The sequence below is a fragment of the Phyllobates terribilis genome, unplaced genomic scaffold, assembly GCF_046119375.1.
Source record: "Phyllobates terribilis strain yellow unplaced genomic scaffold, ASM4611937v1 Scaffold_3__8_contigs__length_932513732, whole genome shotgun sequence".
NCBI classification, from domain to species: domain Eukaryota; kingdom Metazoa; phylum Chordata; class Amphibia; order Anura; family Dendrobatidae; genus Phyllobates; species Phyllobates terribilis.
In genome coordinates, this window is record NW_027362763.1 from 650,112,755 (window position 1) to 650,401,112 (window position 288,358).

Genomic DNA, 288,358 nt, shown 5'->3' on the forward strand with positions numbered 1-288,358 from the left:
CTGGAGGCTCTACCGTCACACCTGCCTGTCCAGTGACTCCTGCTCGCTCACCCGGGAGCGCTCATCTGCTACCTGCCTGCTAGCCTACCTGGAGGCTCTGCCGTCACGTGCTGTGACCACCCGCCTGTCCAGAGACTTCTGCCCGCTCTCCTGGGAGCGCTCATCTGCCGCCTGTCTGTTGGTCTTCCTGGAGGCTCCGCCGTCACATGCTGTGACCACCCGTTTATCCAAAGACTCTCGCCTGCTCACCTGGGAGCTCAAGTCTACCATCAGCCGCCACAGGTCGTACCAACCCTTTACCCAGAGACTGCCCCGGTCACTTGCCGTGACCACCTGCCCGTTCACCCAGAGACTGCCCCAGTCACTTGTCGTGATCTCCTGCCCGTTCTTCCAGAGACTGTCCCGGTCACTTGCCGTGACCATCTGCCCGTTCACCCAGAGACTGTCCCGGTCACCTGCTGTGACTGCCTGCCTGGTCGCCACCCGCTCCCTTACAAGGACTGCCCCCTTGTATAGTAGCTCAGAGGTTCCGCCTCCCAGACCCGTTACAAGTATTATAGTAGTTATATTCTTGTACATAGGGGGCAGTATTATAGTAGTTATATTCTTGCACATAGGAGCAGTATTATAGTAGTTATATTCTTGTATATAGGAGCAGTATTATAGTAGTTAGATTCTAGTACATAGGGGCAGTATTATAGTAGTTATATTCTTGTACATAGGGGGCAGTATTATAGTAGTTATATTCTTGTACATAGGGGGCAGTATTATAGTAGTTATATTCTTGTACATAGGAGCAGTATTATAGTAGTTATATTCTTGCACATCGGAGCAGTATTATAGTAGTTATATTCTTGTATATAGGAGCAGTATTATAGTAGTTATATTCTTGTACATAGGGGCAATAATTTAGTAGTTATATTCTTGTACATAGGGGCAGTATTATAGTAGTTATATTCTTGTACATAGGGGCCAGTATTATAGTAGTTATATTCTTATACATAGGAGCAGTATTATAGTAGTTATATTCTTGTACATATGGGCAGTATTATAGTATTTATATTCTTGTACATAGGGGGCAGTATTATAGTAGTTATATTCTTGTACATAGGAGCAGTATTATAGTAGTTATATTCTTGTACATAGGGGCAGTATTATAGTAGTTATATTCTTGAACATAGGGGGCAGTATAATAGTAGTTATATTCTTGTACATAGGGGGCAGTATTATAGTAGTTATATTCTTGTACATAGGAGTAGCATTATAGTAGTTATATTCTTGTACATATGGGCAGTATTATAGTATTTATATTCTTGTACATAGGGGGCAGCATTATAGTAGTTATATTCTTGTACATAGGAGTAGCATTATAGTAGTTATATTCTTGTACATAGGGTCAGTACTCACACACCACCAGCTTCTCCTCCCAATTCACCTTCCCATCATCTACAGCACCAAACACTACTCCCAAAATCTTTATCTGACCCTGAACTGTTCTGAAGGGCACAGAGAAGACATCACTGTCACCCCCCAACCACAACGCCTCGCTCTTCTCCATGTTCACAGAGGAGTTAGACACATTGGAGAAGGCTGTCATCTCCTGCTGTAGAGCCGTACAATCTTCTCTAGACGACACCACCACCGACACGTCATCCGCATAGGCGCAGAACTTTACATCCTCCACTGTACTCTGCAGGCAACATCTCATCCCTGTGAAACCTCTATGATCCTGCACTTTTCTGAGGAAAGGACCCAGACTAAAGACGTACAACAATGGGCTGAGAGGACAGCCCTGCCTCACCCCTGACATGATCCTGAAGGGCTCAGCCAAGTGACCATTAATCAGCGGCAGGCTTACAGCCTCCTTATACACAACCTGCAACCACTGCACAAACCGCACCGGGAGGCCATAGTGTAACAACACCTGGTACAGGTAGTCATGATGGACTCTATCAAAGGCTTTACTCTGGTCTAAGCCCACAATATACGCCCCCACATTGTGCTGCTTAATGTACGTCACAGCTTCTCTCACCAGTCCGACCCTTCACACCACACGTCTGGTTGGCGATGATCAGCTCACCCGCCACCTCACTCAGCCGATAATACAAGATCTTGGCCAGGATTTTATAGTCAGTGTTTAGCAAAGACAGTGGACGCCAGTTCTTTATATCTTTTAGATTTCCCTTCTTTGCCAGGAGAACCAGAACAGATCTATACTGGGACTGTAGGAGCTTCCCTGCAGAGAGGCAATCATTATAGACCTGCACCAGGTCCGGAGCCAACAAGTCCCTGAACTCTTTGTAAAACTCGCTGGTCAGGCCGTCCAGTCCTGGGCTCTTGTTGGCCTTTAAGGAGTCAATGCTCCTCTTCACCTCATCCTCAGTTATGGGATCGGCCATACTATCCGCCTGCACCGGGTCTAACGTTGGTAGGGATGCCCCCTTCAGATAAGCTTTAATGTCATCCTTATTAATATGAGCCCCTTTATACAGATCTCTATAATAATCCCCAATGATCCTGTGGACTTTCTCCGGCTCTGACTGCTCCACCCCATTCTCATCTAACAAGCCAGTGATCAGCTTCTTACTAACCCTGTTCTTACAGGCAATAAAGGGATCTGGGTTATGGACGCCCCAACTATCAAACTGTCCCTCCGCCTTGAGAGACTTGAGGCGATCGTACTGCAGCTCCCTCATCCGCTGCTTTATATGGCTGACGCTCCGTCCGTCCACCTCCTCACCACCATTCATCCTGCTGTATAGCCGGCTGAGGTGCAGTCTCAGGGCTGTGTATCTCATATAATCCATATTACTACATCTCCTGGCTGTTCGTATAATAAACTGCTTGATGTCACTCTTCATGATCTCCCACCACTCGGCTGTGTCATCACACATACACTGGGTGGTCCTACGTTCATTATAGAATGTGGTGAAGGCCTCTCTGAACCGAGGATCTTGGACCACAGAGCTGTTCACCTTCCAGTACCCCTTTCCACAGACCACAGCTTGGGCCAGATCCAGCGTCACACTCACCATACAATGGTCCGAATACTCCAGGGGGCTGATCCTGTACTGAGAGCATCTCACCTCCCTCTTTATATACACCCGGTCTATCCTGCTGGCATTACCACCCTTATGGTAAGTGTACGTCTTACTGGTATGATGAGACCCATAGGGGTCTACTAGGTGGGCCTGCTGGACTATATTATTAAGGAACGTCTCATCATATCTTAGTTGCTTATGACTACTGGATCTGTCCACATTACAGGACACATTATTAAAGTCCCCACACAATATAAATACTTTAGATGTAAAGCAATATGGTTTCATGTGGTCAAATAGTTCCCTCCGCTCTTTCCTGGTCTGCGGAGCATAAATGTTTATCGCTCTATAATGGATGGAGTCCAATGTAAAGTCCAGCATCAGACAGCGACCCGGACAGATCTCCAGGACTCTGTCCACCTGAACATTCATGGTATTAAAGAGGACCCCCACACCGTCATTCCTCTCCAGACCGAATGACCAGTATGACGGCCCAAGTCTCCAGTCTCTCTTGGCTGCATACACATGGGCATTGCTCTTCAAATACGTCTCCTGCAAGAAGAAGACGTCAGATCTCTCGTCAGACAAACGCTAGTAAATCGCCTGCCGCCGGCTCACAGTCCTCACACTGTTCACATTAATGGAGTTTATTCTCAGCCGCATCCTGATCACTTAGACTTTTTGGTCTTCTTCCTCCTTCCACTGCTGTCACCTGTAGTGCCCCATCTCTTTGTGGACACAGGAGGGTCAGGATCCCCCTCATCAGAGACGTTTTCGAGGACGCATGAAGGACTTTGCTCCATTTGTGACTCTTCATCTTGGTCTTCTCCCAGCACATTGTAACGTCCAGGACTTATCGCCAGCACTGGAGGCTCAGAGGTTTTCTGTACTGTTGTGACTTTTCTGGTGGGATCCACAGATGCATTTTTTCTTTTTACGGTCACAAAGCCTTCCTCATCCACACTGGACAGTGCAGGAGGACTAACTGCTTCCACAGATGTACTGGGCTGATGTTTGGATGGTTTGGTTGCAGGCTTTCTGGACACCTTAGGCCTCTCTTTAACAATTGGCATTTTAGGCCCTACTTTAGTGGCTGATCGAAGCTTAGGTCTTATTATATTGGCTGATGGCGGTTTAGGTCTTTCTTTAGTGGCTGATCGAAGCTTAGGTCTTATTATAGTGGCTGATGTCGGTTTAGGTCTTTCTTTAGTGGCTGGTGGGCCTTTAGGTGGTTCTTCAGTGGCTGGTGGTCCTAGTAGTGCAGCATCCGTTAGTACCTCAGACTCTGGAGCAGGTTCACTGATACTGTCACTTCTGTCCTCATCCATACCAGCTTCTGGGACATCAGAACCTCTGGTGACATCTTCCTGAATAACTTCTGAGGAGGTCTGGCCATTATATTTATTGTGTTCTGCATGCCGGCAATCCCGGAACGTATGCCCTGGTTCTGATCACAGATTACAGATGACGGGTCCTGTGCATTTGTCCTTTGTATGACCTGACTGTCCACATAATGAGCATGTGATACGAGAGCAGTTTATGGCGAGGTGCCGGCCCCCACATCTATGGCACAGACGTGGCTGACCAGGGTAGTAGCAGATCCCCCTCTCTGAGCCCAGGTAGAAGGAGTGCGGCAGATGTCTGGTCACACCGCTCTCTTGTATCAGCTGGATTTTCACTGTATATCCTCCATTCCATATCTGCTCCTCATCATAGATCTTGTCAGGATGACTTCTCACTATGCACTGCCGGTTCAGCCAGTGCTGCAGATCCGCCAGCACCACCACCTCAGACTGGAACAGGACAGTGGCCGTTATCTCCTGCGGCTTAGACAGCTGGATACAATGGAGGTGATCCCAGAGCTTATCTTCTCTGGTGTCATTATAAATATTCCAGAACAGATCCAGATCGCACTGGAGCTTAAAGCTGATGTCATAGATCCTGCTGGATTGGATATGGATCAGAGCGTAGACCTCAGACGCACTGAACTTCATGAACTCTTTCAGGAGAACTTTCCCAATGTGGATTCTGGATGGGATGTTCTCCTCTGGTCCTGTGTATTTTATCCTGACTGCGTTCCTCCTCTGGGGCAGGGGGTTCACTGGTCTGGTGACATTGGAGAACAGTCTCCTGAACTGATGGTCAGCAGATGGGTCAGTGCTGGAGCTTTCACCAGCCGCAGGTGGATCAGTGCTGGAGCTTTCCCCAGCCGCAGGTGGATCAGTGCTGGAGCTTTCCCCAGCCGCAGGTGGATCAGTGCTGGAGCTTTCCCCAGACGCAGGTGGATCAGTGCTGGAGCTTTCCCCAGCCGCAGGTGGATCAGTGCTGGAGCTTTCCCCAGCTGCAGGTGGATCAGTGCTGGAGCTTTCCCCAGCTGCAGGTGGATCAGTGCTGGAGCTTTCCCCAGCCGCAGGTGGATCAGTGCTGGAGCTTTCCCCAGCCACAGGTGAATCAGTGCTGGAGCTTTCCCAGCCGCAGGTGGATCAGTGCTGGAGCTTTCCCCAGCCGCAGGTGGATCAGTGCTGGAACTTTACCCAGCCGCAGGTGGATCAGTGCTGGAGCTTTCCCCAGCCGCAGGTGGATCAGTGCTGGAGTTTTCCCCAGCCGCAGGTGGATCAGTGCTGGAGCTTTCCCCAGCCGCAGGTGGATCAGTGCAGGAGCTTTCCCCAGCCGCAGGTGGATCAGTGCTGGAGATCTCCACCGCCGCTGGAGGATCACTGCTGGAGATCTCCCTAGCTCCATGATTACTGACACCTGACTGTGCTGCAACAACCCCCAGATCCACTACTGTTTGTGGAACAATGTGGTCTCCATTCACTGACATGGAGGGTTGAGAGTCCATTATAACGTTTGTACTTTCTGTTGCAGACAGCCATTTGCTAGCACCTGTGAGCAGGGTCTTACTCACAGCACTGAGGGGGGTCTCACTCACAGTATCAGTACAGCGGGCACTTTCTCACTCTCAGGAGCTGGGCTCACTTCATTGCTGCATACAGAGGTCACTGCAGTTAACCCCTTGTTTGCTGGCACACTTTCCTCTGCAGCATTCCCAGCACTTTCTGGTGTCTCGGACCCCTCACATTGTGCCCCTGATATCAGCGCTGCACTTCTCACTGGGCTTCCTTGCTCCACAATGCTGTACACAGCTTTATATTTAATGTCCTTATTCCCTATGAAGCGTTTTCTGCTCACAGTCTGGGCTCTGGATTCTTTTTTTTTCTCTTTAGCCCAAGTCTCCTTTCTGGGCGCAGAGTTTAAACCTTTCTCCAGTTTTTCTTTCCTGATCAGCAGCTCTCGGCTGCAATCATCCAGACACTCGCACTTCATCAGCTTTACCTTAGGATCAGTCTCTTTCTTAATTTCTTCTTTTAGTTTGCTGATTTGCAATTCCAGCTTAAATATACTTTCCCTTGTAACTTTACCACTTAATCCAGCAACATTACAAGCAGGTTTAGAAGACTCACCAGCCACCATCTCCAGCTTTCCATTACCATCAGGTGCAGGCTGCAGGCCGGACTCCAGACCAGGGGCTTTCCCTGGATCATCAGCCCAGCTCCCCTCCCCTCCACCTGGGTCAGAAGCCTCCGCCCTACTGGGAGCTCACAAGCACACATCTATCCTCTCCTATGTACAAGAATATAACTACTATAATACTGCTCCTATGTACAAGAATATAACTACTATAATACTGCCCCTATGTACAAGAATATATATAATACTGCCCCTATGTAGAAGAATATAACTACTATAATACTGCCCCTATGTAGAAGAATATAACTACTATAATACTGCCCCTATGTACAAGAATATAACTACTATAATACTGCTCCTATGTACAATAATATAACTACTATAATACTTCTCCTATGTACAAGAATATAACTACTATAATACTGCCCCTATGTACAAGAATATAACTACTATAATACTGCTCCTATGTACAAGAATATAACTACTATAATACTGCTCCTATGTACAATAATATAACTACTATAATACTTCTCCTATGTACAAGTATATAACTACTATAATACTGCTCCTATGTACAAGAATATAACTACTATAATACTGCTCCTATGTACAAGAATATAACTACTATAATACTGCCCCTATGTACAAGAATATAACTACTATAATACTGCCCCTATGTACAAGAATATAACTACTATAATACTGCCCCTATGTACAAGAATATAACTACTATAATACTGCCCCTATGTACAAGAATATAACTACTATAATACTGCTCCTATGTGCAAGAATATAACTACTATAATACTGCTCCGATGTACAAGAATATAACTACTATAATACTGCTCCTATGTACAAGAATATAACTACTATAATACTTCTCCTATGTACAAGTATATAACTACTATAATACTGCTCCTATGTACAAGAATATAACTACTATAATACTGCCCCTATGTACAAGAATATAACTACTATAATACTGCTCCTATGTACAAGAATATAACTACTATAATACTGCCCCTATGTACAAGAATATAACTACTATAATACTGCCCCCTATGTACAAGTATATAACTACTATAATACTGCCCCTATGTACAAGAATATAACTGCTATAATACTGCTTCTATGTACAAGAATATAACTACTATAATACTGCTCCTATGTACAAGAATATAACTACTATAATACTGCCCCTATGTACAAGAATATAACTACTATAATACTGCCCCCTATGTACAAGTATATAACTACTATAATACTGCCCCTATGTACAAGAATATAACTACTATAATACTGCTCCTATGTACAAGAATATAACTACTATAATACTGCTCCTATGTACTAGAATATAACTACTATAATACTGCCCCTATGTACAAGAATATAACTACTATAATACTGTCCCTATGTACTAGAATATATCTACTATAATACTGCCCCTATGTACAAGAATATAACTATTATAATACTGCTCCTATGTACAAGTATATAACTACTATAATACTGTCCCTATGTACAAGAATATAACTGCTATAATACTGCCCCTATGTACAAGAATATATCTACTATAATACTGCCCCTATGTACAAGAATATAACTACTATAATACTGCTCCTATGTACTAGAATATAACTACTATAATACTGCTCCTATGTACAAGAATATAACTACTATAATACTGTTCCTATGTACAAGAATATAACTACTATAATACTGCCCCTATGTACAAGAATATAACTATTATAATACTGCTCCTATGTACAAGAATATAACTACTATAATAATGCTCCTATGTACAAGAATATAACTACTATAATACTTATCCCTATGTACAAGAATATAACTACTATAATACTGCTCCTATGTACAAGAATATATCTACTATAATACTGCTCCCTATGTACAAGAATATAACTACTATAATACTACTCCCTATGTACAAGAATATAACTACTATAATACTGCTCCCTATGTGCAAGAATATAACTACTATAATACTACTCCCTATGTACAAGAATATAACTACTATAATACTGCCCCCTATGTACAAGACTAAAACTAATATAATACTGCCCCCTATGTACAAGAATATAACTACTATAATACTGCTCCCTATATACAAGAATATAAATACTATAATACTGCTCCCTATGTACAAGAATATAACTACTATAATACTGTCCCCTATGTACAAGAATATAACTACTATAATACTGCCCCTATGTACAAGAATATAACTACTATAATACTGCCCCCTATGTACAAGACTAAAACTAATATAATACTGCCCCCTATGTACAAGAATATAACTACTATAATACTGCTCCCTATATACAAGAATATAAATACTATAATACTGCCCCCTATGTACAAGTATATAACTACTATAATACTGCCCCTATGTACAAGAATATAACTGCTATAATACTGCTTCTATGTACAAGAATATAACTACTATAATACTGCTCCTATGTACAAGAATATAACTACTATAATACTGCCCCTATATACAGGAATATAACTGCTATAATACTGCCCCCTATGTACATGTATATAACTACTATAATACTGTCCCTATGTACAAGAATATAACTGCTATAATACTGCCCCTATGTACAAGAATATATCTACTATAATACTGCCCCTATGTACAAGAATATAACTACTATAATACTGCTCCTATGTACTAGAATATAACTACTATAATACTGCTCCTATGTACAAGAATATAACTACTATAATACTGTTCCTATGTACAAGAATATAACTACTATAATACTGCCCCTATGTACAAGAATATAACTATTATAATACTGCTCCTATGTACAAGAATATAACTACTATAATAATGCTCCTATGTACAAGAATATAACTACTATAATACTTATCCCTATGTACAAGAATATAACTACTATAATACTGCTCCTATGTACAAGAATATATCTACTATAATACTGCTCCCTATGTACAAGAATATAACTACTATAATACTACTCCCTATGTACAAGAATATAACTACTATAATACTGCTCCCTATGTGCAAGAATATAACTACTATAATACTACTCCCTATGTACAAGAATATAACTACTATAATACTGCCCCCTATGTACAAGACTAAAACTAATATAATACTGCCCCCTATGTACAAGAATATAACTACTATAATACTGCTCCCTATATACAAGAATATAAATACTATAATACTGCTCCCTATGTACAAGAATATAACTACTATAATACTGTCCCCTATGTACAAGAATATAACTACTATAATACTGCCCCTATGTACAAGAATATAACTACTATAATACTGCTCCTATGTACAAGAATATAACTACTATAATACTGCCCCTATGTACAAGAATATAACTACTATAATACTGCTTCTATGTACAAGAATATAAGTACTATAATACTGCCCCCTATGTACAAGAATATAACTACTATAATACTGCTCCTATGTACAAGAATATAACTACTATAATACTGCTCCCTATGTACTAGAATATAACTACTATAATACTGCCCCCTATGTACAGTAATATAAGTACTATAATACTGCTCCTATGTACAAGAATATAACTACTATAATACTGGCCCTATATACAGGAATATAACTACTATAATGCTACTCCTATGTACAAGAATATAACTACTATAATACTGCCCCTATGTATAAGAATATAACTACTATAATACAGTCCCTATGTATAAGAATATAAGTACTATAATACTACTTCCTATGTACAAGAATATAACTACTATAATACTGCCCCCTATGTACAAGAATATAACTACTATAATACTGCCCCTATGTATAAGAATATAACTACAATAATACTGCCCCCTATGTACAAGAATATAACTACTATAATACAGCCCCTATGTACAAGAATATAACTACTATAATACTGCCCCCTATGTACAAGAATATAACTACTATAATACTGCCCCTATGTACAAGAATATAACTACAATAATACTGCTCCTATGTACAAGAATATAACTACAATAATACTGCTCCTATGTACAAGAATATAGCTACTATAATACTGCCCCTATGTATAAGAATATAACTACTATAATACTGCCTCTATGTATAAGAATATAACTACTCTAATACTGCTCCTAGGTACAAGAATATAACTACTATAATACTGCCCCTGTATACAAGAATCTAACTACTATAATACTGCAACCTATGTACAGGAATATAACTACGATAATACTGCCCCCTATATACAAGAATATAACTACTATAATACTGCCACCTATATACAAGAATATAACTACTATAATACTGCCCCCTATATACAAGAATATAACTACTATAATACTGCCCCTATGTAAAAGAATATAACTACTATAATACTGCTCCTATGTACAAGAATATAACTACTATAATACTGCCCATATATACAAGAATATAACTACTATAATACTGCCCCTATGTACAAGAATATAACTACTATCATACTGCCCCTATATACAAGAATATAACTACAATAATACTGCCCCCTATATACAAGAATATAACTACTATAATACTGCCCCTATGTACAAGAATATAACTACTATAATACTGCTCCTATGTACAAGAATATAACTACTATAATACTGCCCATATATACAAGAATATAACTACTATAATACTGCTCCTATGTACAAGAATATAACTGCTATAATACTGCTCCTATGTACAAGAATATAACTACTATAATACTGCTCCCTATGAACAAGAATATAACTACTATAATACTGCTCCTATGTACAAGAATATAACTACTATAATACTGCCCCCTATATACAAGAATATAACTACTATAATACTGCCCCCTATATACAAGAATATAAATACTATAATACTGCCCCTATGCACAAGAATATAACTACTATAATACTGCCCCCTATGTACAAGAATATAACTACTATAATACTGCTCCTATGTACAAGAATATAACTACTATAATACTGCTCCCTATGTACAAGAATATAACTACTATAATACTGCTCCTATGTACAAGAATATAACTACTATAATACTGCTCCTATGTACAAGAATATAACTACTATAATACTGCTCCCTATGTACAAGAATATAACTACTATAATACTGCCTCCTATGTACAAGAATATAACTACTATAATACTGCTCCCTATGTACAAGAATATAACTACTATAATACTGCCCCCTATGTACAAGAATATAACTACTATAATACTGCTCCCTATGTACAATAATATAAATACTATAATACTGCCCCTATGTACAAGAATATAACTACTATAATACTGCCCCCTATGTACAAGAATATAACTACTATAATACTGCTCCTATGTACAAGAATATAACTACTATAATACTGCTCCCTATGTACAAGAATATAACTACTATAATACTGCTCCTATGTACAAGAATATAACTACTATAATACTGCTCCTATGTACAAGAATATAACTACTATAATACTGCTCCCTATGTACAAGAATATAACTACTATAATACTGCCTCCTATGTACAAGAATATAACTACTATAATACTGCCCCCTATATACAAGAATATAACTACTATAATACTGCCCCCTATATACAAGAATATAAATACTATAATACTGCCCCTATGTACAATAATATAACTACTATAATACTGCCCCCTATGTACAAGAATATAACTACTATAATACTGCTCCTATGTACAAGAATATAACTACTATAATACTGCTCCCTATGTACAAGAATATAACTACTATAATACTGCTCCTATGTACAAGAATATAACTACTATAATACTGCTCCTATGTACAAGAATATAACTACTATAATACTGCTCCCTATGTACAAGAATATAACTACTATAATACTGCTCCTATGTACAAGAATATAACTACTATAATACTGCTCCCTATGTACAAGAATATAACTACTATAATACTGCTCCTATGTACAAGAATATAACTACTATAATACTGCTCCTATGTACAAGAATATAACTACTATAATACTGCTCCCTATGTACAAGAATATAACTACTATAATACTGCCTCCTATGTACAAGAATATAACTACTATAATACTGCCCCCTATGAACAAGAATATAACTACTATAGTAATGCCTCCTATGTACAAGAATATAACTACTATAATACTGCTCCCTATGTACAAGAATATAACTATTATAATACTGCCTACTATGTACAAGAGTATAACTACTATAATACTGCCCCCTATGAACAAGAATATAACTACTATAATACTGCCTCCTATGTACAAGAATATAACTACTATAATACTGCCTCCTATGTACAAGAATATAACTACTATAATACTGCTCCCTATGTAGAAGAATGTAACTACTATAATACTGCTCCTATGTACAATAATATAACTACTATATTACTGCTCCTATGTACAAGAATATAACTACTATAATACTGCTCCTATGTACAAGAATATAACTACTATAATACTGCCTCCTATGCACAAGAATATAACTACTATAATACTGCCCCCTATGAACAAGAATATAACTACTATAATACTGCTCCTATGTACAAGAATATAACTACTATAATACTGCTCCTATGTACAAGAATATAACTACTATAATACTGCCTCCTATGTACAAGAATAAAACTACTATAATACTGCCCCCTATGAACAAGAATATAACTACTATAATACTGCTCCTATGTACAAGAATATAACTACTATAATACTGCCCCCTATGTACAAGAATATAACTACTATAATACTGCCCCCAATGTACAAGAATATAACTACTATAATATTGCTCCTATGTACAAGAATATAACTACTATAATACTGCCCCCTATGTACAAGAATATAACTACTATAATACTGCCCCCAATGTACAAGAATATAACTACTATAATACTGCTCCCTATGTACAAGAATATAAATACTATAATACTGCCCCTATGTACAAGAATATAACTACTATAATACTGCCCCCTATGTACAAGAATATAACTACTATAATACTGCTCCTATGTACAAGAATATAACTACTATAATACTGCTCCCTATGTACAAGAATATAACTACTATAATACTGCTCCTATGTACAAGAATATAACTACTATAATACTGCTCCTATGTACAAGAATATAACTACTATAATACTGCTCCCTATGTACAAGAATATAACTACTATAATACTGCCTCCTATGTACAAGAATATAACTACTATAATACTGCCCCCTATATACAAGAATATAACTACTATAATACTGCCCCCTATATACAAGAATATAAATACTATAATACTGCCCCTATGTACAAGAATATAACTACTATAATACTGCCCCCTATGTACAAGAATATAACTACTATAATACTGCTCCTATGTACAAGAATATAACTACTATAATACTGCTCCCTATGTACAAGAATATAACTACTATAATACTGCTCCTATGTACAAGAATATAACTACTATAATACTGCTCCTATGTACAAGAATATAACTACTATAATACTGCTCCCTATGTACAAGAATATAACTACTATAATACTGCTCCTATGTACAAGAATATAACTACTATAATACTGCTCCCTATGTACAAGAATATAACTACTATAATACTGCTCCTATGTACAAGAATATAACTACTATAATACTGCTCCTATGTACAAGAATATAACTACTATAATACTGCTCCCTATGTACAAGAATATAACTACTATAATACTGCCTCCTATGTACAAGAATATAACTACTATAATACTGCCCCCTATGAACAAGAATATAACTACTATAATAATGCCTCCTATGTACAAGAATATAACTACTATAATACTGCTCCCTATGTACAAGAATATAACTATTATAATACTGCCTACTATGTACAAGAGTATAACTACTATAATACTGCCCCCTATGAACAAGAATATAACTACTATAATACTGCCTCCTATGTACAAGAATATAACTACTATAATACTGCCTCCTATGTACAAGAATATAACTGCTATAATACTGCTCCCTATGTAGAAGAATGTAACTACTATAATACTGCTCCTATGTACAATAATATAACTACTATATTACTGCTCCTATGTACAAGAATATAACTACTATAATACTGCTCCTATGTACAAGAATATAACTACTATAATACTGCCTCCTATGCACAAGAATATAACTACTATAATACTGCCCCCTATGAACAAGAATATAACTACTATAATACTGCTCCTATGTACAAGAATATAACTACTATAATACTGCTCCTATGTACAAGAATATAACTACTATAATACTGCCTCCTATGTACAAGAATAAAACTACTATAATACTGCCCCCTATGAACAAGAATATAACTACTATAATACTGCTCCTATGTACAAGAATATAACTACTATAATACTGCCCCCTATGTACAAGAATATAACTACTATAATACTGCCCCCAATGTACAAGAATATAACTACTATAATATTGCTCCTATGTACAAGAATATAACTACTATAATACTGCCCCCTATGTACAAGAATATAACTACTATAATACTGCCCCCAATGTACAAGAATATAACTACTATAATATTGCTCCTATGTACAAGAATATAACTACTATAATACTGCTCCTATGTACAAGAATATAACTACTATAATACTGCCCCCTATGTACAAGAATATAACTACTATAATACTGCCCCCAATGTACAAGAATATAACTACTATAATATTGCTCCTATGTACAAGAATATAACTACTATAATACTGCCCCCTATGTACAAGAATATAACTACTATAATACTGCCCCCTATGTACAAGAATGTAACTAGTATGATACTACCACTGCACTGGTTCCCATAAACTGCTCCTGCACAGGGGCCCATAGACTGCTCCTGCACAGAGGTCCATACACTGCTCCTGCACAGGGGCCCATACACTGCTCCTGCACAGAGGTCCATACACTGCTCCTGCACAGAGGTCCATACACTGCTCCTGCACAGGGGCCCATAGACTGCTCCTGCACAGAGGTCCATACACTGCTCCTGCACAGAGGTCCATACACTGCTCCTGCACAGGGGCCCATACACTGCTCCTGCACTGGGGCCCATACACTGCTCCTGCACAGGGGCCCATACACTGCTCCTGCACAGGGGCCCATACACTGCTCCTGCACAGGGGCACATACACTGCTCCTGCAAGGGGCCCATACACTGCTCCTGCACAGGGGCCCATACACTGCTCCTGCACAGGGGCCCATACACTGCTCCTACACAGGGGTCCATACACTGCTCCTGCACAGGGGCCCATACACTGCTCCTGCAAGGGGCCAATACACTGCTCCTGCACTGGGGCCCATACACTGCTCCTGCACAGGGGCCCATACACTGCTCCTGCACAGGGGCCCATACACTGCTCCTGCACAGGGGCCCATACACTGTTCCTGCACAGGGACCAATATACTGCTCCTGCACAGGGACCCATACACTGCTCCTGCACAGGGGCCCATATACTGTTCCTGCACAGGGACCCATACACTGCTCCTGCACAGGGGCCCATACACTGCTCCCGCACAGGGGCCCATACACTGCTCCCGCACAGGGACCCATACACTGCTCCCGCACAGGTGTCCATACACTGCTCCTGCACAGGGGCCCATACACTGCTCCCGCACAGGGGCCCATACACTGCTCCCGCACAGGGACCCATACACTGCTCCTGCACAGGGGTCCATACACTGCTCCTGCACAGGGGCCCATACACTGCTCCCGCACAGGGGCCCATACACTGCTCCCGCACAGGGACCCATACACTGCTCCTGCACAGGGGTCCATACACTGCTCCTGCACAGGGGCCCATACACTGCTCCTGCACAGGGGCTCATACACTGCTCCTGCACAGGGGCCCATACACTGCTCCCGCACAGGGACCCATACACTGCTCCTGCACAGGGACCCATACACTGCTCCTGCACAGGGGCCCATATACTGCTCCTGCACAGGGGCCCATACACTGCTCCCGCACAGGGGTCACTACACTGCTCCCGCACAGGGGCCTATACACTGCTCCTGCACAGGGGCCCATACACTGCTCCTGCACAGGGGCCCATACACTGCTCCTGCACAGGGGCCCATACACTGCTCCTGTAGCGCCCCGAGGGCTCGGCTGCTACAGGGGTATTGCACCTCAGACCAGAGGTGTGATATTCCACTCTCGGGTAAGGATGGAGTATGGACCAGGGCTCAGTTAGCTGCATGCAGCACACACACCCCATTTCTCAGGGACAGCTCAACGGTGCTCCCACTAGACATAAGTGCAGGCACGACCGACCATGTCCCTGCTGGAGTGGGGAGGGAGGGGTGGAACACCCAGTGCTGTAGGGGCAGATAGGGGGCGGTTCCTGAGTGTAGGAAGGAGCCCATTGGTTGCTGGTCACCTGGGCTCATGGCTAGAGGGAGGTATAAAAGGTGGGCACCATCTTAGTTTTGGGTCAGTTCAGCCAGAGGAGAAGACAGGGAGTAGAGGCTCTGTAGGAGCTCTACACCAGGAGGGCCTAGTGAGAGGCCGAGGAGGAGGTGAAGGGGAGCTGGGATTCTGGCTCATCTCAGCTCCAAGAGAACGGAACAAGAAAGGAACAGAAAGGAACAGAGAAAGAGAAGGAGAGACAGAGAAACGGAAGGGCTCAGGAACAAGAAGGTGGAAGGGACCCTAAGGACCCACGAGAATCCAGGGTGCAGGGTCAGGCAGATTAAGGGTACCGGATCCCAAGTTGGTGGAGGAGAAACAACCCTCAGCCAAAGACCGGTCGTCGTGATCATATATTGGTGCGACACCTCATCAAACCTGCTAGGAAGGCACCATATAGGACAGCGGAGGACGGGGCCCACGTTTAACCGCACAGGTCCGCGGCAGCTGGACAAAAGTGGGTCACTGGTGAGGCAGGCCAGAGAAAGGATTAAAGGGGGTCCTGTGCCATGCTCTTGAGCTGCCTGGGAGTTGACCGAGCCCCTCACCTGGTGGACGCAGCACGGCTCGGGCGGTCATTGCCAGCTGAAGTGACTTGGATATTAACCGTGAGTAAAGACGCTGGACTGCAGTACGTTGTCTGTGTGCTTTTTCGCTCCTCCGGCACTACCGGTACTGGGACCCTCACTACCATCACTCCCAGCATCCACTACACTGCCCTGGGGCTGCACTCTTCCCGTGGGGAGTCACATCACCTCAGCTGCACCCATCATCAGCCCCAGCGGACTGCCTTGCAGCGGCGGTTCCTAATAACCGCAATCCACGGGTGGCGTAGTCGGACATTATCTAAAGCACGTAGCAGGCTACCATTGGCCTGACCACCCTGAGCCACGGATCTGGGCCGCCACTACTACTACCCCCATCGTTCCCCTATCGCCCGGATCCGCGTGCCCCACGGCCCAGGGGGCGAGTCACTCCTGCACAGGGGTCCATACACTGCTCCCGCACAGGGGTCCATACACTGCTCCTGCACAGGGGCCCATATACTGCTCCTGCACAGGGACCCATACACTGCTCCTGCACAGGGGCCCATATACTGCTCCCGCACAGGGACCCATACACTGCTCCCGCACAGGGGCCCATACACTGCTCCCGCACAGGGGTCCATACACTGCTCCCGCACAGGGGTCCATACACTGCTCCTGCACAGGGGTCACTACACTGCTCCCGCACAGGGGTCCATACACTGCTCCCGCACAGGGGTCCATACACTGCTCCTGCACAGGGACCAATATACTGCTCCCGCACAGGGGCCCATACACTGCTCCTGCACAGGGGCCCATATACTGCTCCTGCACAGGGGCCCATATACTGCTCCTGCACAGGGACCCATATACTGCTCCCGCACAGGGACCCATACACTGCTCCTGCACAGGGGTCACTACACTGCTCCCGCACAGGGGCCCATACACTGCTCCTGCACAGGGGCCCATATACTGCTCCTGCACAGGGGCCCATATACTGCTCCTGCACAGGGACCCATATACTGCTCCCGCACAGGGACCCATACACTGCTCCTGCACAGGGGCCCATACACTGCTCCTGCACAGGGGCCCATATACTGCTCCTGCACAGGGACCCATACACTGCTCCCGCACAGGGGTCACTACACTGCTCCCGCACAGGGGCCCATACACTGCTCCTGCACAGGGGCCCATATACTGCTCCCGCACAGGGACCCATACACTGCTCCCGCACAGGGGTCACTACACTGCTCCCGCACAGGGGCCCATACACTGCTCCTGCACAGGGGCCCATACACTGCTCCCGCACAGGGGTCCATACACTGCTCCTGCACAGGGGTCACTACACTGCTCCCGCACAGGGGTCCATACACTGCTCCTGCACAGGGGTCACTACACTGCTCCCGCACAGGGGTCCATACACTGCTCCCGCACAGGGGTCCATACACTGCTCCTGCACAGGGACCAATATACTGCTCCCGCACAGGGGCCCATACACTGCTCCTGCACAGGGGCCCATATACTGCTCCTGCACAGGGACCCATATACTGCTCCTGCACAGGGACCCATATACTGCTCCCGCACAGGGGTCCATACACTGCTCCTGCACAGGAGCCCATATACTGCTCCCGCACAGGGACCAATACACTGCTCCCGCACAGGGGCCCATACACTGCTCCTGCACAGGGGCCCATATACTGCTCCTGCACAGGGGCCCATATACTGCTCCTGCACAGGGACCCATATACTGCTCCTGCACAGGGACCCATACACTGCTCCCGCACAGGGACCAATACACTGCTCCTGCACAGGGGCCCATACACTGCTCCTGCACAGGGGCCCATACACTGCTCCTGCACAGGGGCCCATACACTGCTCCCGCACAGGGGCCCATACACTGCACCCGCACAGGGGCCCATATACTGCTCCTGCACAGGGGCCCATATACTGCTCCCGCACAGGGGTCCATACACTGCTCCCGCACAGGGGCCCATACACTGCTCCCGCACAGGGGCCCATACACTGCTCCCGCACAGGGGCCCATACACTGCTTCCGCACAGGGGCCCATACATTGCTCCCGCACAGGGGCCCATACACTGCTCCTGCACAGGGGCCCATATACTGCTCCTGCACAGGGGCCCATACACTGCTCCCGCACAGGGACCCATATACTGCTCCCGCACAGGGACCCATACACTGCTCCCGCACAGGGGTCCATACACTGCTCCTGCACAGGGGCCCATACACTGCTCCCGCACAGGGGCCCATACACTGCTCCTGCACAGGGGCCCATATACTGCTCCTGCACAGGGGCCCATATACTGCTCCTGCACAGGGACCCATATACTGCTCCTGCACAGGGACCCATACACTGCTCCCGCACAGGGACCAATACACTGCTCCTGCACAGGGGCCCATACACTGCTCCTGCACAGGGGCCCATACACTGCTCCCGCACAGGGGCCCATACACTGCACCCGCACAGGGGCCCATATACTGCTCCTGCACAGGGGCCCATATACTGCTCCTGCACAGGGGTCCATACACTGCTCCCGCACAGGGGCCCATACACTGCTCCCGCACAGGGGCCCATACACTGCTCCCGCACAGGGGCCCATACACTGCTCCCGCACAGGGGCCCATACATTGCTCCCGCACAGGGGCCCATATACTGCTCCTGCACAGGGACCCATACACTGCTCCCGCACAGGGGTCCATACACTGCTCCTGCACAGGGGCCCATATACTGCTCCTGCACAGGGGCCCATATACTGCTCCCGCACAGGGGCCCATACACTGCTCCCGCACAGGGGCCCATACACTGCTCCCGCACAGGGGCCCATACACTGCTCCCGCACAGGGGCCCATACATTGCTCCCGCACAGGGGCCCATACACTGCTCCTGCACAGGGACCCATACACTGCTCCCGCACAGGGGTCCATACACTGCTCCCGCACAGGGGCCCATATACTGCTCCTGCACAGGGGCCCATATACTGCTCCTGCACAGGGGTCCATACACTGCTCCTGCACAGGGGCCCATACACTGCTCCCGCACAGGGGCCAATATACTGCTCCTGCACAGGGACCCATACACTGCTCCTGCACAGGGGCCCATACACTGCTCCTGCACAGGGGCCCATACACTGCTCCTGCACAGGGACCCATACATTGCTCCCGCACAGGGGCCCATACACTGCTCCCGCACAGGGGCCCATACACTGCTCCCGCACAGGGGCCCATACACTGCTCCCGCACAGGGGCTCATACACTGCTCCTGCACAGGGACCCATACATTGCTCCCGCACAGGGACCCATACACTGCTCCCGCACAGGGACCCATACACTGCTCCCGCACAGGGACCCATACACTGCTCCCGCACAAGGGCCCATACACTGCTCCTGCACAGTGGCCCATATACTGCTCCTGCACAGGGGCCCATATACTGCTCCTGCACAGGGACCCACACTGATCCTGCACAGGGGCCCATACACTGCTCCTGCACAGGGGTCCATACACTGCTCCTGCACAGGGACCCATACATTGCTCCCGCACAGGGACCCATACACTGCTCCCGCACAGGGACCCATACACTGCTCCCGCACAGGGACCCATACACTGCTCCCGCACAGGGACCCATACACTGCTCCCGCACAGGGGCCCATACACTGCTCCCGCACAGGGGTCCATACACTGCTCCTGCACAGGGACCCATACACTGCTCCCGCACAGGGGTCCATACACTGCTCCCGCACAGGGGCCCATACACTGCTCCCGCACAGGGACCCATACACTGCTCCCGCACAGGGGTCCATACACTGCTCCCGCACAGGGACCAATACACTGCTCCCGCACAGGGGCCCATACACTGCTCCCGCACAGGGGTCCATACACTGCTCCCGCACAGGGGTCCATACACTGCTCCCGCACAGGGACCAATACACTGCTCCCGCACAAGGGCCCATACACTGCTCCTGCACAGTGGCCCATATACTGCTCCTGCACAGGGGCCCATGTACTGCTCCTGCACAGGGACCCACACTGATCCTGCACAGGGGCCCATACACTGCTCCTGCACAGGGGTCCATACACTGCTCCTGCACAGGGACCCATACATTGCTCCCGCACAGGGACCCATACATTGCTCCCGCACAGGGACCCATACACTGCTCCCGCACAGGGACCCATACACTGCTCCCGCACAGGGACCCATACACTGCTCCCGCACAGGGACCCATACACTGCTCCCGCACAGGGGCCCATACACTGCTCCCGCACAGGGGCCCATACACTGCTCCTGCACAGGGACCCATACACTGCTCCTGCACAGGGGTCCATACACTGCTCCCGCACAGGGGCCCATACACTGCTCCCGCACAGGGGCCCATACACTGCTCCCGCACAGGGGCCCATACACTGCTCCCGCACAGGGGATCATACACTGCTCCCGCACAGGGGCCCATACACTGCTCCCGCACAGGGGCCCATACACTGCTCCCGCACAGGGGCCCATACATTGCTCCCGCACAGGGGCCCATACACTGCTCCCGCACAGGGGCCCATACACTGCTCCCGCACAGGGGCCCATACACTGCTCCTGCACAGGGGCCCATACACTGCTCCTGCACAGGGACCCATACACTGCTCCTGCACAGGGGCCCATACATTGCTCCTGCACAGGGGCCCATACACTGCTCCCGCACAGGGATCCATACACTGCTCCTGCACAGGGATCCATACACTGCTCCTGCACAGGGGCCCATACACTGGTCCTGCACAGGGGTCCATACACTGCTCCTGCACAGGGGCCCATACACTGCTCCCGCACAGGGGCCCATACACTGCTCCTGCACAGGGGTCCATACACTGCTCCCGCACAGGGACCCATACACTGCTCCTGCACAGGGGTCCATACACTGCTCCCGCACAGGGACCCATACACTGCTCCCGCACAGGGGCCCATACACTGCTCCTGCACAGGGGTCCATACACTGCTCCCGCACAGGGGCCCATACACTGCTCCCGCACAGGGGTCCATACACTGCTCCCGCACAGGGGCCCATACACTGCTCCTGCACAGGGACCCATACACTGCTCCTGCACAGGGGTCCATACACTGCTCCCGCACAGGGGCCCATACACTGCTCCCGCACAGGGGCCCATACACTGCTCCCGCACAGGGGCCCATACACTGCTCCCGCACAGGGGATCATACACTGCTCCCGCACAGGGGCCCATACACTGCACCCGCACAGGGGCCCATACACTGCTCCCGCACAGGGGCCCATACATTGCTCCCGCACAGGGGCCCATACACTGCTCCCGCACAGGGGCCCATACACTGCTCCCGCACAGGGGCCCATACACTGCTCCTGCACAGGGGCCCATACACTGCTCCTGCACAGGGACCCATACACTGCTCCTGCACAGGGGCCCATACATTGCTCCTGCACAGGGGCCCATACACTGCTCCCGCACAGGGATCCATACACTGCTCCTGCACAGGGATCCATACACTGCTCCTGCACAGGGGCCCATACACTGGTCCTGCACAGGGGTCCATACACTGCTCCTGCACAGGGGCCCATACACTGCTCCCGCACAGGGGCCCATACACTGCTCCTGCACAGGGGTCCATACACTGCTCCCGCACAGGGACCCATACACTGCTCCCGCACAGGGGTCCATACATTGCTCCCGCACAGGGGTCCATACACTGCTCCTGCACAGGGGTCTATACACTGCTCCTGCACAGGGGTCCATACACTGCTCCTGCACAGGGGTCCATACACTGCTCCTGCACAGGGGTCCATACACTGCTCCTGCACAGAGGTCCATACACTGCTCCCGCACAGGGGTCCATACACTGCTCCCGCACAGGGGCCCATACACTGCTCCCGCACAGGGGTCACTACACTGCTCCTGCACAGGGGCCCATACACTGCTCCTGCACAGGGGTCCATACACTGCTCCTGCACAGGGGTCCATACACTGCTCCCGCACAGGGGTCCATACACTGTTCCCGCACAGGGGTCCATACACTGCTCCCGCACAGGGGTCCATACACTGCTCCTGCACAGGGGCCCATACACTGCTCCCGCACAGGGACCCATACACTGCTCCCGCACAGGGGCCCATACACTGCTCCCGCACAGGGGCCCATACACTGCTCCCGCACAGGGGTCCATACACTGCTCCCGCACAGGGGTCCATACACTGCTCCTGCACAGGGGTCCATACACTGCTCCTGCACAGGGGTCCATACACTGCTCCTGCACAGAGGTCCATACACTGCTCCCGCACAGGGGTCCATACACTGCTCCCGCACAGGGGCCCATACACTGCTCCCGCACAGGGGCCCATACACTGCTCCCGCACAGGGGCCCATACACTGCTCCCGCACAGGGGCCCATACACTGCTCCCGCACAGGGGCCCATACACTGCTCCTGCACAGGGGCCCATACACTGCTCCTGCAAGGGGCCAATACACTGCTCCTGCACTGGGGCCCATACACTGCTCCTGCACAGGGGCCCATACACTGCTCCCGCACAGGGACCCATACACTGCTCCTGCACAGGGGCCCATACACTGCTCCTGCACTGGGGCCCATACACTGCTCCTGCACAGGGGCCTATACACTGCTCCCGCACAGGGGCCCATACACTGCTCCCGCACAGGGGCCCATACACTGCTCCTGCACAGGGGCCCATACACTGCTCCCGCACAGGGGCCCATACACTGCTCCTGCACAGGGGCCCATACACTGCTCCTGCACAGGGGCCCATACACTGCTCCCGCACAGGGGCCCATACACTGCTCCTGCACAGGGGCCCATACACTGCTCCTGCACAGGGGCACATACACTGCTCCTGCACAGGGGCGCATACACTGCTCCTGCACAGGGGCCCATACACTGCTCCTGCACAGGGGCCCATACACTGCTCCTGCACAGGGACCAATATACTGCTCCTGCACAGGGACCCATACACTGCTCCTGCACAGGGGCCCATACACTGCTCCCGCACAGGGGCCCATACACTGCTCCTGCACAGGGGCCCATACACTGCTCCCGAACAGGGGCCCATACACTGCTCCTGCACAGGGGCCCATACACTGCTCCCGCACAGGGGCCCATACACTGCTCCCGAACAGGGGCCCATACACTGCTCCTGCACAGGGACCCATACACTGCTCCTGCACAGGGGCCCATACACTGCTCCTGCACAAGGGCCCATACACTGCTCCCGCACAGGGGCCCATACACTGCTCCTGCACAGGGGCCCATACACTGCTCCTGCACAGGGGTCCATACACTGCTCCTGCACAGGGGCCCATACACTGCTCCCGCACAGGGGCCCATACACTGCTCCCGCACAGGGACCCATACACTGCTCCCGCACAGGGGTCACTACACTGCTCCTGCACAGGGGTCCATACACTGCTCCTGCACAGGGGTCCATACACTGCTCCTGCACAGGGGCCCATACACTGCTCCCGCACAGGGGCCCATACACTGCTCCCGCACAGGGGCCCATACACTGCTTCCGCACAGGGGCCCATACACTGCTTCCGCACAGGGGCCCATACACTGCTTCCGCACAGGGACCCATACACTGCTCCTGCACAGGGGCCCATACACTGCTCCCGCACAGGGGCCCATACACTGCTCCCGCACAGGGACCCATACACTGCTCCTGCACAGGGGCCCATACACTGCTCCTGCACAGGGGCCCATACACTGCTCCCGCACAGGGGCCCATACACTGCTCCCGCACAGGGGCCCATATACTGCTCCTGCACAGGGGCCCATACACTGCTCCCGCACAGGGGTCACTACACTGCTCCCGCACAGGGGCCCATACACTGCTCCCGCACAGGGGCCCATACACTGCTCCCGCACAGGGGCCCATACACTGCTCCCGCACAGGGGCCCATACACTGCTTCCGCACAGGGGCCCATACACTGCTTCCGCACAGGGACCCATACACTGCTCCCGCACAGGGACCCATACACTGCTCCTGCACAGGGGTCCATACACTGCTCCTGCACAGGGGCCCATACACTGCTCCTGCACAGGGGCCCATACACTGCTCCCGCACAGGGGCCCATACACTGCTCCCGCACAGGGGCCCATATACTGCTCCTGCACAGGGGCCCATACACTGCTCCCGCACAGGGGTCACTACACTGCTCCCGCACAGGGGCCCATACACTGCTCCTGCACAGGGGCCCATACACTGCTCCTGCACAGGGGCCCATACACTGCTCCTGCACAGGGGCCCATATACTGCTCCTGCACAGGGGCCCATATACTGCTCCTGCACAGGGGCCCATACACTGCTCCCGCACAGGGGTCACTACACTGCTCCCGCACAGGGGCCCATACACTGCTCCTGCACAGGGGCCCATACACTGCTCCTGCACAGGGGCCCATACACTGCTCCTGCACAGGGGCCCATACACTGCTCCCGCACAGGGGTCCATACACTGCTCCTGCACAGGGGCCCATATACTGCTCCTGCACAGGGACCCATATACTGCTCCTGCACAGGGGCCCATACACTGCTCCTGCACAGGGGCCCATACACTGCTCCTGCACAGGGGCCCATATACTGCTCCTGCACAGGGACCCATATACTGCTCCCGCACAGGGACCCATACACTGCTCCCGCACAGGGGTCCATACACTGCTCCTGCACAGGGGTCCATACACTGCTCCCGCACAGGGGTCCATACACTGCTCCTGCACAGGGGTCCATACACTGCTCCCGCACAGGGGTCCATACACTGCTCCCGCACAGGGACCAATACACTGCTCCTGCACAGGGGCCCATACACTGCTCCTGCACAGGGGCCCATATACTGCTCCTGCACAGGGGCCCATATACTGCTCCTGCACAGGGACCCATATACTGCTCCTGCACAGGGACCCATACACTGCTCCCGCACAGGGACCAATACACTGCTCCTGCACAGGGGCCCATACACTGCTCCTGCACAGGGACCCATACACTGCTCCTGCACAGGGACCAATACACTGCTCCTGCACAGGGGCCCATACACTGCTCCTGCACAGGGGCCCATACACTGCTCCTGCACAGGGGCCCATATACTGCTCCTGCACAGGGACCCATACACTGCTCCCGCACAGGGACCAATACACTGCTCCTGCACAGGGGCCCATATACTGCTCCTGCACAGGGGCCCATATACTGCTCCTGCACAGGGGCCCATATACTGCTCCTGCACAGGGACCCATACACTGCTCCCGCACAGGGACCAATACACTGCTCCTGCACAGGGGTCCATACACTGCTCCTGCACAGGGACCCATACACTGCTCCTGCACAGGGACCCATACACTGCTCCTGCACAGGGGCCCATACACTGCTCCCGCACAGGGGCCCATACACTGCTCCCGCACAGGGGTCCATACACTGCTCCTGCACAGGGGCCCATACACTGCTCCCGCACAGGGACCAATACACTGCTCCTGCACAGGGGTCCATACACTGCTCCCGCACAGGGGCCCATACTCTGCTCCCGCACAGGGGCCCATATACTGCTCCCGCACAGGGGCCCATACACTGCTCCCGCACAGGGACCCATACACTGCTCCTGCACAGGGGCCCATACACTGCTCCTGCACAGGGGCCCATATACTGCTCCTGCACAGGGACCCATACACTGCTCCCGCACAGGGACCCATACACTGCTCCTGCACAGGGGCCCATACACTGCTCCCGCACAGGGGCCCATATACTGCTCCTGCACAGGGGTCCATACACTGCTCCCGCACAGGGGCCCATATACTGCTCCTGCACAGGGGTCCATATACTGCTCCCGCACAGGGGCCCATACACTGCTCCCGCACAGGGGCCCATACACTGCTCCCGCACAGGGGCCCATACACTGCTCCCGCACAGGGGCCCATACACTGCTCCCGCACAGGGGCCCATACACTGCTCCCGCACAGGGGCCCATACACTGCTCCCGCACAGGGGCCCATACACTGCTCCCGCACAGGGGCCCATACACTGCTCCCGCACAGGGGCCCATGCACTGCTCCTGCACAGGGGCCCATACACTGCTCCCGCACAGGGGTCCATACACTGCTCCTGCACAGGGGTCCATACACTGCTCCCGCACAGGGGTCCATACACTGCTCCCGCACAGAGGCCCATACACTGCTCCCGCACAGGGGCCCATACACTGCTCCTGCACAGGGGCCCATACACTGCTCCTGCACAGGGGCCCATACACTGCTCCTGCACAGGGGCCCATACACTGCTCCCGCACAGGGGCCCATACACTGCTCCCGCACAGGGGCCCATACACTGCTCCCGCACAGAGGCCCATACACTGCTCCCGCACAGGGGCCCATACACTGCTCCCGCACAGGGGCCCATGCATTGCTCCCGCACAGGGGCCCATACACTGCTCCTGCACAGGGGTCCATACACTGCTCCCGCACAGAGGCCCATACACTGCTCCCGCACAGGGGCCCATACACTGCTCCTGCACAGGGGCCCATACACTGCTCCCGCACAGGGGCCCATACACTGCTCCCACACAGGGGCCCATACACTGCTCCTGCACAGGGGCCCATACACTGCTCCCGCACAGGGGCCCATACACTGCTCCCGCACAGGGGCCCATACACTGCTCCCGCACAGGGGCCCATACACTGCTCCCGCACAGGGGCCCATGCATTGCTCCCGCACAGGGGCCCATACACTGCTCCTGCACAGGGGCCCATACACTGCTCCTGCACAGGGGTCCATACACTGCTCCCGCACAGAGGCCCATACACTGCTCCCGCACAGGGGCCCATACACTGCTCCTGCACAGGGGCCCATACACTGCTCCCGCACAGGGGTCCATACACTGCTCCCGCACAGAGGCCCATACACTGCTCCCGCACAGGGACCCATACACTGCTCCCGCACAGGGGCCCATACACTGCTCCCGCACAGGGACCCATACACTGCTCCCGCACAGGGGCCCATACACTGCTCCCGCACAGGGACCCATACACTGCTCCCGCACAGGGACCCATACACTGCTCCTGCACAGAGGCCCATACACTGCTCCCGCACAGGGGCCCATACACTGCTCCCGCACAGGGAACCATACACTGCTCCCGCACAGGGACCCATACACTGCTCCTGCACAGAGGCCCATACACTGCTCCCGCACAGGGGCCCATACACTGCTCCCGCACAGGGGCCCATGCATTGCTCCCGCACAGGGGCCCATACACTGCTCCTGCACAGGGGTCCATACACTGCTCCCGCACAGAGGCCCATACACTGCTCCCGCACAGGGGCCCATACACTGCTCCTGCACAGGGGCCCATACACTGCTCCCGCACAGGGGCCCATACACTGCTCCTGCACAGGGGCCCATACACTGCTCCCGCACAGGGGCCCATACACTGCTCCCGCACAGAGGCCCATACACTGCTCCCGCACAGGGGCCCATACACTGCTCCCGCACAGGGGCCCATACACTGCTCCCGCACAGGGGCCCATACACTGCTCCCGCACAGGGGCCCATACACTGCTCCCGCACAGGGACCCATACACTGCTCCCGCACAGGGGCCCATACACTGCTCCCGCACAGAGGCCCATACACTGCTCCCGCACAGGGACCCATACACTGCTCCCGCACAGGGGCCCATACACTGCTCCCGCACAGAGGCCCATACACTGCTCCCGCACAGGGACCCATACACTGCTCCCGCACAGGGGCCCATACACTGCTCCCGCACAGGGACCCATACACTGCTCCCGCACAGGGGCCCATACACTGCTCCCGCACAGGGGCCCATACACTGCTCCCGCACAGGGGCCCATACACTGCTCCCGCACAGGGGCCCATACACTGCTCCCGCACAGGGGCCCATACACTGCTCCCGCACAGGGGCCCATACACTGCTCCCGCACAGGGGCCCATACACTGCTCCCGCACAGGGGCCCATACACTGCTCCCGCACAGGGACCCATACACTGCTCCCGCACAGGGGCCCATACACTGCTCCCGCACAAGGGCCCATACACTGCTCCCGCACAGGGGTCCATACACTGCTCCTGCACAGGGGCCCATACACTGCTCCCGCACAGGGGCCCATACACTGCTCCCGCACAGGGGTCCATACACTGCTCCCGCACAGGGGTCCATACACTGCTCCCGCACAGGGGCCCATACACTGCTCCCGCACAGGGGCCCATACACTGCTCCCGCACAGGGGTCCATACACTGCTCCCGCACAGGGGTCCATACACTGCTCCCGCACAGGGGCCCATACACTGCTCCCGCACAGGGGTCCATACACTGCTCCCGCACAGGGGTCCATACACTGCTCCCGCACAGGGGTCCATACACTGCTCCCGCAAAGGGGCCCATACACTGCTCCCGCACAGGGGCCCATACACTGCTCCCGCACAGGGGCCCATACACTGCTCCCGCACAGGGGCCCATACACTGCTCCCGCACAGGGGCCCATACACTGCTCCCGCACAGGGGCCCATACACTGCTCCCGCACAGGGGCCCATACACTGCTCCCGCACAGGGGCTCATACACTGCTCCCGCACAGGGGCTCATACACTGCTCCCGCACAGGGGCCCATACACTGCTCCCGCACAGGGGCCCATACACTGCTCCCGCACAGGGGCCCATACACTGCTCCCGCACAGGGGCCCATACACTGCTCCCGCACAGGGGTCCATACACTGCTCCCGCACAGGGGTCCATGCACTGCTCCCGCACAGGGGCCCATACACTGCTCCCGCACAGGGGCCCATACACTGCTCCCGCACAGGGACCCATACACTGCTCCCGCACAGGGGTCCATGCACTGCTCCCGCACAGGGGCCCATACACTGCTCCCGCACAGGGGCCCATACACTGCTCCCGCACAGGGACCCATACACTGCTCCCGCACAGGGGCCCATACACTGCTCCCGCACAGGGGCCCATACACTGCTCCCGCACAGGGGCCCATACACTGCTCCCGCACAGGGGCCCATACACTGCTCCCGCACAGGGGCCCATACACTGCTCCCGCACAGGGGCCCATACACTGCTCCCGCACAGGGGCCCATACACTGCTCCCGCACAGGGGCCCATACACTGCTCCCGCACAGGGGCCCATACACTGCTCCCGCACAGGGGCCCATACACTGCTCCCGCACAGGGGCCCATACACTGCTCCCGCACAGGGGCCCATACACTGCTCCCGCACAGGGGTCCATACACTGCTCCCGCACAGGGGTCCATACACTGCTCCCGCACAGGGGCCCATACACTGCTCCCGCACAGGGGCCCATACACTGCTCCCGCACAGGGGCCCATACACTGCTCCCGCACAGGGGCCCATACACTGCTCCCGCACAGGGGCCCATACACTGCTCCCGCACAGGGGCCCATACACTGCTCCCGCACAGGAGTCCATACACTGCTCCCGCACAGGGGCCCATACACTGCTCCCGCACAGGGGCCCATACACTGCTCCCGCACAGGGGCCCATACACTGCTCCCGCACAGGGGCCCATACACTGCTCCCGCACAGGGGCCCATACACTGCTCCCGCACAGGGGCCCATACACTGCTCCCGCACAGGGGTCCATACACTGCTCCCGCACAGGGGCCCATACACTGCTCCCGCACAGGGGCCCATACACTGCTCCCGCACAGTTGCCCATACACTGCTCCCGCACAGGGGTCCATACACTGCTCCCGCACAGGGGCTCATACACTGCTCCCGCACAGGGGTCCATACACTGCTCCCGCACAGGGGCCCATACACTGCTCCCGCACAGGGGCCCATACACTGCTCCCGCACAGGGGCCCATACACTGCTCCCGCACAGGGGTCCATACACTGCTCCCGCACAGGGGCCCATACACTGCTCCCGCACAGGGGCCCATACACTGCTCCCGCACAGGGGCCCATACACTGCTCCCGCACAGGGGCCCATACACTGCTCCCGCACAGGGGTCCATACACTGCTCCCGCACAGGGGTCCATACACTGCTCCCGCACAGGGGCTCATACACTGCTCCCGCACAGGGGTCCATACACTGCTCCCGCACAGGGGCCCATACACTGCTCCCGCACAGGGGCCCATACACTGCTCCCGCACAGGGGCCCATACACTGCTCCCGCACAGGGGCCCATACACTGCTCCCGCACAGGGGCCCATACACTGCTCCCGCACAGGGGCTCATACACTGCTCCCGCACAGGGGCCCATACACTGCTCCCGCACAGGGGCCCATACACTGCTCCCGCACAGGGGCCCATACACTGCTCCCGCACAAGGGCCCATACACTGCTCCTGCACAGGGGCCCATTGCTGTTTCCTGAGCTCTTCTACATCTGATGGAATCTGTGATGCAGAATGAGGGGCCCCGTACGAGCCCCTACATAGAGAATCTGTATAATGTGACCGTATGTTATAGGCCTCAGGCCCCAGAAGCCCCTGGCGACACTGGGGTGGGGGATGGGGGTCAGGGTCACCCCTGATTTCATTATTGCCCCCCTGTGTTGTAGTTGCAGTGAGTCGGCTGTGCTTTCCCGGGTGTCAGACACCCCCAGCCTGAGATGATTCAGCGATGGCGGCATTTATCTCCTGACACATCGCTCCTCAGTCTGGGACATGTTAGAACTGACATGTAATTCACGTGCAAAGACAAGTACGAGAGGGAGCGGCGTCAGCGGGCGATGGGGGCCGCGAGCTGCAGACACCGCCATACAGTGTGTGATCCCTGCACCGTCCTGGGACACAGATCCCCCCGGGGCACCGGACCCCCACCCTCCTTATCTGCAATCACCTCCATCAGGCCACGTTCACACGCTCAGTATTAGGTCAGTAATTTACATCGGTATTTATAAGTCAATGCCAGGAGTGGAATAATAACACGTCACTTCTGTATCGTCACCCACTCCTAGTTTACAAACACTGGCCAAACACTGGCCAAACACTGGCCAAACACTGGCCAAACACTGGCCAAACACTGGCCAAACACTGACGAAACACTGACGAAACACTGGCCAAACACTGAGCAAACACTGAGCAAACACTGAGCAAACACTGTCCAAACACTGAGCAAACAGTGCCCAAACACTGGCCAAACACTGAGCAAACAGTGGCCAAACACTGAGCAAACAGTGGCCAAACACTGAGCAAACAGTGCCCAAACACTGGCCAAACACTGGCCAAACACTGACCAAACACTGACCAAACACTGACCAAACACTGAGCAAACACTGGCCAAACACTGGCCAAACACTGAGCAAACACTGTCCAAACACTGAGCAAACACTGTCCAAACACTGAGCAAATACTGGCCAAACACTGAGCAAATACTGGCCAAACACTGGCCAAACAGTGGCCAAACACTGACCAAAGACTGACCAAACACTGACCAAAGACTGACCAAACACTGACCAAACACTGGCCAAGCACTGGCCAAACACTGACGAAACACTGGCCAAACACTGACCAAACACTGGCCAAACACTGGCCAAACACTGAGTAAACACTGGCCAAACACTGACCAAACACTGGCCAAACACTGGCCAAACACTGGCCAAACACTGACCAAACACTGACCAAACACTAGCCAAACACTGACCAAACACTGGCCAAACACTGGCCAAACACTGGCCAAACACTGGCCAAACACTAGCCAAACACTGACCAAACACTGGGCAAGCACTGGCCAAACACTGGCCAAACACTGGCCAAACACTGACCAAACACTGACCAAACACTAGCCAAACACTGACCAAACACTAGCCAAACACTAGCCAAACACTGACCAAACACTGGCCAAACACTGGCCAAACACTGGCCAAACACTGGCCAAACACTGGCCAAACACTGACCAAACACTAGCCAAACACTGACCAAACACTGGGCAAGCACTGGCCAAACACTGGCCAAACACTGAGTAAACACTGGCCAAACACGGGCCAAACACTGACCAAACACTAGCCAAACACTAGCCAAACACTAGCCAAACACTGGCCAAACACTGGCCATACACTGAGCAGACACTGAGCAAACACTGAGCAAACACTAGCCAAACACTGGCCAAACACTGGCCAAACACTGGCCAAACACTGACCAAACACTGACCAAACACTGGCCAAACACTGAGCAAACACTGGCCAAACACTGAGTAAACACTGAGCAAACACTGGCCAAACACTAGCCAAACACTGAGCAAACACTGGCCAAACACTGGCCAAACACTGGCCAAACACTGGCCAAACACTGAGCAAACACTGGCCAAACACTGGCCAAACACTGGCCAAACACTGACCAAACACTGGCCAAACACTGAGCCAACACTGGCCAAACAGTGGCCAAACAGTGGCCAAACACTGAGCAAACACTGAGCAAACACTGGCCAAACACTGACCAAACAGTGAGCAAATACTGGCCAAACACTGAGCAAACACTGAGCAAACACTGAGCAAACACTGGCCAAACACTGGCCAAACACTGGCCAAACACTGGCCAAACACTGAGCAAACACTGAGCAAACACTGGCCAAACACTGACCAAACACTGGGCAAGCACTGGCCAAACACTGAGTAAACACTGGCCAAACACGGGCCAAACACTGACCAAACACTGACCAAACACTAGCCAAACACTAGCCAAACACTAGCCAAACACTGGCCAAACACTGGCCATACACTGAGCAGACACTGAGCAAACACTGAGCAAACACTAGCCAAACACTGGCCAAACACTGGCCAAACACTGGCCAAACACTGGCCAAACACTGACCAAACACTGACCAAACACTGGCCAAACACTGAGCAAACACTGGCCAAACACTGAGTAAACACTGAGCAAACACTGGCCAAACACTAGCCAAACACTGAGCAAACACTGGCCAAACACTGGCCAAACACTGGCCAAACACTGAGCAAACACTGGCCAAACACTGGCCAAACACTGGCCAAACACTGAGCCAACACTGGCCAAACAGTGGCCAAACAGTGGCCAAACAGTGGCCAAACACTGAGCAAACACTGGCCAAACAGTGGCCAAACAGTGGCCAAACAGTGGCCAAACACTGAGCAAACACTGGCCAAACACTGACCAAACAGTGAGCAAATACTGGCCAAACACTGAGCAAACACTGAGCAAACACTGGCCAAACACTGGCCAAACACTGGCCAAACACTGGCCAAACACTGGCCAAACACTGGCCAAACACTGGCCAAACACTGAGCAAACACTGGCCAAACACTGACCAAACACTGGTCAAGCACTGGTCAAGCACTGGCCAAACACTGACTAAACACTGAGCAAACACTGGTCAAGCACTGGCCAAACACTGACCAAACACTGGCCAAACACTGGCCAAACACTGGCCAAACACTGGTCAAGCACTGACCAAACACTGGCCAAACACTGGCCAAACACTGGCCAAACACTGAGGAAACACTGGCCAAACAGTGAGCAAACACTGGCCAAACACTGGCCAAACACTGGTCAAACACTGGTCAAACACTGACCAAACACTGACCAAACACTGGCCAAACACTTACCAAACAGTGACCAAACACTGGTCAAACACTGTCCAAACACTGTCCAAACACTGACCAAACACTGTACAAACACTGAGCAAACACTGAGCAAACAATGGCGAAACACTGACCAAACACTGACCAAACACTGACCAAACACTGGCCAAACACTGGCCAAACACTGGCCAAACACTGACCAAACACTGGCCAAACACTGGCCAAACACTGGCCAAACACTGGCCAAACACTGAGCAAACACTGAGCAAACACTGGCCAAACACTGACCAAACAGTGAGCAAATACTGGCCAAACACTGAGCAAACACTGAGCAAACACTGAGCAAACACTGGCCAAACACTGGCCAAACACTGAGCAAACACTGGCCAAACACTGACCAAACACTGGCCAAACACTGGTCAAGCACTGGTCAAGCACTGGCCAGACACTGAACAAACACTGAACAAACACTGGCCAAACACTGGCCAAACACTGAGCAAACACTGGCCAAACACTGGTCAAGCACTGGCCAGACACTGAACAAACACTGAACAAACACTGGCCAAACACTGGCCAAACACTGAGCAAACACTGAGCAATCACTGGCCAAACACTGGTCAAGCACTGACCAAATACTGACCAAACACTGGCCAAACACTGGCCAAACACTGGCCAAACACTGGCCAAACACTGGCCAAACACTGAGCAAACACTGTCCAAACACTGTCCAAACACTGTCCAAACACTGAGCAAACACTGAGCAAACACTGAGCAAACACTGACCGAACACTGACCGAACACTGACCAAACACTGACCAAACACTGGCCAAACACTGAGCAAACACTGGCCAAACACTGAGCAAACACTGGCCAAACACTGGCCAAACACTGACCAAACACTGACCAAACACTGACCAAACACTGGCCAAACACTGTCCAAACACTGTCCAAACACTGGTCAAGCACTGACCAAATACTGACCAAACACTGGCCAAACACTGTCCAAACACTGTCCAAACACTGAGCAAACACTGGCCAAACACTGAGCAAACACTAGCCAAACACTGGCCAAACACTGACCAAACACTGAGCAAACACTGAGCAAACACTGGCCAAACACTGGCCAAACACTGACCAAACACTGGCCAAACACTGGCCAAACACTGGCCAAACACTGAGCAAACACTGAGCAAACACTGAGCAAACACTGAGCAAACACTGGCCAAACACTGGCCAAACACTGGCCAAACACTGACCAAACACTGTCCAAACACTGTCAAAACACTGAGCAAACACTGGAGAAACACTGACCAAACACTGGCCAAACACTGGCCAAACACTGAGCAAACACTGAGCAAACACTGGCCAAACAGTGAACAAACACTGGCCAAACACTGGCCAAACACTGACCAAACACTGGCCAAACACTGGCCAAACTCAGGCCAAACATTGACCAAACATTGACCAAACACTGACCAAACACTGGCCAAACACTGGCCAAACACTGAGCAAACACTGGCCAATCACTGGCCAATCACTGGCCAATCACTGGCCAAACACTGGCCAAACACTGGCCAAACACTGGCCAAACACTAACCAAACACTGGCCAAACACTGGCCAAACACTGGGCAAACACTGGGCAAACACTGGCCAAACACTGGCCAAACACTGGCCAAACACTGAGCAAACACTGAGCAAACACTGAGCAAACACTGAGCAAACACTGGCCAAACACTGAGCAAACACTGGCGAAACACTGGCGAAACACTGGCGAAACACTGACCAAACACTGACCAAACACTGACCAAACACTGACCAAACACTGGCCAAACACTGAGCAAACACTGGCCAAACACTGAGCAAACAGTGAACAAACACTGGCCAAACACTGAGCAAACACTGGCCAAACACTGGCCAAACACTGAGCAAACACTGGCCAAACACTGGCCAAACACTGGCCAAACACTGACCAAACACTGGTCAAGCACTGACCAAATACTGGCCAAACACTGGCCAAACACTGGCCAAACACTGGCCAAACACTGAGCAAACACTGAGCAAACACTGGCCAAACACTGACCAAACACTGACCAAACACTGACCAAACACTGAGCAAACACTGAGCAAACACTGAGCAAACACTGAGCAAACACTGGCCAAACACTGGCCAAACTCTGGCCAAACTCTGGCCAAACTCTGGCCAAACACTGGCCAAACACAGGCCAAACACAGCCCAAACACTGGCCAAACACTGGCCAAACACTGAGCAAACACTGGCCAAACACTGACCAAACACTGGCCAAACACTGACCAAACACTGGCCAAACACTGCGCAAGCACTGGCCAAACACTGAGCAAGCACTGGCCAAACACTGACCAAACACTGACCAAACACTGAGCAAGCACTGGCCAAACACTGAGCAAACACTGGCCAAACACTAACCAAACAGTGACCAAACACTGGCCAAACACTGACCAAACACTGTCCAAACACTGACCAAACACTGAGCAAACACTGGCCAAACACTGGCGAAACACTGACCAAACACTGACCAAACACTGAGCAAACACTGAGCAAACACTGGCCAAACACTGACCAAACAGTGAACAAACACAGAGCAAACACTGGCCAAACACTGGCCAAACACTGAGCAAACAGTGGCCAAACAGTGGCCAAACAGTGGCCAAACACTGGCCAAACACTGGCCAAACACTGACCAAACACTGTCCAAACACTGAGCAAACACTGAGCAAACACTGGCCAAACAGTGACCAAACAGTGAGCAAACAGTGAGCAAACACTGACCAAACACTGAGCAAACACTGACCAAACACTGGCCAAACACTGAGCAAACACTGGCCAAACACTGAGCAAACACTGGCCAAACACTGGTCAAGCACTGACCAAATACTGACCAAACACTGGCCAAACACTGAGCAAACACTGAGCAAACACTGGCCATACACTGGCCATACACTGACCAAACACTGGCCAAACACTGACCAAACACTGACCAAACACTGACCAAACACTGGCCAAACACTGACCAAACACTGAGCAAACACTGAGCAAACACTGGCCAAACACTGAGCAAACACTGGCCAAACACTGAGCAAACACTGGCCAAACTCTGGCCAAACACTGACCAAACACTGGCCAAACACTGACCAAACACTGACCAAACACTGAGCAAGCACTGGCCAAACACTGACCAAACACTGAGCAAACACTGGCCAAACACTAACCAAACAGTGACCAAACACTGGCCAAACACTGACCAAACACTGTCCAAACACTGACCAAACACTGAGCAAACACTGGCCAAACACTGGCCAAACACTGACCAAACACTGAGCAAACACTGAGCAAACACTGAGCAAACACTGGCCAAACACTGGCCAAACACTGACCAAACAGTGAACAAACACAGAGCAAACACTGGCCAAACACTGGCCAAACACTGAGCAAACAGTGGCCAAACACTGGCCAAACACTGAGCAAACACTGGCCAAACACTAACCAAACACTGGCCAAACACTGGCCAAACACTGACCAAACACTGTCCAAACACTGACCAAACACTGCCCAAACACTGGCCAAACACTGACCAAACAGTGAGCAAACAGTGAGCAAACAGTGAGCAAACACTGAGCAAACACTGGCCAAACACTGGCCAAACACTGGCCAAACACTGGCCAAACACTGGCCATACACTGACCAAACACTGACCAAACACTGACCAAACACTGACCAAAGACTGGCCAAACACTGGCCAAACACTGAGCAAACACTGGCCAAACACTGAGCAAACACTAGCCAAACTCTGGCCAAACACTGGCCAAACACTGGCCAAACACTGGCCATACACTGACCAAACACTGGCCAAACACTGGCCAAACACTGAGCAAACACTGGCCAAACACTGAGCAAACACTGAGCAAACACTGAGCAAACACTGGCCAAACACTGGCCAAACACTGAGCAAACACTGGCCAAACACTGAGCAAACACTGGCCAAACACTGAGCAAACTCTGGCCAAACTCTGGCCAAACACTGGCCAAACACTGGCCAAACACTGGCCATACACTGACCAAACACTGGCCAAACACTGACCAAACACTGACCAAACACTGGCCAAACACTGAGCAAACACTGAGCAAACACTGGCCAAACACTGAGCAAACACTGAGCAAACACTGAGCAAACACTGGCCAAACACTGAGCAAACACTGGCCAAACACTGGCCAAACACTGGCCAAACACTGGCCAAACACTGGCCAAACAGTGAGCAAACACTGGCCAAACACTGGCCAAACACTGACCAAACACTGACCAAACACTGGCCAAACACTGAGCAAACACAGAGCAAACACTGGCCAAACACTGAGCAAACAGTGGCCAAACACTGGCCAAACACTGGCCAAACACTGACCATACACTGGCCAAACACTGAGCAAACACTGAGCAAACACTGGCCAAACACTGACCAAACAGTGAGCAAACACTGGCCAAACACTGGCCAAACACTGACCATACACTGGCCAAACACTGAGCAAACACTGAGCAAACACTGGCCAAACACTGACCAAACACTGACCAAACACTGGCCAAACACTGAGCAAACACTGAGCAAACACTGGCCAAACACTGACCAAACAGTGAGCAACCACTGGCCAAACACTGAGCAACCACTGACCAAACACTGAGCAACCACTGACCAACCACTGAGCAAACACTGGCCAAACACTGAGCAAACACTGAGCAAACACTGGCCAAGCACTGACCAAACAGTGACCAAACACTGGCCAAACACTGGCCAAACACTGACCAACCAGTGACCAAACACCGGCCAAACACCGGCCAAACACCGACCAAACACTGACGAAACACTGAGCAAACACTGAGCAAACACTGGCCAAACACTGGCCAAACACTGGCCAAACACTGATCAAATACTGGCCAAACACTGAGCAAACACTGGCCAAACACTGGCCAAACACTGGCCAAACACTGGCCAAACACTGACCAAACACTGGCCAAACACTGAGCAAACACTGGCCAAACAGTGAGCAAACACTGGCCAAACACTGGCCAAACACTGGCCAAACACTGGCCAAACACTGGCCAAACACTGAGCAACCACTGACCAAACACTGACCAACCACTGAGCAAACACTGGCCAAACACTGAGCAAACACTGGCCAAGCACTGACCAAACACTGACCAAACACCGGCCAAACACTGACCAAACACCGAGCAAACACTGAGCAATCACTGAGCAAACACTGGCCAAACTCTGAGCAAACACTGGCCAAACACTGACCAAACACCGAGCAAACACCGAGCAAACACTGAGCAATCACTGAGCAAACACTGGCCAAACACTGGCCAAACACTGACCAAACACTGGCCAAACACTGGCCAAACACTGAGCAAACACTGACCAAACAGTGAGCAAACACTGGCCAAACTCTGAGCAAACACTGGCCAAACACTGGCCAAACACTGACTAAACACTGGCCAAACTCTGAGCAAACACTGGCCAAACACTGGCCAAACACTGACTAAACACTGACTAAACACTGGCCAAACACTGGCCAAACACTGGCCAAACACTGGCCAAACACTGGCCAAACACTGAGCAAACACTGGCCAAACACTGAGCAAACACTGAGCAAACACTGGCCAAACACTGGCCAAACACTGGTCAAGCACTGGCCAGACACTGGTCAAGCACTGGCCAGACACTGACCAAGCACTGGCCAGACACTGACCAAACACTGGCCAAACACTGAGCAAACACTGGCCAAACACTGGCCAAACACTGGCCAAACACTGAGGAAACACTGGCCAAACACTGAGGAAACACTGGCCAAACACTGAGCAAACACTGGCCAAACTCAGGCCAAACTCAGGCCAAACACTGACCAAACACTGTCCAAACACTGTCCAAACACTGTCCAAACACTGGCCAAACACTGGCCAAACACTGACCAAACACTGAGCAAGCACTGGCCAAACACTGAGCAAACACTGGCCAAACACTGACCAAACACTGACCAAACACTGAGCAAACACTGGCCAAACACTGACCAAACAGTGAGCAAACACTGACCAAACACTGACCAAACACTGGCCAAACACTGAGCAAGCACTGGCCAAACACTGAGCAAGCACTGGCCAAACACTGAGCAAGCACTGGCCAAACACTGGCCAAATACTGGCCAAACACTGGCCAAATACTGGCCAAACACTGGCCAAACACTGGCCAAAAACTGGCCAAACACTGAGCAAGCACTGGCCAAACACTGGCCAAACACTGAGCAAGCACTGGCCAAACACTGGCCAAACACTGAGCAAGCACTGGCCAAACACTGGCCAATCACTGAGCAAGCACTGGCCAAACACTGGCCAAACACTGAGCAAACACTGCTCAAGCACTGGCCAAACACTGACCAAACACTGACCAAACACTGGCCAAACACTGGTCAAGCACTGGCCAGACACTGACCAAACACTGACCAAACACTGACCAAACACTGAGCAAACACTGAGCAAACACTGACCAAACACTGGCCAAGCACTGGCCAAACACTGACCAAACACTGGCCAAACACTGAGGAAACACTGGCCAAACACTGAGGAAACACTGGCCAAACACTGACCAAACACTGGCCAAGCACTGGCCAAACACTGACCAAACACTGGCCAAACACTGAGGAAACACTGGCCAAACACTGGCCAAACACTGACCAAACAGTGAGCAAATACTGGCCAAACAGTGAGCAAACACTGGCCAAACACTGAGCAAACACTGATCAAACACTGGCCAAACACTGACCAAACACTGAGCAAACACTGGTCAAGCACTGGCCAAACACTAACCAAACACTGGCCAAACACTGAGCAAACACTGATCAAACACTGGCCAAACACTGACCAAACACTGAGCAAACACTGGTCAAGCACTGGCCAAACACTAACCAAACACTGGCCAGACACTGAACAAACACTGACCAAACACTGGCCAAACACTGAGCAAACACTGGCCAAACACTGACCAAACACTGAGGAAACACTGGCCAAACACTGAGCAAACACTGGTCAAGCACTGACCAAACACTGGCCAAACACTGAGCAAACACTGATCAAACACTGATCAAACACTGGCCAAACACTGGCCAGACACTGACCAAACACTGACCAAACACTGGCCAAACACTGGCCAAACACTGAGCAAACACTGGCCAAACACTGACCAAACACTGAGGAAACACTGGCCAAACACTGAGCAAACACTGGCCAAACACTGGTCAAGCACTGACCAAACACTGGCCAAACACTGACCAAACACTGGCCAAACACTGGCCAAACACTGACCAAACACTGACCAAACACTGAGCAAACACTGGCCAAACACTAACCAAACAGTGACCAAACACTGGCCAAACACTGACCAAACAGTGACCAAACACTGACCAAACACTGGCCAAACACTGAGCAAACACTGAGCAAACACTGGCCAAACACTGGCCAAACAGTGAACATATACTGGCCAAACACTGAGCAAACACTGGCCAAACACTGACCAAACACTGGCCAAACACTGGCCAAACACTGGCCAAACACTGAGCAAACGCTGGCCAAACACTGGCCAAACACTGAGCAAACACTTAGCAAACACTTAGCAAACACTTAGCAAACACTGGCCAAACACTGGCCAAACACTGGCCAAACACTGGCCAAACAGTGAGCAAATACTGAGCAAACACTGGCCAAACACTGGCCAAACACTGGCCAAACACTGAGCAAACACTGGCCAAACACTGGCCAAACACTGGCCAAACACTGGCCAAACACTGAGCAAACACTGGCCAAACACTGAGGAAACACTGGCCAAACACTGAGCAAACACTGGCCAAACACTGGCCAAACACTGACCAAACACTGGCCAAACACTGGCCAAACACTGGCCAAACACTGAGCAAACACTGGCCAAACACTGACCAAACACTGGCCAAACACTGACCAAACACTGACCAAACACTGGCCAAACACTGAGCAAACACTGAGCAAACACTGGCCAAACACTGGCCAAACACTGAGCAAGCACTGGCCAAACACTGAGCAAGCACTGGCCAAACACTGACCAAACACTGACCAAACACTGGCCAAACACTGGCCAAACACTGAGCAAACACTGGCCAAACACTGGCCAAACACTGGCCAGACACTGGCCAAACACTGGCCAAACACTGGCCAGACACTGGCCAAACACTGGCCAAACACTGACCAAACACTGGCCAAACACTGACCAAACACTGGCCAAACAGTGAGCAAACACTGGCCAAACAGTGAGCAAACACTGGCCAAACTCTGAGCAAACACTGGCCAAACTCTGGCCAAACTCTGGCCAAACACTGACTAAACTATGGCCAAACACTGACTAAACTCTGGCCAAACACTGAGCAAACTCTGGCCAAACACTGAGCAAACACTGGCCAAACACTGACCAAACACTGAGCAAACACTGGCCAAACACTGGCCAAACACTGGCCAAACACTGAGCAAGCACTGGCCAAACACTGAGCAAGCACTGGCCAAACACTGACCAAACACTGACCAAACACTGACCAAACACTGGCCAAACACTGGCCAAACACTGAGCAAACACTGAGCAAACACTGGCCAAACACTGAGCAAACACTGAGCAAACACTGAGCAAACACTGGCCAAACACTGGCCAAACTCTGAGCAAACACTGGCCAAACTCTGAGCAAACACTGGCCAAACACTGACTAAACACTGACTAAACACTGGCCAAACACTGGCCAAACACTGGCCAAACACTGAGCAAACACTGAGCAAACACTGGCCAAACACTGGTCAAGCACTGAGCAAACACTGAGCAAACACTGAGCAAACACTGGTCAAGCACTGGCCAAACACTGACCAAACACTGACCAAACACTGGCCAAACACTGGTCAAGCACTGGCCAGACACTGACCAAACACTGGCCAAACACTGAGCAAACACTGAGCAAACACTGGCCAAACACTGACCAAACACTGAGGAAACACTGGCCAAACACTGAGCAAACACTGGCCAAACACTGGTCAAGCACTGACCAAACACTGGCCAAACACTGACCAAACACTGGCCAAACTCAGGCCAAACACTGACCAAACACTGACCAAACACTGGCCAAACACTGTCCAAACACTGTCCAAACACTGAGCAAACACTGTCCAAACACTGACCAAGCACTGACCAAGCACTGACCAAGCACTGACCAAGCACTGACCAAACACTGACCAAACACTGACCAAACACTGACCAAACACTGAGCAAACACTGACCAAACACTGGCCAAACACTGAGCAAGCACTGGCCAAACACTGAGCAAACACTGAGCAAACACTGAGCAAACACTGGCCAAACACTGGCCAAACACTGGCCAAACACTGGCCAAAAACTGGCCAAACACTGGCCAAAAACTGGCCAAACACTGAGCAAGCACTGGCCAAACACTGGCCAAACACTGAGCAAGCACTGGCCAAACACTGGCCAATCACTGAGCAAGCACTGGCCAAACACTGACCAAACACTGAGCAAACACTGGTCAAGCACTGGCCAAACACTGACCAAACACTGACCAAACACTGAGCAAATACTGGCCAAATACTGGCCAAACACTGAGCAAACACTGGCCAAACACTGACCAAACACTGAGCAAACACTGGCCAAACACTGACCAAACACTGAGGAAACACTGGCCAAACACTGAGCAAACACTGAGCAAACACTGGTCAAGCACTGGCCAAACACTGACCAAACACTGGCCAAACACTGACCAAACACTGAGCAAACACTGGCCAAACACTGACCAAACACTGGCCAAACACTGAGCAAACACTGAGCAAACACTGGCCAAACACTGGCCAAACACTGGCCAAACACTGACCAGACACTGACCAAACACTGGCCAGACACTGACCAAACACTGACCAAACACTGGCCAAACACTGACCAAACACTGACCAAACACTGGCCAAACACAGGCCAAACACTGGCCAAACACTGGCCAAACACTGGCCAAACACTGAGCAAACACTGAGCAAACACTGAGCAAACACTGAGCAAACACTGGCCAAACACTGGCCAAACACTGGCCAAACACTGACCAAACACTGACCAAACACTGGCCAAACACTGCGCAAGCACTGGCCAAACACTGAGCAAGCACTGGCCAAACACTGACCAAACACTGACCAAACACTGGCCAAACACTGGCCAAACACTGGCCAAACACTGAGCAAACACTGGCCAAACACTGGCCAAACACTAACCAAACACTGAGCAAACACTGAGCAAACACTGAGCAAACACTGAGCAAACACTGACCAAACAGTGATCAAACAGTGATCAAACACTGGCCAAACACTGGCCAAACACTGACCAAACACTGACCAAACACTGGCCAAACACTGGCCAAACACTGACCAAACACTGACCAAACACTGGCCAAACACTGGCCAAACACTGGCCAAACACTGAGCAAACACTGGCCAAACACTGGCCAAACACTGGCCAAACACTAACCAAACACTGAGCAAACACTGAGCAAACACTGAGCAAACACTGGCCAAACACTGACCAAACAGTGATCAAACAGTGATCAAACACTGGCCAAACACTGACCAAACACTGACCAAACACTGACCAAACACTGACCAAACACTGGCCAAACACTAACCAAACAGTGACCAAACAGTGACCAAACAGTGACCAAACACTGAGCAAACACTGAGCAAACACTGAGCAAACACTGACCAAACACTGGCCAAACACTGGCCAAACACTGGCCAAACACTGAGCAAACACTGAGCAAACACTGACCAAACACTGGCCAAACACTGACCAAACAGTGATCAAACACTGGCCAAACACAGAGCAAACACAGAGCAAACACTGGCGAAACACTGAGCAAACACTGACCAAACAGTGAGCAAACACTGGCCAAACACTGAGCAACCTCTGAGCAACCACTGACCAAACACTGACCAAACACTGAGCAAGCACTGGCCAAACACTGACCAAACACTGACCAAACACTGGCGAAACACTGGCGAAACACTGAGCAAACACTGACCAAACAGTGAACAAACACTGGCCAAACACTGGCCAAACACTGATCAAATACTGGCCAAACACTGAGCAAAAACTGAGCAAACACTGGCCAAACACTGGCCAAACACTGGCCAAACACTGGGCAAACACTGGCCAAACACTGAGCAAACACTGGCCAAACACTGAGCAAACACTGGCCAAACACTGGCCAAACACTGAGCAAATACTGGCCAAACACTGGCCAAACACTGGCCAAACACTGGCCAAACACTGGCCAAACACTGAGCAAACACTGAGCAAACACTGAGCAAACACTGGCCAAACTCTGAGCAAACACTGGCCAAACACTGGCCAAACTCTGAGCAAACACTGGCCAAACACTGGCCAAACACTGGCCATACACTGAGCAAACACTGACCAAACACTGAGCAAACACTGGCCAAACACTGAGCAAGCACTGGCCAAACACTGAGCAAGCACTGGCCAAACACTGAGCAAGCACTGGCCAAGCACTGGCCAAACACTGGCCAAACACTGGCCAAACACTGGCCAAACACTGGCCAAACTCAGGCCAAACTCTGACCAAACACTGGCCAAACACTGAGCAAGCACTGGCCAAACACTGAGCAAGCACTGGCCAAACACTGAGCAAGCACTGGCCAAACACTGAGCAAGCACTGGCCAAACACTGACCAAACACTGACCAAGCACTGGCCAAACACTGACCAAATACTGAGCAAACACTGGCGAAACAGTGACCAAACACTGACCAAACACTGACCAAACACTGACCAAACACTGAGCAAGCACTGACCAAACACTGAGCAAGCACTGGCCAAACACTGGCCAAACACTGACCAAACACTGGCCAAACACTGGCCAAACACTGAGCAAGCACTGGCCAAACACTGAGCAAGCACTGGCCAAACACTGAGCAAGCACTGGCCAAACACTGAGCAAGCACTGGCCAAACACTGGCCAAACACTGGCCAAACACTGGCCAAACACTGGCCAAACACTGAGCAAACACTGAGCAAACACTGACCAAACACTGGCCAAACACTGAGCAAGCACTGGCCAAACACTGAGCAAGCACTGGCCAAACACTGAGCAAGCACTGGCCAAACACTGAGCAAGCACTGGCCAAGCACTGGCCAAACACTGGCCAAACACTGGCCAAACACTGGCCAAACACTGGCCAAACACTGGCCAAACTCAGGCCAAACTCTGACCAAACACTGGCCAAACACTGAGCAAGCACTGGCCAAACACTGAGCAAGCACTGGCCAAACACTGAGCAAGCACTGGCCAAACACTGAGCAAGCACTGGCCAAACACTGAGCAAGCACTGGCCAAACACTGACCAAACACTGACCAAGCACTGGCCAAACACTGACCAAATACTGAGCAAACACTGGCGAAACAGTGACCAAACAGTGACCAAACACTGACCAAACACTGACCAAACACTGAGCAAGCACTGACCAAACACTGAGCAAGCACTGGCCAAACACTGGCCAAACACTGACCAAACACTGGCCAAACATTGGCCAAACACTGGCCAAACACTGAGCAAGCACTGGCCAAACACTGAGCAAGCACTGGCCAAACACTGAGCAAGCACTGGCCAAACACTGAGCAAGCACTGGCCAAACACTGACCAAACACTGACCAAACACTGAGCAAACACTGGCCAAACACTAACCAAACAGTGGCCAAACACTGGCCAAACACTGAGCAAACACTGACCAAACACTGTCCAAACACTGAGCAAACACTGAGCAAACACTGGCGAAACACTGGCCAAACACTGGGCAAACACTGACCAAACACTGAGCAAGCACTGGCCAAACACTGGCCAAACTCAGGCCAAACTCAGGCCAAACTCAGGCCAAACACTAACCAAACAGTGACCAAACACTGGCCAAACACTGAGCAAACACTGTCCAAACACTGACCAAACACTGAGCAAACACTGGCGAAACACTGGCCAAACACTGGCCAAACACTGAGCAAACACTGAGCAAACACTGACCAAACACTGTCCAAACACTGGCCAAACACTGGGCAAACACTGGCCAAACACTGAGCAAGCACTGACCAAACACTGAGCAAGCACTGACCAAACACTGAGCAAGCACTGACCAAACACTAGCCAAACACTGACCAAACACTGGCCAAACACTGACCAAACACTGGCCAAACACTGACCAAACACTGGCCAAACACTGAGCAAGCACTGGCCGTGTGAACCTGGAGTTGGAATAAATTGCTGATGCTTTGTTACAGTGTAGCAGTGAGATAATCTGAGGTCAGAGGTGGAGCAGATCTCCTCCTGTCCTGCTCTGATCTGCGCTGATACATTGTAACAAATGTGATGTAAGAATGAAGCCTAAATGGGGAATTTATTAACCCTTCGCAGTCACCTGCTCATTCTGTAACTTTTCGCTATTTTTCGCCGCGGACATTGAGCAAAAGGTGATAATAAACGTCAGCGCAGCCACAAGCAAATCTGACCTCAGACAGACCCTCCATGATGAAGGGGTCCAATGTGCCCTCTGTGCAGACCAGTAGAGGAGCGCTGGACCCCTGGGGGTCCCTGATCCCTCAGTACAGAACGTACAGCAGATTGGGACCCCGCAGGGACCTGATTATTGGAGCGAGCGAAGCCGATATCACTGCGGTGACAGGTACAGATGGTTCTGACGCTGCGTGGGCACTATAGGGCTGCTGTACATGAACACTGTATGGCGGTATAAAATGGACAATTAATATGAAATGATACGGGGTGTGGAGTGAGAGCCCGTGTAATGTGCGCAGCGTACTATGCACAGCGTACTATGCACAGCGTAGTATGCACAGCGTACTCTGCTCGCTCTGGTGCTTTTCGTTGTAGCTTTATTATTTCTGCAGTTTAGTGTTAGCGCTGTATGGAAGTATTACAGATGTCGCCGTTCTTAAATTAACACAAGAAAGATATCACAAAGCAGAAAGTTAACGCTTAAAAGGAGACGGTACGTTCAACAAACTTTCCTTAAATCAATAGTACAGGCAAATCTAAGAAACTTTGTAATATATCTTAACAGAGAAATCTCCTTCTTTCTCCACTTATGACACACTTTCCTCCTGTCCCATCCCCCCTCCTCCTGAACTTGTCATCCACTCTGAAAAAACTGCTCAACTCCATCTTGGTCAGACTTGGACTGCCAGCACAGTGAGGAGTCAGGTTACACCTCCTATATCCTCTATAGAAAGAGGAGGAGGAGTGAGGAGCAGACAAAGAGCAGATAACCTTTAAAGCAACAGAAGGTGTTGACTTTGGATACTTAGGCGTCAAGTTACACTTTTCTGTATCTTCTACTTTAAGAAAGGCTTCATCTGTCGTGGCATTGATTGGCTACGTTTAATCACCCAGATACCTGCATTGTACACTCAGTAATCTGCAGCTGTATAGCGTGGTTTTAGTTTGCTCATTGCACAAGGGCCACTTATCTATGAAACTAGCTGCCGGCATAAGACAATGTTGCATCTCCTCAGTCGTTGCTGTGTTTCCATGTAGCTGAGGGGTCTGGAACCCCTCTGTGCATCAGGTCTGGGTGGGATTCTACCGATCTAAGCTGCACAAGTCTAATGAATAATAGGTGACAATGGATCAGCATCTTCAGGACCATGGATGTGGCTGTCCAGCTGGATTGACATCTTCCAAGACCATGGACATGGCTGTTCAGCTGGATCGGCATCTTCCAAGACCATGGACGTGGCTGTTCAGCTGGATCAGCATCTACAAGGACCATGGACATAGCAGCTCAGCTGGATTGGCATCTTCCAAGACCATGGACGTGGCTGTTCAGCTGGATCGGCATCTACAAGGACCATGGACATGGCTGCTCAGCTGGATCGGCATCTACAAGGACCATGGACGTGGCTGTTCAGCTGGATCGGCATCTACAAGGACCATGGACATGGCTGCTCAGCTGGATCGGCATCTTCCAAGACCATGGACGTGGCTGTTCAGCTGGATCGGCATCTACAAGGACCATGGACATGGCTGCTCAGCTGGATCGGCATCTTCCAAGACCATGGACATGGCAGTTCAGCTGGATCGGCATCTACAAGGACCATGGACATGTCTGCTCAGCTGGATCGCCATCTTCCAAGACCATGGACATGGCTGTTCAGCTGGATCGGCATCTACAAGGACCATGGACATGGCTGCTCAGCTGGATCGCCATCTTCCAAGACCATGGACATGGCTGTTCAGCTGGATCGGCATCTACAAGGACCATGGACATGTCTGCTCAGCTGGATCGCCATCTTCCAAGACCATGGACGTGGCTGTTCAGCTGGATCGGCATCTACAAGGACCATGGACATGGCTGCTCAGCTGGATCGGCATCTTCATGGCGGCTTGCATTTTTCCCATTCCCCAAGACCTGCGAACAGACTTGGTGGTGGAGTCGGCTTACTCCTGTCCCCACAATGCACCTTCCAGGTCATCCCCCCAGTACCATCACTCTCATTCCCTTCTTTTGAGGTACACACCATCAGGCTCTTCCATCCCCTCTCCCTCAGAGTAGCGGTCGTATACCGTCCCCCAGGCTCACCCACCCAGTTCCTTGACCATTTTTCTGCCTGGCTGCCGCACTTCATGTCCTCAGATTTATCAACCTTTATCCTGGGAGACTTCAACATCCCCATAAACAGCACCACCTTCTCATCCGCATCCCAGCTTCTATCTTTAACCACTTCTCTCGGCCTCTCACAGCTTTCAACCTCTGAGACACACAAAGATGGAAACACCCTTGATCTGGTCTTTGTCCGGCTTAGTTCAATCCCCCTCCTAAATAACTCCGCTCTTCCCCTCTCTGATCATAACATTCTCTCCTTCACGCTCACAAATCCTCGCCTGCCCCAGCACACTCCTACCTATCACACATTCAGAAATCTACAAGCCATTAACCCTCATACACTCACAGACTCCCTTCACTCATCACTGTCCCCAATCTCCTCTTCTTCCTGTCCTAATCTGGCTGTAAACCACTACAATGACACTCTCAGAAGCCCCCCTGGACCAAGTAGCGCCCGTCACCCTCAGAACCTCTAAACACAGAGCAAAACAGCCCTGGCTCACACTGCAAACCCGATTTCTCCAGCGATGCTCTAGAAGTGCCGAACGGCTATGGAGGAAAACTCGGACACCAGAAAACTTTATCCACTACAAATTTATGTTAAAAACATATAACTCTGCCCTTCACCTCGCCAAACAGACCTACTTCACCACCCTGATCTCCTCACTATCCAACAACCCCAAAAAACTCTTCGATACCTTTCACTCCCTCCTCAGTCCTAAAGCGCAGGCCCCCACCACGGATATTTGTGCTGAAGACCTGGCCTCCTACTTCACAGAGAAAATAGACACCATCCGTCAGGAAATCAGCTCCCAGCCACAAAGTGCCGTGACTCCCACCCCCCCGCACATCCCCTCTGGATCCCTCTCCACATTTGACCCAGTCACAGAAGACGAAGTCTCCAGGCTCCTCTCTTCTTCTCATCCCACCACATGCACCACTGACCCCATCCCCTCACATCTGCTCCAGTCTCTTTCTTCAGTCGTCACTACTCACCTAACTAAAATCTTCAACCTCTCCCTCTCTTCGGGTATCTTCCCCTCCTCCTTCAAACACTCCATCATCACTCCATTATTAAAAAAGCCCTCTCTTGACCCTTCCTGCACAAACAACTACAGACCAGTCTCCAATCTTCCCTTCATCTCTAAACTCTTGGAGCGCCTGGTCTACTCCCGCCTTACTCGTTACCTCTCCACTCACTCTCTTCTAGACCCATCACAGTCCGGCTTCCGCCCCCTACATTCTACAGAAACTGCACTCATCAAAGTAACCAATGACCTTCTGACAGCAAAACGTAATGGTGACCACTCTCTGCTCATTCTTCTTGACCTCTCTGCAGCTTTTGACACCGTTGACCACCACCTCCTACTCTCTATGCTTCACTCAATCGGCATAAAGGACACTGCTCTCTCCTGGTTCTCCTCCTACCTATCTGACCGCTCTTTCAGTGTATCGTTCTCTGGCTCCACTTCTTCCCCTCTTCCTCTCACTATTGGGGTTCCTCAGGGTTCAGTCCTTGGCCCTCTTCTCTTCTCTCTCTACACAGCCCCAATTGGACAGACAATCAGCAAACTTGGTTTGCAGTATCATCTTTATGCTGATGACACACAACTATCCACCTCTTCCCCTGACCTTACCCCCGCTGTACTACAGAACACCAGTGACTGTCTGGCCGCAGTTTCTAAAATCATGTCCGCTCTCTATCTGAAACTCAACCTCTCAAAAACTGATCTTCTTCTACTCCCGCCGTCTACTCACCTCTCTAAATCTGACATCTCTCTCTCAGTGTGTGGCACCACAATAAGGCCGAGCCAGCAGGCACGTTGTCTGGGCCTTGTGTTTGACACCAATCTCTCCTTCACCCTCCACATACAATCTCTTGCCCACTCTTGTCGCTTGCACCTGAAGAACATCTCTAGAATCCGCCCCTTTCTCACCTTGGAAACAACAAAAACCCTCACTGTTGCCCTGATCCACTCCCGCCTTGACTACTGTAACTCTCTATTAATTGGCCTCCCCCTCACTCGACTTTCCCCCCTCCAGTCCATCCTTAATGCTGCAGCCAGGGTCATCTATCTGGCTAATCGTTACTCAGACGCTTCCACTCTGTGCCAGTCATTGCACTGGCTGCCCATGAATTATAGGATCCGATTTAAATTGCTTGTTCTCACCCACAAAGCTCTTCACAGTGCGGCACCCCCCTACATCTCTTCCCTCATCTCTGTCTATCGGCCTACCCGTTTTCTACGCTCTGCATGCGACTTTCGACTAACATCCGCACTAATCCGTACCTCCCACTCCCGGCTTCAAGACTTCTCCCGAGCTGCACCTATTCTTTGGAATGCTCTACCCCAAGAAATTAGGATGAACCACAATTTACACAGTTTTAGGCGCTCCCTAAAAACACATCTGTTTAGGGCAGCCTATCACCTTCCCTAATCGAAGTCCTTTTATATTCTCATAGCCCATTCCTTATTTCTCCAAACATAAGTCTCCACCCAACCAAAAAGCACTACAGATACTGGCTGGTGATGAGCTCATGCAGCCTTTATCTATCCCTCATCCCCTCAAGATGGCTGGACCATCCTTGTAAATAAGCCATTGTACTTTGTGTCACCCCCACCTCATTGTAGATTGTAAGCTCTTAGGAGCAGGGTCGTCATTATTTTTGCTGTAATTATTGTATTATCTTTAGCTATGTTACTTATGACTGTTGTACATGAACCTGTGAATTGTTAAGCGCTGCGGAATATGTTGGCGCTATATAAATAAAGATTATTATTATTAGTATTATTATTATCTTCCAAGACCATGGACATGACTCTTCAGCTGGATCGGCATCTACAAGGACCATGGACATGGCTGCTCAGCTGGATCGGCATCTTCCAAGACCATGGACATGGCTGCTCAGCTGGATCGGCATCTTCCAAGACCATGGACATGGCTGCTCAGCTGGATCGGCATCTTCCAAGACCATGGACGTGGCTGTTCAGCTGGATCGGCATCTACAAGGACCATGGACATGGCTGCTCAGCTGGATCGGCATCTTCCAAGACCATGGACGTGGCTGTTCAGCTGGATCGGCATCTACAAGGACCATGGACGTGGCTGCTCAGGTGGATCATCATCTTCTAGAACCATGGAAGTGACTGCCCAGCTGGATCAGCATCTTCAGGACCATGGACGTGGTTGTTCAGCTGGATCGGCATCTTCAGGACCATGGAAGTGACTGAGTGCCACATTTGCCATAGAGGATTCACACAATCTGCAGAAACTCTCGGGTAGACGACTGATTCTCATGTCTTCAGCAGATGACAGCATGAACTGCACACCTGGACTCGTGTATGATGATGAGACTGGGGGATGGGAGACATTGTCCCCCAAAAGCAATTAATTAACCTCTGCAACTTCCCCTGCCCCTGAAGGTTTCGCAGTCCCTGCATTGCGGCCTCTCCTTCCTCTTCCTCCTATTTCTGTGGCACAATGTATCGGGCTGAGGAGAATCCATGGCGCAGAACTTTTAGTATTTTGCCCTGGCACGATGTAACACATTGGGACCAGTGACCCAGGATGGTCTGTACAGGGGGATTACGGCCGCGCTGTGGAGGGATCAGATAATGAATAACCTTGTAAGCCCTCAGAATCCTCCTGGATGGAGAAAGAAGAATGTTGTGAAGAAAAAACGGAGAGTGGTGGTCATGGGGGATTCCCTGTTAAGAGGAACAGAGGCCGCTATCTGCAGACCAGACATAACCTCAAGAGAAATGTGCTGTCTTCCAGGAGCAAAAATTATACATGTGTCTGACAGGATATCAAGACTCTTCAGACCTACAGATCACTACCCATTCCTGCTAATACATGTGGGGACAAATGACACCGCAAGAAAGGACCTGGAAACCATCTGCAGTGACTTTGAAGACTTAGGCAAGAAAGTGAAAGAATTGGGAGCGCAGGTGGTCTTCTCATCCATCCTCCCAGTGGATGGCCATGGAACAATGAGGTGGAATAAGATTCTACAGGTGAACAACTGGCTACGTCGATGGTGCCGTCAACAAGGATTTGGATTTCTGGATCACGGAATGAATTACCTATACGATGGACTACTTGCTAGAGATGGGGTGCACCTTACGAAGACTGGAAAACGTATTTGGAAGTCGCCTTGCTACACTCATCAGAAGAGCTTTAAACTAGAACAATGTGGGAAGGGAAGCAAAAGGCCAGAAAAAGCCATACAGCTGACAAATACTATTGAGATCTCTGCTACTGGAAGTGGAAAAGAAGAACAAAGACAAAACAATCTAAATAATAAAAATATGGGAGGAAGAGAAACCAATCACTAACTAAAATGTTTTTATACAAATGCACAAAGCATGGGCAACAAACAAGGAGAATTGGAACTACTAATGCAGGAAAAGGAATATGATGTCATTGGAATCACTGAAACTTGGTGGGACGATACACATGATTGGAATAAAAGGCTAAAAGGATACAACTTATTTGCAAGAAACAGACTTGATAAACGAGGAGGAGGTGTTGCATTGTATGTTAGAAAAGCGTATATCTGCACAGAGATTGAAGCTTCAGAGACTGGGAGTTCTGTGGAAACTGTTTGGGTAAGAATACAAGGAGAGAACAACGGAAAGGACACCATTGTAGGCATTTACTACAGGCCACCTGGGCAAGCTGAAGATATGGATGAGCTCTTTATGTATGAAATGACCAAGTTCTCCAAAAAATATGACGTAGTGGTCATGGGAGATTTCAACTATCCAGACATTTGTTGGGAATCTCTCTCAAGTAAAACTAACAGGTCAAGCAAATTCTTATCCTCTCTTGCTGACAACTTTATCTTCCAAAAGGTAGGGGAGAAAACAAGGGGGTCTGCTACTTTGGATCTAATCCTTATAAACAGGGAGGAAATGGTTGAGGAGGTAAAGGTGGCTGGGACCCTAGGAGGCAGCGATCATGCTATTATAGAATTTTGGATAACTAGAGGAAGACATGTGAAGACTCAAACTTCAAGGTTAGATTTTAGAAAGGCAGATTTTAAGAGACTCAGAAAGAGAATAGGAGGGATCCAATGGCTGGATGTCCTTAAGGACAAAAATGTCCAGGAAGGATGGGAAATTTTTAAAAATGAGATTCTCAAAGCACAATCGTTAACAATCCCGAAAAGTAGGAAGAATGGGAAGCATTTAAGGAAACCAGGATGGATGAACACAGAACTTAAACACATGCTAAAAAGAAAGAAAGAAATGTTTATTAAATGGAAAGAGGGAGGCATATCTAAAGAAGATTATAATGCAGTCTGCAGATCCTGTAGGGCACGTATCAGGTTAGCTAAAGCTGACAATGAATTAAGGCTTGCAAGAGATGTCAAAAGCAATAAAAAAGGATTTTGGGGGTATGTCAAAAGTAAAAGAAAAGTCAAAGATGCTATAGGATTTTTACAGGATGAAAATGGAGAAATGGTAAGAGAGGATGTTGAGAAGGCCGAACTTTTTAATTCCTATTTTGCATCTGTTTTCTCTCAGAAAGAAAATGTAACATCAACTGATCTTCACTGTCCTTTTAACGGAATAGAGGAATCCAAGTTATCTGTAAACCGAAAGATTGTGAGGGAATATTTAGCTAACATAAATGAGTTCAAGTCTCCAGGTCCAGATGAATTACACCCCAGAGTACTGAAGGAGATCGTAGAAGAAATTTTAGAACCACTCTCCATAATCTTTGAAAATTCTTGGAGAACAGGAGAAGTCCCAGAAGACTGGAGAAGAGCAAATGTTGTTCCTATCTTCAAAAAGGGGAAGAAGGTGGACCCAGGGAACTATAGGCCGGTGAGTCTGACTTCTATACCAGGAAAGATCTTTGAACAAATTATTAAACAACATGTATGTAAGTACATGGATAAGAATGAAGTGATTAACCAGAGTCAGCATGGGTTTGTAACTAACAAGTCATGTCAGACTAACTTAATTTCCTTCTATGACAGAATCACTGACTGGGTGGATCAGGGAAATGCTGTAGATATAGTATATCTTGACTTCAGCAAAGCATTTGACAAAGTATCTCACACCATCCTTATTGAAAAAATGACCAAGTATGCAATGGACCAGGCAACTGTTAGGTGGATTCATAACTGGCTTAGTGATCGGACTCAAAGGGTGGTTGTAAATGGCTTCACATCCAGCTGGATGAATGTCTCAAGTGGGGTACCACAGGGCTCCGTCCTGGGACCTGTATTGTTCAACATCTTTATCAATGATTTAGATGAAGGAATTGAGGGTAAGCTGATTAAATTTGCTGATGACACAAAGCTAGGAGGGATAGCTAATACTAGAGAAGAGAGAGAGAGGATTCAAAAAGACCTAAATAAACTGGAGCAGTGGGCAGCAACCAACAGAATGGTTTTTAACAGGGAAAAATGCAAAGTACTACATCTGGGCAATAAAAATGAAAAAAGCATATACAGAATGGGAGGAATAGAGCTAAGCAACAGTACATGTGAAAAAGACTTAGGTATACTAATAGATCATAGACTGAACATGAGTCAACAGTGTGATGCAGCAGCAAAAAAGGCAAATACAATTCTGGGATGTATTAACAGAAGCATACAGTCTAGATCACGTGAAGTCATTATCGGTCTTTACTCCTCTTTGGTCAGACCTCATCTGGAATACTGTGTACAGTTTTGGGCACCACATTTTAAAAAAGACATAGACAAACTGGAGCAAGTTCAGAGAAGAGCGACCAGAATGGTGACTGGTCTGCAAACCATGTCCTATGAGGAACGGTTGCAGGATTTGGGAATGTTTAGCTTGCAAAAAAGAAGACTGAGAGGAGACTTAATAGCTGTCTACAAATATGTCAAGGGCTGTCACATTGTAGAAGGATCATCTTTATTCTCATTTGCACAAGGAAAGACTAGAAGCAATGGGATGAAACTAAATGGGAGGAGACACAGATTAGATATTAGAAAAAACTTTTTGACAGTTAGGGTGATTAATGAGTGGAACAGGCTGCCACGAGAGGTGGTGAGTTCCCCTTCAATGGACGTCTTCAAACAGAGGCTGGACAGACATCTGTCTGAGATGATTTAGTGAATCCTGCTTTGAGCAGGGGGGTTGGACCAGATGACCCAGGAGGTCCCTTCCAACTCTACCATTCTATGATTCTATGATTCTATGATTCAGATCCTGCGCCATTGATTAGACGGCACATGTCTAACCCCACCAGCCCGGCCTTGGGAGGAGGACTGGAGAGGATATACAGCAGCAACAAGAAATGGCAACTAGAGGAGCTGTGCCAGCTTCAATGGATTGAATACCAGGCCATCGACACTCATCGGATTTAATTCAGGAACCACAGGATGCAGAGGACGGCATGTGTGGACGCAATGGATACAAGTCGGTTCTCGTCAATTACGTGTGGAGTTTATTCGCAAGAAAGACATGGAATATGCTCTGAGGAAACTGGATATTGCAAAGTTTTGTTTTCATTAAGGTGAGACCTCTTACATTCGTGTCTGTGCTTAAAGACATGCTGATGGACTGTCTCCAACAAGTGGAGAAGTATGATTGGGATCCTATCACGTCTGGCTAATTAAGATGGGGGAGCAATGTGATGACACAGCTTCTAATCTTAATTACCCAGATGTCCAGATTTGTTAAGCCAGGAGAAATACACTATTATATTTGTGTTGATTTTAGAATTTTTGTGTGTTTCTTTGGTGGGTCAAGGACAGACTAGTATTTGTATAAATCTGAATGTTTACTTCTCTTGGTCTGTGAACAATGAATGATTGCTAAATATGTTGATTAACCATTGTTTGGACCCTGTGGCTTGGTGACTTGCAGAGCACAGGAGTATAAGTTTTCAAATTGATTAAATGCTCAAACAATGAGACCTGAGCCCTGCACCTTCCCCCCCTGACCTGTGAATGATGACCTGAGCCACAGATATATATAAAAAAGGATTTCTATAGTGCTGCTAGAAAATCAGAGAGAGACTCTTTAGAACAGCAGCTTGGTAGCATGGCTCCATCCAAAGGGACACAGATCTGGATTCTACAGGATGCCAGCCTAAGGGTATACGGCCCTGGCTGGAAGGATACAGAGCTGCTCCATTGCCCATCAGAGAACTCATGGATATGACGCGCCCCCTGGGCCAGTGTTGTTGGGGATACCCGGAGCCGGATCAGATGGGGGTTGTAGTCTCCGAGTGGCTGTGACCCGGTCCGTGCCCAGGGTGTCAAGCTCAGTGTGTGGCAGTCCTTATGATGTTTCTAGATGTTCTTTTGTGTCGACTACGCCACCCGTTGATTTGCGGTCAATACGGCCGCCGCTGCAGCAGGGTCCACTGAGGCTGATGATGTGAGTGCAGCTTAGGTAGTATAACCCCCAACGGGAGGGGTATAGCCTCAGGGGGTCAGTTGCAGAGGATGGGGGTTGTGGTGGTGCAGCGAGGATGGAAATGAGACTCAGAGTCGGGCTGTGCAGTTCAGGGTTTGTTTACTTACTGCAGTTGTTCTGGTCACTCTGGCCTTAAGTGACCGCCCGAGCCGTGCTGCGTCCACCAGGTCCTGGACTCAGCCAACCCCCAGGTGATTCTGGAGCGTGGTCCTGAGCTCCCTTTCTGTCCTGTCCTCTTCTCTGGCCTTCCCCACCAGGGATCCACCTATGTCCGGCTCCCTCGGGCCTCTTGGTGGTAAACCCTTGTCTCTGGGTTCCCTGACCCTATTCCTGGTCTGCCTTCCGGGTGGATTTAGTGGGTGATCGTGGCAGATCGGTCCTGCCCACGACCTCCGGTTCCTGGCTAAGGTGTGCTGTAGCCTCTGCCAGCTTGGGATCCGGTACCCTGTTGCCAACTCTTCACCCTCTGGTCTAATTTGGGCTCTTGGAGTTCCTTCTTTCTCCCCCTCTGGGTCTTTCTTTCTCCTCTCTCTCTCTCTTGGCCTTGGAGCTGCTCTTCTCCTCTGCTCTGACAGACTGACCTCACTCTGCAAAAGACCCTGTCCTAAGATGGTGCCCACCTTATATACTCCCTCTATGTGTGAGCTCAGGTGACCAGCACCCAATGAGCTCCTAGCACTACCCAGACTGCTCCCCCTATCTGCCCCTACACTACTGGGATGTTCCACCCCCCTCCCACTCCAGCCAGGAACAGACACTGTCGTACCTGCACATTTCTCTAGTGGGAGTACCGTCGGTCTGTTCCTCGGAAATGGGATGTGTGTAGTGCATGCAGCCTACTGAGCTCAGTTCCACACTCCATCCTTACCCGGGAGTGGAATACCACACCTCTGGCTTGAGGTGTAATACCCCTGTAGCAGCCGAATCCTCAGGGTGCTACATTCCCCCCTGGTAAATCACAGCACGTCCTCGGGCTGTAAGATATAAACATCCACAAACATACATTTTTTTTTCATAAAACATAAACATATAAAACATCATATATTATCAGCATAAACTTTTCATATAAAGCTTTTCAGAAATAACACTCTTGTTCCTCCGGCCACGGTGCAACTTGTGACCGGGTAAAGTGCGACAGTCTCTTGTAGTAAAAACAACAGTTTCCTATAAAACCGGTAGGGGGCGCCTTAGAAAGCGCAACTATATACAAGGGGAATATGGCCGCTCTCAGTCATCGGCCAGGTATTAGGAACTAGGGACACACGGGGTTAACAGTTCACTCTTGGCTGGTCCCAACGGGGACATATTTTAAGCAGCAACAGTTCTTGGTACCCCGACGGGCAACTATGTACAGTCTCTCTCTACCGTACTTCAACGATGGCGTCCTCCTGCTCTTTCTTGTTGGTTGGTTTCAGTTTCAGACCCGTCCGGGTCCTCTTGCTCCTCCTCACACCGCAGCTCCTCCTCCGTCAGGCGATGCACATGGAGGGCGTAGGGTCCTTTGGCACACTTGTGCCGGGTGAAGGTGACCTCGTCCCCTACATACAGGTCACGACCTCTGTGTCCCTCCGGCAGATGGCTTTCTACGTCTCTGCGGGTTACAAAGACGTCGCCGGGGGTCTGATGGTCTCTAATGAAGCCCCATCCGTGCTGCATATTGAATTTTATCACAGTCCCGGTGGAAGGGGGACCATGAGCTGCACGGGGATTCCTCCTGGTCCGGCTCTTCTGCTCCGCGCTCCTTATCTGCGCTTGTTGTTCCCGGACCCGCCTCTCTCTCCGCTCCCTCTCGAAGACCTCGAGCTGCTGCCGGCAGCACTCTGCACGCTCTGCTGCGGCCGCCCGAGTCTCCTGAGTGAACCCCATGAGGTCTTCTCCGGTGGGGTCCCACTCGAACTGTGCCTCCTCCAGCGGGGGCGAGGTCCTCTTTACGGGCTTCGGAGCCGGAATCAGGGGCTCGCACATGGGCCTTGCTCTCTGGAGTTCCAGCTGAATGTACTCCTGGGGCCATACAAAGGGCTGCCCATCCGGGCACGTATGCTGGGCGAATAGATCTTCACCCAGGTGCGGCACTCTAGATGCTGAGGGTGCGTTGATGGTAGCGGCGCCCGGGTTAACCAGGCCTTGCGACCAGGCCTGGGGCACCTTAAAGGCAAAGGGCACCGTAAGAACGGCGGCGCCCTGGGTTATTCGGCCCTGCGACCAGGCCGGTGGCTCCGCGGAGGTAGGGGGCGCTGTTGGTATTGCGGCGCCCGGGGGTACTAGGCCTTGCGACCAGGCCGGTGGTATTTCCTGCTTGGCCACGCTCGAGGTCGAGGCGTGTGACGTCACAGGGGTCGCGGCCGCGGTTTCCGGTTGAGGCCTAGTCTGCGGCGGTGACGATGCAGCGACGGGCACGGCAGGGGGAATTTCGGGCTCTGCGACGGGGAGCTGGGGCAGGCACGCGGTTTCCCGGCTCGGGGTAGAGACGTCCCCTTTACCTGCCTGCGTCCGTTCAGCTCCCTTCTCGGCGCCGACTCCTGCCTTCATTCCTCCTGCGCCATCCTCAGAGGCGGTCTGTCTCCTCGTCTCGGGCGGCGTGCTCCGCTGACGGGTTCCGGTCTGCTGGGCCATCTCTCGGCTCCACTCCGCCAACGTCTCTCGCTGCACCCGGGCCATCCTCCGTGCGAGGCCCTCCAGCGCGGTCTGTGCACACTCCCGGTCTCGGGGGAGCTGTGCTAGGATCTCCAGCAGGCCTTCTGGAGTGGCGACCTGCAACAGGCTCCTGACCACTGGGTCGGTGCTGCCTGACTCTCCCTCCATCTCCGGGTAGGCTCTCTCTGGACTCTCTTCCAGACGTCTTGTCTCCGGGTGCGCTCTCTCCAGACTGCTCCAGGCGACACCCATCTTTTTTCTCTTGTTCTGTCTACGCCCATATTGAAGGTGGTCCCGGGGCAACTTAGTGATTGTCAGTTCCAGGGGCAGTTCTCTTACGCTGATGGACACTTCCAGCATCACAGTCTCTGTTGGTGGGCGCGGTTTCCGCTTTTGGCGCCATTCTTCGACCTGGCCCACGATGGGAGGTGGCCTTTTGCCACCCTCTGGCACGCCCATAATGGCGTCCGCTCTTCCAAGGCGGGAAATCTTTGGAAATGGCGGGAATCGTCTCCCAGTGGCGGGAAACTCCATGGATGGCGGGAAAAAGCTGCAAATGGCGGACAACCGGCGGGAAACGACCTGTGATGGGGCCCGATGGCGGGGACCCTCCGTAACCGGCGGGAGACTTCTTTTTAAGGTAACGATGAACTTTTCTTCAGGCACGCAGTACCCGGTTGTTGCGGGCACGTAATCCTGCCGACTACGCCAAAGTTGACGCGCCCCCTGGGCCAGTGTTGTTGGGGATACCCGGAGCCGGATCAGATGGGGGTTGTAGTCTCCGAGTGGCTGTGACCCGGTCCGTGCCCAGGGTGTCAAGCTCAGTGTGTGGCAGTCCTTATGATGTTTCTAGATGTTCTTTTGTGTCGACTACGCCACCCGTTGATTTGCGGTCAATACGGCCGCCGCTGCAGCAGGGTCCACTGAGGCTGATGATGTGAGTGCAGCTTAGGTAGTATAACCCCCAACGGGAGGGGTATAGCCTCAGGGGGTCAGTTGCAGAGGATGGGGGTTGTGGTGGTGCAGCGAGGATGGAAATGAGACTCAGAGTCGGGCTGTGCAGTTCAGGGTTTGTTTACTTACTGCAGTTGTTCTGGTCACTCCGGCCTTAAGTGACCACCCGAGCCGTGCTGCGTCCACCAGGTCCTGGACTCAGCCAACCCCCAGGTGATTCTGGAGCGTGGTCCTGAGCTCCCTTTCTGTCCTGTCCTCTTCTCTGGCCTTCCCCACCAGGGATCCACCTATGTCCGGCTCCCTCGGGCCTCTTGGTGGTAAACCCTTGTCTCTGGGTTCCCTGACCCTATTCCTGGTCTGCCTTCCGGGTGGATTTAGTGGGTGATCGTGGCAGATCGGTCCTGCCCACGACCTCCGGTTCCTGGCTAAGGTGTGCTGTAGCCTCTGCCAGCTTGGGATCCGGTACCCTGTTGCCAACTCTTCACCCTCTGGTCTAATTTGGGCTCTTGGAGTTCCTTCTTTCTCCCCCTCTGGGTCTTTCTTTCTCCTCTCTCTCTCTTGGCCTTGGAGCTGCTCTTCTCCTCTGCTCTGACAGACTGACCTCACTCTGCAAAAGACCCTGTCCTAAGATGGTGCCCACCTTATATACTCCCTCTATGTGTGAGCTCAGGTGACCAGCACCCAATGAGCTCCTAGCACTACCCAGACTGCTCCCCCTATCTGCCCCTACACTACTGGGATGTTCCACCCCCCTCCCACTCCAGCCAGGAACAGACACTGTCGTACCTGCACATTTCTCTAGTGGGAGTACCGTCGGTCTGTTCCTCGGAAATGGGATGTATGTAGTGCATGCAGCCTACTGAGCTCAGTTCCACACTCCATCCTTACCCGGGAGTGGAATACCACACCTCTGGCTTGAGGTGTAATACCCCTGTAGCAGCCGAATCCTCAGGGTGCTACAGATACATTTGGGGAAACCAGGTTGGGACAATGAGGTCACTTGGCCCCATGGATATGTTGTTTGGGGTTGCCAGGTTGGGAACATCTGGTCACCTGGGACCCATGGAGACACTCGGAGAAAGCCAGGTTGGGACAATGAGGTCACCTGGAACGCATGGAGTTGTTCGGAGAGGCCAGGGTGGGACCCTCGGCACCCTAGTACCTCGATGGACTGCTAGCTTCCTAAGCTTGCCGCTACCTCCTTTCTGTGGGGGCCCACCAAAAGCGGGGGGCCACTGGTTGAGGTAGTCGGCCCTAGAAGTCCCAAAGTCGCAGCTGCTCTATCCCAGGAAGGCGGAGAAGGAAAGGTGAGACTGTGTAATGTTGCACCATCTTGGGTATTTGCTGGGACTGTTCCATATGGTATCGTCTGCTTGGTGGTTCAATAAAGTATTGCCACGCTGTGTTACCCTCACCCTGTGATGTCTGAGTAGTGTTACGCCCACGGGAGACCCCGGGTCTTCACAACATGGGAATAATGTCATTGTACGTGGCGGTCTCCCGGAGGGTCTCGCAATGATGTCACCAGCTGAGGTCATGTGACCAGTGTGAGAAAGCAGCACGCGGCACAAGGACATTCCCAGTTTCGGGACATGGAAAGCCGCGATTCCTCCATGTGATGATTAACCCTTCCCCGGCCACGTGCGTGACAATATCAAGGAGGCATCCTTTGCGCCGAGCCTATAAGGAGCAGAGAACATTATTCCAATCTGACCGGAGCTGACGGCGGTACGACGAGCTTCCTCTACCGTCAGTTGTGGGCGAAGTTGCAGATATTGGAGTCACTGATTCATTGTATTCGTGTTAGGGAGAAGTCAGGGGTTTGTGGCACATAGGTTTGCACAGGAGCTGTAGACACAGAACGGCAGGAAATTAAGAGACAACTGTACTTGTTATTTTAGATGACTGTTCATCAGGTACAGATATGACACTACCAATAGGAATATCACTATCTCTATGCAGCGCAGGCTCAGAAGTAGCGGCAGTATGAGGGACATTATACAGCAGCAATGAGCAGTGTAGCTCTGAATCCAGCACTGAGGTGAGACAAAACACTTACTATAAAGAAGTCGCAGCATGGAGAACATTATAGAGCAGCACTGAGGTAAGATAATATACTTACTGGAAAGCAGCTCCAGCATGAAGAACATTATAGAGCTGCACTGAGCAGTGTAGCTGTAAATCCAGCACCGAGGTTAGATAAAAAAAACTTACTAGAAAGCAAAAGCAGCATGGAGAACTTTATATATCAACACTAATCAGTGTAACTGCAAATTCAGCACTGATGTGAGCTAAAACACTTACTAGAAAATAGCAGCAAGGAAGACATTATTTAGCAGCAGTGAGTAGTGTAGCTGTAAATCCAGCACTGTGGTGAGATAAAACACTTACTAGGATGCAGCAGCAGTATGGAGGACATTATAGAGCAGCATTGAGCAGTGTAGTTGTAAATCCAGTAATGGGGTGAGATAAAACTCTTACTAGAAAGCAGCAGCATGGAGAACATTATAGAGCAGCAGTGAGTAGTGTAGCTATGAATCCATCACTGAGATGAGATAAAACATTTACTAGAAATTAGCAGCAGCATGGAGGACATTATAGAGCAGACCTGAGCAGTGTAGCTGTAAATACAGCACAAAGGTGAGACAAAACACTTACTTTAAAGAAGTTGCAGCATGGAGAACATTATAGAGCAGCCCTGAGGTAAGATAATATACTCACTGGAAAGCAGCTTCGGCATGAAGAACATTATAGAGAGCCACTGAGCAGTGTAGCTGTAAATCCAGCACTGAGGTGAGATAAAACACTTACTAGAAAGCAGAAGCAGCATGGAGAACTTTATGTATCAACACTAATCAGCGTAGCTGTAAACCCAGCACCGATGTGAGCTAAAACACTTACTAAAAAATAGCAGCATGGAAGACATTATTTAGCAGTAGTGAGTAGTGTAGCTGTAAATCCAGCACTGAGGTGAGATAACACTCTTACTAGAAAGCAGCAGCATGGAAAACATTATAGAGCAGCAGTGAGCAGTGTAGCTATAAATCCAACATTGAAGTGAGATAAAACACTTACTACAAAGCAGCAGCAGCAGCATGGAGGACATTATAGAGCAGCACAGAGCAGTGTAAATTTGAATCCATCACGGAGATTAAATAAAACACTTACTACAAAGCAGCAGCAGCATGGAGGACATCATAGAGTAGCACTGAGTAGTGTAGCTGTAAATACTGCACAGAGGTGAGACAAAACACTAGTAAGCAGAAGCTGCATGGAGGACTTGGACTTTATATAGCAACACTGATCAGTGTAACTGTAAATCCAACATTGATGGATTGAGATAAAACACTTGAAAGCAGCAGCAGTTACACTTCTCAGTGCTGCTCTATAATGTCCTCCATGCTGCTGCTAATTTCTAGTGTTTTATCTCATCTCAGTGCTGGATTCATAGCTACACTGAGCAGTGTAGCGGTAAATCTAGCACTGAGGTGAGATAAAACACTTACTAGAGAGCAACAGCAAAGCAGCAAAATTATATAGCAATACTGAACAGTGTAACTAAGACTCCAGCACTGAGGTGAGATAAAACACTTAGTAGAAAGCAGAAGCAGCATAGAGGACTTTATAGAACAGCACTGAGCACTGTAGTTATGCATCCAGCCCTGAGATGAGATAAACAGATAACAGCAGCCTTTGTATATCTCTGCTTCTCACAAAGCTTTTTGCTCTCATCTGCCTTCTACACTCTCCAAAGACTTCTACAGGCAGCTGTAATCTGATCCCTCAGTGCGCTGGCAGCCGGTGTGGTTTGGAGCTGGATGGATTTTTAGCAGTTTGGGAGGCGAAGTGGCTCATAAGTGGAGAGAGACGCATATTCTGCTGGTATATTCTGCTGCCATATTAGAAAGTTTCTCGCATTCACTTGAGCTCTTCATTTCTGCAGCGATGATGGAACATTTCCTAAGTTGCATCGTTTTGCATAAACAACAAGGTTGTGTTGGCGGAGCCTCTCCACGTGCCGTCCCGTGGGATCCGCAGCCCCGCACCTTATAAAGGGTAATTACATGTTATTCTGTGGCGGAGAACATCAGCGCTAATTACTACAACTCTCATCATTAATTAGCCGTATGAAGGTTCAGTCTCGCCTCTTGCACAGCAGAGCTGAGGTTGTCGCATCCTCAGCGTCTGCTCTGCTCCACGGGGAGCCACTGAGGAATTCACGGGAGAACTGCAAAGGAGCCCCCGAAAGTTCCTGCAAATGACCCCGAGATGTGAAGGGGAAGGCTGCAGAGTGATGGTCCCGGGGCTTGGCGGGCATGCCTCCCACCCCTGGACTGTATCCGGTTTGTTCTTCGGGGCACATTGCTCGGCTCGGAGCGCTGAGGTTTGGCCTGCAGTAGCCGGCACTACATCTGTTCACCCCGCTGGGAATGTTTCTACAAGAAATTTATTCTCCAATAATTAAAACATGACATAAATTCTGCTGAAAGGAGCAGGACGCCCAGATGTTCTCGCTTTGTGGTCGCCCCATTAGGTCTACAATGTTAGACGCTCAGTTAATGGGAAGGAGAAGCTTTTCCGGGGATAGTCCTATTGGAAGCTGTCCCCTGTAGTGACCGCGGCCCGTTCCCGCTGCCAGCTAATTACCTGGGGTTGGGAGCACGGAGGAGTTTCCACAAATCGTCCCATTTATTATGAAGACGTCGTCTACGTACCCGTCCATTATAAGCTCCTCAGGAGACGGGTGACGTTTATTCAGGGAACGGTTTTATTTGGTGAATTCCAGTTTCTTTAGTAATTACTGGAAATGAGCAGATTAGAGAAGTCGATTATGATCCCCCCAACTATGCTGCCGCGAGGGTCCGGGAGGTAGCATTGATCATCGCCCAGGCTCTGCCCCTCAGGTAGCACGAGTATGACACTGTGGATGCCTCTCTTGCCACGCCCCTGAGGAGCTCTGACTCCGCCTCCAGTGCCTCCCCTGAGGATCGAGGCATCGCCTAAAGCTCTTCAGCTCCAGCACTAAAGATGGTCACATTGATTCAAGGTTCATTAATTATGGATTCTCTGATCTGTAGGACGAGGGTCTGAGAGTCATCATTGTATTGTATGAACTCGTAAGCGCTGAATCGGGTGGGATCATTGTGATCACCTGACAACTGATGATGTCACAGCTGCTCTGATGACATCACACTGACTGGGATTCGGATGGATGATAATGAAACAGTGAATATCTCATCCTGCAATAAGCTGGAATATGAGGTGGCCACTTTCATTAAGGATGTGTGATAGGTTCTGGTAAAGATTTTCTATGGAGGTCCGGGGGGCTTCACATTACACCTCTGGTCGTTCCCAGTACGCAGCTCTCCTGTCCGTTACAGTCCTTTCTTCTATGATTTATTGATTTGGATATATCTAATCTTTTTGGGGACTCCTCCTGGATACGGGGATAATGGGGGGATTGTGAGGCACGTGGAATTGATCCAGAATGTGAAAACATGGATGTAAGACCCGGGGGACCACCAGTGGACACGCAGGAATCTCCCGGCCTCGGAGCCCAGATTAAAGGCTTTCCAGTCACTTCCAGCCAGGATATGACAGGAGCCGCAGTTCGCAGGGAGGGTCTGTGGGGTCCGGCTTAGGTCGGGACTTTCTGGAAGCCAGATGTCCGGGGATGGTGGGCCGCGGCCTCAGTTCACCCCTCCAGCCCCCGTGGAGTCCATACATCAGCGGTGCTTTAGGAGCTGCCATCCATGATTATTGACGGCCTAATCCGGCAGTAATGACTCCGCGCCTTTGATCCCGCTCTCATGGAAGCGCCTTCCTTTCTGTGAACTTTCCACGTTCTTCTGGAAAGTCGCCTTGAGGCCTCAGGTATTATTTCTGCAGCTTCTATGGATGATCAGAGCTCGCGCAGTCGTACGTCGGTCACAATGTAGTCGTTGACGAGCCAGAGACCTCTGCTTGCTGTCACTGAATGGGAACCGTCACTGACTACATCCCAAGGCTAAGACCTTGTCCAGCGCTGACACTTGGCCCAGCGGAGGGTTTGCTCCGGCCGCCCTCTACATTCCTCCCTCGTCGTTCTCCTTTTCTCACTTCTGATAATGAAGCCTCACTCCTCTCATATTCCTGGTATTAAGGCTGGAGATCAAGGTTTTACCGAACATTAGAAAACCAACAGCCAAAGGCTGAAATTAGAAAAAACTTGGTTTATATCAATTAATCATAGACCAAGAAAAATAATATACACCCTATAAAATGTAACTTTTAATAGATATATTTAAAAGTATCCATAATAATATACAAGGGGACAGTTATCCACAGGGCGTTATTCTCATTAGGGCTCTATAGGGTAAGCCTGACTGTCTATTATATCTTATCCTGTCACCCCTCCCCCATACTTTTATGTGGATAACTGTCGCCTTGTATATTATTATGAATACTTTTAAATATATCTATTAAAAGTTTAATTTTATAGGGTATATATTATTTTCCTTGGTCTATGCTTACCGAACATTACTCAATGCCTCCGCACTGTGCACTAATCTCTTCCTGCTTTCCCAGCAGCAGACTGACATTGGGCTCTCATAGGAAATGATTTCGGCCATCAGCACCTGAGCTCGGCCTCGGTGATGGACACTGATGACCTGTTATCTGCAGCTGTCAGCGCCGCAGCTCGTGCTGATCACAGGTAAAATGTGCCGACAAAATGTCACTGGAGACAAATGTTACTGTGTCAGATTGAGGCAAACATGGCCAAATCCCTCTCCTGTCCTGAACTCTAGGCTGAGCGCTCTGACCTGCACAGACACACTGCGCAAATCCGCAGCTGTAAGCAGAACTAGACATAGTATGTACAGGCTTTCAGCCAAATAATGGGGCCGCCCAATCATCCGTTCACTTGCAGCATGAGGCAGCACAATCATCCGTCTACTAGCAGCAGGTTGCAGCACAATCATCGGTTCACTTGCAGCAGGTTGCAGCACAATTATCCGTCCACTTGCAGCAGGTGGCAGCACAATCATCAGTCTACTTGGAGCAAGTGGCAGCTCAATCATCAGTCTACTTGCAGCAGGTGCCAGCTCAATCATCAGTCTACTTGCAACAGGTGGCAGCACAATCATCCGTCCACTTGCTGCAGGTGGCAGCACAATCATCCGTCCACTTGCAGCAGGTGGCAGCGCTATCATCCGTCCACTTGCAGCAGGTGGCAGCACAATCATCCGTCCACTTGCAGCAGGTGGCAGCACAATCATCCGTCCACTTGCAGCAGGTGGCAGCACAATCATCCGTCCACTTGCAGCAGGTGGCAGCACAATCATCCGTCCACTTGCAGAAGGTGGCAGCACAATCATCCGTCCACTTGCAGCAGGTGGCAGCTCAATCATCCGTCCACTTTCAGCATGAGGCAGCTCAATCATCCGTCCACTTTCAGCATGAGGCAGCTCAATCATCCGTCCACTTGCAGCAGGTGGCAGCACAATCATCCGTCCATTTGCAGCAGGTGGCAGTGCTATCCGTCCACTTGCAGCAGGTGGCACTGCTATCATCTGTCCACTTGCAGCAGGTGGCAGCTCAATCATCCGTCCACTTACAGCAGGTGGCAGCGCTATCATCCGTCCACTTGCAGCAGGAGGCAGCTCAATCATCCACCCACTGGCAGCATGAGGCAGCGCTATCATCCGTCCACTTACAGCAGGTGGCAGCGCTATCATCCTTGCACTTGCAGCAGGAGGCAGCTCAATCATCCACCCACTTGCAGCATGAGGCAGCTCAATCATCCGTCCACTTGCAGCAGGTGGCAGCTCAATCATCCGTCCACTTGCAGCAGGTGGCAGCGCTATCATCTGTCCACTTGTAGCAGGTGGCAGCGCTATCATCCGTCCACTTGCAGCAGGTAGCAGCGCTATCATCCGTCCACTTGCAGCAGGTGGCAGCTCAATCATCCGTTCACTTGTGCAGGTGTCACCGTTATCATCTGTCCACTTGGAGCAGGTGGCAGCTCAATCATCCATCCACTTGCAGCATGTGGCAGCACAATCATCCGTCCACTTGCAGAAGGTGGCAGCGCTATCTGTCCACTTGCAGCAGGTCACAGTGCTATGATCCATCCACTTGCAGCAGGTGGCAGCTCAATCATCCGTCCACTTGCAGCATGAGGCAGCTCAATCATCCGTCCACTTGCAGCATGAGGCAGCTCAATCATCCGTCCACTTGCAGCAGGTGGCAGCTCAATCATCCATCCACTTGCAGCAGGTGGGAGCGCTATCATCTGTCCACTTACAGCAGGTAGCAGCGCTATCATCCATCCACTTGCAGCAGGTGGCAGCTCAATCATCCGTTCACTTGTGCAGGTGTCACCGTTATCATCTGTCCACTTGGAGCAGGAGGCACCACTATCATCTGTCCACTTGTAGCAGGTGGCAGCTCAATCATCCGTCCACTTTCAGCATGAGGCAGCTTAATCATCCGTCCACTTGCAGCATGTGGCAGCACAATCATCTGTTCACTTGCAGAAGGTGGCAGTGCTATCCGTCTACTTGCAGCAGGTGGCAGTGCTATCATCCATCCACTTGCAGCAGGTGGCAGCTCAATCTTCCGTCCACTTGCAGCAGGTGGCAGCTCAATCATCCGCCCACTTGCAGCAGGAGGCTGTGCAATCATCCGTCCACTTACAGCAGGTGGCAGCGCAATCATCCGTTCACTTGCAGCAGGTGGCAGCGCTATCACCGCCCACTTGCAGCAGGTGGCAGTGCTATCATCCATCCACTTGCAGCAGGTGGCAGCTCAATCATCCGTCCACTTGCAGCATGAGGCAGCTCAATCATCCTTCCACTTGCAGCAGGTGGCAGCGCTATCATCCTTGTACTTGCAGCAGGTGGCAGCTCAATCATCCGCCCACTTGCAGCATGAGGCAGCTCAGTCATCCGTCCACTTGCAGCAGGTGGCAGCTTAATCATCCGTCCACTTCCAGCAGGTAGCAGCGCTATCATCCGTCCATTTGCAGCAGGTAGCAGCGCTATCATCCGTCCACTTGCAGCAGGTAGCAGCGCTCTAATCCGTCCACTTGCAGCAGGTGGCAGCGCTATCATCCTTGCACTTGCAGCAGGTGGCAGCTCAATCATCCGCCCACTTGCAGCATGAGGCAGCTCAGTCATCCGTCCACTTGCAGCAGGTGGCAGCTTAATCATCCGTCCACTTGCAGCAGGTGGCAGCGCTATCATCCGTCCACTTGCAGCAGGTAGCATTGCTATCATCCGTCCACTTGCAGCAGGTGGCAGCTCAATCATCCGTCCACTTGCGCAGGTGTCACCGTTATCATCCATCCACTTGCAGCAGGTGGCAGCGCTATCATCCGTCCACTTGCAGCAGGTGGCACCGCTATCATCCATCCACTTACAGCAGGTGGCAGCTCAATCATCCGTCCATTTTCAGCAGGAGGCAGCTCAATCATCCGTCCACTTGCAGCTGGTGGCACCGCTATCATCCGTCCACTTTCAGCAGGAGGCAGCTCAATCATCCGTCCACTTGCAGCAGGTGGCAGCTCAATCATCCGTCTACTTTCAGCAGGTGGCAGCTCAATCATCCGTCCACTTGCAGCTGGTGGAAGCGCTATCATCAGTCCACTTGCAGCTGGTGGCACCGCTATCATCCGTCCACTTTCAGCAGGTGGCAGCTCAATCATCCGTCCGCTTGCAGCAGGTGGCAGCGCTATCATCCGTCCACTTGGAGCAGGAGGCACCGCTATCATTCGTCCACTTGCAGCAGGTGGGAACTCAATCATCCGTCTACTTTCAGCAGGTGGCAGCTCATTCACCCGTCCACTTGCAGCTGGTGGCACCGCTATCATCCGTCCACTTTCAGCAGGAGGCAGCTCAATCATCCGTCCACTTGCAGCAGGTGGCAGCTCAATCATCCGTCTACTTTCAGCAGGTGGTAGCTCAATCATCCATCCACTTGCAGCTGGTGGCACCGCTATCATCCGTCCACTTTCAGCAGGTGGCAGCGCTATCATCCGTCCACTTGCAGCAGGTGGCAGCGCTATCATCCGTCCACTTGCAGCAGGTGGCAGCTCAATCATCCGTCCACTTTCAGCAGGAGGCAGCTCAATCATCCGTCCACTTGCAGCTGGTGGCACTGCTATCATCCATCCACTTTCAGCAGGAGGCACCGCTATCATCCGTCTACTTGAAGCCTGTGGCACCGCTATCATCCGTCCACTTTCAGCTGGAGGCACCGCTATCATCCGTCCACTTGCAGCTGGTGGCACCGCTATCATCCATCCTCTTTCAGCAGGAGGCACCGCTATCATCCGTCTACTTGCAGCAGGTAGCAGCGCTATCATCCGTCTACTTGCAGCAGGTAGCAGCGCTATCATCCGTCCCCTTGCAGCAGGTGGCAGCACTATCATCCATTCACTTGCAGCAGGTAGCAGCGCTATCATCCGTCCACTTGCAGCAGGTGGCAGTTCAATCATCCGTCCACTTGCAGCAGGTGGCATCGCTATCATCCGTCCACTTGCAGCAGGTAGCAGCACTATCATCCGTCCACTTGCAGCAGGTGGCAGCACTATCATCCATTCACTTGCAGCAGGTGGCAGCACTATCATCCATTCACTTGCAGCAGGTAGCAGCGCTATCATCCGTCCACTTGCAGCAGGTGGCAGTTCAATCATCCGTCCACTTGCAGCAGGTGGCATCGCTATCATCCGTCCACTTGCAGCAGGTAGCAGCGCTATCATCCGTCCACTTGCAGCAGGTGGCATCGCTATCATCCGTCCACTTGCAGCAGGTGGCAGCACTATCATCCGTCCACTTGCAGCAGGTGGCAGCACTATCATCCGTCCACTTGCAGCAGGTGGCAGCACTATCATCCGTCCACTTGCAGCAGGTGGCAGCACTATCATCCATCCACTTGCAGCAGGTGGCAGCACTATCATCCGTCCACTTGCAGTACAGGAGACTTCCTTGTGCCCTGAGTCTATTCTGAGATTTTCGGTTCTTCTACATTGGAGCATTTTCACCATTTAGTGGACGGTGGAGGCTCCTGATCAGCACCTCACTGTCCTATTCTCGGAGATGCACATTGCCCGGATGTCCGTGATGTCTTCCCTCATACTCGTCTGTCAGGAACTTTGATGATTTTTCTTCTGCAGCATTTAAGATGACGATGAGTGAGAGGAGATGAGAAGTGAAGACAGAAGATGATGGGAAATGACTCCAATGGGAAGAAGGAGACGAGTGAGGAAACGTGGAGAGGTGTGAAGATGTCTCTTCTGTCAGTGGAGGGAAACCAGAGCTGTCACTCCGATGTGAGGGGAATATAGGAGAAGTGCAGCCAAGAAGAAACAGCGCCACCCCTGTCCCCAGGTTGTGTCTGGTACTACAGATGTGACTGTCGCTCTGTGCAGCCATTCTTTTCTTATCCTGGATGAACTCTGTAACGTCTGCGTCTTCTGATATCATGGCGGCACCGAACACTCTGAGTCCACGCAGCTTTTTGGTCGTATCCAACAAAAACTCACTTCAATTGTTTCCAACATTTTACTGCTGAGATCATTTTTTTTTAAAAGCAAAACTTGTCTAATTCCAGCTCCGTCACCAGGAGGTCATCGTACGATTCCTTACAGTCCATGCACACGACGCACAACACCAGCAACGCTGTCAGGGGTCTGCAATCTCCCCCTGCGTCTGTGAGCGGCGCAGACTTCACATCCGCACGAGGCGGTGAGGAGCAAGAAAAGCGCGGCAGTAAAAAATGTGCAAAAGACACAAATCCGCGATTACTGAAGGTGAGACAACTTTATGTGAGTGCAAATTGGGTGTGATGGGGTGAACACGGTGGGTCGGACACTGGTGGGGTGAATGTGGCGGGTCGGGCACTGATGGGGTGAACGCAGTGGGTCGGACGCTGATGGGGGTGAATGCGGCGGGTCGGACGCTGATGAGGGTGAATGCGGTGGGTCGGACACTGATGGTGGTGAATGTGGCGGGTCTGACGCTGATGAGGGTGAATGTGGCATGTCGGGACGCTGATAGGGGTGAATGCGGTGGGTCGGACACTGATGGTGGTGAATGTGGCAGGTCGGACACTGATTGGGTGAACGCGGTGGGTTAGACACTGATGGGGGTGAATGCGGCGGGTCGGACACTTATGGGGGTGAATGCGGCGGGTCGGACGCTGATGGGAGTGAATGCGGTGGGTCAGACGCTGATGGGGGTGAATGCGGTGGGTCAGACGCTGATGGGGTGAATGCAGTGGGTCGGACGCTGATGGGGGTGAACGCGGTGGGCCGGACACTGATGGTGGTGAATGCGGCGAGTTGGACACTGATGGGGGTGAATGTGGCTGGTCGGACACTGATGGGGTGAACGCAGTGGGTCGGACGCTGATCGGGGTGAATGTGGGTGTCGGATGCTGATGGGGTGAATGCGGCATGTCGGACACTGATGGTGGTGAATGAGGCGGGTTGGACGCTGATGGGGGTGAATGCAGTGGGTCGGACGCTGATGGGGGTGAATTCGGCGGGTCGGACACTGATGGTGGTGAATGCGGTGGGTCGGACGCAGATAGGGGTGAATGCGGCGGGTCGGACTCTGATGGTGGTGAATGTGGCGGGTCTGACGCTGATGAGGGTGAATGCTGCGAGTCGGACGCTCATGGGAGTGAATGTGGACGGTCGGACACTCATGGGGGTGAATGCGTCGGGTCGGACGTTGATGGGGGTGAATGCGGCGGGTCGGACACTGATGGTGGTGAATGCGGTGGGTCGCATGCTGATAGGGGTGAATGCGTCGGGTCGGACGCTGATGGGGTGAATGCGGCGGGTCGGACACTGATGGTGATGAATGTAGCGGGTTGGACGCTGATGGGGGTGAATGCGGCGGGTCGGATGCTGATTTTGGTGAATGCGGCGGGTCGGACTCTGATGGTGGTGAATGCGGTGGGTCGGACGCTTATAGGGGTGAATGCGTCGGGTCGGACGCTGATGGGGTGAATGTGGAGGGTCGGACGCTGAAGGTGGTGAATGCGGCGGGTCGGACGCTGATGGGGGTGAATGCGGCGGGTCGGACGCTGATGGGGGTGAATGCGTCGGGTCGGACGCTGATGGGGGTGAATGCGGCGGGTCGGACGCTGATGGGGCTGAATGCGGCGGGTCGGACACTGATGGTGGTGAATGTGGCGGGTCTGACGCTGATGAGGGTGAATGTGGCATGTCGGGACGCTGATAGGGGTGAATGCGGTGGGTCGGACGCCGATGGTGGTAAATGCGGCGGGTCATACGCTGATGGGGGTGAATGCGGCGGGTCAGACGCTGATGGTGGTGAATGCGGTGGGTCGGACGCTGATGGGGTTGAATGTGGCGTGTCGGATGCTGATAGGGGTGAATGCGGTGGGTCGCACGCTGATGGGGGTGAATGCGACTTGTCAGACGCTGATGGGGGTGAATGCGGTGGGTCTGACGCTGATGGTGGTGAATGCGTCGGATCGGACGCTGATGGGGGTGAATGTGTGGGGTCGGACGCTGGTGGGAGTGAATGTGGCGGGTCTGACGCTGATGAGGGTGAATGTGGCGGGTCTGACGCTGATAGGGGTGAATGCGGTGGGCCGGACGCTGATGGGGGTGAATGCGGCGGGTCGATCGCTGATGGTGGTGAATGCGGTGGGTCGGACGCTGATGGTAGTGAATGTGGCGGGTCGGACGCTAATGGGGGTGAATGCGGCGGGTCGATTGCTGATGGTGGTGAATGCATCGGGTCAGACGCTGATGGTAGTGAATGCGGCGGGTCGATCGCTGATGGGGGTGAATGCGGCGGGTCGATCGCTGATGGTGGTGAATGCGTCGGGTCGGACGCTGATGGTAGTGAATGTGGCGGGTCGGACGCTGATGGGGGTGAATGCGGCGGGTCGATCGCTGATGGTGGTGAATGCGTCGGGTCGGACGCTGATGGTAGTGTATGCGGCGGGTCGGACACTGATGGGGGTGAATGCGGCGGGTCGATCGCTGATGGTGGTGAATGCGTCGGGTCGGACGCTGATGGTAGTGAATGTGGCGGGTCAGACGCTGATGGGGGTGATTGCGGCGGGTCGATCGCTGATGGTGGTGAATGCGACAGGTCGGACGCTGATGGTGGTGAATGCGACAAGTCGGACGCTGATGGTGGTGAATGCGGCGGGTCGGACGCTGATGGTAGTGAATGCGGCGGGTCGGACGCTGATGGGGGTGAATGCGTTGGGTCGGACGTGATGGGGGTGAATGCGTTGGGTCGATCGCTGATGGTGGTGAATGCGGCGGGCCGGACGCTGATGGGGGTGAATGTGGCGGGTCTGACGCTGATAGGGGTGAATGCGGTGGGTCGGACGCTGATGGGGGGGTGAATGCGGCGGATCAGATGCTGATGGGGATGAATGCGTCGGGTCAGACGCTGATGGTGGTGAATGCGGTGGGTCGGACACTGATGGGTGTGAATGGGGCGAGTCGGACGCTGATGGGGGTGAATGCAGTGGGTCGGATGCTAATAGGGGTGAATGCGGTGGGTCGGACGCTGATGGTAGTGAATGTGGCGGGTCGGACGCTGATGGGGGTGAATGCGGCGGGTCGATCGCTGATGGTGGTGAATGCGTCGGGTCGGACGCTGATGGTAGTGAATGTGGCGGGTCGGACGCTGATGGGGGTGAATGCGGCGGGTCGGACGTGATGGGGGTGAATGCGTTGGGTCGATCGCTGATGGTGGTGAATGCGGCGGGCCGGACGCTGATGGGGGTGAATGCGTTGGGTCGATCGCTGATGGTGGTGAATGCAGCGGGTCAATCGCTGATGGTGGTGAATGCCGCGGGTCGATCGCTGATGGTGATGAATGCGTCGGGTCGATCGCTGATGGGGGTGAATGCGTCGGGTCGGACGCTGATGGGGGTGAATGCGGCGCGTCGATCGCTGATGGTGGTGAATGCGTCTGGTCGATCGCTGATGGGGGTGAATGTGGCGGGTCGATCGCTGATGGTAGTGAATGTGGCGGGTCGATCGCTGATGGGGGTGAATGCGTCGGGTCGGACGCTGATGGTAGTGAATGTGGCGGGTTGGACGCTGATGGGGTAAATGCGGCGGGTCGATCGCTGATGGTGGTGAATGCGTCGGGTCGGACGCTGATTTTGGTGAATGTGTCGGGTCGATCGCTGATGGGGGTGAATGCGTCAGGTCGGACGCTGATGGGGGTGAATGTGGCGGGTCGATCGCTGATGGTGGTGAATGCGTCGGGTCGATCGCTGATGGGGGTGAATGTGGCGGGTCGGACGCTGATGGGGGTGAATGCGGCGGATCTGACGCTGATGGTAGTGAATGTGGCGGGTCGGACGCTGATGGGGGTGAATGCGGCGGGTCGATCGCTGATGGTGGTGAATGCATCGGGTCAGGCGCTGATGGTAGTGAATGCGGCGGGTCGATCGCTGATGGGGGTGAATGCGGCGGGTCGATCGCTGATGGTGGTGAATGCGTCGGGTCGGACGCTGATGGTAGTGAATGTGGTGGGTCGGACGCTGATGGGGGTGAATGCGGCGGGTCGATCGCTGATGGTGGTGAATGCGTCGGGTCGGACGCTGATGGTAGTGAATGCGGCGGGTCGGACACTGATGGGGGTGAATGCGTTGGGTCGGACGCTGATGGGGGTGAATGCGGCGGGTCGATCGCTGATGGTGGTGAATGCGTCGGGTCGATCGCTGATGGGGGTGAATGTGGCGGGTCGGACGCTGATGGGGGTGAATGCGGCGGGTCGGACGCTGATGGTAGTAAATGTGGCGGGTCGGACGCTGATGGGGGTGAATGCGGCGGGTCGATCGCTGATGGTGGTGAATGCATCGGGTCAGACGCTGATGGTAGTGTATGCGGCGGGTCGATCGCTGATGGGGGTGAATGCGGCGGGTCGATCGCTGATGGTGGTGAATGCGTCGGGTCGGACGCTGATGGTAGTGAATGTGGCGGGTCGGACTCTGATGGGGGTGAATGCGGCGGGTCGATCGCTGATGGTGGTGAATGCGTCGGGTCGGACGCTGATGGTAGTGAATGCGGCGGGTCGGACACTGATGGGGGTGAATGCGGCGGGTCGATCACTGATGGTGGTGAATGCGTCGGGTCGGACGCTGATGGTAGTGAACGTGGCGGGTCAGACGCTGATGGGGGTGAATGCGGCGGGTCGATCGCTGATGGTGGTGAATGCGACAGGTCGGACGCTGATGGTGGTGAATGCGGCGGGTCGGACGCTGATGGTAGTGAATGCGGCGGGTCGGACGCTGATGGGGGTGAATGCGGCGGGTCGATCGCTGATGGTGGTGAATGCTGCGGGTCGGACGCTGATGGTAGTGAATGTGGCGGGTCGGACGCTGATGGGGGTGAATGCGGCGGGTCGATCGCTGATGGTGGTGAATGCGGCGGGTCGATCGCTGATGGTGGTGAATGCGGCGGGTCGGACTCTGATGGTAGTGAATGCGGCTTGTCGGATCCTGGCTGCAGGGGCTTATCGCGGTCAGTCGTCAGCTCGGAGCCGCAAGGTCTGTGCGGTTTTCCTTTCCTCTTCGCCGCGCCATGTCCCTGGGCGTTTCGCCGGTTTGCTTTCGGACGTCGACTCTGCAGTGTCTCAGGCACTAGATCAGCAGGATGAGGCAGAGCGCAGGGTATGAGGGGCTGACAGTGTCACAGCTCACCACAGGGGGCGCTCTGGCTGCTCGGTGGCCGCTGACCTCATTTATTCTTTATCACTTGTATAATGTGAGATCTTATGCAGCGATTGCTTCAGTTTTGGCTTCTTCACCTGGCAGTCTTGTGTTTACCCAGGAGGTCGGGGTGTGGGCCGAGCGTGGGACTCGGGCACGCACCCTAAGTGCTATTTCATGGATATGAGCTGGCAGACTCCTCTGTGCCACTTCTTATGTAACGTTTCTTACTATTCATGAGGGGAATATTCCCATCCCGGCTGCCTCCCTCCATCCCTCCACCTGGACAATTCCTCCATCGTCCCCTGGGAACGACACATTGGTGCGACCTGGAGGAACATGGACCCAATATATCAGCTTCATGCTGATGGTTTCCTTTCTTAGTTTAGTCACATTTCTTCCTATCTGATCACTTTAAGTTCCTGTATCTTCATGTAAAGCAAGTTCTGCATGCTGTATAGTATACCGCCTGTCTATGCTGTACGGTATACCGCCTGTCTGTGCTGTACAGAATACCGCCTGTCTGTGCTGTACAGAATACCGCCTATATGTGCTGTACAGAATACCGCCTGTCTGTGCTGTACAGTATACCGCCTGTCTGTGCTGTACAGAATACCGCCTGTCTGTGCTGTACATAATACCGCCTATATGTGCTGTACAGAATACCGCCTGTCTATGCTGTACAGTATACCGCCTGTCTGTGCTGTGCAGAATACCGCCTGCCTGTGCTGAACAGAATACCGCCTGTCTATGCTGTACAGAATACCGCCTATATGTGCTGTACAGAATACCGCCTGTCTATGCTGTACATTATACTGCCTCTCTGTGCTGTACATTATACTGCCTCTCTGTACTGTACATTATACTGTCTCTCTGTAGTATACAATATACAGCCTGTCAGTGCTGTACAGTATTCCGCCTTTCTGTGCTGTACAGTATACTGCTTCTGTGCTGTACAGTATAATGCCTCACTGTGCTACATAGTATGCTGCTTCTATGTAACATACAGTATACTGCTTGTCTGTGCTGTACAGTATTCTGCCTCTCTGTGCTATACATTATACTGCCTCTATGTACTATACGATATACTGCCTCTCTGTGGTATACAGCATACTGCCTCTCTGTGATATACAGCATACTGCCTGTCTGTACTGTACAGTATTCTGCCTCTTTGTGCTGTACAGTATATTGCCTCTTTGTGCTGTAAATTATTCTGCCTCTTTCTGGTATACAGTATACTGCCTCTCTATGTTGCACAGTCTTGTACCAGTGTATAGCAGAGTAGATCTGTAATATACATTATACTGCCTCTCTGTGGTATGCAGCATACTGCCTGTCTGTACTGTACAGAATACTGCCTCTCTTTACTGTACATTATACTGCTTCTCTGTACTATACATTATACTGCCTCTATGTACTATACGATATACTGCCTCTCTGTGGTATACAGCATACTGCCTGTCTGTACTGTACAGTATACCGCCTGTCTATGCAGCACAGAATACTGCCTGTCTGTACTGTACATTATACTGCCTCTCTGTACTGTACATTATACTGCCTCTCTGTGCTGTACAATTTACTGTCTCTTTGTGCTGTACATTATTTTGCCTCTTTCTGGTATACAGTATACTGCCTCTCTATGCTGCACAGCCTTGTACCAGTAGTATGGCAGAGTAGATCTGTAATATACATTATACTGCCTCTATGTACTATACGATATACTGCCTCTCTGTGGTATACAGCATACTGCCTGTCTATACTGTATAGTATTCTGCCTCTTTGTGCTGTACAGTATATCGCCTCTTTGTGCTGTACATTATTCTGCCTCTTTCTGGTATACAGTATACTGCCTCTCTATGCTGCACAGTCTTGTACCAGTAGTATAGCAGAGTAGATCTGTAATATACATTATACTGCCTCTCTGTGGTATACAGCATACTGCCTGTCTATACTGTACAGTATTCTGCCTCTTTGTGCTGTACAGTATATCGCCTCTTTGTGCTGTACATTATTCTGCCTCTTTCTGGCATACAGTATACTGCCTCTCTATGCTGCACAGTCTTGTACCAGTAGTATAGCAGAGTAGATCTGTAATATACGGTGCAGTATATTCCTCAGTGCAGGACACATGATTACGATACGGCACAAGATGGTGATTGCCCCAAGGATCACAGAGGTGAAGTGAGATCAGGCCCCAGAAGAAGGGCCCATTCTAATTGGCCCCATTGGGCACAGCGATGGGCACTAATGGCGGCACCGCGCTTGTTTTATCATTCTCCCCGTGCATCTGAGCTCTGACGTCTGTAATGGCGTCACTACATCGCGCCCTCAGAGACCACAGCAGCGGGGTGCGGGAAGCCATTGTTATCTTTTTATTTTATCAATGAGGCTGTCGTTCTGTTTGTGGGGCCATCATCAATTGTGGGGACTGTGGGGGTGGGACAAACTGGGTGTGGGGGCCTCATAATGAGTGTGGGAGACAATGGGCGCACCACTGTGCTGGTGGAACTTTGGGTGCATCATACTGTCTGTGTGGAGGGTACTGTGGGGGATCATACTATGGAGGCATCATACTGTCTGTGTGGAGGGTACTGTGGGGGATCATACTATGGAGGCATCATACTGTCTGTGTGGAGGGTACTGTGGGGGATCATACTATGGAGGCATCATACTGTCTGTGTGGAGGGTATTGTGGGGGATCATACTATGGAGGCATCATACTGTCTGTGTGGAGGGTATTGTGCGGGATCATACTATGGAGGCATCATACTGTCTGTGTGGAGGGTATTGTGGGGGATCATACTATGGAGGCATCATGCTGTCTGTGTGGAGGGTATTGTGCGGGATCATACTATGGAGGCATCATACTGTCTGTGTGGAGGGTATTGTGGGGGATCATACTATGGAGGCATTATACTGTCTGTGTGGAGGGTACTGTGGGGGATCATACTATGGAGCATCATACTGTCTGTGTGGAGGGTACTGTGGGGGATCATACTATGGAGGCATCATACTGTCTGTGTGGAGGGTACTGTGGGGGATCATACTATGGAGCATCATACTGTCTGTGTGGAGGGTATTGTGGGGGATCATACTATGGGGCATCATACTGTCTGTGTGGAGGGTATTGTGGCGGATCATACTATGGAGGCATCATACTGTGTGTGTGGAGGGTATTGTGGGGGATCATACTATGGAGGCATCATACTGTGTGTGTGGAGGGTATTGTGGGGGATCATACTATGGAGGCATCATACTGTGTGTGTGGAGGGTATTGTGGGGGATCATACTATGGGGCATCATACTGTCTGTGTGGAGGGTACTGTGGGGGATCATACTATGGAGGCATTATACTGTCTGTGTGGAGGGTACTGTGGGGGATCATACTATGGAGGCATCATACTGTCTGTGTGGAGGGTATTGTGGGGGATCATACTATGGGGCATCATACTGTCTGTGTGGAGGGTATTGTGGGGGATCATACTATGGGGCATCATACTGTCTGTGTGGAGGGTATTGTGGGGGATCATACTATGGAGGCATCATACTGTCTGTGTGGAGGGTACTGTGGGGGATCATACTATGGAGGCATCATACTGTCTGTGTGGAGGGTACTGTGGGGGATCATACTATGGGGCATCATACTGTGTGTGTGGAGGGTATTGTGGGGGATCATACTATGGAGGCATCATACTGTGTGTGTGGAGGGTATTGTGGGGGATCATACTATGGAGGCATCATACTGTGTGTGTGGAGGGTATTGTGGGGGATCATACTATGGGGCATCATACTGTCTGTGTGGAGGGTATTGTGGGGGATCATACTATGGAGGCATCATACTGTCTGTGTGGAGGGTACTGTGGGGGATCATACTATGGAGGCATCATACTGTCTGTGTGGAGGGTACTGTGGGGGATCATACTATGGGGCATCATACTGTGTGTGTGGAGGGTATTGTGGGGGATCATACTATGGAGGCATCATACTGTGTGTGTGGAGGGTATTGTGGGGGATCATACTATGGAGACATCATACTGTGTGTGTGGAGGGTATTGTGGGGGATCATACTATGGGGCATCATACTGTCTGTGTGGAGGGTACTGTGGGGGATCATACTATGGAGGCATTATACTGTCTGTGTGGAGGGTACTGTGGGGGATCATACTATGGAGGCATCATACTGTGTGTGTGGAGGGTATTGTGGGGGATCATACTATGGAGGCATCATACTGTGTGTGTGGAGGGTACTGTGGGGGATCATACTATGGAGGCATCATACTGTCTGTGTGGAGGGTATTGTGGGGGATCATACTATGGAGGCATTATACTGTCTGTGTGGAGGGTACTGTGGGGGATCATACTATGGAGGCATCATACTGTCTGTGTGGAGGGTACTGTGGGGGATCATACTATGGAGGCATTATACTGTCTGTGTGGAGGGTACTGTGGGGGATCATACTATGGAGGCATCATACTGTGTGTGTGGAGGGTATTGTGGGGGATCATACTATGGAGGCATCATACTGTCTGTGTGGAGGGTACTGTGGGGGATCATACTATGGAGGCATCATACTGTCTGTGTGGAGGGTATTGTGGGGGATCATACTATGGAGGCATCATACTGTCTGTGTGGAGGGTATTGTGGGGGATCATACTATGGAGGCATTATACTGTCTGTGTGGAGGGTACTGTGGGGGATCATACTATGGAGGCATCATACTGTCTGTGTGGAGGGTACTGTGGGGGATCATACTATGGAGGCATCATACTGTGTGTGTGGAGGGTATTGTGGGGGATCATACTATGGAGGCATCATACTGTCTGTGTGGAGGGTATTGTGGGGGATCATACTATGGAGGCATCATACTGTCTGTGTGGAGGGTACTGTGGGGGATCATACTATGGAGGCATCATACTGTGTGTGGAGGGTACTGTGGGGGATCATACTATGGAGGCATTATACTGTCTGTGTGGAAGGTACTGTGGGGGATCATACTATGGAGGCATCATACTGTGTGTGTGGAGGGTATTGTGGGGGATCATACTATGGAGGCATCATACTGTCTGTGTGGAGGGTATTGTGGGGGATCATACTATGGAGGCATCATACTGTCTGTGTGGAGGGTATTGTGGGGGATCATACTATGGAGGCATCATACTGTCTGTGTGGAGGGTACTGTGGGGGATCATACCATGGGTGCATCATACTGTCTGTGTGGAGGGTACTGTGGGGGATCATACTATGGAGGCATCATACTGTCTGTGTGGAGGGTATTGTGGGGTATCATACTATGGAGGCATCATACTGTCTGTGTGGAGGGTACTGTGGGGGATCATAATATGGAGGCATTATACTGTCTGTGTGGAGGGTATTGTGGGGGATCATACTATGGAGGCATCATACTGTGTGTGGAGGGTACTGTGGGGGATCATACTATGGAGGCATCATACTGTCTGTGTGGAGGGTATTGTGGGGGATCATACTATGGAGGCATTATACTGTCTGTGTGGAGGGTACTGTGGGGGATCATACTATGGAAGCATCATACTGTCTGTGTGGAGGGTATTGTGGGAGATCATACTATGGAGGCATCATACTGTGTGTGTGGAGGGTATTGTGGGGGATCATACTATGGGGCATCATACTGTCTGTGTGGAGGGTACTGTGGGGGATCATACTATGGAGGCATCATACTGTCTGTGTGGAGGGTATTGTGGGGGATCATACTATGGAGGCATCATACTGTGTGTGTGGAGGGTACTGTGGGGGATCATACTATGGAGGCATTATACTGTCTGTGTGGAGGGTATTGTGGGGGATCATACTATGGAGGCATCATACTGTGTGTGTGGAGGGTACTGTGGGGGATCATACTATGGAGGCATCATACTGTCTGTGTGGAGGGGACTGTGGGGGATCATACTATGGGGCCTCATACTGTCGGTGTGGAGGGTATTGTGGGGGATCATACTATGGAGGCATCATACTGTGTGTGTGGAGGGTATTGTGGGGGATCATACTATGGAGGCATCATACTGTGTGTGTGGAGGGTATTGTGGGGGATCATACTATGGAGGCATTATACTGTCTGTGTGGAGGGTATTGTGGGGGATCATACTATGGAGCATCATACTGTCTGTGGAGGGTACTGTGGGGGATCATACTATGGAGGCATTATACTGTCTGTGTGGAGGGTACTGTGGGGGATCATACTATGGAGGCATCATACTGTCTGTGTGGAGGGGACTGTGGGGGATCATACTATGGAGGCATCATACTGTCTGTGTGGAGGGGACTGTGGGGGATCATACTATGGAGGCATCATACTGTGTGTGTGGAGGGTACTGTGGGGGATCATACTATGGAGGCATCATACTGTCTGTGTGGAGGGGACTGTGGGGGATCATACTATGGGGCCTCATACTGTCGGTGTGGAGGGTATTGTGGGGGATCATACTATGGAGGCATCATACTGTGTGTGTGGAGGGTATTGTGGGGGATCATACTATGGAGGCATCATACTGTGTGTGTGGAGGGTATTGTGGGGGATCATACTATGGAGGCATTACACTGTCTGTGTGGAGGGTATTGTGGGGGATCATACTATGGAGCATCATACTGTGTGTGGAGGGTACTGTGGGGGATCATACTATGGAGGCATCATACTGTGTGTGTGGAGGGTATTGTGGGGGATCATACTATGGGGCCTCATACTGTCTGTGTGGAGGGTACTGTGGGGGATCATACTATGGAGGCATCATACTGTCTGTGTGGAGGGTACTGTAGGGGATCATACTATGGAGGCATCATACTGTCTGTGTGGAGGGTACTGTGGGGGATCATACTATGGAAGCATCATACTGTCTGTGTGGAGGGTATTGTGGGGGATCATACTATGGGGCCTCATACTGTCTGTGTGGAGGGTACTGTGGGGGATCATACTATGGAGGCATCATACTGTCTGTGTGGAGGGTATTGTGGGGGATCATACTATGGGGCCTCATACTGTCTGTGTGGAGGGTACTGTGGGGGATCATACTATGGAGGCATCATACTGTCTGTGTGGAGGGTACTGTAGGGGATCATACTATGGAGGCATCACACTGTCTGTGTGGAGGGTACTGTAGGGGATCATACTATGGAAGCATCATACTGTCTGTGTGGAGGGTATTGTGGGGGATCATACTATGGAGGCATCATACTGTCTGTGTGGAGGGTACTGTAGGGGATCATACTATGGAAGCATCATACTGTCTGTGTGGAGGGTACTGTAGGGGATCATACTATGGAAGCATCATACTGTCTGTGTGGAGGGTATTGTGGGGGATCATACTATGGGGCCTCATACTGTCTGTGTGGAGGGTATTGTGGGGGATCATACTATGGAGGCATCATACTGTCTGTGTGGAGGGTATTGTGGGGGATCATACTATGGAGGCATCATACTGTCTGTGTGGAGGGTACTGTAGAGGATCATACTATGGAAGCATCATAATGTCTGTGTGGAGGGTACTGTAGGGGATCATACTATGGAAGCATCATACTGTCTGTGTGGAGGGTACTGTAGGGGATCATACTATGGAAGCATCATACTGTCTGTGTGGAGGGTACTGTGGGGGATCATACTATGGAGGCATCATACTGTCTGTGTGGAGGGTACTGTGGGGGATCATACTATGGAGGCATTATACTGTCTGTGTGGAGGGTATTGTGGGGGATCATACTATGGAGGCATTATACTGTCTGTGTGGAGGGTACTGTGGGGGATCATACTATGGGGCCTCATACTGTGTGTGTGGAGGGTACTGTAGGGGATCATACTATGGAGGCATTATACTGTCTGTGTGGAGGGTACTGTAGGGGATCATACTATGGAAGCATCATACTGTCTGTGTGGAGGGTACTGTGGGGGATCATACTATGGAGGCATTATACTGTCTGTGTGGAGTGTACTGTAGGGGATCATACTATGGAAGCATCATACTGTGTGTGTGGAGGGTACTGTGGGGGATCATACTATGGAGGCATCATACTGTCTGTGTGGAGGGTACTGTAGGGGATCATACTATGGAAGCATCATACTGTCTGTGTGGAGGGTATTGTGGGGGATCATACTATGGAGGCATTATACTGTCTGTGTGGAGTGTACTGTAGGGGATCATACTATGGAAGCATCATACTGTGTGTGTGGAGGGTACTGTGGGGGATCATACTATGGAGGCATCATACTGTCTGTGTGGAGGGTACTGTGGGGGATCATACTATGGGGCCTCATACTGTGTGTGTGGAGGGTATTGTGGGGGATCATACTATGGAAGCATCACACTGTCTGTGTGGAGGGTACTGTAGGGGATCATACTATGGAAGCATCATACTGTCTGTGTGGAGGGTACTGTAGGGGATCATACTATGGAAGCATCATACTGTCTGTGTGGAGGGTATTGTGGGGGATCATACTATGGAGGCATTATACTGTCTGTGTGGAGGGTACTGTAGGGGATCATACTATGGAAGCATCATACTGTCTGTGTGGAGGGTACTGTAGGGGATCATACTATGGAGGCATCATACTGTCTGTGTGGAGGGTACTGTGGGGGATCATACTATGGAGGCATCATACTGTCTGTGTGGAGGGTACTGTGGGGGATCATACTATGGGGCCTCATACTGTGTGTGTGGAGGGTATTGTGGGGGATCATACTATGGAGGCATCATACTGTGTGTTTAGAGGGTACTGTGGGGCATCATACTATGGAGGCATCATACTGTGTGTGTGGAGGGTACTGTGGGGGATCATACTATGGAGGCATCATACTGTCTGTGTGGAGGGTATTGTGGGGGATCATACTATGGAGGCATCTTACTGTCTGTGTAGAGGGTATTGTGGGGGATCATACTATGGAGGCATCATACTGTCTGTGTGGAGGGTATTGTGGGGGATCATACTATGGGGCCTCATACTGTGTGTGTGGAGGGTACTGTGGGGGATCATACTATGGAGGCATCATACTGTCTGTGTGGAGGGTATTGTGGGGGATCATACTATGGAGGCATTATACTGTCTGTGTGGAGGGTATTGTGGGGGATCATACTATGGAGGCATCATACTGTGTGTGTAGAGGGTACTGTGGGGGATCATACTATGGAGGCATCATACTGTCTGTGTGGAGGGTATTGTGGGGGATCATACTATGGAGGCATCATACTGTGTGTGTGGAGGGTACTGTGGGGGATCATACTATGGAGGCATTATACTGTCTGTGTGGAGGGTACTGTGGGGGATCATACTATGGAGGCATCATACTGTCTGTGTGGAGGGTACTGTGGGGGATCATACCATGGGTGCATCATACTGTCTGTGTGGAGGGTACTGTGGGGGATCATACTATGGAGGCATCATACTGTCTGTGTGGAGGGTACTGTAGGGGATCATACTATGGAGGCATCATACTGTCTGTATGGAGGGTATTGTGGGGGATCATACTATGGAGGCATCATACTGTCTGTGTGGAGGGTATTGTGGGGGATCATACTATGGAGACATCATACTGTCTGTGTGGAGGGTATTGTGGGGGATCATACTATGGAGGCATCATACTGTCTGTGTGGAGGGTACTGTGGGGGACCATACTATGGAGGCATCATACTGTCTGTGTGGAGGGTATTGTGGGGGATCATACTATGGAGGCATCATACTGTCTGTGTGGAGGGTACTTTGGGGGATCATACTATGGAGGCATTATACTGTCTGTGTGGAGAGTACTGTGGGGGATCATACTATGGAGGCATCATACTGTCTGTGTGGAGGGTACTGTGGGGGATCATACTATGGAGGCATTATACTGTCTGTGTGGAGGGTACTGTGGGGGATCATACTATGGAGGCATTATACTGTCTGTGTGGAGGGTATTGTGGGGGATCATACTATGGGGTCTCATACTGTGTGTAGAGGGTACTGTGGGGGATCATACTATGGAGGCATCATACTGTCTGTGTGGAGGGTACTGTGGGGGATCATACCATGGAGGCATCATACTGTGTGTGTGGAGGGTACTGTGGGGGATCATACTATGGAGGCATCATACTGTCTGTGTGGAGGGTATTGTGGGGGATCATACTATGGAGGCATCATACTGTTTGTGTGGAGGGTACTGTGGGGGATCATACTATGGAGGCATCATACTGTCTGTGTGGAGGGTATTGTGGGGGATCATATTATGGAGGCATCATACTGTCTGTGTGGAGGGTATTGTGGGGGATCATCCTATGGGGCCTCATACTGTGTGTGTAGAGGGTACTGTGGGGGATCATACTATGGGGCCTCATACTGTGTGTGTGGAGGGTACTGTGGGGGATCATACTATGGAGCATCATACTGTGTGTGGAGGGTACTGTGGAGGATCATACTATGGAGGCATCATACTGTCTGTGTGGAGGGTATTGTGGGGGATCATACTATGGAGGCATCATACTGTCTGTGTGGAGGGTATTGTGGGGGATCATACTATGGAGGCATCATACTGTCTGTGTGGAGGGTACTGTGGGGGATCATACTATGGGGCATTATACTGTCTGTGTGGAGGGTATTGTGGGGGATCATACTATGGGGCATTATACTGTCTGTGTGGAGTGTACTGTGGGGGATCATACTATGGGGCCTCATACTGTGTGTGTGGAGGGTATTGTGGGGGATCATACTATGGAGGCATCATACTGTGTGTGTGGAGGGTATTGTGGGGGATCATACTATAGAGGCATCATACTGTCTGAGTGGAGGGTATTGTGGGGGATCATACTATGGGGCCTCATACTGTGTGTGTGGAGGGTATTGTGGGGGATCATACTATGGAGGCATCATACTGTGTGTGTGGAGGGTATTGTGGGGGATCATACTATGGAGGCATCATACTGTCTGTGTGGAGGGTATTGTGGGGGATCATACTATGGAGGCATCATACTGTGTGTGTGGAGGGTACTGTGCGGGATCATACTATGGAGGCATCATACTGTCTGTGTGGAGGGTATTGTGGGGGATCATACTATGGAGGCATCATACTGTCTGTGTGGAGGGTATTGTGGGGGATCATACTATGGAGGCATTATACTGTCTGTGTGGAGGGTACTGTGGGGGATCATACTATGGAGGCATTATACTGTCTGTGTGGAGGGTACTGTGGGGGATCATACTATGGAGCATCATACTGCCTGTGTGGAGGGTATTGTGGGAGATCATACTATGGGGCCTCATACTGTGTGTGTGGAGGGTACTGTGGGGGATCATACTATGGAGGCATCATACTGTGTGTATGGAGGGTACTGTGGGGGATCATACTATGGAGCATCATACTTTCTGTGTGGAGGGTATTGTGGGGGATCTTACTATGGGGCCTCATACTGTCTGTGTGGAGGGTACTGTGGGGGATCATACTATGGAGGCATCATACTGTCTGTGTGGAGGGTATTGTGGGGGATCGTACTATGAGGCCTCATACTGTCTGTGTGGAGGGTACTGTGGGGGATCATACTATGGAGCATCATACTGTCTGTGTGGAGGGTATTGTGGGGGATCATACTATGGGGCCTCATACTGTCTGTGTGGAGGGTATTGTGGGGGATCATACTATAGAGCATCATACTGTCTGTGTGGAGGGTACTGTGGGGGATCATACTATGGAAGCATCATACTGTCTGTGTGGAGGGTATTGTGGGGGATCATACTATGGGGCCTCATACTGTCTGTGTGGAGGGTACTGTGGGGGATCATACTATGGAGGCATCATACTGTCTGTGTGGAGGGTATTGTGGGGGATCATACTATGGGGCCTCATACTGTCTGTGTGGAGGGTACTGTGGGGGATCATACTATGGAGGCATCATACTGTCTGTGTGGAGGGTATTGTGGGGGATCATACTATGGAGGCATCACACTGTCTGTGTGGAGGGTACTGTAGGGGATCATACTATGGAAGCATCATACTGTCTGTGTGGAGGGTATTGTGGGGGATCATACTATGGAGGCATCATACTGTGTGTGTGGAGTGTACTGTAGGGGATCATACTATGGAGGCATCATACTGTCTGTGTGGAGGGTACTGTAGGGGATCATACTATGGAGGCATCATACTGTCTGTGTGGAGGGTACTGTGGGGGATCATACTATGGAGCATCATACTGTCTGTGTGGAGGGTATTGTGGGGGATCATACTATGGGGCCTCATACTGTCTGTGTGGAGGGTATTGTGGGGGATCATACTATAGAGCATCATACTGTCTGTGTGGAGGGTACTGTGGGGGATCATACTATGGAAGCATCATACTGTCTGTGTGGAGGGTATTGTGGGGGATCATACTATGGGGCCTCATACTGTCTGTGTGGAGGGTACTGTGGGGGATCATACTATGGAGGCATCATACTGTCTGTGTGGAGGGTATTGTGGGGGATCATACTATGGGGCCTCATACTGTCTGTGTGGAGGGTACTGTGGGGGATCATACTATGGAGGCATCATACTGTCTGTGTGGAGGGTATTGTGGGGGATCATACTATGGAGGCATCACACTGTCTGTGTGGAGGGTACTGTAGGGGATCATACTATGGAAGCATCATACTGTCTGTGTGGAGGGTATTGTGGGGGATCATACTATGGAGGCATCACACTGTCTGTGTGGAGGGTACTGTAGGGGATCATACTATGGAAGCATCATACTGTCTGTGTGGAGGGTATTGTGGGGGATCATACTATGGAGGCATCATACTGTGTGTGTGGAGTGTACTGTAGGGGATCATACTATGGAGGCATCATACTGTGTGTGTGGAGGGTACTGTGGGGGATCATACTATGGAGGCATCATACTGTCTGTGTGGAGGGTATTGTGGGGGATCATACTATGGAGGCATCATACTGTCTGTGTGGAGGGTATTGTGGGGGATCGTACTATGAGGCCTCATACTGTCTGTGTGGAGGGTACTGTGGGGGATCATACTATGGAGCATCATACTGTCTGTGTGGAGGGTATTGTGGGGGATCATACTATGGGGCCTCATACTGTCTGTGTGGAGGGTATTGTGGGGGATCATACTATAGAGCATCATACTGTCTGTGTGGAGGGTACTGTGGGGGATCATACTATGGAAGCATCATACTGTCTGTGTGGAGGGTATTGTGGGGGATCATACTATGGGGCCTCATACTGTCTGTGTGGAGGGTACTGTGGGGGATCATACTATGGAGGCATCATACTGTCTGTGTGGAGGGTATTGTGGGGGATCATACTATGGGGCCTCATACTGTCTGTGTGGAGGGTACTGTGGGGGATCATACTATGGAGGCATCATACTGTCTGTGTGGAGGGTATTGTGGGGGATCATACTATGGAGGCATCACACTGTCTGTGTGGAGGGTACTGTAGGGGATCATACTATGGAAGCATCATACTGTCTGTGTGGAGGGTATTGTGGGGGATCATACTATGGAAGCATCATACTGTCTGTGTGGAGGGTATTGTGGGGGATCATACTATGGAGGCATCATACTGTCTGTGTGGAGGGTACTGTGGGGGATCATACTATGGAGGCATCATACTGTCTGTGTGGAGGGTACTGTAGGGGATCATACTATGGAAGCATCATACTGTCTGTGTGGAGGGTATTGTGGGGGATCATACTATGGGGCCTCATACTGTCTGTGTGGAGGATATTGTGGGGGATCATACTATGGAGGCATCATACTGTCTGTGTGGAGGGTATTGTGGGGGATCATACTATGGAGGCATCATACTGTCTGTGTGGAGGGTATTGTGGGGGATCATACTATGGAGGCATCATACTGTCTGTGTGGAGGGTACTGTGGGGGATCATACTATGGGGCATTATACTGTCTGTGTGGAGGGTATTGTGGGGGATCATACTATGGGGCATTATACTGTCTGTGTGGAGGGTACTGTGGGGGATCATACTATGGGGCCTCATACTGTGTGTGTGGAGGGTATTGTGGGGGATCATACTATGGAGGCATCATACTGTGTGTGTGGAGGGTATTGTGGGGGATCATACTATAGAGGCATCATACTGTCTGAGTGGAGGGTATTGTGGGGGATCATACTATGGGGCCTCATACTGTGTGTGTGGAGGGTATTGTGGGGGATCATACTATGGAGGCATCATACTGTGTGTGTGGAGGGTATTGTGGGGGATCATACTATGGAGGCATCATACTGTCTGTGTGGAGGGTATTGTGGGGGATCATACTATGGAGGCATCATACTGTGTGTGTGGAGGGTACTGTGCGGGATCATACTATGGAGGCATCATACTGTCTGTGTGGAGGGTATTGTGGGGGATCATACTATGGAGGCATCATACTGTCTGTGTGGAGGGTACTGTGGGGGATCATACTATGGAGGCATTATACTGTCTGTGTGGAGGGTACTGTGGGGGATCATACTATGGAGCATCATACTGCCTGTGTGGAGGGTATTGTGGGAGATCATACTATGGGGCCTCATACTGTGTGTGTGGAGGGTACTGTGGGGGATCATACTATGGAGGCATCATACTGTGTGTATGGAGGGTACTGTGGGGGATCATACTATGGAGCATCATACTTTCTGTGTGGAGGGTATTGTGGGGGATCTTACTATGGGGCCTCATACTGTCTGTGTGGAGGGTACTGTGGGGGATCATACTATGGAGGCATCATACTGTCTGTGTGGAGGGTATTGTGGGGGATCGTACTATGAGGCCTCATACTGTCTGTGTGGAGGGTACTGTGGGGGATCATACTATGGAGCATCATACTGTCTGTGTGGAGGGTATTGTGGGGGATCATACTATGGGGCCTCATACTGTGTGTGTGGAGGGTACTGTGGGGGATCATACTATGGAGGCATCATACTGTGTGTATGGAGGGTATTGTGGGGGATCATACTATAGAGCATCATACTGTCTGTGTGGAGGGTACTGTAGGGGATCATACTATGGAGGCATCATACTGTCTGTGTGGAGGGTACTGTGGGGGATCATACTATGGAGGCATCATACTGTCTGTGTGGAGTGTATTGTGGGGGATCATACTATGGAGGCATTATACTGTCTGTGTGGAGTGTACTGTGGGGGATCATACTATGGGGCCTCATACTGTGTGTGTGGAGGGTACTGTGGGGGATCATATTATGGAGGCATCATACTGTGTGTGTGGAGGGTACTGTGGGGGATCATACTATGGAGGCATCATACTGTCTGTGTGGAGGGTATTGTGGGGGATCATATTATGGAGGCATCATACTGTCTGTGTGGAGGGTACTATAGGGGATCATACTATGGAGGCATCATACTGTGTGTGTGGAGGGTATTGTGGGGGATCATACTATGGAGGCATCATACTGTCTGTGTGGAGGGTATTGTGGGGGATCATACTATGGAGGCATCATACTGTCTGTGTGGAGGGTATTGTGGGGGATCATACTATGGAGGCATCATACTGTCTGTGTGGAGGGTATTGTGGGGGATCATACTATGGAGGCATCATACTGTCTGTGTGGAGGGTATTGTGGGGGATCATACTATGGAGGCATCATACTGTCTGTGTGGAGGGTATTGTGGGGGATCATACTATGGGGCCTCATACTGTGTGTGTGGAGGGTACTGTGGGGGATCATACTATGGAGGCATCATACTGTCTGTGTGGAGGGTATTGTGGGGGATCATACTATGGAGGCATCATACTGTCTGTGTGGAGGGTATTGTGGGGGATCATACTATGGGGCCTCATACTGTGTGTGTGGAGGGTACTGTGGGGGATCATACTATGGAGGCATCATACTGTCTGTGTGGAGGGTATTGTGGGGGATCATACTATGGAGGCATCATACTGTGTGTGTGGAGGGTACTGTGGGGGATCATACTATGGAGGCATTATACTGTCTGTGTGGAGGATACTGTGGGGGATCATACTATGGGGCCTCATACTGTCTGTGTAGAGGGTACTGTGGGGGATCATACTATGGAGGCATCATACTGTCTGTGTGGAGGGTATTGTGGGGGATCATACTATGGAGGCATCATACTGTGTGTGTGGAGGGTACTGTGGGGGATCATACTATGGAGGCATTATACTGTCTGTGTGGAGGGTACTGTGGGGGATCATACTATGGAGGCATCATACTGTCTGTGTGGAGGGTACTGTGGGGGATCATACCATGGGTGCATCATACTGTCTGTGTGGAGGGTACTGTGGGGGATCATACTATGGAGGCATCATACTGTCTGTGTGGAGGGTATTGTGGGGGATCATACTATGGAGGCATCATACTGTCTGTGTGGAGGTTATTGTGGGGGATCATACTATGGAGGCATCATACTGTCTGTGTGGAGGGTACTGTGGGGGATCATACTATGGAGGCATCATACTGTGTGTGTGGAGGGTATTGTGGGGGATCATACTATGGAGGCATTATACTGTCTGTGTGGAGTGTACTGTGGGGGATCATACTATGGAGGCATCATACTGTGTGTGTAGAGGGTACTGTGGGGGATCATACTATGGAGCATCATACTGTTTGTGTGGAGGGTATTGTGGGGGATCATACTATGGAGGCATCATACTGTCTGTGTGGAGGGTACTGTGGGGGATCATACTATGGAGGCATCATACTGTCTGTGTGGAGGGTATTGTGGGGGATCATACTATGGGGCCTCACACTGTCTGTGTGGAGGGTACTGTGGGGGATCATACTATGGAGGCATCATACTGTCTGTGTGGAGGGTACTGTAGGGGATCATACTATGGAGGCATCATACTGTCTGTGTGGAGGGTACTGTGGGGGATCATACTATGGAGGCATCACACTGTCTGTGTGGAGGGTACTGTAGGGGATCATACTATGGAAGCATCATACTGTCTGTGTGGAGGGTATTGTGGGGGATCATACTATGGAAGCATCATACTGTCTGTGTGGAGGGTATTGTGGGGGATCATACTATGGAGGCATCATACTGTCTGTGTGGAGGGTACTGTGGGGGATCATACTATGGAGGCATCATACTGTCTGTGTGGAGGGTACTGTAGGGGATCATACTATGGAAGCATCATACTGTCTGTGTGGAGGGTATTGTGGGGGATCATACTATGGGGCCTCATACTGTCTGTGTGGAGGATATTGTGGGGGATCATACTATGGAGGCATCATACTGTCTGTGTGGAGGGTATTGTGGGGGATCATACTATGGAGGCATCATACTGTCTGTGTGGAGGGTATTGTGGGGGATCATACTATGGAGGCATCATACTGTCTGTGTGGAGGGTACTGTGGGGGATCATACTATGGGGCATTATACTGTCTGTGTGGAGGGTATTGTGGGGGATCATACTATGGGGCATTATACTGTCTGTGTGGAGGGTACTGTGGGGGATCATACTATGGGGCCTCATACTGTGTGTGTGGAGGGTATTGTGGGGGATCATACTATGGAGGCATCATACTGTGTGTGTGGAGGGTATTGTGGGGGATCATACTATAGAGGCATCATACTGTCTGAGTGGAGGGTATTGTGGGGGATCATACTATGGGGCCTCATACTGTGTGTGTGGAGGGTATTGTGGGGGATCATACTATGGAGGCATCATACTGTGTGTGTGGAGGGTATTGTGGGGGATCATACTATGGAGGCATCATACTGTCTGTGTGGAGGGTATTGTGGGGGATCATACTATGGAGGCATCATACTGTGTGTGTGGAGGGTACTGTGCGGGATCATACTATGGAGGCATCATACTGTCTGTGTGGAGGGTATTGTGGGGGATCATACTATGGAGGCATCATACTGTCTGTGTGGAGGGTACTGTGGGGGATCATACTATGGAGGCATTATACTGTCTGTGTGGAGGGTACTGTGGGGGATCATACTATGGAGCATCATACTGCCTGTGTGGAGGGTATTGTGGGAGATCATACTATGGGGCCTCATACTGTGTGTGTGGAGGGTACTGTGGGGGATCATACTATGGAGGCATCATACTGTGTGTATGGAGGGTACTGTGGGGGATCATACTATGGAGCATCATACTTTCTGTGTGGAGGGTATTGTGGGGGATCTTACTATGGGGCCTCATACTGTCTGTGTGGAGGGTACTGTGGGGGATCATACTATGGAGGCATCATACTGTCTGTGTGGAGGGTATTGTGGGGGATCGTACTATGAGGCCTCATACTGTCTGTGTGGAGGGTACTGTGGGGGATCATACTATGGAGCATCATACTGTCTGTGTGGAGGGTATTGTGGGGGATCATACTATGGGGCCTCATACTGTGTGTGTGGAGGGTACTGTGGGGGATCATACTATGGAGGCATCATACTGTGTGTATGGAGGGTATTGTGGGGGATCATACTATAGAGCATCATACTGTCTGTGTGGAGGGTACTGTAGGGGATCATACTATGGAGGCATCATACTGTCTGTGTGGAGGGTACTGTGGGGGATCATACTATGGAGGCATCATACTGTCTGTGTGGAGTGTATTGTGGGGGATCATACTATGGAGGCATTATACTGTCTGTGTGGAGTGTACTGTGGGGGATCATACTATGGGGCCTCATACTGTGTGTGTGGAGGGTACTGTGGGGGATCATATTATGGAGGCATCATACTGTGTGTGTGGAGGGTACTGTGGGGGATCATACTATGGAGGCATCATACTGTCTGTGTGGAGGGTATTGTGGGGGATCATATTATGGAGGCATCATACTGTCTGTGTGGAGGGTACTATAGGGGATCATACTATGGAGGCATCATACTGTGTGTGTGGAGGGTATTGTGGGGGATCATACTATGGAGGCATCATACTGTCTGTGTGGAGGGTATTGTGGGGGATCATACTATGGAGGCATCATACTGTCTGTGTGGAGGGTATTGTGGGGGATCATACTATGGAGGCATCATACTGTCTGTGTGGAGGGTATTGTGGGGGATCATACTATGGAGGCATCATACTGTCTGTGTGGAGGGTATTGTGGGGGATCATACTATGGAGGCATCATACTGTCTGTGTGGAGGGTATTGTGGGGGATCATACTATGGGGCCTCATACTGTGTGTGTGGAGGGTACTGTGGGGGATCATACTATGGAGGCATCATACTGTCTGTGTGGAGGGTATTGTGGGGGATCATACTATGGAGGCATCATACTGTCTGTGTGGAGGGTATTGTGGGGGATCATACTATGGGGCCTCATACTGTGTGTGTGGAGGGTACTGTGGGGGATCATACTATGGAGGCATCATACTGTCTGTGTGGAGGGTATTGTGGGGGATCATACTATGGAGGCATCATACTGTGTGTGTGGAGGGTACTGTGGGGGATCATACTATGGAGGCATTATACTGTCTGTGTGGAGGATACTGTGGGGGATCATACTATGGGGCCTCATACTGTCTGTGTAGAGGGTACTGTGGGGGATCATACTATGGAGGCATCATACTGTCTGTGTGGAGGGTATTGTGGGGGATCATACTATGGAGGCATCATACTGTGTGTGTGGAGGGTACTGTGGGGGATCATACTATGGAGGCATTATACTGTCTGTGTGGAGGGTACTGTGGGGGATCATACTATGGAGGCATCATACTGTCTGTGTGGAGGGTACTGTGGGGGATCATACCATGGGTGCATCATACTGTCTGTGTGGAGGGTACTGTGGGGGATCATACTATGGAGGCATCATACTGTCTGTGTGGAGGGTATTGTGGGGGATCATACTATGGAGGCATCATACTGTCTGTGTGGAGGTTATTGTGGGGGATCATACTATGGAGGCATCATACTGTCTGTGTGGAGGGTACTGTGGGGGATCATACTATGGAGGCATCATACTGTGTGTGTGGAGGGTATTGTGGGGGATCATACTATGGAGGCATTATACTGTCTGTGTGGAGTGTACTGTGGGGGATCATACTATGGAGGCATCATACTGTGTGTGTAGAGGGTACTGTGGGGGATCATACTATGGAGCATCATACTGTTTGTGTGGAGGGTATTGTGGGGGATCATACTATGGAGGCATCATACTGTCTGTGTGGAGGGTACTGTGGGGGATCATACTATGGAGGCATCATACTGTCTGTGTGGAGGGTATTGTGGGGGATCATACTATGGGGCCTCACACTGTCTGTGTGGAGGGTACTGTGGGGGATCATACTATGGAGGCATCATACTGTCTGTGTGGAGGGTACTGTAGGGGATCATACTATGGAGGCATCATACTGTCTGTGTGGAGGGTACTGTGGGGGATCATACTATGGAAGCATCATACTGTCTGTGTGGAGGGTATTGTGGGGGATCACACTATGGGGCCTCATACTGTGTGTGTGGAGGGTACTGTAGGGGATCATACTATGGAGGCATCATACTGTGTGTGTGGAGGGTACTGTAGGGGATCATACTATGGAGGCATCATACTGTGTGTGTGGAGAGTACTGTAGGGGATCATACTATGGAGGCATCATACTGTGTGTGTGGAGGGTACTGTAGGGGATCATACTATGGAGGCATCATACTGTGTGTGTGGAGGGTACTGTAGGGGATCATACTATGGAAGCATCATACTGTCTGTGTGGAGGGTATTGTGGGGGATCATACTATGGAAGCATCATACTGTCTGTGTGGAGGGTATTGTGGGGGATCATACTATGGAGGCATCATACTGTCTGTGTGGAGGGTACTGTAGGGGATCATACTATGGAAGCATCATACTGTCTGTGTGGAGGGTACTGTAGGGGATCATACTATGGAAGCATCATACTGTCTGTGTGGAGGGTATTGTGGGGGATCATACTATGGAGGCATCATACTGTCTGTGTGGAGGGTACTGTAGGGGATCATACTATGGAAGCATCATACTGTCTGTGTGGAGGGTATTGTGGGGGATCATACTATGGGGCCTCATACTGTCTGTGTGGAGGGTATTGTGGGGGATCATACTATGGAGGCATCATACTGTCTATGTGGAGGGTATTGTGTGGGATCATACTATGGAGGCATCATACTGTCTGTGTGGAGGGTACTGTGGGGGATTATACTATGGAAGCATCATACTGTCTGTGTGGAGGGTACTGTAGGGGATCATACTATGGAAGCATCATACTGTCTGTGTGGAGGGTATTGTGGGGGATCATACTATGGAGGCATCATACTGTCTGTGTGGAGGGTACTGTAGGGGATCATACTATGGAAGCATCATACTGTGTGTGTGGAGGGTATTGTGGGGGATCATACTATGGAGGCATCATACTGTCTGTGTGGAGGGTACTGTGGCGGATCATACTATGGAAGCATCATACTGTCTGTGTGGAGGGTACTGTAGGGGATCATACTATGGAAGCATCATACTGTCTGTGTGGAGGGTATTGTGGGGGATCATACTATGGGGCCTCATACTGTCTGTGTGGAGGGTATTGTGGGGGATCATACTATGGAGGCATCATACTGTCTATGTGGAGGGTATTGTGTGGGATCATACTATGGAGGCATCATACTGTCTGTGTGGAGGGTACTGTAGGGGATCATACTATGGAAGCATCATACTGTCTGTGTGGAGGGTACTGTAGGGGATCATACTATGGAAACATCATACTGTCTGTGTGGAGGGTACTGTAGGGGATCATACTATGGAAGCATCATACTGTCTGTGTGGAGGGTACTGTGGGGGATCAAACTATGGAGGCATCATACTGTCTGTGTGGAGGGTACTGTGGGGGATCATACTATGGAGGCATTATACTGTCTGTGTGGAGGGTATTGTGGGGGATCATACTATGGAGGCATTATACTGTCTGTGTGGAGTGTACTGTGGGGGATCATATTATGGGGCCTCATACTGTGTGTGTGGAGGGTACTGTGGGGGATCATACTATGGAGGCATCATACTGTGTGTGTGGAGGGTACTGTGGGGGATCATACTATGGAGGCATCATACTGTCTGTGTGGAGGGTACTGTGGGGGATCATACTATGGGGCCTCATACTGTGTGTGTGGAGGGTACTGTGGGGGATCATACTATGGAGGCATTATACTGTCTGTGTGGAGGGTACTGTAGGGGATCATACTATGGAAGCATCATACTGTCTGTGTGGAGGGTACAGTAGGGGATCATACTATGGAAGCATCATACTGTCTGTGTGGAGGGTACTGTAGAGGATCATACTATGGAAGCATCATACTGTCTGTGTGGAGGGTATTGTGGGGGATCATACTATGGATGCATCATACTGTGTGTGTGGAGGGTACTGTGGGGGATCATACTATGGGGCCTCATACTGTGTGTGTGGAGGGTACTGTGGGGGATCATACTATGGAGGCATTATACTGTCTGTGTGGAGGGTACTGTAGGGGATCATACTATGGAAGCATCATACTGTCTGTGTGGAGGGTACAGTAGGGGATCATACTATGGAAGCATCATACTGTCTGTGTGGAGGGTACTGTAGGGGATCATACTATGGAAGCATCATACTGTCTGTGTGGAGGGTATTGTGGGGGATCATACTATGGAGGCATTATACTGTCTGTGTGGAGGGTACTGTAGGGGATCATACTATGGAAGCATCATACTGTCTGTGTGGAGGGTACTGTAGGGGATCATACTATGGAAGCATCATACTGTCTGTGTGGAGGGTACTGTGGGGGATCATACTATGGAAGCATCATACTGTCTGTGTGGAGGGTACTGTAGGGGATCATACTATGGAGGCATCATACTGTCTGTGTGGAGGGTACTGTGGGGGATCATACTATGGAGGCATCATACTGTCTGTGTGGAGTGTATTGTGGGGGATCATACTATGGAGGCATTATACTGTCTGTGTGGAGTGTACTGTGGGGGATCATACTATGGGGCCTCATACTGTGTGTGTGGAGGGTACTGTGGGGGATCATATTATGGAGGCATCATACTGTGTGTGTGGAGGGTACTGTGGGGGATCATACTATGGAGGCATCATACTGTCTGTGTGGAGGGTATTGTGGGGGATCATATTATGGAGGCATCATACTGTCTGTGTGGAGGGTACTGTAGGGGATCATACTATGGAGGCATCATACTGTGTGTGTGGAGGGTATTGTGGGGGATCATACTATGGAGGCATCATACTGTCTGTGTGGAGGGTATTGTGGGGGATCATACTATGGAGGCATCATACTGTCTGTGTGGAGGGTATTGTGGGGGATCATACTATGGAGGCATCATACTGTCTGTGTGGAGGGTATTGTGGGGGATCATACTATGGAGGCATCATACTGTCTGTGTGGAGGGTATTGTGGGGGATCATAGTATGGAGGCATCATACTGTCTGTGTGGAGGGTATTGTGGGGGATCATACTATGGGGCCTCATACTGTGTGTGTGGAGGGTACTGTGGGGGATCATACTATGGAGGCATCATACTGTCTGTGTGGAGGGTATTGTGGGGGATCATACTATGGAGGCATCATACTGTCTGTGTGGAGGGTATTGTGGGGGATCATACTATGGGGCCTCATACTGTGTGTGTGGAGGGTACTGTGGGGGATCATACTATGGAGGCATCATACTGTCTGTGTGGAGGGTATTGTGGGGGATCATACTATGGAGGCATCATACTGTGTGTGTGGAGGGTACTGTGGGGGATCATACTATGGAGGCATTATACTGTCTGTGTGGAGGATACTGTGGGGGATCATACTATGGGGCCTCATACTGTTTGTGTAGAGGGTACTGTGGGGGATCATACTATGGAGGCATCATACTGTCTGTGTGGAGGGTATTGTGGGGGATCATACTATGGAGGCATCATACTGTGTGTGTGGAGGGTACTGTGGGGGATCATACTATGGAGGCATTATACTGTCTGTGTGGAGGGTACTGTGGGGGATCACACTATGGAGGCATCATACTGTCTGTGTGGAGGGTACTGTGGGGGATCATACCATGGGTGCATCATACTGTCTGTGTGGAGGGTACTGTGGGGGATCATACTATGGAGGCATCATACTGTCTGTGTGGAGGGTATTGTGGGGGATCATACTATGGAGGCATCATACTGTCTGTGTGGAGGGTATTGTGGGGGATCATACTATGGAGGCATCATACTGTCTGTGTGGAGGGTACTGTGGGGGATCATACTATGGAGGCATCATACTGTCTGTGTGGAGGGTACTGTGGGGGATCATACTATGGAGGCATCATACTGTCTGTGTGGAGGGTACTGTAGGGGATCATACTATGGAGGCATCATACTGTCTGTGTGGAGTGTATTGTGGGGGATCATACTATGGAGGCATCATACTGTCTGTGTGGAGGGTATTGTGGGGGATCATACTATGGAGACATCATACTGTCTGTGTGGAGGGTATTGTGGGGGATCATACTATGGAGGCATCATACTGTCTGTGTGGAGGGTACTGTGGGGGATCATACTATGGAGGCATCATACTGTCTGTGTGGAGGGTATTGTGGGGGATCATACTATGGAGGCATCATACTGTCTGTGTGGAGGGTACTGTGGGGGATCATACTATGGAGGCATTATACTGTCTGTGTGGAGGGTACTGTGGGGGATCATACTATGGAGGCATCATAATGTCTGTGTGGAGGGTACTGTGGGGGATCATACTATGGAGGCATTATACTGTCTGTGTGGAGGGTACTGTGGGGGATCATACTATGGAGGCATCATACTGTGTGTGTGGAGGGTACTGTGGGGGATCATACTATGGGGCCTCATACTGTGTGTAGAGGGTACTGTGGGGGATCATACTATGGAGGCATCATACTGTCTGTGTGGAGGGTACTGTGGGGGATCATACCATGGAGGCATCATACTGTGTGTGTGGAGGGTACTGTGGGGGATCATACTATGGAGGCATCATACTGTCTGTGTGGAGGGTACTGTGGGGGATCATACTATGGAGGCATCATACTGTCTGTGTGGAGGGTACTGTGGGGGATCATACTATGGAGGCATCATACTGTCTGTGTGGAGGGTATTGTGGGAGATCATATTATGGAGGCATCATACTGTCTGTGTGGAGGGTATTGTGGGGGATCATACTATGGGGCCTCATACTGTGTGTGTAGAGGGTACTGTGGGGGATCATACTATGGGGCCTCATACTGTGTGTGTGGAGGGTACTGTGGGGGATCATACTATGGAGCATCATACTGTGTGTGGAGGGTACTGTGGGGGATCATACTATGGAGGCATCATACGGTCTGTGTGGAGGGTACTGTGGGGGATCATACTATGGGGCATTATACTGTCTGTGTGGAGGGTATTGTGGGGGATCATACTATGGGGCATTATACTGTCTGTGTGGAGGGTACTGTGGGGGATCATACTATGGGGCCTCATACTGTGTGTGTGGAGGGTATTGTGGGGGATCATACTATGGAGGCATCATACTGTCTGTGTGGAGGGTACTGTGGGGGATCATACTATGGAGGCATCATACTGTGTGTGTGGAAGGTACTGTGGGGGATCATACTATGGAGGCATCATACTGTGTGTGTAGAGGGTACTGTGGGGGATCATATTATGGAGGCATTATACTGTCTGTGTGGAGGGTACTGTGGGGGATCATACTATGGAGCATCATACTGCCTGTGTGGAGGGTATTGTAGGGGATCATACTATGGGGCCTCATACTGTGTGTGTGGAGGGTACTGTGGGGGATCATACTATGGAGGCATCATACTGTGTGTGTGGAGGGTACTGTGGGGGATCATACTATGGAGCATCATACTTTCTGTGTGGAGCGTATTGTGGGGGATCATACTATGGGGCCTCATACTGTCTGTGTGGAGGGTACTGTGGGGGATCATACTATGGAGGCATCATACTGTCTGTGTGGAGGGCATTGTGGGGGATCATACTATGGGGCCTCATACTGTCTGTGTGGAGGGTACTGTGGGGGATCATACTATGGAGCATCATACTGTCTGTGTGGAGGGTATTGTGGGGGATCATACTATGGGGCCTCATACTGTCTGTGTGGAGGGTATTGTGGGGGATCATACTATAGAGCATCATACTGTCTGTGTGGAGGGTACTGTGGGGGATCATACTATGGAGGCATCATACTGTGTGTGTAGAGGGTACTGTGAGTGATCATACTATGGGGCATCATACTGTCTGTGTGGAGGGTACTGTAGGGGATCATACTATGGAGGCATCATACTGTCTGTGTGGAGGGTACTGTGGGGGATCATACTATGGAGGCATCATACTGTCTGTGTGGAGGGTACTTTGGGGGATCATACTATGGAGCATCATACTGTCTGTGTGGAGGGTATTGTGGGGGATCATACTATGGGGCCTCATACTGTGTGTGTGGAGGGTACTGTGGGGGATCATACGATGGAGGCATCATACTGTCTGTGTGGAGGGTACTGTAGGGGATCATACTATGGAGGCATCATACTGTCTGTGTGGAGGGTACTGTGGGGGATCATACTATGGAGGCATCATACTGTCTGTGTGGAGGGTATTGTAGGGGATCATACTATGGAGGCATCATACTGTGTGTGTGGAGGGTATTGTGGGGGATCATACTATGGAGGCATCATACTGTCTGTGTGGAGGGTACTGTAGGGGATCATACTATGGAGGCATCATACTGTGTGTGTGGAGGGTACTGTGGGGGATCATACTATGGGGCCTCATACTGTGTGTGTGGAGGGTACTGTGGGGGATCATACTATGGAGGCATCATACTGTGTGTGTGGAGGGTACTGTAGGGGATCATACTATGGAGGCATCATACTGTGTGTGTGGAGGGTACTGTGGGGGATCATACTATGGAGGCATCATACTGTGTGTGTGGAGGGTACTGTAGGGGATCATACTATGGAGGCATCATACTGTGTGTGTGGAGGGTACTGTAGGGGATCATACTATGGAGGCATCATACTGTGTGTGTGGAGGGTATTGTGGGGGATCATACTATGGAGGCATCATACTGTCTGTGTGGAGGGTACTGTGGGGGATCATACTATGGAGGCATCATACTGTCTGTGTGGAGGGTACTGTAGGGGATCATACTATGGAGGCATCATACTGTGTGTGTGGAGGGTACTGTGGGGGATCATACTATGGGGCCTCATACTGTGTGTGTGGAGGGTACTGTGGGGGATCATACTATGGAGGCATCATACTGTCTGTGTGGAGGGTACTGTAGGGGATCATACTATGGAGGCATCATACTGTGTGTGTGGAGGGTATTGTGGGGGATCATACTATGGGGCCTCATACTGTGTGTGTGGAGGGTACTGTGGGGGATCATACCATGGAGGCATCATACTGTGTGTGTGGAGGGTACTGTGGGGGATCATACTATGGAGGCATCATACTGTGTGTGTGTGGAGGGTACTGTGGGGGATCATACTATGGGGCATCATACTGTCTGTGTGGAGGGTATTGTGGGGGATCATACTATGGGGCCTCATACTGTCTGTGTGGAGGGTATTGTGGGGGATCATACTATGGAGGCATCATACTGTCTGTGTGGAGGGTATTGTGGGGGATCATACTATGGAGGCATCATACTGTCTGTGTGGAGGGTATTGTGGGGGATCATACTATGGAGGCATCATACTGTCTGTGTGGAGGGTATTGTAGGGGATCATAATATGGGGCCTCATACTGTCTGTGTGGAGGGTATTGTGGGGGACCATACTATGGGGCCTCATACTGTCTGTGTGGAGGGTACTGTAGGGGATCATACTATGGAGGCATCATACTGTGTGTGTGGAGGGTATTGTGGGGGATCATACTATGGGGCCTCATACTGTGTGTGTGGAGGGTGCTGTGGGGGATCATACCATGGAGGCATCATACTGTGTGTGTGGAGGGTACTGTGGGGGATCATACTATGGAGGCATCATACTGTCTGTGTGGAGGGTACTGTGGGGGATCATACTATGGAGGCATCATACTGTCTGTGTGGAGGGTACTGTAGGGGATCATACTATGGAGGCATCATACTGTGTGTGTGGAGGGTATTGTGGGGGATCATACTATGGGGCCTCATACTGTGTGTGTGGAGGGTGCTGTGGGGGATCATACCATGGAGGCATCATACTGTGTGTGTGGAGGGTACTGTGGGGGATCATACTATGGAGGCATAATACTGTGTGTGTGTGGAGGGTACTGTGGGGGATCATACTATGGGGCATCATACTGTCTGTGTGGAGGGTATTGTGGGGGATCATACTATGGGGCCTCATACTGTGTGTGTGGAGGGTATTGTGGGGGATCATACTATGGAGGCATCATACTGTCTGTGTGGAGGGTATTGTGGGGGATCATACTATGGAGGCATCATACTGTCTGTGTGGAGGGTATTGTGGGGGATCATACTATGGAGGCATCATACTGTCTGTGTGGAGGGTACTGTGGGGGATCATACTATGGAGGCATCATACTGTCTGTGTGGAGGGTATTGTGGGGGATCATACCATGGAGGCATCATACTGTGTGTGTGGAGGGTACTGTGGGGGATCATACTATGGAGGCATCATACTGTCTGTGTGGAGGGTATTGTGGGGGATCATACTATGGAGGCATCATACTGTCTGTGTGGAGGGTATTGTGGGGGATCATACTATGGAGGCATCATACTGTCTGTGTGGAGGGTATTGTGGGGGATCATACTATGGAGGCATCATACTGTCTGTGTGGAGGGTATTGTGGGGGATCATACTATGGAGGCATCATACTGTCTGTGTAGAGGGTACTGTGGGGGATCATACTATGGAGGCATCATACTGTGTGTTTGGAGGGTACTGTGGGGGATCATACTATGGGGCATTATACTGTCTGTGTGGAGGGTACTGTGGGGGATCATACTATGGGGCCTCATACTGTGTGTGTAGAGGGTACTGTGTGGGATCATACTATGGAGGCATCATACTGTCTGTGTGGAGGGTATTTTGGGGGATCATACTATGGGGCATCATACTGTCTGTGTGGAGGGTATTGTGGGGGATCATACTATGGGGCCTCATACTGTGTGTGTGGAGGGTACTGTGGGGGATCATACTATGGAGGCATCATACTGTCTGTGTGGAGGGTACTGTAGGGGATCATACTATGGAGGCATCATACTGTGTGTGTGGAGGGTATTTTGGGGGATCATACTATGGGGCCTCATACTGTGTGTGTGGAGGGTACTGTGGGGGATCATACTATGGAGGCATCATACTGTCTGTGTGGAGGGTATTGTGGGGGATCATACTATGGAGGCATCATACTGTCTGTGTGGAGGGTATTGTGGGGGATCATACTATGGAGGCATCATACTGTCTGTGTGGAGGGTACTGTAGTGGATCATACTATGGGGCATTATACTGTCTGTGTGGAGGGTATTGTGGGGGATCATACTATGGGGCCTCATACTGTGTGTGTGGAGGGTACTGTGGGGGATCATACTATGGAGCATCATACTGTCTGTGTGGAGGGTACTGTAGGGGATCATACTATGGGGCATCATACTGTCTGTGTGGAGGGTATTGTGGGGGATCATACTATGGGGCCTCATACTGTGTGTGTGTGGAGGGTACTGTGGGGGATCATACTATGGAATCATCATACTGTGTGTGTGGGGGGTATTGTGGGGGATCATATTATGGAGGCATCATACTGTCTGTGTGGAGGGTATTGTGGGGGATCATACTATGGGGCCTCATACTGTGTGTGTAGAGGGTACTGTTGGGGATCATACTATGGGGCCTCATACTGTGTGTGTGGAGGGTACTGTGGGGGATCATACTATGGAGCATCATACTGTGTGTGGAGGGTACTGTGGGGGATCATACTATGGAGGCATCATACGGTCTGTGTGGAGGGTACTGTGGGGGATCATACTATGGGGCATTATACTGTCTGTGTGGAGGGTATTGTGGGGGATCATACTATGGGGCATTATACTGTCTGTGTGGAGGGTACTGTGGGGGATCATACTATTGGGCCTCATACTGTGTGTGTGGAGGGTATTGTGGGGGATCATACTATGGAGGCATCATACTGTCTGTGTGGAGGGTACTGTGGGGGATCATACTATGGAGGCATCATACTGTGTGTGTGGAGGGTATTGTGGTTGATCATACTATGGGGCATCATACTGTGTGTGTGGAGGGTACTGTGGGGGATCATACTATGGAGGCATCATACTGTGTGTGTAGAGGGTACTGTGGGGGATCATACTATGGAGGCATTATACTGTCTGTTTGGAGGGTACTGTGGGGGATCATACTATGGAGCATCATACTGCCTGTGTGGAGGGTATTGTAGGGGATCATACTATGGGGCCTCATACTGTGTGTGTGGAGGGTACTGTGGGGGATCATACTATGGAGGCATCATACTGTCTGTGTGGAGGGTACTGTGGGGGATAATACTATGGAGCATCATACTGTCTGTGTGGAGGGTATTGTGGGGGATCATACTATGGGGCCTCATACTGTCTGTGTGGAGGGTATTGTGGGGGATCATACTATAGAGCATCATACTGTCTGTGTGGAGGGTACTGTGGGGGATCATACTATGGAGGCATCATACTGTGTGTGTAGAGGGTACTGTGAGGGATCATACTATGGGGCATCATACTGTGTGTGTGGAGGGTACTGTGGGGGATCATACTATGGAGGCATCATACTGTGTGTGTAGAGGGTACTGTGGGGGATCATACTATGGAGGCATCATACTGTCTGTGTGGAGGGTACTGTGGGGGATCATACTATGGAGCATCATACTGTCTGTGTGGAGGGTATTGTGGGGGATCATACTATGGGGCCTCATACTGTGTGTGTGGAGGGTACTGTGGGGGATCATATGATGGAGGCATCATACTGTCTGTGTGGAGGGTACTGTAGGGGATCATACTATGGAGGCATCATACTGTCTGTGTGGAGGGTACTGTGGGGGATCATACTATGGAGGCATCATACTGTCTGTGTGGAGGGTATTGTGGGGGATCATACTATGGAGGCATCATACTGTCTGTGTGGAGGGTATTGTGGGGGATCATACTATGGAGGCATCATACTGTCTGTGTGGAGGGTATTGTAGGGGATCATACTATGGGGCCTCATACTGTCTGTGTGGAGGGTATTGTGGGGGATCATACTATGGGGCCTCATACTGTGTGTGTGGAGGGTACTGTGGGGGATCATACTATGGAGGCATCATACTGTCTGTGTGGAGGGTACTGTAGGGGATCATACTATGGAGGCATCATACTGTGTGTGTGGAGGGTATTGTGGGGGATCATACTATGGGGCCTCATACTGTGTGTGTGGAGGGTGCTGTGGGGGATCATACTATGGGGCATCATACTGTCTGTGTGGAGGGTATTGTGGGGGATCATACTATGGGGCCTCATGCTGTGTGTGGAGGGTATTGTGGGGGATCATACTATGGAGGCATCATACTGTCTGTGTGGAGGGTATTGTGGGGGATCATACTATGGAGGCATCATACTGTCTGTGTGGAGGGTATTGTGGGGGATCATACTATGGAGGCATCATACTGTCTGTGTGGAGGGTACTGTGGGGGATCATACTATGGAGGCATCATACTGTCTGTGTGGAGGGTATTGTGGGGGATCATACCATGGAGGCATCATACTGTGTGTGTGGAGGGTACTGTGGGGGATCATACTATGGAGGCATCATACTGTCTGTGTGGAGGGTATTGCGGGGGATCATACTATGGAGGCATCATACTGTCTGTGTGGAGGGTACTGTGGGGGATCATACTATGGAGCATCATACTGTCTGTGTGGAGGGTACTGTAGGGGATCATACTATGGGGCATCATACTGTCTGTGTGGAGGGTATTGTGGGGGATCATACTATAGGGCCTCATACTGTGTGTGTGTGGAGGGTACTGTGGGGGATCATACTATGGAGGCATCATACTGTGTGTGTGGAGGGTACTGTAGGGGATTATACTATGGAGGCATCATACTGTGTGTGTGGAGGGTATTGTGGGGGATCATACTATGGGGCCTCATACTGTGTGTGTGGAGGGTACTGTGGGGGATCATACTATGGAGGCATCATACTGTCTGTGTGGAGGGTACTGTAGGGAATCATACTATGGAGGCATCATACTGTCTGTGTGGAGGGTATTGTGGGGGATCATACTATGGAGGCATCATACTGTCTGTGTGGAGGGTATTGTGGGGGATCATACTATGGGGCATTATACTGTCTGTGTGGAGGGTACTGTGGGGGATCATACTATGGAGGCATCATACTGTCTGTGTGGAGGGTATTGTGGGGGATCATACTATGGGGCATCATACTGTCTGTGTGGAGGGTATTGTGGGGGATCATACTATGGGGCCTCATACTGTGTGTGTGGAGGGTACTGTGGGGGATCATACTATGGGGCATTATACTGTCTGTGTGGAGGGTACTGTGGGGGATCATACTATGGGGCCTCATACTGTCTGTGTAGAGGGTACTGTGGGGGATCATACTATGGGGCATTATACTATCTGTGTGGAGGGTATTGTGGGGGATCATACTATGGGGCATCATACTGTCTGTGTGGAGGGTATTGTGGGGGATCACACTATGGGGCCTCATACTGTGTGTGTGGAGGGTACTGTGGGGGATCATACTATGGAGGCATCATGCTGTCTGTGTGGAGGGTATTGTGGGGGATCATACTATGGAGGCATCATACTGTCTGTGTGGAGGGTATTGTGGGGGATCATACTATGGGGCCTCATACTGTGTGTGTGGAGGGTACTGTGGGGGATCATACTATGGAGGCATCATACTGTCTGTGTGGAGGGTATTGTGGGGGATCATACTATGGAGGCATTATACTGTCTGTGTGGAGGGTATTGTGGGGGATCATACTATGGAGGCATCATACTGTGTGTGTGGAGGGTACTGTGGGGGATCATACTATGGAGGCATTATACTGTCTGTGTGGAGGATACTGTGGGGGATCATACTATGGGGCCTCATACTGTGTGTGTAGAGGGTACTGTGGGGGATCATACTATGGAGGCATCATACTGTCTGTGTGGAGAGTATTGTGGGGGATCATACTATGGAGGCATCATACTGTGTGTGTGGAGGGTACTGTGGGGGATGATACTATGGAGGCATTATACTGTCTGTGTGGAGGGTACTGTGGGGGATCATACTATGGAGGCATCATACTGTGTGTGAGGAGGGTACTGTGGGGGATCATACCATGGGTGCATCATACTGTCTGTGTGGAGGGTACTGTGGGGGATCATACTATGGAGGCATCATACTGTCTGTGTGGAGGGTATTGTGGGGGATCATACTATGGAGGCATCATACTGTCTGTGTGGAGGGTATTGTGGGGGATCATACTATGGAGGCATCATACTGTCTGTGTGGAGGGTACTGTGGGGGATCATACTATGGAAGCATCATACTGTCTGTGTGGAGGGTACTGTGGGGGATCATACTATGGAGGCATCATACTGTCTGTGTGGAGGGTACTGTAGGGGATCATACTATGGAGGCATCATACTGTCTGTGTGGAGGGTATTGTGGGGGATCATACTATGGAGGCATCATACTGTCTGTGTGGAGGGTACTGTGGGGGATCATACTATGGAGGCATTATACTGTCTGTGTGGAGGGTACTGTGGGGGATCATACTATGGAGGCATCATACTGTCTGTGTGGAGGGTACTGTGGGGGATCATACTATGGAGGCATTACACTGTCTGTGTGGAGGGTACTGTGGGGGATCATACTATGGAGGCATCATACTGTGTGTGTGGAGGGTACTGTGGGGGATCATACTATGGGGCCTCATACTGTGTGTAGAGGGTACTGTGCGGGATCATACTATGGAGGCATCATACTGTCTGTGTGGAGGGTACTGTGGGGGATCATACCATGGAGGCATCATACTGTGTGTGTGGAGGGTACTGTGGGGGATCATACTATGGAGGCATCATACTGTCTGTGTGGAGGGTACTGTGGGGGATCATACTATGGAGGCATCATACTGTCTGTGTGGAGGGTATTGTGGGGGATCATATTATGGAGGCATCATACTGTCTGTGTGGAGGGTATTGTGGAGGATCATACTATGGGGCCTCATACTCTGTGTGTAGAGGGTACTGTGGGGGATCATACTATGCTGCCTCATACTGTGTGTGTGGAGGGTACTGTGGGGGATCATACTATGGCGCATCATACTGTGTGTGGAGGGTACTGTGGGGGATCATACTATGGAGGCATCATACGGTCTGTGTGGAGGGTATTGTGGGGGATCATACTATGGAGGCATCATACTGTCTGTGTGGAGGGTACTGTGGGGGATCATACTATGGGACATTATACTGTCTGTGTGGAGGGTATTGTGGGGGATCATACTATGGGGCATTATACTGTCTGTGTGGAGGCTACTGTGGGGGATCATACTATGGGGCCTCATACTGTGTGTGTGGAGGGTATTGTGGGGGATCATACTATGGGGCATCATACTGTGTGTGTGGAGGGTACTGTGGGGGATCATACTATGGAGGCATCATACTGTGTGTGTAGAGGGTACTGTGGGGGATCATACTATGGAGGCATTATACTGTCTGTGTGGAGGGTACTGTGGGGGATCATACTATGGAGCATCATACTGCCTGTGTGGAGGGTATTGTGGGGGATCATACTATGGGGCCTCATACTGTGTGTGTGGAGGGTACTGTGGGGGATCATACTATGGAGGCATCATACTGTGTGTGTGGAGGGTACTGTGGGGGATCATACTATGGAGCATCATACTTTCTGTGTGGAGGGTATTGTGGGGGATCATACTATGGGGCCTCATACTGTGTGTGTGGAGGGTACTGTGGGGGATCATACTATGGAGGCATCATACTGTGTGTGTGGAGGGTACTGTGGGGGATCATACTATGGAGCATCATACTTTCTGTGTGGAGCGTATTGTGGGGGATCATACTATGGGGCCTCATACTGTCTGTGTGGAGGGTACTGTGGGGGATCATACTATGGAGGCATCATACTGTCTGTGTGGAGTGTATTGTGGGGGATCATACTATGGGGCCTCATACTGTCTGTGTGGAGGGTACTGTAGGGGATCATACTATGGAGCATCATACTGTCTGTGTGGAGGGTATTGTGGGGGATCATACTATGGGGCCTCATACTGTCTGTGTGGAGGGTATTGTGGGGGATCATACTATAGAGCATCATACTGTCTGTGTGGAGGGTACTGTAGGGGATCATACTATGGGGCATCATACCGTCTGTGTGGAGGGTATTGTGGGGGATCATACTATGGGGCCTCATACTGTGTGTGTGTGGAGGGTACTGTGGGGGATCATACTATGGAGGCATCATACTGTGTGTGTGGAGGGTATTGTGGGGGATCATACTATGGGGCCTCATACTGTGTGTGTGGAGGGTACTGTGGGGGATCATACTATGGAGGCATCATACTGTCTGTGTGGAGGGTATTGTGGGGGATCATACTATGGGGCCTCATAATGTGTGTGTGGAGGGTACTGTGGGGGATCATACTATGGAGCATCATACTGTCTGTGTGGAGGGTACTGTACGGGATCATACTATGGGGCATCATACTGTCTGTGTGGAGGGTATTGGGGGGAATCATACTATGGGGCCTCATACTGTGTGTGTGTGGAGGGTACTGTGGGGGATCATACTATGGAGGCATCATACTGTGTGTGTGGAGGGTACTGTAGGGGATTATACTATGGAGGCATCATACTGTGTGTGTGGAGGGTATTGTGGGGGATCATACTATGGGGCCTCATACTGTGTGTGTGGAGGGTACTGTGGGGGATCATACTATGGAGGCATCATACTGTCTGTGTGGAGGGTACTGTAGGGGATCATACTATGGAGGCATCATACTGTCTGTGTGGAGGGTATTGTGGGGGATCATACTATGGAGGCATCATACTGTCTGTGTGGAGGGTATTGTGGGGGATCATACTATGGAGACATCATACTGTCTGTGTGGAGGGTATTGTGGGGGATCATACTATGGGACATTATACTGTCTGTGTGGAGGGTACTGTGGGGGATCATACTATGGAGGCATCATACTGTCTGTGTGGAGGGTATTGTGGGGGATCATACTATGGGGCATCATACTGTCTGTGTGGAGGGTATTGTGGGGGATCATACTATGGGGCATCATACTGTGTGTGTGGAGGGTACTGTGGGGGATCATACTATGGAGCATCATACTGTGTGTGGAGGGTACTGTGGGGGATCATACTATGGAGGCATCATACGGTCTGTGTGGAGGGTACTGTGGGGGATCATACTATGGGGCATTATACTGTCTGTGTGGAGGGTATTGTGGGGGATCATACTATGGGGCATTATACTGTCTGTGTGGAGGGTACTGTGGGGGATCATACTATTGGGCCTCATACTGTGTGTGTGGAGGGTATTGTGGGGGATCATACTATGGAGGCATCATACTGTCTGTGTGGAGGGTACTGTGGGGGATCATACTATGGAGGCATCATACTGTGTGTGTGGAGGGTATTGTGGGGGATCATACTATGGGGCATCATACTGTGTGTGTGGAGGGTACTGTGGGGGATCATACTATGGAGGCATCATACTGTGTGTGTAGAGGGTACTGTGGGGGATCATACTATGGAGGCATTATACTGTCTGTTTGGAGGGTACTGTGGGGGATCATACTATGGAGCATCATACTGCCTGTGTGGAGGGTATTGTAGGGGATCATACTATGGGGCCTCATACTGTGTGTGTGGAGGGTACTGTGGGGGATCATACTATGGAGGCATCATACTGTCTGTGTGGAGGGTACTGTGGGGGATAATACTATGGAGCATCATACTGTCTGTGTGTAGGGTATTGTGGGGGATCATACTATGGGGCCTCATACTGTCTGTGTGGAGGGTATTGTGGGGGATCATACTATAGAGCATCATACTGTCTGTGTGGAGGGTACTGTGGGGGATCATACTATGGAGGCATCATACTGTGTGTGTAGAGGGTACTGTGAGGGATCATACTATGGGGCATCATACTGTGTGTGTGGAGGGTACTGTGGGGGATCATACTATGGAGGCATCATACTGTGTGTGTAGAGGGTACTGTGGGGGATCATACTATGGAGGCATCATACTGTCTGTGTGGAGGGTACTGTGGGGGATCATTCTATGGAGCATCATACTGTCTGTGTGGAGGGTATTGTGGGGGATCATACTATGGGGCCTCATACTGTGTGTGTGGAGGGTACTGTGGGGGATCATACGATGGAGGCATCATACTGTCTGTGTGGAGGGTACTGTAGGGGATCATACTATGGAGGCATCATACTGTCTGTGTGGAGGGTACTGTGGGGGATCATACTATGGAGGCATCATACTGTCTGTGTGGAGGGTATTGTGGGGGATCATACTATGGAGGCATCATACTGTCTGTGTGGAGGGTATTGTGGGGGATCATACTATGGAGGCATCATACTGTCTGTGTGGAGGGTATTGTAGGGGATCATACTATGGGGCCTCATACTGTCTGTGTGGAGGGTATTGTGGGGGATCATACTATGGGGCCTCATACTGTGTGTGTGGAGGGTACTGTGGGGGATCATACTATGGAGGCATCATACTGTCTGTGTGGAGGGTACTGTAGGGGATCATACTATGGAGGCATCATACTGTGTGTGTGGAGGGTATTGTGGGGGATCATACTATGGGGCCTCATACTGTGTGTGTGGAGGGTGCTGTGGGGGATCATACTATGGGGCATCATACTGTCTGTGTGGAGGGTATTGTGGGGGATCATACTATGGGGCCTCATGCTGTGTGTGGAGGGTATTGTGGGGGATCATACTATGGAGGCATCATACTGTCTGTGTGGAGGGTATTGTGGGGGATCATACTATGGAGGCATCATACTGTCTGTGTGGAGGGTATTGTGGGGGATCATACTATGGAGGCATCATACTGTCTGTGTGGAGGGTACTGTGGGGGATCATACTATGGAGGCATCATACTGTCTGTGTGGAGGGTATTGTGGGGGATCATACCATGGAGGCATCATACTGTGTGTGTGGAGGGTACTGTGGGGGATCATACTATGGAGGCATCATACTGTCTGTGTGGAGGGTATTGCGGGGGATCATACTATGGAGGCATCATACTGTCTGTGTGGAGGGTACTGTGGGGGATCATACTATGGAGCATCATACTGTCTGTGTGGAAGGTACTGTAGGGGATCATACTATGGGGCATCATACTGTCTGTGTGGAGGGTATTGTGGGGGATCATACTATAGGGCCTCATACTGTGTGTGTGTGGAGGGTACTGTGGGGGATCATACTATGGAGGCATCATACTGTGTGTGTGGAGGGTACTGTAGGGGATTATACTATGGAGGCATCATACTGTGTGTGTGGAGGGTATTGTGGGGGATCATACTATGGGGCCTCATACTGTGTGTGTGGAGGGTACTGTGGGGGATCATACTATGGAGGCATCATACTGTCTGTGTGGAGGGTACTGTAGGGAATCATACTATGGAGGCATCATACTGTCTGTGTGGAGGGTATTGTGGGGGATCATACTATGGAGGCATCATACTGTCTGTGTGGAGGGTATTGTGGGGGATCATACTATGGGGCATTATACTGTCTGTGTGGAGGGTACTGTGGGGGATCATACTATGGAGGCATCATACTGTCTGTGTGGAGGGTATTGTGGGGGATCATACTATGGGGCATCATACTGTCTGTGTGGAGGGTATTGTGGGGGATCATACTATGGGGCCTCATACTGTGTGTGTGGAGGGTACTGTGGGGGATCATACTATGGGGCATTATACTGTCTGTGTGGAGGGTACTGTGGGGGATCATACTATGGGGCCTCATACTGTCTGTGTAGAGGGTACTGTGGGGGATCATACTATGGGGCATTATACTATCTGTGTGGAGGGTATTGTGGGGGATCATACTATGGGGCATCATACTGTCTGTGTGGAGGGTATTGTGGGGGATCACACTATGGGGCCTCATACTGTGTGTGTGGAGGGTACTGTGGGGGATCATACTATGGAGGCATCATGCTGTCTGTGTGGAGGGTATTGTGGGGGATCATACTATGGAGGCATCATACTGTCTGTGTGGAGGGTATTGTGGGGGATCATACTATGGGGCCTCATACTGTGTGTGTGGAGGGTACTGTGGGGGATCATACTATGGAGGCATCATACTGTGTGTGTAGAGGGTACTGTGAGGGATCATACTATGGGGCATCATACTGTGTGTGTGGAGGGTACTGTGGGGGATCATACTATGGAGGCATCATACTGTGTGTGTAGAGGGTACTGTGGGGGATCATACTATGGAGGCATCATACTGTCTGTGTGGAGGGTACTGTGGGGGATCATACTATGGAGCATCATACTGTCTGTGTGGAGGGTATTGTGGGGGATCATACTATGGGGCCTCATACTGTGTGTGTGGAGGGTACTGTGGGGGATCATACGATGGAGGCATCATACTGTCTGTGTGGAGGGTACTGTAGGGGATCATACTATGGAGGCATCATACTGTCTGTGTGGAGGGTACTGTGGGGGATCATACTATGGAGGCATCATACTGTCTGTGTGGAGGGTATTGTGGGGGATCATACTATGGAGGCATCATACTGTCTGTGTGGAGGGTATTGTGGGGGATCATACTATGGAGGCATCATACTGTCTGTGTGGAGGGTATTGTAGGGGATCATACTATGGGGCCTCATACTGTCTGTGTGGAGGGTATTGTGGGGGATCATACTATGGGGCCTCATACTGTGTGTGTGGAGGGTACTGTGGGGGATCATACTATGGAGGCATCATACTGTCTGTGTGGAGGGTACTGTAGGGGATCATACTATGGAGGCATCATACTGTGTGTGTGGAGGGTATTGTGGGGGATCATACTATGGGGCCTCATACTGTGTGTGTGGAGGGTGCTGTGGGGGATCATACTATGGGGCATCATACTGTCTGTGTGGAGGGTATTGTGGGGGATCATACTATGGGGCCTCATGCTGTGTGTGGAGGGTATTGTGGGGGATCATACTATGGAGGCATCATACTGTCTGTGTGGAGGGTATTGTGGGGGATCATACTATGGAGGCATCATACTGTCTGTGTGGAGGGTATTGTGGGGGATCATACTATGGAGGCATCATACTGTCTGTGTGGAGGGTACTGTGGGGGATCATACTATGGAGGCATCATACTGTCTGTGTGGAGGGTATTGTGGGGGATCATACCATGGAGGCATCATACTGTGTGTGTGGAGGGTACTGTGGGGGATCATACTATGGAGGCATCATACTGTCTGTGTGGAGGGTATTGCGGGGGATCATACTATGGAGGCATCATACTGTCTGTGTGGAGGGTACTGTGGGGGATCATACTATGGAGCATCATACTGTCTGTGTGGAGGGTACTGTAGGGGATCATACTATGGGGCATCATACTGTCTGTGTGGAGGGTATTGTGGGGGATCATACTATAGGGCCTCATACTGTGTGTGTGTGGAGGGTACTGTGGGGGATCATACTATGGAGGCATCATACTGTGTGTGTGGAGGGTACTGTAGGGGATTATACTATGGAGGCATCATACTGTGTGTGTGGAGGGTATTGTGGGGGATCATACTATGGGGCCTCATACTGTGTGTGTGGAGGGTACTGTGGGGGATCATACTATGGAGGCATCATACTGTCTGTGTGGAGGGTACTGTAGGGAATCATACTATGGAGGCATCATACTGTCTGTGTGGAGGGTATTGTGGGGGATCATACTATGGAGGCATCATACTGTCTGTGTGGAGGGTATTGTGGGGGATCATACTATGGGGCATTATACTGTCTGTGTGGAGGGTACTGTGGGGGATCATACTATGGAGGCATCATACTGTCTGTGTGGAGGGTATTGTGGGGGATCATACTATGGGGCATCATACTGTCTGTGTGGAGGGTATTGTGGGGGATCATACTATGGGGCCTCATACTGTGTGTGTGGAGGGTACTGTGGGGGATCATACTATGGGGCATTATACTGTCTGTGTGGAGGGTACTGTGGGGGATCATACTATGGGGCCTCATACTGTCTGTGTAGAGGGTACTGTGGGGGATCATACTATGGGGCATTATACTATCTGTGTGGAGGGTATTGTGGGGGATCATACTATGGGGCATCATACTGTCTGTGTGGAGGGTATTGTGGGGGATCACACTATGGGGCCTCATACTGTGTGTGTGGAGGGTACTGTGGGGGATCATACTATGGAGGCATCATGCTGTCTGTGTGGAGGGTATTGTGGGGGATCATACTATGGAGGCATCATACTGTCTGTGTGGAGGGTATTGTGGGGGATCATACTATGGGGCCTCATACTGTGTGTGTGGAGGGTACTGTGGGGGATCATACTATGGAGGCATCATACTGTCTGTGTGGAGGGTATTGTGGGGGATCATACTATGGAGGCATTATACTGTCTGTGTGGAGGGTATTGTGGGGGATCATACTATGGAGGCATCATACTGTGTGTGTGGAGGGTACTGTGGGGGATCATACTATGGAGGCATTATACTGTCTGTGTGGAGGATACTGTGGGGGATCATACTATGGGGCCTCATACTGTGTGTGTAGAGGGTACTGTGGGGGATCATACTATGGAGGCATCATACTGTCTGTGTGGAGAGTATTGTGGGGGATCATACTATGGAGGCATCATACTGTGTGTGTGGAGGGTACTGTGGGGGATCATACTATGGAGGCATTATACTGTCTGTGTGGAGGGTACTGTGGGGGATCATACTATGGAGGCATCATACTGTGTGTGAGGAGGGTACTGTGGGGGATCATACCATGGGTGCATCATACTGTCTGTGTGGAGGGTACTGTGGGGGATCATACTATGGAGGCATCATACTGTCTGTGTGGAGGGTATTGTGGGGGATCATACTATGGAGGCATCATACTGTCTGTGTGGAGGGTATTGTGGGGGATCATACTATGGAGGCATCATACTGTCTGTGTGGAGGGTACTGTGGGGGATCATACTATGGAAGCATCATACTGTCTGTGTGGAGGGTACTGTGGGGGATCATACTATGGAGGCATCATACTGTCTGTGTGGAGGGTACTGTAGGGGATCATACTATGGAGGCATCATACTGTCTGTGTGGAGGGTATTGTGGGGGATCATACTATGGAGGCATCATACTGTCTGTGTGGAGGGTACTGTGGGGGATCATACTATGGAGGCATTATACTGTCTGTGTGGAGGGTACTGTGGGGGATCATACTATGGAGGCATCATACTGTCTGTGTGGAGGGTACTGTGGGGGATCATACTATGGAGGCATTACACTGTCTGTGTGGAGGGTACTGTGGGGGATCATACTATGGAGGCATCATACTGTGTGTGTGGAGGGTACTGTGGGGGATCATACTATGGGGCCTCATACTGTGTGTAGAGGGTACTGTGCGGGATCATACTATGGAGGCATCATACTGTCTGTGTGGAGGGTACTGTGGGGGATCATACCATGGAGGCATCATACTGTGTGTGTGGAGGGTACTGTGGGGGATCATACTATGGAGGCATCATACTGTCTGTGTGGAGGGTACTGTGGGGGATCATACTATGGAGGCATCATACTGTCTGTGTGGAGGGTATTGTGGGGGATCATATTATGGAGGCATCATACTGTCTGTGTGGAGGGTATTGTGGAGGATCATACTATGGGGCCTCATACTGTGTGTGTAGAGGGTACTGTGGGGGATCATACTATGCTGCCTCATACTGTGTGTGTGGAGGGTACTGTGGGGGATCATACTATGGAGCATCATACTGTGTGTGGAGGGTACTGTGGGGGATCATACTATGGAGGCATCATACGGTCTGTGTGGAGGGTATTGTGGGGGATCATACTATGGAGGCATCATACTGTCTGTGTGGAGGGTACTGTGGGGGATCATACTATGGGACATTATACTGTCTGTGTGGAGGGTATTGTGGGGGATCATACTATGGGGCATTATACTGTCTGTGTGGAGGCTACTGTGGGGGATCATACTATGGGGCCTCATACTGTGTGTGTGGAGGGTATTGTGGGGGATCATACTATGGGGCATCATACTGTGTGTGTGGAGGGTACTGTGGGGGATCATACTATGGAGGCATCATACTGTGTGTGTAGAGGGTACTGTGGGGGATCATACTATGGAGGCATTATACTGTCTGTGTGGAGGGTACTGTGGGGGATCATACTATGGAGCATCATACTGCCTGTGTGGAGGGTATTGTGGGGGATCATACTATGGGGCCTCATACTGTGTGTGTGGAGGGTACTGTGGGGGATCATACTATGGAGGCATCATACTGTGTGTGTGGAGGGTACTGTGGGGGATCATACTATGGAGCATCATACTTTCTGTGTGGAGGGTATTGTGGGGGATCATACTATGGGGCCTCATACTGTGTGTGTGGAGGGTACTGTGGGGGATCATACTATGGAGGCATCATACTGTGTGTGTGGAGGGTACTGTGGGGGATGATACTATGGAGCATCATACTTTCTGTGTGGAGCGTATTGTGGGGGATCATACTATGGGGCCTCATACTGTCTGTGTGGAGGGTACTGTGGGGGATCATACTATGGAGGCATCATACTGTCTGTGTGGAGTGTATTGTGGGGGATCATACTATGGGGCCTCATACGGTCTGTGTGGAGGGTACTGTGGGGGATCATACTATGGAGCATCATACTGTCTGTGTGGAGGGTATTGTGGGGGATCATACTATGGGGCCTCATACTGTCTGTGTGGAGGGTATTGTGGGGGATCATACTATAGAGCATCATACTGTCTGTGTGGAGGGTACTGTAGGGGATCATACTATGGGGCATCATACCGTCTGTGTGGAGGGTATTGTGGGGGATCATACTATGGGGCCTCATACTGTGTGTGTGTGGAGGGTACTGTGGGGGATCATACTATGGAGGCATCATACTGTGTGTGTGGAGGGTATTGTGGGGGATCATACTATGGGGCCTCATACTGTGTGTGTGGAGGGTACTGTGGGGGATCATACTATGGAGGCATCATACTGTCTGTGTGGAGGGTATTGTGGGGGATCATACTATGGGGCCTCATACTGTGTGTGTGGAGGGTACTGTGGGGGATCATACTATGGAGCATCATACTGTCTGTGTGGAGGGTACTGTACGGGATCATACTATGGGGCATCATACTGTCTGTGTGGAGGGTATTGGGGGGGATCATACTATGGGGCCTCATACTGTGTGTGTGTGGAGGGTACTGTGGGGGATCATACTATGGAGGCATCATACTGTGTGTGTGGAGGGTACTGTAGGGGATTATACTATGGAGGCATCATACTGTGTGTGTGGAGGGTATTGTGGGGGATCATACTATGGGGCCTCATACTGTGTGTGTGGAGGGTACTGTGGGGGATCATACTATGGAGGCATCATACTGTCTGTGTGGAGGGTACTGTAGGGGATCATACTATGGAGGCATCATACTGTCTGTGTGGAGGGTATTGTGGGGGATCATACTATGGAGGCATCATACTGTCTGTGTGGAGGGTATTGTGGGGGATCATACTATGGAGACATCATACTGTCTGTGTGGAGGGTATTGTGGGGGATCATACTATGGGACATTATACTGTCTGTGTGGAGGGTACTGTGGGGGATCATACTATGGAGGCATCATACTGTCTGTGTGGAGGGTATTGTGGGGGATCATACTATGGGGCATCATACTGTCTGTGTGGAGGGTATTGTGGGGGATCATACTATGGGGCCTCATACTGTGTGTGTGGAGGGTACTGTGGGGGATCATACTATGGGGCATTATACTGTCTGTGTGGAGGGTACTGTGGGGGATCATACTATGGGGCCTCATACTGTCTGTGTAGAGGGTACTGTGGGGGATCATACTATGGGGCATTATACTGTCTGTGTGGAGGGTATTGTGGGGGATCATACTATGGGGCATCATACTGTCTGTGTGGAGGGTATTGTGGGGGATCACACTATGGGGCCTCATACTGTGTGTGTGGAGGGTACTGTGGGGGATCATACTATGGAGGCATCATACTGTCTGTGTGGAGGGTATTGTGGGGGATCATACTATGGAGGCATCATACTGTCTGTGTGGAGGGTATTGTGGGGGATCATACTATGGGGCCTCATACTGTGTGTGTGGAGGGTACTGTGGGGGATCATACTATGGAGGCATCATACTGTCTGTGTGGAGGGTATTGTGGGGGATCATACTATGGAGGCATTATACTGTCTGTGTGGAGGGTATTGTGGGGGATCATACTATGGAGGCATCATACTGTGTGTGTGGAGGGTACTGTGGGGGATCATACTATGGAGGCATTATACTGTCTGTGTGGAGGATACTGTGGGGGATCATACTATGGGGCCTCATACTGTGTGTGTAGAGGGTACTGTGGGGGATCATACTATGGAGGCATCATACTGTCTGTGTGGAGGGTATTGTGGGGGATCATACTATGGAGGCATCATACTGTGTGTGTGGAGGGTCCTGTGGGGGATCATACTATGGAGGCATTATACTGTCTGTGTGGAGGGTACTGTGGGGGATCATACTATGGAGGCATCATACTGTGTGTGTGGAGGGTACTGTGGGGGATCATACCATGGGTGCATCATACTGTCTGTGTGGAGGGTACTGTGGGGGATCATACTATGGAGGCATCATACTGTCTGTGTGGAGGGTATTGTGGGGGATCATACTATGGAGGCATCATACTGTCTGTGTGGAGGGTATTGTGGGGGATCATACTATGGAGGCATCATACTGTCTGTGTGGAGGGTACTGTGGGGGATCATACTATGGAGGCATCATACTGTCTGTGTGGAGGGTACTGTGGGGGATCATACTATGGAGGCATCATACTGTCTGTGTGGAGGGTACTGTAGGGGATCATACTATGGAGGCATCATACTGTCTGTGTGGAGGGTATTGTGGGGGATCATACTATGGAGGCATCATACTGTCTGTGTGGAGGGTATTGTGGGGGATCATACTATGGAGACATCATACTGTCTGTGTGGAGGGTATTGTGGGGGATCATACTATGGAGGCATTATACTGTCTGTGTGGAGGGTACTGTGGGGGATCATACTATGGAGGCATCATACTGTCTGTGTGGAGGGTATTGTGGGGGATCATACTATGGAGGCATCATACTGTCTGTGTGGAGGGTACTGTGGGGGATCATACTATGGAGGCATTATACTGTGTGGAGGGTACTGTGGGGGATCATACTATGGAGGCATCATACTGTGTGTGTGGAGGGTACTGTGGGGGATCATACTATGGAGCATCATACTTTCTGTGTGGAGCGTATTGTGGGGGATCATACTATGGGGCCTCATACTGTCTGTGTGGAGGGTACTGTGGGGGATCATACTATGGAGGCATCATACTGTCTGTGTGGAGTGTATTGTGGGGGATCATACTATGGGGCCTCATACTGTCTGTGTGGAGGGTACTGTGGGGGATCATACTATGGAGCATCATACTGTCTGTGTGGAGGGTATTGTGGGGGATCATACTATGGGGCCTCATACTGTCTGTGTGGAGGGTATTGTGGGGGATCATACTATAGAGCATCATACTGTCTGTGTGGAGGGTACTGTAGGGGATCATACTATGGGGCATCATACCGTCTGTGTGGAGGGTATTGTGGGGGATCATACTATGGGGCCTCATACTGTGTGTGTGTGGAGGGTACTGTGGGGGATCATACTATGGAGGCATCATACTGTGTGTGTGGAGGGTATTGTGGGGGATCATACTATGGGGCCTCATACTGTGTGTGTGGAGGGTACTGTGGGGGATCATACTATGGAGGCATCATACTGTCTGTGTGGAGGGTATTGTGGGGGATCATACTATGGGGCATCATACTGTCTGTGTGGAGGGTATTGTGGGGGATCATACTATGGGGCCTCATACTGTGTGTGTGGAGGGTACTGTGGGGGATCATACTATGGGGCATTATACTGTCTGTGTGGAGGGTACTGTGGGGGATCATACTATGGGGCCTCATACTGTCTGTGTAGAGGGTACTGTGGGGGATCATACTATGGGGCATTATACTGTCTGTGTGGAGGGTATTGTGGGGGATAATACTATGGGGCATCATACTGTCTGTGTGGAGGGTATTGTGGGGGATCACACTATGGGGCCTCATACTGTGTGTGTGGAGGGTACTGTGGGGGATCATACTATGGAGGCATCATACTGTCTGTGTGGAGGGTATTGTGGGGGATCATACTATGGAGACATCATACTGTCTGTGTGGAGGGTATTGTGGGGGATCATACTATGGAGGCATTATACTGTCTGTGTGGAGGGTACTGTGGGGGATCATACTATGGAGGCATCATACTGTCTGTGTGGAGGGTATTGTGGGGGATCATACTATGGAGGCATCATACTGTCTGTGTGGAGGGTACTGTGGGGGATCATACTATGGAGGCATCGTACTGTCTGTGTGGAGGGTACTGTGGGGGATCATACTATGGAGGCATTATACTGTGTGGAGGGTACTGTGGGGGATCATACTATGGAGGCATCATACTGTCTGTGTGGAGGGTACTGTGGGGGATCATACTATGGAGGCATTATACTGTCTGTGTGGAGGGTACTGTGGGGGATCATACTATGGAGGCATCATACTGTGTGTGTGGAGGGTACTGTGGGGGATCATACTATGGGGCCTCATACTGTGTGTAGAGGGTACTGTGGGGGATCATACTATGGAGGCATCACACTGTCTGTGTGGAGGGTACTGTGGGGGATCATACCATGGAGGCATCATACTGTGTGTGTGGAGGGTACTGTGGGGGATCATACTATGGAGGCATCATACTGTCTGTGTGGAGGGTACTGTGGGGGATCATACTATGGAGGCATCATACTGTCTGTGTGGAGGGTATTGTGGGGGATCATATTATGGAGGCATCATACTGTCTGTGTGGAGCGTATTGTGGAGGATCATACTATGGGGCCTCATACTGTGTGTGTAGAGGGTAATGTGGGGGATCATACTATGGGGCCTCATACTGTGTGTGTGGAGGGTACTGTGGGGGATCATACTATGGAGCATCATACTGTGTGTGGAGGGTACTGTGGGGGATCATACTATGGAGGCATCATACGGTCTGTGTGGAGGGTATTGTGGGGGATCATACTATGGAGGCATCATACTGTCTGTGTGGAGGGAACTGTGGGGGATCATACTATGGGGCATTATACTGTCTGTGTGGAGGGTATTGTGGGGGATCATACTATGGGGCATTATACTGTCTGTGTGGAGGGTACTGTGGGGGATCATACTATGGGGCCTCATACTGTGTGTGTGGAGGGTATTGTGGGGGATCATACTATGGGGCATCATACTGTGTGTGTGGAGGGTACTGTGGGGGATCATACTATGGAGGCATCATACTGTGTGTGTAGAGGGTACTGTGGGGGATCATACTATGGAGGCATTATACTGTCTGTGTGGAGGGTACTGTGGGGGATCATACTATGGAGCATCATACTGCCTGTGTGGAGGGTATTGTGGGGGATCATACTATGGGGCCTCATACTGTGTGTGTGGAGGGTACTGTGGGGGATCATACTATGGAGGCATCATACTGTGTGTGTGGAGGGTACTGTGGGGGATCATACTATGGAGCATCATACTTTCTGTGTGGAGGGTATTGTGGGGGATCATACTATGGGGCCTCATACTGTGTGTGTGGAGGGTACTGTGGGGGATCATACTATGGAGGCATCATGCTGTGTGTGGAGGGTACTGTGGGGGATCATACTATGGAGCATCATACTTTCTGTGTGGAGCGTATTGTGGGGGATCATACTATGGGGCCTCATACTGTCTGTGTGGAGGGTACTGTGGGGGATCATACTATGGAGGCATCATACTGTCTGTGTGGAGGGTATTGTGGGGGATCATACTATGGGGCCTCATACTGTCTGTGTGGAGGGTACTGTGGGGGATCATACTATGGAGCATCATACTGTCTGTGTGGAGGGTATTGTGGGGGATCATACTATGGGGCCTCATACTGTCTGTGTGGAGGGTGTTGTGGGGGATCATACTATAGAGCATCATACTGTCTGTGTGGAGGGTACTGTGGGGGATCATACTATGGAGGCATCATACTGTGTGTGTAGAGGGTACTGTGAGGGATCATACTATGGGGCATCATACTGTGTGTGTGGAGGGTACTGTGGGGGATCATACTATGGAGGCATCATACTGTGTGTGTAGAGGGTACTGTGGGGGATCATACTATGGAGGCATCATACTGTCTGTGTGGAGGGTACTGTGGGGGATCATACTATGGAGCATCATTCTTTCTGTGTGGAGGGTATTGTGGGGGATCATACTATGGGGCCTCATACTGTGTGTGTGGAGGGTACTGTGGGGGATCATACGATGGAGGCATCATACTGTCTGTGTGGAGGGTACTGTAGGGGATCATACTATGGAGGCATCATACTGTCTGTGTGGAGGGTACTGTGGGGGATCATACTATGGAGGCATCATACTGTCTGTGTGGAGGGTACTGTAGGGGATCATACTATGGAGGCATCATACTGTGTGTGTGGAGGGTATTTTGGGGGATCATACTATGGGGCCTCATACTGTGTGTGTGGAGGGTACTGTGGGGGATCATACTATGGAGGCATCATACTGTCTGTGTGGAGGGTACTGTAGGGGATCATACTATGGAGGCATCATACTGTGTGTGTGGAGGGTATTGTGGGGGATCATACTATGGGGCCTCATACTGTGTGTGTGGAGGGTACTGTGGGGGATCATACCATAGAGGCATCATACTGTGTGTGTGGAGGGTACTGTGGGGGATCATACTATGGAGGCATCATACTGTGTGTGTGTGGAGGCTACTGTGGGGGATCATACTATGGGGCATCATACTGTCTGTGTGGAGGGTATTGTGGGGGATCATACTATGGGGCCTCATACTGTCTGTGTGGAGGGTATTGTGGGGGATCATACTATGGAGGCATCATACTGTCTGTGTGGAGGGTATTGTGGGGGATCATACTATGGAGGCATCATACTGTCTGTGTGGAGGGTATTGTGGGGGATCATACTATGGAGGCATCATACTGTCTGTGTGGAGGGTATTGTAGGGGATCATACTATGGGGCCTCATACTGTCTGTGTGGAGGGTATTGTGGGGGATCATACTATGGGGCCTCATACTGTGTGTGTGGAGGGTACTGTGGGGGATCATACTATGGAGGCATCATACTGTCTGTGTGGAGGGTACTGTAGGGGATCATACTATGGAGGCATCATACTGTGTTTGTGGAGGGTATTGTGGGGGATCATACTATGGGGCCTCATACTGTGTGTGTGGAGGGTACTGTGGGGGATCATACCATGGAGGCATCATACTGTGTGTGTGGAGGGTACTGTGGGGGATCATACTATGGAGGCATCATACTGTGTGTGTGTGGAGGGTACTGTGGGGGATCATACTATGGGGCATCATACTGTCTGTGTGGAGGGTACTGTGGGGGATCATACTATGGAGGCATCATACTGTCTGTGTGGAGGGTACTGTGGGGGATCATACTATGGAGGCATCATACTGTCTGTGTGGAGGGTACTGTAGGGGATCATACTATGGAGGCATCATACTGTCTGTGTGGAGGGTATTGTGGGGGATCATACTATGGAGGCATCATACTGTCTGTGTGGAGGGTATTGTGGGGGATCATACTATGGAGACATCATACTGTCTGTGTGGAGGGTATTGTGGGGGATCATACTATGGAGGCATCATACTGTCTGTGTGGAGGGTACTGTGGGGGATCATACTATGGAGGCATCATACTGTCTGTGTGGAGGGTATTGTGGGGGATCATACTATGGAGGCATCATACTGTCTGTGTGGAGGGTACTGTGGGGGATCATACTATGGAGGCATTATACTGTCTGTGTGGAGGGTACTGTGGGGGATCATACTATGGAGGCATCATACTGTCTGTGTGGAGGGTACTGTGGGGGATCATACTATGGAGGCATTATACTGTCTGTGTGGATGTACTGTGGGGGATCATACTATGGAGGCATCATACTGTCTGTGTGGAGGGTACTGTGGGGGATCATACCATGGAGGCATCATACTGTGTGTGTGGAGGGTACTGTGGGGGATCATACTATGGAGGCATCATACTGTCTGTGTGGAGGGTACTGTGGGGGATCATACTATGGAGGCATCATACTGTCTGTGTGGAGGGTATTGTGGGGGATCATATTATGGAGGCATCATACTGTCTGTGTGGAGGGTATTGTGGGGGATCATACTATGGGGCCTCATACTGTGTGTGTAGAGGGTACTGTGGGGGATCATACTATGGGGCCTCATACTGTGTGTGTGGAGGGTACTGTGGGGGATCATACTATGGAGCATCATACTGTGTGTGGAGGGTCCTGTGGGGGATCATACTATGGAGGCATCATACGGTCTGTGTGGAGGGTATTGTGGGGGATCATACTATGGAGGCATCATACTGTCTGTGTGGAGGGTACTGTGGGGGATCATACTATGGGGCATTATACTGTCTGTGTGGAGGGTATTGTGGGGGATCATACTATGGGGCATTATACTGTCTGTGTGGAGGGTACTGTGGGGGATCATACTATGGGGCCTCATACTGTGTGTGTGGAGGGTATTGTGGGGGATCATACTATGGAGGCATCATACTGTGTGTGTGGAGGGTATTGTGGGGGATCATACTATGGGGCATCATACTGTGTGTGTGGAGGGTACTGTGGGGGATCATACTATGGAGGCATCATACTGTGTGTGTAGAGGGTACTGTGGGGGATCATACTATGGAGGCATTATACTGTCTGTGTGGAGGGTACTGTGGGGGATCATACTATGGAGCATCATACTGCCTGTGTGGAGGGTATTGTGGGGGATCATACTATGGGGCCTCATGCTGTGTGTGTGGAGGGTACTGTGGGGGATCATACTATGGAGGCATCATACTGTGTGTGTGGAGGGTACTGTGGGGGATCATACTATGGAGCATCATACTTTCTGTGTGGAGCGTATTGTAGGGGATCATACTATGGGGCCTCATACTGTCTGTGTGGAGGGTACTGTGGGGGATCATACTATGGAGGCATCATACTGTCTGTGTGGAGGGCATTGTGGGGGATCATACTATGGGGCCTCATACTGTCTGTGTGGAGGGTACTGTGGGGGATCATACTATGGAGCATCATACTTTCTGTGTGGAGGGTATTGTGGGGGATCATACTATGGGGCCTCATACTGTGTGTGTGGAGGGTACTGTGGGGGATCATACGATGGAGGCATCATACTGTCTGTGTGGAGGGTACTGTAGGGGATCATACTATGGAGGCATCATACTGTCTGTGTGGAGGGTACTGTGGGGGATCATACCATGGAGGCATCATACTGTCTGTGTGGAGGGTACTGTAGGGGATCATACTATGGAGGCATCATACTGTGTGTGTGGAGGGTATTGTGGGGGATCATACTATGGGGCCTCATACTGTGTGTGTGGAGGGTACTGTGGGGGATCATACTATGGAGGCATCATACTGTCTGTGTGGAGGGTACTGTAGGGGATCATACTATGGAGGCATCATACTGTGTGTGTGGAGGGTATTGTGGGGGATCATACTATGGGGCCTCATACTGTGTGTGTGGAGGGTACTGTGGGGGATCATACCATGGAGGCATCATACTGTGTGTGTGGAGGGTACTGTGGGGGATCATACTATGGAGGCATCATACTGTGTGTGTGTGGAGGGTACTGTGGGGGATCATACTATGGGGCATCATACTGTCTGTGTGGAGGGTATTGTGGGGGATCATACTATGGGGCCTCATACTGTCTGTGTGGAGGGTATTGTGGGGGATCATACTATGGAGGCATCATACTGTCTGTGTGGAGGGTATTGTGGGGGATCATACAATGGAGGCATCATACTGTCTGTGTGGAGGGTATTGTGGGGGATCATACTATGGAGGCATCATACTGTCTGTGTGGAGGGTATTGTAGGGGATCATACTATGGGGCCTCATACTGTCTGTGTGGAGGGTATTGTGGGGGATCATACTATGGGGCCTCATACTGTGTGTGTGGAGGGTACTGTGGGGGATCATACTATGGAGGCATCATACTGTCTGTGTGGAGGGTACTGTAGGGGATCATACTATGGAGGCGTCATACTGTGTGTGTGGAGGGTATTGTGGGGGATCATACTATGGGGCCTCATACTGTGTGTGTGGAGGGTACTGTGGGGGATCATACCATGGAGGCATCATACTGTGTGTGTGGAGGGTACTGTGGGGGATCATACTATGGAGGCATCATACTGTGTGTGTGTGGAGGGTACTGTGGGGGATCATACTATGGGGCATCATACTGTCTGTGTGGAGGGTACTGTGGGGGATCATACTATGGAGGCATCATACTGTCTGTGTGGAGGGTACTGTGGGGGATCATACTATGGAGGCATCATACTGTCTGTGTGGAGGGTACTGTAGGGGATCATACTATGGAGGCATCATACTGTCTGTGTGGAGGGTATTGTGGGGGATCATACTATGGAGGCATCATACTGTCTGTGTGGAGGGTATTGTGGGGGATCATACTATGGAGACATCATACTGTCTGTGTGGAGGGTATTGTGGGTGATCATACTATGGAGGCATCATACTGTCTGTGTGGAGGGTACTGTGGGGGATCATACTATGGAGGCATCATACTGTCTGTGTGGAGGGTATTGTGGGGGATCATACTATGGAGGCATCATACTGTCTGTGTGGAGGGTACTGTGGGGGATCATACTATGGAGGCATTATACTGTCTGTGTGGAGGGTACTGTGGGGGATCATACTATGGAGGCATCATACTGTGTGTGTGGAGGGTACTGTGGGGGATCATACTATGGGGCCTCATACTGTGTGTAGAGGGTACTGTGGGGCATCATACTATGGAGGCATCATACTGTCTGTGTGAAGGGTACTGTGGGGGATCATACCATGGAGGCATCATACTGTGTGTGTGGAGGGTACTGTGGGGGATCATACTATGGAGGCATCATACTGTCTGTGTGGAGGGTATTGTGGGGGATCATATTATGGAGGCATCATACTGTCTGTGTGGAGGGTATTGTGGGGGATCATACTATGGGGCCTCATTCTGTGTGTGTAGAGGGTACTGTGGGGGATCATACTATGGGGCCTCATACTGTGTGTGTGGAGGGTACTGTGGGGGATCATACTATGGAGCATCATACTGTGTGTGGAGGGTACTGTGGGGGATCATACTATGGAGGCATCATACGGTCTGTGTGGAGGGTATTGTGGGGGATCATACTATGGAGGCATCATACTGTCTGTGTGGAGGGTACTGTGGGGGATCATACTATGGGGCATTATACTGTCTGTGTGGAGGGTATTGTGGGGGATCATACTATGGAGGCATTATACTGTCTGTGTGGAGGGTACTGTGGGGGATCATACTATGGAGGCATCATACTGTCTGTGTGGAGGGTATTGTGGGGGATCATACTATGGAGGCATCATACTGTCTGTGTGGAGGGTACTGTGGGGGATCATACTATGGAGGCATCGTACTGTCTGTGTGGAGGGTACTGTGGGGGATCATACTATGGAGGCATTATACTGTGTGGAGGGTACTGTGGGGGATCATACTATGGAGGCATCATACTGTCTGTGTGGAGGGTACTGTGGGGGATCATACTATGGAGGCATTATACTGTCTGTGTGGAGGGTACTGTGGGGGATCATACTATGGAGGCATCATACTGTGTGTGTGGAGGGTACTGTGGGGGATCATACTATGGGGCCTCATACTGTGTGTAGAGGGTACTGTGGGGGATCATACTATGGAGGCATCACACTGTCTGTGTGGAGGGTACTGTGGGGGATCATACCATGGAGGCATCATACTGTGTGTGTGGAGGGTACTGTGGGGGATCATACTATGGAGGCATCATACTGTCTGTGTGGAGGGTACTGTGGGGGATCATACTATGGAGGCATCATACTGTCTGTGTGGAGGGTATTGTGGGGGATCATATTATGGAGGCATCATACTGTCTGTGTGGAGCGTATTGTGGAGGATCATACTATGGGGCCTCATACTGTGTGTGTAGAGGGTAATGTGGGGGATCATACTATGGGGCCTCATACTGTGTGTGTGGAGGGTACTGTGGGGGATCATACTATGGAGCATCATACTGTGTGTGGAGGGTACTGTGGGGGATCATACTATGGAGGCATCATACGGTCTGTGTGGAGGGTATTGTGGGGGATCATACTATGGAGGCATCATACTGTCTGTGTGGAGGGAACTGTGGGGGATCATACTATGGGGCATTATACTGTCTGTGTGGAGGGTATTGTGGGGGATCATACTATGGGGCATTATACTGTCTGTGTGGAGGGTACTGTGGGGGATCATACTATGGGGCCTCATACTGTGTGTGTGGAGGGTATTGTGGGGGATCATACTATGGGGCATCATACTGTGTGTGTGGAGGGTACTGTGGGGGATCATACTATGGAGGCATCATACTGTGTGTGTAGAGGGTACTGTGGGGGATCATACTATGGAGGCATTATACTGTCTGTGTGGAGGGTACTGTGGGGGATCATACTATGGAGCATCATACTGCCTGTGTGGAGGGTATTGTGGGGGATCATACTATGGGGCCTCATACTGTGTGTGTGGAGGGTACTGTGGGGGATCATACTATGGAGGCATCATACTGTGTGTGTGGAGGGTACTGTGGGGGATCATACTATGGAGCATCATACTTTCTGTGTGGAGGGTATTGTGGGGGATCATACTATGGGGCCTCATACTGTGTGTGTGGAGGGTACTGTGGGGGATCATACTATGGAGGCATCATGCTGTGTGTGGAGGGTACTGTGGGGGATCATACTATGGAGCATCATACTTTCTGTGTGGAGCGTATTGTGGGGGATCATACTATGGGGCCTCATACTGTCTGTGTGGAGGGTACTGTGGGGGATCATACTATGGAGGCATCATACTGTCTGTGTGGAGGGTATTGTGGGGGATCATACTATGGGGCCTCATACTGTCTGTGTGGAGGGTACTGTGGGGGATCATACTATGGAGCATCATACTGTCTGTGTGGAGGGTATTGTGGGGGATCATACTATGGGGCCTCATACTGTCTGTGTGGAGGGTGTTGTGGGGGATCATACTATAGAGCATCATACTGTCTGTGTGGAGGGTACTGTGGGGGATCATACTATGGAGGCATCATACTGTGTGTGTAGAGGGTACTGTGAGGGATCATACTATGGGGCATCATACTGTGTGTGTGGAGGGTACTGTGGGGGATCATACTATGGAGGCATCATACTGTGTGTGTAGAGGGTACTGTGGGGGATCATACTATGGAGGCATCATACTGTCTGTGTGGAGGGTACTGTGGGGGATCATACTATGGAGCATCATTCTTTCTGTGTGGAGGGTATTGTGGGGGATCATACTATGGGGCCTCATACTGTGTGTGTGGAGGGTACTGTGGGGGATCATACGATGGAGGCATCATACTGTCTGTGTGGAGGGTACTGTAGGGGATCATACTATGGAGGCATCATACTGTCTGTGTGGAGGGTACTGTGGGGGATCATACTATGGAGGCATCATACTGTCTGTGTGGAGGGTACTGTAGGGGATCATACTATGGAGGCATCATACTGTGTGTGTGGAGGGTATTTTGGGGGATCATACTATGGGGCCTCATACTGTGTGTGTGGAGGGTACTGTGGGGGATCATACTATGGAGGTATCATACTGTCTGTGTGGAGGGTACTGTAGGGGATCATACTATGGAGGCATCATACTGTGTGTGTGGAGGGTATTGTGGGGGATCATACTATGGGGCCTCATACTGTGTGTGTGGAGGGTACTGTGGGGGATCATACCATAGAGGCATCATACTGTGTGTGTGGAGGGTACTGTGGGGGATCATACTATGGAGGCATCATACTGTGTGTGTGTGGAGGCTACTGTGGGGGATCATACTATGGGGCATCATACTGTCTGTGTGGAGGGTATTGTGGGGGATCATACTATGGGGCCTCATACTGTCTGTGTGGAGGGTATTGTGGGGGATCATACTATGGAGGCATCATACTGTCTGTGTGGAGGGTATTGTGGGGGATCATACTATGGAGGCATCATACTGTCTGTGTGGAGGGTATTGTGGGGGATCATACTATGGAGGCATCATACTGTCTGTGTGGAGGGTATTGTAGGGGATCATACTATGGGGCCTCATACTGTCTGTGTGGAGGGTATTGTGGGGGATCATACTATGGGGCCTCATACTGTGTGTGTGGAGGGTACTGTGGGGGATCATACTATGGAGGCATCATACTGTCTGTGTGGAGGGTACTGTAGGGGATCATACTATGGAGGCATCATACTGTGTTTGTGGAGGGTATTGTGGGGGATCATACTATGGGGCCTCATACTGTGTGTGTGGAGGGTACTGTGGGGGATCATACCATGGAGGCATCATACTGTGTGTGTGGAGGGTACTGTGGGGGATCATACTATGGAGGCATCATACTGTGTGTGTGTGGAGGGTACTGTGGGGGATCATACTATGGGGCATCATACTGTCTGTGTGGAGGGTACTGTGGGGGATCATACTATGGAGGCATCATACTGTCTGTGTGGAGGGTACTGTGGGGGATCATACTATGGAGGCATCATACTGTCTGTGTGGAGGGTACTGTAGGGGATCATACTATGGAGGCATCATACTGTCTGTGTGGAGGGTATTGTGGGGGATCATACTATGGAGGCATCATACTGTCTGTGTGGAGGGTATTGTGGGGGATCATACTATGGAGACATCATACTGTCTGTGTGGAGGGTATTGTGGGGGATCATACTATGGAGGCATCATACTGTCTGTGTGGAGGGTACTGTGGGGGATCATACTATGGAGGCATCATACTGTCTGTGTGGAGGGTATTGTGGGGGATCATACTATGGAGGCATCATACTGTCTGTGTGGAGGGTACTGTGGGGGATCATACTATGGAGGCATTATACTGTCTGTGTGGAGGGTACTGTGGGGGATCATACTATGGAGGCATCATACTGTCTGTGTGGAGGGTACTGTGGGGGATCATACTATGGAGGCATTATACTGTCTGTGTGGATGTACTGTGGGGGATCATACTATGGAGGCATCATACTGTCTGTGTGGAGGGTACTGTGGGGGATCATACCATGGAGGCATCATACTGTGTGTGTGGAGGGTACTGTGGGGGATCATACTATGGAGGCATCATACTGTCTGTGTGGAGGGTACTGTGGGGGATCATACTATGGAGGCATCATACTGTCTGTGTGGAGGGTATTGTGGGGGATCATATTATGGAGGCATCATACTGTCTGTGTGGAGGGTATTGTGGGGGATCATACTATGGGGCCTCATACTGTGTGTGTAGAGGGTACTGTGGGGGATCATACTATGGGGCCTCATACTGTGTGTGTGGAGGGTACTGTGGGGGATCATACTATGGAGCATCATACTGTGTGTGGAGGGTCCTGTGGGGGATCATACTATGGAGGCATCATACGGTCTGTGTGGAGGGTATTGTGGGGGATCATACTATGGAGGCATCATACTGTCTGTGTGGAGGGTACTGTGGGGGATCATACTATGGGGCATTATACTGTCTGTGTGGAGGGTATTGTGGGGGATCATACTATGGGGCATTATACTGTCTGTGTGGAGGGTACTGTGGGGGATCATACTATGGGGCCTCATACTGTGTGTGTGGAGGGTATTGTGGGGGATCATACTATGGAGGCATCATACTGTGTGTGTGGAGGGTATTGTGGGGGATCATACTATGGGGCATCATACTGTGTGTGTGGAGGGTACTGTGGGGGATCATACTATGGAGGCATCATACTGTGTGTGTAGAGGGTACTGTGGGGGATCATACTATGGAGGCATTATACTGTCTGTGTGGAGGGTACTGTGGGGGATCATACTATGGAGCATCATACTGCCTGTGTGGAGGGTATTGTGGGGGATCATACTATGGGGCCTCATGCTGTGTGTGTGGAGGGTACTGTGGGGGATCATACTATGGAGGCATCATACTGTGTGTGTGGAGGGTACTGTGGGGGATCATACTATGGAGAATCATACTTTCTGTGTGGAGCGTATTGTAGGGGATCATACTATGGGGCCTCATACTGTCTGTGTGGAGGGTACTGTGGGGGATCATACTATGGAGGCATCATACTGTCTGTGTGGAGGGCATTGTGGGGGATCATACTATGGGGCCTCATACTGTCTGTGTGGAGGGTACTGTGGGGGATCATACTATGGAGCATCATACTTTCTGTGTGGAGGGTATTGTGGGGGATCATACTATGGGGCCTCATACTGTGTGTGTGGAGGGTACTGTGGGGGATCATACGATGGAGGCATCATACTGTCTGTGTGGAGGGTACTGTAGGGGATCATACTATGGAGGCATCATACTGTCTGTGTGGAGGGTACTGTGGGGGATCATACCATGGAGGCATCATACTGTCTGTGTGGAGGGTACTGTAGGGGATCATACTATGGAGGCATCATACTGTGTGTGTGGAGGGTATTGTGGGGGATCATACTATGGGGCCTCATACTGTGTGTGTGGAGGGTACTGTGGGGGATCATACTATGGAGGCATCATACTGTCTGTGTGGAGGGTACTGTAGGGGATCATACTATGGAGGCATCATACTGTGTGTGTGGAGGGTATTGTGGGGGATCATACTATGGGGCCTCATACTGTGTGTGTGGAGGGTACTGTGGGGGATCATACCATGGAGGCATCATACTGTGTGTGTGGAGGGTACTGTGGGGGATCATACTATGGAGGCATCATACTGTGTGTGTGTGGAGGGTACTGTGGGGGATCATACTATGGGGCATCATACTGTCTGTGTGGAGGGTATTGTGGGGGATCATACTATGGGGCCTCATACTGTCTGTGTGGAGGGTATTGTGGGGGATCATACTATGGAGGCATCATACTGTCTGTGTGGAGGGTATTGTGGGGGATCATACAATGGAGGCATCATACTGTCTGTGTGGAGGGTATTGTGGGGGATCATACTATGGAGGCATCATACTGTCTGTGTGGAGGGTATTGTAGGGGATCATACTATGGGGCCTCATACTGTCTGTGTGGAGGGTATTGTGGGGGATCATACTATGGGGCCTCATACTGTGTGTGTGGAGGGTACTGTGGGGGATCATACTATGGAGGCATCATACTGTCTGTGTGGAGGGTACTGTAGGGGATCATACTATGGAGGCGTCATACTGTGTGTGTGGAGGGTATTGTGGGGGATCATACTATGGGGCCTCATACTGTGTGTGTGGAGGGTACTGTGGGGGATCATACCATGGAGGCATCATACTGTGTGTGTGGAGGGTACTGTGGGGGATCATACTATGGAGGCATCATACTGTGTGTGTGTGGAGGGTACTGTGGGGGATCATACTATGGGGCATCATACTGTCTGTGTGGAGGGTACTGTGGGGGATCATACTATGGAGGCATCATACTGTCTGTGTGGAGGGTACTGTGGGGGATCATACTATGGAGGCATCATACTGTCTGTGTGGAGGGTACTGTAGGGGATCATACTATGGAGGCATCATACTGTCTGTGTGGAGGGTATTGTGGGGGATCATACTATGGAGGCATCATACTGTCTGTGTGGAGGGTATTGTGGGGGATCATACTATGGAGACATCATACTGTCTGTGTGGAGGGTATTGTGGGTGATCATACTATGGAGGCATCATACTGTCTGTGTGGAGGGTACTGTGGGGGATCATACTATGGAGGCATCATACTGTCTGTGTGGAGGGTATTGTGGGGGATCATACTATGGAGGCATCATACTGTCTGTGTGGAGGGTACTGTGGGGGATCATACTATGGAGGCATTATACTGTCTGTGTGGAGGGTACTGTGGGGGATCATACTATGGAGGCATCATACTGTGTGTGTGGAGGGTACTGTGGGGGATCATACTATGGGGCCTCATACTGTGTGTAGAGGGTACTGTGGGGCATCATACTATGGAGGCATCATACTGTCTGTGTGAAGGGTACTGTGGGGGATCATACCATGGAGGCATCATACTGTGTGTGTGGAGGGTACTGTGGGGGATCATACTATGGAGGCATCATACTGTCTGTGTGGAGGGTATTGTGGGGGATCATATTATGGAGGCATCATACTGTCTGTGTGGAGGGTATTGTGGGGGATCATACTATGGGGCCTCATACTGTGTGTGTAGAGGGTACTGTGGGGGATCATACTATGGGGCCTCATACTGTGTGTGTGGAGGGTACTGTGGGGGATCATACTATGGAGCATCATACTGTGTGTGGAGGGTACTGTGGGGGATCATACTATGGAGGCATCATACGGTCTGTGTGGAGGGTATTGTGGGGGATCATACTATGGAGGCATCATACTGTCTGTGTGGAGGGTACTGTGGGGGATCATACTATGGGGCATTATACTGTCTGTGTGGAGGGTATTGTGGGGGATCATACTATGGGGCATTATACTGTCTGTGTGGAGGGTACTGTGGGGGATCATACTATGGGGCCTCATACTGTGTGTGTGGAGGGTATTGTGGGGGATCATACTATGGAGGCATCATACTGTGTGTGTGGAGGGTATTGTGGGGGATCATACTATGGGGCATCATACTGTGTGTGTGGAGGGTACTGTGGGGGATCATACTATGGAGGCATCATACTGTGTGTGTAGAGGGTACTGTGGGGGATCATACTATGGAGGCATTATACTGTCTGTGTGGAGGGTACTGTGGGGGATCATACTATGGAGCATCATACTGCCTGTGTGGAGGGTATTGTGGGGGATCATACTATGGGGCCTCATACTGTGTGTGTAGGGTACTGTGGGGGATCATACTATGGAGGCATCATACTGTGTGTGTGGAGGGTACTGTGGGGGATCATACTATGGAGCATCATACTTTCTGTGTGGAGCGTATTGTGGGGGATCATACTATGGGGCCTCATACTGTCTGTGTGGAGGGTACTGTGGGGGATCATACTATGGAGGCATCATACTGTCTGTGTGGAGGGCATTGTGGGGGATCATACTATGGGGCCTCATACTGTCTGTGTGGAGGGTACTGTGGGGGATCATACTATGGAGCATCATACTGTCTGTGTGGAGGGTATTGTGGGGGATCATACTATGGGGCCTCATACTGTCTGTGTGGAGGGTATTGTGGGGGATCATACTATAGAGCATCATACTGTCTATGTGGAGGGTACTGTGGGGGATCATACTATGGAGGCATCATACTGTGTGTGTAGAGGGTACTGTGAGGGATCATACTATGGGGCATCATACTGTGTGTGTGGAGGGTACTGTGGGGGATCATACTATGGAGGCATCATACTGTGTGTGTAGAGGGTACTGTGGGGGATCATACTATGGAGGCATCATACTGTCTGTGTGGAGGGTACTGTGGGGGATCATACTATGGAGCATCATACTGTCTGTGTGGAGGGTATTGTGGGGGATCATACTATGGGGCCTCATACTGTGTGTGTGGAGGGTACTGTGGGGGATCATACGATGGAGGCATCATACTGTCTGTGTGGAGGGTACTGTAGGGGATCATACTATGGAGGCATCATACTGTCTGTGTGGAGGGTACTGTGGGGGATCATACTATGGATGCATCATACTGTCTGTGTGGAGGGTACTGTAGGGGATCATACTATGGAGGCATCATACTGTGTGTGTTGAGGGTATTGTGGGGGATCATACTATGGGGCCTCATACTGTGTGTGTGGAGGGTACTGTGGGGGATCATACTATGGAGGCATCATACTGTCTGTGTGGAGGGTACTGTAAGGGATCATACTATGGGGGCATCATACTGTGTGTGTGGAGGGTATTGTGGGGGATCATACTATGGGGCCTCATACTGTGTGTGTGGAGGGTACTGTGGGGGATCATACCATGGAGGCATCATACTGTGTGTGTGGAGGGTACTGTGGGGGATCATACTATGGAGGCATCATACTGTGTGTGTGTGGAGGGTACTTTGGGGGATCATACTATGGGGCATCATACTGTCTGTGTGGAGGGTATTGTGGGGGATCATACTATGGGGCCTCATACTGTCTGTGTGGAGGGTATTGTGGGGGATCATACTATGGAGGCATCATACTGTCTGTGTGGAGGGTATTGTGGGGGATCATACTATGGAGGCATCATACTGTCTGTGTGGAGGGTATTGTGGGGGATCATACTATGGAGGCATCATACTGTCTGTGTGGAGGGTATTGTGGGGGATCATACTATGGGTCCTCATACTGTGTGTGTGGAGGGTACTGTGGGGGATCATACTATGGAGGCATCATACTGTCTGTGTAGAGGGTACTGTAGGGGATCATACTATGGAGGCATCATACTGTGTGTGTGGAGGGTACTGTGGGGGATCATACTATGGGGCCTCATACTGTGTGTGTGGAGGGTACTGTGGGGGATCATACCATGGAGGCATCATACTGGGTGTGTGGAGGGTACTGTGGGGGATCATACTATGGAGGCATCATACTGTGTGTGTGTGGAGGGTACTGTGGGGGATCATACTATGGGGCATCATACTGTCTGTGTGGAGGGTATTGTGGGGGATCATACTATGGGGCCTCATACTGTGTGTGTGGAGGGTATTGTGGGGGATCATACTATGGAGGCATCATACTGTCTGTGTGGAGGGTATTGTGGGGGATCATACTATGGAGGCATCATACTGTCTGTGTGGAGGGTATTGTGGGGGATCATACTATGGAGGCATCATACTGTCTGTGTGGAGGGTACTGTGGGGGATCATACTATGGAGGCATCATACTGTCTGTGTGGAGGGTATTGTGGGGGATCATACCATGGAGGCATCATACTGTGTGTGTGGAGGGTACTGTGGGGGATCATACTATGGAGGCATCATACTGTCTGTGTGGAGGGTATTGTGGGGGATCATACTATGGAGGCATCATACTGTCTGTGTGGAGGGTATTGTGGGGGATCATACTATGGAGGCATCATACTGTCTGTGTGGAGGGTATTGTGGGGGATCATACTATGGAGGCATCATACTGTCTGTGTGGAGGGTATTGTGGGGGATCATACTATGGAGGCATCATACTGTCTGTGTAGAGGGTACTGTGGGGGATCATACTATGGAGGCATCATACTGTGTGTGTGGAGGGTACTGTGGGGGATCATACTATGGGGCATTATACTGTCTGTGTGGAGGGTACTGTGGGGGATCATACTATGGGGCCTCATACTGTGTGTGTAGAGGGTACTGTGGGGGATCATACTATGGAGGCATCATACTGTCTGTGTGGAGGGTATTGTGGGGGATCATACTATGGGGCATCATACTGTCTGTGTGTAGGGTATTGTGGGGGATCATACTATGGGGCCTCATACTGTGTGTGTGGAGGGTACTGTGGGGGATCATAATATGGAGGCATCATACTGTCTGTGTGGAGGGTACTGTAGGGGATCATACTATGGAGGCATCATACTGTGTGTGTGGAGGGTATTTTGGGGGATCATACTATGGGGCCTCATACTGTGTGTGTGGAGGGTACTGTGGGGGATCATACTATGGAGGCATCATACTGTCTGTGTGGAGGGTACTGTAGGGGATCATACTATGGAGGCATCATACTGTCTGTGTGGAGGGTACTGTAGGGGATCATACTATGGAGGCATCATACTGTCTGTGTGGAGGGTACTGTAGGGGATCATACTATGGGGCATTATACTGTCTGTGTGGAGGGTATTGTGGGGGATCATACTATGGGGCCTCATACTGTGTGTGTGGAGGGTACTGTGGGGGATCATACTATGGAGTATCATACTGTCTGTGTGGAGGGTACTGTAGGGGATCATACTATGGGGCATCATACTGTCTGTGTGGAGGGTATTGTGGGGGATCATACTATGGGGCCTCATACTGTGTGTGTGGAGGGTACTGTGGGGGATCATACTATGGAGGCATCATACTGTCTGTGTGGAGGGTATTGTGGGGGATCATACTATGGGGCCTCATACTGTGTGTGTGGAGGGTACTGTGGGGGATCATACTATGGAGCATCATACTGTCTGTGTGGAGGGTACTGTAGTGGATCATACTATGGGGCATCATACTGTCTGTGTGGAGGGTATTGTGGGGGATCATACTATGGGGCCTCATACTGTGTGTGTGTGGAGGGTACTGTGGGGGATCATACTATGGAGGCATCATACTGTGTGTGTGGAGGGTACTGTAGGGGATCATACTATGGAGGCATCATACTGTGTGTGTGGAGGGTATTGTGGGGGATCATACTATGGGGCCTCATACTGTGTGTGTGGAGGGTACTGTGGGGGATCATACTATGGAGGCATCATACTGTCTGTGTGGAGGGTACTGTAGGGGATCATACTATGGAGGCATCATACTGTCTGTGTGGAGGGTATTGTGGGGGATCGTACTATGGAGGCATCATACTGTCTGTGTGGAGGGTATTGTGGGGGATCATACTATGGAGACATCATACTGTCTGTGTGGAGGGTATTGTGGGGGATCATACTATGGGGCATTATACTGTCTGTGTGGAGGGTACTGTGGGGGATCATACTATGGAGGCATCATACTGTCTGTGTGGAGGGTATTGTGGGGGATCATACTATGGGGCATCATACTGTCTGTGTGGAGGGTATTGTGGGGGATCATACTATGGGGCATTATACTGTCTGTGTGGAGGGTACTGTGGGGGATCATACTATGGAGGCATCATACTGTCTGTGTGGAGGGTATTGTGGGGGATCATACTATGGGGCATCATACTGTCTGTGTGGAGGGTATTGTGGGGGATCATACTATGGGGCCTCATACTGTGTGTGTGGAGGGTACTGTGGGGGATCATACTATGGGGCATTATACTGTCTGTGTGGAGGGTACTGTGGGGGATCATACTATGGAGGCATCATACTGTGTGTGTGGAGGGTATTGTGGGGGATCATACTATGGGGCATTATACTGTCTGTGTGGAGGGTATTTTGGGGGATCATACTATGGGGCATTATACTGTCTGTGTGGAGGGTATTGTGGGGGATCATACTATGGAGGCATTATACTGTCTGTGTGGAGTGTACTGTGGGGGATCATACTATGGGGCATCATACTGTCTGTGTGGAGGGTACTGTAGGGGATCATACTATGGGGCATCATACTGTCTGTGTGGAGGGTATTGTGGGGGATCATACTATGGGGCCTCATACTATGTGTGTGTGGAGGGTACTGTGGGGGATCATACTATGGAGGCATCATACTGTGTGTGTGGAGGGTACTGTAGGGGATCATACTATGGAGGCATCATACTGTGTGTGTGGAGGGTATTGTGGGGGATCATACTATGGGGCCTCATACTGTGTGTGTGGAGGGTACTGTGGGGGATCATACTATGGAGGCATCATACTGTCTGTGTGGAGGGTACTGTAGGGGATCATACTATGGAGGCATCATACTGTCTGTGTGGAGGGTATTGTGGGGGATCATACTATGGAGGCATCATACTGTCTGTGTGGAGGGTATTGTGGGGGATCATACTATGGAGACATCATACTGTCTGTGTGGAGGGTATTGTGGGGGATCATACTATGGGGCATTATACTGTCTGTGTGGAGGGTACTGTGGGGGATCATACTATGGAGGCATCATACTGTCTGTGTGGAGGGTATTGTGGGGGATCATACTATGGGGCATCATACTGTCTGTGTGGAGGGTATTGTGGGGGATCATACTATGGGGCATTATACTGTCTGTGTGGAGGGTACTGTGGGGGATCATACTATGGGGCCTCATACTGTGTGTGTGGAGGGTACTGTGGGGGATCATACTATGGGGCATTATACTGTCTGTGTGGAGGGTACTGTGGGGGATCATACTATGGAGGCATCATACTGTGTGTGTGGAGGGTATTGTGGGGGATCATACTATGGGGCATTATACTGTCTGTGTGGAGGGTATTGTGGGGGATCATACTATGGGGCATTATACTGTCTGTGTGGAGGGTATTGTGGGGGATCATACTATGGAGGCATTATACTGTCTGTGTGGAGTGTACTGTGGGGGATCATACTATGGGGCATCATACTGTCTGTGTGGAGGGTACTGTAGGGGATCATACTATGGGGCATCATACTGTCTGTGTGGAGGGTATTGTGGGGGATCATACTATGGGGCCTCATACTATGTGTGTGTGGAGGGTACTGTGGGGGATCATACTATGGAGGCATCATACTGTGTGTGTGGAGGGTACTGTAGGGGATCATACTATGGAGGCATCATACTGTGTGTGTGGAGGGTATTGTGGGGGATCATACTATGGGGCCTCATACTGTGTGTGTGGAGGGTACTGTGGGGGATCATACTATGGAGGCATCATACTGTCTGTGTGGAGGGTACTGTAGGGGATCATACTATGGAGGCATCATACTGTCTGTGTGGAGGGTATTGTGGGGGATCATACTATGGAGGCATCATACTGTCTGTGTGGAGGGTATTGTGGGGGATCATACTATGGAGACATCATACTGTCTGTGTGGAGGGTATTGTGGGGGATCATACTATGGGGCATTATACTGTCTGTGTGGAGGGTACTGTGGGGGATCATACTATGGAGGCATCATACTGTCTGTGTGGAGGGTATTGTGGGGGATCATACTATGGGGCATCATACTGTGTGTGTGGAGGGTATTGTGGGGGATCATACTATGGGGCATTATACTGTCTGTGTGGAGGGTATTGTGGGGGATCATACTATGGGGCATCATACTGTGTGTGTGGAGGGTATTGTGGGGGATCATACTATGGGGCCTCATACTGTCTGTGTGGAGGGTATTGTGGGGGATCATACCATGGGTGCATCATACTGTCTGTGTGGAGTGTACTGTGGGGGATCATACTATGGGGCATCATACTGTCTGTGTGGAGGGTACTGTGGGGGATCATACTATGGGGTATCATACTGTCTGTGTGGAGGGTACTGTGGGGGATCATACTATGGGGCCTCATACTGTGTGTGTGGAGGGTACTGTGGGGGATCATACTATGGAGGCATCATACTGTCTGTGTGGAGGGTATTGTGGGGGATCATACTATGGGGCCTCATACTGTGTGTGTGGAGGGTACTGTGGGGGATCATACTATGGGGCATTATACTGTCTGTGTGGAGGGTACTGTGGAGGATCATACTATGGGGCCTCATACTGTGTGTGTAGAGGGTACTGTGGGGGATCATACTATGGGGCATTATACTGTCTGTGTGGAGGGTACTGTGGGGGATCATACTATGGAGGCATCATACTGTCTGTGTGGAGGGTACTGTAGGGGATCATACTATGGGGGTATTATACTGTCTGTGTGGCGGGTACTGTGGGGGATCATACTATGGGGGTATCATACTGTCTGTGTGGAGAGTACTGTGGGGGATCATACTATGGGGCATCATACTGTCTGTGTGGAGGGTACTGTGGGGGTCATACTATGGGGCCTCATACTGTGTGCGGAGGGTACTGTGGGGGTATCATACTATGGAGGCATCATACTGTCTGTATGGAGGGTATTGTGGGGTATCATACTATGGGGGCCTCATACTGTGTGTGGAGGGTACTGTGGGAGAAATCTATGGGGGGTATCAGACTTTGGGGGGCATTTTTGTTGGCATCATACTTTATACGGGCCATATGTCGCCCCTGACTAGGCATATAGGGTTAATAGAGGGGCCCTGGACATTTGAGGCCTGGTAACACTTCATGTCCCTACAGAGATGTGTCTCATGACATACAGGACTACTTCCCCATCATCAGTCACAGGTAAACCTGTGGAGCTCACTGTTTGTGGAGCCCAGGACGCCGGCAGCCATGACTCCATCTTAACATAACTTCTCCAGTAAATTCCTCTGTGTCAATAACATAGAAACAAGAGTTGAATTCCGAGTGGTCGGAGGAGACAGGACGCACTTCCGCCTTCCTGCCACCACTTGAAGGCTGAGATGAACTCATTCCTGGTGCTGATAAGATGCTTATCTCCGCTCGTGCTGCACTTGTGGATGAGGCGATAAGGCCGGAGCACCTCTCCAGCACTGTATGTGCCTGTCTGGGGGCCGCGCTCTCCTCATGCCATGCATGCTTGTTTCCAGGCCAAGAGACTCCAAACCACCCCATAACCTCACGAGACGAGCGGCAATATTCCAGAATAGTTTAATAATGGCTGCAGGTTAGGGGGCGCCGCAAGGTGACTACCACTGGAGGATGGGAAATTATCAAAAAGATCTGCAGGCCTGGGAGTTGTACAACAGACGATGGTGTCCAAGGTCATACAGTCAGGAGGAATAGGCAAGGGGCCTCAATTTTCTCCACAGAGGTCAATGATGTCTGTTGACTTCTATGGGGAAAGAACAGAACCATAGTGGACATTAATGGAGAAGATGTATGGGAATGGTGAAGGGAATGGGCCGAGTGGTCTGTGTTGGAAACATGGACCAAACCACAGCCAAAACTCAAGTTGCAAAAAATTGTGAAAAATCAACTTCAAAAGCAAAAATCAACTGAACCTCTATAGGAGGTAGGAGGGAACCTGAAGAATTTTGGGGTCCTGGTGGATCAGGATAGCGCTTGACACAGAGACCCCACATCTTTTCATGTCTGGATCAATCAGCCTACATCAATGCTGGAAGGTCAGAAGGTATGGAGGACTTTTCCTTTCCTTCCATTTTGTGTGATATCAGCTTCGGAGAAATGGATGGAGAGATGGCGCCTGACAATCGTCACCACAGATGTAATATTTCACTGACATCCCATTGTATGCCTATAGACATGGTAGGTATATCGAGGAGGACATTATAGATATAAAAATGTCCGATAGCTGGAGTCTGACCTCAGAACAGACCCAGTTCCTGGTCCTAACAAAGAAGAGGTGGCACATGGAGCTGAGTATCTTCACCAGCCGCTTTCCCATGACCTCTCGTGTGTGGCTATGTCTCTGTAGGGTCCTGGGACCAGCCGCCCCTCTGTTCTCAGCTTCAGTGTTGCTAGTGGTTCCCCATCAGTCTGAGTCTTATGGAGAAGTAGGACCATTCTTTTACCCTATATTGTAGATGTGGACAGGAGTTGTGTCGCGTGTCCCGGAAGCCTTTAAAGTTTTTCTTTCTGCACCACTCAACGAGTCTGTAATATGGAGAAACTCAGACGTTTTACTGAACACTACGGTTTAAGACTGTCACATGCACACGACCAGCGAGACGTGTACCATCCTTGACTATGACCCACGTGAGAAAAGTTGCATGACATATCACGCCATTCCCACCTGGGCTCATCTTGTAGGACTGCTGGCGCCTTCACCCACAGGTCGTGCAGCATCGTGTTCTGACTTCCAGAAGTGACTTTTCTGGACCCGTAGACTCTCCTCCTTGTATCAGCAGCTGCTTTTTGTCATTATTCAGCAGAATTCACCTCCTCCTTATTCTTGGAGCATTCACAAGCTGGAGACAATGACGTCAAGAGCAGATGGCGTACTCCTCCAGTGCCCAACAGGTCAGAACCATTCAGATTGTGCTGATAAAACTTATCTCCCCATCATAGAAGTAATTACCGTGGTCAAACTCCTGCCAACCTCTCTTGGCCATGGAGCTGTCTGTGTACTCTGCCCTCCTGGAGGAACACGTCCGCAGCAGAGGCAGGGTCACTTCATCCTGATTACAGAGATCACAATCTACAACAATGAAGACATTTTCTGTTCCCTTATGTCGCTCGTCAAGGTCAGACCAGAGGTTCGGGAGGATAAATGTTTCTGCTCGGTAGAAAATTAAAGGCCTAATTATTCCAGTAGTGGTTACGTGGCTTCATGGTGACGTTGAAGCTTGAGACATTCCCACAGTGTTAAAGGGGAATTCTCCTTTACTATATCACATCTCATCTACAATATATTTCACCTAGGTGGCCAGAGTAGGTGCCATGGGGTGCATGATGGAAAGAGGAACCAACTCACATTGCCTGCCATGGGAAAAAGCTTTTGGGACTCCACGCAGGATACATACAAGGTCCTCCACCCACAATGTGTACTTCATTATACTGGTATCTTCTCATGTGGCAATGGGGGGCCTTTACACAACTTCTGCCTCTGCATCCATGGTGGTCACATCCCATTGGAAGACTTTCATGGACACTACAAAAGTTTCATAATGGAAACCCATGCAATATGTGCGGTACCCACAAATCGTCTCCGGGTGAACCCATCTCAAGGTCGGGCCTATAAAAAACTGAGAAAGTTCCTCCATCCCCACCAGAAATGTAACATCAGAGAACAGGGAAGAATCAGGCCAGAGATGCCTCGTTCTCCCCCCAACAAGAGATGAGGAGAGGGTGAGCAGGGAAGGAAAAAATGCTAAGTCCTTTATAAGAGATGTGTGTGATTAAGATGGTAGGGGGCATCCATTAGATGTTTATTTTTGGACCCTCTCTACTCTGTGAACCCTTGTACAGGTACAGACCCATTGGTGCCAAAACGCACACACCAGTGGCTGAAATGCCCATCTCTTCTGAAATGAGTGGCAAACAAGCAGTAGGACATTTCACTGTACATAGGAGAGAAAGTCATAGATCCCACCCCCGAGGAACTCAATAGTCACAGCTCATAGGTGGGCACTTTATGAAGGGCTGCAGATGCGCAACGGTTGTCATCCGCTGCAAACACAGATCTCTAGTTCTATCCAGCAAGAAGAGAGGGGAACATAGGACCGGGGGCAAGTCTTTATTAGAATTGGGTTAGAGTAATAATTGGCCCAGAGGCTCCTGTACTGCAGGAATGGACTGTATAGTAGTATATTCTATCAGGGCTATTAGCTCCAGGCCTCACCTCACTTCTGTTGGAAATTATACGGGAACAGATTGTCAGCTCACAGAGTCAGGGATGATGGGAGTAGTGATACATCGTGAGCGGGCGTTAGGGATGAAACGTATTACTAAACTTCCCAGGGCAGAACCGTGAGCTTCAGACCGATGTTCACCCCGAGCAGACATCTCGGTAATGAAAGCAGACCCTTCCTGTAATGACTTCTGTAATGTTCGGCGGCCGCCTGAGATCTTTTCCTGTGTTTTCAGAGTAAATACGCGCTCCACGTTCCCAGGCTTACTCAAGGAAATATTTTTATCTATGTGAAAGAGCCTTTTCTTTCGGGTTCAGTTGAACCCATGTCCAGAAGTTGTGTGCAGTGCAGCGTGGGACAGATAAGTGGCCTGGCACCGCGCCACGTACATTGATGCTATGGCCGCTTCACTGGTGACCCGGCTTCCAGAGTCCTTCAAGGTTTCCTGAGAATATATGTAAAGATTCATTGTGTCAGTGTTTAATGAGATCATCTGGTTCTTCCCATGAAAATTTTAGTTCTGCAAAGCCTCAAGATCAAACGTTTGTATCTGACGATGGAGAAATAATAAGAAATAAAGCTCTTATAAAAAACATAAAACCAGAGAAGGGATGAGAATGTTCCAGCCACCGAGAACGTCAACGATCATTATCTACCGGGACATGGGACACTAAAGAAACCAGAATCTTATCACACGGCAAAAGATCCGAGAAACGCTTCCAAAAATCCCACGAATGTCCAGCCGTTCCAGAATCCACACACGTAGTCAGAGATTTCTTTCTCCAGACATACCTTGTCTCCTTCTTGGACTGGAGTCATCTGCGATCATCTTGTCCCTGCCCCTCCACCGCTCATGTACCTGTCAATCAGAGTTTTTACCCTCCCCATTGTCACTCCTTTTCTGTTTCCAGCGAGCGCTGTATGGCGGAGACAAGGAGAGCTGACATGGTGGATGTGTTTGGCTCAGATATATGAAGGTCTATGAAGTGGAAGGTCCTGGCAGGGCTCTACCTGGATATCTCTCACTATACGAAATGAGAGGAGCTTAATGTCCGGAACAAAACCCAAAAAATGAGACACAATCTCTGAGAAATCACCGCAAGTCGGCTTTATGGTAGGCTCATGGGGGTCCATATTCTCCTTTTCTCTGTACAATGGGTCGTGGTGTGGAGTATGATGCTTTGCCCCCTACATATCAGGTCTATACAGTTCCCTGTGAGCTCAGCGGGTGATTTCGATGTTGGTTTCTCTGTTGGCTTCTTTCCAGTTTTATCTCCTTCTGATCACTCCCATCACATAAGAGTCACATCAGGACGGTCTGCAGTCTGAAGAAACCCAACTCCCAAGACCTGTGTCTCAGCTGGCAAAGGAGTTGTATCAAAGTTCATGGAAAAACTTGAGGCAGAGTCCATGGGGATATGGGACAGAGTCCATGGGGGCTATATGCACAGTCCATAGGGACAGAAAAGGGTTTGAGACCTTTAAACTGTTCACAGTCCCTCAAACCAGCAGGGGCATATGCAAACGTGCCTTAAACAACTGGGGGGTAGGGCCACCAACTTCGGCCATCCTGGCCAACACCCGGGGGGTTTCTGGCACACTTAGGGCCTCCTGCCCTCTGGAACGCACAACAGTTCCTTTAGTGGCTCTCTCTTCGTGCAACAAGCACAACTGAGCTTGCAGGGCCGCTTTTCACTTACGGCCACCATCTTGGATACTACAGCTGTCCTCAGGCCCACGTTTCCCTTGCTCCAGACTGCCCCATGTAAGTGGTTGAGTAGCAGCACTGGGAGACGTACACTGGTGCCTCCGTCAGGCCCAAGGCTTTGGAACTGCCCGCGGAGGAGTCATTGCTGGACACGGTCTCCTGGCTAAGGGCTGAAATATTGGGTGTGACCCTAGGTCATCCGGTCACCAACCTCATTGACTCCTGGGTGCTCTAGCTGGGCCCTCACCCATTTTTCCTGCTCCTTCTTCCCCCAAATGACCTTCGCCACCCATATGGCCTTAGCGGAGGCTGGGCTCTCTTCCACGTACTGCTGTGGCTGGGGGGTGGGGGTTGCTTCCCGGACTGTTTCCTCTCTAGGGGGCTGAGGTGTACTCATCGCTATGGCTGCTACCATAGCTTTTAGCCGTTCCGCCCGGTCGCAGGACCTCGGCTACGATGACTCAGCCGCCTCCCTCTTGGAAGTGGGTTCCGATTTCGGGACCTGCAGCGAAACCTCTGTTTTGGGGTCAGACTTCGCTGGGGCATTCACTGATCTCAGCCCACCCAGCCGCATTTCTTGCTCCAGCGGCTTTACTTTCCTCTGCCATTCAGCCTGTCTGAGCCCACCACGGTGTGTGATGTCATGACGCTCCATTATCTCTAACTGCTCTCTTTCACTTCCTCTCAATGGTGCTGGCCTGCTATTCCGAGGGTGTACTAATCCATCGCTCTTCCCCTTCCTGGGTGGAGCTGCTTCCGGCTCAACTGTTTGGTTTCTGGCAGTCCCCACTCTTTCTCCATTGACTTGCTGCAATGGGCGGGTTTTCTTTTTCTTCCACCACGCTTATAGGGCGGGCACCGCTCACTACAGGCCGGCCTCTCTGGACAAGCCATTTCCCAGGCTGGATGGATTTTCGCGCCTTTGCACTTCTTTTACGCCCATGATGGATAGGTCTGTCTTGCCATTTCACGTGACTCACCGCCATCTTGCAGTCTGTGCTCGGCGCCATCCTTGTTTTCACTGGATCCTTCCCAACATGTGTCAAGTTTTCTTGAAGCATGGACCTATCCTTTAACGTTTACTAGTCAGTGCAAGTTCATCAAGTGGTAACACGTGGGATAGGGCACAGCCAGTGTCAGACTGGGGTGCTAAGGGCCCACCAGTAACCAACTCCAGGGCCCCACTTTTCAACTACATGTGAACAAATGTAACATTATCCTCAATCACAAATTTATATAACAATGAACTGGGTAGATTGTTAAATTAATAAGATGCTGCCTTTGTCTGTACATAGTGATTCAAGTATATTGTGCCAATTACTGCTAATATAAGAGGGCGGTGGCCCACCGGAGGATTCTCCTGTTCTCCTGTGGGCCAGTCCAAGCCTGGGCACAGCACTTGATGTTTCTTACTTTCTTAGCTCAACATATCTTCAGCCCTAGGGTTCGTTCCTCCTTGAGCATCTCTTTGACCACTGGCTCTGTTAGCCCCAGTGATCTCCCTTCCCGTTCAGCAGTGCACCTGGGATCCATTACTTTCTGTCTTGACGGGTCTCTGTCCATATTCCCCTGTACGCCAAAGGACACGATGTGCTCGGCAGCCCCTATGCCAGACCCTGGGCTCCGGATGTGACAGGAGAGTCAGCTCGGGATTCTAGTATGGGGTCCCGCTGCCTCGAATGGCATGACATGTTGACCCTAGCAGCCTACTGGACTTGAACTTGGACTTGTTACTACACTTCTCCTCACACTACCAGGAAGTGACCACCTTTTATTAGCACTAGTCCCCACCCACTGGGCTAGTTCTATCCATTAACTCTTTCCTATCCTAAGGCTATGTGTACACACTGTGCGTTTTCACTGCGTTTTTTCCGCCTGGAAATGGGCCAAAAACGCTAGGTAATCCGTGTGCCAGCTAATGCAATGACAATCCTGAAGTGCTGTGCACATGATCAGGAATTTTCCTGCCAGGATTGTCATTGCATATAAATCAGCCACCAATACAAGGCTGACATGAACCCCAACCCAATTACCCCACTTGCCACCGCACCAGGGCAAGTGGGAAGAGCTGAGGCAAAGCGCCAGATTTGGCGCATGTTATGGATGTGCCAGTTCTGGGTCCGCTGAATACTGATATTATTAGCCTCTGAGGGGGCCAGGATCCATGGCCCCTTCCCTGGCTATTAATATCAGCCCGCAGCTGTCTGCCTAGCCTCTGCTGGTTAGATTTTATTGGGGGACCCTACCTCAATTTTTTTCTGGGGTCCCCCTGTAATCTAACCAGTAAAGGTTAAGCAAACAGCTGTGGGCTGGTATTAATAGCCAGGGAACATTTTGGGCTAATGGCCCTTCTCCAGAGTAATATCAGCCCCCGGTGGTTGGCTTTCCCTCTGCTGGATATGAAAATGACGTGGGAGCCCACACGATTTTTTTTATTTTAGGCTATGTGCCCACGAACCGGACGCAGCAGCGCTTTGAACGCAGCATTCTGTTAAATGCAGGTAAATCCGCATGTGTTCAATGAACCATGCGGATTTACCGCATTCAATACATTCTAGTGGTCAAATTTCTGTTACGGAGACTAGTGTCTCCGCAAGTGAATTTGACATGCTGCCGGCTTGAAAAATGCGCCGCATGTCAGTGTCCGCCACGTGATCCGCAGCGTCGGATGCATGCATAGTGGACATGTGATTTCTAGAGATCCCATCCACTATGCTGTAACATCTGGCCGCTGCGGGTTTGACGCTACATAAATATGCAGCGTCAAACCCGCAGCATTTTCTGATCGTGGGCACGTACCCAAACTCACCCGCAGCATGTCAATCTCTGTAGCGGAGACAAAACTGTACTGACAAAACAAGTGCGGCATTAGAACACAGCGTTTTGGACACAGCGAAAATACGCTGCATCCAAAGCGCTGCTGGTTGCTGATCGTGGGGATGTAGCAGCTAACCAAACAGCTGTGAGCTGTTACTAATAGTCAGGGAACATGTTGGCCTAATGGCCTCTTCCTAGGCTAAAAATAGCAGCCGCCCCAAAAATGACATGAATGGGAATTAGGGCTAATGGGATTAGTGTTTATGGGATTAGGTGTTGCTGATGTAGTGCCCCGAGGGTTCGGTTGCTACAGGGGTATTGCACGTCAACCAGAGGTGTGATATTTCACTCCCGGGTAAGGATGGAGTATGGACCAGGGCTCAGATAGCTGCATACACCACACACACCCCATTTCCGGGGGACGGCTCGACAGTGCTCCCATTTATATACATGCAGGCACAACTGACCATGTCCCTGGCTGGAGTGGGCAGGGGGGAGAGAACCCTGTGATGTAGGAGCAGAAGGGGACGGTTTCTGGAGCGTAGGAAGGAGCTCATTGGTTGCAGGTCACCTGAGCTCAGACACAGTGAAGCAGATAAAAGGTGGGGGCCATCTTAGGAGGGAGTTCAGTGAGTTGAGAGAGAGAAGGAGTTCAGCCTGAGAGGGCTGACAGGGAGCTGTGGCTCAGCCTGAGCTCAGCTCCACGAGGCAGGCCTAGGGTGAAGGCCGGAGTCAGAAGGGAGAAGAGGAGAAGGAGAAGGAAGAAAGGTGGAGAGAAAGAGGAGTAGAAAGGCTCCAGAAACAAGAAGGCAGAAGGGACCCTAAGAACCCACGAGATAACGGGTGAAGGGTCGGGCAGAATAAGGGTACTGGATTCCCAAGTTGGTGGAGGTAAATCATCCCTCAGCCAAAGACCGGAGGTCGTGATCATCTATTTGTGTGACCCCCTGCAACACCCACTAGGAAGGGACCACATAGGGTCAGGGAAACCGGCGACTGGTTTCACCAAGAGAAGGCCCGAGGCAGCTGGACAGAAGTGTGGTCACTGGTGGGGCACGAGAGGCCAGAGAAAGGACAGAAGGGGGTCCTGTGACATACTCCTGAGTTGCCTGGGGGTTGACCGAGCTCCTCACCTGGTGGACGCAGCACGGCTTGGGCAGTCATTCCCTGCAGAAGTGACTCGGATAACAACTGTGAGTAAAAGACCCTGGACTGCATGACTGACTCTGTGTAATTTATGCTGCGCCTGCACCATCACCCCCAGCATCCTACTACACTGCCCTGAAGCTACACTCTTTCCGTGGGGAGTTATACTATCTCAGCTGCACACACCATCAGCCTCAGTGGACTGCCTTGCAGCGGCGGTTCATAATAGCCGCAATCCACGGGTGGCGTAGTCGGACATTAAATCATTCAAAACCTACAAATACACTGCCACAGCATTTGGTCTGACCACCCTGAGCCATGGGATCGGGTTGCCACTACTACCCCCATCATTGCACTCAAGCCCGGTTCCGGGTGCCCCACGGCCCAGGGGGCGAGACAACTTTTGGCGTAGTCGGCAGGATTGTGACCAACCCGCCACAAACGGGTATTGGTGCCTGAAAAGACTGTATACGAACCTTAAAAAGAGATTTCCCGCCATTCGGGGCCATTTCCCGCCATCCGGAGCCGTTTCCCGCCATCGTCAGCCGTTTTCCCGCCATCGGACGCCATCCTCAGGACGCCGCGCGGGAAGAAGAGGGGCGTGGACGTCAAAAATGCGCGAAGTCCGAAGCCCCGCCTCACGCGCTGACGCCGCACAAGGTCCTGGAAGGAGCCCAGCGAGCGCTGACGTCAGCAGCGCGCGACGCCAGGTCCTCAACGCAGACCATCGTCAGTGGAGCCGCGGCCTACAGAAGAGGATCGCCGGAAGGTAGGCCACGGTTAACCAGGGGGGAGAAAGACATCAGGAATGGAGGGCAAGATGGCGGACCGGCAGCCGATTAAGCTGCCTAGCATCGGCGGTGCCCCAGCCGTCGCGGGTCCCGATCAGCGCCAGGAGAAGACGCGTGACGCAGGAGCGGTCGCGGGAGCAGGTAAGAGGAGTCTCCCTGTCCCGGACGCTGCCAGCGTCAGCCTGCTCCCGGGCCCCCTGGTGGAGCCGCCGATCCCGGGCGTCATCAACAGCGGCCCTCTCCAGGCCAGGTCGCAAGGCCTGATCCCCCCAGGCGCCTCCCAACCGCATGCGCCCCCAGTCCCGAAGCCACCACCCCTTGGGACAGACCTGTACAGCCAGCTCGCCGAACCCGGTTATCCAGAGGACCCGGACGGGTCTGAAGAGTATGGTGAGGAGGAAGAAGGAGCATCAGGAGGATACCGTTACTGATGAGCAAGCGTGTACAAGGAACTGTTATTTCACTGTTGCCCGTTTAAAGTGCTCCCCTAAGTTACCTGGCTGAGGACTGAGAGCAGCCATCCCTCTTCCCCACCTGGCCGAGGACTGAGAGCGGCCAATCCCTGTAAATAGTTGCGCTTCTTAAAGCGTCCCCTATTGGTTTTATAAAAGTACAGCAACGTCTACCTCTGGACAAAGCTTGAAAGTTGCTGAAGTTTTGCACTTAATAGAAAAATGGACACCTGGTCGCAAGATGCACAGTGGCCAGTGAAGAAGAGAATTTACTAAAATGTTTTACCTGAAAAGTTTGCATGCTGCTAGAAAATGTTATATGACAAAAGAGTTCCAGTAATATTAAAAGTGCAGTATAATGTCTAGTAAACAGAAAGTGTTTCCCATAAAGGGAAGTTGAATAATGCCGGCCGTTTTCTAATGTAAAAAGTTTTGAAAAAGTTTTGCATGTCTTGTAAATCAAATGTTTTTGCTCTTTTCCAGCCCGAGGACGTGCTGTGGTTTACCAGGGGGGAATATAGCGCCCCGAGGGTTCGGTTGCTACAGGGGTATTGCACCTCAACCAGAGGTGTGATATTTCACTCCCAGGTAAGGATGGAGTATGGACCAGGGCTCAGATAGCTGCATACACCACACACACCCCATTTCAGGGGGACAGCTCGATGGTGCTCCCATTTATATATATGCAGGCACAACTGACCATGTCCCTGGCTGGAGTGGGGAGGGGGGAGAGAACCCTGTGATGTAGGAGCAGAAGGGGACGGTTTCTGGAGCGTAGGAAGGAGCTCATTGGTTGCAGGTCACCTGAGCTCAGACACAGTAAAGCAGATAAACGGTGGAGGCCATCTTAGGAGGGAGTTCAGTGAGTTGAGAGAGAGAAGGAGTTCAGCCAGAGAGGGCTGACAGGGAGCTGTGGCTCAGCCTGAGCTCAGCTCCACGAGGCAGGCCTAGGGTGAAGGCCGGAGTCAGAAGGGAGAAGAGGAGAAGGAGAAGGAAGAAAGGTGGAGAGAAAGAGGAGTAGAAAGGCTCCAGAAACAGGAAGGCAGAAGGGACCCTAAGAACCCACGAGATAACGGGTGACGGGTCGGGCAGAATAAGGGTACCGGATTCCCAAGTTGGTGGAGGTAAATCATCCCTCAGCCAAAGACTGGAGGTCGTGATCATCTATTGGTGCGACCCCCTGCTACACCCACTAGGAAGGGACCACATAGGGTCAGGGAAAACGGCGACAGGTTTCACCAAGAGAAGGCCCGAGGCAGCTGGACAGAAGTGTGGTCACTGGTGGGGCACGAGAGGCCAGAGAAAGGACAGAAGGGGGTCCTGTGACATACTCCTGAGTTGCCTGGGGGTTGACCGAGCTCCTCACCTGGTGGACGCAGCACGGCTTGGGCAGTCATTCCCTGCAGAAGTGACTCGGATAACAACTGTGAGTAAAAGACCCTGGACTGCATGACTGACTCTGTGTAATTTATGCTGCGCCTGCACCATCACCCCCAGCATCCTACTACACTGCCCTGAGGCTACACTCTTCCCGTGGGGAGTTATACTATCTCTGCTGCACACACCGTCAGCCTCTGCGGACTGCCTGGCAGCGGCGGTTTATAATAGCCGCAATCCACGAGTGGCGTAGTCGGACATTTCATAGCTCTAAATATAGATTGCCACAGCATTTGGTCTGACCACCCTGAGCCACGGGATCGGGTTGCCACTACTACCCCCATCATTGCACTGAAGCCCGGTTCCGGTTGCCCCACGGCCCAGGGGGCGAGACACTGACACCCAGCCCTTTGTTTAGTGATGAAGAGGTGTCAACCAGTCACCCTCATTACTAAAACAAACCTGTAAGTACAGAGTTAAATAAATACACACAGTGAGAGTAAAACACTTTATTTGAAATACAACAGACAAATTCTTTAATTATTTAAATTAAACAATATACTCACCCCAGCTCTGACGGTAATCTAAGCGTTAAAGCACTGTCCCACGTTTCTTTTTTCAAATATCTTTATTTACCTCCAAAAAGCATTCACTGCTGTACAAAAACACATTAAAAAAACGCATCCAAAAAGAACCAAAATCGCGGCCAAACGTGCGTTTTTGCCGCAGCGTTTTTGCTGCCAAGAGATGCAGAAACCTTGCAGAAATTTCTGCAATAAAATCCTGAACGTGCACACATAGCCTTACGGTACATGCTCCAATTGACGATTGGCGGCCAATAATTGTACTGATGGACGTGAACTCTTTCTACATCATTCTGTCCACGGATCCTCATAGACATCAACAATCTGGTCCTACAGAATTGTACTTTTTCCAATGATCTAGTGGAGTCCGAGCTGTCCGGCGTCCGCGCCCTCCATGATATCTGGATAATTTCTCTTTATCCTGAACCTAAGAAGTCGAACCAGAGGGTTATCTAGAAAGAATGTCCATAGCTGATGGCAAAGCATCCTGGTAATCAAGACGCTAACAAGCAGTAAGCCTGACACATGGGCATGTACTGCGGCCTCGTGGTCCCCACTGTCCTCTCCTTCCTTCATTAGTGCCCCAGTTATGAAGCTGTGGGCACCTTGTGCGCTTTGTGCCACCATTGTACCCACGTTGCACGTACTGGTCAATACCTCTCTGGTCCAACCCTTGTGTCGGAGAGTTTCCGGCCTTTTCCGGTCCTGTGGTCTGGCCGCTCATGTTTGACCTCCTCTTTGTCCTGATTATTTTCTAGTCTTGAGCTTTGGTGTCTCCTAGGATTATTCTGATAACTAAGAATCATCTGTCGACTCTGACATGTTCCCACTCCCCGACCCGAGCATCTGGCGATGGCTGTGATGTCCGCGATGTCCAGGTCCTGTGGCGTGATGGTCCCTGAATAATGGCGGCCCTGCTGTGACTTGTCCTGATTTTTTTCCTCCATACTCCCAGGCGGCATTTGTGGTGAAGTCCCTGATTTTCTCTTGTCGCGTTTTCCTGTCTTCTCCGTCCTTCGCTCCCAGTCGTGTGGCACAAGGAACAGGCCTGGACTGCAGCCATCAATGATGCGAGCTAAGCCAAACATATATATATATATATCCCCCGAGCCGCTGAGTGTACTGATGTCAATCTGGCCCAAGATCACAGGAAGGCGTCTGCTTTGCTCCTCACCACCCCCTGCAGATGCCGGCTGTGCCCACCTGGACAAGAAGCTTAGATACCCACATCCTGGGCTTCTATACCTAAACACGTGGCTTAGATACCTACACGAGAGACTCAGATACAGACTGATTAATTATACTCTTCAGTGAGCTCCAGACATTGGGAAATAGTCACTGTGCTCAATCCAGAGCAGACCGGACCAATCAATCCATGCACCCCATCCCTACAGATCAAACCTGACCAATCAATCCATGCACACATCCATCCAGATCAGACCTGACCAATCAATCCATAGGCACATACAGTGGGGAAAATAAGTATTGGATTCTCTGCCGATTTTGCAGTTTTCCCACCTACAAAGAATGGAGAGGGCTGTAATTTTTATCGTAGGTCACTTCACCTGTGAGAGACAGAATCTAAAAATAACAACCAGAAAATCCCATTGTAGGATTGTTACAGAATTAATTTACATTTTATTGCATGAAATAAGTATTTGATACAATAGAAAAACAGAACTTAATATTTGGTCCAGAAACCTTTGTTTCCAATTACAGAGGTCAGACGTTTCCTGTAGTTCTTGACCAGGTTTGCACACACTGCAGCAGGGATTTTGGCCCCCTCCTCCATACAGATCTTCTCCAGATCTTTCAGGTTTCGGTTCTGTCGCTGGGCAACATTGAGTTTCAGCTCCCTCCAAAGATTTACTATTGGGTTCAGGTCAGGAGACTGGCTAGGCCACTCCAGGACCTTGAAGTGCTTCTTACAGAGCCACTCCTTAGCCCTGGCTGTGTGTTTCGGGTCATTGTCATGTTGGAAGACCCAGCCACGACCCATCTTCAATGCTCTTACTGAAGGAAGGAGGTTGTTGGCCAAAATCTTGCGATACATGACCCCATTCATCCTCCCTTCAATACGGAGCAGTTGTCCTCTTTGCAGAAAAGCACCCCCAAAGTATGATGTTTCCCCCACCATGCTTCACGGTTGGGACGGTGTTCTTGGGGTTGTACTCATCCTTCTTCTTCCTCCAAACACGGCGAGTGGAGTTGATACCAAAAAGTTCTATTTTGGTCTCATCTGACCACATGACCTTCTCCCATACCTCCTGTGGATCCAGATGGTCATTGGAGTACTTCAAACAGGCCTGGACATTTGCTGGCGGGAGCAGGGGGACCTTGCGTGCCCTGCAGGATTTTAATCCATGACGGCGTAGTGTGTTACCAACGATAATGTTTGAGACTATGTTCCCAGCTTTCTTCAGGTCATTGACCAGGTCCTCCCATGTAGTCCTGGGCTGATTCCTGACCTTTCTCAGAATTATCCTTACCGCTCGAGTCACGATCTTGCATGGAGCCCCAGACCAATGAAGATTGACAGTCATCTTGTGTTTCTTCCATTTTCGAATAATTGTGTCAACAGTTGTTGCCTTCTCACCAAGCTGCTTGCATATTTTCCTGTAGCCCATCCCAGTCTTGTACAGGTCTACAGTTTTGTCCCTCGTGTCCTTAGACAGCTCTTTGGTCTTGGCCATGGTGGAGAGGTTGCAGTGTGATTGAGTGTGTGGACAGGTGTCTTTTATACAGGTAATGAGTTCAAACGGGTGCAATTAATACAGGTAATGAGTGCAGAGTAGGAAGACTTCTTAAAGAAACACTAACAGGTCTGTGAGAGCCAGCATTCTTGTTGGTTGGTAGGTGATCAAATTTCATGCAATAAAATGCAAATTAATTATGCAAGAATCATACAATATGATTGTCTGTTTTTTATTTTTAGATTCTTTCTCTCACAGGTGAAGTGACCTACGATAAAAATTACAGATCTCTCCATTCTTTGTAGGTGGGAAAACTTGCAAAATCGGCAGAGTATCAAATACTTATTTTCCCCACTGTACATCGAGATTAGACGTCACCAATCATTCTTGCAGAACACAAGTATTAATGAGGGGCCATTCTCCTGCTGCTTTGGTTTTGATATGTAGCCCGGTGACCACTCTTGACAGGCGCCATATTAGTAAGATGGGGCCTATATATATTCTGCTGTCACCCCCTGGTATATACGATGCTCCACACTATATGTGACTCCTGCCGGATTTTCTGCCGTCTTATGACTCCCCTGATGAGTTGATAGCGCGGCTTCGGTTGCACGCGAGGGATGTGTTTGCTCCGTCTGTCCCGTCTTATCTGGGCGCTCGCTGGGACGATGTGTACAGTCTGACAACTATCAGACGGTGTATCTGTATCATGGCCGCACATCAACCAATAACACGAGCGCAGACACGCGAGGAGGACGAGGAATGTGCACACTCATCATGGGCCCCCTCATCACCAGAAACATCCAGAGATAATAATAATAATAATAATTTTTATTTGTATAGCGCCAACATATTCCGCAGCACTTTACAATAAGCGGGGACATGTACAGTCAATAAATTCAGTTTAAACAGTTACATTAGGAGCGAGGGTCCGGCTCTCGCTGCTTACATTCTACAAGGAAATGGGGGGACACAATAGGTGGAAAGTGCTTGTTATTTCAGGTCAGGCAATTATAATAAGTCGGGATTATCATATAAAGCTGTATGATCCGGTCATCAGCCTGTATGTATAAGTGCAATACTCAATTACCGAGTGCGGTTATCGTGTGCATGGAGGGTGTGGAGACAGAGGAAGAGGAGGGAGCAGATTCTGAATAATATTTAGAAGGAGGGGACAGGGGAAAGTTAGTTTACTGGGTATTTGAGGTGGTCGGCTTGTTTAAAGAGATGGGTATTTAAAGCGCGCTTGAAGATGTGGGGGCTAAGCATCAGTCGGATCGCCTGGGGTAGAGCATTCCAGAGAACTGGCGCAGCACGAGAGAAGTCTTGGAGACGGAGGTGCGAGGTTCAGATTATGGGGGATGTTAGTCTTAGGTCATTTGTAGAACGGAGGGCACGTGTATGGCGATAGACAGAGATGAAAGAGGATATATAAGGTGGTGCAGAACTGTGGAGAGCTTTGTGGGTGAGAGCGAGAAGTTTATATTGGACCCTGTAACGATTGGGTAACCAGTGTAATGACTGGCACAGGATGGAGGCATCGGTGAAGCGGCTGGACAGAGATACGACCCTGGCTGCCGCATTCAGGACGGATTGGAGAGAGGAAATTTTGGTAAGAGGGAGACTGATCAGAAGAGAGTTGCAGTAGTCCACATGAGAGTGAATAAGAGACAGTCAGAGGTTTAGCCGTTTCAAAGGTGAGAAAAGGTCGGATTCTGGAGATGTTTTTAAGATGCAGGTGACAGGAGCGAGTGAGCGATCGGATATGGGGGGTAAAGGAAAGGTTAGTGTCGAATATGACCCCAAGGCAGCGGGCGTGCTGCTGGGAGTTATGGTTGAACCCTCCAAGGTAGTTTCGATGTTAGGTAGAGTTAGGTTAGTGGAGGGGGGAAACACAAGAAGTTCAGTTTTGGAGAGATTCAGTGTCAGAGGGAGGACATGATGTTAGACACAGCAGACAGACAATCCTTGGTATTCTGTATTAGGGTAGAGGTGATGTCAGGTAAAGAGGTGTATGATTGGGTGTCGTCAGCATAGAGATGATACTGGAACCCAAATCTGCTGATGGTTTCTCCAATATGAGTGGTGTATAAGGAGAAAAGAGGAGGGGGCCTAGGACTGAGCCCTGCGGACCCTGATAGTAAGGGGAGGAGGAGAGGAGCCGGCAAAAGATACCATGAAGGAGCGGTCAGAGAAGTAGGAGGAGAACCAGGAGAGAACGGTGTCCTTGAGGCCTATAGAGCGGAGCACAGTGAGGAGGAGCTGGTGATCCACAGTGTCAAATGCTGCAGAGAGATCCAGTAGATCAGCAGAGAGCAGTGACCTCTGGATTTAGCTGTTAGTAGATCATTAGAGACTTTAGTGAGGGCAGTTTCAGTGGAGTGTGAAGAGCAGAAACCAGATTGTAATGACGCGCCCCCAGGGCCGTGGGGTACTCGGCAGCCGGGCCTCTGGATGCCGGCGGGGGATATCACGGTGGCTGGCCCGGTCTGTGGCCCAGGTCAGTCAACAAAAAGGGGAATTATTTATAGGGGATTTGTAAAGTGTTCGTGACGCCACCTGTGGAATGCGGCTAAAGGGAGCCGCCGCTGCTGAGCAGTCCTCTAAGGCAGATGGTAGGGCAGCTTGTGATGGAACGGCTCCCCACAGGTGGAGCGGGCCTCAGGGCAGCGTGGCGTAATGGATGGTGGTGCAGGGGAGAGACGGCCAGGACGGTTCAGAGAGAAATGACAGACACTCACACGGGGGTTCGCTTCGGTACCTTTACTGGTGATGATGCAGGCACGGTCTAGGGTACTCGGTACGCAGGGTGCACTTCTGGACTCTCCCCAGTGAGCGGGTATAGGGTCTCCTGATCCGTTGCTTTCACTTGCTAAGCTTCTGACCTGCCTGGAGCTAGGCCTGGCTTTATTACTGTCTCTTCCTCTCTTGCACCTACTGACCTGGTGGTAGGGCCTTCCCTTGGAGATCACTCTCCCTGGACGCTGGGGCCTCCGTGACTCCTAGCCCTTGTACGGTAGTCAGCGTTGGTCGGCCTGGGACTTGTAGTCCTCCAGATTTCCGGTGGTCCCTACTGGGTGTAAAGGACCCTGTAGGCGCGGACCCGGTGTCCGGTGTAAATCTCGGGGTGAGCCTGGTACGCTCCTCTGCCCCCTCAACTCCTCTCTCCTTTCCTCCTTGCCGTCAGCCACACTCAGGGCCCTCACTAGGCTTCAGTGAGCGCTGTAGGCCTGAACTTGCCTCACACAGTAGCCTGCGTGCTGCTCCCTCTCTGAGCACACTCTCTGAACTAACTCTAAACTGAGCTCCCTGGCTCCACCCTCCCTATATATATCCCTAACGGGCTCCCTCTGCTGGTCTGAGGTGGTAGGGTGGAGGTGTGTGAATGTAATGAGGGCCTCTTGTGGAGAAGTCCATCCATGTACCCTACTGGGTTCTTTGGCAGCTGTGCGCAGCAGGGCACCACATTCCCCCCTAGTACAATTCAGTACTCCTGGACTGAAGCATTTTTTATTAAAACAGGTTAACAAATAACAATATTAACAATTATAACAATTATAATAACAGTAGAGTTACAGTAAGTCCCGTAACCTGGTGTCCATTTCACCGATGAAGGAACATGAGGGACCCGCCTGAAAACCCTCAACGTAGGCCCTGGGCGTGGCTACAGGGCATAGGTGATCCAGGTGCTGGACCACGTCTTCCGCCACACCAAACGGGTTTTTGTTCTGTGGTCACTTAAGGGGCACTCAAGGGAGTGCAACTATGTACAGCAACAGTTTTTGGGCAGCTCACAGTCCTCAGCCTACAAGTCTTTATACCCTGACGGGTAACTAAATGTACATATATTGTCCAGTTCACATAATAAACAATAACAGTAGGCAATACCCAACTGGGTAACTATTTACACTGCAGGAATTTCTAACTTATTCCTGGTACCTTGCAGGGATCTGGCCTTTTGTACTGCATGTTGACCTATGTAGTACTGGGGTGTTGTTGATGTCTGTGTTTGCACTGTCTGATAACCTATCGGATCTACGTGTGGGCAAATTGTAGAACTGTCTTAACCTCTCGATGGGACTGGCAAGTACACTGGTTGCTGGGGCTACTGGCTCTGCTTCTACCGGTGATCCTTCTTCCGGGGATTCTTCCTGAGCAGGCTCTTCTCGGGCACTTGCAGGTCTTACTTGCAGTGGAGAGTCTTCTGGCTGCTGGTAGAAGTGCATCACTGATATTATTACAGCTCCATCCAGTTGAGGCCAATCTGCTGGGAGATCTCCTAAGACAGTATGGAGTACATCTTCTTTGGGTTCTTCAGTCACTATAAGAGGTACTTCTTCCTGTGGCTTCAATAGACCTGGGCACAACTTCAAGTGGTCTCTTGAAACTGTTACAGCTATCTTACCTCCATCTTTAATGATTAGACAGGTTTTTCTATTATCGAACCTGGAATCCAACACAGTGTAAGGCTCTCTTTCCCACTTGTCGTCAAGCTTGTGGTTTCTCCTCTTTCGCTTCAGCACAACTTCTCCAGGTGTTAAGGGTTTGGCTGGTGCACTCTTGTTATACTGTGCTTCCTGCTTATCTCTCACCCTATTTAGACTGTCTTCGACCCAGGCCTGTACTCTCTTGTACTGCTCCTGTCGGGTTGTATCCCAGTCTTGAGTGGACATGTCTGCTTCCGGCTCTACCACTCCAAGCTCCAGGTCCATGGGCAACTTTCCGGGTCTTGCTCTCATGAGGTACGCTGGAGTACAATTGGTGGAACTCACAGGTATGTGATTGTAGAGATCTACCAGGTCAGGTAGTTTGTCTGGCCACTGATTCCTTTCTTCTAGAGATAAGGTCTTCAGCAGGTCTATGACGATATTGTTCATCTTTTCACATAGACCGTTAGTTTGAGGGTGGTACGGCGTAGTCTGAATCTTCTTACACCCATACAGATGGCAAAACTCCTTGAACAACTCGGCTTCAAAGGCAGGGCCTTGATCCGTCAGCACCTTATCCGGGTATCCATGGGGTCTGCAGAAGTATGTTTGGAACGTCCTTGCTGCAGTTTCTGCCGTCAGATCCTTGATGGGGGCTACCACCAGGAACCGGGAGTAGTGTTCCACCATGGTCCGTGCATAAGAGTAGCCCGACCTGATGGGTGACAGCTTGACGTGATCCAGGGCGACGATCTCCAGGGGCTGAGTTGTCTTGATGGACTGCAAGGGTGCTTTCTGGCTGCTGTAGTCTTTTCTTCTGAGACTAAAGGGTCCACAATCCCAGCACCACCTCTCTATGGAACTCCGCATTCCAACCCAATAAAACCGACTCTTCAGGAGGGTTTCCAGCTTTTTCCAGCCAAAGTGCCCCGCTTGATCATGGTAGGCCTCCAACACCATCTGGATGTCTGTCCTGGGCACTATGATCTGCCATACCATCTCATGGGTCCTAGGGTTAACATACTTTCGGCACAGCTTCTCTCTATAGATGAACAGCCGGCTTCTCTCATTCCACAGTTGCTTGGCTTGTGGAGAAGCGTCCTTCTCCAGGGAGGAACCTTCCTGGGTTATCAGTTCTTTGATACGGCTGACAACCGGGTCGCTGTCCTGGGTCTCCTTCCAACTGTGATGAGGTAAAGGGTTTAGTGTCCTACCACGATACCTCCTGGAGGTGCGCTGCTCGTGGACCATCCCATTTCTATGGAAGGCAGGTAGCTCAATCTCCTACAGGTCATCCACTTCTTCTTCAGTGTCCGACTGGTGAGGCATTCTGGATAGGGCATCGGCGTTGGCGTTCTTGTGGCCTGCCCGGTACTTGATGGTGAACTGATAGTTTGACAGTCGGGCCATCCAACGCTGTTCCATGGCTCCCAACTTGGCTGTCTCTAGATGTGTCAAGGGGTTGTTGTCAGTATAGGCCGTGAACTTAGTGGAGGCCAGATAGTGCTTAAATCGTTCAGTGATGGCCCAGACCAAGGCCAGGAACTCCAACTTGAAGGAGTTATAGTTTTCTGGATTCCTCTCGGTAGGACAGAGCTTCCTGCTGGCATAGGCAATCACCTTCTCTTTGCCATACTGCTTCTGGCTTAACACAGCTCCTAGTCCCTCGTTGCTGGCATCAGTGTACAGCAGGAAAGGTTGGCTGTAGTCAGGGTAGGCCAGGATTTCTTCGCCAGTCAGGATCTCTTTCATCACTGCAAAGGACTCAGCCTGCTCTTTACCCCACTGGAAGGGGGGGGGGTTTGCCTCTGTGGGACTGTCCTACCAGGAGATCTTGCAAAGGCGCTGCCTTCTTGGTGTAGTCCTTTACAAATCTCCGGTAATACCCGACCAGTCCCAGGAACTGACGTACCTCCTTGAGATTCTTTGGTTCCGGCCATTTCTGGATGGCAGTGACCTTCTCCGGGTCTGGTGCTACTCCTTCTGGACTGACGATGTGCCCCAGGTACTGAACCTTCTTTTTGAGCAGGTGGCACTTGGAAGGCTTCAACTTCATCCCATACCGGGACAATGCTTCAAATACCTCCGCCAGGTGCTTCAAATGGCCCTCATACGTCTTGGAGTACACTATCACGTCATCCAGGTATAGCAGCATGGTCTCGAAGTTACGGTGTCCCAAACAGCACTCCATCAATCTCTGGAACGTTCCAGGGGCGTTGTAGAGTCCAAACGGCATACTGTTGAACTCGCAGAGTCCCATCGGGGTGGTGAAGGCCGTCCTCCTCAGCAACTGCTACTTGCCAGTACCCACTAGTGAGGTCAAGGGTAGAGAAGTAATTTGCAGACTTTAGTGCAGCCAGGGATTCCTCTATACGTGGTAAAGGGTATGCATCTTTATGTGTTATGCGGTTTACCTGTCTGTAATCTACACACATCCTCATGCTTCCATCCTTTTTCCTGACCAGGACCAGGGGAGCTGCCCAGGGACTACAGCTATCTCTTACTATCCCTGCCTTCTTCATATCGTGCAACATCTCTTTCGCCTTCTGGTAATGTGCTGGTGGTATGGGCCTGTAACGTTCTTTGATGGGTGGATGGTCACCTGTGGGTATATGATGTTGTACCCCTTTAATCCTCCCAAAATCAAGTGAGTGTTTGCTGAATACCTGTTCGTATTCCTGGACCATCCTGTGTACACCTTGTTTTTGATGGACAGGAGTGGCGTCAGTCCCAACATGGAGCTGTTGACACCAATCCTCCAGCTGAGTTTAGGAGACGTATGGGTACCCTCCCATTGCGTACATCAACTACCCCTCTAGCAGTTAAGAGTGTAGGTCTGTGCTCTGAGCTAATGGGCTCCACTCCCACCTGGTAGTTCTGTCCTTTGAGACCTATTGCTGCTCTACACCAAATCAGCACCTCACTTATTGGGGGAATCACAATGGGTACCGGGTCTGTCACCCGTACATTACCAATTTCACCACCTGATAGCTGTTATGCACACGCCCGGGCTGAGCGGCGTGTGCGTGTGATTGTAGTGATTCCACTGGACCATGAACCGGAGAGTGCCTGGAGGGGCGTGACTAAGTATCTGGCCGATCCGACCAAGATGGCACGACGGCATACGACGCCAGTGCACCAGGGAGAAACCGGGCAGAGGGACCAGGTGCTACTCCAGGTCAAACTCCGGACACGGGGGTTGACCCACACAGGGATTACTGGATCAGGCTGGTTAGGCTGGCGCACAGACTGGAGGGTATAGGCAGGCACGACTGGTATGCAGGCAGGCGGGTAAAGGCAAGCGCAGCTAGAGTGCAGACAGGGAGGCACTAGCAGGTAGGAACACAGGCGGGATAGGACCCAGTACACACTGGGACTCAGGAACAAAACAGGTAGAGGGGTACAGGCAAGCACAGCTAGAGTGCAGACAGGGAGGCCTTCTTAAAGAAAAACTAACAGGTGTTATGCACAGAAAGGTTAAGACCCAGTACAGACTGGGTCACAGAACCGCAGATGCGGTAGACAACCACAGCAGAGAGGGAACGCCCGAAGCGGTGGGCAAGAACAGAGCAGGACGGGGCTGCAGGAGCAGCGAGCACAAGCAGGGCAGGACAGGACTGCCGGAGCAGCGAGCACAAGCAGGGCAGGACAGGACTGCCGGAGCAGCGGGCAGAAGCAGGGCAGGACAGGACTGCCGGAGCAGCGGGCAGAAGCAGGGCAGGACAGGACTGCCGGAGCAGCGGGCAGAAGCAGGGCAGGACAGGACTGCCGGAGCAGCGGGCAGAAGCAGGGCAGGACAGGACTGCCGGAGCAGCGGGCAGAAGCAGGGCAGGACAGGACTGCCGGAGCAGCGGGCAGAAGCAGGGCAGGACAGGACTGCCGGAGCAGCGGGCAGAGGAGTCAGAACAGGCTAGGCTGAGTAGGGGGGACAGGGCTCTGTTCACACGGAACAGACAGGAAGGGAAAGGCAGAGCCAGACACCCACAGGGTACTTGCAGTGAAGTAGCGAGTGGACCACAAACTCACAAACGGGAGTACAGAGACAACAAGCAGGAGTTAGGTACGAGTTCAGACTCTGCAGAAAAAGGAAGGGAACGGACATAGAGGAAAAACAGGTAAAGGATAGGAGAGAGTTCAGACTGGAACTGAGTGTACGGAGGAGACCGACACTGCAGCGGGATACAGGAGCGGGTCTGGGAATACGGCCCCCAGAGAGGCAGGATGAACAGGCAAGGAGCGTGTTCAGACAGGACAGACAAGATACAGGAGCGGGTCTAGGGAACCGGCCCCTAGAAGGCAGGAGGAACAGGCTAGGAGCGTGTTCAGACAGGTCAGACAAGATACAGGAACAGGTCTAGGTAATCGGCCCCTAGAAGGCAGGAGGAACAGGCTAGGAGCGTGTTCAGACAGGCCTGGAAATACAGCCTCCAGGATAGGCAGACAAGAGAACTCAGAACGGGACCTGGCACCTTCAGAGTGCAAGCACACACTGAATGAAACACTATGCTCAGGCAGGGATAGATGGCGCAGCTGAGCTATATACCAGGTGACAGACAGCAATAGGCTGAGGACGCACAAGAGGTGTGACCCACAGCAGGTACAAAAAGCAGGAAGTGATCGGGCGCCGCCCTTAAGCAGCAGAAACAGACACAAACAGACAGCATGGAGGGAAGCCAGAGAGACATTCTGGACAGGAGATCAAGTGCGCGCTCTTGCACAGTGGGAGATGGACCACTATGCAAGGACGCCGCCAGGTATGTTACAGTACCCCCCCCCTTACGCCCCCTCTTCTTCAGGCCTGCCAGAATCTTCCGCAGGGAATTCGAGGGCCAATTCTTCACTTCGAAGAGATCACTTCCACTGTCCACCGGAAAAACTGGTCTCCTCTGGGTAGCTAGGATGCTACCTCCCATCCAGCCACCCTTAGCAACAGACGAAACGGGTGGAGTACCAGGAACAGCACACAAGGAAGTCTCTCTCCACATATTTTCAGGTGGCACCCCAGAGGGTACAGGAGACAACTGGAAGTCCTCCACCGGGTTGGAGGGGGACAGAGACTTGGGGGTAATCTCTGCTTCGAGGTACATCTTGTCAAGCTCACAGGAAGAAATAGACGGGTTATCAGGTACATAATGAGGAAAAGTCACTGTCTCTTTGTTTTCTGGTGGTACCCCGGAGGATTCAGGAAACAACTGGAGGTCCTCCGCCGGGTCAGAAGAGTGCAGAGGCTCAGAGAAAACATCTGCTTCAGAGTACACTAGGTCGGACTCACTGGACGAAGCAGGCGAGGTATCGGGTACCGAGTATAGGAAAGTCTCTGTCCATTCTCCACCAGGTGGCACCCCGAAGGGTTCTGGAGACAACTGGCGGTCCTCCGCCTGGTCAGAGGGGTGTAGAGACTCACGGGTAACCTCTGCTTCAGAGTACACTAGGTCGGACTCACTGGACGAAGCAAGCGAGGTATCAGATCCAGGATATAGGAAAGTCTCTGTCCATTTACCACCAGGTGGCACCCCGAAGGGTTCTGGAGACAACTGGAGGTCCTCCGCCTGGTCAGAGGAGTGTAGAGACTCGGGAGTAACCACTGCTTCAGAGTACACTAGGTTGGACTCACTGGACGAAGCGAGCGAGGTATCAGGTACAGAGTATAGGAGAGTCTCTGTCCTTTCGCTACCAGGTAGCACCACGAAGGGTTCAGGAGACAACTGGAGGTCCTCCGCCTGGTCGGAGGGGTGTAGAGACTCGGGGGTAACTACCACTTTGGGGTACCCATTGTCAGGCTCACAGGACGAAGCGGACAAAGTATCGAGTACCGGGTGTAGAGAATTCTCTCTCCATTTGTCATCGAGTGGTATCCCGGAGGATTCAGGAGGCAACAGGGGGTCCTCCGCCAGGTAGTAGAGGTGCACAGACTCTGAGGTAACCACAGCTTTGGAGCATCCTTGAACATGCACACCGGTTAAAGTGGGTGAAGCATCTGATGCCGGGTGCAGGAAGTTCTCCTGTGTGGAGTCTGAATGGGCAGAAGTCTCTTCGGGCAGGAGAACTGGTGCACTACCCACGCACATTACCCATTGGGGCTTCTCCGGGATACAGGGAGATGAAGCTTCAGTAGGGACTTCAAGGTTGGGGTCAGGAGGTCTCAGGGAGGACAGACCCTGGCGTGACGGCTTGCCTCTACGTCTAGCACGTCTGGACTGCCTCTTGAGGTTGGGAGAAGTATTCCGGAAAGCGTAGTCACCCTGTGAGGATTCTGGGTGGGCAGTAGTCTCATTGGGCTGGAGGACTATTGCGCTACCCACACACATTACCCATTGGGGCTGCTCCGGGATATTGGGAAGTGAAGCTTCAGCAGGAGCCTCCGGGTTAGGATCATCGAAGACCATTAGAAAGGCCACCAGGAAGGCCATTAGGTCCAGGAGGATCGGATCCTGTGTTTCATATAGGGGGTTGATCCATTCCAAGGCATCACCCGCCAGGTAAGACATAATGAATGCCACCTTAACCCGATCGGTGGGAAAACATAGAGGGTAGAACTTGAAGTGTAGCATGCATTGCTCCACAAATGCACGACTTTGTCTAGGATCCCCATAATAACGTAGCGGATCCGCGGGAACGAGAGCAGATAGATCCATCTGGACGGGTGCGTAATTCGCCTGGAACTCAGCTAAAGGAAAAAAAAAAATATATTTATTTATTTATTTTAATGCATGTATTCGCTGGAAAACTTCTCAGAGAGCGAAGGCCGTGGGGCTCAACGGGAACCATGGCCTGAGCATGCTGTTATGCACACGCCCGGGCTGAGCGGCGTGTGCGTGTGATTGTAGTGATTCCACTGGACCATGAACCGGAGAGTGCCTGGAGGGGCGTGACTAAGTATCTGGCCGATCCGACCAAGATGGCACGACGGCATACGACGCCAGTGCACCAGGGAGAAACCGGGCAGAGGGACCAGGTGCTACTCCAGGTCAAACTCCGGACACGGGGGTTGACCCACACAGGGATTACTGGATCAGGCTGGTTAGGCTGGCGCACAGACTGGAGGGTATAGGCAGGCACGACTGGTATGCAGGCAGGCGGGTAAAGGCAAGCGCAGCTAGAGTGCAGACAGGGAGGCACTAGCAGGTAGGAACACAGGCGGGATAGGACCCAGTACACACTGGGACTCAGGAACAAAACAGGTAGAGGGGTACAGGCAAGCACAGCTAGAGTGCAGACAGGGAGGCCTTCTTAAAGAAAAACTAACAGGTGTTATGCACAGAAAGGTTAAGACCCAGTACAGACTGGGTCACAGAACCGCAGATGCGGTAGACAACCACAGCAGAGAGGGAACGCCCGAAGCGGTGGGCAAGAACAGAGCAGGACGGGGCTGCAGGAGCAGCGAGCACAAGCAGGGCAGGACAGGACTGCCGGAGCAGCGAGCACAAGCAGGGCAGGACAGGACTGCCGGAGCAGCGGGCAGAAGCAGGGCAGGACAGGACTGCCGGAGCAGCGGGCAGAAGCAGGGCAGGACAGGACTGCCGGAGCAGCGGGCAGAAGCAGGGCAGGACAGGACTGCCGGAGCAGCGGGCAGAAGCAGGGCAGGACAGGACTGCCGGAGCAGCGGGCAGAAGCAGGGCAGGACAGGACTGCCGGAGCAGCGGGCAGAAGCAGGGCAGGACAGGACTGCCGGAGCAGCGGGCAGAGGAGTCAGAGCAGGCTAGGCTGAGTAGGGGGGACAGGGCTCTGTTCACACGGAACAGACAGGAAGGGAAAGGCAGAGCCAGACACCCACAGGGTACTTGCAGTGAAGTAGCGAGTGGACCACAAACTCACAAACGGGAGTACAGAGACAACAAGCAGGAGTTAGGTACGAGTTCAGACTCTGCAGAAAAAGGAAGGGAACGGACATAGAGGAAAAACAGGTAAAGGATAGGAGAGAGTTCAGACTGGAACTGAGTGTACGGAGGAGACCGACACTGCAGCGGGATACAGGAGCGGGTCTGGGAATACGGCCCCCAGAGAGGCAGGATGAACAGGCAAGGAGCGTGTTCAGACAGGACAGACAAGATACAGGAGCGGGTCTAGGGAACCGGCCCCTAGAAGGCAGGAGGAACAGGCTAGGAGCGTGTTCAGACAGGTCAGACAAGATACAGGAACAGGTCTAGGTAATCGGCCCCTAGAAGGCAGGAGGAACAGGCTAGGAGCGTGTTCAGACAGGCCTGGAAATACAGCCTCCAGGATAGGCAGACAAGAGAACTCAGAACGGGACCTGGCACCTTCAGAGTGCAAGCACACACTGAATGAAACACTATGCTCAGGCAGGGATAGATGGCGCAGCTGAGCTATATACCAGGTGACAGACAGCAATAGGCTGAGGACGCACAAGAGGTGTGACCCACAGCAGGTACAAAAAGCAGGAAGTGATCGGGCGCCGCCCTTAAGCAGCAGAAACAGACACAAACAGACAGCATGGAGGGAAGCCAGAGAGACATTCTGGACAGGAGATCAAGTGCGCGCTCTTGCACAGTGGGAGATGGACCACTATGCAAGGACGCCGCCAGGTATGTTACAGTACCCCCCCCCTTACGCCCCCTCTTCTTCAGGCCTGCCAGAATCTTCCGCAGGGAATTCGAGGGCCAATTCTTCACTTCGAAGAGATCACTTCCACTGTCCACCGGAAAAACTGGTCTCCTCTGGGTAGCTAGGATGCTACCTCCCATCCAGCCACCCTTAGCAACAGACGAAATGGGTGGAGTACCAGGAACAGCACACAAGGAAGTCTCTCTCCACATATTTTCAGGTGGCACCCCAGAGGGTACAGGAGACAACTGGAAGTCCTCCACCGGGTTGGAGGGGGACAGAGACTTGGGGGTAATCTCTGCTTCGAGGTACATCTTGTCAAGCTCACAGGAAGAAATAGACGGGTTATCAGGTACATAATGAGGAAAAGTCACTGTCTCTTTGTTTTCTGGTGGTACCCCGGAGGATTCAGGAAACAACTGGAGGTCCTCCGCCGGGTCAGAAGAGTGCAGAGGCTCAGAGAAAACATCTGCTTCAGAGTACACTAGGTCGGACTCACTGGACGAAGCAGGCGAGGTATCGGGTACCGAGTATAGGAAAGTCTCTGTCCATTCTCCACCAGGTGGCACCCCGAAGGGTTCTGGAGACAACTGGCGGTCCTCCGCCTGGTCAGAGGGGTGTAGAGACTCACGGGTAACCTCTGCTTCAGAGTACACTAGGTCGGACTCACTGGACGAAGCAAGCGAGGTATCAGATCCAGGATATAGGAAAGTCTCTGTCCATTTACCACCAGGTGGCACCCCGAAGGGTTCTGGAGACAACTGGAGGTCCTCCGCCTGGTCAGAGGAGTGTAGAGACTCGGGAGTAACCACTGCTTCAGAGTACACTAGGTTGGACTCACTGGACGAAGCGAGCGAGGTATCAGGTACAGAGTATAGGAGAGTCTCTGTCCTTTTGCTACCAGGTAGCACCCCGAAGGGTTCAGGAGACAACTGGAGGTCCTCCGCCTGGTCGGAGGGGTGTAGAGACTCGGGAGTAACCTCTGCTTCGGAGTACACTAGGTTGGACTCACTGGACGAAGCGAGCGAGGTATCAGGTACAGAGTATAGGAGAGTCTCTGTCCTTTCGCTACCAGGTAGCACCCCGAAGGGTTCAGGAGACAACTGGAGGTCCTCCGCCTGGTCGGAGGGGTGTAGAGACTCGGGGGTAACTACCACTTTGGGGTACCCATTGTCAGGCTCACAGGACGAAGCGGACAAAGTATCGAGTACCGGGTGTAGAGAATTCTCTCTCCATTTGTCATCGAGTGGTATCCCGGAGGATTCAGGAGGCAACAGGGGGTCCTCCGCCAGGTAGTAGAGGTGCACAGACTCTGAGGTAACCACAGCTTTGGAGCATCCTTGAACATGCACACCGGTTAAAGTGGGTGAAGCATCTGATGCCGGGTGCAGGAAGTTCTCCTGTGTGGAGTCTGAATGGGCAGAAGTCTCTTCGGGCAGGAGAACTGGTGCACTACCCACGCACATTACCCATTGGGGCTTCTCCGGTATACAGGGAGATGAAGCTTCAGTAGGGACTTCAAGGTTGGGGTCAGGAGGTCTCAGGGAGGACAGACCCTGGCGTGACGGCTTGCCTCTACGTCTAGCACGTCTGGACTGCCTCTTGAGGTTGGGAGAAGTATTCCGGAAAGCGTAGTCACCCTGTGAGGATTCTGGGTGGGCAGTAGTCTCATTGGGCTGGAGGACTATTGCGCTACCCACACACATTACCCATTGGGGCTGCTCCGGGATATTGGGAAGTGAAGCTTCAGCAGGAGCCTCCGGGTTAGGATCATCGAAGACCATTAGAAAGGCCACCAGGAAGGCCATTAGGTCCAGGAGGATCGGATCCTGTGTTTCATATAGGGGGTTGATCCATTCCAAGGCATCACCCGCCAGGTAAGACATAATGAATGCCACCTTAACCCGATCGGTGGGAAAACATAGAGGGTAGAACTTGAAGTGTAGCATGCATTGCTCCACAAATGCACGACTTTGTCTAGGATCCCCATAATAACGTAGCGGATCCGCGGGAACGAGAGCAGATAGATCCATCTGGACGGGTGCGTAATTCGCCTGGAACTCAGCTAAAGGAAAAAAATATATATATTTATTTATTTATTTTAATGCATGTATTCGCTGGAAAACTTCTCAGAGAGCGAAGGCCGTGGGGCTCAACGGGAACCATGGCCTGAGCATGCTGTTATGCACACGCCCGGGCTGAGCGGCGTGTGCGTGTGATTGTAGTGATTCCACTGGACCATGAACCGGAGAGTGCCTGGAGGGGCGTGACTAAGTATCTGGCCGATCCGACCAAGATGGCACGACGGCATACGACGCCAGTGCACCAGGGAGAAACCGGGCAGAGGGACCAGGTGCTACTCCAGGTCAAACTCCGGACACGGGGGTTGACCCACACAGGGATTACTGGATCAGGCTGGTTAGGCTGGCGCACAGACTGGAGGGTATAGGCAGGCACGACTGGTATGCAGGCAGGCGGGTAAAGGCAAGCGCAGCTAGAGTGCAGACAGGGAGGCACTAGCAGGTAGGAACACAGGCGGGATAGGACCCAGTACACACTGGGACTCAGGAACAATACAGGTAGAGGGGTACAGGCAAGCACAGCTAGAGTGCAGACAGGGAGGCCTTCTTAAAGAAAAACTAACAGGTGTTATGCACAGAAAGGTTAAGACCCAGTACAGACTGGGTCACAGAACCGCAGATGCGGTAGACAACCACAGCAGAGAGGGAACGCCCGAAGCGGTGGGCAAGAACAGAGCAGGACGGGGCTGCAGGAGCAGCGAGCACAAGCAGGGCAGGACAGGACTGCCGGAGCAGCGAGCACAAGCAGGGCAGGACAGGACTGCCGGAGCAGCGGGCAGAAGCAGGGCAGGACAGGACTGCCGGAGCAGCGGGCAGAAGCAGGGCAGGACAGGACTGCCGGAGCAGCGGGCAGAAGCAGGGCAGGACAGGACTGCCGGAGCAGCGGGCAGAAGCAGGGCAGGACAGGACTGCCGGAGCAGCGGGCAGAAGCAGGGCAGGACAGGACTGCCGGAGCAGCGGGCAGAAGCAGGGCAGGACAGGACTGCCGGAGCAGCGGGCAGAGGAGTCAGAGCAGGCTAGGCTGAGTAGGGGGGACAGGGCTCTGTTCACACGGAACAGACAGGAAGGGAAAGGCAGAGCCAGACACCCACAGGGTACTTGCAGTGAAGTAGCGAGTGGACCACAAACTCACAAACGGGAGTACAGAGACAACAAGCAGGAGTTAGGTACGAGTTCAGACTCTGCAGAAAAAGGAAGGGAACGGACATAGAGGAAAAACAGGTAAAGGATAGGAGAGAGTTCAGACTGGAACTGAGTGTACGGAGGAGACCGACACTGCAGCGGGATACAGGAGCGGGTCTGGGAATACGGCCCCCAGAGAGGCAGGATGAACAGGCAAGGAGCGTGTTCAGACAGGACAGACAAGATACAGGAGCGGGTCTAGGGAACCGGCCCCTAGAAGGCAGGAGGAACAGGCTAGGAGCGTGTTCAGACAGGTCAGACAAGATACAGGAACAGGTCTAGGTAATCGGCCCCTAGAAGGCAGGAGGAACAGGCTAGGAGCGTGTTCAGACAGGCCTGGAAATACAGCCTCCAGGATAGGCAGACAAGAGAACTCAGAACGGGACCTGGCACCTTCAGAGTGCAAGCACACACTGAATGAAACACTATGCTCAGGCAGGGATAGATGGCGCAGCTGAGCTATATACCAGGTGACAGACAGCAATAGGCTGAGGACGCACAAGAGGTGTGACCCACAGCAGGTACAAAAAGCAGGAAGTGATCGGGCGCCGCCCTTAAGCAGCAGAAACAGACACAAACAGACAGCATGGAGGGAAGCCAGAGAGACATTCTGGACAGGAGATCAAGTGCGCGCTCTTGCACAGTGGGAGATGGACCACTATGCAAGGACGCCGCCAGGTATGTTACAGTACCCCCCCCCTTACGCCCCCTCTTCTTCAGGCCTGCCAGAATCTTCCGCAGGGAATTCGAGGGCCAATTCTTCACTTCGAAGAGATCACTTCCACTGTCCACCGGAAAAACTGGTCTCCTCTGGGTAGCTAGGATGCTACCTCCCATCCAGCCACCCTTAGCAACAGACGAAATGGGTGGAGTACCAGGAACAGCACACAAGGAAGTCTCTCTCCACATATTTTCAGGTGGCACCCCAGAGGGTACAGGAGACAACTGGAAGTCCTCCACCGGGTTGGAGGGGGACAGAGACTTGGGGGTAATCTCTGCTTCGAGGTACATCTTGTCAAGCTCACAGGAAGAAATAGACGGGTTATCAGGTACATAATGAGGAAAAGTCACTGTCTCTTTGTTTTCTGGTGGTACCCCGGAGGATTCAGGAAACAACTGGAGGTCCTCCGCCGGGTCAGAAGAGTGCAGAGGCTCAGAGAAAACATCTGCTTCAGAGTACACTAGGTCGGACTCACTGGACGAAGCAGGCGAGGTATCGGGTACCGAGTATAGGAAAGTCTCTGTCCATTCTCCACCAGGTGGCACCCCGAAGGGTTCTGGAGACAACTGGCGGTCCTCCGCCTGGTCAGAGGGGTGTAGAGACTCACGGGTAACCTCTGCTTCAGAGTACACTAGGTCGGACTCACTGGACGAAGCAAGCGAGGTATCAGATCCAGGATATAGGAAAGTCTCTGTCCATTTACCACCAGGTGGCACCCCGAAGGGTTCTGGAGACAACTGGAGGTCCTCCGCCTGGTCAGAGGAGTGTAGAGACTCGGGAGTAACCACTGCTTCAGAGTACACTAGGTTGGACTCACTGGACGAAGCGAGCGAGGTATCAGGTACAGAGTATAGGAGAGTCTCTGTCCTTTTGCTACCAGGTAGCACCCCGAAGGGTTCAGGAGACAACTGGAGGTCCTCCGCCTGGTCGGAGGGGTGTAGAGACTCGGGAGTAACCTCTGCTTCGGAGTACACTAGGTTGGACTCACTGGACGAAGCGAGCGAGGTATCAGGTACAGAGTATAGGAGAGTCTCTGTCCTTTCGCTACCAGGTAGCACCCCGAAGGGTTCAGGAGACAACTGGAGGTCCTCCGCCTGGTCGGAGGGGTGTAGAGACTCGGGGGTAACTACCACTTTGGGGTACCCATTGTCAGGCTCACAGGACGAAGCGGACAAAGTATCGAGTACCGGGTGTAGAGAATTCTCTCTCCATTTGTCATCGAGTGGTATCCCGGAGGATTCAGGAGGCAACAGGGGGTCCTCCGCCAGGTAGTAGAGGTGCACAGACTCTGAGGTAACCACAGCTTTGGAGCATCCTTGAACATGCACACCGGTTAAAGTGGGTGAAGCATCTGATGCCGGGTGCAGGAAGTTCTCCTGTGTGGAGTCTGAATGGGCAGAAGTCTCTTCGGGCAGGAGAACTGGTGCACTACCCACGCACATTACCCATTGGGGCTTCTCCGGTATACAGGGAGATGAAGCTTCAGTAGGGACTTCAAGGTTGGGGTCAGGAGGTCTCAGGGAGGACAGACCCTGGCGTGACGGCTTGCCTCTACGTCTAGCACGTCTGGACTGCCTCTTGAGGTTGGGAGAAGTATTCCGGAAAGCGTAGTCACCCTGTGAGGATTCTGGGTGGGCAGTAGTCTCATTGGGCTGGAGGACTATTGCGCTACCCACACACATTACCCATTGGGGCTGCTCCGGGATATTGGGAAGTGAAGCTTCAGCAGGAGCCTCCGGGTTAGGATCATCGAAGACCATTAGAAAGGCCACCAGGAAGGCCATTAGGTCCAGGAGGATCGGATCCTGTGTTTCATATAGGGGGTTGATCCATTCCAAGGCATCACCCGCCAGGTAAGACATAATGAATGCCACCTTAACCCGATCGGTGGGAAAACATAGAGGGTAGAACTTGAAGTGTAGCATGCATTGCTCCACAAATGCACGACTTTGTCTAGGATCCCCATAATAACGTAGCGGATCCGCGGGAACGAGAGCAGATAGATCCATCTGGACGGGTGCGTAATTCGCCTGGAACTCAGCTAAAGGAAAAAAATATATATATTTATTTATTTATTTTAATGCATGTATTCGCTGGAAAACTTCTCAGAGAGCGAAGGCCGTGGGGCTCAACGGGAACCATGGCCTGAGCATGCTGTTATGCACACGCCCGGGCTGAGCGGCGTGTGCGTGTGATTGTAGTGATTCCACTGGACCATGAACCGGAGAGTGCCTGGAGGGGCGTGACTAAGTATCTGGCCGATCCGACCAAGATGGCACGACGGCATACGACGCCAGTGCACCAGGGAGAAACCGGGCAGAGGGACCAGGTGCTACTCCAGGTCAAACTCCGGACACGGGGGTTGACCCACACAGGGATTACTGGATCAGGCTGGTTAGGCTGGCGCACAGACTGGAGGGTATAGGCAGGCACGACTGGTATGCAGGCAGGCGGGTAAAGGCAAGCGCAGCTAGAGTGCAGACAGGGAGGCACTAGCAGGTAGGAACACAGGCGGGATAGGACCCAGTACACACTGGGACTCAGGAACAATACAGGTAGAGGGGTACAGGCAAGCACAGCTAGAGTGCAGACAGGGAGGCCTTCTTAAAGAAAAACTAACAGGTGTTATGCACAGAAAGGTTAAGACCCAGTACAGACTGGGTCACAGAACCGCAGATGCGGTAGACAACCACAGCAGAGAGGGAACGCCCGAAGCGGTGGGCAAGAACAGAGCAGGACGGGGCTGCAGGAGCAGCGAGCACAAGCAGGGCAGGACAGGACTGCCGGAGCAGCGAGCACAAGCAGGGCAGGACAGGACTGCCGGAGCAGCGGGCAGAAGCAGGGCAGGACAGGACTGCCGGAGCAGCGGGCAGAAGCAGGGCAGGACAGGACTGCCGGAGCAGCGGGCAGAAGCAGGGCAGGACAGGACTGCCGGAGCAGCGGGCAGAAGCAGGGCAGGACAGGACTGCCGGAGCAGCGGGCAGAAGCAGGGCAGGACAGGACTGCCGGAGCAGCGGGCAGAAGCAGGGCAGGACAGGACTGCCGGAGCAGCGGGCAGAGGAGTCAGAGCAGGCTAGGCTGAGTAGGGGGGACAGGGCTCTGTTCACACGGAACAGACAGGAAGGGAAAGGCAGAGCCAGACACCCACAGGGTACTTGCAGTGAAGTAGCGAGTGGACCACAAACTCACAAACGGGAGTACAGAGACAACAAGCAGGAGTTAGGTACGAGTTCAGACTCTGCAGAAAAAGGAAGGGAACGGACATAGAGGAAAAACAGGTAAAGGATAGGAGAGAGTTCAGACTGGAACTGAGTGTACGGAGGAGACCGACACTGCAGCGGGATACAGGAGCGGGTCTGGGAATACGGCCCCCAGAGAGGCAGGATGAACAGGCAAGGAGCGTGTTCAGACAGGACAGACAAGATACAGGAGCGGGTCTAGGTAATCGGCCCCTAGAAGGCGGGAGGAACAGGCTAGGAGCGTGTTCAGACAGGTCAGACAAGATACAGGAACAGGTCTAGGTAATCGGCCCCTAGAAGGCAGGAGGAACAGGCTAGGAGCGTGTTCAGACAGGCCTGGAAATACAGCCTCCAGGATAGGCAGACAAGAGAACTCAGAACGGGACCTGGCACCTTCAGAGTGCAAGCACACACTGAATGAAACACTATGCTCAGGCAGGGATAGATGGCGCAGCTGAGCTATATACCAGGTGACAGACAGCAATAGGCTGAGGACGCACAAGAGGTGTGACCCACAGCAGGTACAAAAAGCAGGAAGTGATCGGGCGCCGCCCTTAAGCAGCAGAAACAGACACAAACAGACAGCATGGAGGGAAGCCAGAGAGACATTCTGGACAGGAGATCAAGTGCGCGCTCTTGCACAGTGGGAGATGGACCACTATGCAAGGACGCCGCCAGGTATGTTACAATAGCTTTACCTGTTGCTGGTACAGGAGGGCTCGGATCTCTTTCTGGAGCGCCCTCCTCTGCCCTGGTCTGGCAGTGTCAGCAATCTGTTGGAGCAAAAACAACACTTCTCCCAAACAGTTACCAACAATATTTGTACCAAGTACCATGTACAAGTCTGTATCACCAGGGTTAGATTCTATGACAATTAGTCCTTGGTCCTTTAGCTCCGCTCTCCCCACCTTCACTGTCACGTCCTTAACCCCTACTAGGTTAAGAGGAAGGCCGTTAGAGGCATACACAGAGAGGTTCGGGGCTGGCGGCCGGAGTTCATCTACGGACCAGTACCTCTTGTAGAGGACATCAGGTATGATGGTTACCTGTGAGCCAGTGTCCAGTAATGCAGGTGTTGCTATACCGTCCAGCACGATGGACAGGAAAGGCCTTCCTCCTAGGAACCGGTGGTACCAGCTTGATGGGCCAGGTTGATTTACTCCTGGGTGTCGGCCCTCGGCCCCAGGGTTTGCTCGTTTAAAGGACAGTTCCGCACTGTGTGGTCTGCCTTGTGACAACGGTAGCAGATGAAGTCTCCTGAAGGGCGACGTTGGTCGTTGGTCCTCCCACGGGGTGGTGTTGTCCTCCTCCGGGCGGCATTGTCCTCCTCCGGGGTGGCGTTGTCCTCCTTCTTCGCCTCATCCAGGGGATATCCTCAGGGCTGTCGGCGAGTAGGATCCTTCCTTCCGGCTTGGGCTGCGCCTGTAGCTGCAGGGTGCTCAGGACAGTGGCCAGGGTTTTACTTAGCTGACGCACTTCAGAGCGCAGGCTGTCCAGCTCGCTAGGGGGCACTGTTTGCATCTTTGTTTCAGCCGTTAATGAAGGAGCAGTGGGGCTGCGGGCACTGGAGTGGCCCCACCCTGGTAGCGCTGGATAGCAGTCCCTGATGTTTCCAGGGGCTGTAGACCCTTAATAGCCATGTCCTTCAGGGTGTCAAAGGTGGCGTCTGGATGATCTAGAGCCCACCACCGTACAGTTCTGCTCTCCTCCTGGGACCTCAACCCCCGGATGAACTGTTCCGTCAGCATTTTATTTTCATCTTGTATGCTGGCTGGACTAACCTGTTTCAGGGCCCGCAGGGCTTCCTGTAAGTGCCAGGCGTAGTCCCTGATACTGTCCTCAGGTTTCTGGACACAGTGGTAGAACCTCATCCGGAGATCTGTCTCAGTGCGGTTTTCAAAGACAGTTTGCAGTCTCTTAAATATAGTGGATACTGATTCCTGGTCTGCGGCTGGCCAGGTTTCAACTTCCCGCTCTGCGGCAGCAGTCAATTGTCCCAGCACAACAGCGTGTCTCTGCTTACCAGTCATAGAATACATGTCCAGTACACCGCATATTTTCTTCTTGAACCCGGACAGGGTGTCCAGTTTGACACCATACTGGGGAAGCCATTTTGCTCCAGGGACATACGGCAGGGCCATGGGTATCAACGGAGTCATGACCCCTGCTGGTGGGGCGGTCTGTGCAACGCCGGGTGCAAGTTGGGCATCAGGAGCGTTAACCGGTGCTCCGGCGGCTTGCTGGTCCTCGGCCATGGTTGCGCCCCCCTAGTAAACCGTAGCCTACCTTCTTCACTTTTTTATCAGGTAGGCCGCAGCTCCGCGGGCGACGGTCTTCTTCCAGGGCCTTGCGTCGCTCGCGTCTGACGTCAGAGGGTCCTCTGGACTCCTTCCAGGACCTGACGCTTCCTGGTTCGACGTCAGGGGCAGGGCGTGTCTTGGGCTTCGCGCTCTTTTCACAGTCACGCCTCTCGGGTTCCCGCAGTTACGCCCCTCTTCTTCCCGCGCGGCGACAGGAAAATGGCGGACAAAGGCGGGAAACAGCGGCAATTGGCAGGAAAACTTCACCACAGTGAGTATTACAGTCTTTTAAGGCGCACAGTACCCGGTGGCAATGGGCACGGAATCCTGTTCGTGACGCCAGAAGATGACGCGCCCCCAGAGCCGTGGGGTACTCGGCAGCCGGGCCTCTGGATGTCGGTGGGGGATATCACGGTGGCTGGCCCGATCCGTGGCCCAGGGCGGTCACCCAAAAAAAGGAATTATTTATAGGGGATTTGTAAAGTGTTTGTGACGCCACCTGTGGAATGCGGGTAAAAGGAGCCGCCGCTGCGGAGCAGTCCTCTGAGGCAGATGGTAGGGCAGCTTGTGATGGAACGGCTCCCCACAGGTGGAGCGGGCCTCAGGGCAGTGTGGGTGAATGGATGGTGGAACAGGTGAGAGATGGCCAGGACGGTTCAGGGAGAAATGACAGACACTCACACGGGGGTTCGCTTCGGTACCTTTACTGGTGTAGATGCAGGTATGGTCCAGGGTACTCGGTATGCAGGGTACACTTCTGGACTCTCCCCAGTGAGCGGGTATAGGGCCTCCTGATCCGTTGCTTCCGTTTGCTAAGCTTCTGACCTGCCTGGAGCTAGGCCTGGCTTTATTACTGTCTCTCTTCCTCTCTTGCACCTGCTGACCTGGTGGTAGGGCCTTCTCTTGGAGATCACTCTCCCTGGACGTTGGGGCCTCCCTGACTCCTTGCCCTGGTACGGTAGTCAGCGTTGGTCGGCCTGGGACTTGTAGTCCTCCAGGTATCCGGTGGTCCCTACTGGGTGTAAAGGACCCTGTAGGCGCAGACCTGGTGTCCGGTGTATATCTCGGGGTGAGCCTGGTACGCTCCTCTGCCCCCTCAACTCCTCTCTCCTTTCCTCCTTGCCGTCGGCCACACTCAGGGCCCTCACTAGGCTTCAGTGCGCGCCGTAGGCCTGAACTTGCCTCACACAGCAGCCTGCGTGCTGCTCTCTCTCTGAGCACACTCTCTGAACTAACTCTAAACTGAGCTGCCTGGCTCCACCCTCCCTATATATATATCCCTAACGGGCTCCCTCTGGTGGTCTGAGGTGGTAGAGTGGAGGTGTGTGAATGTGTGAGGGCCTCTTGTGGAGAAGTCCATCCATGTACCCTACTGGGTTCTGTGGCACCTGTGCGCTGCAGGGTGCCACAGTAAAGGGTTAAGAAGAGAATTATCTGAGAGATAGCGGATTAGACAGGAATGGACCAGGCATTCCAGGAGTTTAGAGATGAAAGGAAGGTTAGAGACCGGTCTGTAGTTAGCAGTGCAGTTCTGGTCCAGGGATGGCTTTTTAAGTAAAGGGGTTATGATGGCATGTTTAAATGAGGAGGGAAAGATACCTGAAGAAAGAGAGAGGTTAAATATTTTAGTTAGGTGAGTGGTGACCACCGGTGAGAGGGACTGCAGGAGATGTGAAGGAATGGGGTCACTGTTGCAGGTTGTAGGCCGAGAAGAAGCGAGGAGCTGGGTAACTTCTTCTTCTGTAACAGGCTCAAAGATGGCAAGTGAGCTTGAAGTGCGGCAGGGAAGGGGATCCAGGCATTGGAGAGATTGGGCTGAGATGTCCTGATTGTTGTGGTTGATTTTTTCTAGGAAATAAGTGGCCAGATCCTCCCCGCTGAGGTTGGTGATGAGGGTCTGTGCTTTAGGTCTCAGGAGGGAGTTTAAGGTTTCGAAGAGTCGTTTAGGATTGTTGGACAGTGAAGTGATGAGGGTGGTGAAGTAGGATTGTTTGGCCAGATGAAGGGCAGAGTTATAGGTTTTGAGCATGAATTTATAGTGGATGAAGTCCTCTGCTACAGAGAGATTTTCTCCACTGACGCTCAGCACCTTGAGCAACGCTGAAGAGATCGTGTTTGCATCGTGTGCCAGGGCTGCCGTTGTCTGTGTCTGGTCTTTCTGCGAGTAGAAGGTGCGGCTTCATCTAGGGCGCTCTTCAGTGTATTATTGTAGTGTGACAATGCCAAGTCTGGACAGGAGAAGGAGGAGATGGGGCTAAAGATGTGTGGAGATTGTCCATAAGCTGCTGGGTATTAATGGTACATGTATTCCTATAAGTGTGGTAAGTGGGGGTGTCCCGGGTGAGGAGACCGTTACTGGCAGAGAAGGAAAGAAGGTTGTGGCCCGAGAGAGCGCGAGAGGGGAGTTAGTAAAGTCAGAGATCAGCAGCTCCCATCTCTCCTATCATTTATATTTTTATGAGAGGAGAGACGAAGACCTGCTGGGACAGCTGTCCTGAATTTAAAGAAGTTTCTTGTAAAAAGCAAAACCACAAACAATACAATAAACTTTTACATTTTTACATATTTTTTCTAACCCTAACTAGGGAGGACTAGGATAAACGTTAAGACTAGGGATAGGGTTAGAATTAGTACTACACTTATTGATAGTACTAGGTTTAGGGTTAGGACAAAGGCCACAACTAGAGTGAAGGTTAGGTCATTGGTTAGGAGTCGGACTAGGGTTAAGGTTAGTACATAGGCTAGGACTAGGGTTAAAGTTAGGCCATTGGTTAGGACTAAGGTTAAGGATAGTGTGACGCCTACTTCGCTACTCGCTAGCCCGCCCTGAGAGATGGGAGGTACTCGGAACCGGGTCAGATGTTGGGGGTTGCAGTCGTGGCCTAGGCCCGGTCCGTGCCCAGGGTCGTCACATCAAAATAAGGGCTAGGAGGGATGGTGGTAATCGAGTGGATTAAATGACTACGCCACCTGTAGAGTCTGGTGATTTGCCACCAGCGCTGCGGCAGTCCTCTGAGGCGGGATGTAGTGGGAACAGAAGATGGTACTACTCCCCACAGGCAGAGCAGGGCCTCAGGGCAGAGGAGACGGATCAGGGGGGTCGTAGTGGGTGGTGCGGTGTGGTGTCGCGCTGAAATAAGGGACCGGAGGCAATGGATGCAGTCTTCCAAGCTTTACTCACGTTGTTAGGTGTCAGCTGCAAGGCTTCTCCTTGCTCCTCACGGCGCGCTGCGGCCACCAGGAAGGGGTTCAGCACACTCCGGGTAGTTCGGGTGCAACAATCAGGACCCCCTGCACCAGAGTGTTCCTAGACTTTCCCACTAGGTCCTCTCCTGTCCGAATGTGGTGCGTGTTACAAGGCCGGGTCTCCCTCTGGCTATACACAGAACAAGGGTACGGGTGGCAACTCCTCTCCGTCCGTTACCCGGTGGGATCCTCCAAGCCTCCGGGCTTTTCTGACTAGGACATGAAGTAGCAGAGCCAGATATCGGGGGCCGGTACCCCTTTTGCAGCAGGAGTCCCTCTGGCTAGGCCAGAATTGTGAGGACAGGTGGCGTATACCGCTCCATCTGCATCCCCCTGGGATCCTTTTGCCTGTGGAGCTTGTCTCCTCTGCTCCCCTCCAGGCCTTCTTAGGTAGGGACCTTGACCGGGTAGAGACAGCCGTTAACTCTAGCCCGCTCCTCGTCTCAAGGCCAGAGCACGAGGACCGTGTATCCTCAATCAGCTGCAGGTTCACATAGAAAGCCACGTTCAGTGATGAAGATCACAATCAAAGACAATGAACCTAAGATGGCCGTTTATTAAATATGAATTTTGTGGTGTAACCTAAAGTGAGTCCTCCACCCTCACCCACTACATGGTTCCCCCTATCTTTTGGTTCCCCCCATCTCCTCTTATCACGGCTGGGGCAGCACCCTGGTGCATATAAGCCCCCCTCAGGTGGGAGAGGTGTAGTGTTGGGTGATGTGGTGGGGTCCTGAGAGGTGCTCCTTCCTTACCTCGGAGAGGAGATACCACACCTCGGTCTGAGGTGCAGTACCCCTGTGGCGACTGAACCCTCGGGGGCGCCACAATAGGACATAGGATTGGACTTGGGTTAAAGTTAGGTCATAAGTTAGGACTAGGGTTAAGGTTAGAACGTAGGTTATGTCTAGGGTTAAGTTTACTTCATAAGTTTAGGACAAGGGTTAAGTTTAGGTCATAGATTTAGGACTAGGGTTAAGTTTAGGTCATAGGTTAGGACTAGGGTTAAGTTTAAGCCATTGGGTTAGGACTAGGGTTAAGGAATCTAGGTAATTGGTTAGGACTAGGTTTAAGCTTAGGTCATTCGGTTAGGACTAGGGTTAAGGTTAGGACATAGGTTAGGACTAGGGTTAAGTTTAGGTAATAGGGTTAAATTTAGGTAATTGGTTAGTGACGCGCCCCCTGGGCCGAGTGTGCACGTGTGTGGGATACCCGGAGCCAGGTCTCTGGGGGTTGTAGCCTCCGTGGCGGCGAACCGGTCCTGTGGCTCAGGGTGGTCAAACCAGTGGCAGTCTTTATAGGGTTTTTGTGGTTTAATGTCCGACTACGCCACCCGTGGATTGCGGTCAGGGTGTACCGCCGCTGCGAGGCTGTCCGCTGAGGCTGGTGTGGTGTGCGCAGCTAAAGATGGGATAACTCCCCACGGGAAGAGTATGGCCTCAGGGCAGGGAATGTGGATGATGGGAGTGATGGTGCACGGGCGTCCCAGTACTAGTAGTGCTGTATGCGGTGAGAAAGCAGGAACGACTCAGAGTCTTTGCAGTGCAGTTCAGGGTCTTTACTGATGATATTAAGGCAGACCCTCCCGGGAGTACTGGCTAGCATAAGGGGCCTGGTCAGTCTGCGAGCAAGCAGGAGTTCCCCTAGCCAGGTGGAGTTGTAGGCCTCCCCGTCTATCTGCACTCTTCCTGGCTACCTTGCTGTAAGCGAGTGGAAGTAGCCCACGTCCCTGAGTATACCGTGTTGTGCTCACCCGTATGGCTGGTGACTTGGGGCCTTCTGATAGCCTCCGCTCCTCGATGGCGGTGCTGGTCCCTTCCTTGTGACTGAGCCTCCGGGCTTCTTTGGCCAGAGGACCTGGAATCCCCTGCCGCCTGGTTTCTGCTGCTGGACTTAGAGGTTCCCACAGCCTCGGACTCCGTTGTCCGGTAGTAGTCTCTTCAGCCAGGACGAGCAATATATCTGCTTCCAGTCCCTGGCACTCAGCTCCTGCTCCTACAGAGCTCCTAGCTGTCTCTTGCCCTGCGTCTGGAACTTCACTCCAGGATCTGACTGACTAATCCCGCCCCAGACCCAGTTTATAAGGGCAGATTCCTCCCCTCCCAGGACTGGGCAGGAGGTGTTGCATGCTTAAGGGCTCCTGACCAGGAAACCTCCCAATTGCTCTCAGACGTAATATTTCTATTACTGTGGTAACCAGACCCCTGGGGTGCCACATTCCCCCTAGTAAATTTTAGTACTCCGAGACTAAACACATTTTTAAGAAAACACAAGTACAGGGTATAAACAATAATACAACAACATATGTACAAGAAGCTTTAGTCTTTAGAGGTCACGGCGTGTCCGTAACCGGGTGTCCATGTCACCCAACAAGGTGAAGTCTTGGAAGAGGCAAGATAATGCTTGAAACGTTCGGTCACTGCCCACACCACTGCCAGGAACTCTTGCTTGAATGAGCTATAATTCTCAGGGTTCCTCTCCGTGGGCCGTAGTTTTCGGCTGGCGTAAGCGATTACCCGTTCTTTCCCCTGCTGGATCTAGGACAGTACGGCTCCTAGCCCGATGTTGCTCGCGTCCGTGTGGAGGATAAAGGGCTGGCCGTAGTCAGGGTACGCCAGGATTTCATCCCCCGTGAGGGCCATCTTCAGCTGGCGGAAGGACTCCTCTTCCAGCTTTTCCCACCTGAAGGGCGGCTTCTGGTTTTTGGCCTTCCTGGATTGACCTATCAGGAGGTCCTGCATAGGAGCTGCCATTTTGGTGAAACCGGGAATGAATCTTCGGTAGTAGCCTACCAACCCGAGGAACTGCCGCACTTCCTTTATGCTGGAGGGTCTTGGCCAGTCTTTAATCACGGTGATCTTATCGGGGTCGGGAGCCACTCCGTCAGCACTCATCACGTGTCCCAGGTACTGCACCTTTGGTTTCAGCAGGTGACACTTGGAGAGTTTCACCTTTAGGCCGTAGCTTGCCAGGGCGTCAAACACTTCTGCCAGGTGTTTCAGATGGTCCTCGTAGGTTTTGGAATAAACGATGACATTGTCCAGGTATAACAGGACCGTCTCGAAATTCCGGTGTCCCAGACAGCATTCCATCAACCGCTGGAAGGTTCCTGGTGCGTTGCAGAGCCCAAACGGCATACAGTTGAATTCGCTGAGTCCCATCGGGGTGGTGAATGCGGTTTTCTCCTTGTCTGCCTCTGCTACAGGAACCTGCCAGTACCCGCTTGTAAGATCCAAAGTGGAGAAGAAGTTAGCAGATTTTAATGCAGCTAAAGATTCTTCTATTCTAGGTAACGGGTACGCATCTTTGTGTGTGATACGGTTGACCTTTCTGTAGTCCACACACATTCTCATTGTGTTGTCCTTCTTTTTCACTAGAACTAGTGGAGTTGCCCAGGGGCTACAGCTGTCTCTGATTACCCCAGCCTCCTTCATGTCCCGCAACATCCCTTTTGCATGCTGATAGTGTGCAGGGGGTACAGGTCGGTATCTTTCCTTTATGGGTGGATGGTCTCCTGTGGGGATGTGATGTTCTACCCCCTTTACTCGCCCGAAGTCTAGCGGGTGTTTGCTAAACACTCTCTCGTACTCTTGAACCACCCGATAGACTCCCTGTTTTTGGTGTGAGGGAGTGGAGTCAGTACCCAAATGCAGTTGCTGACACCAGTCCTCCATTTGTTTCTTAGAGCCGTTACCTTCCTCTGGTTGAGATGGAGGCAAGGGTTCGACGGCCTTTACAGAATTCTGGTTTATGGTGAACAATTTGGCTAGCGTGGCATACCGGGGCAGGTGTACTTCCCTCTCCCCGATATTTACGATGCGGACAGGTACCCTCACATGGCGTACATCGACCACTCCCCGTGCTGTCAAAATGGTGGGCCTACTGTCTGAGTAGATGGGCTCTACCATGGCTTGGTAGTCTCTACCTCTTAGACCAATAGCTGCTCGGCACCATATCATCATCTCACTTTTCGGGGGCATGGCAATAGGGAACGGGTCACACATTCTCACGATACCAATCTCACCACCAGATAATTCCACCTGTTGCCGTTTCATCAGTGCCCGGATCTCTTTTTGGAGGACACGCTGCTGGCTGGAACTGGCGTTCTTGGCAACCTGCTGTAAAATGAGAATCACCTCTGCAAGACAATTTTCAATCACGTTAGTTCCCAAGGTTATTCTAGGGTGACTCTCATGACGGTCAATGTCCACAATAATCAGTCCTTGTGCCGCTAGTTCGACTTTACCGATCTTAATGGTCACCTCTTTGAACCCCACCTGCGGCACGGGCTGACCATTGCTGGCGATGATACTCAGGTCGTCATCTGGGTAGCGGATTATGTCCGAGTCATTCCAGTACCGCTTAAAGAGCACGTACGGGATGGTAGTCACCTGTGACCCAGTGTCTAGTAGGGCGCTCATAGGAATGCCATCCAGTACCACAGGCAAGACCGGACGTCCCCCTACGTATTTATCATGCCAGTTCGATGGGCCTGATGATCTTATGCCTGGGGGTTGGCCCTCTGCCCCAGGTTGTGCCCGTTTAAATGACAGTACCTTGCCATATGTCCGGGTTGATTGCAGCGGCGGCAGATGGGTTGTCCGTTCTCGTTGTATCTTTCGCCGGGTCTTCCTCTGGACGATGGGATCCTCCTCTGTCGGTGCCACGGGACGTCCTCCGGACTGGTGGCCAGCTTGATCCTTCCTGGAGGAGAGACCTGTAAAGACTGCACAGTTCGGGTTAGCGCGGCTACGCTTTTAGTTAGCTCTTGGACCTGATGGTGCAGGTCTGTAGCCGGGTTGTTGTCCAAAGCCTGCGCACCAGCTCCTACAGGCTCTGCAGACAAGGGCGCCGCCGCTTGATGATAGGTAATAGCAGGGCGCCGGTGGGTTACAGCGCTACCCGGTGCCGATTTCTCGGAGCACCCTGATGGCCCTCTCTTTGAACTTTGCAAAGTCTAAACCAGTGTTCTGCAGGGCCATTGCATGCAACTGGGTTCGGTGGGCGTTGGACAGCAGACCCTCAATGAATTGCTCAGTTAACAGTTCATCTGCATTCCGCACACTGTCAGGGTCTGCCTGTTTAATGGCTCCCAGGGCCTCTTGCAAACTCAACGCATAGTCTCTTATACTGTCTTGGGCCCGCTGCTTGCACCCATAAAATCTCATTTTGATCTCGGCTGAGGTGCGGGTATCAAAAGTGTCCTTCAGACAGGCCAAGATCTCCTTTACGGTCTCCTTGTCCCGGACTGACCAGGACTTTACTTCGCGTTGGGCTGTGCCGGTTAGCTGGCCTATCAATATGCTCACTTTCTGGCCCTCTGTCAGGGGGTATACCTTAAATAGGCTGTACAGTCTGTCTTTAAAGTCGCTTAGGGTATGTGACTCCCCTGAGTATTGGGGCAGCCAGGCCGCTCCGGGGATGTAAGGCATTGTAAATGGCATTACTGCGGCAGTGGCCGCGCTGGTGGTAGAGGGTCCCTCCGTCTCCGTCATCTTCCTCCCCCCTAGTTAAGTGTGGCCTACCTTCCGACCATCCTCTTCTGTAGGCCGCGGCTCCGCTGGTGCTGCTCCGGACGAGGACCTTGCATCGCGTTTTGGTGACGTCAGCGTCGCTCTCTCTCCCTTCCAGGACCTTGCGCAGCGTCGGTGCGTGGGGCGGAGCTTCAGGTCTCGCGCGCTTTCGGCGTCCACGCCCCTCTTCTTCTCGCGCGGCGTCCCGAAGATGGCGTCCGATGGCGGGAAAATGACTGCGGATGGCGGGAAAACAGCTGCGGATGGCGGGAAACTTCTGAAGATGGCGGGAAACGGGCCCGGATCGCGGGAACCTTCACCACGGCAGGTATGACAGTCTTTTGAAGGCACACAGTACCCGGTGGTTGCGAGCACGAAATCCTGCCGACTACGCCAAAGTTGACGCGCCCCCTGGGCCGAGTGTGCACGTGTGTGGGATACCCGGAGCTGGGTCTCTGGGGGTTGTAGTCTCCATGGCGGCGACCCGGTCCCGTGGCTCAGGGTGGTCAAACCAGTGGCAGTCTTTATAGGGTTTTTGTGGTTTAATGTCCGACTACGCCACCCGTGGATTGCGGTCAGGGTGTACCGCCGCTGCGAGGCTGTCCGCTGAGGCTGGTGTGGTGTGCGCAGCTAAAGATGGGATAACTCCCCACGGGAAGAGTATGGCCTCGGGGCAGGGAATGTGGATGATGGGAGTGATGGTGCACGGGCGTCCCAGTACTAGTAGTGCTGTATGCAGTGAGAAAGCAGGAACGACTCAGAGTCTTTGCAGTGCAGTTCAGGGTCTTTACTGATGATATTAAGGCAGACCCTCCCGGGAGTACTGGCTAGCATAAGGGGCCTGGTCAGTCTGCGAGCAAGCAGGAGTTCCCCTGGCAAGGTGGAGTTGTAGGCCTCCCTGTCTATCTGCACTCTTCCTGGCTACCTTGCTGTAAGCGAGTGGAAGTAGCCCACGTCCCTGAGTATACCGTGTGGTGCTCACCCGTATGGCTGGTGACTTGGGGCCTTCTGATAGCCTCCGCTCCTCGATGGCGGTGCTGGTCCCTTCCTTGTGACTGAGCCTCCGGGCTTCTTTGGCCAGAGGACCTGGAATCCCCTGCCGCCTGGTTTCTGCTGCTGGACTTAGAGGTTCCCACAGCCTCGGACTCCGTTGTCCGGTAGTAGTCTCTTCAGCCAGGACGAGCAATATATCTGCTTCCAGTCCCTGGCACTCAGCTCCTGCTCCTACAGACCTCCTAGCTGTCTCTTGCCCTGCGTCTGGAACTTCACTCCAGGCTCTGACTGACTAATCCCGCCCCAGACCCAGTTTATATAGGGCAGGTTCCTCCCCTATCTGGCCTGGGACAGGAGGTGTTGCATGTTTTAAGGGCTCCTGACCAGGAAACCTCCCACTTGCTCTCAGACGTAATTGTAATGCACACGCCCGGGCTGAGCGGCGTGTGCGTGTGATTCCACTGGACCGTGCCAGAGAGTGAATGCCTGGAGGGGCGTAACTAGGTATTCACCCGATCCGACCAGGGTCGCACGACGGCATACGACGCCAGTGCACCAAGGAGGAACCGAGCGGAGGGACCAGGTGCTACTCCAGGACAGACCCGGACACGGCTGTTGACCCACACAGGGGAATACAGGAACAGACTGGTTAGGCTGGCACACAGACTGGTGAGAATAGGCAGGCAGGGGGGTACAGGCAAGCACGGCTAGAGTGCAGACAGGAAGGCACTAGCAGGTAGGAACACAGGCGGGATAGGACCCAGTACACACTGGGACTCTGGAACAGAACCACAGATGTGGCGGACAAACACAGCAGAGTGAGGCCGCCCAGAGAGGTGAGCGAGAGCAGGGCAGGACGAGACCGCCCGGAGCGGTGAGCAAGAGCAGGGCAGGACGAGGCCGCCTGGAGCGGTGAGCAAGAGCAGGGCAAGACGAGACCGCCTGGAGCGGTGAGCAAGAGCAGGGCAGGACGAGACCGCCTGGAGCGGTGAGCAAGAACAGAGCAGGACGAGACCGCCTGGAGCGGTGAGCAAGAGCAGAGCAGGACGAGACCGCCTGAAGCGGTGAGCGAGACCGCCTGGAGCGGTGAGCAAGAGCAGAGCAGGACGAGACCGCCTGGAGCGGTGAGCAAGAGCAGAGCAGGACGAGACCGCCTGGAGCGGTGAGCAAGAGCAGAGCAGGACGAGACCGCCTGGAGCGGTGAGCAAGAGCAGAGCAGGACGATACCGCCTGGAGCGGAGAGCAAGAGCAGAGCAGGACGAGACCGCCTGGAGCGGTGAGCAAGAGCAGAGCAGAGCAGGACGAGACCGCCAGGAGCGGTGAGCAAAGGGTCAGAGCTGAGCGAGACTGCCGGAGCAGTGAGCATGGAGTCAGAGCAGGACGAGGCCGCCTGGAGCAGTGAGCAAGGAGTCAGAGCAAGACTGCCGGAGCAGTGAGCAAAAGGATAAGAGCGGAGCGAGACTGCCGGAGCAGTGAGCAAAAGGGTCAAAGCGGAGCAAGGCTGCCGGAGCAGTGAGCAAAAGGGTCAGAGCGGAGCAAGGCTGCCGGAGCAGTGAGCAAAAGGGTCAGAGCGGAGCAAGGCTGCCGGAGCAGTGAGCAAAAGGGTCAGAGCGGAGCAAGGCTGCCGGAGCAGTGAGCAAGGAGTCAGAGCAGGACGGACAGGGCTCTGTTCACACGGAACAGACAGGAAGGGAAAGGCAGAGCCAGACACCCACAGGGCACCCGCAGTGAAGCAGCGAGTGGACCACAAACTCACAAACGGGAGTACAGAGACAACAAGCAGGAGTTAGGTACGAGTTCAGACTCTGCAGAAAAAGGAAAGGAACGGACATAGAGGCAAAACAGGTAAAGGATAGGAGAGAGTTCAGACTGGAACTGAGTGTACGGAAGAGACCGACACTGCAGCGGGATACAGGAGCGGGTCTGGGAATACGGCCCCCAGAGAGGCGGGACGAACAGGCAAGGAGCGTGTTCAGACAGGACAGACAAGATACAGGAGCGGGTCTAGGTAATCGGCCCCTAGAAGGCGGGAGGAACAGGCTAGGAGCGTGTTCAGACAGGCCTGGAAATACAGCCTCCAGGACAGGCAGACAAGAGAAACACAGAACGGGACCTGGCACCTTCAGAGTGCAAGCACACACTGAATGAAGCACAATGCTCAGGCAGGGATTGATTGGAGCAGCTGTGTTATATACCAGGTGACAGACAGCAATAGGCTGAGGACGCACAAGGGGTGTGACCCACAGCTGGTACAAAAAGCAGGAAATGATCGGGCGCCGCCCTTAAGCAGCAGAAACAGACACAAACAGACAGCATGGAGGGAAGCCAGAGAGACATTCTGGACTGGAGATCAAGTGCGCGCTCTTGCACAGTGGGAGATGGACCACTATGCAAGGACGCCGCCAGGTATGTTACAGTACCCCCCCCCCTTACGCCCCCTCTTCTTCAGGCCTGCCAGAATCTTCCGCAGGGAATTCGAGGGCCAATCCTTCACTTCAAGGAGATCACTTCCACTGTCCACAGGAAAAACTGGTCTCATCTGGTTAGCTAGGATGCTACCTCCTATCCAGCCATCCTCAGCAACAGACGAAACGGGTGGAGTACCAGGAACAGCACACAAGGAAGTCTCTCTCCACATATTTTCAGGTGGCACCCCAGAGGGTACAGGAGACAACTGGAAGTCCTCCACCGGGTTGGAGGGGAGCAGAGACTTGGGGGTAATCTCTGCTTCGAGGTACATCTTGTCAAATTCACAGGAAAAAATAGACGGGTTATCAGGTACAGGGTGAGAAAAAGTCACTGTCTCTTTGTTATCTGGTGGTACCCCGGAGGAGTCAGGAAACAACTGGAGGTCCTCTGCCGGGTCAGAAGAGTGCAGAGGCTCAGGGAAAACATCTGCTTCAGAGTACACTAGGTCGGACTCACTGGACGAAGCAGGCGAGGTATCGGGTACCGAGTATTGGAAAGTCGCTGTCCATTCACCACCAGGTGGCACCCCGAAGGGTTCTGGAGACAACTGGAGGTCCTCCGCCTGGTCAGAGGGGTGTAGAGACTCATGGGTAACCTCTGCTTCAGAGTACACTAGGTCGGACTCACTGGACGAAGCAAGCGAGGTATCAGATCCAGGATATAGGAAAGTCTCTGTCCATTCACCACCAGGTGGCACCCCGAAGGGTTTTGGAGACAACTGGAGGTCCTCCGCCTGGTCGGAGGGGTGTAGAGACTCGGGAGTAACCTCTGCTTCGGAGTACACTAGGTCGGACTCACTGGACGAAGCGAGCAAGGTATCAGGTACAGAGTATAGGAGCGTCTCTGTCCTTTCGCTACCAGGTAGCACCCCGAAGGGCTCAGGAGACAACTGGAGGTCCTCCGCCAGGTCGGAGGGGTGAAGAGACTCATGGGTAACCTCTGCTTCAGAGTACACTAGGTCGGACTCGTTGGATGAAGCAGCCGAGGTATCAGGTACCGAGTATAGGAAAGTCTCTGTCCATTCGCTACCAGGTAGCACCCCGAGGGGTTCAGGAGACAACTGGAGATCCTCCGCCTGATCGGAGGGGTGTAGAGACTCAGGGGTAACCTCTGCTTCGGAGAACACTAGGTCGGACTCACTGGATGAAGCGGGCGAGGTATCAGGTGCAGGGTATAGGGAAGTCTCTCTCCAATTGTCCTCAAGTGGTATCTCGGGGGATTCAGGAGGCAACAGGGGGTCCTCCGGTGTGAATTCTGGGTGGGCAGCAGTCTCTTTGGGCAGGAGAACTGTTGCGCTACCCACGCACATTACCCGTTGGGGCTTCTCCGGGATACAGGGAGATGAAGCTTCAGTAGGGACTTCAAGGTTGGGGTCAGGAGGTCTCAGGGAGGACAGACCCTGGCGTGACGGCTTGCCTCTACGTCTAGCACGTCTGGACTGCCTCTTGAGGTTGGGAGAAGTATTCCGGAGAGTGTAGTCACCCTGTGAGGATTCTGGGTGGGCAGTAGTCTCATTGGGCTGGAGGACTATTGCGCTACCCACACACATTACCCATCGGGGCTGCTCCGGGATACTGGGAAGTGAAGCTTCAGCAGGAGCCTCCGGGTTAGGATCATCGAAGACCATTAGAAAGGCCACCAGGAAGGCCATTATGTCTAGGACGATAGGATCCTGTGCGTCCCATAGGGGAATGATCCAATTCAAGGCATCACCCGCTAGGTAAGACATCATGAATCCCACCTTAACCCGATCTGTGGGAAAACATAGAGGGTAGAACTTGAAGTGTAGCATGCATTGCTCCACAAATGCACGACTCTGTCTTGGATCCCCATAGTAACGTGGCGGATCCGCAGGAACGAGAGCAGATAGATCCATCTGGACGGGTGCGTAATTCGCCTGGAACTCAGCTAAGGAAAAAAAAAATTATTTATTTATTTTTAATGCACGTATTCGCTGGAAAACATCTCAGAGAGCGAAGGCCGTGGGGCTCAACGGGAACCATGGCCTGAGCATGCTGTAATGCACACGCCCGGGCTGAGCGGCGTGTGCGTGTGATTCCACTGGACCGTGCCGGAGAGTGAATGCCTGGAGGGGCGTAACTAGGTATTCACCCGATCCGACCAGGGTCGCACGACGGCATACGACGCCAGTGCACCAAGGAGGAACCGAGCAGAGGGACCAGGTGCTACTCCAGGACAGACCCCGGACACGGCTGTTGACCCACACAGGGGAATACAGGAACAGACTGGTTAGGCTGGCACACAGACTGGTGGGAATAGGCAGGCAAGGGGGTACAGGCAAGCACGGCTAGAGTGCAGACAGGAAGGCACTAGCAGGTAGGAACACAGGCGGGATAGGACCCAGTACACACTGGGACTCTGGAACAGAACCACAGATGTGGCGGACAAACACAGCAGAGTGAGGCCGCCCAGAGAGGTGAGCGAGACCGCCTGGAGCGGTGAGCAAGAGCAGAGCAGGACGAGACCACCTGGAGCGGTGAGCAAGAGCAGAGCAGGACGAGACCGCCTGGAGCGGTGAGCAAGAGCAGAGCAGGACGAGACCGCCTGGAGTGGTGAGCAAGAGCAGAGCAGGACGAGACCGCCTGGAGCGGTGAGCAAGAGCAGAGCAGGACGAGACCGCCTGGAGCGGTGAGCAAGAGCAGAGCAGGACGAGACCGCCAGGAGCGGTGAGCAAAGGGTCAGAGCTGAGCGAGACTGCCGGAGCAGTGAGCAAGGAGTCAGAGCAGGACGAGGCCGCCTGGAGCAGTGAGCAAGGAGTCAGAGCAAGACTGCCGGAGCAGTGAGCAAAAGGATAAGAGCGGAGCGAGACTGCCGGAGCAGTGAGCAAAAGGGTCAGAGCGGAGCAAGGCTGCCGGAGCAGTGAGCAAAAGGGTCAGAGCGGAGCAAGGCTGCCAGAGCAGTGAGCAAAAGGGTCAGAGCGGAGCAAGGCTGCCGGAGCAGTGAGCAAAAGGGTCAGAGCGGAGCAAGGCTGCCGGAGCAGTGAGCAAGGAGTCAGAGCAGGACGGACAGGGCTCTGTTCACACGGAACAGACAGGAAGGGAAAGGCAGAGCCAGACACCCACAGGGCACCCGCAGTGAAGCAGTGAGTGGACCACAAACTCACAAACGGGAGTACAGAGATAACAAGCAGGAGTTAGGTACGAGTTCAGACTCTGCTGAAAAAGGAAAGGAACGGACATAGAGGCAAAACAGGTAAAGGATAGGAGAGAGTTCAGACTGGAACTGAGTGTACGGAAGAGACCGACACTGCAGCGGGATACAGGAGCGGGTCTGGGAATACGGCCCCCAGAGAGGCGGGACGAACAGGCAAGGAGCGTGTTCAGACAGGACAGACAAGATACAGGAGCGGGTCTAGGTAATCGGCCCCTAGAAGGCGGGAGGAACAGGCTAGGAGCGTGTTCAGACAGGACAGACAAGATACAGGAGCGGGTCTAGGTAATCGGCCCCTAGAAGGCGGGGGGAACAGGCTAGGAGCGTGTTCAAACAGGACAGACAAGATACAGGAGCGGGTCTAGGTAATCGGCCCCTAGAAGGCGGGAGGAACAGGCTAGGAGCGTGTTCAGACAGGCCTGGAAATACAGCCTCCAGGACAGGCAGACAAGAGAAACACAGAACGGGACCTGGCACCTTCAGAGTGCAAGCACACACTGAATGAAGCACAATGCTCAGGCAGGGATTGATTGGAGCAGCTGGGTTATATACCAGGTGACAGACAGGAATAGGCTGAGGACGCACAAGGGGTGTGACCCACAGCAGGTACAAAAAGCAGGAAGTGATCGGGCGCCGCCCTTAAGCAGCAGAAACAGACACAAACAGACAGCATGGAGGGAAGCCAGAGAGACATTCTGGACTGGAGATCAAGTGCGCGCTCTTGCACAGTGGGAGATGGACCACTATGCAAGGACGCCGCCAGGTATGTTACAGTAATATTTCTATTACTGTGGTAACCAGACCCCTGGGGTGCCACATTAGGACTAAGGTTAAGTTTAGGTCATTGGGTTAGGACTAGGGTTAAGGCTAGGACATAGGCTAGAACTTGGGTTAAGGTTAGGAGATAAGTTAGGACTAGAGTTAGGGCTTGTGTAATAAGTTACGTAAAAACAACCTTTTTATCCTATAACTTTGCTTTTAAAATTTTATGTCTAATAGTCCACAGGTTATGGGGCACAAAGTACTTGTCTTATCCTGTTCGCTTGCAACCCACGCTACACCACTGATTGTAGGAAGCCTCTTGAAGATTGAGCGAGGCGACACCAGCACCTCCTGATATTACAGCTCCTTCCACTGCACTGGGAACGGTCCATGTGCTCGTGTCTCATCCCGAGAAGTTCTCCATCCCACAGATATTGGGATACAACCGAAACTACAAGAGAAGGCAAAACCCAAGCTCACCAGATCCCATTTCATTACCGCTCGGGCAGGAAACCATTCAAGACAAGTGTTCTTTATCTGATGACTCAGCCACAACATGCATTATTAATTAGACATTTTGTAATGTTCTCTGCCTTGTGGAGATGTGGATGATGACTCCATGTGACACAGCGAAGAGCAGTGGACACAAGGTGGGATGATCAAGAGACTCGGTGCATGATCCACTGGAGCAGAACACACGGAGGAGCCCTAACTCATCAGAAAACCAATGATGTCGAAGGAACAGCACCAACAATAGGCACGAAAAGGAACTTTTTTTTTTTTTAATGATTTTAATTTTTTTCCCTCACATTCAAACTGTTACATTTGTTGATGATATTATACACAGGGGGACGTGCCGATGTTATTGGGGATCAGCCTCTTAAGATTCTTGATCTAACAAATCCGATGTTTCCTCTTTTCTACAACTTCTCTCCTTTTTGACTGCTGTCATTGTATTCTATTTTTTCGTCCCTATCACTTCTTATTCTTTTTCCTCTCACATTTATCTCGGCTCCTATCATATACCTTTTTCTTTTCGGTTATGGCCGAGACACAATTATTGCTCAGTTGTACCAGGAATTTCCGGGAACTGTTTCTGTCCACTCTTTTGCTTGTCTACGGAGATGATTTAGAACTTTTTTACACTGATGTCTAATACTTACCAGGTGTCCTTGATTTGTCTCCGAGGCCCCTTCTCCCACGGGTAACAGTAACTCCCACAGTCTCTGGATCCCAGACGGTCCAGCGATTCCATCCTTGGTGTCCTTGGTACATTCCCTGTGATGGCTTGTGCCAGTTAGTGAAGTTGTCTGCCACTTCATTCTGGTTACATGACCTGATAGGTTACAATCCTGATACTCTTTTCAGGTACAAGTGGATTTTTCCTTTCTTCAGCCAGGAGGGACATCTCCCACCCATAGGTGTCCACGTCGTATGAAAGCCTTGTGACTGTGCTTTACAATTACGCCACAGACGATTGTGAATACATATCCCATACCTGAAGCTCTGCGCGCACGCCTGGTGATGGTTCTGCACTGTTATCGTAAGCGATTCCTTGGTACGTTACTTACCTGACTCCTCAGATAGTTCCCTCTTCAATACTCTTAGAAGTGTGTGTGGTGTCCCTTGTCCTGATACTAACTTTACCTGAGTTTCCTCCTCTTTTCTGTATTTATTAACTATATATTGTTTACATCTAATAGTATCATGACTATGAAATGTAAATGTTTTAACATGCACATATATGTAAAATAATTTGTACGAAGCCTGAAGAAGGGTACATCACCTGAAACGCTGTTATACTTCACTTTGCGGAGTAATTTTTGTTTATCTGTGGGAAGAAAAATAAAAAAGCATTCCAAAAATGTTCCTTTTTGAGACTCTATCCAAAACAAAGAGCATCTCATCGATAGAGGTGGTGCCATATTAGATCCATACTGCACAACTCTCCCGAGAAGTCTACGAGGCTTCCGGTGAATAGGGAAGACCTCCCAAACACCTCAAGGAGCTGACAAATTTCCCAGGTGGACAGTAAATCCTCCTGAAATCTCCTCAAGGTTTTTAGGTTTTACCTATGGAGGGGGCATGCAAGAGACTTGACATGAAAAGAGAGAAATTGTTCTCCTGGTGAGGCTTGCTAAAAAGTTGGCAAGTAAGATTAGATCCCTAAAGCGTAGTGCCTAGGAATATAACTTGAAGCTCTTGCGCCCCAATGCAAACTCTACCCCCCACGCGCCACAACCACCACTTACCATGTGGCAGAGGTGACTTTGGTCCACTTTTGGTCCCATACCCCAGATTGCTACGCCCCCAAGAGTTGACCCATATCTACTTTTCCAGGGTGGATCAATGTAGGTTCCTCTGTACACGGTGCCAACTACGGTGGTGGAGTTTAGGACTAACTTCCAAGTAGTACAACCCCCATCAATTCAGCTCAGTTTTATTAAATATTTTAAGCAATTTGATCGTCACTGAGATGAAAAAGTCACCGCCTGGCGTCTGTGTCCTGGCCCACACACTGGAGCTGTGCAAATATACTATTATTATGAGTTATCAAGAGTCAAGTTTCTCCATGGACTAAACATCCATCACAGCACATTTCTTCAGCAATCCACGGAAGGAATAAATGCGTTTCCGTGAGCATTTTCCTTTGAATTGTCTTTTTTAATGAGAATAAATGGCGCAGAAAAACCACGTTTTGATCTTTTCTGTTAGTGTGAAAAGAACATAAAAACAATGGCTCCTTCTTAAACCATCACATTGAACATTACAGATAACAAGACAATGGCAGACATGAAGGGAGAGGAGCCCTCGACATTCCAAGTAGGAACAGTAGAACAGGTGTGCGAGGTAGAGATGGGGGTTGATTGTTCTTCAGGCTCTCTTTATATAGAAAAGATCATGAAATATGATGGTTCCCTGGTGGTTACCCCATGAGAAAGTCCTGAGATCCTTCAGATGAATGGTCACGGCAGCCAGTATAGGCAGTCACTCAACCGTGACAGTGACAACATATCATTACCGCACACTTGTGGTAATTGGCTTGGAGAAAGGTTCTTGGCCGTGTTCTACTCTTCTTCTTGATTAGGACTTTCTTAATTGTCACCAATATTCATCCTCTTGGTGAATGAACTTGACGTTGCTACAATAAGAAAGTAGCTGAAATGGTGGATTCTTCACCAAATCGCCCCAAAACTTCCTCCACTTGAACCACAAATGACCGGACTGAAGCTTTATAACATTCTGAACATTTTATGAGAAGACCCAGCTCAGTGGAGAAGACAATGATCATGGAGAGAGAAATGAAGAGAAGAAGAGGATCAGCAACAAGGTAGATGAAGATGAAGAAGTGGCAAGAATCATGAATATTGAGGTCTGAGGTACCAGACAGACCAGAAGTTCTGGAGAAAACTCACCCTCCAGGAGGGAGAGCCTTAACAATAACAACACTTCATGAAGAACTACACTAGAGGAGAGAGTTTAAGATCAATCATTTTAATGTGCAGTGTATTTAATGTGTAAGCACAAGGTATTTTTGTGCCTTTTGACAAATTATGTACAAATTTTGTACAATGAGATGCAATCTGTCCTGAATGCAGCAGCCGGGGTCGTATTTCTGTCCAGCTACTACATCAATGCCTCCACCCTGTGCCAGTCATTACACTGGTTGCCCATCCGCTACAAATTAGAATATAAAGCTATCACTCTTATCCACAAAGTTCTCCATAGCTCTGCACTACATGACTTCTCCTTCATCTCTGTCTATCATTCTACCCGTGCTTTTAATTCTGCTAATTACCTAAGAATATAACTATCTATAATTATATATAATCCAAACATCACACTCCCGTCTCCAAGACTTCTCATGAGCTGCACCAGTTCCCTGGAATGCACCACCCCCAACCATCTGGTTAATTCCCAGTATCGACAGTTTTAAGTGTGATTGGTTCATGCAGCTTTCCTGTAATACCCATATTTACTACCGTATAATGATGGCAGGACCATACACTTGTCACCTTTTCTATCCGTGCTACCTCCCGATAAACTGCAAGCTTGAGAGCACAGTCCTCACTACTCTGGATTAAATTGTTAAATTCCATTTTACTTTGTGATGATCTTGATAATAACTATACTGTTAACTGTTAGTGATTCAGAATATATGTTACTGTGCCCACCAGAATATGGGCTCTATATGTTACCGTGCCCACCAGAATATGGGCTCTATATGTTACTGTGGTCACCAGACTATGGGCTCCATATGTTACTGTGCCCACCAGAATATGGGCTCTATATGTTACTGTGCCCACCAGAATATGGGCTCTATATGTTACTGTGCCCACCAGACTATGGGCTCTATATGTTACCATGCCCACCAGGCTATGGGCTCTATATGTTACTGTGCCTACCAGAATATGGGCTCTATACTTTACCGTGTCCACCAGAATATGGGCTCTATATGTTACTGTGCCCACCAGAATATGGACTCTATGTTACTGTGCCCATCATAATATGGGCTTTATACGTTACTGTGCCCACAAGAATATGGGCTCTATATGTTACTGTGCCCACCAGAATATGGGCTCTATATGTTACTGTGCCCACAAGACTATGGGCTCTATATGTTACTGTGCCCACCAGACTATGGGCTCTATATGCTACTGTGTCCACCAGACTATGGGCTCTATATGTTACTGTGCCCACCAGACTATGGGCTCTATATGTTACTGTGCCCACCAGGCTATGGGCTCTATATGTTACTTTGCCCACCAGAATATGGGCTCTATATGTTACTGTGCCCACCAGAATACGAGCTCTATATGTTACTGTGCCCACCAGAATATGGGCTCTATGTTACTGTGCCCACCAGACTATGGGCTCTATATGTTACTGTGCCCATCAGAATATGACCTATATATGTTACTGTGTCCACCAGAATATGGGCTCTATATGTTACTGCACCCACCAGACTATGGAATCTATATGTTACTGTGCCCACCAGAATATGGGCTTTATATGTTACTGTGCCCACCAGACTATGGGCTCTATGTGTTACTGTGCCCACTAGAATATGAGCTCTATATGTTACTGTGCCCACCAGAATATGGGCTCTATATGTTACTGTGCCCGCCAGAATATGAGCTCTATAAGTTACTGTGCCCACCAGAATGTGAGCTCTATATGTTACTGTGCCCACAAGAATATGGGCTCTATATGTTACTGTGCCCACCAGTATATGGGCTCTATGTTACTGTGCCCACCAGAATATGGGCTCTATATGTTACTGTGCCCACCAGAATATGGGCTCTATATGTTACCGTGCCCACCAGAATATGGGCTCCATATGTTACTGTGCCCACCAGAATATGGGCTCTATATGTTACTGTGCCCACCAGAATATGGGATCTATGTTACCGTGCCCACCATAATATGGGCTTTATACGTTACTGTGCCCACAAGAATATGGGCTCTATATGTTACTGTGCCCACCAGAATATGGGCTCTATATGTTACTGTGCCCACAAGACTATGGGCTCTATATGTTACTGTGCCCACCAGACTATGGGCTCTATATATTACTGTGTCCACCAGACTATGGACTCTATATGTTACTGTGCCCACCAGACTATGGGCTCTATATGTTACTGTGCCCACCAGGCTACGGGCTCTATATGTTACTTTGACCACCAGAATATGGGCTCTTTTACTGTGCCCACCAGAATATGGGCTCTATATGTTACTGTGCCCACCAGACTATGGGCTCTATATGTTACTGTGCCCACCAGAATATGAGCTCTATATTACTGTGCCCACCAGACTATGGGCTCTATATGTTACTGTGCCCATCAGAATATGAGCTCTATATGTTACTGTGTCCACCAGAATATGGGCTCTATATGTTACTGTGCCCACCAGACTATTGGCTCTATATGTTACTGTGCCCACCAGAATATGGGCTCTATATGTTACTGTGCCCACCAGAATATGGGCTCTATATGTTACTGTGCCCACCAGACTATGGGCTCTATGTGTTACTGTGCCCACCAGAATATGAGCTCTATATGTTACTGTGCCCACCAGAATATGAGCTCTATATGTTACTCTGCCCACCAGAATATGAGCTCTATATGTTACTGTGCCCACCAGAATGTGAGCTCTATATGTTACTGTGCCCACAAGACTATGGGCTCTATATGTTACTGTGCCCTCCAGAATATGGGCTCTATATGTTACTGTGCCCAACAGACTATGGGCTCTATATGTTACTGTGCCCACCAAAATATCAGCTCTATGTTACTGTGCCCACCAGACTATGGGCTCTATATGTTACTGTGACCACCAGAATGTGAGCTCCATATGTTACTGTGCCCAACAGAATATGGGCTCTATATGTTACTCTGCCCACCAGAATATGGGCTCTATATGTTACTGTGCCCACCAGAATATGAGCTCCATATGTTACTGTGCCCACTAGACTATGGGCTCTATATGTTACTGTGCCCATCAGACTATGGGTTCTATATGTTACCATGCCCACCAGAATATAAGCTCCATTTGTTACTGTGCCCACCAGACTATGAGCTCTATATGTTACTGTGCCCACCAGAATATGGGCTCTATATGTTACTGTGCCCACCAGAATATCTGCTCTATGTTACTGTGCCCACCAGACTATGGGCTCTATATGTTACTGTGCCCACCAGAATATCAGCTCTATGTTACTGTGCCCACCAGACTATGGGCTCTATATGTTACTGTGACCACCAGAATATGAGCTCCATATGTTAATGTGCCCAACAGAATATGGGCTCTATATGTTACTCTGCCCACAAGAATATGGGCTCTATATGTTACTGTGCCCACCAGAATATGAGCTCTATATGTTACTGTGCCCACCAGAATATGAGCTCCATATGTTACTGTGCCCACTAGACTATGGGCTCTGTATGTTACTGTGCCCATCAGACTATGGGCTCTATATGTTACCGTGCCCACCAGAATATGAGCTCCATTTGTTACTGTGCCCACCAGACTATGGGCTCTATATGTTACTGTGCCCACCAGAATACGGGCTCTATATGTTACTGTGCCCACCAGAATATATGCTCTATGTTACTGTGCCTACCATAATATGGGCTTTATACGTTACTGTGCCCACAAGAATATGGGCTCTATAGGTTACTGTGCCCGCCAGAGTATGGGCTCTATATGTTACTGTGCCCACAAGACTATGGGCTCTATATGTTACTGTGCCCACCAGAATATGGACTCTACATGTTACTGTGCCCACCAGACTATGGGCTCTATATGTTACTGTGCCCACCAGAATATGAGCTCTATATGTTACTGTGCCCCCCAGATTATGGGCTCTATATGTTACTGTGCCCACCAGAATATGGGCTCTATATGTTACTGTGCCCACCAGACTATGGGCTCTATGTGTCACTGTGCCCACCAGAATATGAGCTCTATATGTTACTGTGCCCACCAGAATATGAGCTCTATATGTTACTGTGCCCACCAGAATATGAGCTCTATATGTTACTGTGCCCACCAGAATGTGAGCTCTATATGTTACTGTGCCCACCAGACTATGGGCTCTATATGTTACTGTGCCCTCCAGAATATGGGCTCTATATGTTACTGTGCCCACCAGACTATGGGCTCTGTATGTTACTGTGCCCATCAGACTATGGGCTCTATATGTTACCGTGCCCACCAGAATATGAGCTCCATTTGTTACTGTGCCCACCAGACTATGGGCTCTATATGTTACTGTGCCCACCAGAATACGGGCTCTATATGTTACTGTGCCCACCAGAATATATGCTCTATGTTACTGTGCCTACCATAATATGGGCTTTATACGTTACTGTGCCCACAAGAATATGGGCTCTATAGGTTACTGTGCCCGCCAGAGTATGGGCTCTATATGTTACTGTGCCCACAAGACTATGGGCTCTATATGTTACTGTGCCCACCAGAATATGGACTCTACATGTTACTGTGTGTAACGGGTCTGGGAGGCGGAACCTCTGAGCTACTATACAAGGGGGCGGTCCTTGTAAGGGAGCGGGTGGCGACCAGGGTAGACGGGCAGGCAGTCACAGCAGGTGACTGGGACAGTCTCTGAATGAACGGACAGGAGGTCACGGCAAGTGACCGGGGCAGTCTCTGGATGAACGGGCAGGAGTTCACGGCAAGTGACCGGGGCAGTCTCTGGATGAACGGGCAGGAGGTCACGGCAAGTGACCGGGGCAGTCTCTGGATGAACGGGCAGGAGGTCACGGCAAGTGACCAGGGCAGTCTCTGGATGAACGGGCAGGAGGTCACGGCAAGTGACCGGGGCAGTCTCTGGGTAAAGGATTGGTACGACCTGTGGCGGCAGATGATAGACGTGAGCTCCCAGGTGAGCAGGCGAGAGTCTCTGGATAATCGGGTGGTCACAGCATGTGACGGCGGAGCCTCCAAGAAGACCAACAGACAGGTAGCAGATGAGCGCTCCCAGGTGAGCGGGCAAGAGTCTCTGGAATAGCAGGTGGTCACAGCACGTGACGGCGGAGCCTCCAGGTAGGCAAGCAGGCAGGTAGCGGAGGAGCGCTCCCAGGTGAGCGGGCAAGAGTCTCTGGAATAGCAGGTGGTCACAGCACGTGACGGCGGAGCCTCCAGGTAGGCAAGCAGGCAGGTAGCGGAGGAGCGCTCCCAGGTGAGCGGGCAGGAGTCTCTGGAATGGCAGGTGGTCACAGCACGTGACGGCAGAGCCTCCAGGAAGGCTAGCAGGCTGGTAGCAGATGTGCGCTCCCAGGTGAGCGGCCAAGCTGGTCCATAGACAGACTGACAGGAGTAGGAAGGCAGACCGTCGGACCTCAGGCTAGCAAGCAGGTAGCAGGAATATCAGGCAGGAAACAGACAGTAAACTGGCAGGACTCTGGCAGGAATCAGGCAGGTAACAGACAGCAAACTGGCAGGACTCTGGCAGGAATCAGGCAGGTAACTGGCAACGAGACCTGAGGGCTGAAGCAGAGTAGTGAACAGTGCAACAACATTGCTCGGGCACCTCCATTTTGGAGGAGGTGCCTTATATATGGTGAAGTCCTCCGGCCATTGGCCGGGGACTCCTTAGGACGGCGCGCGCGGCCCCTTTAAGAGGGAGGGAGCGCGCGCGCGCGCGCCCTAAGCACAGTGGCCGGGAAGGAGCGCGCGCTGCCAGCAGAGCGGGAGGAGGACGCCGGGCTCGGAGCAGAGAGGTGAGGGGAACAGCGTCCCTGCCTAGCAGAGGGCAGGGACGCCGACGCTACAGTACCCCCCCCCTTTAGGCCCCCCCTTTTTTAGGCCAGACAGAAATTTAGCAAGGATGAGAAGGGCATGGATGTTCTCCCGGGGCTCCCACGTTCTCTCTTCAGGACCAAACCCCTTCCAATCTACTAGAAAAAAGGTCTTCCCTCTTACCCTTTTGGTGGCCAGAATGTTCTCTACCTCAAATTCGTTTTCAGCGGAAACCGGAGCAGGAGGCGTACCTGTAGACTTGGAAAAAGAGTTAAGTACCACAGGTTTGAGGACAGATACATGGAAGGAGTTAGGGATCCGCAAGTTGGCCGGGAGTTTCAATTTATAGGCTACCGGGTTGATCTGACTGATGACCTCCAGAGGACCGATGAACCGAGGCCCTAACTTATAGGAAGGAATCTTGAGCCGGACATACTTGGACGAGAGCCAGACCTTATCCCCTGGACGGAATTGAGGAGGATCCAGACGTTTTTTGTCAGCATGTCTTTTCATACGCTCGGATGACAGAAGGAGTGCGGACCGGGTACTCTCCCATGTGGAGGAAAACAAGAGATTCCGCAGCCGGATTGTCCACCGAGGTGGAGACGGGAAACGGGATCCGAGGATGCTGACCGAAGACTACAAAAAACGGGGATTTGGAGGAAGATTCGCTCTCGTGATTGTTGTACGAGAATTCGGCCCATGGCAGGAGATCCACCCAGTCAGAATGGTGGGTATTAACGAAGTGCCGGAGGTAACTGGTCAGGATCTGATTGATCCGCTCCACTTGACCATTAGACTGTGGGTGGTAAGCGGAGGAGAAGTCCAGGGTGACGTCTAGCAATTTACAAGTGGCTCTCCAGAAACAAGAAGTGAACTGTACCCCACGATCCGACACGATGTGACGGGGCAGGCCATGAAGACGGAAGATGTGGCGGATAAAGTCTTTAGCCAGCTCGGGTGCAGACGGGAGGCCTGGCAGGGGAATGAAGTGAGCCATCTTGGAAAAGCGGTCAGCGACCACCCAAATGACCGTACAACCGGCAGAGACGGGAAGATCAGTTATGAAGTCCATCGCTATATGCTGCCAGGGGGCAGCAGGTACTGGCAGAGGAAGAAGGCGACCGGCTGGCAGGTGTCTCGGAACTTTGTTGCGGGCACAGGACACACAGGCAGAAACAAAGTCTATTACATCCTTGCGCATGTTAGGCCACCAGTAGTGCCGGGAAATAAGCTGGAGGGTCTTTTTCTGACCGGCGTGGCCAGCTAGTTTAGACGAATGACCCCAGTGTAGGACCTTCTCCCGATCAGGTACCGATACGAACGTCTTACCGGGAGGGAGACGATTTAGACTCACGGGGGCCACCTGCATTACTCTGGCGGGATCGATGATATGTTTAGGTTCTTCCTCGAGATCAGATACCAGAAAGGATCGGGACAAGGCGTCTGCTTTGATGTTCTTGTCAGCTGGGCGAAAATGTAGAACAAAATCAAAGCGAGCAAAAAACAAGGACCACCGGGCTTGGCGCGGATTAAGTCTCTGGGCATGCTGGAGATAAGCCAAGTTCTTGTGGTCAGTGTAAATTATTACCGGATGAAGAGCCCCCTCGAGTAGGTAACGCCACTCCTCCAATGCCAGCTTGATGGCCAATAACTCTCGGTCTCCTATGGAATAATTGCGCTCAGAAGAGGAGAAGAGTTTGGAGAAGAAGCCGCAAGTTACCATCCTCCCGGAAGAAGATTTTTGAGTAAGTACAGCTCCGGCTCCAGAGGAGGAGGCGTCAACCTCCAGAAAGAACTGCTTGTTGCCGTCCGGACGATGCAGCACCGGGGCGGAAGAGAAGGCCTGTTTTAAGGAAAGAAAGGCCTCCTCTGCTTCGGGCGGCCACTCTTTGGGATTAGTACCCTTACGGGTGAGCGCGGAAATTGGGGCAGTCCGGGAAGAGAAGTGCGGTATGAAGAGGCGGTAGTAGTTGGCGAAGCCCAGGAACCGCTGAATGGCCTTCAACCCCTCCGGTCGGGGCCATTTCTCGATGGCAGACAGTTTCTCTGGATCCATTCGTAGGCCGGTCTGAGAAATAATGTAGCCCAAAAACGGAAGCGAGGTCTGCTCAAAGAGGCACTTCTCATATTTAGCGAAGAGGTGGTTCTGCCTGAGCCTGAGCAGGACCTGACGAACGTCCCTCCGGTGAGTCTGGAGATCCGGAGAGAAGACCAAGATGTCGTCCAGGTACACCACAACGCAGGAGTAGAGAAGGTCCCGGAAGATGTCATTGACCAACTCTTGAAAGACGGCAGGAGCGTTACAGAGACCAAAGGGCATTACCAGATATTCATAGTGGCCGTCCCGGGTGTTGAATGCAGTCTTCCATTCATCCCCTTGACGAATACGGACCAGGTTGTACGCCCCACAGAGGTCCAGTTTGGTGAAGACTCTAGCCCCCCTCAGGCGATCAAATAATTCTGGAATGAGCGGAAGGGGGTACTTATTCTTCACCGTGATCTGGTTAAGGCCTCTATAGTCTATACAGGGACGGAGAGAGCCGTCCTTCTTTTTTACGAAGAAGAAGCCTGCTCCCGCCGGGGAGGTAGATTTCCGGATGAATCCCCTGGCCAAATTCTCCTCAATATATTCGGACATCGACCGGGTCTCAGCAGCGGACAATGGGTAAATACGCCCACGGGGAGGAGTAGTACCGGGTAACAGGTCGATAGGACAGTCGTATGGTCTATGAGGGGGTAATGTCTCTGCCTCCTTTTTATTAAAGACATCAGCAAATGACCAATAGGGAATCGGAAGTCCAGGTAGATTAGTTGGGGTAGGAGAAGGACGGACGGGATGAACAGGAACCAAACAAGTCTTATGACAGTCCTGTCCCCAGCGAAGGACTTCTCCGGTCTGCCAGTCAAGCACGGGTGCATGTCTCTGGAGCCAAGGTAGACCTAGTAAGAGGGCGTGAGAGAGTCCAGGCAGAACATGAAAAGAGATGCTCTCAGAATGCAGCATTCCCACCTGCAGAGTTACGGATTCGGTGATGAGTTGGATGGGACGTGGTAAGAGGCCCCCATCCACAGCAGCGACAGATATTGGTACAGCCAGAGGTTTGGTGGGAATGCGGTATTTTTCTACCAGGGACTATGAGATAAGATTCCCGGCCGCCCCAGAGTCAAGTTGGGCTAGTTCGAAATAACGATTCTCCCCGCAGATAATAGAGACTGACAGTAGCAGAGATGGAGAGGATTTATTCTTGTCTAGGTTGACCTCTCTGAGCGAACCTAGACACAGGCGTTTCCCGACCTCTCCGGGCAGGTACGGATCCGGTGCTCCTTACTGCCACAGTAGAAGCAGCTCCCTTCGGCACGGCGTAAGTCCTGACGGGTTTTGACCATCTTGGTCTGGTCGACCTGCATAGGCTCAGGAGAGTGTACCTGGGGAGAGACGGATTTCTGAAAAGTAGGAGCTAGACGTGGAAACCTCCTCTCACGGGTGACCTCTTTGGCACGCTCCTGGAACCGTAGGTCAATCCGGGTGGCAAGAGTTATTAGGTCATCGAGAGTGGTAGGAATGTCCCGACCGGCAAGTTCATCTTTAATACGGCCGGACAGACCCTCCCAGAAGACGGATACCAGAGCGTCGTTATCCCAGGCCAGCTCCGAGGCAAGGGTACGGAACCGTATGGCATATTGGCCCACGGTGAGACTTCCCTGACGGAGGCGTAGCAGAGATGATGCGGATGAGGTCTTCCGTCCGGGTTCGTCGAAGACTTTCCGGAAAGCCATGAGAAAGGCAGGCAAGTCGGACACCAGGGGGTCTCCTCTCTCCCATAGAGGATTTAGCCAGGCCAGGGCCTCCCCGGTGAGATGGGACATGATGAAGGCAATTTTGGCCCGGTCGGAGTTAAACTGGTGGGACAGGAGTTCAAAGTGCAGGGTGCACTGATTTATGAAGCCCCGAGCCTGGGCGGAGTCGCCCCCGAAGCGAGGAGGTGCAGAAAGCCGGGGTCCGGGGTAGGATACCATGGTATTGGTGGGCAGCGGAGCTGCCGGGTTGCGAGTCATGGCACTGGCGGTGGTTGCTGGTGGAGCAGTCAGAGTGTCCAGGCGAGAATTGACATTCCGCAGGTGACCCAGGATGGACTCCTGTTGGGACCTCTGACGGGACAGTTCATGACAGAGGTCCGAGAGCGAGGGAGCTTGGGTGCCACCGGGTTCCATGGCCCGAGCAAACTGTAACGGGTCTGGGAGGCGGAACCTCTGAGCTACTATACAAGGGGGCGGTCCTTGTAAGGGAGCGGGTGGCGACCAGGGTAGACGGGCAGGCAGTCACAGCAGGTGACTGGGACAGTCTCTGAATGAACGGACAGGAGGTCACGGCAAGTGACCGGGGCAGTCACTGGATGAACGGGCAGGAGGTCACGGCAAGTGACCGGGGCAGTCTCTGGATGAACGGGCAGGAGGTCACGGCAAGTGACCGGGGCAGTCTCTGGATGAACGGGCAGGAGGTCACGGCAAGTGACCGGGGCAGTCTCTGGATGAACGGGCAGGAGGTCACGGCAAGTGACCGGGGCAGTCTCTGGATGAACGGGCAGGAGGTCACGGCAAGTGACCGGGGCAGTCTCTGGGTAAAGGATTGGTATGACCTGTGGCGGCAGATGATAGACGTGAGCTCCCAGGTGAGCAGGCGAGAGTCTCTGGATAATCGGGTGGTCACAGCATGTGACGGCGGAGCCTCCAAGAAGACCAACAGACAGGTAGCAGATGAGCGCTCCCAGGTGAGCGGGCAAGAGTCTCTGGAATAGCAGGTGGTCACAGCACGTGACGGCGGAGCCTCCAGGTAGGCAAGCAGGCAGGTAGCGGAGGAGCGCTCCCAGGTGAGCGGGCAAGAGTCTCTGGAATAGCAGGTGGTCACAGCACGTGACGGCGGAGCCTCCAGGTAGGCAAGCAGGCAGGTAGCGGAGGAGCGCTCCCAGGTGAGCGGGCAGGAGTCTCTGGAATAGCAGGTGGTCACAGCACGTGACGGCAGAGCCTCCAGGAAGGCTAGCAGGCTGGTAGCAGATGTGCGCTCCCAGGTGAGCGGCCAAGCTGGTCCATAGACAGACTGACAGGAGTAGGAAGGCAGACCGTCGGACCTCAGGCTAGCAAGCAGGTAGCAGGAATATCAGGCAGGAAACAGACAGCAAACTGGCAGGACTCTGGCAGGAATCAGGCAGGTAACAGACAGCAAACTGGCAGGACTCTGGCAGGAATCAGGCAGGTAACTGGCAACGGGACCTGAGGGCTGAAGCAGAGTAGTGAACAGTGCAACAACATTGCTCGGGCACCTCCATTTTGGAGGAGGTGCCTTATATATGGTGAAGTCCTCCGGCCATTGTCCGGGGACTCCTTAGGACGGCGCGCGCGGCCCTTTAAGAGGGAGGGAGCGCGCGCGCGCCCTAATCACAGTGGCCGGGAAGGAGCGCGCGCTGCCAGCAGAGCGGGAGGAGGACGCCGGGCTCGGAGCAGAGAGGTGAGGGGAACAGCGTCCCTGCCTAGCAGAGGGCAGGGACGCCGACGCTACACTGTGCCCACCAGACTATGGGCTCTATATGTTACTGTGCCCACCAGAATATGAGCTCTATATGTTACTGTGCCCCCCAGATTATGGGCTCTATATGTTACTGTGCCCACCAGAATATGGGCTCTATGTTACTGTGCCCACCAGAATATGGGCTCTATATGTTACTGTACCCACCAGAATATGGGCTCTATATGTTACTGTGCCCACCAGACTACGAGCTCTATATGTTACTGTGCCCACCAGAATATGGGCTCTATATGTTACTGTGCCCACAAGACTATGGGCTCTATATGTTACTGTGCCCACCAGACTATGGGCTCTATATGTTACTGTGTCCACCAGACAATGGGCTCTATATGTTACTGTGCCCACCAGAATATTGGCTCTATATGTTACTGTGCCCACCAGACTATGGGCTCTATATGTTACTGTGCCCACTAGACTATGGGCTCTATATGTTACTGTGCCCACCAGAATATGGGCCCTATATGTTACTGTGCCCACCAGACTATGGGCTCTATGTGTTACTGTGCCCACAAGACTATGGGCTCTATATGTTACTGTGCCCACCAGACTACGGGCTCTATATGTTACTGTGTCCACCATACTATGGGCTTTATATGTTACTGTGCCCACCAGAATATTGGCTCTATATGTTACTGTGCCCACCAGACTATGGGCTCTATATGTTACTGTGCCCACTAGACTATGGGCTCTATATGTTACTGTGCCCACCAGAATATGGGCTCTATATGTTAATGTGCCCACCAGACTATGGACTCTATATGTTACTGTGCCCACCAGAATATGGGCTCTATATGTTACTGTGCCCACCCGACTATGGGCTCTATGTGTTACTGTGCCCACCAGAATATGGGCTCTATATGTTACTGTGCCCACCAGACTATGGGCTCTATATGTTACTGTGCCCACCAGAATATGGGCTCTATATGTTACTGTGCCCACCAGACTATGGTCTCTATATGTTACTGTGTCCACTAGACTATGGGCTCTATATGTTACTGTGCCCACCAGAATATTGGCTCTATATGTTACTGTGCCCACAAGAATATGGGCTCCATATGTTACTGGGCAGCACGGTTGCTCAGTGGTTTGCACTGTAGCCTTGCAGCGATGGGGTCCAGGGTTCAAATCCCACCAAGGACAACATCTGCAAGAAGTTTGCATGTTCTCCTCGTGTTTGCGTGGGTTTCCTCCAGGTTCTCCGGTTTCCTCCCACACTTCAAATACTGATAGGGAATGTAGATTGTGAGCCCCAATGGGTACAGTGCCAATAATGTCTGTAAATTGTCTGAATTTTTAAGCTCTGCGGAATATGTTGGTGCTATATAAATAAAAAATTATCATTATTATTATTACTGTGCCCACCAGAATATCTTTTTTTAAGCCCATCAGAATTTCTGCATTCTTCTCCCCATCGTCATTGACCTGGTACCTGGGAGCCACCGCTATATTTTGTAAGATATTTTTCCTAGATTGGATCTTGGCTCGCAGTGCCCGGTAGTTGCCGAATTACAAGGTGACTTCCCTATTTGTGCGTCTGTGGCGCCCTGCTGCGCAAGGTGCCACAGAACCCAGAAGGATGCATAGATGGATTTCTCCACAAGAGGCCCTCACTACATGGAAACACCCCCACCTTCCACCTCATACCAGCAGAGAGAGCCCTGATAGGGATATATAAAGGGAAGGTGGAGTCAGGCAGCTCAGTCAGTTAGTTGGAGTCAGAAGTTAGTGTTCAGAGAGGAGCACGCAGGCTGCTGTGTGAGGCAAGCTAGGCCTCCAGCAGTACTGAAGCCTAGTGAGGGCCCTGAGCGTGGCCGAAGGCGAGAGGAGGGAAGGAGTGATAAAAGGGGGCAGAGGAGCATACCAGGCTCGCTCCGGTATATACACCGGGCGCCGGGTCCGAGCCTACAGGGACCCTTTGTGCCCAGTGGGGTTAGCCGGAGTCCCAGGGGGACTGCGGGTCCCTGGCGGACCTGAGGCTGGACACGTACGGGACCGGGAACCACGAAGGCCCCGAAGTCCAGGGAGAGCGGTTGCCAACCGGAGGTCCTACTTCAGAGCAGCGGGTGGAGTAGAAAAGGCGGGACGCATAGGCTGGGCACAGTTGCAGGCTGACCAGGAGCTTGCACAGGGGCAGACACGGATCAGGAGGCCTTGTGCCCGCTCCCTGGGGAGAGGTCCGGAGGTGCGCCCTTCACCTAGAGTGCCCTGGACCGTATCTGCCAGCTGTACCGGTGGAGGTGACGAGGCGAGACCCCCTGTCTCTGTCAGTTACTCCTGCTGCGATCTCTACCTGCACGGCAACGCCCAGCGCACCCACCATCTATCTATCTACGCTGCCCTGGGGCCCGCTCCGCCTGTGGGGAGCTGTACCATCTTTAGCTGCCTTGTCACCTGCCTCGGAGGGCTGCTGCAGCGCTGGTGACCTTCGCCGGACACCACAGGTGGCGTCACGAATTTCTCTGAACTTTATTAGTAATCGCTACCCCTTTTGTGCACTGTCCGCCCTGGGCCAGCCACCGTGATATATATAAATACTGTCCCCCAAACAGTAAGGCCCCTGGGGGTGCGACACGTCCATAGATGGGTCAATTGTCTGTGATGTCTCTGAGGTGTCACTGGATGATGCCATTTATGTCAGTGTTGACGGAGTGGATGAAGCACATGAGCTGACATGACGGCTATGAAGTGCCCTTGATGTATATTACAGAGTTGTTGGGACTTTTCTCGTCCCGGTGTCCGTAGCTTTATTCACAGCTGCAGGAGTGCGGATGGATTTGGAAATACTGTAGATGGTTGAGGACTGCTAATTAGACTAATCCCTTGGCTTCTTTCAGTGTTTCCTTTTCAGACAGCCATAAAAGCTGAGGATATATTTAAGACTGGTGTGTAATTACTGTGACATCATAAAAGCCTCATGTTTCAGCACAGTCATGGGATAGTAAGAGTACATCTTAATGTAACCCAAGACTAGTCAAGGTGGAAAGGTTGAGAGGAGCAGGAAAGGGAAGTACAAGACAGAGTGGCGGGAAGAGGGAAACAAGTAAAGAAACAACAAGAGTGGAATCAGAAGAGGGGAAAGGAAGGAAGGGAAGAACAAGAGAGGGGTGGGAAGAGGCAAGAAGAAGAAGGGGAATCAACAAGAGAGGGTTGGGAAGAGGAAAGAAGAAGAAGGGAACAATAAGAGAGCGGTGGGAAGAGGAAAGAAGAAGAAGGGGGATCAACAACAAGAGAGCGTTGGCAAGAGGGAAACAAGAAAACAAACAAGAGTTTAACCAGAAGAGGGGAAGAAGGAAGGGAACAACAAGAGTGCAGCCAGAAGAGGGGAGGAAGGAAGGGAACAACAACAGAGGGGTGAGAAGAGGAAAGAAGAAGAAGGGGATCAACAAGAGACTGGCGGGAAGAGGGAAACAACAATAGAGTGGTGGGAAGAGGAAAGAAGAAGAAGGGAACAACAAGAGAGTGGTGGGAAGAGGAAAGAAGAAGAAGGGGGATCAACAAGAGAGGGTTGGGAAGAGGAAAGAAGAAGAAGGGAACAATAAGAGAGCGGTGGGAAGAGGAAAGAAGAAGAAGGGGGATCAACAACAAGAGAGCGTTGGCAAGAGGGAAACAAGAAAACAAACAAGAGTTTAACCAGAAGAGGGGAAGAAGGAAGGGAACAACAAGAGTGCAACCAGAAGAGGGGAGGAAGGAAGGGAACAACAACAGAGGGGTGAGAAGAGGAAAGAAGAAGAAGGGGATCAACAAGAGACTGGCGGGAAGAGGGAAACAACAATAGAGTGGTGGGAAGAGGAAAGAAGAAGAAGGGAACAACAAGAGAGTGGTGGGAAGAGGAAAGAAGAAGAAGGGGGATCAACAAGAGAGTGTTGGGAAGAGGAAAGAAGAAGAAGGGGGATCAACAAGAGAGTGTTGGGAAGAGGAAAACAAGAAAACAAACAACAAGAGTGCAACCAGAAGAGGGGAGGAAGGAAGGGAACAACAAGAGAGGGGGTGGGAAGAGGAAAGAAGTAAGGGAACAACAAAAGAGTGGGGGAAAGAGGGAAACAACAAGAGTTCACCCAGAAGAGGGCAGAGGAAGAAAGGGAACAAGAGAGGGGTGGGAAGAGGAAAGAAGGCGGAAAGGGAACAAGAGGAGAGTGGTGGGATGTCATGAACGTGGTTTGTGGAACCACTGTCCCACAGACCGAGGAGTGCCTGGAGGGGCGTAACTAGGGGCCTCACCCAATCCGACCCCGGACTCACTGCTGCTGTATGACTACACAACCCGAGGAAGAACGAGGGAGGTAGCCCAGGTGCTACTCCAGAGCAGACCAACAGACGTGCAGCAGCTGGACCCAGTAGGACAGGCAGGATAGTGCCCAGGAGCGGCAGACAGGATAGCACTGGAGAAGGTCAGGCTGGATTGCACCGGAGTGCGGCAAGGTTGCACCAGAGTGCAGCAGGTTGGTTGCACCGGAGTGCAGCAGGATTGCATCGGAGTGCAGCGGGCTTGGTTACACCAAAGGGATCCCTCGTGCTTAGCAGCTCGGCACCATTGCTGGAGATGACGCAGAGGAGAATGGAGCACAGCAGCATGGCTTACCACAGTGGTATCGGCCGTATGTAGTGGAAGTGGCGAATGGCAAAGAAACAGGAGTGGAATGGAGGCCTCCAGGAAGTGGACATCCCAAACGAGGATCCCGGTAACGACTGCCTTCCCATACAGGTCAGAAGATCTTCCAGCATCAGCCGGATGTGTGGAACGAAAGCGGGCGTAAAGCAAATACGTCTGAAGCATCTGAACCACGTGGCCATGGAGTGATTGAAGTCGTGACACCGATGTGGTGATGGAGCATCTGTGGTGAGTTCACCTCAGCCTTGTCTTCCCCTGGCGAAACCCCCGTCCCGTCCTGTGTTTCTCAGCTCCCTGCCCCACATGTACGAGGAGTAGGTCTGGGTCCTACCCCTGAGCAGGCGGAGTGGATAGTGGGGGTAGTGGAGGAGAAGAAATGGCAGGAGAGAGAGATTTGGGCAGAACTACTGCACCCGGGGGAGGAACCATGGCCGGCCGGATAACGTGTGACCTCATGCACCACTTTATTTGTAAGCAAAAAAGGATATAGACGTTCATTTCAATATAATATATAAATATCCTTCAGATCTAATGAGGAACCCAAATACACTAAACTAATTCTCATTCCTCATTCTACATTAATAATTTAAATAAAGAGATAAAAATACTCAATATATTTGCTATTTCAAATTTTTATTAATGTTATCACAAGACATACACACACCCCATAAAATCATATTAATAGCCCCTAAGACATAGAAAACCCCAATAAAATTGAGGCAGTGTGGTCAAAAAGGTATCACTATAAGCACATAGAATTGATGTAGTTCAGAAAGTAGAAGTGTAGGATTGTATCAGTAGAGTTCCGAACCTCTTAGTTCCGTGGAATATGCCCCATATCCCTAGTAGATTGTCACAAAACATACATAAATAGAGTATATATCCATATATATAGGTCATAAACAAATCATGACATTTACAAGATAATGCAGATTTTTACATAGAGGAATATATTCTCATATAGGATTATCATATAGCATATACAGATTAAATACAAATCCTCACAATTTTAAGGAAAAAGTCCCACTGTACAAGTCATTAGATTACATATAAGTAGAGTATAAATCCTCATAATTTGAGGGATATTTCCCATATATAGACTAATAGGATAGTCTCAGTGGTCCCAATGATTACAACCCATATATAAGCCACATAGGTTAGTATATAGAACCGGGTGCATATCAACAATCATGAGGATCAGAACAAAATCCTATTCGACAGACAAGTGATACCAACATAGTAATACCCCCAGGGCAGGCATAATACAAACCAATGCCAAAGTGTTGTGAGACCACACTGCCTCGTACCCCAACGCGCGTTTCGCGTGCTGCTTCGTCTCAGGGATACAGCTTCACCCGTGAGGCCGAGACCGGTCACAAAGTTTATGTGAATGCTGGATCAGTGCGTTTTCAACTGCTATTAAAGGAGGGAGACCGGGACCGGGTATACTTTATTAAAGAAGCCGGGTCCAGAGGGTATTACGCGGTGACAGTCACCCTCATCCTACCTGAAGACGATCTGGAGGTGGGCACACATTCTGAGAGCAGACGGCCACAGGCGACAGCAGCAGTCCAGTCAGCGGTCACTAAGTCAAAAGCCTCTATATCCCTGAGGCTGGAGTCACCAGCAGTGACACCAGGGCCCCAAGGTGGCGCTGTACCAACACAACAGAATCTGATGCTCACTAGACAGCCATAAGAGAAGAGGGAAGAAGGAGAAAGATAACCACAAGAGAGCAATGGGAAGAGTGAAACAAGGAAAGAAACCACAAAGGAGCAATAGCAAAAGTGAAAGGAAAGGAACAAGAAAGCAATGGGAAGAGTGAAAAGGAAGAAAGGCAAAAACAAGAGAGTGGTGGGAAGAGAGAAAAAGGAGAAAGGGAACAACTGAGCACTGGAAAGAGGAAAACAAGGTATGAAACAACAAAAGAGTGGAAGAATGAAAAGGAAGAGAGAGGTGGGAAGAGGAAAAAACAAGAAAAACAAGAAAGGGAACAACAAGAGAGCAATGGAAAGAGAGAAGAAGAAGAAATGGACTAACAAGAGAGCAGTGGGAAGAACAAAAAGGAAGGAAACAAAAAGAGAGTCGTGGGAAGGGGAAAAAACAAGAAAGGGAACAACAGGAATGCGGAGGGAAGAGGGAAGAAGAAAGGAAAAAGCAAGAGAGCAGTGGGAAAAGGGAAGAAGAAAGAGAACCGCAAGAGGGCAGTCGGAAGAGTGAAAAGGAAGGGAACAACAAGAGAGTGGTGGAAAGAGGGAAAAAGGAAGAGAACAGCAAGATAGTGGTGGGAAGAGGGAGGTAGAGGAAAGGGAACCACAAGAGAGCAGCAGGAAGAGCGAAAAGGAAGAAAGGGAACAACAAGAGAAAAATAAAAAAAAGGAATTAATGAGTGGCACGAAGTGGAAAAGATATGGAAGGAAATACTAAGAAAGTGCTACACTAATGCCGGCGCCCCTGCATGATCCTTCTTCCCCCTCCATGCAAGGACACCGACATACTCACCACCCCGGCCACGCGGTGAGCTCCCTGTTTCCTGTCCTGCTCCTGTGCACGAAGCACAAGCTTCCAGGCAGCTCGCTCCCCTGTTCTTAAAGAGGCAGTGAGCATACTTTGAAAATGCCCCCAGGCCAATAGCTCCGCTCCACAAGTGATTTTCGACTAACATCCACACTAATCCGTACCTCCCACTCCCGGCTCCAAGACTTCTCCCGAGCTGCACCTATTCCTTGGAATGCTTTACCCCAAGAAATTAGGACGAACCACAACTTACAGTTTTACGCCCTCCCTAAAAACACATCTGCTTAGGGCAGCCTATCACATTCCCTAATCAAGGTCTTTTTACTGTATATATTTATAGCCCATTCATTATTTCTCCAAACATAATTCTCCACTGAACTCCACCACACCCAAAAGCACAAATACTGGCTGGTGATGAGCTCATGCAGCCTTTATCTATCCGTCATCCCCTCAAGATGGCTGGACCATCATTGTAAATAAACCCCTGTAATTTGTGTCACCCCCACCTCATTGTAGTTTGTAAGCTCTGTGGTAGACCGGCTCACCAGACTACACATTGAGGTATAAACGGAACATTGTCTCTTTAAATTTTCAGCTGGTTTATTGAGCAGCATAAACCAATGTTAAGTTCATGAAAAATAAACATAGCCCATCCGGCCTAACGGCAAACAAAATAAGGAAAGAGTCCAGCAAAGTTCATGCACCTCGGGTTTAGCAAAAACCACACGGTTCAGGTTCAGCAGGCACAAACACATGCTCCTCTCTCTGGAGCTGGCCTCCAGACACTGACCACCTTCTGAGTCAAAAGGCTGGCTTTTTATAGCCCCTAAACCACGCCCTGGAGTGGAGATAGGGTGGATGGCTTCCCTCCCAGCACTTAGCTATCCACCAGTAAAGCATTCCCTTGTAAATGTGGCTATTAACCCTCTCTGCACCTAATGTGAAGGAGAAACCTCCATGTTTTACATCACTGAAGCCATAAGTCTCAGAGACACGTATCTCCCCTCCAGTATTCTGCCAGTGACTTTATCACAGTTCTTAACAGCAGGGTCGTCATTATTTTTGCTTTAATTATTGTATTATCTTTAGCTGTTACTTACGACCGTTGTATATGAACCTCTGAATTGTAAAGCGCTGCGGAGTATGTTGGCGCTATATAAATAAAGATTATTATTATTATTATTATTAATAGCTGGGAGGCATCTTGTGTAAAAGGCACACTCCCCAGTAGAGAGCTGCTTGAGCAACCCTTGCAGTTTCCTACATTGTGTGTGTGCAGCAGCATGCTGCCAGGTCCCCCGTCCTAGTATCCCGTGAACCTGAACCCCTGGTCCTTGTGTAGCCAGGTCCTGAACTTGAAGCCAAACCTGGCGGTGCTTAAACCTGAAACCGCACCTGGCTGTCCTTGAACCTGAAGCGGTATCTGAACCTGTAGCCGTTCGGGCGGTGCTGTCTAGTGTTCCATTATCTGTACTGTCAGAGCCTGTTCCAGTATCCGAATCCAGCCATGTCTGTGACTCCATGCCCGAGGATCTAGAACCTGTGCAGTCTGAACAGAGTCCTGCCAGATACTCCGAGTCCAGTCCGTCTCTATGAGTCTGACCCTGGGGATCAGCAGCTGCAGTACCCGGGACTATCTAGGTGTGGTACCTGGCGGCTACGTGCACCACCACCCGACTCCACCATCAGGAGCTCTAGCGAAGACAAGGTGGCCGCTTAGTTACACCCCTGCTAGGTAAGCCCGGCTCCGTGGCACAGTGGGTCCACGATCCACGTGTGTGTGACGGAAAGTAGTGGTAAGAAGATAATGAGAGAGCAGCAAGAAGAATTGTGATTGCATTGAGGAATTGTGGACGCAGCTCTGGATGCATTTGGAGTATAGGGTGTGATGTAACACCAGGTCTATGGCCTCAGCTCAGGATGTGACTGGGATATATAATGTGATGTAACAGGAGAATTGTGATTGCAGCTCTGGATGTGACCCAGTAGTAGAGCAGTATGATGTATCAGCAGTAATTGTCAGGTCATTCCCCTGGAGTTCAGAAAGCTTCACCGTCTCGGAGATGTGAACTCTCAAAGACTGAACTTTTAAGTGGTTTACTTTTTCCGGAGTTTGGGGGGGCAACAGCTGCCCTCCCTTGTTTGATTGGCACAGGAGCTGCTGGCACAAGCATCGCCAACTCCAGCCGCAGGGGCACGAGTTAATCTCTCCTTGTATTCATTCTCCTTATGTTTCCTGACTGTCAATCTCTGGGGAGAATAATATAAGAAGGAAATGTACAGAGGGGTCCACCTCATGCTGCCATATATGTGACCACGTGCCTCCTGACCTCTGTGCTCCGAAACATTCCTTCTCTTTTGCTCCTTCGGTTTCTGGCAGCTCCGGCTTCTCCAGCAGGTTTTAGATTCAGAAAAACACAATAAAAGAGGACAAGTTACTCAATCAACATCTGAGCGTTAGAGTCCTCGCCCCTCAGTCAGGAGCTGTCATGTACTGCTCCCCATCATCTACTGCTCCCCATCATCTACTGCTCCCCATCATCTACTGCTCCCTATCATCTATTGCTCCCCATCATCTACGGCTCCTCAACATCTACTGCTCCCCAACATCTACTGCTCCCCATCATCTACTTTTCCTCAACATCTACTGCTCCCCAACATCTACAGCTCCCCATCATCTACTTCTCCTCAACATCTACTGCTCCCCATTATCTACGGCTCCTCAACATCTACTGCTCCCCATCATCTACTGCTCCTCAACATCTACTGCTCCCCATCATCTACTTTTCCTCAACATCTACTGCTCCCCATCATCTACTTCTCCTCAACATCTACTGCTCCCCATCATCTACTGCTCCCCATCATCTACTTCTCCTCAACATCTACTGCTCCCCATCATCTACTGCTCCCTACAATTTATTGCTCCTCATCATCTACTACTCCTCATTATCTACTGCTTCTCAACATCTACTGCTCTTCAACATCTACTGCTCTCCATTGTTGACTGCTCCCCATTATCAACTGCTCCCCATCATCTACTGCTTCCCATGATCTACTGCTTCCCACCAACTACTGCTCCCTCAGCAGATGACCGCGCTGTTACTGAAAATAAATCTCTATAAAAAGACCAACACTGATATTACCACCATATAGTGATAGTATAGTGGTAGATACCAGCGCCGCAGAAGATATAGAGATCACAGTACAGTTATATATAGTGTCTCACAGCTGACGTTCTCTCTGATGTAGTTGTCACTTTTACCGTCTTATCTATCGGGCCCAGACCGACATGACAACTTCTCCATCCAGGACTCGTCTGCAGAGATTACAGCACAGACTCATCTGACTTCTCACATCTCCAGCCCCGTCCCCACCCATTCCCGACCTGCACAAATGCATGATCCTGCTGATACCTCAATACTGAGCCGCTGCTGCTATATGTGTCCCTATTACTGCACCTGCTATGTATAATGCCCCCACAGCTCCTCTATACACAGACCCATGTCCCCACAGATCCCTATACACAGTATTTTAGGCCCACAGCTTCTGTATACACAGTATGATGGGCCCACAGCTCCCCTGTATGCAGTATGAGGGGTCCACAGCTTCCCTATACACAGTATGATGGGCCCAAAGGTCCCCTATACACAGCGTGGTGGTCCCACACCTTCCCTATACAGAGTATGATGTTCTCACATCTCCCTATACACAATATGATGGGCCCACTGCTCTACTATACACAATAGGATTGACCCACAGCTCCCTTATTCACAGTATGACCTTCCTACAGCTCTCCTATACAAAGTATGATGCCCCTACACCTCCCGTATATGCAGTATGATCAGTATGATGGACCCACAGCTCCCCTATACACAATATGATTGGCCCACTGCTCCCCTGTACACAATATGATTGGCCCACTGCTCCCCTGTACACAGTATGGTGGGCCCACAGCTCCCCTATACACAATATGATGGGCCAAACTGCTTTAATATTCACAATATGATTGGCTCAAAGCTCTACTATACACAATATGATTGACCCACAGTTCCCCTATTCACAGTATGATCTCCCCACAGCTCTCCTATACAAAGTATGATGCACAGCTCCCGTATACACAGTATGATCAGTATGATGGGCCCATTGCTCCCCTATACACAGTATGACTGACCCACAGCTTTCCTAGACACAGTATGATGGGACCACTGCTCCCCCCAAAACACAGTATAATGACCCCCACAGTAGACCTCACACTGTATAATAGCTCAAACAGTATCTCCCATATTGTATAATGGCCCCTACACTATATAATAGCCCCCAATGTAGTCCGTACAGTTTATGATGACCCCCCCACAGTAGTTCCCACACTGTAGAATGGCCCCACAGTAGTCTCCACACTGTATAATGGTCCCCAAGGTAGGCCACGAACGGTATAATGACCACCACATTAGTTCCCACGTTGTATAATGGCCCCCACACTTAAGGAGGCCACACACTGTAAAAGGGCCCCCCACAATAGTCCCTGCAATGTATGAGGATCCCCCATACTTTATGATGCCCCCATCAATCAGATCACAAGTTTTATTTAAAATAAAAAAACATCATAAACTTGCCTCCTACTACAGATCCTCTCTTCCTTTGGCGTCAAAGACCTTGCCCTATCCTGGATCTCCTCATACCTTTCTAACCGCACATTTAGCGTCTCCCACTCCCTCCTCACCCCGCCCCCTCTCTGTTGGAGTCCCTCAAGACTCTGTCCTAGGACCCCTACTCTTCTCTATCTATACCCTTGGCCTGGGACAGCTCATAAAATCCTATGGCTTCCAGTACCATCTGTACGCTGATGACACCCAGATCTACCTCTCTGGCCCAGACGTCACCTCTCTGCTGTCCAGAATCCCAGCATATCTAGCAGCCATATCCTCCTTCTTCTCCTCTCGCTTCCTCAAGCTCAATGTGGACAAAACTGAACTCATTATCTTTCTGCCATCTCGCATATCTTTCCCACCTGATCTTTCTATCACAATAAATGACATTACTCTTTCCCCTGTACCGGCAATCCGCTGCCTCGGAGTAACCCTTGACTCTGCCCTGTCCCTCAAACCCCACATCCAAGCTCTCGCCACCTCCTGTCGCCTCCAGCTCAAAAATATTTCCAGAATCCGTCCTTTCCTCAACCCTCAATCTACTAAACTGCTTGTGCATGCCCTCATCATCTCCCGCCTCGACTATTGCAACATCCTCCTCTGTGGCCTCCCTGCTAACACTCTCGCACCCCTCCAGTCCATCCTTAACTCTGCTGCACGACTGGTCCATCTCTCGCCTCGCTACTTCTCTGCTACCCCCCTTTGCAAATCCCCCAGCGTATCCAGTTCAAACAACTAACACTGGCCTACAAAGCCGTCCATAACCTCTCTCCTCTGTACATCGCTGAACTAATCTCCCGATATATTCCCTCACGTAACCTCCGGTCCTCCCAAGACCTCCTTCTCTTCTCCACACTTATTCGTTCCTCAAGCAATCGCCTCCAAGATTTCTCCCGAATATCCCCAATACTATGGAATTCTGCGCCTCAACACGTCCGATTATCCACCACACCTGGATCCTTCAGACTGAACCTGAAAACCCATCTCTTCAAACAAGCTACAGCCTGCAAGGACCCCGCTGCCTCCTCAACAACACTGGAGCTACTGCAGCCCCCCAACCTACTGTCTCCTTCTCCATCCTGTAGAATGGAAGCCCCCGAGGGCAGGGTCCTCCTCCCTCTGTACCCGTCTATCATTGTTAGTTTGTTTACTGTAAGTGATATCTGTATTTGGTATGTAACCCCTCCTTATGTACAGCGCCATGGAATCAATGGCGCTATATAAATTATTAATAACAATAATAATAATAAACTCACTTAATCCGGGATACTGACGAGTCTACCGGCAAAGCGAGGACGGACAAATGCACTGTCATAGCGCTGGCGCACACATAAAATGTCGGAGTCCCGGCACAGCATTGTGCCAACACCGTGCAGGACCCTGACGTCCTGTGCATGCGCCAGCACCTCGGCCAGTGCATCAGACCTGAGGTCTACAAAACCGAGAGTGGCAGCGCAGGGAGATCGTGTCTCCCTGCTCTACGGCAGAGTCTGTGTATGCGTGCTGCGCACACCAATACAATTGGGAGTGGAGGTAACTCCAGGTGGGCCCAGGGCAACCACCCCCTCTGCCCCCTGGTGGCTACGCTACTGACTGCACCCATTATCTACTGTTCCCCACTACCTACTGCTCCCTTATATCCGCAGCCCCCCCATTATACTGCTCCTTACCGGCTCTCCGTGGCCCCATGATGGTCGGTCATTGCTTTGCAAAGAACATACAAGCAGCTTATATTAATATACTGGAGCCTCAGGAGCAATAGAGGATGCAGAGTCCGGAGTTGCCCCCTGACACGCGGGTGCCAGTGTAGTAATTGGCACGTGGGGTCCCTGTTGTGGACTTTGCTCTCGGGCTACTCTCTCAGATCTGCAGATGATGAAACTCTACTTACCATGAAAAGGATGGAGTTCTCCTCCAGGACATTCAGATGCCAAAATCCCAGCAAGTACAGCGCCAAGATCAGCGACTTCTAGGGATTTTTGACGTCTCCAGGACTTTGGTTCATTTTTGGGTGTAATAAATCAGTGAATCATATGGAACTTATTATGTGACTAGAGATCCTTGGAGAAATGGAATCAAATATCCAGAAGTGACTTCAGGGTCTTCCGGGAGGGCCGTGGAGCTAGTGGAGCCTGGGATGAAGACCACGCACCAAACAGATCTATGTGGGGGGAGACAGAACAATGAGCCGAAATATTAGGGACTTTTAGTGATAATTACAATATATAAATAATCATTTCCAGAGAGCGATAATAAGACTTTTATGGGTTTATGGCCCCAAATCCTGACCAACAGCTGGTAAAAATGTGCATTCCCAGCAGCGGTAGCCACAGAAAACGACTCTTGTTCTAGAGAACTCTATAAGCCTCTATATTACCGAGACAGACCGAGAGTAAGAGGGAAATCAGCTATGGCAGGAACCTCTGTCCCCTCCAGTCTTACATATCTGTTTCCTTCATACTCTTACAGGTTCCCTTGTCTTTTCCAGGCTTATCTGCTTCCACCAGTCTACTGTAGACTCCTTCCTCTGCCCCTCAAGACTCTTCCACCAGACAGCAGACTCCTCTGATATCTCCTACAGACTCCTATGTACTATTCCCAACTCTTCTGTCGCCTCCAGATTCCTCTGTCATCATCCAAACTCTCCTGATTGCTCCTCCAGTCTTCTCTGTCTCTACCAGACTCCTCTGTACTCCTCTGTCCTCCAGACTCATCTGCCCTTCCAGAATAATCTGTTCCTCTCCAAAACTCCTACATCTCCTCCAGATTCCTCTGTCCTTTTCCTCCATACTTACTTGTCTTACTTAAGACTTACCTGTCCTCCTGCAGACTCCACTGTCCTCCCTTCTTCTCAAACCCCACCGTCCTCCTTCAGAACCCTCTGTCCTCTTCAAGACTGTACTGTCCTCTTCCTCCATCAGACTCCTCTGTCCTTCTCCTAGTCCAGACTCCTATATCTTCCTCCTACACACTCTTCTGTCCTCCTCCTCCAGGCTCCTTTGTCTTCCTCTTCCAGACTTCTCTGTCCTCCACCCTCCAGACTCTTTTCCTCTTGTAAGAAGGCACAATATAAGAGATTAAAATCCCCTGCGGTGAGGGCATTTGTGCAAGAAGACTGCCATCTACAGTCCAAACGAGATCCTGTGGAACCAACCAGAAGAGGGAGAGTTTCAGGGAGGAAGAGTTTGAATGGAGCACCGGGTCAGGTAATCTTAATGACACAGTTCATCGATATAAAAGGCCAGTGTGCCAAAACAGGATATTTGGCGCAAAGAGAAGAAACAGCCAGGATGTGCATCAAAGAAGACGCCGAGGCTGAGGTGACAGGCCGCAGTAGAAGGCCGCAGACAGTGGGCTGTGGCATACCTGTAAGCAGAACCAGGGTGGCGACAAGCGAGTTCCACAATCCAGACTACGACGGTCAAGACCCGAAGACAAGATCCACGCCACGCAAGTTCCGGAAGCCAGACAATGCTAGTCAAGGTCCGAAATCCTGACCTGCGTCGGTCAAAATCTGGAGTCCAGACTGTGCCAGTCAAGAGCCGAGACCCAGCCCTCATCCCACCAGATAGAAGAGACATCCGCCGTCGGTAAAGAACTGAAGATCCAGGAGAAGACTCCACTCGGGGGTGGATGACCGTGGTGTTGAATGGGGGCTCGAGAGTGAGCCGGTCCATTGCTTCCAGCACCAACTTACGATAGAGGTTTTTCTGGGCAAGTACAACAGACGGGACGGGGGTTGATCAAAGCGAAGATGGCCCAGAGACCCTTGTTAGATTTTTTCACGAGGACTTGTGGCCTAGCGGGAAGAACTGTAGACCCCATCTAGGGCCTGTGTTAGAAGAAGCGATAATACAGTGACTTTCTCTAGTACCAGTATCATCCCCTTTGTCAGAAGTTATAACAACGTATAACCGCAGACGGTTACAGTAGCTAGAGAGAACCTGAGGATTCTTTGTACATTTGTTACTGTATATATCATGCTGAGTGATCCTGTTTAGTATTAACAGTCGTTTCATAGTTACCACAATTCCCGCCATATCAGGGAAATAGTTTCAGCATAGCTCCCAACCGTCCCGTTTTCGGCGGGACTGTCCCGTCACGGCTCAGCTGTTCTCCTGGCTTCTATACATACCTCTCTCTCCTACGTATAGCTCCCAACCGTCCCGTTTTCGGCGGGACTGTCCCGTCACGGCTCAGCTATTCTCCTGGCTTCTATACATACCTCTCTCTCCGACGTATAGCTCCCAACCGTCCCGTTTTCGGCGGGACTGTCCCGTCACGGCTCAGCTGTTCTCCCGGCTTCTATACTTACCTCTCTCTCCGACGTATAGCTCCCAACCGTCCCGTTTTCGGCGGGACTGTCCCGTCACGGCTCAGCTGTTCTCCCGGCTTCTATACATACCTCTCTCTCCGACGTATAGCTCCCAACCGTCCCGTTTTCGGCGGGACTGTCCCGTCACGGCTCAGCTGTTCTCCCGGCTTCTATACATACCTCTCTCTCCGACGTATAGCTCCCAACCGTCCCGTTTTCGGCGGGACTGTCCCGTCACGGCTCAGCTGTTCTCCCGGCTTCTATACTTACCTCTCTCTCCGACGTATAGCTCCCAACCGTCCCGTTTTCGGCGGGACTGTCCCGTCACGGCTCAGCTGTTCTCCCGGCTTCTATACATACCTCTCTCTCCGACGTATAGCTCCCAACCGTCCCGTTTTCGGCGGGACTGTCCCGTCACGGCTCAGCTGTTCTCCCGGCTTCTATACATACCTCTCTCTCCGACGTGTTCATCGATCCGTAGCTCCACCTCCTCGGGGGTGGGGCCAATCTTCTCTTCTCGGTGCATAAATTAAATGATATATTCACCTCCTCTCGCTCCTATTATCCTGGTTTCACCCAGGACGGTGTCAATGTGTACAGCCCATAATGATAAATATAGGAGAGTTTGGTTATCCTGACTCTACATTGCAATGAATCCAGAAGCAGAGTACACAGCTCCATAGAAATACAATGTATATATAACAATGTACTTTTATGGTGACTGTATACTGAGCTGAAGGAAAATATTTATCTTGTTCCTATAAGGCTGTGAGCCCACGATCTGGAAGAGCAGCGTTTTGGGCGCAGTTCACCTGCGAGAATACGCTGCGTCCAAAGCGCTGCTGTTCCTGATCGTGATAATGTAGCCTAAAAGTATTAAAAATATTAAGCAATTAAAAAACATTTTCATTTTTTAGCGTCTACTCAGGTCTTGATCCCGCAACCTTCACATTACAGATAGATGGAGCTTTAGTGTACTGAGCCGCAAGCTGAAATAGCGGAATGAGAAGAATTCTACTCTGTGCTGCAGACTATGACTATAGGCTGATAGGAACACACTGCTGTGTACAATGTATGGATTTTTATTCTATGGGGAGAATCTGGGTATGTGCCCATGATGTGTACCAACCTGCGGCCGTGTGGAATAGCCACCAGCGGCCTCCGCTCAATATGCAAATCAGGGGCGCCATTTTTTTTTTCACATGCGGACTTTCTGGAAAGACGCGCCGCATGTCCGTGGTTGATCCTCAGGTGCCCAGAGACGCATACGCTGTAACATCTGCACGCTACGGGTATGACGCTGCATAACACACAGCGGCTCCAGATCGTGGGCACATGCCTTAAAAGATTTTATCATCTTATAAAATTACTAAAAAAAATAATAATGAAAAACACTTGATAATGAAAAAAAAAAAAACACCTTATTTTTATGTGTTTATTTTCAAATAATGAATATCACAAATCAGCAAATAATACTGACATATCTGTGTCCCTGTAATCGGATCAGTAAATGACGTAAAAAAAATGGCGGAATTTATATTTTTCTCTATTAAACCCATAAAAATGTAATAAAACGGTAATGCTGAGGCCGTGTTCACACGTAGCTTAAATGCCGCGTTCTTTCTGCTGCTTTTTTTCTGCAGTGTCCGCAGTAACGATCTCCTCTGATTATGGCGTCTTTGCTGCGTTGCATTTAGGCGTTTTCCCGCTTATTTGATGCGATTTTGGGGAACATATGAAGCCGAGTTTTTAACGCTTTTTAACAGGACAGAAAAGCTTTGATTTCTGCAACGTGTGAAAAATCTAATTATGAATTGTTCAACAGTTCTGTTTTGCCCGTTATAGGTTAAACACTTCAGATAAAGAAATATATATATATATTTAGAGGTGTTTAAAACATAAATATATGCAACCCATCAATCTGCTTGAATTAAAAAAGGTTCTTAAGATATTAATATCTGTACAGACACAAAAAGCCAGATGTCGTATAGTGAAGCTACACAAAGATGAGAAAGTTCTGGCGCCTCCGACTGGGAACGAAGGAAGAAAAAATAATCCACAACTAGAGATGAGCCGGACGCACCGATGACGTCACGCTGCCCGGGGTGATCAACAGCCATCGGGGACGCCGGGACATTAGAGATTCACGACCTCCAGTCCAGACCAGAGACCCGGGGATCCATCCGCTCATCTCTAGTCCCAACTATCCCGGAAGATAAGAGATTCGCGGCCTCCGGTCCGGCCGCCAGGTACCACTGATCTGGACTCTGGACTGGAGACCTGGGAATCCATCCACTCATCTCTAGTCCCAACTGTCCCGGAAGATAAGAGATTCGCGGCCTCCGGTCCGGGCGCCAGGTACCACTGATCTGGACTCTGGACTGGAGACCCGGGAGTCCATCCACTCATCTCTAGTCCCAACTGTCCCGGAAGATAAGAGATTCGCGGCCTCCGGTCCGGCCGCCAGGTACCACTGATCTGGACTCTGGACTGGAGACCTGGGAATCCATCCACTCATCTCTAGTCCCAACTGTCCCGGAAGATAAGAGATTCGCGGCCTCCGGTCCGGCCGCCAGGTACCACTGATCTGGACTCTGGACTGGAGACCCGGGAATCCATCCACTCATCTCTAGTCCCAACTGTCCCGGAAGATAAGAGATTCGCGGCCTCCGGTCCGGCCGCCAGGTACCACTGATCTGGACTCTGGACTGGAGACCCGGGAATCCATCCACTCATCTCTAGTCCCAACTGTCCCGGAAGATAAGAGATTCGCGGCCTCCGGTCCGGCAGCCAGGTACCACTGGTCTGGACTCTGGACTGGAGACCCGGGAATCCATCCACTCATCTCTAGTCCCAACTGTCCCGGAAGATAAGAGATTCGCGGCCTCCGGTCCGGCCGCCAGGTACCACTGGTCTGGACTCTGGACTGGAGACCCGGGAATCCATCCGCTCATCTCTAGTCCCAACTGTCCCGGAAGATAAGAGATTCGCGGCCTCCGGTCCGGCAGCCAGGTACCACTGGTCTGGACTCTGGACTGGAGACCCGGGAATCCATCCACTCATCTCTAGTCCCAACTGTCCCGGAAGATAAGAGATTCGCGGCCTCCGGTCCGGCCGCCAGGTACCACTGATCTGGACTCTGGACTGGAGACCCGGGAGTCCATCCACTCATCTCTAGTCCCAACTGTCCCGGAAGATAAGAGATTCGCGGCCTCCGGTCCGGCCGCCAGGTACCACTGATCTGGACTCTGGACTGGAGACCCGGGAGTCCATCCACTCATCTCTAGTCCCAACTGTCCCGGAAGATAAGAGATTCGCGGTCTCCGGTCCAGCCGCCAGGTACCACTGATCTGGACGCTGGACCAGAGACCTGGGAATCCATCCGCTCATCTCTAGTCCCAACTGTCCCCGATACAGCAAACAGTCCTGGATTTCGGTCTACATCCTGCAGTCTCGGGCGTCTGCTGAACGCCCCTCATTACCAGAGCCCCTCTGACAACTCTTCCTGCCAGGGGAGCAAAAAATGGTAAATGGGATTGGATTGAGGTGTGGCCAGGGGCGTGGCAAAATTTGCCGCGGCGCGCGTCCTTCAGACTGTTCTGTTCCTCTCCAGACTCCTACATTTCCTCCAGACTCCTCTTATCTCCTTATTCTCTGTTCTCCTCTCAAGGCTCCTCTGTCCTCCTCCTTCAGAATCCTCTGATCTGCTCCAGTCTCCTCTGTCCTCTTCTTCAGATTCCTCTGTCCTCCTCCTCCAGACTCATCTGTCTTCCTCCTCCTGTATACTCTACTCTCCTCTCTTCTCCTAATACTCCTCCATCGTCCTCTCCAGACTCCATCTTCCTCTCTAGACTCTTCCAGACTCCTCTGTCCTCCTCCCCCAGACTCCTCTGTCCTCCTCCCCCAGACTCCTCTGTCCTCCTCCCCCAGACTCATCTGTCCTCCTCCCCCAGACTCATCTGGAGGAGGACAGAGAATCCTCTGTCCTCCTCCTCCAGACTCCTTTGTCCTCCTCTTCCAGACTCTTCTGTCCTCCAGAATCATCTGTCCTCCTCCAGAATCATCTGTCCTCCTCCAGAATCATCTGTCCTCCTCCAGACTCCTCTGTCCTCCTCCTCCAGACTCCACTGTCCTCCTCCAGCCTCCTCTGTCCTCCTCCTCCTGACTCCTCTGTCCTCCTCCTCCAGACTCCACTGTCCTCCTCCTCCAGCCTCCTGTCTTTCTCCTTCAGACTCCTCTGTCCTCCTCCTCTAGCCTCCTCTGTCCTCCAGACTCCTCTGTCCTCCTCCAGACTCTACTGTCTGCCTCCTCTGTCCTCCTCCTCCAGCCTCCTCTGTCCTCCTCCAGACTCTTCTGTCCTCCTCCAGCCTCTACTGTCCTCCTCCTCTAAACTCCTCTGTCCTCCTCCTCCAGACTCCACTGTCGTTCTCCTCCAGCCTCCTATGTCCTCCTCCTCCAGACTCCTCTGTCCTCCTCCTTCAGACTCCTGTCCTCCTCCAGACTCCTGTCCTCCTCCTCCAGCCTCCTCTGTCCTCCTCCTCCAGACTCCACTATCCTCCTCCTCCAGCCTTCTCTGTCCTCCTCCTCCAGACTCCTCTGTCTTCCTCCTCCAGACTCCACTGTCCTCCTCCAGATTTATTTGTCCTTCTCCTTCAGACCCCTCAGTCCTCCTCCAGACTCCACTGTCCTCCTCCTCCAGCCTCCTCTGTCTTCCTCCTTCAGACTCCTCTTTCCTCCTCTGTCCTCCTCCAGACTCCTCTGTCCTCCTCCTACAGACTCTACTGTCCACCTCCTCTGTCCTCCTCCTCCAGCCTCCTTTGTCCTCCTCCTCCAGTCTCCTCTGTCCTCCTCCAGATTCCTCTGTCCTCCTCCTCCAGCCTCTACTCTCCTCCTCCTCTAGACTCCTCTGTCCTCCTCCTTCAGACTCCACTGTCATTCTCCTCCAGCCTCCTCTGTCCTCCTCCACCAGACTCCTCTGTCCTCCTCCTTCAGACTCCTGTCCTCCTCCAGCCTCCTCTGTCCTCCTCCTCCAGACTCCACTATCCTCCTCCAGCCTCCTCTGTCCTCCTCCACCAGACTCCTCTGTCCTCCTCCTTCAGACTCCTGTCCTCCTCCTAGACTCCTCTGTCCTCCTCCTCCAGACTCCTCAGTCCTCCTTCAGAATCCTCTGTCCTCCTCCTCCAGACTCCACTGTCCTCCTCCTCCAGACTCCTCTGTCCTCCTCCTCCAGACTCCACTGTCCTCCTCCAGCCTCCTCTGTCCTCCTCCTCCAGACTCCTCTGTCGTCCTCCTCCAGTCTCCACTGTCTTCCTCCTTCAGCCTCCTCCTTCAGCCTCCTCTGTCTTCCTCCTTCAGACTCCTCTGTCCTCCTCCTCTAGCCTCCTCTGTCCTCCTCCAGACTCATCTGTCCTCCTCCTCCAGACTCTACTGTCCGCCTCCTCTGTCCTCCTCCTCCAGCCTCCTCTGTCCTCCTCCTCCATCCTCCTCCAGACTCCTCTGTCCTCCTCCTCCAGCCTCTACTGTCCTCCGCCTCTAGACTCCTCTGTCCTCCTCCTCCAGACTCCACTGTCGTTTTCCTCCAGCCTCCTCTGTCCTCTTCCTCCAGACTCCTCTGTCCTCCTCCTTCAGACTCCTGTCCTCCTTCAGACTCCTGTCCTCCTCCTCCAGCCTCCTCTGTCCTCCCCCTCCAGACTCCACTATCCTCCTCTAGCCTTCTCTGTCCTCCTCCAGACTCCTCTGTCCTCCTCCTCCAGACTCCACTGTCCTCCTCCAGATTTATTTGTCCTTCTCCTCCAGACCCCTCAGTCCTCCTCCAGACTCCTCTGCCCTCCTCCTCCAGACTCCTCTGTCCTCCTCCTCCAGACTCCTCTGTTCTCCTCCTCTAGCCTTCTCTGTCCTCCTCCTCCAGACTCCTCTGTTCTCCTCCTCCAGTCTTCTCTGTCCTCCTCCTCCAGACTCCTCTGTTCTTCTCCTCCAGCCTCCTCTGTTCTCCTCCTCCAGCCTTCTCTGTCCTCCTCCTCCAGCCTTCTCTGTCCTCCTCCTCCAGACTCCTCTGTCCTCCTCCTCCAGACTCCTCTGTTCTTCTCCTCCAGACTCCTCTGTCCTCCTCCCTCCGGACTCCTCTGTTCTCCTCCTCCAGTCTTCTCTGTCCTCCTCCTCCAGACTCCTCTGTCCTCCTCCTCCAGACTCCTCTGTCCTCCTCCTCCAGACTCCTCTGTTCTCCTCCTCCAGTCTTCTCTGTCCTCCTCCTCCAGACTCCTCTGTTCTTCTCCTCCAGCCTTCTCTGTCCTCCTCCTCCAGACTCCTCTGTTCTCCTCCTCCAGCCTTCTCTGTCCTCCTCCTCCAGACTCCACTGTCCTCCTTCAGATTTATTTGTCCTTCTCCTCCAGACCCCTCAGTCCTCCTCCAGAATCCTCTGTCCTCCTCCTCCAGACTCCTCTGTTCTCCTCCTCCAGACTCCTCTGTTCTCCTCCTCCAGCCTTCTCTGTCCTCCTTCTCCAGACTCCTCTTTTCTCCTCCTCCAGCCTTCTCTGTCCTCCTCCTCCAGACTCCTCTGTCCTCCTCCTCCAGACTCCTCTGTTCTCCTCCTCCAGCCTTCTCTGTTCTCCTCCCCCAGAATCCTCTGTTCTCCTCCTCCAGCCTTCTCTGTCCTCCTCCTCCAGACTCCTCTGTCCTCCTCCTCCAGACTCCTCTGTTCTCCTCCTCCAGCCTTCTCTGTCCTCCTCCTCCAGACTCCTCTGTTCTTCTCCTCCTCCAGCCTTCTCTGTCCTCCTCCTCCAGACTCCTCTGTCCTCCTCCTCCAGACTCCTCTGTCCTCCTCCTCCAGACTCCTCTGTTCTCCTCCTCCAGCCTTCTCTGTCCTCCTCCTCCAGACTCCTCTGTCCTCCTCCTCCAGACTCCTCTGTTCTCCTCCTCCAGTCTTCTCTGTCCTCCTCCTCCAGACTCCTCTGTTCTTCTCCTCCAGCCTTCTCTGTCCTCCTCCTCCAGACTCCTCTGTTCTCCTCCTCCAGCCTTCTCTGTCCTCCTCCTCCAGCCTTCTCTGTCCTCCTCCTCCAGACTCCTCTGTCCTCCTCCTCCAGACTCCTCTGTTCTTCTCCTCCAGACTCCTCTGTCCTCCTCCCTCCGGACTCCTCTGTTCTCCTCCTCCAGTCTTCTCTGTCCTCCTCCTCCAGACTCCTCTGTCCTCCTCCTCCAGACTCCTCTGTCCTCCTCCTCCAGACTCCTCTGTTCTCCTCCTCCAATCTTCTCTGTCCTCCTCCTCCAGACTCCTCTGTTCTTCTCCTCCAGCCTTCTCTGTCCTCCTCCTCCAGACTCCTCTGTTCTCCTCCTCCAGCCTTCTCTGTCCTCCTCCTCCAGACTCCACTGTCCTCCTTCAGATTTATTTGTCCTTCTCCTCCAGACCCCTCAGTCCTCCTCCAGAATCCTCTGTCCTCCTCCTCCAGACTCCTCTGTCCTCCTCCTCCAGACTCCTCTGTTCTCCTCCTCCAGCCTTCTCTGTCCTCCTTCTCCAGACTCCTCTTTTCTCCTCCTCCAGCCTTCTCTGTCCTCCTCCTCCAGACTACTCTGTCCTCCTCCTCCTCCAGACTCCTCTGTTCTCCTCCTCCAGTCTTCTCTGTCCTCCTCCTCCAGACTCCTCTGTTCTTCTCCTCCAGCCTTCTCTGTCCTCCTCCTCCAGACTCCTCTGTTCTCCTCCTCCAGCCTTCTCTGTCCTCCTCCTCCAGCCTTCTCTGTCCTCCTCCTCCAGACTCCTCTATCCTCCTCCTCCAGACTCCTCTGTTCTTCTCCTCCAGACTCCTCTGTCCTTCTCCCTCCGGACTCCTCTGTTCTCCTCCTCCAGTCTTCTCTGTCCTCCTCCTCCAGACTCCTCTGTCCTCCTCCTCCAGACTCCTCTGTCCTCCTCCTCCAGACTCCTCTGTTCTCCTCCTCCAGTCTTCTCTGTCCTCCTCCTCCAGACTCCTCTGTTCTTCTCCTCCAGCCTTCTCTGTCCTCCTCCTCCAGACTCCTCTGTTCTCCTCCTCCAGCCTTCTCTGTCCTCCTCCTCCAGACTCCACTGTCCTCCTTCAGATTTATTTGTCCTTCTCCTCCAGACCCCTCAGTCCTCCTCCAGAATCCTCTGTCCTCCTCCTCCAGACTCCTCTGTCCTCCTCCTCCAGACTCCTCTGTTCTCCTCCTCCAGCCTTCTCTGTCCTCCTTCTCCAGACTCCTCTTTTCTCCTCCTCCAGCCTTCTCTGTCCTCCTCCTCCAGACTCCTCTGTCCTCCTCCTCCAGACTCCTCTGTTCTCCTCCTCCAGCCTTCTCTGTCCTCCTCCCCCAGACTCCTCTGTTCTCCTCCTCCAGCCTTCTCTGTCCTCCTCCTCCAGACTCCTCTGTCCTCCTCCTCCAGACTCCTCTGTTCTCCTCCTCCAGCCTTCTCTGTCCTCCTCCTCCAGATTCCTCTGTTCTTCTCCTCCTCCAGCCTTCTCTGTCCTCCTCCTCCAGACTCCTCTGTCCTCCTCCTCCAGACTCCTCTGTTCTCCTCCTCCAGTCTTCTCTGTCCTCCTCCTCCAGACTCCTCTGTTCTTCTCCTCCAGCCTTCTCTGTCCTCCTCCTCCAGACTCCTCTGTTCTCCTTCTCCAGCCTTCTCTGTCCTCCTTCTCCAGCCTTCTCTGTCCTCCTCCTCCAGACTCCTCTGTCCTCCTCCTCCAGACTCCTCTGTTCTTCTCCTCCAGACTCCTCTGTCCTCCTCCCTCCGGACTCCTCTGTTCTCCTCCTCCAGTCTTCTCTGTCCTCCTCCTCCAGACTCCTCTGTCCTCCTCCTCCAGACTCCTCTGTCCTCCTCCTCCAGACTCCTCTGTTCTCCTCCTCCAGTCTTCTCTGTCCTCCTCCTCCAGACTCCTCTGTTCTTCTCCTCCAGCCTTCTCTGTCCTCCTCCTCCAGACTCCTCTGTTCTCCTCCTCCAGCCTTCTCTGTCCTCCTCCTCCAGACTCCACTGTCCTCCTTCAGATTTATTTGTCCTTCTCCTCCAGACCCCTCAGTCCTCCTCCAGAATTCTCTGTCCTCCTCCTCCAGACTCCTCTGTTCTCCTCCTCCAGCCTTCTCTGTCCTCCTCCTCCAGACTCCTCTGTCCTCCTCCTCCAGACTCCTCTGTTCTCCTCCTCCAGACTCCTCTGTCCTCCTCCTCCAGACTCCTCTGTCCTCCTCCTCCAGACTCCTCTGTTCTCCTCCTCCAGTCTTCTCTGTCCTCCTCCTCCAGACTCCTCTGTTCTTCTCCTCCAGCCTTCTCTGTCCTCCTCCTCCAGACTCCTCTGTTCTCCTCCTCCAGCCTTCTCTGTCCTCCTCCTCCAGACTCCTCTGTTCTCCTCCTCCAGCCTTCTCTGTCCTCCTCCTCCAGACTCCTCTGTCCTCCTCCTCCAGACTCCTCTGTTCTCCTCCTCCAGTCTTCTCTGTCCTCCTCCTCCAGACTCCTCTGTTCTCCTCCTCCAGTCTTCTCTGTCCTCCTCCTCCAGACTCCTCTGTTCTCCTCCTCCAGTCTTCTCTGTCCTCCTCCTCCAGACTCCTCTGTCCTCCTCCTCCAGACTCCTCTGTTCTCCTCCTCCAGACTCCTCTGTCCTCCTCCTCCAGACTCCTCTGTCCTCCTCCTCCAGACTCCTCTGTTCTCCTCCTCCAGTCTTCTCTGTCCTCCTCCTCCATACTCCTCTGCTCTTCTCCTCCAGCCTTCTCTGTCCTCCTCCTCCAGACTCCTCTGTTCTCCTCCTCCAGCCTTCTCTGTCCTCCTCCTCCAGACTCCTCTGTTCTCCTCCTCCAGCCTTCTCTGTCCTCCTCCTCCAGACTCCTCTGTCCTCCTCCTCCAGACTCCACTGTCCTCCTTCAGATTTATTTGTCTTTCTCCTCCAGACCCCTCAGTCCTCCTCCAGAATTCTCTGTCCTCCTCCTCCAGACTCCTCTGTCCTCCTCCTCCAGACTCCTCTGTTCTCCTCCTCCAGCCTTCTCTGTCCTCCTCCTCCAGACTCCTCTGTCCTCCTCCTCCAGACTCCTCTGTTCTTCTCCTCCAGACTCCTCTGTCCTCCTCCCTCCGGACTCCTCTGTTCTCCTCCTCCAGTCTTCTCTGTCCTCCTCCTCCAGACTCCTCTGTCCTCCTCCTCCAGACTCCTCTGTCCTCCTCCTCCAGACTCCTCTGTTCTCCTCCTCCAGTCTTCTCTGTCCTCCTCCTCCAGACTCCTCTGTTCTTCTCCTCCAGCCTCCTCTGTTCTCCTCCTCCAGCCTTCTCTGTCCTCCTCCTCCAGCCTTCTCTGTCCTCCTCCTCCAGACTCCTCTGTCCTCCTCCTCCAGACTCCTCTGTTCATCTCCTCCAGACTCCTCTGTCCTCCTCCCTCCGGACTCCTCTGTTCTCCTCCTCCAGTCTTCTCTGTCCTCCTCCTCCAGACTCCTCTGTCCTCCTCCTCCAGACTCCTCTGTCCTCCTCCTCCAGACTCCTCTGTTCTCCTCCTCCAGTCTTCTCTGTCCTCCTCCTCCAGACTCCTCTGTTCTTCTCCTCCAGCCTTCTCTGTCCTCCTCCTCCAGACTCCTCTGTTCTCCTCCTCCAGCCTTCTCTGTCCTCCTCCTCCAGACTCCACTGTCCTCCTTCAGATTTATTTGTCCTTCTCCTCCAGACCCCTCAGTCCTCCTCCAGAATCCTCTGTCCTCCTCCTCCAGACTCCTCTGTTCTCCTCCTCCAGACTCCTCTGTTCTCCTCCTCCAGCCTTCTCTGTCCTCCTTCTCCAGACTCCTCTTTTCTCCTCCTCCAGCCTTCTCTGTCCTCCTCCTCCAGACTCCTCTGTCCTCCTCCTCCAGACTCCTCTGTTCTCCTCCTCCAGCCTTCTCTGTTCTCCTCCCCCAGAATCCTCTGTTCTCCTCCTCCAGCCTTCTCTGTCCTCCTCCTCCAGACTCCTCTGTCCTCCTCCTCCAGACTCCTCTGTTCTCCTCCTCCAGCCTTCTCTGTCCTCCTCCTCCAGACTCCTCTGTTCTTCTCCTCCTCCAGCCTTCTCTGTCCTCCTCCTCCAGACTCCTCTGTCCTCCTCCTCCAGACTCCTCTGTCCTCCTCCTCCAGACTCCTCTGTTCTCCTCCTCCAGCCTTCTCTGTCCTCCTCCTCCAGACTCCTCTGTCCTCCTCCTCCAGACTCCTCTGTTCTCCTCCTCCAGTCTTCTCTGTCCTCCTCCTCCAGACTCCTCTGTTCTTCTCCTCCAGCCTTCTCTGTCCTCCTCCTCCAGACTCCTCTGTTCTCCTCCTCCAGCCTTCTCTGTCCTCCTCCTCCAGCCTTCTCTGTCCTCCTCCTCCAGACTCCTCTGTCCTCCTCCTCCAGACTCCTCTGTTCTTCTCCTCCAGACTCCTCTGTCCTCCTCCCTCCGGACTCCTCTGTTCTCCTCCTCCAGTCTTCTCTGTCCTCCTCCTCCAGACTCCTCTGTCCTCCTCCTCCAGACTCCTCTGTCCTCCTCCTCCAGACTCCTCTGTTCTCCTCCTCCAGTCTTCTCTGTCCTCCTCCTCCAGACTCCTCTGTTCTTCTCCTCCAGCCTTCTCTGTCCTCCTCCTCCAGACTCCTCTGTTCTCCTCCTCCAGCCTTCTCTGTCCTCCTCCTCCAGACTCCACTGTCCTCCTTCAGATTTATTTGTCCTTCTCCTCCAGACCCCTCAGTCCTCCTCCAGAATCCTCTGTCCTCCTCCTCCAGACTCCTCTGTCCTCCTCCTCCAGACTCCTCTGTTCTCCTCCTCCAGCCTTCTCTGTCCTCCTTCTCCAGACTCCTCTTTTCTCCTCCTCCAGCCTTCTCTGTCCTCCTCCTCCAGACTCCTCTGTCCTCCTCCTCCTCCAGACTCCTCTGTTCTCCTCCTCCAGTCTTCTCTGTCCTCCTCCTCCAGACTCCTCTGTTCTTCTCCTCCAGCCTTCTCTGTCCTCCTCCTCCAGACTCCTCTGTTCTCCTCCTCCAGCCTTCTCTGTCCTCCTCCTCCAGCCTTCTCTGTCCTCCTCCTCCAGACTCCTCTATCCTCCTTCTCCAGACTCCTCTGTTCTTCTCCTCCAGACTCCTCTGTCCTCCTCCCTCCGGACTCCTCTGTTCTCCTCCTCCAGTCTTCTCTGTCCTCCTCCTCCAGACTCCTCTGTCCTCCTCCTCCAGACTCCTCTGTCCTCCTCCTCCAGACTCCTCTGTTCTCCTCCTCCAGTCTTCTCTGTCCTCCTCCTCCAGACTCCTCTGTTCTTCTCCTCCAGCCTTCTCTGTCCTCCTCCTCCAGACTCCTCTGTTCTCCTCCTCCAGCCTTCTCTGTCCTCCTCCTCCAGACTCCACTGTCCTCCTTCAGATTTATTTGTCCTTCTCCTCCAGACCCCTCAGTCCTCCTCCAGAATCCTCTGTCCTCCTCCTCCAGACTCCTCTGTCCTCCTCCTCCAGACTCCTCTGTTCTCCTCCTCCAGCCTTCTCTGTCCTCCTTCTCCAGACTCCTCTTTTCTCCTCCTCCAGCCTTCTCTGTCCTCCTCCTCCAGACTCCTCTGTCCTCCTCCTCCAGACTCCTCTGTTCTCCTCCTCCAGCCTTCTCTGTCCTCCTCCCCCAGACTCCTCTGTTCTCCTCCTCCAGCCTTCTCTGTCCTCCTCCTCCAGACTCCTCTGTCCTCCTCCTCCAGACTCCTCTGTTCTCCTCCTCCAGCCTTCTCTGTCCTCCTCCTCCAGATTCCTCTGTTCTTCTCCTCCTCCAGCCTTCTCTGTCCTCCTCCTCCAGACTCCTCTGTCCTCCTCCTCCAGACTCCTCTGTTCTCCTCCTCCAGTCTTCTCTGTCCTCCTCCTCCAGACTCCTCTGTTCTTCTCCTCCAGCCTTCTCTGTCCTCCTCCTCCAGACTCCTCTGTTCTCCTTCTCCAGCCTTCTCTGTCCTCCTCCTCCAGCCTTCTCTGTCCTCCTCCTCCAGACTCCTCTGTCCTCCTCCTCCAGACTCCTCTGTTCTTCTCCTCCAGACTCCTCTGTCCTCCTCCCTCCGGACTCCTCTGTTCTCCTCCTCCAGTCTTCTCTGTCCTCCTCCTCCAGACTCCTCTGTCCTCCTCCTCCAGACTCCTCTGTCCTCCTCCTCCAGACTCCTCTGTTCTCCTCCTCCAGTCTTCTCTGTCCTCCTCCTCCAGACTCCTCTGTTCTTCTCCTCCAGCCTTCTCTGTCCTCCTCCTCCAGACTCCTCTGTTCTCCTCCTCCAGCCTTCTCTGTCCTCCTCCTCCAGACTCCACTGTCCTCCTTCAGATTTATTTGTCCTTCTCCTCCAGACCCCTCAGTCCTCCTCCAGAATTCTCTGTCCTCCTCCTCCAGACTCCTCTGTTCTCCTCCTCCAGCCTTCTCTGTCCTCCTCCTCCAGACTCCTCTGTCCTCCTCCTCCAGACTCCTCTGTTCTCCTCCTCCAGACTCCTCTGTCCTCCTCCTCCAGACTCCTCTGTCCTCCTCCTCCAGACTCCTCTGTTCTCCTCCTCCAGTCTTCTCTGTCCTCCTCCTCCAGACTCCTCTGTTCTTCTCCTCCAGCCTTCTCTGTCCTCCTCCTCCAGACTACTCTGTTCTCCTCCTCCAGCCTTCTCTGTCCTCCTCCTCCAGACTCCTCTGTTCTCCTCCTCCAGCCTTCTCTGTCCTCCTCCTCCAGACTCCTCTGTCCTCCTCCTCCAGACTCCTCTGTTCTCCTCCTCCAGTCTTCTCTGTCCTCCTCCTCCAGACTCCTCTGTTCTCCTCCTCCAGTCTTCTCTGTCCTCCTCCTCCAGACTCCTCTGTTCTCCTCCTCCAGTCTTCTCTGTCCTCCTCCTCCAGACTCCTCTGTCCTCCTCCTCCAGACTCCTCTGTTCTCCTCCTCCAGACTCCTCTGTCCTCCTCCTCCAGACTCCTCTGTCCTCCTCCTCCAGACTCCTCTGTTCTCCTCCTCCAGTCTTCTCTGTCCTCCTCCTCCATACTCCTCTGTTCTTCTCCTCCATCCTTCTCTGTCCTCCTCCTCCAGACTCCTCTGTTCTCCTCCTCCAGCCTTCTCTGTCCTCCTCCTCCAGACTCCTCTGTTCTCCTACTCCAGCCTTCTCTGTCCTCCTCCTCCAGACTCCTCTGTCCTCCTCCTCCAGACTCCACTGTCCTCCTTCAGATTTATTTGTCTTTCTCCTCCAGACCCCTCAGTCCTCCTCCAGAATTCTCTGTCCTCCTCCTCCAGACTCCTCTGTGCTCCTCCTCCAGACTCCTCTGTTCTCCTCCTCCAGCCTTCTCTGTCCTCCTCCTCCAGACTCCTCTGTCCTCCTCCTCCAGACTCCTCTGTTCTCCTCCTCCAGACTCCTCAGTCCTCCTCCTCCAGACTCCTCTGTTCTCCTCCTCCAGCCTTCTCTGTCCTCCTCCTCCAGACTCCTCTGTCCTCCTCCTCCAGACTCCTCTGTTCTCCTCCTCCAGTCTTCTCTGTCCTCCTCCTCCAGACTCCTCTGTCCTCCTCCTCCAGACTCCTCTGTTCTCCTCCTTCAGACTACTCTGTCCTCCTCCTCCAGACTCCTCTGTCCTCCTCCTCCAGTCTCCTCTGTTCTCCTCCTCCAGACTCCTCTGTCCTCCTCCTCCAGACTCCTCTGTCCTCCTCCTCCAGACTCCTCTGTTCTCCTCCTCCAGTCTTCTCTGTCCTCCTCCTCCAGACTCCTCTGTTCTTCTCCTCCAGCCTTCTCTGTCCTCCTCCTCCAGACTCCTCTGTTCTCCTCCTCCAGCCTTCTCTGTTCTCCTCCTCCAGCCTTCTCTGTCCTCCTCCTCCAGACTCCTCTGTCCTCCTCCTCCAGACTCCTCTGTCCTCTTCCTCCAGACTCCACTGTCCTCCTTCAGATTTATTTGTCTTTCTCCTCCAGACCCCTCAGTCCTCCTCCAGAATTCTCTGTCCTCCTCCTCCAGACTCCTCTGTCCTCCTCCTCCAGACTCCTCTGTTCTCCTCCTCCAGCCTTCTCTGTCCTCCTCCTGCAGACTCCTCTGTCCTCCTCCTCCAGACTCCTCTGTTCTCCTCCTCCAGACTCCTCAGTCCTCCTCCTCCAGACTCCTCTGTTCTCCTCCTCCAGCCTTCTCTGTCCTCCTCCTCCAGACTCCTCTGTCCTCCTCCTCCAGACTCCTCTGTCCTCCTCCTCCAGACTCCTCTGTTCTCCTCCTCCAGACTCCTCAGTCCTCCTCCTCCAGACTCCTCTGTCCTCCTCCTCCAGACTCCTCTGTCCTCCTCCTCCAGTCTTCTCTGTCCTCATCCTCCAGACTCCTCTGTCCTCCTCCTCCAGACTCCTCAGTCCTCCTCCTCCAGTCTTCTCTGTCCTCATCCTCCAGACTCCTCTGTTCTCCTCCTCCAGACTCCTCAGTCCTCCTCCTCCAGACTCCTCTGTTCTCCTCCTCCAGCCTTCTCTGTCCTCCTCCTCCAGTCTTCTCTGTCCTCCTCCTCCATACTCCTCTGTTCTCCTCCTCCAGTCTTCTCTGTCCTCCTCCTCCATACTCCTCTGTTCTTCTCCTCCAGCCTTCTCTGTCCTCCTCCTCCAGACTCCTCTGTTCTCCTCCTCCAGCCTTCACTGTCCTCCTCCTCCAGACTCCTCTGTTCTCCTCCTCCAGCCTTCTCTGTCCTCCTCCTCCAGACTCCTCTGTCCTCCTCCTCCAGACTCCTCTGTCCTCCTCCTCCAGACTCCTCTGTTCTCCTCCTCCAGACTCCTCAGTCCTCCTCCTCCAGACTCCTCTGTCCTCCTCCTCCAGACTCCTCTGTCCTCCTCCTCCAGTCTTCTCTGTCCTCATCCTCCAGACTCCTCTGTCCTCCTCCTCCAGACTCCTCAGTCCTCCTCCTCCAGTCTTCTCTGTCCTCATCCTCCAGACTCCTCTGTTCTCCTCCTCCAGACTCCTCAGTCCTCCTCCTCCAGACTCCTCTGTTCTCCTCCTCCAGCCTTCTCTGTCCTCCTCCTCCAGACTCCTCTGTCCTCCTCCTCCAGACTCCTCTGTCCTCCTCCTCCAGACTCCTCTGTTCTCCTCCTCCAGACTCCTCAGTCCTCCTCCTCCAGACTCCTCTGTCCTCCTCCTCCAGACTCCTCTGTCCTCCTCCTCCAGTCTTCTCTGTCCTCATCCTCCAGACTCCTCTGTCCTCCTCCTCCAGACAAATCAGTCCTCCTCCTCCAGTCTTCTCTGTCCTCATCCTCCAGACTCCTCTGTCCTCCTCCTCCAGACTCCTCAGTCCTCCTCCTCCAGTCTTCTCTGTCCTCCTCCTCCAGACTCCTCTGTTCTCCTCCTCCAGCCTTCTCTGTCCTCCTCCCCCAGACTCCTCTGTTCTCCTCCTCCAGCCTTCTCTGTCCTCCTCCTCCAGACTCCTCTGTCCTCCTCCTCCAGACTCCTCTGTTCTCCTCCTCCAGCCTTCTCTGTCCTCCTCCTCCAGATTCCTCTGTTCTTCTCCTCCTCCAGCCTTCTCTGTCCTCCTCCTCCAGACTCCTCTGTCCTCCTCCTCCAGACTCCTCTGTTCTCCTCCTCCAGTCTTCTCTGTCCTCCTCCTCCAGACTCCTCTGTTCTTCTCCTCCAGCCTTCTCTGTCCTCCTCCTCCAGACTCCTCTGTTCTCCTTCTCCAGCCTTCTCTGTCCTCCTCCTCCAGCCTTCTCTGTCCTCCTCCTCCAGACTCCTCTGTCCTCCTCCTCCAGACTCCTCTGTTCTTCTCCTCCAGACTCCTCTGTCCTCCTCCCTCCGGACTCCTCTGTTCTCCTCCTCCAGTCTTCTCTGTCCTCCTCCTCCAGACTCCTCTGTCCTCCTCCTCCAGACTCCTCTGTCCTCCTCCTCCAGACTCCTCTGTTCTCCTCCTCCAGTCTTCTCTGTCCTCCTCCTCCAGACTCCTCTGTTCTTCTCCTCCAGCCTTCTCTGTCCTCCTCCTCCAGACTCCTCTGTTCTCCTCCTCCAGCCTTCTCTGTCCTCCTCCTCCAGACTCCACTGTCCTCCTTCAGATTTATTTGTCCTTCTCCTCCAGACCCCTCAGTCCTCCTCCAGAATTCTCTGTCCTCCTCCTCCAGACTCCTCTGTTCTCCTCCTCCAGCCTTCTCTGTCCTCCTCCTCCAGACTCCTCTGTCCTCCTCCTCCAGACTCCTCTGTTCTCCTCCTCCAGACTCCTCTGTCCTCCTCCTCCAGACTCCTCTGTCCTCCTCCTCCAGACTCCTCTGTTCTCCTCCTCCAGTCTTCTCTGTCCTCCTCCTCCAGACTCCTCTGTTCTTCTCCTCCAGCCTTCTCTGTCCTCCTCCTCCAGACTCCTCTGTTCTCCTCCTCCAGCCTTCTCTGTCCTCCTCCTCCAGACTCCTCTGTTCTCCTCCTCCAGCCTTCTCTGTCCTCCTCCTCCAGACTCCTCTGTCCTCCTCCTCCAGACTCCTCTGTTCTCCTCCTCCAGTCTTCTCTGTCCTCCTCCTCCAGACTCCTCTGTTCTCCTCCTCCAGTCTTCTCTGTCCTCCTCCTCCAGACTCCTCTGTTCTCCTCCTCCAGTCTTCTCTGTCCTCCTCCTCCAGACTCCTCTGTCCTCCTCCTCCAGACTCCTCTGTTCTCCTCCTCCAGACTCCTCTGTCCTCCTCCTCCAGACTCCTCTGTCCTCCTCCTCCAGACTCCTCTGTTCTCCTCCTCCAGTCTTCTCTGTCCTCCTCCTCCATACTCCTCTGTTCTTCTCCTCCAGCCTTCTCTGTCCTCCTCCTCCAGACTCCTCTGTTCTCCTCCTCCAGCCTTCTCTGTCCTCCTCCTCCAGACTCCTCTGTTCTCCTCCTCCAGCCTTCTCTGTCCTCCTCCTCCAGACTCCTCTGTCCTCCTCCTCCAGACTCCACTGTCCTCCTTCAGATTTATTTGTCTTTCTCCTCCAGACCCCTCAGTCCTCCTCCAGAATTCTCTGTCCTCCTCCTCCAGACTCCTCTGTCCTCCTCCTCCAGACTCCTCTGTTCTCCTCCTCCAGCCTTCTCTGTCCTCCTCCTCCAGACTCCTCTGTCCTCCTCCTCCAGACTCCTCTGTTCTCCTCCTCCAGACTCCTCAGTCCTCCTCCTCCAGACTCCTCTGTTCTCCTCCTCCAGCCTTCTCTGTCCTCCTCCTCCAGACTCCTCTGTCCTCCTCCTCCAGACTCCTCTGTTCTCCTCCTCCAGTCTTCTCTGTCCTCCTCCTCCAGACTCCTCTGTCCTCCTCCTCCAGACTCCTCTGTTCTCCTCCTTCAGACTACTCTGTCCTCCTCCTCCAGACTCCTCTGTCCTCCTCCTCCAGTCTCCTCTGTTCTCCTCCTCCAGACTCCTCTGTCCTCCTCCTCCAGACTCCTCTGTCCTCCTCCTCCAGACTCCTCTGTTCTCCTCCTCCAGTCTTCTCTGTCCTCCTCCTCCAGACTCCTCTGTTCTTCTCCTCCAGCCTTCTCTGTCCTCCTCCTCCAGACTCCTCTGTTCTCCTCCTCCAGCCTTCTCTGTCGTCCTCCTCCAGACTCCTCTGTTCTCCTCCTCCAGCCTTCTCTGTCCTCCTCCTCCAGACTCCTCTGTCCTCCTCCTCCAGACTCCACTGTCCTCCTTCAGATTTATTTGTCTTTCTCCTCCAGACCCCTCAGTCCTCCTCCAGAATTCTCTGTCCTCCTCCTCCAGACTCCTCTGTCCTCCTCCTCCAGACTCCTCTGTTCTCCTCCTCCAGCCTTCTCTGTCCTCCTCCTGCAGACTCCTCTGTCCTCCTCCTCCAGACTCCTCTGTTCTCCTCCTCCAGACTCCTCAGTCCTCCTCCTCCAGACTCCTCTGTTCTCCTCCTCCAGCCTTCTCTGTCCTCCTCCTCCAGACTCCTCTGTCCTCCTCCTCCAGACTCCTCTGTCCTCCTCCTCCAGACTCCTCTGTCCTCCTCCTCCAGACTCCTCTGTTCTCCTCCTCCAGACTCCTCAGTCCTCCTCCTCCAGACTCCTCTGTCCTCCTCCTCCAGACTCCTCTGTCCTCCTCCTCCAGACTCCTCTGTCCTCCTCCTCCAGTCTTCTCTGTCCTCATCCTCCAGACTCCTCTGTCCTCCTCCTCCAGACTCCTCAGTCCTCCTCCTCCAGTCTTCTCTGTCCTCATCCTCCAGACTCCTCTGTTCTCCTCCTCCAGACTCCTCAGTCCTCCTCCTCCAGACTCCTCTGTTCTCCTCCTCCAGCCTTCTCTGTCCTCCTCCTCCAGTCTTCTCTGTCCTCCTCCTCCATACTCCTCTGTTCTCCTCCTCCAGTCTTCTCTGTCCTCCTCCTCCATACTCCTCTGTTCTTCTCCTCCAGCCTTCTCTGTCCTCCTCCTCCAGACTCCTCTGTTCTCCTCCTCCAGCCTTCTCTGTCCTCCTCCTCCAGACTCCTCTGTTCTCCTCCTCCAGCCTTCTCTGTCCTCCTCCTCAAGACTCCTCTGTCCTCCTCCTCCAGACTCCTCTGTCCTCCTCCTCCAGACTCCTCTGTTCTCCTCCTCCAGCCTTCTCTGTCCTCCTCCTCAAGACTCCTCTGTCCTCCTCCTCCAGACTCCTCTGTCCTCCTCCTCCAGACTCCTCTGTTCTCCTCCTCCAGACTCCTCAGTCCTCCTCCTCCAGACTCCTCTGTCCTCCTCCTCCAGACTCCTCTGTCCTCCTCCTCCAGTCTTCTCTGTCCTCATCCTCCAGACTCCTCTGTCCTCCTCCTCCAGACTCCTCAGTCCTCCTCCTCCAGTCTTCTCTGTCCTCATCCTCCAGACTCCTCTGTTCTCCTCCTCCAGACTCCTCAGTCCTCCTCCTCCAGACTCCTCTGTTCTCCTCCTCCAGCCTTCTCTGTCCTCCTCCTCCAGACTCCTCTGTCCTCCTCCTCCAGACTCCTCTGCATTGGCTGATTATTGCACGTTCTCATTTTGCCGATCAGCGAGTGACGATTGATTAGTTACAAGTGTTCTGATGTTTGTTTACAGCAGACGACAGATGATGGGACAAGAGCGACAATCATCATCATCATCATCATCAGCATGGCTGACGCCTTGGACTCCTTGTTGATTGGCTCCAGCAGGGGGCGCCTCTGGGTCAGTTTGTTGCGACTCTTCACTTTATTCTCATCGGGGACATTTCTGGCGTAAACTTTGTGGCGTAAATTATAATGAATTTGTCTGGCGCACTTGGCCACGCCCCCTCATAGCTGAGCTCCACCCATGTTTCAAATAGTAGGCGGAGCCGGCTGGGACTGGCGTGAAAACACCAAAAGTCGCAAAATTTAAAGGAGTTTTGCCCCAGAAAATCAAACTTAATGAGTGAATCAGCCCTGTGGAGCGGAGCACTTCTGATATATAGTGACAATGGGGCTCGGTCACGACTTCCTCACATAGCCCCACCCACTTGTTAAAAATTGGTATAGATGGCATAAAAACACGAAAAGTTGCACAAATGTCAGACTTTCTCTGCCTGTTTAACGCTATGAACCCTCCAGGGGTGGGCGGCCGGTGCTGGCTCACTTGGTACTTGAAACTGTCACTGCTAGGCAGATGTCACACTGTACTGTAGTCAGGAATTCTATTCGTGCACCAGGAGGATCAGTCTGAACAGCGCTGTGATTGCTGTGTTTCCTGCAGCAGAAGGTGAGACGTACAGATGGATGTCACCTGGGAAGGCGATGACGGCGCGGTGCTGCCGCTTCCTCCATCCGGACACTGATTGCATTTTCTGATGGAAATTAGATTTGTTTGTGGAGCGGCCGATTCCTGGACTCTTCTGACTCCGTCACCCGCAATTTACTGAAATGGATGAATTTATTAAGCCGCGCAGACAATTCCCAGAAAATAATCAGCGGCGACAGCATCAGCGGCATCTTCTATCAGTCACCTTTGATTATTGCAAGAGACCGGGACGGGAGAAACCGGAGGAACAACACGCACAACGTAGGACAGCTGGCGCATTTCACCGCTGGCGCATTTCACTGCTGGCGCATTTCACCGCCGGTGCATTTCACCGCTGGCACATTTCACTGCTGGCGCATTTCACCGCCGGTGCATTTCACTGCTGGCGCATTTCACCGCTGGCACATTTCACCGCTGGCACATTTCACTGCTGGCGCATTTCACCGCCGGTGCATTTCACTGCTGGCGCATTTCACCGCTGGCACATTTCACCGCTGGCACATTTCACTGCTGGCGCATTTCACCGCCGGTGCATTTCACCGCTGGCACATTTCACTGCTGGCGCATTTCACCGCTGGCACATTTCACCGCCGGCGCATTTCACCGCTGGCACATTTCACTGCTGGCGCATTTCACCGCTGGCACATTTCACTGCTGGCGCATTTCACCGCCGGCGCATTTCACCGCTTCCATTGACAAACACATAAAAAGTGTAGAAAAACGTAATAAAACAAATCTCCCCATTGTATTCTAAAATACTCTGTGCTGCTGGGATGTCTGCACCTTCCATTATGTAAGTTTGAATCTGTGACCTTCACAAGATCAGCACACTCCTCTCCTGAAATACTCTGTGCTGCTGTACCAATTGGTGGTCCATGGTCGTCCCCGGGAGCCGTCAGGCGCTGAGTTTTCGTGCAGAGACTTGGCAGCTGGGGAATCATTGGAGGACACCAATGTACCGAGCGATGTTTGGGTGGGGGGTGGGTTTGCTAATAATTTCAGGGGTCCCCCTACCCCTGCAATAGTTTGGGAGCTTCTGACAGTAACTCTGGGAGTAGTAGTGTCACAGCAGCTGGTGGTTGTAGTGCCCTGCGCCCAGGATGTTCTGCAGCAGCTGAGGCCCTGATGGAGAACTGTTGGCAGCTTCGTATCCAGTTCGGTCTGGTAATGACGCGCTGATGGCGACTCTGCAGTGAATAGACATTTCTCGCCACTTTCTCGTAATTGTCTCCCAGAAGCCTTTGTGCCGACGCAGCCTCCTGATTACTTGGCTGTCAAAACAAGTCTTAATGAAAAAGAAACGTTCAGGTTAATAAGGCGGCTGCGAAGGAGGGGGAGCGCAGCTCCGGAGTCATCGGCAAACAAAACACAAGGTGCTGAGGAATTTGTTCACAGTAATTGCCCTTCAGACTCATCCCACGTTCATCGCCTGGACCGAGAGCAAAATATGAGAGGGGAAGGGGCCACCGAACCTGAAAGATTCATGGACAGAGGCGAAAGCGGAGATTCAAGGACCTCAGTGCAAAATCTCCAACTGGGCCCCAACGGTTACTAGAGCTCCGACCATCACCAGAACCCCGACCATCACCAGGGCCCCAACTATCACCAGGACCCCAACTATCACCAGAGCCCTGACCATCACCAGGGTCCAAAAATCACCAGGGCCCCGACTATCACCAGGACCCCAACTATCACCAGAGCCCCGACCATCAACACGGACACAACCATCACCAGGACCCCAAGTGTTACCAAGGCCCTGACCATCACCAGGGCCAGAACCATCACCAGAGCCCCGACCATCACCAGGGCCAGAACCATCACCACAGCCCCAACTATCACCAGAGCCCCGACCATCACCACAGACACAACCATCACCAGGAACCCAAGTGTTACCAAGGCCCTGACCATCACCAGGGCCAGAACCATCACCAGAGCCCCGACCATCACCAGGGCCCTGACTATTACCAAAGTCCCGAAGATCAAGAGGCGAACAACCATCACCAGGGCCCCGACCATCACCAGGGCCAGAATCATAATCAGGGCCCAAATCATCACCAAAGCCCCGATTATCACCAAGGCATCAATCTTCACCAGGGCACCCAACCTTCACCAGGGCATCAACCATCACCAGGGCCCCGGCCATCACCAGAGCCCCGACAATCACCAGGACCCCGACAGTCACCACAGCCCTGACCATCACCAGAGCCGAGACCATCACCAGAGCCTCAATCATCACCAGGACCCAAACCATAACCAGGGCCACACCCAATATCAGGGCCACAATCATCACCAGTACCCCAACTATCACTAGAGACCTGACCATCACCGGGGATCCATCCATCACCAGGGTCACAACAATCACCAGGGCTACAACCATCACCAGGGCCCCAACTATCACCAGAGCTCCAACCACCACCAGGGCTCCAACTATCATCAGAGCTCTACAGTGCCTAATGTTATAATTAATGCTCCTAACATAAATACAAATGCAGCAATCATTAACTTGTCAGACAGCACAATACTGTATTAACACAGACAAGTATGTAGTCTGACAAGTTATGGACTGCTACATGTGTACAGGATCAGAATCAATAACAGTACATAAATACATCACCAGGACCACCAACACTATATGAATACATCACCAGAACCCCAAACTGTACATGAATGCATCTCCATAGCCACCTACAATATAGAAATGCATTACCAGAACCCCCAACAGTACAGAAATACAGCATCAAAACCACCATCAGAACAGAAATACATCACCAGAACCACCAACAGTACATTAATTCATCCCTGGAACCTGCATTAGTACATGAATAGAGCGCCAGAACCACCATCAGTATATTAATACATCACAAGAACCACTATCAGTACATAAATACATCACCAGAACCCCCAACACAACAGAAATACAGCATCACAACCACAACCATACATGAATATATCACCAGAATCACCAATAGCACATTAATACATCACTGGAACCTCAATTAGTACATGAATAGAGCCCTAGAACCACCAACAGTACATTAATACATCACAAGAACCACTATCAGCACATAAATACAGCATCAGAACCACCATCAGTACAGAAATAAATCATCAAAACCACCCTCAATACAATAATATAGCACCAGAACCACCATCAGTACAGAAATACATCACCAGAACCACCATTAGTACAGAAATACATCACCAGAACCCCCATCAGTACAAGAATACATTATCAAGCTTAGTACAGGGTTCAATTGTAATGTCAGGTCAGCCCCATATATTATTGTATTGCACGAACCTACAACTCCCGGTATGACTTTAACAATGGTAAAGAGATACTGGGAGCTGTTGTAACCAGCAATCATAAGACTACGGACCATACAGGAGCCGCAGCACTGATAAGATGTAGTTAGTATCACAAATATACAATTACATCTGAGTTTCTTATAGGTGACATTTTCTCTGATTGGAATTGATCTCTTTTTTTTTCTTCTCCATCTGGTTCAGACACCACGATGAGTTGGAAAAAAGTCCAAAAACTTGAAACTGACCTTGATGATTATTTGTATCTCCAATACCTTTATGCATCGATCCCCAATGCTGCCAGGTATCAGTGGGCAATTGAAAATGGTACTGAAAAAACTGTATCTTTCAATATTTCCTTTATCAAATCACATGTACAAACATTTTAAAAACAAAGACAGTCCCCATATTCACCATATTGATCCGGTGAAGACGAGATGGGGAATTCATTCCGGTAAATCCAAGCAGACACGCTGCATGATGAATGAGATGCCTGCACCTGTTAGCTATAATCACAACATGGTCCCTATCTTAAGTATCCCCTGTCACGCTGCCCCCTTTCGATACTGGGACCCCTCTTCACACTGTCCCCTCTCACTGTGTCCCTGTTATACTGACCAGTCTCTATTCTGAGCCAACTCCTCATGCTCTCCCTCCATACTTTGCCCTACTTGCTGTGCCCTCACACTGTCTCCCCTCAATGCCCCTTCTGTGCACTGCCCCTCTGCACTACCCAGTCGCTAAACTGTGACCACTTACACTATTTCCCCCATATTATCGCCTCAAACTTTCCCCATACTGTTCCCTCAGGCTTTCTCCCCATACTGTACCATCACACATTGCTCCCCCATACTATCCCCTCACATATTTCTTCCCCATGCTGTACCCTCACACTTTTTTCAACTATGCTGCCCATTCACACTATTCCCCCATACTGTTGCCACACACTATTAAACCCATACTGTTTTCTCACATATTTCACCCCCCATACTGTCCTTTCACACTATTCCCCCCACACTGTCCTCTCCCACACATACACCATACTGTCCCCTCACACTTTTTTTCCCCATGTCCCTTCACACATTTTCCTCCACACTGTCTCATCACACATTTTCTCCATACTTTCCCTTCATACTTTCCACTCATACTGTTCCCTCATACAATTCCCCCATACTGTCCCTTCATGCCATTCTCCTCATAATGTCCCCTCACACATTTCTCCCTTATGTTGCCCCCTCACCACATGTCCCCTCATACTGTCCCTTGACACTATTCCTATCATATTGTCCCCTTACTTTTCTCCCCCTAGAATCCTGTAACACATTTCTCCCCCACACTGTCATCTCATTCATTTCTCCCTCACATACTGTCCTCTCACACATCTCTCCCCACACACTGGCTCCTCATACTTCCCCCAATAAAGTCCCCTCACAAATTTCTCTCTCATACTGTCCCCTCACACTCTTCTCCCCATACTGTCCCCTCACACTATTCCCCCATACTGTCCTCGCACATAGTGTTCCTTCACACTTTTCTCCCCCCATACTGTACTCTCACACATTTTTCCATCCATACTATCCCCTCATACATTCCCCCATACATCCTCTACCACTTCCCCCCCATACTGTCCCCTCACACATTTCTCCCATTTACTGTCTGCTTACATTATTCTCCATATAGTGCCCCCTCGTGCTATTCTCTCCATACTGCCCCCTCACACTTTTTTTTTACCATCCTATCCTTCCCATGCTGTCCCCTCACACATTTCTCCTCCCAGAATGTCCTCTCACATTATTCTCCCCATGCTGGCCCCTCAAACATTTCTCTCCCCATACTGTCCCCTCACATTATTCTATCAATGCTGGCCCTTCAAACATTTCTGCCCCCATACTGTCCCCTCACACTATTCTCCCCATACTGTCTTACCATACTCCCCTCCATAATGTCTCCCCACATTTCCTTAAAAATGATTACATCTTTATTAGCAAGACTCATTAAAAACACCGAAATAACACCAGAAAACTATACATATAAAGTGGGGGAACAAGAGGATCCCCTAGAAAAATAATAGGGTAGGAAAGGGAAAGGCCATGTACAGTATTTCTTTGCGATCCTAATACTTAGTTGCCCTTACCTGAACCGTGGAGGTTGGCACTCTAAAACTGCATGATGGTGCCCCTGCTTAACATAGGCTAAGCCCTATTATTCCCCGATAAGGCACCTAAAGGCTAGAAAAGGCAATATAGCAATAAATAATTTCTTAGCCTATTGATAATGCTATGGGAATTACAAACAGGACATCATACAGTATATAATCATAGATAAAATATTCCTCTATAGTGTAAAAAGTATATTTTTACAAAACCATGTAACCGCCTCAATGCGTTTCCCTTGTGAGATATCAGGTTCATCAGGAGGCCAGGAGATAAGTCCCTTATAGGATGATGCTGAGGGATGCCAGATGAGGAGTTTCCTCTTGTTCCCCTTTTATATGTATAGTTTTGAGGTGTGGTTAAGGTGTTCTTAATGGCTCTATCTAATACAGATTTAGTAATTTTTAAAGGGGGAATATTTCTGTTGCTATATATAAAATTATTATACTCTAATATTGTTTACCCTATTTATTCTGATTTTTCTTGCTCACATTTCCCTGACCCCATACTGTGCATTCTCCCCCATACTATCCCCTCACACTTTTCTCTCCCATACAGACCTCTCACACTTCTCTCCCCCCATATTGTTCCCTCACACTTTCCCCCATACTGTCACCTCACACTTTCCCCCCATACTGTCACCTTACACTTTCCCCCCATACTGTCACCTTACACTTTCCCCCCATACTGTCACCTTACACTTTTTTCCCATACTGTCTCCTCACATTTTTTTCTACACGCTGTTCACCAATTCTCCTCAAAAACTCCTCTGCATATTCAACTCCATTGGAGTGCTTACCTTATCATCGACTCTCCTCTCCAATGCGGTAGAGACGTCAGCAGTGTGAACAGGTCACCTGATCACGCTGCTAATGTCGCCTTGACCTTGCCGTTGGTCAGGACTTCAATTTTGCTTGAGCCTGAAAGACGGAGTACAATTAATGCACAGAGCCGGCATGCTACATGTTCTCCTTGTCAGCTGTCAGTTTGACAATCGACTCGGAGAGCTGGCGAACCCCACCCCGGGGGGAAGCAAAATGCTGCCACTTGGGAGACACTTTGATCCTCCACATTAAGCGTCCCGAAGGAGCCCCACTGCTGGCTGCACCCAGGGCAAATGCCCACCTGCCTCCCCAAAAGTACACCGCTGAGAAGACTACATCCTATCCTCATCGAGAGTCTGCTACAATGTATCAATGCCGACAATTTGTGAGCTGAACCCGCAGCTTGTAGTTTCCATTCACTGACAACAATCAGATTGAGATAAGATCCATAGACAGAAAATAGATAGATAATAGATAGATAGATATTAGATAGATAGATGATAGATAATAGATAGATAATAGATAGATAGATAATAGATAGATAGATATTAGATAGATAGATAATAGATAGATAATAGATAGATAGATAATAGATAGATAGATATTAGATAGATAGATGATAGATAATAGATAGATGATAGATAGATAATAGATAGATGATAGATAATAGATAGATAATAGATAAATAGATAATAGATAGATAATAGATGATAGATAGATAATAGATAATAGATGATAGATAATAGATAGATGATAGATAGATAATAGATGATAGATAATAGATAGATGATAGATAATAGATAGATAATAGATAGATGATAGATAATAGATGGATGATAGATAATAGATAGATAATAGATAGATGATAGATAATAGATAGATGATAGATAATAGATAGATAATAGATAGATGATAGATAGATGATAGATAATAGATAGATAATAGATAAATAGATAATAGATAGATAATAGATGATAGATAGATAATAGATAATAGATGATAGATAATAGATAGATGATAGATAGATAATAGATGATAGATAATAGATAGATGATAGATAATAGATAGATAATAGATAGATGATAGATAATAGATGGATGATAGATAATAGATAGATAATAGATAGATGATAGATAATAGATAGATGATAGATAATAGATAGATAATAGATAGATGATAGATAATAGATGGATGATAGATAATAGATAGATGATAGATAGATGATAGATAGATAATAGATAGATGATAGATAATAGATAGATGATAGATAGATAATAGATAGATGATAGATAGATAATAGATAGATGATAGATAATAGATAGATAGATGATAGATAGATGATAGATAGATAATAGATAGATGATAGATAGATAATAGATAGATGATAGATGATAGATAGATAATAGATAGATGATAGATAATAGATAGATGATAGATAGATAATAGATAAATAATAGATAGATAATAGATAGATGATAGATAGATGATAGATAATAGATAGATAATAGATAGATGATAGATAGATAATAGATAGATGATAGATAATAGATAGATGATAGATAGATAATAGATAGATGATAGATAGATAATAGATAGATGATAGATAATAGATAGATGATAAATAGATGATAGATAGATAATAGATAGATGATAGATAGATGATAGATAATAGATAGATAATAGATAGATGATAGATAGATAATAGATAGATGATAGATAATAGATAGATGATAGATAGATAATAGATAGATGATAGATAGATAATAGATAATAGATAGATGATAGATAATAGATAGATAATAGATAATAGATAGATGATAGATAGATGATAGATAGATGATAGATAATAGATAGATAATAGATAGATAATACATAGATGATAGATAGATAATAGATAGATGATAGATGATAGATAGATGATAGATAGATGATAGATAATAGATAGATAATAGATAGATAATAGATAGATAATAGATAGATGATAGATAATAGATAGATAATAGATAGATAATAGATAGATGATAGATAATAGATAATAGATAGATGATAGATAATAGATAGATGATAGATAGATGATAGATAATAGATAGATAATAGATAGATGATAGATAGATAATAGATAATAGATAGATAATAGATAGATGATAGATAGATGATAGATAGATGATAGATAATAGATAGATAATAGATAGATGATAGATAGATAATAGATAGATGATAGATAATAGATAGATAATAGATAGATAATAGATAGATGATAGATAATAGATAGATGATAGATAGATGATAGATAGATGATAGATGATAGATAATAGATAGATAATAGATAGATGATAGATAATAGATAGATAATAGATAGATAATAGATAGATGATAGATAGATAATAGATAGATGATAGATAGATGATAGATAATAGATAGATGATAGATAATAGATAGATAATAGATACATCTACCATTGGGTGAATATATAATTTCATGGCCCAGATTCCTTGGTGGTGGGTCGTGCAGTAGTTGCAGGTTTCCTCTTCTTTCTTGGCATTATGCCTCTGACATATCTGGCGTCCATGACGTATCATTATCTTAGATATATGGGCCATAACCGGTTGTTGGCTTATCTCTTGCTATAGGGGAAATTCTTGTCCTCGTGTGACCCAGGTGATGGATCTAGGAGATAGAAGATCACAAGTGCTCGGCTCTGGCAGGAGATGACTCTCTGGGGAGGAGGCCGGTACTGATCACAGCAGAGGCTGCCGGACGCCATTTTTTCTCTCTTCTTGAGGTACATAGAACCCCATAATGTGTTCTCCATCAGTGATGACCACATAGAGAGGGCCTCATCATTACCAGAGTATAAGCTATCTATGCTTCTTCTCATGTACTCTGTCCTCCTCTTCTTCTCCTTTCTGTTCTTCGCCGTCTGCTTAATCTTATTCTTATACTTCCTTTTCTGCTTCCATGTCTCCTGTTTCTTTTTTTCCTTATTTTTCTTCTTTTCCTTCTTCTCCCTTCTCTTCTCCTCCACCTTATATCAGTCTTTTTCTTCTCCTTTTTCTTTTCTTCATTCTCTTGCTCTTCTCCTTCTCTTCTCAACTTTCTTTTATGGTTTTTCTCTTTCCTCCACTTCTACTTTTCTAATTTTTTGTCCTCCACTATTTCACCATCTTTTCCTTTTCTTTCCTCTTCTCCTCGCCCTTTCACTTCTAGGTCTTTCCCGTTATCTTCTAGTGCTCTTCTCTTTTTCTTCTTTCCCTTCTTTTTCTTCTCCTTTTCTACCTCTTTTCTATTCTTTTCTCCTCCACCATTTCCCTGCCATTTACTTATTTTCCTTCCTTTTCTTCTTTCTTTCTCTTCCTTTTTCTTTTCTTCTTTCTACTTCTTGTCTCTTCTTCTCCTCCCTCTTCTCCACCTCCTGATTCTCATAGTTTTCTTCTTTTTCTTTTCCCCACTTTATCTCTTCTTATCTTCTCTTTCCCGTTCTTCTCCTTCCTTTTCTTCTTATCCCTATTCTCCTCTTCTCCTGTCTTCTTTTTCCCGTTCTCCGCCCTTTTCTCCTTTTTGTTCTCCTTTTCTTTCTTGCTTATCATCCTCTCTTCTTCCTCTTTCTTTCGCTTTCCTTTCTTTTCATCCTTTTTCTCATTCTCCCTTTTTCTTTTCATGCGTCATAATGGAATCACATTTACAATCACTGAGGACATTGTTACTATAAACGGTCCACGATTCAATGAAACCAAGAAGACACAGACACAACATGAAGAAGCCTCTGACACATTTGTAAATCTAGTGTGACTTCATATAGTGTTGACGGTTCCAGATCCAGGTTCTCCATCCATCTTCTCCATTGATCTAGAGACTGATGAATATTCTAATGACTCATCCAAAGAGATAAGTCCGATCATTTCTGCTTCAAGTGCCAGATTCTGCTTAATTTGATGAGGTGTCCTCTTTTTTTCCTTCTCATCTAGTCTGGTTATCCTCTTTTTTGTATAGACCACGTGAAGATCTTCTTAAGAAAGTCTATCTGTATGAGATGTGCCGTTATTCTTATCTGACCGGAATCGGGAGAACGATGCACCAGATCAAGTCAACCAAAAAGAAACAAGTGTGCTCGGGGCACCTCAGAAACTTCCTGACTCCACATTGATATCAAGAACATAAATCTTGGCTTAGAAGAAGTTACTCTCTGTCTATAGATCTCTCCAAGCCTCACTGCTCCTCCCAAGTGTCCACCACCACCAGCCTCCATCAGTCTATGCCCTGGCCACCATGACTTATGGAAGTCAAATCTGAGAAAGGGCTGCCAAGTGTGACCTGTCATTTCTCTCGCTGGTGTCCTCATATGGGGCCGATCGACCCTTTGGTCCTCTCGGGCTCTATGGTTCACGTATGATCCCCCCACACCTCCACCCCCATGGTGGATTGCACAGGGCTTATGAGAATATATCACTGCTCCTTATTCCCTGTGTCCGGAGGATTCAGAAGATGAAACCTCCCATCAGGCGCCTGCAGCGTCCTCCATACAAATCATTTCCACATTACTGCAATTACCGCCGGCTGCTCATTACCGAGGGTGATTGTTATTACGTCTCACTTGGCGTTGGGAGATATTTTTACCCTCGGATATTGATTGCGTTGTCACATTTATCAGTATCTAAGGAAGAAAACAGCCTGGAGATGGATAAGAAGAAGCCCGGAGACGGAAATATTCACCAACAACTAAAGCCGTCAATCCAGATAATAAACAGAAATGTAATGTAATAATATAGAATAAAAAGAAATGTAACATAATAATATAATGAGCAGAAATGTAATGTAATAATATAGAATAAAGAGAAATGTAGCATAATAATATATAATATAAATACAATAAATTACTATATAATAGAAATGTAACATAATATATAACACACTGTAAATGTAATATAATAATATACAGAATATATAAAGAAATGTAATATACCGTAATAATAGATATAACATGGCAGACATGTAGAACAGCCTGCAGATATAATGTAACAGAATGTCAGATAATAGAAAGCACCAAAAATGAGAGTATCACTATATAACATGAAACAATACAATGTAGTAAAGCGCTGACTCCTGAGAGATAACCCGATAGTCCGGCACCAGACCCTCGATCCCCGACATTTTCACTATAATCGTCATCTTCGAGACCTCCAGCTCACCCGACACAAGGCTGTTATTGTCCTCGGCAATCCACTCGCACCCAACGTGGTAAAAGGTAAGTAAGTCCTCCAGCCGTGGGTTACAATTAAAAAAAGGAATTTTATTACAACAGAATTAAGAGGTGACATCCTCTGACACATCCAAGACGTAGATAACGAATTTCCTACGCGTTTCAGGCCCAGTCCTTATTCATGGATTGAGCCATGAAAAACCTTTTACCCACGAATAACAACAGCGTCACAGACTGAAACGCGTAGGAAATTTGTTGGAATAAAATTCTTTTTTAATTCTAACCCACGGCCGGAGGACTTTCTTACATTGCCTGATAAGAACAACATGAAGCAATTGATGGTTCTATGACCCGGTAATCCGGCACTGGTGAGGTCTGAGGATGCCGGATTATCAGAATATTACAGAATGATATACAGTTGGGGTTTTGTTCTCGTCTCCTATTTCTGAAAGGTTTTGCTCCTTGTCCAGGTCTCCGGACGTCACGTCTTCTCATGTTCTCAATGAGATGTCACAGCTTCGTGAAGTCTCCAGACCCTCCAGATGCTCTGAGGTGCCTCCTCATCCGCGCTCCGCCGAGCAGCGCGGCGCCGTGTGCGCAGTTATATAACTCCCCCATGTCTCACAACCTCACGCTGAGAATTACCTGTGTGATAAATCCCCTGGGTGTGAGTGTATACAGCACATATACATACAGTGCTCAGCATAAGTGAGTACACCCCTTCGAAAAGTCAGATTTTCATCAATATCTCACTGAACACAGGAGCAATTTCCACCACAAGACAGAGTTTTATAGAAGATATTTTTAACCCATAATGTGACAGTAAGGTTAGTAATAGAACTTACTAAAGCTTCAGTTTTACTCAAATTAGTTCATGCAAAAATGAGTACACCTCCATCAGTAACTCTGCCATCTAGTATTGTGTGTGACCTCCTTGATGTGTAAGGACAGCACCAAGTCTTCAAGGCCTGGAACGAACAAGGTGGCGACATATTACAGCGTCAGTCTTTCTCCATCTCCAGATTAAGATCTAGAGCCGGGATGCCGGATGGAGAGTGGTGACAACTTGTCTCCAGACCGCCCCATAGGTATCAGACAGCCGGAAAGAGGTGGGGAGTCGCCTCCGGGGAGCTGAGCCGGCACAGTGTACTCCATTCCAGGGAGAGACCGGCCTCAGGGCGTGGTGTGGTTGGGAGGCGGGATGCCGTCGCTCCCAGTGCTGACGCTATTCAGGGATCCGGGATGCCGAGTTGCCCGGAGACATGTGACGCTGTCTCCTAGTTCAGGCATGTGGTAGGAGGTCCCTTCCTCTCCGCTCTCCTTGCCCCTTTCTCTCCGCCCTCCTTGCCCCTTTCTCTCCGCCATCCTTGCCCCTTTCTCTCCGCCCTCCTCGCCCCTTTCTCTCCGCCCTCCTCGCCCCTTTCTCTCCTCCCTCCTCGTCCACTTTCTCTCCGCCCATCTCGCCCCTTTCTCTCCGCCCTTCTCGTCCCTTGCTCTCTACACTTCTCGCCCCTTTCTCTCCGCCCTCCTCGCCCCTTTCTCTCCGCCCTCCTTGCCCCTTTCTCACTGCCCTCCTCGCCCCTTTCTCTCCGCCCTCCTCACACTTCCTCCCCGCCCTCCTACCCCCTTCCTCTACGCACTCCTTGCCCAATCCTCTCCGCCCTCCTCGCCCCTTTCTCTCCGCCTTCCTCGCCCCTTTCTCTCCTCCCTCCTCACCACTTTCTCTCCGCCCATCTCGCCCCTTTCTCTCCGCCTTTCTCATCCCTTGCTCTCTACACTTCTCGCCCCTTTCTCTCCGCCTTCCTCGCCCCTTTCTCTCCTCCCTCCTTGCCACTTTCTCTCCGCCCATCTCGCCCCTTTCTCTCCACCCTTCTCGTCCCTTTCTCTCTACACTTCTCGCCCCTTTCTCTCTGCCTTCCTCGCCCCTTTCTCTCCGCCCTCCTCACACTTCCTCTCCGCCCTCCTAGCCCCTTTCTCTGAACACTCCTTGCCCAATCCTCTCCGCCCTCCTTGCCCCTTTCTCTCTGCCTTCCTCGCCCCTTTCTCTCCGCCCTCCTCACCCCTTCAACGCCGCCCTCTTCGCCCCTTCCTCTCCGCCCTTCTCGCCCCTTCCTCTCTGCCTTCCTCTCCGCACTCCTTGCCCCTTTCTCTCCATCCTCCTCACCCCTTTCTCTCCACCCTCCTCACCCCTTTCTCTCCGCATTCCTCGCCCCTTTTTCTCCATCCTCCTCGCCCCTTTTTCTCGCGATGGCTTGTGCCAAGTGTGTCTGGCATCCCGATATTGCTAGCCTTCAGTCTGGTCATCTCACCACTACTCGAGTGTTAACAATAGGTGTAAGGTTGTCAGATCATGAGACACTTGGCCACTGAGTCACTGTCACATGTTCTTCAGAAATCCAGCACTGGGTTCAGATGTGAGTTTTGTATCACTGGAAACACTCACCCTGGTTCAGCTCTCTACATTTCTCCATCTCCAGATTAAGATCTAGAGCCGGGATGCCGGATGGAGAGTGGTGACAACTTGTCTCCAGACCGCCCCATAGGTATCAGACAGCCGGAAAGAGGTGGGGAGTCGCCTCCGGGGAGCTGAGACGGCACAGTGTACTCCATTCCAGGGAGAGACCGGCCTCAGGGCGTGGTGTGGTTGGGAGGCGGGATGCCGTCGCTCCCAGTGCTGACGCTATTCAGGGATCCGGAATGCCGAGTTGCCCGGAGACATGTGACGCTGTCTCCTAGTTCAGGCATGTGGTAGGAGGTCCCTTCCTCTCCGCTCTCCTTGCCCCTTTCTCTCCGCCCTCCTTGCCCCTTTCTCTCCGCCATCCTTGCCCCTTTCTCTCCGCCCTCCTTGCCCCTTCCTCTCTGCACTCCTCGCCCCTTTCTCTCCGCCCTCCTTGCCCCTTTCTCTCCGCCCTCCTCGCCCCTTTCTCTCCGCCCTCCTCGCCCCTTTCTCTCCTCCCTCCTCGTCCACTTTCTCTCCGCCCATCTCGCCCCTTTCTCTCCGCCTTTCTCATCCCTTGCTCTCTACACTTCTCGCCCCTTTCTCTCCGCCTTCCTCGCCCCTTTCTCTCCTCCCTCCTCGCCACTTTCTCTCCGCCCATCTTGCCCCTTTCTCTCCGCCCTTCTCGTCCCTTGCTCTCTACACTTCTCGCCCCTTTCTCTCTGCCTTCCTCGCCCCTTTCTCTCCGCCCTCCTCACACTTCCTCTCCGCCCTCCTAGCCCCTTTCTCTGCGCACTCCTTGCCCAATCCTCTCCGCCCTCCTTGCCCCTTTCTCTCTGCCTTCCTCGCCCCTTTCTCTCCGCCCTCCTCACCCCTTCAACGCCGCCCTCTTCGCCCCTTCCTCTCCGCCCTTCTCGCCCCTTCCTCTCTGCCTTCCTCTCCGCACTCCTTGCCCCTTTCTCTCCATCCTCCTCACCCCTTTCTCTCCACCCTCCTCACCCCTTTCTCTCCGCATTCCTCGCCCCTTTTTCTCCATCCTCCTCGCCCCTTTTTCTCGCGATGGCTTGTGCCAAGTGTGTCTGGCATCCCGATATTGCTAGCCTTCAGTCTGGTCATCTCACCACTACTCGAGTGTTAACAATAGGTGTAAGGTTGTCAGATCATGAGACACTTGGCCACTGAGTCACTGTCACATGTTCTTCAGAAATCCAGCACTGGGTTCAGATGTGAGTTTTGTATCACTGGAAACACTCACCCTGGTTCAGCTCTCTACATTTTTACATAACTGCAGGGAACTTACTTGTGGATTTTCTTCCCTTCTCTACAAAAGATTCTCCTGTTTCGGTGGTGACTTCCATGGTCGCTGGACGTCTCTATGAGATGCTGCGGCTCCATCTTTGTTACACTTTTGTGTCACTTTTGCTTCAGTATCTGACTGATCAGTAAAGCTTTGCTGATTGTCTTGTAGCCGTCACCTTTCTTGTGTACAGAAGTGATTTTCTTTCTTAGGTCTTGTGACATTTCTCTTCCCTGTGGTGCCATTGCTGACAGCAATGATATGGGAAGGGGTTTGATTTCTGTGTTAGGAATTGGCCTCTTACAGTCTTATTAGCTTGTTCTCCTCAGGCAAAATGGCCAAAAAGAGATTTCTGGACTCTGGGGCATCCCAGATTGATCCTGGTCTACAGAGGACGCAGATCACAGAACCACAGAGACACGGCCAAGGTGAGGAGGCCGAGCCCGACCACCAATGAGCAAAACACAGAAGTACAAGGTGCTCAGTGGTCAGAGACAAGGCCGAGGTGAGGAAGCCGAGCCCGACCACCACTGAGCAAGACACAGAAGTACAAGGTGCTCAGTGGTCAGAGACACGGCTGAGGTGAGGAGGCCGAGCCCGACCACCACTGAGCAAAACACAGAAGTACAGGGTGTTCAGTGCTCAGAGGCACGGCTGAGGTGAGGAGGCCGAGCCCGACCACCACTGAGCAAGACACAGAAGTACAAGGTGCTCAGTGCTCAGAGGCACGGCCTAGGTGAGGAGGCTGAGCCCAACCACCACTGAGCAAATCACAGAAGTACAAGGTGTTCAGTGCTCAGAGGCAAGGCCGAGGTGAGGAGGCTGAGCCCGACCACCACTGAGCAAGACACAGAAGTACAGGGTGCTCAGTGCTCAGAGACACGGCCGAGGTGAGGAGGCTGAGCCCGACCACCACTGAGCAAAACACAGAAGTACAGGGTGCTCAGTGCTCAGAGACACGGCTGAGGTGAGGAGGCTGAGCCCAACCACCACTGAGCAAAACACAGAAGTACAAGGTGTTCAGTGCTCAGAGACACAGCTGAGGTGAGGAGGCTGAGCCCGACCACCACTGAGCAAAACACAGAAGTACAAGGTGTTCAGTGCTCAGAGACACAGCTGAGGTGAGGAGGCTGAGCCCGACCACCACTGAGCAAGACACAGAAGTACCAGGTGTTCAGTGCTCAGAGACAAGGCCGAGGTGAGGAGGCTGAGCCCGACCACCACTGAGCAAGACACAGAAGTACAAGGTGCTCAATGCTCAGAGACATGGCCGAGGTGAGTAAGTCAAACCCGGCCACCACCAGGTACTGATTATGGAGGCGATGGGCGATCACCGTATAATTATGATGGAGGAAATGGGCGGTCACCAGATACTGATGATGGAGGAGACAGGCGGTCACCAGGAGAGACGACAGGCGGTCACCAGATACTGATGATGGAGGTGATGGGCGGTCACCAGATACTGATGATGGAGGTGACGGGTGGTCACCAGATACTGATGTGATTCACATTTCTCTTTTCTTCATTCGCTTTACATTTTGTTAATTAACTGTCTCTTGGTTCCGGTCCTGTCATGTCTTTTGGCTCTGGTTCTCTCATGTCTCTCAGTTCCGGTCCTGTCATGTCTCTTGGTTCTGGTCCTGTCATGTCTCTCGGTTCTGGTCCTGTCATGTCTCTCAGTTCCAGTCCTGTCATGTCTCTCGATTCTGGTCCTGTCACGTCTCTCAGTTCCAGTTTTGTCATGTCGCTCAGTTCCGGTCCTGTCATGTCTCTCGATTCTGGTCCTCTCATGTCTCTCAGTAATGGTCCTGTCATGTCTCTTGGTTCCGGTCCTGTCATGTCTTTTGGTTCCGGTCCTGTCATGCCTTTCGGTTCTGGTCCTTTCATGTCTCTCAGTTCCGGCCTGTTACGTCTTTCGGTTTTGGTCCTGTCATGTAGCTCGGTTACGGTCCTGTCATGTCTCTCGGTTCCGATACTGCATTTCTCTCGCCTCTGGTCCTGTCATGTCTCTTGGTTCCGGTCCTGTCACATCTTTCAGTTCTGTTCCTGTCATGTCTCTCAATTCCGGTTCTGAGATGTCTCTCGGTTCCGGTTCTTCATGTCTTTCGGTTCTGGTCCTGTTATGACTTTCAGTTCCGGTCCTTTCATGTCTTTCGGTTCTGGTCCTGTCATGTCTATCGGTTCTGGTCCTGTCATGTCTCTCGGTTCCAGTTCAATCATGTCTCGGTTCCTGTCCTGTCACGTCTCTCAGTTCGGCTCCTGTCATGTCTCTCAATTCCGGTCCTGCCATGTCTTTTGGTTCCGGTCCTGTCATGTCTTTCGGTTCTGGTCCTGTCATGACTTTCAGTTCCGGTCCTGTCATGTCGTTCGGTTCCGGTCCTGTCATGTCTATCGGTTCTGCTTCTGTCATGTCTCTCGGTTCTGGTCCTGTCATGTCTCTAGGTTCTGGTCTGTCATGTCTCTCGGTTCTGGTCCTGTCATGTCTCTCGGTTCCAGTTCTGTCATGTCTCTCGGTTCCGGTCCTGTCACGTCTCTCAGTTCTGTTCCTGTCATGTCTTTCAGTTTCGGTCCTGTCATGTCTTTTGGTTCCGGTCCTTCATGTCTTTCAGTTCCGGTTCTGTCATGTCTCTCGGTTCCGGTCATTCATGTTTCTCGGTTCCAGTCCTTCATGTCTTTTGGTTCTGGTCCTGTCATGTCTTTCGGGGCCAGTCCTCTCATGTCTTTCGGTTTCGGTCCTGTCAAGTCTCTCAGTCCTGTTCCTGTCATGTCTCTCAATTCCGGTCCTGTCATGTCTCTCGGTTCTGGTCCTGTCATGTCTCTCGGTTCTGGTCCTGTCATGTCTCTCGGTTCTGGTCCTGTCATGTCTCTCGGTTCTAGTCCTGTCATGTCTCTCGGTTCCAGTTCTGTCACGTCGCTCAGTTCCTAGCCTGTCACGTCTATCAGTACTGTTCCTGTCATGTCTCTCAATTCCGGTCCTGTCATGTCTTTTGGCTCTGGTTCTCTCATGTCTCTCAGTTCCGGTCCTGTCATGTCTCTTGGTTCTGGTCCTGTCATGTCTCTCGGTTCTGGTCCTGTCATGTCTCTCAGTTCCAGTCCTGTCATGTCTCTCGATTCTGGTCCTGTCACGTCTCTCAGTTCCAGTTTTGTCATGTCGCTCAGTTCCGGTCCTGTCATGTCTCTCGATTCTGGTCCTCTCATGTCTCTCAGTAATGGTCCTGTCATGTCTCTTGGTTCCGGTCCTGTCATGTCTTTTGGTTCCGGTCCTGTCATGCCTTTCGGTTCTGGTCCTTTCACGTCTCTCAGTTCCGGCCTGTTACATTTTTCGGTTTTGGTCCTGTCATGTAGCTCGGTTACGGTCCTGTCATGTCTCTCGATTCCGATACTGCATTTCTCTCGCCTCTGGTCCTGTCATGTCTCTTGGTTCCGGTCCTGTCACATCTTTCAGTTCTGTTCCTGTCATGTCTCTCAATTCCGGTTCTGAGATGTCTCTCGGTTCCGGTTCTTCATGTCTTTCGGTTCTAGTCCTGTTATGACTTTCAGTTCCGGTCCTTTCATGTCTTTCGGTTCTGGTCCTGTCATGTCTATCGGTTCTGGTCCTGTCATGTCTCTCTGTTCCAGTTCGATCATGTCTCGGTTCCTGTCCTGTCACGTCTCTCAGTTCGGCTCCTGTCATGTCTCTCAATTCCGGTCCTGTCATGTCTTTTGGTTCCGGTCCTGTCATGTCTTTCGGTTCTGGTCCTGTCATGACTTTCGGTTCCGGTCCTGTCATGTCGTTCGGTTCCGGTCCTGTCATGTCTATCGGTTCCGCTTCTGTCATGTCTCTCGGTTCTGGTCCTGTCATGTCTCTAGGTTCTGGTCTGTCATGTCTCTCGGTTCTGGTCCTGTCATGTCTCTCGGTTCCAGTTCTCTCATGTCTCTCGGTTCCGGTCCTGTCACGTCTCTCAGTTCTGTTCCTGTCATGTCTTTCAGTTCCGGTCCTGTCATGTCTTTTGGTTCCGGTCCTTCATGTCTTTCAGTTCCGGTTCTGTCATGTCTCTCGGTTCCGGTCCTTCATGTTTCTTGGTTCCAGTCCTTCATGTCTTTCTGTTCTGGTCCTGTCATGTCTTTCGGGGCCAGTCCTCTCATGTCTTTCGGTTTCGGTCCTGTCAAGTCTCTCAGTCCTGTTCCTGTCAGGTCTCTCAATTCCGGTCCTGTCATGTCTCTCGGTTCCGGTCCTGTTATGTCTCTCAGTTCTGGTCCTGTCAGGTCTCTCAATTCCGGTCCTGTTATGTCTCTCGGTTCCGGTCCTGTCATGTCTCTCGGTTCTGGTCTTGTCATGTCTCTCGGTTCTGGTCCTGTCATGTCTCTCGGTTGCAGTTCTGTCATGTCTCTCGGTTCCTGTCCTGTCATGTCTCTCAGTTCTGTTCATGTCATGTCTCTCTGTTCCGGTTCTTCATGTTTCTCGGTTCCAGTCCTTCATGTCTTTCGGTTCTGGTCCTGTCATGTCTTTCAGGGCCAGTCCTGTCATGTCTTTCGGTTTCGGTTCTGTCATGTCTCTCAGTCCTGTTCCTGTCATGTCTCTCAATTCCGGTCCTGTTATGTCTCTCGGTTCTGGTCCTTCATGTCCTTCGGTTCCGGTCCTGTCATATCTCTCGGTTCCGATCTTGTCATGTTTATCGGTTCTGGTCCGGGCAGTGACTCCAGAACCTTCATGTTTGATGTCCACTTTCACGTAGACTCTGGTTCTTCTGTTCTGGATCATTCAATATTTACTGAAGAAGCTGCTGGTCCAGTGCAGAAGTCATGGACCCTCCAGTAATGCCCATATATCCAGGTTTCTGGGCCGCAGACCCATGCCCTTATGTGTGATGGTGTTACTGATGTATACTGGATCTCCATCAGATCCCCTGGGACTAGTGGTGTCCATAGAACATCCTGCACTCGGCTCATGGTTAATTATGAGCCAAACATTGATGTTCCTAAAGGGTAGTAGTGCTCTCCTCCTTAAATCACTCCCATCATTGTGGAGTCCTGAGATCTGAGCTCTACTGATGCTCAAGAGGCGGACGGTCTCAACGATCTGGAAGGTTTCATCACCTCCTGGACCAGACACCTATAGGTCATTATAGTCATATTGGAAAGTCTCCTCCATGGATAGAAAATGGACCTTGCTGAGGTCCCTGGAGCCGCGGGTATTCATGTGGGCACCAGCCGTCAGGCAGCTGGAGAATGTCCCAGTGTGCCGGGATCACTGCAGGGAGGTAAAGAACGGAGATCTGTTCATAGCAATTACTGGGATTGTTTTTTCTTTTAGAGGTGATGCCCCCCGCATAATCAGTGTTCAGGGGGGCAGATACTTTCTTATGGACATAGGATGCTGTCGTGTCATGTGATCTCTAAGGTTCTCATTATCAGACATTATATTCATCAGTAACCGCTCACTGCCATACTAATAGGAGACATTGGTGGACATCGGGGGAGGGGTGAATACTACCGTGACATATACAGTACAGACCAAAAGTTTGGACACACCTTCTCATTTAAAGATTTTTCTGTATTTTCATGACTTTGAAAATTGTACATTCACACTGAAGGCATCAAAACTATGAATTACCACATGTGGAATTATATACTTACCAAAAAAGTGTGAAACAACTGAAAATATGTCTTATATTCCAGGTTCTTCAAAGTAGCCACCTTTTGCATTGATGACTGCTTTGCACACTCTTGGCATTCTCTTGATGAGCTTCAAGAGGTAGTCATTGGAAATGGTTTTCACTTCACAGGTGTGCCCTGTCAGGTTTAATAAGTGGGATTTCTTGCCTTATAAATGGGGTTGGGACCATCAGTTGTGTTGTGCAGAAGTCTGGTGGATACACAGCTGATAGTCCTACTGAATAGACTGTTAGAATTTGTATTATGGCAAGAAAAAAGCAGCTAAGTAAAGAAAAGCGAGTGGCTATCATTACTTTAAGAAATGAAGATCAGTCAGTCTGAAAAATTGGACAAACTTTGAAAGTGTCCCCAAGTGCAGTTGCAAAAACCATCAAGCGCTACAAAGAAACTGGCTCACATGAGGACTGCCCCAGGAAAGGAAGACCAAGAGTCACCTCTGCTTCTGAGGATAAGTTTATCTGAGTCACCAGCCTCAGAAATCGCAGGTTAGCAGCAGCTCAGATTAGAGACTAGGTCAATGCCACACAGAGTTCTAGCAGCAGACACATCTCTACAACAACTGTTAAGAGGAGACTTTGTGCAGCAGGCCTTCATGGTAAAATAGCTACTAGGAAACCACTGCTAAGGACAGGCAACAAGCAGAAGAGACTTGTTTGGGCTAAAGAACACAAGGAATGGACATTAGACCAGTGGAAATCTGTGCTTTGGTCTGATGAGTCCAAATTTGAGATCTTTGGTTCCAACCACCGTGTCTTTGTGCGACGCAGAAAAGGTGAACGGATGGACTCTACATGCCTGGTTCCCACCGTGAAGCATGGAGGAGGAGGTGTGATGGTGTGGGGGGCTTTGCTGGTGACACTGTTGGGGATTTATTCAAAATTGAAGGCATACTGAACCAGCATGGCTACCACAGCATCTTGCAGCGGCATGCTATTCCATCCGGTTTGCGTTTAGTTGAACCATCATTTATTTTTCAACAGGACAATGACCCCAAACACACCTCCAGGCTGTGTAAGGGCTATTTGACCAAGAAGGAGAGTGATGGGGGGCTACGCCAGATGACCTGGCCTCCACAGTCACCAGACCTGAACCCAATCGAGATGGTTTGGGGTGAGCTGGACCGCAGAGTGAAGGCAAAAGGGCCAACAAGTGCTAAGCATCTCTGGGAACTCCTTCAAGATTGTTGGAAGACCATTTCCGGTGACTACCTCTTGAAGCTCATCAAGAGAATGCCAAGAGTGTGCAAAGCAGTCATCAAAGCAAAAGGTGGCTACTGTGAAGAACCTAGAATATAAGACATATTTTCAGTTGTTTCACACTTTTTTGGTAAGTATATAATTCCACATATGTTAATTCATAGTTTTGATGCCTTCAGTGTGAATGTACAATTTTCATAGTCATGAAAATACAGAAAAATCTTTAAATGAGAAGGTGTGTCCAAACTTTTGGTCTGTATTGTATATTCTATACGTCAGTCTCCGGCTTTTATCGTTAAGTGTCAGGAGCAGGAATCTCGAGTGAGCAAATATTGGGCATCTTGCAGGCGGTGGCCGCTCCGGGTTATCGGCTATGATTCCTGTTTGTCTTGACCCCTTCACTGCGGCTCACGACAAGGACATCAGAGGCCGATGAGGATCAGCGGCATCCAGGAACCAGCGGCAGCGCCCCCCGCTCTACCACCAGCTGCTGGCGTCACCACACCGCGCCTACCCTGCGCCACCAAACTGGCCGAACAGGATGCCATGAATGGGGTCTCTGGGGTAGATGAGTGTACATTTGTTTCCTGAGGCATTTAGGGGACACTATTACCCATATAGGAGTCACGATTACCAATGAAGGGGGCACTATTAGCCATAAAAGGGGCACTATTACCCACATAGGGGGCACTACTATTAATATAGGGGGCACTATTACCCATATACGGGGCACGATTACCCACGAAGGGGGCACTATTAGCCATATAGGGAGCACTACTATTACCCATATAGGGAGCCCTACTATTCATATAGAGGGCACTATTACCCATATAGGGGGCACTATTACTCATATAGGGGGCATTATTATACATATATTGGACACTATTAACCATATGTGGCATTATTATACATACAGTATAGGGGGCAATATTACCCATATAGGGGCATTATTATACATATACACACGTGGTCAAAATTGTTGGTCCCCCTCGTTTACCAAAAGAAAAACCCACAATGGTCACAGAAATAACTTGAATCTGACAAAAGTAATAATAAATTACAAATCTATGAAAATGAACAAATGAAGGTCAGACATTGCTTTTCTGCTTCCACAGAAGTTTTTATAAAATTAACCTCATGAAATCGGCCTGGACAGAAATGATGGTTTTTCTTAACCTAGTATTGTGTTGAACCTTTTGAGGCGATCACTGCAATCAGACGATTCCTGTAACTGTCAATGAGACTTCTGCGCCTCTCCACAGGTATTTTGGAGACTCCTCATGAGCAAACTGCTCCAGTTGTCTCGTGGCTGAAGGTTGCCTTTTCCAGACGCCATGTTTCAGCTCTTTCCAAAGATGCTCAATAGGATTTAGGTCAGGGCTCATAGAAGCCACTTCAGAATAGTCCAATGTTTTCCTCTTAGCCATTCTTGGGTGTTTTTAGTTGTGTGTTTTGGGTCATTATCCTGTTGCAAGACCCATGACCTGCGACGGAGACCAAGCTTCCTGACACTGGGCAGCACATTTCTCTCTAGAATCCCTTGATAGTCTTGAGATTTCATTGTACCCTGCACAGATTCAAGACACCCTGTGCCAGATGCAGCAAAGCAGCCCCTGAACATAACAGAGCCTCCACCATGTTTCACAGTAGGGACAGTGTTCTTTTCTTGATATGCTTCATTTTTCCATCTGTGAACATAGAGCTGATGTGCCTTGCCAAAAACTTCCATTTTTGTCTCATCTGTCCATAGGACATTCTCCCAGAAACTTTGTGGCTTGTCAACGTGTAGTTTGGCAAATTCCAGTCTGGCATTTTTATGATTTTTTTCAACAATGGTGTTTTCCTTGGTTGTCTCCCATGAAGTCCACTTTGAATCAAACAACGATGGATGGTGCGATCTGACACTGATGTTCCTTGAGCTTGAAGTTCACCTTTAATCTCTTTAGAAGTTATCCTGGGCTCTTTTGTTACCATTCGTATTATCCGTCTCTTTGATTTGTCATCAATTTTCCTCCTGCGGCCACGTCCAGGGAGGTTGGCTACAGTCCCATGGATCTTACATTTCTGAATAATATGTGCAGCTGTAGTCACAGGAACATCAAGCTGCTTGGAGATGGTCTTATAATCTTTACTTGTAACATGCTTGTCTATAATTTTCTTTCTAATCTCCTGAGACAACTCTTTCCTTTCCTTCCTCTGGTCCATGTTGAGTGTGGTATACACCATGTCACCAAACAGCACAGTGAGTATCTGTAGCCCTATATACAGCACAGGGAGTATCTCTAGCCCTATATACAGGCACAGTGAGTATCTGTAGCCCTATATACAGCACAGTGAGTATCTGTAGCCCTATATACAGCACAGTGAGTATCTGTAGCCCTATATACAGGCACAGTGAGTATCTGTAGTCCTATATACAGCACAGTGAGTATCTGTAGCCCTATATACAGGCACAGTGAGTATCTGTAGCCCTATATACAGGCACAGTGAGTATCTGTAGCCCTATATACAGGCACAGTGAGTATCTGTAGCTCTATATACAGCACAGTGAGTATCTGTAGCCCTATATACAGGCACAGTGAGTATCTGTAGCTCTATATACAGCACAGTGAGTATCTGTAGCTCTATATACAGCACAGTGAGTATCTGTAGCCCTATATACAGGCACAGTGAGTATCTGTAGCCCTATATACAGCACAGTGAGTATCTGTAGCTCTATATACAGCACAGTGAGTATCTGTAGCTCTATATACAGCACAGTGAGTATCTGTAGCTCTATATACAGCACAGTGAGTATCTGTAGCCCTATATACAGGCACAGTGAGTATCTGTAGCTCTATATACAGCACAGTGAGTATCTGTAGCTCTATATACAGCACAGTGAGTATCCGTAGCCCTATATACAGCACAGTGAGTATCTGTAATCCTATATACAGGCACAGTGAGTATCTGTAGCTCTATATACAGCACAGTGAGTATCTGTAGTCCTATATACAGGCACAGTGAGTATCTGTAGCTCTATATACAGCACAGTGAGTATCTGTAGTCCTATATACAGCACAGTGAGTATCTGTAGTCCTATATACAGGCACAGTGAGTATCTGTAGCCCTATATACAGCACAGTGAGTATCTGTAGTCCTATATACAGCACAGTGAGTATCTGTAGTCCTATATACAGGCACAGTGAGTATCTGTAGCTCTATATACAGCACAGTGAGTATCTGTAGCTCTATATACAGCACAGTGAGTATCTGTAGCCCTATATACAGCACAGTGAGTATCTGTAGCTCTATATACAGGCACAGTGAGTATCTGTAGCCCTATATACAGCACAGTGAGTATCTGTAGCTCTATATACAGGCACAGTGAGTATCTGTAGCCCTATATACAGCACAGTGAGTATCTGTAGCTCTATATACAGGCACAGTGAGTATCTGTAGCTCTATATACAGGCACAGTGAGTATCTGTAGCCCTATATACAGCACAGTGAGTATCTGTAGTCCTATATACAGCACAGTGAGTATCTGTAGTCCTATATACAGGCACAGTGAGTATCTGTAGTCCTATATACAGCACAGTGAGTATCTGTAGTCCTATATACAGGCACAGTGAGTATCTGTAGCTCTATATACAGCACAGTGAGTATCTGTAGTCCTATATACAGCACAGTGAGTATCTGTAGTCCTATATACAGCACAGTGAGTATCTGTAGTCCTATATACAGGCACAGTGAGTATCTGTAGCTCTATATACAGCACAGTGAGTATCTGTAGCTCTATATACAGCACAGTGAGTATCTGTAGCCCTATATACAGCACAGTGAGTATCTGTAGCTCTATATAAAGCACAGTGAGTATCTGTAGCCCTATATACAGCACAGTGAGTATCTGTAGCTCTATATACAGCACAGTGAGTATCTGTAGCCCTATATACAGCACAGTGAGTATCTGTAGCTCTATATACAGCACAGTGAGTATCTGTAGCTCTATATACAGCACAGTGAGTATCTGTAGCCCTATATACAGCACAGTGAGTATCTGTAGCTCTATATACAGCACAGTGAGTATCTGTAGCCCTATATACAGCACAGTGAGTATCTGTAGCTCTATATACAGCACAGTGAGTATCTGTAGCCCAATATACAGCACAGTGAGTATCTGTAATCCTATATACAGCACAGTGAGTATCTGTAGCTCTATATACAGGCACAGTGAGTATCTGTAGCCCTATATACAGCACAGTGAGAATCTGTAGCTCTATATACAGCACAGTGAGTATCTGTAGCCCTATATACAGCACAGTGAGTATCTGTAGCTCTATATACAGCACAGTGAGTATCTGTAGTCCTATATACAGCACAGTGAGTATCTGTAGCTCTATATACAGGCACAGTGAGTATCTGTAGCCCTATATACAGGCACAGTGAGTATCTGTAGCCCTATATACAGCACAGTGAGTATCTGTAGCTCTATATACAGGCACAGTGAGTATCTGTAGCTCTATATACAGCACAGTGAGTATCTGTAGCTCTATATACAGCACAGTGAGTATCTGTAGCCCTATATACAGCACAGTGAGTATCTGTAGCTCTATATAAAGCACAGTGAGTATCTGTAGCCCTATATACAGCACAGTGAGTATCTGTAGCTCTATATACAGCACAGTGAGTATCTGTAGCCCTATATACAGCACAGTGAGTATCTGTAGCTCTATATACAGGCACAGTGAGTATCTGTAGCCCTATATACAGGCACAGTGAGTATCTGTAGCTCTATATACAGGCACAGTGAGTATCTGTAGCTCTATATACAGCACAGTGAGTATCTGTAGCCCTATATACAGCACAGTGAGTATCTGTAGCTCTATATACAGCACAGTGAGTATCTGTAGCCCTATATACAGCACAGTGAGTATCTGTAGCTCTATATACAGCACAGTGAGTATCTGTAGCCCTATATACAGCACAGTGAGTATCTGTAGCCCTATATACAGCACAGTGAGTATCTGTAGCTCTATATACAGGCACAGTGAGTATCTGTAGCTCTATATACAGCACAGTGAGTATCTGTAGCCCTATATACAGGCACAGTGAGTATCTGTAGCTCTATATACAGCACAGTGAGTATCTGTAGCTCTATATACAGCACAGTGAGTATCTGTAGCTCTATATACAGGCACAGTGAGTATCTGTAGCTCTATATACAGCACAGTGAGTATCTGTAGCCCTATATACAGCACAGTGAGTATCTGTAGCCCTATATACAGCACAGTGAGTATCTGTAGCCCTATATACAGCACAGTGAGTATCTGTAGCTCTATATTCAGGCACAGTGAGTATCTGTAGCTCTATATACAGCACAGTGAGTATCTGTAGCCCTATATACAGCACAGTGAGTATCTGTAGCTCTATATACAGCACAGTGAGTATCTGTAGCCCTATATACAGCACAGTGAGTATCTGTAGCTCTATATACAGCACAGTGAGTATCTGTAGCCCTATATACAGCACAGTGAGTATCTGTAGCTCTATATACAGCACAGTGAGTATCTGTAGTCCTATATACAGGCACAGTGAGTATCTGTAGCTCTATATACAGCACAGTGAGTATCTGTAGCTCTATATACAGCACAGTGAGTATCTGTAGCCCTATATACAGCACAGTGAGTATCTGTAGCCCTATATACAGCACAGTGAGTATCTGTAGTCCTATATACAGGCACAGTGAGTATCTGTAGCTCTATATACAGGCACAGTGAGTATCTGTAGCCCTATATACAGCACAGTGAGTATCTGTAGCCCTATATACAGCACAGTGAGTATCTGTAGCCCTATATACAGCACAGTGAGTATCTGTAGCTCTATATACAGGCACAGTGAGTATCTGTAGTCCTATATACAGCACAGTGAGTATCTGTAGCCCTATATACAGCACAGTGAGTATCTGTAGCCCTATATACAGCACAGTGAGTATCTGTAGCTCTATATACAGGCACAGTGAGTATCTGTAGTCCTATATACAGCACAGTGAGTATCTGTAGCTCTATATACAGCACAGTGAGTATCTGTAGCTCTATATACAGCACAGTGAGTATCTGTAGCTCTATATACAGCACAGTGAGTATCTGTAGCCCTATATACAGCACAGTGAGTATCTGTAGCTCTATATACAGCACAGTGAGTATCTGTAGCCCTATATCCAGCACAGTGAGTATCTGTAGCTCTATATACAGCACAGTGAGTATCTGTAGTCCTATATACAGGCACAGTGAGTATCTGTAGCCCTATATACAGCACAGTGAGTATCTGTAGTCCTATATACAGGCACAGTGAGTATCTGTAGCTCTATATACAGGCACAGTGAGTATCTGTAGCCCTATATACAGCACAGTGAGTATCTGTAGTCCTATATACAGGCACAGTGAGTATCTGTAGCTCTATATACAGCACAGTGAGTATCTGTAGCTCTATATACAGCACAGTGACCATCTGTAGCTCTATATACAGCACAGTGAGTATCTGTAGCTCTATATACAGGCACAGTGACCATCTGTAGCTCTATATACAGCACAGTGAGTATCTGTAGCTCTATATACAGGCACAGTGAGTATCTGTAGTCCTATATACAGGCACAGTGAGTATCTGTAGCCCTATATACAGGCACAGTGAGTATCTGTAGTCCTATATACAGGCACAGTGAGTATCTGTAGCCCTATATACAGCACAGTGAGTATCTGTAGCCCTATATACAGCACAGTGAGTATCTGTAGCTCTATATACAGCACAGTGAGTATCTGTAGCTCTATATACAGGCACAGTGAGTATCTGTAGCCCTATATACAGCACAGTGAGTATCTGTAGTCCTATATACAGGCACAGTGAGTATCTGTAGCTCTATATACAGGCACAGTGACTATCTGTAGCCCTATATACAGCACAGTGAGTATCTGTAGCCCTATATACAGGCACAGTGAGTATCTGTAGCTCTATATACAGCACAGTGAGTATCTGTAGCTCTATATACAGCACAGTGAGTATCTATAGCCCTATATACAGCACAGTGAGTATCTGTAGCTCTATATACAGCACAGTGAGTATCTGTAGCTCTATATACAGGCACAGTGAGTATCTGTAGCTCTATATACAGCACAGTGAGTGTCTGTAGCTCTATATACAGCACAGTGAGTATCTGTAGCCCTATATACAGGCACAGTGAGTATCTGTAGCTCTATATACAGCACAGTGAGTATCTGTAGCCCTATATACAGCACAGTGAGTATCTGTAGCCCTATATACAGCACAGTGAGTATCTGTAGCCCTATATACAGCACAGTGAGTATCTGTAGCCCTATATACAGCACAGTGAGTATCTGTAGCTCTATATACAGCACAGTGAGTATCTGTAGCCCTATATACAGCACAGTGAGTATCTGTAGCTCTATATACAGCACAGTGAGTATCTGTAGCTCTATATACAGCACAGTGAGTATCTGTAGCTCTATATACAGCACAGTGAGTATCTGTAGCCCTATATACAGGCACAGTGAGTATCTGTAGCTCTATATACAGCACAGTGAGTATCTGTAGCCCTATATACAGCACAGTGAGTATCTGTAGCCCTATATACAGCACAGTGAGTATCTGTAGCCCTATATACAGCACAGTGAGTATCTGTAGCTCTATATACAGCACAGTGAGTATCTGTAGCTCTATATACAGCACAGTGAGTATCTGTAGCTCTATATACAGGCACAGTGAGTATCTGTAGTCCTATATACAGCACAGTGAGTATCTGTAGTCTTATATACAGGCACAGTGAGTATCTGTAGCTCTATATACAGCACAGTGAGTATCTGTAGTCCTATATACAGCACAGTGAGTATCTGTAGCCCTATATACAGCACAGTGAGTATCTGTAGCCCTATATACAGCACAGTGAGTATCTGTAGCTCTATATACAGCACAGTGAGTATCTGTAGTCTATATACAGCACAGTGAGTATCTGTAGCCCTATATACAGCACAGTGAGTATCTGTAGCCCTATATACAGCACAGTGAGTATCTGTAGCTCTATATACAGCACAGTGAGTATCTGTAGTCCTATATACAGCACAGTGAGTATCTGTAGCTCTATATACAGCACAGTGAGTATCTGTAGCTCTATATACAGCACAGTGAGTATCTGTAGCTCTATATACAGCACAGTGAGTATCTGTAGTCCTATATACAGCACAGTGAGTATCTGTAGCCCTATATACAGGCAGAGTGAGTATCTGTAGCTCTATATACAGCACAGTGAGTATCTGTAGCCCTATATACAGCACAGTGAGTATCTGTAGCTCTATATACAGGCACAGTGAGTATCTGTAGCCCTATATACAGGCACAGTGAGTATCTGTAGCCCTATATACAGCACAGTGAGTATCTGTAGTCCTATATACAGCACAGGTAGTATCTGTAGCTCTATATACAGCACAGTGAGTATCTGTAGCCCTATATACAGCACAGTGAGTATCTGTAGCCCTATATACAGCACAGTGAGTATCTGTAGCTCTATATACAGGCACAGTGAGTATCTGTAGCTCTATATACAGCACAGTGAGTATCTGTAGCTCTATATACAGCACAGTGAGTATCTGTAGCCCTATATACAGCACAGTGAGTATCTGTAGCCCTATATACAGCACAGTGAGTATCTGTAGCTCTATATACAGGCACAGTGAGTATCTGTAGCTCTATATCCAGCACAGTGAGTATCTGTAGTCCTATATACAGGCACAGTGAGTATCTGTAGTCCTATATACAGCACAGTGAGTATCTGTAGCTCTATATACAGCACAGTGAGTATCTGTAGCTCTATATACAGCACAGTGAGTATCTGTAGCTCTATATACAGCACAGTGAGTATCTGTAGCCCTATATACAGCACAGTGAGTATCTGTAGCTCTATATACAGCACAGTGAGTATCTGTAGCTCTATATACAGCACAGTGAGTATCTGTAGCTCTATATACAGCACAGTGAGTATCTGTAGCTCTATATACAGCACAGTGAGTATCTGTAGCTCTATATACAGCACAGTGAGTATCTGTAGCTCTATATACAGCACAGTGAGTATCTGTAGCTCTATATACAGCACAGTGAGTATCTGTAGTCCTATATACAGGCACAGTGAGTATCTGTAGCTCTATATACAGCACAGTGAGTATCTGTAGCTCTATATACAGCACAGTGAGTATCTGTAGCTCTATATACAGGCACAGTGAGTATCTGTAGCCCTATATACAGCACAGTGAGTATCTGTAGCTCTATATACAGCACAGTGAGTATCTGTAGCTCTATATACAGGCACAGTGAGTATCTGTAAGTCTATATACAGCACAGTGAGTATCTGTAGCTCTATATACAGCACAGTGAGTATCTGTAGCTCTATATACAGCACAGTGAGTATCTGTAGCTCTATATACAGCACAGTGAGTATCTGTAGCCCTATATACAGCACAGTGAGTATCTGTAGCCCTATATACAGCACAGTGAGTATCTGTAGCTCTATATACAGCACAGTGAGTATCTGTAGCCCTATATACAGCACAGTGAGTATCTGTAGCTCTATATACAGGCACAGTGAGTATCTGTAGTCCTATATACAGCACAATGAGTATCTGTAGCCCTATATACAGCACAGTGAGTATCTGTAGCTCTATATACAGCACAGTGAGTATCTGTAGCCCTATATCCAGCACAGTGAGTATCTGTAGCTCTATATACAGCACAGTGAGTATCTGTAGCTCTATATACAGCACAGTGAGTATCTGTAGCTCTATATACAGCACAGTGAGTATCTGTAGCCCTATATACAGCACAGTGAGTATCTGTAGCTCTATATACAGCACAGTGAGTATCTGTAGCCCTATATCCAGCACAGTGAGTATCTGTAGCTCTATATACAGCACAGTGAGTATCTGTAGCCCTATATACAGCACAGTGAGTATCTGTAGTCCTATATACAGCACAGTGAGTATCTGTAGCTCTATATACAGCACAGTGAGTATCTGTAGCTCTATATACAGGCACAGTGAGTATCTGTAGCCCTATATACAGCACAGTGAGTATCTGTAGCTCTATATACAGCACAGTGAGTATCTGTAGCCCTATATACAGCAAAGTGAGTATCTGTAGCTCTATATACAGCACAGTGAGTATCTGTAGCTCTATATACAGGCACAGTGAGTATCTGTAGCTCTATATACAGCACAGTGAGTATCTGTAGCTCTATATACAGCACAGTGAGTATCTGTAGCTCTATATACAGCACAGTGAGTATCTGTAGCCCTATATACAGCACAGTGAGTATCTGTAGCTCTATATACAGGCACAGTGAGTATCTGTAGCTCTATATACAGCACAGTGAGTATCTGTAGCTCTATATACAGCACAGTGAGTATCTGTAGCCCTATATACAGCACAGTGAGTATCTGTAGCCCTATATACAGCACAGTGAGTATCTGTAGCCCTATATACAGCACAGTGAGTATCTGTAGCTCTATATACAGCACAGTGAGTATCTGTAGCCCTATATACAGCACAGTGAGTATCTGTAGCTCTATATACAGGCACAGTGAGTATCTGTAGTCCTATATACAGCACAGTGAGTATCTGTAGTCCTATATACAGGCACAGTGAGTATCTGTAGCTCTATATACAGCACAGTGAGTATCTGTAGTCCTATATACAGCACAGTGAGTATCTGTAGTCCTATATACAGCACAGTGAGTATCTGTAGCCCTATATACAGCACAGTGAGTATCTGTAGCCCTATATACAGCACAGTGAGTATCTGTAGCTCTATATACAGCACAGTGAGTATCTGTAGTCCTATATACAGCACAGTGAGTATCTGTAGCCCTATATACAGCACAGTGAGTATCTGTAGCCCTATATACAGCACAGTGAGTATCTGTAGCTCTATATACAGCACAGTGAGTATCTGTAGCCCTATATACAGCACAGTGAGTATCTGTAGCTCTATATACAGCACAGTGAGTATCTGTAGTCCTATATACAGCACAGTGAGTATCTGTAGCCCTATATACAGGCACAGTGAGTATCTGTAGTCCTATATACAGCACAGTGAGTATCTGTAGCTCTATATACAGCACAGTGAGTATCTGTAGCTCTATATACAGCACAGTGAGTATCTGTAGCTCTATATACAGCACAGTGAGTATCTGTAGCTCTATATACAGCACAGTGAGTATCTGTAGCCCTATATACAGCACAGTGAGTATCTGTAGCCCTATATACAGCACAGTGAGTATCTGTAGCTCTATATACAGCACAGTGAGTATCTGTAGCCCTATATACAGCACAGTGAGTATCTGTAGCTCTATATACAGGCATAGTGAGTATCTGTAGCTCTATATACAGGCACAGTGAGTATCTGTAGCCCTATATACAGGCACAGTGAGTATCTGTAGCTCTATATACAGCACAGTGAGTATCTGTAGCCCTATATACAGCACAGTGAGGATCTGTAGCCCTATATACAGCACAGTGAGTATCTGTAGCCCTATATACAGCACAGTGAGTATCTGTAGCTCTATATACAGGCACAGTGAGTATCTATAGCTCTATATCCAGCACAGTGAGTATCTATAGTCCTATATACAGGCACAGTGAGTATCTGTAGCCCTATATACAGCACAGTGAGTATCTGTAGCCCTATATACAGGCACAGTGAGTATCTGTAGCTCTATATACAGCACAGTGAGTATCTGTAGCTCTATATACAGCACAGTGAGTATCTGTAGCCCTATATACAGCACAGTGAGTATCTGTAGCTCTATATACAGCACAGTGAGTATCTGTAGCCCTATATACAGCACAGTGAGTATCTGTAGCTTTATATCCAGCACAGTGAGTATCTGTAGTCCTATATACAGGCACAGTGAGTATCTGTAGTCCTATATACAGCACAGTGAGTATCTGTAGCTCTATATACAGCACAGTGAGTATCTGTAGCTCTATATACAGCACAGTGAGTATCTGTAGCCCTATATACAGCACAGTGAGTATCTGTAGTCCTATATACAGGCACAGTGAGTATCTGTAGTCCTATATACAGCACAGTGAGTATCTGTAGTCATATATACAGGCACAGTGAGTATCTGTAGCCCTATATACAGCACAGTGAGTATCTGTAGTCCTATATACAGGCACAGTGAGTATCTGTAGTCCTATATACAGCACAGTGAGTATCTGTAGCTCTATATACAGCACAGTGAGTATCTGTAGCTCTATATACAGCACAGCGAGTATCTGTAGCCCTATATACAGCACAGTGAGTATCTGTAGCTCTATATCCAGCACAGTGAGTATCTGTAGTCCTATATACAGCACAGTGAGTATCTGTAGCTCTATATACAGCACAGTGAGTATCTGTAGCTCTATATACAGCACAGTGAGTATCTGTAGCTCTATATACAGCACAGTGAGTATCTGTAGCTCTATATACAGCACAGTGAGTATCTGTAGCTCTATATACAGCACAGTGAGTATCTGTAGCCCTATATACAGCACAGTGAGTATCTGTAGCTCTATATACAGCACAGTGAGTATCTGTAGCTCTATATACAGGCACAGTGAGTATCTGTAGCCCTATATACAGCACAGTGAGTATCTGTAGCTCTATATACAGCACAGTGAGTATCTGTAGCTCTATATACAGGCACAGTGAGTATCTGTAGCTCTATATACAGCACAGTGAGTATCTGTAGCTCTATATACAGCACAGTGAGTATCTGTAGCTCTATATACAG